Source organism: Scomber japonicus, chromosome 8, assembly GCF_027409825.1.
Source record: "Scomber japonicus isolate fScoJap1 chromosome 8, fScoJap1.pri, whole genome shotgun sequence".
Lineage (NCBI taxonomy): Eukaryota > Metazoa > Chordata > Actinopteri > Scombriformes > Scombridae > Scomber > Scomber japonicus.
This window is the reverse complement of record NC_070585.1, coordinates 25,470,584-25,754,602: the sequence shown is the minus strand read 5'-3', so window position 1 is coordinate 25,754,602 and position 284,019 is coordinate 25,470,584. Positions and strand designations below refer to the sequence as shown.

The 284,019-nt window shown below is 38.2% G+C and overlaps 7 protein-coding genes across 15 annotated transcripts; 5 read left to right on the top strand and 2 right to left on the bottom strand.

Moving 5' to 3' along the window:
• Window positions 1–31,847: 31,847 nt before the first annotated feature.
• neil3 (nei-like DNA glycosylase 3) lies at window positions 31,848–40,944 on the top strand. Its single transcript, XM_053324082.1, has 10 exons — window positions 31,848–31,943; window positions 32,150–32,259; window positions 34,389–34,523; window positions 34,927–35,140; window positions 36,020–36,094; window positions 36,408–36,574; window positions 38,260–38,423; window positions 39,646–40,060; window positions 40,363–40,543; window positions 40,713–40,944. Exons 1-10 carry the CDS (start codon window positions 31,848–31,850, stop codon window positions 40,893–40,895), a joined length of 1,740 nt encoding a protein of 579 aa, XP_053180057.1. The 3' UTR covers window positions 40,896–40,944.
• An 87-nt stretch (window positions 40,945–41,031) lies between these two features.
• Window positions 41,032–51,718, bottom strand: aga (aspartylglucosaminidase). The gene is made up of 9 exons (XM_053324085.1): window positions 51,404–51,718; window positions 48,940–49,093; window positions 47,282–47,394; window positions 46,317–46,429; window positions 44,612–44,720; window positions 44,147–44,222; window positions 43,817–43,924; window positions 41,626–41,759; window positions 41,032–41,267 (listed from the first exon to the last, which is right to left on the bottom strand). The coding sequence occupies exons 1-9, from the start codon at window positions 51,522–51,524 to the stop codon at window positions 41,167–41,169; spliced, it is 1,029 nt and encodes a 342-aa protein (XP_053180060.1). The 5' UTR covers window positions 51,525–51,718; the 3' UTR covers window positions 41,032–41,166.
• Window positions 51,719–103,876: 52,158 nt separating this feature from the next.
• Window positions 103,877–236,247, top strand: si:dkey-237h12.3 (teneurin-3). Of its 9 annotated transcripts, XM_053323278.1 has the most exons (31): window positions 103,877–104,178; window positions 106,471–106,746; window positions 145,515–145,533; window positions 152,203–152,412; window positions 161,333–161,571; window positions 168,964–169,089; window positions 170,886–171,100; window positions 175,193–175,403; window positions 176,491–176,592; window positions 177,268–177,462; window positions 178,537–178,737; window positions 183,354–183,549; window positions 184,274–184,287; window positions 186,434–186,454; window positions 191,624–191,770; window positions 192,295–192,511; window positions 198,220–198,339; window positions 200,306–200,567; window positions 202,647–202,914; window positions 203,941–204,084; window positions 212,981–213,230; window positions 215,112–215,132; window positions 219,215–219,447; window positions 221,258–221,412; window positions 225,648–226,531; window positions 227,770–227,945; window positions 228,378–228,613; window positions 229,421–229,717; window positions 231,459–233,070; window positions 233,420–233,550; window positions 234,146–236,247. In XM_053323278.1, exons 1-31 carry the CDS (start codon window positions 103,908–103,910, stop codon window positions 234,896–234,898), a joined length of 8,202 nt encoding a protein of 2,733 aa, XP_053179253.1. In that variant the 5' UTR covers window positions 103,877–103,907; the 3' UTR covers window positions 234,899–236,247. The 9 variants fall into 9 exon arrangements, with proteins under 9 accessions (XP_053179253.1, XP_053179250.1, XP_053179249.1 ...); XM_053323275.1 differs by lacking the exons at window positions 145,515–145,533; window positions 184,274–184,287 and adding an exon at window positions 185,912–185,932 and having other exon boundaries at window positions 152,187–152,412; window positions 183,354–183,539; XM_053323274.1 differs by lacking the exons at window positions 145,515–145,533; window positions 184,274–184,287 and adding an exon at window positions 185,912–185,932 and having other exon boundaries at window positions 152,187–152,412; window positions 183,354–183,539; window positions 186,431–186,454.
• A 5,105-nt stretch (window positions 236,248–241,352) lies between these two features.
• tdo2a (tryptophan 2,3-dioxygenase a) lies at window positions 241,353–246,841 on the top strand. Its single transcript, XM_053323218.1, has 12 exons — window positions 241,353–241,509; window positions 241,683–241,788; window positions 241,925–242,015; window positions 242,470–242,540; window positions 242,958–243,085; window positions 243,240–243,426; window positions 243,616–243,723; window positions 243,821–243,932; window positions 244,121–244,178; window positions 244,633–244,712; window positions 245,039–245,129; window positions 245,376–246,841. Exons 1-12 carry the CDS (start codon window positions 241,475–241,477, stop codon window positions 245,527–245,529), a joined length of 1,221 nt encoding a protein of 406 aa, XP_053179193.1. The 5' UTR covers window positions 241,353–241,474; the 3' UTR covers window positions 245,530–246,841.
• ctso (cathepsin O) lies at window positions 246,318–255,606 on the bottom strand. The gene is made up of 8 exons (XM_053323219.1): window positions 255,263–255,606; window positions 253,733–253,838; window positions 252,520–252,644; window positions 250,121–250,288; window positions 249,666–249,787; window positions 248,230–248,393; window positions 247,114–247,206; window positions 246,318–246,968 (listed from the first exon to the last, which is right to left on the bottom strand). Exons 1-8 carry the CDS (start codon window positions 255,443–255,445, stop codon window positions 246,934–246,936), a joined length of 996 nt encoding a protein of 331 aa, XP_053179194.1. The 5' UTR covers window positions 255,446–255,606; the 3' UTR covers window positions 246,318–246,933.
• A 531-nt stretch (window positions 255,607–256,137) lies between these two features.
• Window positions 256,138–262,376, top strand: asb5a (ankyrin repeat and SOCS box containing 5a). The gene is made up of 7 exons (XM_053323901.1): window positions 256,138–256,588; window positions 258,522–258,601; window positions 259,818–259,925; window positions 260,166–260,316; window positions 260,825–260,959; window positions 261,583–261,774; window positions 261,924–262,376. The coding sequence occupies exons 1-7, from the start codon at window positions 256,384–256,386 to the stop codon at window positions 262,049–262,051; spliced, it is 999 nt and encodes a 332-aa protein (XP_053179876.1). The 5' UTR covers window positions 256,138–256,383; the 3' UTR covers window positions 262,052–262,376.
• Window positions 262,377–264,261: 1,885 nt separating this feature from the next.
• Window positions 264,262–270,906, top strand: spata4 (spermatogenesis associated 4). Its single transcript, XM_053323684.1, has 6 exons — window positions 264,262–264,362; window positions 265,006–265,135; window positions 265,388–265,506; window positions 266,363–266,583; window positions 266,691–266,801; window positions 270,797–270,906. Exons 1-6 carry the CDS (start codon window positions 264,262–264,264, stop codon window positions 270,904–270,906), a joined length of 792 nt encoding a protein of 263 aa, XP_053179659.1.
• The last annotated feature ends 13,113 nt before the right edge of the window (window positions 270,907–284,019 follow it).

Below are 284,019 nucleotides of genomic sequence, written 5' to 3'. Positions count from 1 at the left end.
AACAGACAAAAAAAAAAACACCAGTATGAACAAAAACTTAAACTCTTCTAACAGACAATCTAAAATGCTGTCACTGTGCAGTAGATTTCACAAGGCACTGCATACTCTACAGTAATAGTTGCTTAGCACCACAGATGTCACCAGATAATAAAAAGCAGAGAAACTCACCCACTGAAGTCTGGTAATGTTTTAAGAGTATGACACTTGCTTTAACCAAAGGCTGACATTGACATTCTCTTTTTGCTATGAATGAATCATCTTTAGTTGCAACACATTCAGCTTCAGCGTTTCATTCCACAGGACTAACAGGACTAATCTCTGATACATTGCAGGTTTGACCTTCGCTCTGCATGTCTGAATAGGTGAAAAGATTAAGCTCCTTACATCTTCATGCACACAATTACAAGAAAATAATAAATTGAACCTAGAGAAATGTTCCTGACATTTTTTTTTACTGTGAGGGGGACATGTAGGAGTTGAATTGTTTTTCACTTTCAGTACCTGTAGCTACTGCTCATGCAAATTTCTGTAGTGTTTCGTTCTGTAGCTTATCATATAGATTGTGAAAAACTAAACATATTGTGATCCATTAAATGAAGCCTGTAGCTGATTAGCTTAGCTTATCATAAAGACTAGAAACAGTAGGAAATAAGTAGCCTTGTTGCGCAGATAACAAAATCTTCCAACAAGCTCACTAATTTACATCCAGTTAAATTCCTCAAGTCCCCACTGGTTGCCTGGTAACCTTACAACTATGATAAGACTCCAGGAAATGACTGCGCCCTCCCAAAAAATAGTTCCTCACATAACCTATCATGACAACCACACATTGTCACTTCTACATATCTGGTTTTTGACAAGTTAAACAAAGAAGATGAATGAATAAGTGAGCTTTAAAGGGGCTGCTAAGCACATTTTCTTACCTGTCAGGCTAGCTAAGATAATCATCTGATGGCTGCAGCTGTATTTAACATACAGACATGGGAGTGGTACTTATCTTCTCCTCTAATCCTCATCAAAAAGGCCAATGAACATATTTACCAAGAATGACAAGGTGTTCCTTTCAGTAAGTAGATCATATAAGAATCAGCGATCTCTGATCTAGAGATTATTCCACTGAATGGTACAGTATCTCTTCTGTAAGGATGTAATGACAGCATTCTGGATATTTACTTACTTGGTTTTTTTCTGCTTGTTTTGCCCAAAAACAAGCAGAAAGAGAATAAACTCCATCTGTCACACTTGTCAGTCCCCAAGACATGAATCCGACCCCTACCAACAGTACTGTCTCAAATTCTAACCACCAGCACTTTAGCTGGTAGCAGCAACAACCGCTGTCTTGCATTTCCAACTTATCTCTGCCATTTCCCATCACTGCTGTCTATTGCTTTAGGCTGCACAGTTACAACCCTACAATGCATGAATTTCAACTCATTTTAAACTCCTCAAAGGAAAACTGACATTCTGATTTCAACTCCTGTAACAATCAATGGATTTTTTTTTTCTCATGTCCATTCTCCAAGTGGTTGCCCCCAATAAAAGCATGGGTCATATTGTGTCAGTATGTAGAATGTCAATGAGCCACTTTTGGAACAATAACACATAAACAGACTTTTGTTTCCTACCACGTGACAGTAGTGGGGTTAAAAAAACAACAACATCTATTTCAAAATAAAAATGTCAAAGTACCCCTGTGACATAACTCAGATTAATTTATTCAGTCTTAAATTTCATCATATATCTTTTTTTTTAAAAGAGCTCCAGTCTATTCCTATTTTCTTTCAAGCCATATTGTATATACGAGAGGAAATCTTGGAAGATTCACTACAGCCTTTGCATAGCCCTCGCATTTGCAGCCATCCATCTCCTGTAACTGGCAACTGACTATAAATTTCGACATGGAGCCTGGGAATCGATCGCGGCTTGAGGTCGTTTATAACAGTGTTGGGTCTTTGAGCACTGACTGATGGGGAAAATATGGCAGCCCCATCCAGATGACATCTCCAGCATCTCTAATTGGTTCACGGTATGGATGGAAAGGCCAAATTGACGGGTGCATGTTATGTTTTGATAATTATAGGGTGCTGCAGCAGCGGTTTTCGGAGAACCGGCTGTTGTTGCTGGGAATGTTAGGTCCTCAACTTCAGTGCAGTATTAATCATGGGTCAGGATATCATTTAAAAAGCAGCACAGCAGAAGAAAGCTCCATCTTAAATATACTGTAGGTTAAATCGTTTGACAGATGTCTCCCATTCAGCCTGCATGTTCTCTGTGTCCCCTCTCATCTCCTCATTACGTCCAACGTTTAACCACTTTACGTATACCACACCAAGATGAAAGGTTTTTACATTTACTGTGAACTGTAGCCTATAATACATGATGCATTAAACTTTCTGTGTAACACCAAATACATACAGCATGTATAACACATTTACTGAACTGAGGATCCTACAAGCAGGGAGGTCAATATAGCAACTATATATGTCAACATAAAAGTATATATTGGTATAGGGGGGGTTTATACACTGTGTCAAGTAAGGACACATTACAAGAATCTAGTTTTTCTCCTTTAGCCAGACGCTAATTTTAAAAGCTAAAGTGTAAATTGTGTCTGAGTCAGGCAAGTAGTCACTCCTCTGCCCTGATGGTATCATTCCCCTTTTAAATCACCAAGCAAATGCCATCTGACCAACCTGATCAGTCTAAGCACCTCACTTTCTCCTGGAGCAGATCTGGGCCAGTGATAGTGAGCTACATGTCATAGCGTATCTTCTATAATACACACACACAACATGGTGGCAGTGTTGCAGATATACAGAGAATCCAATACTGATAAGCTCTGACAAGCCTCTCACAGCTGACACTATTACTCACAAACACCCCACACTGCCGACAGTCATAAGGGAAATGCATCCTTAATAGAAAGCAAGGTCAAAAGTCACTGATTTCTGTGTCCTCCAGTTAATTTGCAGTGTATTTAGACCCCCTCACCCTGAGGGTGCTCTTTGAGGGTTTTCTGATGATAAATCCAAACAAGAGGCAAGGCAGCTCCCTCTCTCTCTCTGATAATTAGTCTGAGATGTGCTATTTCAATATCGGAAAATATTATTCATTTATTTATTCATTTATCTATTTATTTATTATTATTTTTTAAACAAAGCCATAGACTTCTTGCCAGAACAGTCACACTGAATTCATTCACACAAATTTCACCAGTGCAGGACTGTGTTTCCTCACTAGGCAAGGATTGTGTGGCAATATGAATTAGACACACACTTTTCACATTTTAATCACTTGAAAAGGAGGGCTAATTTGTATTTTGCCAAAAAAAGACATTTATTTTGATGTGGTTGGGTATAACTAGCTAAAATGAGAAAAGTGTGGTAATTAAATTGAAATTGCAATTATCAGTCTGTAAAATGGGTTAACTCCCTATCTTTCTGACAGATGAGTTAGATACCAACACCTATAAATCCCACTAATAGACATGCTTGATTTCATGTTTTGGTTTAGTAATTTAAACATAACAATTTGTAGTTGATAACAAATGAGACATGTTAATTAGTGAGCTTTAGATGTTCTGGTACACTAAAACACTATTATGGCAGCTTTCCATTTACTTCCAGGGAATTATTATGCATATGCTGGCTCACAGACATGGCTTATTTTGTGAAGTTAAATGGAATGGAGCCATCATTAATGCTATTAGTTACACCTGTGATTTTCCTGATATGACAAGTTAAGCCTCTCCTATTTATTTATAAAGTTATGATATACAGATGTGCTACTTTTATTCAATCTTAAAATACACTTCTTTTTTTAAAATCAGTTTAAAGTTAAGGCTGCAAGAGAGAAGATCTTATCACATAATTATTCAGTATCTTTTATGATCAACACTGTTTTGGAGAAGTCAGGTATTTAACGCTGTTATCCCTGCAAGCTAAAAATAGAGCGATAGTTGCCAAACAATTTATGGATAATAAGTCAGAGAAGTCATGGCAGGTGACTGATATGTTGTGGGTTCGTTGCATGCTCCATATGGCCCTAAGTGATAGAGGTCACACACTCTCCCATGGGTCTATGGGTAATCATTAACTTGAAAATCCCTGTGGTGGTCAGGGTGATGTCCACACACCCCTGACACTGACAGATATCCAACCTCACCCTAAAGAAAGTCACTAGCTGAAACATGTTGGTTTAACAATGAGGACATTTGGGTTATGTTAACCACTGAGTTGTCCTTTATAAGACAAATGTTAACATTTTGACCTCTTCATAATAAAACATTAGTGTTAACCTTTTTTTCATTTGCAAATCAAATATATACACAGGGATGCATCAGTCAGGACATTTTCATTCACATTTAAATTCAGTGTCTCCTTGCTTTGTTACAGCTGTTTTTTCTGTTCCCTTAAACATGTGGTAGCTGAAATAAAACAATTGAATTCATATTTTTGTCATAATAAAGTCGTAATTATGTTACTGTTTGTAAATGTCACATTCTGTGTTGGCTTCTGAAATGAGAACACCTGACTGATAATGTGATTTTGATGCAAGGGGATGTAGGTTTAGAGGTTAATTTAAAAAGAAACTCGATTCACTCAAATTTACGTAGGGGAGCTCTACAAATGTTAGTGGTCGGTGGAGTAGGAATAATGAAAGGATGTTTTTGTCCTTTTCTTCTACAGTATATGTTATAAAATAAATGAATACTGATTTTACCATGGTAATAATGGACATTTTGACATGTCAGTTATAGGTGTACCTAATGATATTAATAATGGGTGCATTCCATTTAGGTGTGGTTGTGCCCGCCGGGCCTTGGTGTTACACACACTAGGTCGGTGTATTTCTTAATTTCACACCTTAATGGAATGGTGCTGTCATTAATCTTCCACCTGTGCTTTTCCTGCTATGACAAGTTAAAATGTTTGCTGAGAGAAAGGCCCGTGGCTGTGGTAAAACTTTTTTTTTTCGTTATGTTTTACACTTTAAGACGGCTCAGTGAATTCATACATCCTACAACTATGGTGATGAAAGGATAGTGACGTAAAATACATAACTTCCATCACCAATGGCAGCCTAGTTATGTATTTTCACGGTATTTGTTGGCGGTTTGCTGCAACACAGCTAATCTTCTCTGTTTCGGACTCTCCATCTTTTTTTCTTCAAAAGTCAGCACCATCAAGATTGCTATTTGTCAACGCTGTAATAAGCATGTCAAAGTTCACTATTTGCTGATCACAGTTTTGATATTTCACATTATAAATGCTATGTGACCTTCTCTTTGGTCTGCTAGTTTTGACTTAGTTAATATTTTCTTATTTTGTTAAAATTACTCCTGAATCCTGTCACTTTATGGTGGATTCAGCAGATTTAATTTCAGTCATTTCCAACCTACTCCTACTTTATGACAAAAAAAGAACTTAGCTCTAATATTAATGCATACAGTACATTTTGATGTCAACTTTTTGTGTGATTCCACTTCTGTACGCACCCGCATATAAAGATCTGACTTACTGTAGCGCTGACAAGACCCATATATTAAATATACATTTTAGCAACAGTCTGTGGTTGTTCATATTTTTTCATCAGTTTTCTGCCCAAGTAGAATCTTTAATCAAAGGAAATGTATTATATTTCCCTACACTTTACATGTCTCAGTTACAGAGTTAGTCCATAAAAAGTTTCATGTTGAAGTGGTTTCACATCTTGTGCCATGCCAGAGTGACTGCTTCCTTTATATGAGCCATTTCGGACATGATCCACAGAGAGAGAGAAAGCTCACTGCTCTCTGTGATAGCCTTTACATCTGAGCCTTACCTAACACAAAGGCTCTCTGTCAGACACTAGACAGAGGTTGGTGGCTTGTAATGAAATTCTGTGGGGGGGTTTTGTCAAGGTAAAAAAAATGGACATGGTAACTAATGTAAACTTGAGTTTTTAGATAGTGTTATTGAAGAGGTAGATGAGAATGTCAAAGTGTACCACTTATACATGCAGGCTTACACAATCTCTGGATTTTTACATTGTAAATGTGAAAAAAGAAGAAAAATACACACATTGCCAAAATATTTTGCATGGGTTTGTTATTAAGCAGATATTATAAGACATGGTAGAATTAATCTCTACTGTTATCTATAAAGTTCTCTGATGTGACAAAATGCCCTTAAGTTAAAACTGTGGAATATAAAAAATACTAGTCAAAGGATGACACAGTTTTAAATTAAGAGGAACTATTTCAAATTGTGGTATATCTCCTTGTAGAAGTGTGATGTTGGTACAAATGAACACTTTCTAGCTGAATCCTCTCTGAAGAGCCCTTTGTCTGTAAAAATGGTAGCGTCACAGAAAGATGAAAAATATATTCAGGGTTGTGTGAAAATGTGTGTTAAACATTTGCTTTGCATTTCAAGTGCTGAACATCAGACCATGGATCAAGCACAGCAGGCACAGGAGACTTATTTTCCTTTCTACAAGTCTGGACTTGCCCCGTTGCCTTTCTTTTAGTCACACGCACAAATGGGCCGAGTCAAATGGTTTACGCATCCTGTTTTCTTTTTTCGACACTATTTGAAATGAGGGTCACAGACCACATGTGAGGCACAACACAGGTCCCAGTCAGCAGTCCTCTAAATGTCCCATTCATGTTGGGGCACTGCTGAGCCAGTTCTTAAAAATCTATTCAACTGATGTGGTCGCTAGGAAGAAAAAAAAAAACATCACAACGGACAGGGTCAGTTTACACTCTAGTACCAAAGGTGTACAAATTTAGGAAACAAGCCTAGGCTGATGACATGGGGCGTCTTCTTTCCAGTCATTCAGTTTCTGGAAAATCTCAACACAACATCGCTCATAATTATGTGAGGTGGTGGTGAACACCCAAAATCAGTGCATTCAGTGCTGATAGCATCAGCGCAGCACTAATCAGAAGCAAATGTTTGTCTTTACTTAAAATCAGTCGAGCACACTGCGCTAACTAGGAATTACAGGCAGCCCTTAAATATCCTGTTTTATTTAATGAGTCACACACCAAAGGAGAGCTCCGAATAAGCCAGCCTTTCTCTGTTTCCTCTCCCCGTTAACCATGTAGACAAGTATTTCAAATTAAGTCCTGAGTGAAGCTAAAATAAACTCTCCCATCACATGGCTTTATAAACATAGACTGGTCCGTCTCCTTTTAAGGAAGAAAGAACAATGTTTGAGCATACCACCATTTCTGAACATATTGGTGGGCAACATGCACTTTGAAGAGAGACCAAAGACAACCTCAAATGCCAAGTGTTTGTCTTTTCTGCCAATCTCTTAAATTAACTCAACCTCTCTATAGTTTTTAGACATGTTTAACTTACTACTACTGCTTGTTTTTAAGCCAATTGTCAGGTTTTCTTTTCTGCCTTGCTTGCATTTTTCCCTATTCATATTATATTCCATAGTAGCATTTTTATCCACAAATGCCTGGTATGGACCAACAGGGAGCACTTGATTTTTATCACCAGCTGTGCTTCTTTAAGTTACTGTGGGAGGGATAAGCTCACATAAATTACAGGTATTGGTATATATCCTCAGCTATGATTATCTGTACTAACTTTACAACAATAGTCTTTATGGTATTGTCATATCATGTTTAATGTATAGTCCCTTTGAGATTGCCTCCATTCTAATTAAAAAAAAACATCATTGATTGTATTTTAAAGTACAATCAAATATGCACCGCCTTCCAAAAAGAGACAGTCTGATATAAAATAAACCACAAATGAAACGCTTGCCACTTGTAATGTCAGAAAATGTTTGTGACATATCCACTTTAATTACAATTCTTTATGAAATGCAATTATTATATCAGTTTCATTCATTTAGTCAGATGGGTTGTCTACTCAGGTTTTAGTCCCAAGCAGCCCCTGGCTTCATGTTATCTTGCATTAAAAAAAACAAATCCAGTCAGGTAAACAGATCTGGTGCATCTCTACAGCTGAGCTTATGTAACACCTGAAAAACTCCCTTGAAAATGAGATACATGCCAAGGGTTTATCCTGATATCATCAATCCCTACTTTAAAGATATAATCTAATACAAAGCCAAACAATTTAGAAGAATGGGACAAGTTACATGATACTTGAGTTTACATTACAAGTTGTGGTAGTTCAATACGTAATAGACTGGAAAACAGTGTAGGAGATTACTGGTAATACATCACCATTTAATTTTAATTTATGTTTACCTCCCCATGTCCAAACTGCCAGCAAGACCAAGCAATGGCTTTTATATTTGGGTTCCATAATATAAACATTACAGTGGATTTTATATTGACATAGATAAAGTGAAATATTGTTCATGGAGACAAAGGATGCAAAGGATACTAACCCCTGTATGCTGTAAATGGAGGCAATAGAGGGCTGCAGTGAAATAGGACAGGCATTGTTGGGCCTGACTTATTCGGTATAGCAAAGCAGACAGAAAATCCAGTCCCTGAACTGTGAGCATGGGAGTGAGCACTCATTCCATCAAATCCAACTGAGACTACTGATAGTGTTTTTTAATGCTGTACTGTCTCCTAACACTCATTGGTACTAGATGTTGAAAATCCACCATGTTCTGGAGCCAAATTGCTCCCCAGTTGTCCAGACGTACTGTGAAGATTGAAGCTGCACGATAAATCACAAATAAATAAACTGCTATAATGATTACTGAAAGATCAAAAGATGCTTCAGACTTGTTTTCACAGGGAATTACAGTGACAGTCTTACGGTATGTATGTCAAGCTGCCTGAAGTAGAACTATTGAATTAAATATTAACTATAAATGTCTTCTTGTCAAAGTTTTTTTTAAATAAAATACTGATATATAAATGAAATAGAAAATGATGTCCACGGCTTCATACTATAATTACTGAAACAATTGCATCATGTTTTTGTCAGTAATGTTTTGCAGCTCTAGCAGTTAATCAGTGGAAATGATCATTTCAGCATTGATCCCATCATTTGATATCTTTTGTGATCTTCCGTTTTATATTGAAGACATTTTAGCACAACCTGTTGAGAGATTTGCAATTAGGACTTCAATATATTTAGTAATATAACAACCTTTGATGTGGTGGTTTTCCAGTTCCAGTTTTTTTTTTCTTGAGACTGTCTGGTGCTTAATATACTGCATGGTTTTTTCTACTGTATCAACTGATGAAGGTTTTCTAATAAAAATGTCTTTGAAGTCTGACTCAGATGAGATCAAACGATCTGATATAAAACTGTTCCAGAATTATTAAATGCAAAATGTATTTTTTAAAAAGTTATCCTCTCGCTCTTTGTCTGAGAAGCTTCAAAGCCTTCTGACTCACCCACGTACGGGCTTGAATAGGATAAACTAGCCTGATTGGACTTGTGGATCTGTGATGTAAAACTGATGTCTAACAAAATAATTATTTACATTCCACAATTGATAAATCCTCACTTCCACACTTGTTTGGGGTTTTTACAGCACTTCATGATGCACGAGTTGCTACTAGCTCACACGGCTGAACCCTAGTAATAGATCTACTCAATATTACTGTGGCAAATGTGATCGGACTTGGCAAATGTGAGTCCACTCCGGCTCAGCTACCTCATTTAGAACTTAGTGCATCTGCAGTAGGAGCCTGTAATTTCACCATTTTATGAGGAAATAACTTCAGGGTAGTGTTAGTCAAATGCTGTCACTTTATGTGTAAAAGATGTGAAAGGTGCATTTACCATGCAGCACTTTGATCTCACAACACTTACCAATGCCCTATAAAAAAAAAAAAAGCCCTGTAGATATTTCTAAAGGAAGTTGCCCAGAGGCAAAACACATCAAACCTTTTTACCTTGTCGGTGTGTGACGTTTGGGTCGATCTGATGATTATTGGGGATGAAAGCTGATGAGGTCTCTGTATTCTCAGTTGAGGTCAAAGACAATACCTGGACTCACATACTTTCCATATTGGAAAAGTGAGGTTGTTTACTGACTAGTTTCAACATCAATACTGCCACTTTCTCCATTACTGATGTACTAGAGGGACTGTATGATAGGAAATCAGCAGGTTTGCACATACAAGTATTTTGGCTTGGTTTTGTAGTGCATAACATTCAAAAATGTACACACTATGAAAAATGATATAAACCGAGAAGAAATAAAGAAATGTACTGTACAATATTTATTTGTAATTTTCAAGGATAGGAAGGATCAAGGATAGGAAAGAAAGCAATAGGGGAATATTCTGCGTCATGGGAAAAAAAAAAAAGAAAGTTTCCCACTCTGCTGTAAAAACATGAAGCTGAAAAGGAAACACAATAAAAGGAAATGTCTGTCTATCCACATGGAGATAAAGTGGAGGCAGTCAAATATAGTTTGGGAACTTCAACAGAGGGCAAAGCCAGACAGACCACAGTCACCTGCCAGGGGATCTGTCTCTTCCAGCTAACTCTGGTCAGTAGGGCACAGTGAAGATCTGTGTCAATCAAAATACACACATACAGTACACTTACATTCATGCTGCTACTCTTGCTGTTTTTCATTTAGCAATACCACAGAGTTAGTGATAATCTGAAAATCTTATTTAAAGTCTAGTAATATTTATCTAGCTTGATTTGTAGAGACACATTTTTGTAGATTAACCTGATTATGGATATAAGCAATTCTTTTTTCTTTTCTTTTTTTTGCTTGTCTTTGGCCAACAAGATCAAGGGGAGGGTGCATTCTTCCATAGTAAATCTATTATTGTTCAACCATTTTGCACTCAAGAGTAAATACTGTACGTGGTAAACATACAGACTGATGGAGGAGCAGAGTTGATATAAAAATGAACTCTGCAGGAGGAAGCATGCAGGCATTGGTGGTCTGCCACTGTTGGCACTAACTCAGAGCGTTTCCACTGGAGATGCCAAATGGTCACAGGCTGTGCCAAGAGACAGATGGATCAAGGCGACAGGCCGTGGTATTCCCATGTCTCTGATCACAGAAGGTAGACTCTGCAGGGAAACCTGGGAAAATCCGGAGGTGGGAACGGTTTCTGATTTGTTCTCTGTGCAGAGCTTCAACTCGCCCACACTGCAAACCTCTGTGGTGCGTTTCCATTTAGATCAAAGCGCCCAACCCCAATTCAGGCATGCAAACACACTGAAACATCTGCAGCAGAATCTATGATATTTCCCCTGAGGATTTTTCAAATGGACATATTAAAACAAACTACTTCATGCTGTCTGCCACACCCCTGACCACTGGAGCTCTGACCACTTCATGTCCACATATGTGCTGGTTTGGAAAAAATAACCAAGAATTACCTTCTTAATCGTGAGAAAATGATCACAAATATGTTTTAGTGCTGTGGCTTCACTTTATCTGACATACAGTAGTTAATATACTGCAGCTCCTTGACATATTTACAGCAATGGAAGAATGAGAAAAGTCATTTCTCCTATTACCGATACTTGCTTCTCATGCATATCAAGTAGCATTTTTTGACATATTTGAGGGATGATATACCCTATGCTGGCATGTGCCAAAATGTGAACCAGACACTGAAACAGCCTAGAAAACTGTCTAATACCCCCATGACAGGTTTTATTTCATATACATTAGTGAAAAGTGTATTAATCACTAAATCATTCTAATAGACATTTTTGGAGTGTGTATCCCCTTAAACAGATTATTACCTCATCCACTTGACAAGATAGGAGTCTGTCTCCAAACACAAGAGCAGAGCCTCAGCTCTTATTAATTTTAAAAAATGTAAACAAATATGTGCACTGAATACTGAATACCCCATCCTCAGCCATTATAGATGCCACGGCCTTGTACAAGTGCATTTCATTTTTTTTTTTTTTTTTTTGGGGGGGGGGGGGGGGGGGGGTTTGGATCAGATCAGCGACTGGCAGAGATGGTGCAACAGCCTGCATGTCTGTTTAAAGCCACACTTTAGTTTCTTGGAGACCTAACCCTAACCCTAGATACTGCCTCTATAAATTAAGTTACTATGTGCAAACATCTCCATGAGGCAACACATAAATGAGATGGAAACCATGCTAGAGGGCATAATGGAGCAAAAAGCATTATATACCATAAAGAGGCTTTGCTGTCGTGTACTGGCTATAGGGAGCTTTCAACTGCATCTCAAAGTCTTCCTTAGCTAGTAGAGCTGACTCAGGTGTCATCACATGACGTAAGTGAACATAATAAGCCTTGTGTATGGGAGAAAGCTCATATTCCCAGTTCCTGTTCAAAGATGATCTATGATCTATAGCGTTGATGTTGATCTTTTTCTGCCTCATTTGCGCGTGTTTGGCTGCTAGACAGTTTGTGTTTATTTACCACAAACAGTCAAAATACCAACTGTATATTAGCTGTAGGCTAGCTAGCAACAGACCACAGACTCCCACAGACTGAATCTGTGGGAGTGCACTTCTGTGTTTGTCTTCATTTTAACAGGTTCTTTCTATTATTTCCCTCCAGCCTCTCTCATTTTTCGTCTGCACTCTGTACATTTATGACGCACATTCATAATCCTGAATTCCCTTTTACTCTTTTCACAGCCTTTGTATGTGATTGCACCATGCCTGAACTTTGCTTCACATTTTATCTGAACACACAATAACAGTAAGAGTCTGCAAGATATTTGAATGGCTCTTGAGTTAATTCAAAGCTTATAGTGCAACATGTATAGAACCAGTTAAAATGTGGACACACTTTCTGAATCAAGGGAATGTGATGGTGTGTCCAGACTTTTGACTGATACTATATATGTTCAAATATAACTTGCCCATATATTTAAATATAAATTGTGTGTGAAGTTTGGTAATTGTGATGGTTAATTCATGCCATAAATCACAATGTTGAAATGTTGTGTGAATGTTGAATGGTCATACATTCTCAGTGAATGTATGAATTAAGTATGAAGGGATTTAAATAATATGTTATGCAGCAGTCAGATTAATGGATGATTTTACATGTTTGTGTTTTACAGAATATTATGTTCATGGGTTTCATATATTGCTAAAATGCATGGAAGCAAGTCAAATGAAATAGTCCACAGCAACAGAGAAATGCCAGTTTTGACAGAGAGTAAACCTCTGCTCGGTAATTTAAAAAGACTGGGTTTATATTTTAGAGAGACTGCAGCTCCAGTCTGAGACTATACAACTGGTTGCCAGGCAACCGCACTGAGCTCCTGGAACTGAAGTCTCTTCAGCTGAACCTCCATGCACAGTGTGTTTCGCCAGGAAGCCGTCCAAACACGAGTCAGACATTTCATTTAAACAATGAACGAATATGGTGTCAGAATGGATTTTTGGATTGATCACGAACTGATACACACATTTAGCTGTCTTGCCATGCCTATATAATGCCTTGCCTTGCCTATATAATGCCTTGCCTTGCCTATATAATGTTTATACCCAGTGTAAGTGTTAAGAGTTTCAACATAGATCACTGATCATCCAGATTGCAAATTTCCAAGTAATGGAAAGGTTTCCCTAACAACATTCCTAATTAATTAGACAGTCAATGGTAAGAAGAGTGGATGTGAATGGTGGTGTGCAAGATGTGACCATACGTTCATTATGCTTCAACTTTAGTGGGAAATGTTATTTTGACACTCTACTTGAATGATTAGAGAAACAACACAGGGAAAAAAGGAATGACACCAAACCAAGCTTGATGCACTTTACTCTTTTTAAGTTAACTAACATGTCATGGTTTGTTTTTGATTGTTAATTGTCTTTTTAATGCCATGTGCACATTATTTTGAACAAAAGACAATACATTTGTGACAATGTTTAGCTAAGTCTTGTTGTATGGACCACTGGATCAAAATAACATATTGCTCCAGAGTAAAGTTAACACATTTTGCTATTGGGGCTATATTGACCCAAACTGGGTAAAATTTGAACCCAGTGATTTTTAATGTGAACCCACTTAGCTTCAACAGTCAAAAATATTGCATAAATAAGCAAACTACAACATTCCCCAAATAATAATTTGACTTTGTACAAGCAGCAGTTTGTTTTTGTCTGTATGTGTAATGTTTTCTCCCACAGATGTTTACTGCATGTCTTAGGAAGTGATGCTCTAATTGAAACCCACCACCACATCACAAATGCAATACTAAAGCATCTAATAAACACAGAGGTTGTGTAGTTTTGATTAGAGACAGTGCAATAAAGAATTAACAACTTTAAGAGCTCTGACAGACAGAGTAGCCATATCTGTTTACAGTTAGTGTTTGTTAGCTATTGACTCAGAATGAAAAGTTTGAAAATAGCTCAGGATAGCATTATGTGTTATATATGACAGTTTTACTCATCATTGTTGTATAAAAAGAATATTTTTTATATGCAAGACAGTGTCGTTTATGTATTTTTGGGGTCTTCTGAAAAGCAATACATCTGTAGTGCATATATTTCTGCTTCAAAGGAGCTTTTGTCAGCAACTGGTCACAGAAAGCAGTCTGTTTTAAGTTTTTTTTTACGATGACAGGCAACCCCAAATTAATTTGGTCTCAGTCTCTGACTTGTAACTTTCCTTTAATTTATCAAAGTCAATTTTCTTTTGATATGAGCCCATAACTCAGACTTAATGACATCAGACCCATAGCTACCATTGAGGACACCAAGGTCATATCCTCAGTTTTTTTTCCCCTGGGTCTGGGACATTTTTAAAGATAGAAATACATTTCTTAAAAAGTTAAATTAAAGTCATGAATTGTTAAAACTACCAACTTGTGTTCTCTTCACTCCTCTGGACTTTACATACATGCAACACTTACAGTTTGCACTTTCAGAGCACAAATCATTAAATCACTGACATTACCAATATATAATATGTTATTGGTAATATAAATGATGCAAGTTATTTTAGATAATTAAAGAATAGAATAGAATAGAATAGAATAATATAATAAGAAGGGGCGGTAATGTAGCCTACATCTCAAAACACGACTGGTCAATGCCATGAATAATAGGCCTGGCCTTCTATAGACTGTGTTGCAACTGATCAACACGCTCTTACATTTCAATTAAATTGTAATTTTCCAAGTCAAAAGATTTCCAGCACTTCTTTCTTCCCTTGAATTGAATTGTAATTATTTCCATCTCTGACTGGCTAATGCACACCCAAGAACAAAAAAAAAAAGTATACAAACTGGGCAGTAGGCTACAGTACATTAGGTAACAGTGTTCCTGGCTCACAGCTAACTGATTAATCAATCCTAATTCAAGGGTAATAATTCTTAACAGCTTGTTTAGGCTTGTTCATCTCAGGACTTAAAACCTTGTCCAAACACCACAGAGTATCATATTTATGTCATTTTCCCACAGTACCAAAATAACATTTCAGCCTGCCAAATTCTTAAAGACTAGGCAAACACCCTCAGAAGAACCCATACCTCGTGCATTACCGTGCATGAGGGAGTTATGTTTTGCAGGTAAATTGCCATCAGTGCTAATGGCAAGGCAAGGCAAGGTAGCTTTATTTATATAACGCATTTCACACACAATGGCAACTCAATGTGCTTTACATAAAACAAAAAACATAAAAACATGCAATTTGAGAAATAAAAATAATACCCAAACATTAAAACATACAATTAACCCCCCTCCACCCCCACCCCCCACCAATAACTTGACATACTATCTAAAATAACAAGTCAGAAACGTCTTTCATGTTTTTTTTGAACAAACTCTTTTTTTTAATTTTGCATTTTTGTGCTGTGGTTGGATTTAGGCATCCTGGACCTCACAGACATACATCCCTATGCTCTAGACTCCAGTGGTAACTTAGGTTTTGGGTTTTTGTTTGTTTTTTTAACATGTAGGCTATTGAAGTTTCTAAAATCTTAACCTGAGGTTCCTTTACGCCACATTATTTCAATTTATGTGCTTCCTTAGCATGCTGTTTAGTGTTATGATTCATCATGAAACAAATGGAAAAACAGCTAAAACACAAGACGTCTGTAGGTAATCAGAGTGTGCTCTAGGCTATGGTTTCTTACAAACACTGGCACTGAAACGTGAAACAATAAAAACAATGACTAAATCAAACTTTTCATCTTTAGACATTAAGTGTGCAAGTTTACTGTTTGCCAAGTAACCTGTGTAAGTGGGATTTTTAGACTTGCATGGTTCAGTGCAGTCAATACATAGTTAAGTTAAAAACTGGAAGAACAAGTTAGTTTTAGTGAATAAAAGGTCTTGATGATAACCTTTAGATATATATGTATTTTACCAATTTGAAAAGGAGGAGAAAATGAGGCCATGGAGGAAGAAGGCAATGGCAAAAAAAGTGATGGAAAGCATTGTTAAGTTACAGCCAAAAAAAAGAGAAAAAAAGGCAAACCAGTGTAGGAGGAAGACTAAGATGAAGTTCCTCCATCTGTGTTGGTGGCTGGAGTCACACTGGGAAAGCACCTGTGTGAGACAGAGCTCATTATAGACCCGTTACAAGGCCATTTCCAGAGAGGGAAGACTGTAAGTGGCCATTTAGATAATTAGAGCACCCTTTTTCCTCATGTTTCACCCTCTGCTTCTCCTTCCCTCTCTCGCTCAGAGCAGAAATTTTAAACTCGAGTATGTAAAACATGTAACTGTCTCTGCTGTAATCCCAGCTGGATGCACAGGGAAAGCATAAGGGTTAAGAGTAGGAGAGGGAGTATGTCATTTGTCTTTGTCAGAAGACCACAGGACTTGTTTACTCTTTTAACCCAAGTCATTACTACTGCAGACTGTACAGAATAATTATGGCTAGATGCAGCTGGATTGCAGCTTGCAGTCAAAGCTGGCCATTTCTGGAACTAAATTACACTTTTCTGTTAATTTCAAGCATAGCTTCTTTCTTATTTATTTTAGTTTTCATTGTTATCTATAAGTGCTAAGTCTTTTGTTTATGTTACAGTAGGTTTAGGATCAATGGAGGACAGAGAAGCGCGTGGTTTTCATGGCACAGCTGAGAGTAAGCGTGTGGTTGTTAGGGTGGTGTTTGGACAGCATTTGACGTAAACATTGGCATTTTACATTCCATCTTACAATAAACGTTGGCGTTGATTTGTTTTTAACATGAAAGTAGCTTCCATCATACTTCAACAAATTATCTATACCCAAAATGGGGTTGCAGAGAGCCGTGGATGCCCTGCCCTGAAAGCCAGTCTATTGTGATGAGACATAAAGATAGATGCCATAATGACTGTAGACCAGTAAATCTTCTTAAGCCTGTGTATTGAGTCTTATAATCTTATTATCTTAACTGTGTGTGTACAGTATGTGGGTGTGTGTGGATCTTCTATTTACTCCTGCTCTTTTTCTTCTGTCACTTTCACTTTTCCATGCTCTCAAAATCCCTACGATTTACAATTCGGACACCACCACACCTGACAGATGATTCCAGCCAATCAATCCTTGGATGCCGTTTTTTAAACATCATTGCCATTCTGTCCTCCCAGCTTAACCATAGCCCTAATTATATCTGATGGAAGGTGGGACAGTGGGACACTAGACACCCTGGAACAAGCTGAATGACAACAGAGGTGTCAAGTTTTTCCCACTTGTGGTCTATTGTGTTTGTTAGTGTACAAATCACATGACTTTTGACACCAGAGACTGAGGTTTGTGTTCAATTACAGCACAAATACATTTAGGCAACAAAAGCACTTTGTTTGAGGTTAGGATAAGATGGTACTTTCTATCATATTTTAGTCAAATATACATATCCTATCTTGTGATTAAAGTCACTGTGTCATAGTAGCCAGGAGACCCAGAAAGAAGACAGAAAAAGGGCACTTTATTGGCCAACTCAGGAGAAAACAACAAAATAACTCAAGAACACAAAGCAGGAACTAACTCACAGGCACTGACACAGGGACCACAGGGACTACAGGAACTAACTCAGAGACCAAACAGGGAAAATAGAGATTCAGACAAAGACTGAACTGAAAACCAAAACCTATATAGACATGGGGTAATAACTGAACAGGACACAGGTGAGTGAAACAACACATGAGACAATCAACTAAGGCATGGGAAACACAGGAAGTAAAAGTAACAAAATACACAAGGAGAGAATAACTTTCAAAATAAAACACAAACTACACCAGGATGTGACACACTGCTGACTTTGTCAACCCTAATTTCTAGACAGGAGACAGAGTATAATTACAAATATTTAAAAAAAAAAATGAAGTACTATGTTGCAACATTAATGACACTTTTGACCAAGAATGATTTCAGATAAAACACATCTTACATCAAAACTTAATAACTCATACTGTCAAAGCTACAGGCCAATTAAAACTCACGCTGACACTGAGTACACTATGCTCTGTGTGTGTTATGTGAGAGGTGTATCAAAAAATAATAGAGGATGAGCCTTGTTTTCCCTAGTCTTCTCTTCTCTCACTTCTGGGCCCTGTGACACTTAGTGATAAATAATATAACGCAAACGCAGCCTCAGGCAGCTGAGTACACAGCAGCTCCCCAAAAATCAAGGCCTCAGATCAAAGGATTAACTGTGGAAATCTATGCACAAGGCAAAATAATGGCTGCATGTGTGTGCTGTTTGTGTCTATGTGTGGGTGTGTCATTATCTCAGAACTGTACAGAGAGAGACAAAGGGAAAATCCAAATGGCAAATGGTAGGTGTGTCTGTCACACTTTGCTAAAGTCAAGACTGATTTAATTGTGACGTCGCTGTCACCCTGTAATTATACTTCAACTTAATGAGACACACGCTGATAATATTCATACCTGATTTTCATTCAAGGGCTAGGAGGGAGGAGTTTGTGTGGGGAGGTTAGCTAATGTCACTTCTTTAAATGTTAATATTCACTAATAAAGACAATGCTATCAAAACTGTGAATTTAAAATGACTAAATGTAGATAGTATAGAAGGAGAACTGGGATAGTATAGGAGGGATGGATTGAATGTCAAGAGGAAGGGATGAAGAGGAAAGGTTAAGGGAAAGTACTGTAGCAGGGTTGAGGATTGATGAATGGAGGTGTACATCGATGAACCAACGTCAGTGGTGAAAAGAGGACGGAGCCTAGGGTAGTCGAGACTCTGAGTGGGGGAGCCGTCTATTCAGGTTATCAGCTTAGATTGAGCCCCCAGCAGTTCTTATAATCAAACAATGCAGAGAGAAGGTTAAAAGGGGGATTTGAGCGATAGAGGGATGTGAAAACTGAGACGAAGGGGGAAGGAACTGATAAGGTGTCCTTAAATACTCTTTGTACGGAAATAGGATGTTTATGAGGCGTGGTCTTGAAACCTGAGCTTAGTTATAAAACCTCCTCAATGAATGTATTTGCAACATTGCTTCACAAAAATACTGTTCATGCATGAATATGAATTAACTGTGCAAAGTTAACATGATTCAAATATGAAATTTATTAAATGTGCTGTTGTATCTGTCTCTATTTGTTCTCTTTTGTGTAAAAATAAGCAAAATTGCCACAAATGATAAATTGGGTTTTATGTGTTTCATGCTATGTTGTAGCTAATGTAATTAATGCTAATGTAAGCATGGCATTTAAAATAATTATAACTAAATAGGAAAAAAGTCTGGGTCCATTTATACTATACTTTTAAGCTTCCTCTTCTTTTTGTAAACTACAAGAAACAGAAACAGCTTTCAACTCCCAACTCTCCTACCGACCATTTCCACTTTGTCAGAATAATTCAGTTTAGGGATTAAGGTTCCTACTTCAGTGGGAGGTGTGTTTTTTTTTTTTTTTTTTACATATTTCAAGCCTTCGGGTTGGGTTTGCTGAGATACAGGCTGCCCTGAGTCACTCTTGTGCTAAATAGGATGGTATGTAAAATGCATGAGGATATCAACTTGGGGGTTTTTCAGCAGGTGAGTCATGTGTTGACTGACAGCTGAATATCTGCTGTAAGTCTCTGCATGTGGATTGGATGAACTTGAACAAAAGCCAATGAAAGGTCTTTTCTAAGCATTAAAGCTTGGTGACCACCTGTAAACATGTCCTCTGAGTGTCTGGCTTGAACTCGGAAGCTTTAACAACAACATTTTTGTATGAGGAGGCCTCTGTGGTTTGTGGCTACAGAACAGTGCCATTATTAATTAGAAATGATCCAGAGCTGAGAGTGAAAACGTCTTTGTCATCAGGAGCATCTGTGCTGATGGCAGGTTTAGGCTGGATAATGAAGCAGATCAAAATGCTATTTCAGACTGTAATTCAGCCAAACTGAAAATGGAGTTGGCGGTGGGAGAAAGTGCCTGGAAATATGCACTAAATTCCTCTGTAACATTCTTTTTGTAATATGTGCTTCAAAAGAAATATTTCAAAGAGTAAGTGGATATCACAAACTCCACAAAATGATGAAAGTGCCACGAAGCGCTGTTAACAGTGGAAAACATTAGATATGCACAAATGATCAAATTGATATCAAGTGCCATGTCAGATTCTCTTTTACTAGAACTGGTTCAATTGAATGTAGTTCAAATCTTCAAATGTAATTTCTAGTTATTTCGACAAATTGCTCCAAACCACTGACCTAAGCTCCTGCAAGTGTTTCCTTTTTTCAAAACTTATTAAACATTTAAAAAATCTCAATGAGTAAATTGCTGCCAAACGTTCTGGCAGTGAGAGTACTGAGAGATACACATGGTGTCTGAATGAAAATATTAAAGATAATTTGTTTTTAAAAGTTTTTAAAAGTTTAATAGAGAATTTGGCTGATTGTGCGTGAACTACAGTACAAGACTGCTTTTATAAATTTCTTAAAAGCTAACAATGACATAAGTGTGTCTGTTGCATTAAATGCTATCTGTTGATTTGCCTCAGGACAATCTTTTCTGAGTCCAAATTTCAAATTGAGAAAGACGGTTTAAAACTATTATAAATGTATTATTAAAATCCCACAGAAAATTACCAAAGCCTCACAGGAAATGTAATGTTAATCATTCAGTGTCATTCATCAGGGGCTGATTTGTTTGAAACTAATAAATAAGCAGCTCTGCAAAATTATCTCTAACAAGATGTAATCATGAGTAGCATTTTCCCCCAAATCAAGGACGCATGTTCAGAATCTTTGCTCACATGAAAAATGTTATTTTGCATTTCCTCCTGCTCTCCAATTACATTGCATTACATAAACATTATTTACACTTTATATAGTCTAAATATTTGATTAACTTTAATTGCCAAATGTAATACATATACAACTGAACTTGACAACAATACTGCATGACACACAGGGTCAGTGGAAGACATAATAAATGAAAAGGGAACCACTTTTTCCTGGTGGAGTGCACACAAAATGAAGACGGACATGAGCATGGAAGTTAATTCATGACCTTTGAAAACAAAATATATTTAGCAATGTAGTTTTGTAATGGGAAGCACAGCAGACAGTGCTGGGAAATGACTCATTACACATTACTCACTGAAAATGTAGTTACATTATTTTACAAATTACTCAGAAGCAAAAGAAGTTAGTCACATTACCTGGTACTTTGTAACACAGACCAAGCCTGGCTTTAACAGCTCCACATCCACATGTGTAGAAAAAGAAAATCGGGCCAGTAGTGAAGCTATAGGGACCTAACAATGAAGCTGCAAGGTCACACACCCTCAAACTCCTACAAATGTAGGATTTTCAGTACAGCTATCAAAACAACACTAGGACACATTTTTTGTATGCTTTCATACTTGGTGAATAAAACTGATCCTCATTAGCAGGCCAGCTCAGCTTTTGATGAGGAGTTCCCATGGCTCTAGCCCCTGCAGCAAATGAACACGTTCCACACCAATCTGTCCACTGTGCACACAAAGGCCAAACTGATTTAACCTTTTAAACTGCCTATAAGACAGCAAATTATCCAAGTAATCAGTAATGGAACATTGTTGGGCCTAGTATCTGTGATATAGTTACTGAATTTCCCATTGTAAGCCCTTATACTACTCATTACTGAAAAGTAATTACATTTCTGTTACTCCCCATCGCCAGTGGCAAGGACCTTGGGCAAAAGACTGAATGAAACACTGAAAGCAGACATCACATGTCTGTAAACACCAGACCAAAACCAAAACCAGAGAAACATGAAGATGACAATTCACATCCAGAGCCAAATATCCTTGAGCTTAGACAGGTTCAAATTCCCTCACATGGGTCATATGATAACGTCTGAGCCATCTCCATTCACTAAATGAACACAGTGAGATTTGGTTTAAATGTCTGAAAGCTTGTAAGTGAACAGTGAAGTAAAAGAACTGCCTTAAGAAAAACACAGCCATATGTGAACTGTCTGTGCCATCCTGGTATCATGATGGAATAATCAGGTTTGTTTCACAAAAAATATTAAATTACCTTTATTGTATATACTTTAACATTTCAAATGTTTAAAGTAGACAGTAATTATGATGCTGTGACCTGCCTTATCTGGAGCTTGTTTTTGCTTCTTTGCAGGTCAGAGGTCAAGGTCACCTACAGAATAGGACCCTTGATCAGGTCTTAACGACGCTTAAGCAGTTGTTGAGGTTTAAACCCTGATCCTAGACTGGACTGACAACATTGCATTAAGACTAGCTCTCTTAGATAGCATGTCCATTAAGGCAAGTGCCATCATTTACATCTAATTAAATGTGCCATTATCAAATTAGTCTAACAGTAGGCTGTGCACTATATGGGGGTAATAGAAATTACAGTAATGATGTCAACTGACAATTAAGTTTCCCTGTGACAGCAGCGTTCAGATGAGCTGTTAGAGCTGGATGTCTCAATTTAAACTAATGCAGTTATTTTAATGTTACACCAGTCCTTCCAGTGACATGTGCAGCCTGGTGAGAGTGGTGGGACTGGTGAAGAAATGTATGGTTTTATCCAAATCCTCCAAGGAGAGAACATCCTGATAAGGAAGGGAACACTGTCACCTAGAGGAGAAATCTTATAACACTGAAGTGTTTTTTTTCTTCCTTGCAGCCATTTTGTTCAGAATGAATACATCACTAGGGAGAGACTAAATGCCCTTGTCAGGCACGGATACCCAGTAAGCCTTCCATGAAGACCCGCCCCTACTCTGCCTGTGATTGGCTCTGACCCTGATATTTTCTACACTGACCCTAACCATCTCACTGCCCATGCCTATACCAATCGGCCCCTTGAGTGTCTTTATTGGACCGCAAGGCATACTGGGTATGCATGCCAGACAAGGGCACTTAGTCTCTCCAACATGTCAAAGCCCCTCGCTTGGCTTTTGTGCCTCTCCATTGAAGAATCTTGAGGGTGTCTGTGTGTCTGCTGTTTTAGCTATTTTGACATGATTTTGCCCTTTTGGCTTGCATGTCTATGAGTGTTCCTGTGGTAGGTTGTTTTGTTGCAGGGAATGATTACACATGAAATGAAAGCGTGTTAGCCGTTTCCTGTTTTCCCAGTAATTCCATGGTTGACTCACAATGTGACTTCACAGGCTTCACCCGCCCTGCTTAGCCCGACCTCTCTCTCCCAGTATAGGCCTCCATGTCTGAAAGGTGCTGTGTGTTATTTGAGTGCTGGGATGTGGTTTGATGTGGGGAACTGGGCCGTGGCCACGTGAGGAAGCAGCTCACTCCAAAAATGTTCAATCACAAGCCATTTTTTCTAATGTTAGTCTTAAACTCTAAAGTTTCATGAAATGTTATACAAAGTTTGATGATTAGTCTTGTTTCTGCAGCAGTATCTTAAAATACATCAGTCTACGGTCTACATTACTGATATTAATATCACTTAATTTAAGGTTATACCAACAGCAAGTCAAATCAGAAATTGGTTCAGTTATTTCTCATATGTGTTCATTTTTAAAACTTTTTAGAGAAAAGAAAAAAATATTAGATTACAAGACAAATAAGGCATTTTACACAGTGAGTAGCGTCATTTTGCTCCATGAAACAGAGCTCTTCAGGATGTTTCCAGCCAAGAGGGCAAAACAAGAAGGACTTTCTTATGGGATGTCAAGGGACTGCAAGTGTGTGAGTGTGAATGTGAGTTCAGGATGGAGAGGTGGAGTAGTAGTAAGTTTTTTCCCCTGCCTGATGTGTGCTACTATTCACAGCGCCTAGCAAGTGAAAATCGTGATGGAACAATAAAAAAATAGTGATGGAATAATAAAATCCTCTGGGCATGATCACACAATGAGCACATTATATATGAAGTGCATTCAATACACCCTGTTGATTTGGGGAGAGTAGGAGGGTTTGGGGGTCATGGAAAAAATGTACTGTACTAGGGGGTAGTCGAGGATAGAACTTTTGTAAAGAAAACAGGATATTGTACAGTGTTAACAAACACAACAGATTTTATGCCTTACTATATCCATCAACTTTAAATTCATATTCAGGTGTTATCCCCTCTTACTGACAGGAACAACATTAGGGATTAACCTTAAATTCCCAGTTTTGCAATATTATTGGCATTGTAGAGAGTATTCCTGCAGTAATAATGTATGACAGAGAGGAGTTGGATATGAACCAGGTAGAAAAAGATAGAAATTATACTTCCTGCATGCAGTAACCATATAATCTCACCACATTATATCTGCTATAGAATATTCACATTCATAGGGTTGCAAATGAGATGCTTTAAAAATAGCATTATTAGCAGTCATCAGTTCCTGCCAAGCTGGTGGAGACAGACATTGAAATGTGACCCTGGCGCTGCAAGTACTTTTGAAATCCCAGTTGCATAGCAACACATCTCCATCTGCAGCAAAAAGCTTCTCTCCACCAAAGGAACAACTGTCATTTTTGTTTCACAGGCAGTTTTATGCAATAAAACTTTTCCACACAAAAACATAAACGCTATTCTGTTTGAAGAGTGGGGCCTATTTTTCTAAACTCGTAAAAAGATTGTGCCACTCTATTAGATCGTTACACTTTAGCTAGTGTGTTACTTTCCAATAAATTGGATATTCCAAGACATACTTTGCATCATTAACAACAGATACAAACTATATGACACAGAAACACATCATTAACTTTATATTCCTTATAGTGTCAAAGTAATTTATGATATTCTGCACGTCACCATGCAGGTCATTGCTATAAGTATTTCACTTCAGACTTCATGAAGTATTCATCAAACAGCCACATAGACAGACAGAACTGCATTTATTTACTACCTCTTAATATCCCGTACACATCTTACACACATCCTACACAGACAAACAGCCGATGAATTCAAACAAACACATGCAGACTTCATCTTCATATATGTGAGAAGAAAGTTCAAGTTCATACATGTCCACAGATGGATGGATACCCACAAATATACATACACATACAGTATATACACCACAAAAAGAGAGTAACAGCTGCAAATCCACTCTAATTCCCAAATTTTATTTAACAATTAGGGGACTCATTAGAGGAATTAGGGGAGACCATTAGGCAAATTACAAGATTTTTGCAAGTCTCAAAACAATTTGCTTCCTCCATTAAGAGTCTCATATTAGTTTAATGCAATGTGTGGGTTGAGGCTGCTGTGCAAGCTTGTCATACTAATTTCTTATAGCCCTACACCATATAATATCCAGGCTCCTCTATGACACTCAGGTAACATACAGTAGATACAGGCCCAAATGTTTTTAACACGTAATCAGTAAGCTTTTCTTAAGCCTTTTCTTAATTCTTCTTTCACAAAAGTCCAAAGTTAAGAGTTATGTATTATAAGAAAATCACCAGTTTATCTGGATATCCTGAAACAAATAATTGAGTTCCCATCTGGTGTGATTAGTCATGTGTTTGCTGGAAACAAATATATCTTTCTATTGGCAGAAAATACTTTAAGAGCTCCAAAGCAAGCAGTAGCAGAGTCATTGCTGTGAATTGATTTTGTGCAAATATTCAATCTATTAAATGGACACAAGTAAAAATATGAGCCTGATGAATGAAATATTGTGACTTACTTGGACAAATAACAAATCTATTTCCATGAAAAATACAGAAAGTGCCTACCTAACCTGGGCTGTGTGTTTTCTTAAAGTCAAAACATGACCAAAGTGTTAGCAGATGTGATCTAATTGTAAACTTTAACCCAAACCTACAAATATATTTGAATGATATTATCTGAAAATGTGTGCTGTTCACAGAACATCATGCAAATTGTCTTGAAAATAAATTGGTGATGGATATCAAGGGATATGTTCAATATCAGATATGATGTTGAATATGAAAGTGTTTATGAGGGCATTTCGGTCACAGCAGGACCCATAAAATAAATAAGAGTAGTAAAAATATAAACATGAATAGTGGAAATGTAGATTATATAAACTAGGTGACTCATAGTTGCTAAAATGCATGGATGCCAGCATTTATATAATATAGCAGCGGTGTCAACAGTGACAAAGCTCATAACAAAGCTATGAAAATGGTGATTACACCAGGTGTAGCATCCTCCACTCGGCAGTCAGCACACAAAAATGCACACACACCTCTAATCTGTACAGGCATATGGTGAGGTTGTCCAAACCCACATTCTAAGGATCCACTTTGGCTCCTTTTGTGTGGCACACCTGAAAGCATGATGCATTTATCTTGACACACCTTGACACTTTTCCACCCAGTGCTCATCAGTTTACTGGCCACACCTGGATGATCATGTGGAGCCTGGAATACTGTAGTCCTGTACCTGCACTTCTTGCTGTCAAACTGCAGGCACTGTGCACTGTGCTGCTCGCTCCATTGAGTCTGTGGTTGAGTTCAATCTCACTGAGCTAAAATCCCTTTAAGGATGTTTATGAGCATACACTATGCCCTTTCTTATGTTTAATTGAAGCAGACGCTATTGTCTTGATCTTCCATTTTAAAAAAAAGAAAAAGCAAACAAACAAACAAAACCAAGGGTTCCTCTTGGTGATCACTGTTGTGGGGTCACATCAACAGCTAAAAGTTTGATACTTAAAAGCTCAAACTGGAATATGAAGCTAAACAGGGGAAACAGAAGCACACTGTTTGTGCAAGGGGAGAGTGAAGGACGAACAATGGGCAGTAGGGTATAAATATCACAGGACAAATAAGCATTTGAGCACTGTTTACACTTTGAAAACATGGCAAACTGTTTGTGTACAGATTGAGTATGGTGAGTTCAGTGTACTGAGCCAGTTTGCCATGTAGTAGTAGTAACTCAATAAATTAAAATGCAATGGATCAAATGAAAAAGAAAACATGCAGTGTATGAACAGTCATTAGTGTCTCCTTAGCTGCAATACAACTTAACTTGAGTTGAATACAAAGAAATATAACCAGCAGTAGAGTTTATTCTATTATTAATGTTCTCTGGATCTGTGGATGCAAGGACTTCTAGGTCTATAAAAAGTGACTTGAATATTAAGATTGCTCGAAGTTTCAAAATGTACTATTTTAACCTCTTAACGCACGCTGTTCCGTCTACGGGACGGGACGGATGTTAGTAGGTAGCCACACATTCTTCTGAAAGTTTTAAACACCAACCCTTAAACATATATATTCATGCCGTACATTGTTGGAAAGCTTAGATTGTCCTGATTCATTCAAGACCACTCACGACTTATATGGTTGCTCACAGCCGTAATGGTATTAGCGATTAGCTCGGCTAGCCACTCAGCTAAGTGAGAAAAGCTATAATGCCTACATACCTTCAAAGTCTTCCCTTTATCCACAACGATCATCTTATGACTCAGGACTTTCTGTACAGCTCGCCAAATATCCATTCTTGTGAAATATGAAATCCGTTTCCATAAAACCGATATACTTTCCTCAATATGTCCATGTATTTAGTCCAACACGTAACGTAATAACACAAATAACAAACCATATACGGTCCGTTTACGTCATTTCCTGACCTGCGCGTTCATCTCAGAGTACACATGACTAGATGTTTACGACCGTGAGCCTCTTCTGCTTCTGACGACACCACACACAAACCAATCGGTGTTTAGGATTAGGCAGTACATGTCTCCAAAGCCAATGAGGACATGTGACCGACGACAATGACGACATGGCTTTGATTGACAGCTGTTCCAGCCTATGGAAATATTCGGTGAAATGAAGTTGATAACCTTTTAGTCAATAGTCTGAGGTTTCCAACGGTTTATGACACTAAGCTATTACGTTTGGCTGTCCAAAAACAAACTCCAAGCGTAACCGGCGTGCGCCCTGTGCGTAAAAGAGTTGAACCATATATCATTACACACTCGGCATTTTGGTACACGGTTGGTTCTTCTTCGACTTGACATATGACTTATAGCAAAATAAACAGATAGATAGATAGATAGATAGATAGATATGGCCAAACAAAAAATTTTGGATATAATAATATAATATTTAATAATAATAATGATGATAATAATAATAATAATAATAATAATAATAATAATATGGTGTCAGCTTTCATTAGAGACCAAAATTTTGATTGTAGGCAAAGGGGATGTTAAGTTATAGCTGTTTGATTGCGGTTATACAGCTTTGGTAACCAAGTGTCCATTTGGAGTCTCCAAAAAGGACCTAAGGAAATGGACATACCTGTTGAAAAATAAAAAAAAAAATAATAATAAAAAAAATTAAAAAATTCATCTTTTGGTCTTTTGACTCCAAATTTGGACTGCATGAAGCCAAGACATGTGGCTGTGGCCTCATTGTGTCTATATCCTGCTGAGAGGTCCCTGAATGTCTGTACACATGTCATTGTAAAGGCAAACCTATGGGCGAATAAACAACCCCATCATTGTAACCTCTGCCACTCTTTGTCAGTAAGTCACAGAATCACACAAACACTTTTACAAGAATCCTGAGAGTGTTTCCTTTCCAATGATACCAGACACATCTCTGAGTCTCAAACTATGTGGGATCTGTGCTGCTCACAACTTGAGCATGTTGTTTAGGCTAACAACATAAAAAATAGGGGCGTGTATTAAGAGGTTAAACAAAAAAATGGTTTAACTAAGTTAAGTAGCAATCCCACACTGTAATGATTTCTGAGTATGACTGTCCTAACAGTATATGAATCAAACACTGCTTTGTTAACAAAATCCTGCTAATGATGCGTTTTCTTTTTTTTTATTATTTTAATGTGCACTGAAAGAGAGCTGTTCAAACTGAATCTGAAGATCATCATCAGAAGACTTTGCATGGACTTGTTGCCCTTTAATCTTCAGTATGTCTTATTCCGTGAGAGAAAGTGGAAGCAGAACTCTGCAGATGTACTATATATGGGGAAATGTTTGCTTTCATCCTGTGATACTGTAGGACCTGAGGCAGGAGGACCCAATCCGGTTTTAAGCAAACTTGGATTGAATTACATTTTAATACCTTGGGTGAGACCCAGCTTCAACTGCTCCACCTCGCTTGGAGCCAATGTGAGAGAGCAGCTTCAGATTTTAATACACATTATTGCTGAGTGCGGCCTTTTTTTAAAGGAGGTCATGGCTGTGCACTTGGCTGGAGAACATGGAGTCTATCTATTTTTATCTGGGCCCACAGAAGGGTTTGGATGGTAAAACTGTGGAGCAAACAAGTTGTGGCAATTATGCAACTAAGCCATGCAGAAAATCTTTTGACAGTAATGCAAATTATAATTCCCTTGATTTTTTTTCAGCCAGATGGGATCCTATACTGAACATGGTAGAGGTATGGACAGTAGTATGACTCAGTGACAAGGTACATATCTGGCAGTTCGTTTCAACATGGGATGATGGTTAAGAGATAAAGTTGGGGAGACATGTCAAATACATTTTAAGGAACATGAGTGCATCGTTTTGCATTTCATAGTCGAATTGTGGTTCAATACTAACTTCATCTTTGGTCTTATCTCTTCATTTCCACTCATTCCAACTTTTCCACAAATATCTATCTATCTATCTATCTATCTATCTATCTATCTATCTATCTATCACATTATATTGCAGACTACCTCACAGACATGTCATCCTGTGGGTTTCAGCCCAATAATGATACTCTAGCGCCCTCAAGTGGGGGCCAAAATAAATAACTCCCATCCATAGATTTGCTGCAGATAATTGGCACAAAATAAGTTTTCATTGAAGAATTTTAACTAATTAATTAACTTTGAATTATTAAATTAGCAGCTATAACGCTTCAAATCATTATAAGGGCCTCCAGAATAAACAATCTGACATTTTGATTATGCTTTGATGAAGATGAAAAATAAGGCCAATGGCTTTTTAAAAAAATGACTATCTTTTTATTTTTTCTGGTCTAAGTTCTAGTTGATGGGAGTCACGCAATAATAAACAAACAAACTAGAGAGCTGGGGCTCTAGAGGATATAACAGTTTTAAGTGGATACTAAAAAGATTAAGAAGTCTTAAGAGCATCTGGTATCCAGGAAAAACAAGTTTTACATGGTATATTAGATTGTAGCATGTCTGTGTAATGAAGGAAATAAATATGTTATTAGATCATGAGGAGAAATGTCTCACCACATGTTGAAATGTATGTAACTAGCATCAATTTAAAGTCCCATTGAAGTGAATGAGACTGGGATGTTTGACTTTTATTGTAAGGCTACACTCATACATAAATATTTACATAATAATATATATATTCAAATCATGTGTTATAATGGGAGTTGTATACATTTACATAAAACCAGTTTGAGAAAAGAAAATGATAAATGTAATCCTATCTACTAAAATCTGCCAACCAGTTATATGACAGTGTGAGCTGAGTGATATTTTTTGGACCATTATTTTTAGAACTGTTCAATTAGTTGATTGACAGAAAATGTATTGGCAATTATTTTTTTATAATCAATTAATGATTTAAGTCATTTTTCAAGCACAAATTATTGATTTGATGAAGAATTGACTGCTTGTTCTCATCTTACATCTTACATCTTCATATGTTAAATATTTGGGTGGTTTTAGACTGCTGCTTGGAGAAAACAAGATGTGATGACTTCACCTTGGGCTCTTGACATGTTTTTTACTGGGTTTAACAGGCGTTTTTAATGTTTTCTGATACTTTATTCACTGTATGACTAGTTGATTAATTGAGGGAAATTATAAGAAGATTAATCAGTAAAGGACATACTTGTTAGTTGCAAGCACTGCTAATTATTATATTTGTTTGGTTTTAGTCAGTGTTGGAAAGTAACTAGTTACATGTAAAGACGTTAATTAAATTACTTATGAAAATGTTGATGATTAAAAAGGGGGTTATATCTGAAGCCAGACCTTTAAGATTTTGCTCAGGAGGAAGGTTTCCTCATTAAAAAAAAGGAATTCAACATGTTACTGAATATTGCTGTTTTTAAATCTTTGAAAACAATATGTTTTTAATATTGTGTATGACGTGTACTTATTTGGAGCAAACAGTACCAATTAAGCCCATGCCAAACTTTTTACTTTTTTCATAAAATATATTTATTTATTACTACTAATCAATACATATTCAAATAACAGATACATCTTGCATGATAAGAAATGATCTACCTTATACATCATGTCAGTATCCATGAAAAATACCTGAACTTAGATTTTGGTGGGCTTAATTAATGAAAATTAGAAAAGTAATATGTTACATTACTTTGATTAAGTAATTGAATTAGTTACAGTATTTATTACATTTTAAATAGGGTAATAGTTATCTGTAACCTATTCCTATTCCAAAGTACCCTTCCAATCCTGGTTGCAGTACAGACCATTTTCTAGGTAAGATAAATAGGTTAATGCACCTTTAACCTACTCCATGCCCCATGCTTGTGTAACGCCTATTTCCGGATACAAACCTTACCACGCATGCTCCAAATTGAACGTCGGTGGCGGGGAAACAGAACCAAAACAAACTTCATTGAGTTAGCTATTGTTCTGCTGCAGTGAAGATTTCTATTTAATAGTTTAAAATAAATCTTACCTCTAAGATGGTTGAAGGTCCTGGGTGTACATTAAACGGCGAGAAAATCCGCTCAAAAGTCCACAAAGGACAGAAAATGAGAGACATCAGAGGAAGCTTGACGGTATGTTGTTATGTCACGTTGATGTACGCAATAAAAAAAAATAGCTTGTTAATCACTAGCTAGAGTTAGCTGTCAGTGTCTACAAAAACAAGCCTAACTTATGAAAACTTGAACTATTTTTTTGTGACTGAGACTTCAAAGTAATTTTAACAAGCTGCGGGTTTGCTGCTGCACGCTCATATTAACCAGCTTGGGTGTATTTACAGAGAAACAACTCGGAGGGAAATGCCTTTCAGAGCTTGTGTGGCTGTCCGTACACTGGTGTTGAAACCTTGGGGAAGGAGCTCTTCATGTACTTTGGCTCAAGAGCTTTGAGGTAATACAGACTGTACAGCCAGACACTGATTTCAGTTCACACATCACGTCTGTCTTAAAAACAACAGCCAGGTTTCCCAAATGAACATTTAAACTGGTTTTTCTTACAATAATCATTCCTCCTGTTCATACTGACAATTAAAAGATCCCTTCATAATGCATGTACAATGGAAGTGATTGGGCATGAAATCCACACAGTCCTCCTTCTGTGCAAAAATGTATTTAAAGATTTATAAAGCTAATATGAACTTTTAGCGTCCAAATTAGTCATATCAAGTAGATATCTTTTAATGTTTTCAGTCTTTTTTAGTGCCAAAGTCCCTCTTTTAATTCACCACAGCTCAATGGAGAAACACAAAAAGAGAATTTGGTGCTAAAAAGAGTGTTAATGTGGCAGATATCCACTTGATAACTAACTCACACTGCTGAAGCCCCATTTAAGCGCCAGCTAATGGGGGACATAATCCTGTGTGTCCACACAGTCATACTGTGTAATAATGCACTTAAAATTGATCTGAAGCTTATATGAGGCTTCAGCAGTCTGAGTTAGTCAATATTAAGTGTATATCTGCCACATTTACAGTCTTACAGCACCCTCTTTGTGTTCCCTTGGACAGTCCCCCTGTTGAGCTGCCTTTGAAGTATAGTCACAAAAAGAGGGACTGTAGCACTGAAAAGACTGAAATGTTGAAAGATATCTACTTGATTTGACTCATTTGGACAGCTAAAGCTTTGTATAAGCTATAGATAAACTTTTAGCTAAATTGATTTTTGCACACAGTGTCTGTGTGGACACATTGTGGATTTTGGCATCATTTACATTGAAAACACATTTGATGGGGATCTTTTAATAGCCAGAATAAATATGCAGAACGATTACAGCGAGGGAAACCTACTCCAGTGCACATATGGACTGGTGACTGTGGTATTAACGCAGACTTGAAAAATTGTGAACCTAATCCTGAACATCTAGCTTAGTAAATATAAACTTAAGTATTGCTACAGATCTTTCTTTTTTTTTAAAACATGCTTTATCAGAAGTTACCTGGTTTTGATAGCTGATAGCAAACATTTATTAATGCTTATCCCTTTTATTTATGTTTTTTATTTTATGCTGTTGTGATAAGGACTGCTCTCAAAGAAAGTTTTGTTGTATAGAAATGTGCAATGACCATAAAGCATCTATCTAGCTATGTTGCCTCCATGGTGTTTAACAGGGTCACACATTTTAATAACATGAATCTCAGTCTTCCAAAATCTGTCAACAGTTGACAAGGTTTTAGTATTACTCACCTACAAATAGACCAAAATGGGTGCTACCACAGCTATAAACATTTGTGACTCTATCCTCAATTACATTTATGTAAAAACAAAATATATGTTCACAGTTTCTATCAAAATAATGAATGTGACCTATTAACATTTAAGCCTTTCATTTGCAGATATAATATTTAAATCTGCTCATTTAAGAAAAACCTTTAGCCTAGTAATGTAATGTTATATTTGTATTGGTGGTGTTTGTGTGTTTGCTGTTTGCTGTATGTTGAAGTGTCATAATAGAAACAAGCCATTAGCCATGTTTTTAGACATGTTTTTTATATAAATGGATGGCATACATAGAGACACAATTCTCTATCTTTTCACGAGTAATTTTTATTAGAATATCAATGATGCATGAAACTTGCTGGGAAACTATGCATGAATAGAATAACCAGACAGCAATATCTGCTTTGGGCTAATCCAGTGAATTAAAGACCTGACAAATCAACACACTTCCACTCCGCTACCGCTGCATAATCTGTAACGGTTGACAAGTTTATATCACAGCATATATTGTCATACCCCCAAACTTAAAGAAGTAGAGAGTTTTTTTGAATCATTAAATAAAATCAGTCAGCCCATAACATAAATGGATATATAGCTGAATTGTCATGAGCAAGCAGGTAATGCCTGGGAGTGCCTGCTAAGATAGAGTCTGTGACATTTCTTTTACACAATGGTGCCTCAAACTACCAGGTCACCCTTTAACTCTTTTTTTCTTTCTTTTTTTTGTCAAGTCCTATATGAATTGAGACATGCTATCTTTATGTGGAATTTGTCTTTTCTTTCTTTCCACCTCACATCCTTTAGAGTCCACTTTGGTATGAATGGATCAATGCGAATAAACCCTGCTGAGAGGAAGGATAGGAATGGCTCAATCCCAGTGCTGGAAATCCACCTGACTAACGACATTGTGAGCTTCTTTGACAGCACTGCGGAAATAAGGTAAGGGGAACACCAGCATAGCCGAGATAGATTGAGGTGACAGAAGTTCACCTTAGGGTGCAAGTCCCATTCAGTGAATATGTCCTACATTAGGCTGTGTCTGAAGACAGTGGCTATTGTTGCATGACAAACACAGCCTTTTTGGCTCAATATTTGTCAAGATCATTGACTGCAAGGTCCAGATGTGATGTTCAGTAGCCAGACAGATATTTATTTCTGTTGACGGGAAATGTCACCTATGCTGGTTCCATCTCATCACACAAACCGAAACAGAATATATGAATGGAACAATTTGAAATGTATAACCTCTCAAGTGTCCCAGATGACCTTGTGGCGCACTTGTAGTAACAGCAGGCATATGTTTCTAAATTCTCCTCAGTACTAAAAAACTGTGTGCTTGCAGGTTGACAGAGGACTGTGAGCAGAGGGTGAGAGCTATGCAGAGTCTGGATGTGTGCTCTTCCAAGTTCAGCTTCCCCCGTTCTGAGGAGGCAGTGAGGAGCCAAAGTAGCAGGATGCTTTGTGACGTTCTCCTAGATCAGGCCGTTATGCCGGGAGTTGGCAACATCATTAAAAACGAAGCCCTGTTTGACTCGGGCCTTCACCCAGCCGTGAAGGTATGGAAAAGATGATGGATTGTGTTCAGCAGAGGAAGAGAAAAGAGGGTAAAAATGCAAGACAACCTTCACAAATGGAAAAAAAGTTTAAACCCTTGTATTATTGAGTGATGCATTACAATGAGGAGGAGAAATAGGGAAAAGACAAACAAGCGCATTGCAGCACAAATCTTTCTTTCCTTTGTTTCAGTCGTTGAATTGAATTTCTATAAATCCATGCAGTCTTAATTGAGACTCAAATTAGGGGTTTTACAACTGCTCTGGAAATTATATAGCATGAAAAAAATGTGAGAGATGGGATGTATTTCATTGCTCTAGAGGAATCTTTTTATAAGGCAAACTATAGACTTATCCACTGCTAGTAAGAGACTTTTTGCAGTATGAGTACTTCAATTTTTCAACTACTACCAGGTCTGATAAGATGTCTGCCCCCTTTAGAGAGCATTAGATGGGGTACAAGAATATAGCACACTGAACCAAAACATTAATCTCGGACTTTTGGCCCCTTCTTCTTCTGGGACCACTGAATCTTTATGAGCTTCTCCTCCATTGTTGAGCCCTTAGGTGTCCTGAAAGAGCTACAAGTGGTGTGTGCTTTAGATCTTTCTTAAACTGCCTGAATCAGAGTCAGGTCATTTCTGCATGAGCTGCAAGTCTAGGGAATATATTATATAGAATTTGTCTCTGTTGCATCATTTTAAATCCAGTTTTTTCCATTGTTGTCTGGTATTTTTTTATTTATTGTGTATACGCTTGTATTATTGATTTGCTGAACTGTGAAGCACTTTTAATCTCTATTTTGAAGTGAAAGGCTATACAAATATGGTTTACTTTACTGTCTGGCTGTGAAGTGTAACTAAGTGCTGCTTCTTTTCTCAGGTTCAGCAGCTGACAGATCAACACATCCACCACTTGGTGAAGATGACGCGTGATTTCACTCTTCTGTTTTACAAGGTTAGACATTCGTATATGAAAAGCAACACACACATATTGATATTAAATATCTGTTTGTGTATATAAAGACAGATGCACATGTACGTTGTTGTTTAGCTAACACCTCGATCATGTAGACTTGCAGTAATGGATTAACTTAAAGTCCTATATTAAGTAAAAGTCAGAGTCTCACTGCCTAGAGAATAGATAAATCAAATGTTCCTCTCCCTACATGCATAATTGGCAAGTAAAGCAAGGTGAATGTTTTTTTTTCTTGTTCTCTTTATCCTCATCTTTATATTCACTCTTGTCTGCCCTCCTTGTCTCTTATCAGTGTCGCAAATCTGGCTCCCCTCTCTACAAACATTACAAAGTCTACAAGCGTCCCCAGTGCTGCCAGTGCTTTCATGTCATCACAGCCTGTCGTCTTGGAGACAACAGCAGGATGACTTACTTCTGTGAGCGCTGTCAGAAGGGAGATCCCAGCGGGGTTGACGTCAGGTAGAAACCCTCGTAGACCTTTGGCACTTTGACTGAATAGGTACTGTGTTGCATTCTTATAAGGAGTGGTCCCATGAAGGTTGGTATTGTTCAAAAAAATGTTTGAAACCAGTTATGTTTTCAGTACCTGTAGTTAGATTAAAGGATAAGACACTTCATACCATGCCTGGAAAGTGAATGCAGTAAGTGTATCACAGTTCAGTATTTAATTTAATCTTCAATTAATCAGATAATGCTTAATTGTTTGTTTATTTCTAATTAAAACATGTTTTATATATAGGATAAAACCTAAAATATTTCTTGCAATACCACTTTTTTGTCTGCTCATAATACATTTTAATATTTAATACCTGTAGAGATCAAAAAACAACACAGATCAGCCAGGTGTCATTTTTCAAAACCTAGTCATTGTGGAAAGTTAGGAAGCTTTTTAGATAATACGTTACACATTTCGAGAGGCCATCTTTGCAGGCAGATGGGCTTGGCAGGGAGTGGGAAGTGTTATGGGGGGAAATTAATGCGCATATAAGGTTGTGTTTGCCAGACAGGGCACAGGCTCAACACCTCCTGGTTCGTGTTTGAGCAAAGCTTTGTGAGGGGGTTAGAGCCTAAAGCCCTTACAACGCATTACACAGCTGATAAAGCAATCTGTGAGGAAAGTTTCCTGAGAGCCGCCCCTACTTTCCTCCTCCATGACTGTTGGCATTACAGATTTGCCTTCTTGTCAAACATAGTCTAGCTTTATGTCAAAGCACTAACATGCATGCTTGGAGCAATTAAATGAACCACATTGCCTTCACTTATCTTCAGCTATAGCTTGAACTGCAAATCTTTATCTAGTTTAAATTTTCTGTTTTCCATTTTCTCTAATCAGGTACAATAATAGTTGAATAATTTATATTACTTATTTTTAATGTGCAATTACTGTGACTAACTGCATGTAACAGAAGTCATTAAGAACAGTTTATATTTGCACACACTGTAAATGATTCTGGATATATTGGCTAAATAACTTAACTGTAATACAATGACATACTAATTTATCACATCGGCTGATGTGGAAGAGTAATTTTACATAAATAGAATCACACTAGGTTTATATACTTCAAGTAAAAAATAATAGTGCAGTGGAGTCTAATAAAATATTCCTGCAATAAACCCTACCTTCCTCAAGTTTATATGAAGTGTTTGTTTTTACAGAACAGAAAGTTACAAAAAGGGTTCTGATTCAACTTAATTGTCATTTTGGAGGCTTTAGTTTGTGCTGCTGTTTAATTTTTTTGTGTTACACTCAAAGATTAATAATATTTAGTCTAGCCTTATTAATAAAAATGGGGTAGACAAAACATTAAAAAATGTAAGTCTACCCTCATTGATAGGAAAAAGGCTACAAGTCTGCCAAGTGTTTAAAAAAAAGTGCTAACTGTGTGTGTGTGTGTGTGTGTGTGTGTGTGTGTGTGTGTGTGTGTGTGTGTGTGTGTGTGTGTGTGTGTGTGTGTGTGTGTGTGTGTGTGTGTGTGTGTGTGTGTGTGTGTGTGTAAAAACTAGAGATCAATGAAATTAGTTTTTACATGGTAAAATTATTTCTGCTGCAGTGCACATGCTTTAATAAGTAGTAATCCAATTTTAGCAACAAAGGTTTATGAAGTTCACGCTTGTCACTGTTGTTTTTTCCACAAATCCAGTACACTCCCCAAAAGGAACAGTCTGATTGGCTGGGCATACAATGAGGGAACCAATGACAATGTGGCTAAGAGGGAGGAAGAGGACTGGGCCTGTCAACTCTGCACACTAATCAACCTGCCAGCAGCAAAAGCCTGTGATGCCTGTTTCACTCCCAGACCTGAGGGTGAGTGAAATGTTCCGTCCTCATAGTCACTGTATTGAATGCAGCAGCAGAACGCCCTTGTTAGTAAGAGATAAAATAATAGTTTTGTTGTTACGCTGAATGACCCCATGTACTGTTTGCCATACACACTTTAGTATGTCTGAACAAGGCACCAAAACCCCCATTGCTGTTTAAGTGACACTGCAGACAAGCTGACTGCCCTTCAGTTGTGTGTTTGTTATGTTGCTATGTAAGTAATGAGCATATATGTCAGTCGGCCATTTCTCTCCATCTATCTTGAGACACATTATGGCAGCAGTGAACTAGTGTTGAGAAATGTATCTTTTGCAACTGTCAAACAGTTGAATGTTTTTTTTTTTTCAATGTTTCTGATTGTCTTAGGATCACGTTGCCAAATTTCAAATAAATCACATTTTAATGATAGCTGTGTGAGTATCAACCTAGACCCTAATTTACCCAAGATTCATTTAGGTGATGTAAGTTTTTCAAGCATGGATAAATTCATATTTCTGACATACTGTATGTCATATGTCAACCTTAAAGTGTTTATTCAGATTATATTCTAACTCCAGTCTTTTACTTCTGAGGAGTACTTCTACATTTATTTGACATCATCTGCAGTTTGAAGCTATTGTCCAGAGAAGCTCAAATGGGAGTAATTATGTGTCCACTGGACATACGTATCTACAAACCAGATTTTATTTTTTTAATTGTTTTTTATCAGACATGAGTATAGGTTATGACAAAGGTTGCATTTTTGGTTGAACTAGTACTTTAAAATCTGTGTCAGTGGATAAAGGACATTTAATTCTCCAAACTTCCAAAACCTTTTTTCCAGTAATACCCTGATTTGTATTTTTATAATTATCTTTCTATCTTCAACTGTTGTCCACTCAACAGCTCCAGTAAAACAGTTGGGGGTTAAGTGCATTGTCAGGGGCACATTAATGGTAGCTGTCAAAGGCAGGGAGTGCAATATTTATTCATAGCCCTCATCTAACGACTGAAATCAGGCAGAAGGGTGTTATTTCACAGAAGCGTTTCATCAGCACATGATTGTTAAAATGTTATTTGACGACACAGCACAACTGCTTACTAGTAAATTTTATGGCAAGATAAACCCTTAAAGCTAAAAACAAACGTGTACAGCCAGTGCATCAGATTAAACTAAAGCTGCTGAACATGAGTTTCTCAGTTCCTCACTCTGGCTCTATCTCCACAGTCCACAAAGACAACATTAGCACTGAAGCATCTCCCTTCACTGCTGATTTGATGAAATACCCCTGCACTGCCTTTAAGAAACCACAAGAGGAGCTGAAAGTCAACTGGAGGTCTGCGTTTGGGACTTCAACCCTTGTTTTCTCTGACTTGAGCAAGAAGCCAAAGCGTGTAAAGTCCCCACTCTCTCTAGCTGGCAGTCATTTGAATTCCTTGGCGGCAGAGCGAAGTTTATATAAATACAACGTCTGCCAAGGGACAACAAGCCCCAATTATGCCTCTGGTGGCTGGCAGAAGCAAAGTGCTGAGCTCTCCAATGGGGAATCACTGGCCTCCTACAGTCACCCATCCAAGAAAATGAGAATTGATCACAGCCCCTTTCCCAGTAACAATGCTCAAAATGGAACCCCCAATTCAGGGTGAGTGACTCTCTCGTTTTGGCTCTTCATGAATAAGTTTATAATAAGAGAAGTTTTTTGCAACCTCAGGGAGCTAAGTGGAATAAAACAAAACATCTGACTGTGGATTGTTTAATGCAGCATTGTTAAAAAGGTTCAGATTGATGAATGGTAGGCTACTATGCAAATCTGATTATTACCATCACAACATGTGGTTGAAGAGAGGCTGTTTGCTCACTAATAAAGGTTGATGTGACAGGTATTCTTTTGTTTTATTTTCAATTCATTTCAAAGTAATAAGACTATCTCTTCATTTCTATCAGTATGCACAAAACAGAAACGACAAGCAGCAGCTCCTCCATTTCTTCCAGTCCCAGTGCCCCTTGTTGTGAATCCCATCGTCGTCCAGCTGTCCTCAGAGTGGTCCACAAGGAGGGAGAGAATAAGGGACGACAGTTCTATTCCTGCTCACTTCCCAGAGAGACGAAGTGTAACTTCTTTGAGGTGAAAATGGAAAACAACTAATCTCCATGACATTGTGTGGCATCGAAAATAACAGTTTTTTTTTTTTGAAGTATCTTTGGTTTTATCTACAAACGTTGTACAAATGTTTGTGCATCCAATTTAAATGGCTAAAGTAAAAGTTTACAGCTAACCTTTTATTCTGTTGCAGTGGGCTGACTTAAGCTTCCCTTCTTGTCACCATGGGAAACGATGTTTAATGAGGACGGTCCTGAAACTAGGACCCAACAACGGCCGGAATTTCTACACCTGCGGCTTTAAAAAGGGTAAACAGTGTGACTTTTTCCAGTGGGCAGAGAACGGACCGGGTATATCAAACCTGCCTGGCTGTTAAAATGTCCATGTGTTTAGCAATACATTATTTCTAAAAGAAACCCTGATCCCTAAATGTTCATATAAAGAAAAAGAGATTTGATTTGATCAAGTGTCTGCTTTTGATTTGTAATATCTTATTTGTCTCCATCTTTTAAAATGATCATGAGGAAGCCTTGTGATAAATGTAATAAAAAATCTAAACAAGTCAAAAAATGCAATTAAACAATTTATTTATGGGTTAAAACAACAATCATTGGTATAAAAAAATATAGCATACTATCATTATCAATTTAAAAGCAGTCCACAGATTTCAGGAGTGGAGTGTCTGACTCTGGGTTTGACACCATGAAGTGGAACTGGGAGAAGCCATCGACTTTGTTACAAGCCGCACCTTTGTAGATTAAAGAGAAGAAAAAAAGATGTTACAGGTGAAACAAAACTTCTACTTCCATTTCATTAAGGTCCAATTTAGTACTGTTATTAATGTGATCCACGTATAAAGATTGCTGACATTTTGATGCCACTGTGTTTGATTACTCATTAGACATTGTGAGCTATTTTTCATTGCACGCCATGTAAAGTAAACAGTATATTTTGATGTGGAAACAAGAATTGTGTTTGTAGAGGGAAATGTATGTGAGTATACATTGTCTTTCTACATTTCTGGAGTAAATGTTTAGTGTTTGTTTGCGTCTTAGTACTTTTTGGCATTAACTGCAGCGTCTGTATATGTGAATCCAAACACTCACCATAATGGCCTGTTGTGTTAGCGCAGATGATCGCCCCAAAGAACTCGGAGTAATGCCTCTTGATTCTGGAAATGGCCGTCTTACAGGCTGCTGAGGGATCTGCCCCAGTCCTCATCAGCTCCACAGCCAAGTAACTGTTGGCAGGATTACATGCAGTACACATGAGGCAAACTAACCAGTGCTGTTAAGACCACCAACCAGGATAATGACAAGGATGTGATGAGATTATATTAGATTAACAAATGTTCAAAACACTGATTAAATATGATCTTAAAAAAAAAAAAAGAAGTAATATTTCCATCCTGACTTTGGTATGCATGAGTGGAAAGTATAAGAGGCCGTTACGACACATCTTCTCAGGTGTTAACAAGTGCATAAATCCAGCAAATGGTGAGAGATCATAGTAATTTACTATCAGCGCTATGCACATTATTTGCTTTACAGAAACAAAGACACAGGGTGCTATTAACTCCATCAGCTTCAGGTCAAATGTGTGGAACAATGAGTGACACATCTGTAATTTCCTAAAATTGACTCTCAAAGGATGGGATTTTAAACAGGAAAATATGTAGGAACACTCACTCACTCAGACAGATGATGTACTATATTAATGTGTATTTTTCTCACACAAGATATCAAGCAGTCTCTGTAAAGGAAAGATTCTGGGCATGTGGTTACAGTATTTAAGAACATACCAAAATAACATGACAGATGCTTTTTTAAAAACAGTCCATTGCTGTTTATGATGTGTTACTTCCACATTTTGACAGTGACAGTCACAGGACTGATGGAAAAAAAAACATAAGAGTCTGAAAAATTAACACATACTGTACAACTATTAACAAGGTCTTCCTGAAATCTTCAACTCCTACAAAATGAATCAGGAAACTGCAGTTGGAATAGCCAAGTCTCTGGTGTGGCTTTGTGTGACTATGAATGTAAAAACCAAGTACAATTTAAAGGGAAAAAAAGTGTCTACTCAGCAAATGATCCTGAATAAATAAATCTTTAAAAAAAAACCTTCTGAGTCTTTCATATCCTCACAAACAGACTTTACTGACATAGAGCCTCTTTTCTGGAATGTACAAATGACAGTTTTGGGGCAATGTAGTCACGCCTCCACACTTCTTAACTATTGTTGCACTTGGAGCGAGAGGCTCACATCAGAAATTGGCTGTTTAAAATCCACAGGTGTCACCTGTATTTTCTGAATCTATAAGCACAATGCTTCTGTCAAGGAAAAGACACAGCATCCCTATTACTCAAAAAAGGTGGGTGGGAAATAAACCCTTTTTTGGGGTGCACAAAAGAGTTAGGATCCAGTCAACATGTCTCAGGGAAAGCTATTTTAAAGAACAGTTTTTATACACATTTTCCACTGTAGAAGAAACCATGAAGTGGATGTAATCTGGAGGTACTTCAGTGTTTACAAAGTTGCAGTGATTAAGGTGTTCTTACTTGGAGTGACATTTTACTGTCACTTTTATGTTGCACTTCTTGTATGACCTTTGAAAAATCTGGTAAAAAAAAATCTCATTAAAAAATAGACCCTCTTTCATATTATGTGAATGCTTTGGTGGATCCTTTTTACTGAGACGAATGAAGGGCAGGTTACGCTAGAAAATTACTTGTGCGCATGACATCTCACCAAGTTGGAAGGAGGAAATGTTAGCTGTATATAGCTGTTTTGAACTGCCACACAAAAGGCACATCCCCCCACCGCCTGCTGTCAGCTGTGGTGGGGGGGTGTGTGTGTGTGTGGGTGTCACGATATTGTTTAAATATGGGGCAGCAACGGCACATATTTTCAGACAGTCTCTCTTAGAAGGCGTTCATAGTGAAGGCATTAAGTTTGTACACACAACTGAAGAAATGAATGGGCAATCACTGCATGAAGTTGGTGTCAATGTTGGATAGTCAATCACAGAAATTCCCCAATTTAGAAATTTGAGAGGGGGAGGGTTCCAAAACTGTTCCCAAATTCAACAAGCAGTTCTGATGGAGCATACATCCACTGGTGCCTGTAAAGCTCAATATGTAGGTACAATGGCTTCTGATCTTCCTTTTGCATGTTTTATGTACATTGTGCCATTGACGCTGTTATCTTCCTCCATTCAGTAGTGCAGTGTCACACTATTACACCACAGGAAAGACAGGATTTTCAATTTAATAGGACCAATGGCTGAGGTACCTTGGTAGGAAGCGCATCATGATGTCACCATCTCCAGTAGCGGCAGCACCACCAGCTGAGCTGTCTGCATAGGCCCCTGCTCCGACAATAGGAGAGTCCCCAACACGACTGCAAGCATAATCAGGATTTAGACACAGGCGCTGCTTACTGGCTTTCAGTAAGCAAAAGCAAAAAAAACAAACAATAGTACGCCATCTGTAAAATAGTCCATGCTTAAATCTCTTGGAGATGCAAACAATGGCTACATAATTACTACCAGACTTCTCTTGCTGAAAAAGTCGTTAAAACTGTCATATAAAATAAGAAAACTGCTACAACATGACTACATACCCTGGAACTTTGTGAGTCAGCCCGTTGGTTGATGTGCCAGCAGCTACATGACCAGTTTTATCAAGAGCAATCATGCCTGGTGCAAAACAAAGTAAATACAGTAAGTTAAACAGCGATCACGTATATCACGTTTTTCAGCCAGACGTGGTTCAAGAGCAAAACATTAAATCCATACCTACTTCAGGGGCACTGATGAGCACATTCTGTAAGTCTAGCTCAGACTTAATTAAAGGGGACATTTGAAAAGAGACTTCATGAAAAAGGATTAATTAACCCTCTTCTTATTTAGATAAGTCCCTGGTAACTGCAGCTTTTGTGAGCCTGTACATGCTCCTTTTTGGCACATTCTGCTGTTAGAACTTCTCTCATCCCTGTCCAGTTTCAATGAAGTGCTAAAATACTAAACTATAAAATGCCCGAGGCCAGCTGGCTTCACACTGTTATGTGTTAACGGATAAAGCCTACCTATGGTGTCATGAGAGCGCATATTAACATGCCGTGCCCTTTTGTTCTGTTCCAGCGTTGCCCTAGGCTTGTAGGGTCCACATGATTTGGAAGGATCTGGAAACACATTCTTTTGACAGGAGAGAAAACATCATTATTTTTTTGGATGGTGCCATTACCCTGTGAGTTAATAGCACATAACCAACTCATGTTGATCTGCAGGTATTTGCTTTGATTTGCTGCGGTGTAATGACATAAAGCCACTGTCACTAAGTGGTTTGATACCTAATAAACAGTAGTTGGTCTTGTTCAGTCGTTTCCAATCACTGGACTTTTAACAGTCAAACACCAGATAGTGAGACACAGACAGCTCACTGTACCTGCTCATTCATTGTAACTTGTTCTAGATAAAGTCCACAGGAAGTGAATATCTGTCAGAGTGCAGTGTAGTTTGACAAAAGGTTTTCCTGTATCCCTCAAGGCCTCTTCTCTGTTCTTATTAGTGCCTGAGTGTGCCAGATTGACCTGCAGGGAGGTGTGAAAAGTTCATCCAGTCTTCTCCTTTGATGTTACAGGTGAATGAAACCCTGCTAAAAATGTTGAATTTTGAGTCTCAGTGAACAGTCTCAAAACCTGAGTTCTGTCACCCTTTCATAAAATTTAGACTTATCTGTCTGTTTTCAGATGACGTTATTGCACTAACCCTAAGTGTCCTAAAAGGTCAACTTAAATGTTAAAACATCAGTATTTTCATGTAGCATGTGTATCTGTACCAGCATTACTTTTCCACAGGCAAAGTTGGGATCAACTAGTCTGCTTTATGAAAGTGCATGTACATTATTCATGACGAAAAGTCTGTTCTATTCCATTTCATAAAGGTGAAGGTAAAACCCTTGAAAACATTCTCTTTAGTTATAAATAATACAGATGCAGTTGTTCTCCATTGACCTCAGCAACTATCTGAACATTTAAAAAAAAAAAAAAAAAAGCCTGTCAAACGAATAATTTCTTTACAATGTAAGAGGGGGGTAATGACACCTTACTACAGATTCTACCCCAGCTGGACACAGAGACATGGTTTTGTTTAGGACTGTTATTACTGATTTCTGTAGTATTTTGAAACAATTTATGGCTATTAGAGTTATGCATGTATAGAGACTGATTACTTTGTATTCTCACCTGTTTACAGTTTGTCTTGTACTATTTGCCAGTTATAACTACTCAATGTTTTTTCTGCCTCCCCGTCTTTGTAAATAAATGATTTTGGTAAATGTGTTCTACTTGTTAAATAAAATTATTTATTGGAAGGAAGAGCTGTAGAAGTTAGTAACTCTGAACCACCTGGGGGAAAACCTTGGATGGTAGAAGTGGTCTCATGTGTCTTTTCCTAAGCTATTCTCTACATGACTTTGAAAAAGGAATTCAACAAAAAGTTTGGCAGCAAAGCTGCTTGGTGGCCATCGGCAAAGGACTACCTTGCAGCCCCAAGTGTAAAATGGTTTAAATTTGAAAAAAAAAGAAATGTTTTTGTCAAGATTTTCAGGTATTATTGGCTAGAGCAACAGGATGGTTTAAAGAACAGGAAAAAAAATCTGTCCTGTAGGCCATCACCTCTAAGACAAAAACTGACTTTGTATGAAGTACTTCAGTATGTCTGTCAATTTCAGTAGCAGCAAACCTTTAGCCAACACAATCAAGAACAACAAGCACTCGTATACACACATACCTTTCGATAATTAGGTTGGCAGTTAGCCTTCAGCCACTGTGAGAAAATATTCAGAGATTTGTTGGTAGTCAGGTCTTCTGCCATGAAGCCCATGTTTTCAGCAAACAAAGACGCTATAAAAAGAGAAGTTCTTCTTTCAGGTCAAGTTAGACATTCTGCTCCACAGTGACCTCGAGTTATAAGAAAACAAAAAGGTAATCTCATCTCACTTAGGCGTGTGGGTCCGGCCTGTGAAAGAGGAAAAGTCTTACATCACTGCTGCATTAAACAGCAGTGACCTTACCATTCCTATAGGAATGATCTTTCAGTTTGGATGAATAGAGAAAAATTAATGAAGTTTCACTGGGATAAAATAAGTTGTCAGCTTGTCATCACACTACAAGAGAAAAGAATAAAAAGTTTCAATGCTGGTATTCAGTTTCCTTTAATTGACCTGCAGGGATGTGTGCTATACTCACCTATTTGCTTTCATTAAAAACCTAAAGCCCTTATACCTTGAACTGGTCTCTGAGTCTGTCGAGCTGAACTGTACAGTATGTGCTTCTTTTCAAAGCACTTGTCTGTTATGTGAACATTTTATGCATGTTCATAGCATTTTAGCTCTGCTGTATCCGTTCATTAATAACTGCTTGCATAGTGATCTAGGGATTAAAGCTTGTTGAAGTGGTTAAAAAAATGCACATTACACAAGTGCCTAAAATGCTTTGGCGTTAATGCCTTGCGTTAAGATTAAGTAGTCCTCTTAAAAATGAATGCATTCATTTCAGACTAGACTAATGTGGCTCTGCATTACTGATTACAGAAGTGTTTCTGCTGATTGCTAAACTGAATTAATGTAAAGACTATACATTTTGCACTCGTGTGCATACTGTATGTTGTTTGAAATAAACAATGTCATTTTTAAAACATCACATTATCTCTTTCCATTCTCATTTATAGTCCTGTAGACATTATTCCACTCATACCTGACTCTCCCACCAGCAGTGTTTGATCGGTGCGCTCCATCACAGCTCTCGCTACTCCAATGGCATTCTTGATTCTTCTCAGGTCTGCAACAGCACCCACCTCCATTGTATTACTGCTCACAAAGAATACACTGAATGAGCACTCCTGATGGATACACTCAGTGTCTGTATAAAGAAGCAGCTATTAGTATATGACCTTTATAATTCAGTATAAAACTGTAATGGAGTATAGGGGGGACACACTCTCCACCCCTCTAACCCCTTCTGTCAAACATGAGGTATAGTGATCAGTAATAACAGATGATTACACAAATTAGACTAGTGATGTGACGCAAACAGTGTTTCTTGTAGGGATTTTAGTAGAAAAGTGATCTAAGAATAAGCACAATTCTTCAAATAAAAATGAGATTAGATTAGCTAATTAGGCAAATGAGTCAAGCCCACATAATTATATGCAGGTGAACATTATAGTGTCAGAAGGTTGTGATATTTATGCATTAGTTTATACACTGGCTATTAACACAAATATATCTTGTGCGTGGTTAATACAGTCTAATGCAACAGCCTGCAATGAATACAATACAATACAATTGAACTTTCACTGTTAAGTTCATGTTATTGTTGACACTGTCAGACGGGAGTCTAATTGGTAATATAGTGTTTTAAGATGTATTTTGTGGTGGTGGTGGTGTTGTAATGGATTGCATTATTTAGAAAGCTGCTTCTAATATTTATCCACCAAAGGAAAACCCAGTGCTGCAAGAATTGCCACAGAATTGAGTCAACTCCTCTCTGACACAGTATCAAAAATTCAACATACTGTAAGGTTTTCACAGACAGTATTTATTGCAGCGCAGTTCTGTTGGATTGCATTAAACTGTACAGGTGTTTCAATTCTTGAGCTCAGTGGGCACATGTCTGATAGTGATAACGATTTCTTATGCATTATATTGGATTGTGTTGGAGACTATCATTTCCCCCATAATGTATTCATGGGCTATCTTACCTTAAAAAATAATTTCTTTGCAAAATGTAAAAAAAAAAGAATATCCCACAGAGTAATAACAAGCAGCTTGCCACTTGCCATTTGTCTGTCGTTGTAAGCTGACATTTGCCTCCCATGATAACTTCTAAGTGTGTAAATGTTTGCATTTAAGGAATGAATAATTGGGAACCTTTCAGATCCTAATTAGACTCTTAATTAGTGTGTTATTGAAGACAGACTCTCTGGAAAGGTCGACCAGATAAGCCTGTAAATGTTAAAGATGCACAGACAAGCATATAAACACAACTTTAAAAGAATTAAACAGTATGTTGACAGCCGCAGGTGTCTAATTAGTAATTTTCAATTAGATATAGGTCATTTTCTGATTACCAGTATGTGTCAAAAAAAACATCCTTAAATACATTTTCAGCCATTTCTTTCTTATAATTTCCAATTTTATGGAAGTCACAATAAAAGCACTTTGAGATTTAAGCATGTCCCAAAAGATTTGCAGAAACATAACTGAGCATGTAATGGTTTACACAGCTGGATGGAAACATAACAACTTACAACAAATATTTCTATTTCCATGTCATCCAGCTCTCCCGCTTATTTACTGCAAATATTTTCACCATGTCATTTAGTATTTGTGCGATTTATATCCGTGGTTTACCCATTCATGATCATGGCATCCAGTGTGGTCTCTCCAGACTCATCTGGGCTCCCGCCATAGCCTACACTGCCATCACACTGCTCTATTTCACAGCGGGCACATCCCTTCTCCACTGCATCCAACACTGAGCCACCAGCCTGCAGGACACTCCATGCTATAATAGAAAATAGAGCACAGTGAAACATACAATATGTAATACACCACAAAACAGATGCTGTACCAACAATTATGAGCAATAAACACCCTCCAACAGTCAATTAACTTCTGCTGTTGTGTTCTTTGAAACATTTTAGCAGTTTATTTTAGAGGAGAGGGAAGGGTCACTCTGTACTGCAAATCTAGATATGATGTTGAAAGGATGAGTTTGAGAAACACATTTTGCAACCCATATTACTTGGTTAAGTGTAACATGTAATATGCAACAAATATTAATTAAATGTGGGCTCAAAAAAAAGTAATCCTTTCTTATTTAAAAAAAAACAAACAAACAAAACAATAATGATTTACCAACCCACTCATTTGTTCTTGGAGTGTTCTGTTATTTAAGGTTTAATAATGGCAAAGAATTATATCCATTTGCCAAATTTACATATACAGGAAAATTAATTAAAAGTTCAGATGATGCATAAGATGACCAGTACAATGGATTCCTAATAATCAGGGAGCTGACAACCATTTGGTCACTGATCCCTAAAGTGCCCATGGGGGATCAAAAGACCAACTGGTAGCACTGCCACCAGCTTGCCACTAAATTCTCAGACCATTACACGGTGTTCAGCAGGCTACTAGCCACACATCTCTGCTCTTAGCATTTATGATTCTTCCCTTCTAGAAATTCGGGCTCATCTACAATCTTTGGTAAGTGCACTTGTCTCCAGATTTTTTAAATATTTTTATATATCAAACTCAGTATTACAATCTTTATTCTACTTAGAAAGTGCAGCAGAAGCATGAGATTAGCCTGCTATTGTCAGCTGGTTCTGTAAACCCCCAAAGGAGAAGAGATCTGCATGGACGGATCAATAGTAATGGCTCACAATCTACACTTTTAAATATCTACCCACAGAACAGATAGCAGGCTACTCTCTTCATTTTCAAACCTAATTCAAGGAAATTAAGTGATGTACAATGGTGAGATTTTTAAGTTCACTTTAATCAGGTAAATATCTGATCTGTTACTTGAAATGCTCCGAGCATTATTTCAATCATGTTTTTTTTTCATGTTGAGCTGTGCACCTGGTGGAAATCCACTTGACAGATAAGTCACAAGCAATGCTGAAAAAAAAAATTCAGTTTCAATTTGAACATGTCCAATGTATCATCCTGCTAGAAATGAAATAGAGTGAGGGCAGACCTGGCAATGGCAGTTATGAAGCCAAGTGGGTTCTGCCCATTTCCTAAACCCATCTAAGTCTCTGACGGTCTTACACACTTCTACAGTTAAGCTGCACTGAAGTCACAAGTATGCTGCAAAAAAAAAAAAAAAAAAGCATTTTATAATAGTGTGAGGAAGAAATCCTAAAAGTAGTGGTTATAGACCCTGCCAGGGATTCACTAAATATACACATACACACTCTCTAGTTCTGTCTTTTTGCTAACATGATTGGTGATAAGATTTGAACTTGCAGTCATAAATACACATTTCTAGTGCTAAAACTAAACATTTAATTTTTAGTTGATCTGCTTATCAATTCTAGTTGTTAATTTTTTGGAAATAGTAATAAATGCCCTTCACAGTATACTAAAGGTCAAGGTGATGTCTTCATATGTCTTTTGACTCATATCTCAGAAACTGGAGAGACTATTACTGATTTGATTATCAAATACATGCTAATTAATTTTTAGCCAATCTTCTAATTAAATAATTAACTCATCCTTTCAGCTTCATTGCAATTATGTCCTTCATTGCGCACGTGGATAATACATCTACCATTATGCCCCAACATTAATATTTGTTTTTCCCACTATGCACAGTCTTAAATAACATGTCAAGGCATCAAGCAGCTGCATGATGAGTCATCTAATGGTGGACAAAACAACTTGTGCCCACTTCAAGATGATGACTGCATTCATAAAATTGCCAGTCTGTTCTGCAGATGAAGACAGGATGTTATGAATTTAACACATTATCAAAGAATAGCAGCATGTCTCTGCTTCTCTACCGAGTGGCTTGGCTCTTCTTATTACTGTAGGCGTCGTTAGTGGGTTTGCTTCCTTATATTATGTTGCACACTTTTGTATATGACAGTGTGAAGGTGTTCAACGGCCACCAGTTAAGTTTAATCAACAGCCAGATTCACAAACGATATATTGGTGTTCAAAGCAATCAACAATCGTCAGTAAACTTCTTTATGAGGGTGTGTGGGCAGGCACTTCTGGACTAGGTCATCACATCACATGATTGGACTGAGTGAAACTTTCAACAGTATTTTAAAAACACATTGTTAAATACAGTTTGGCATACCTGCAGCTGTTGCATTCTTGAATGGCCACGTATTGATAACGAGAGGTAACGACGCATGTCCAAGAGGCAACAGAAGAGTGTAAATCAAGAGCGATGTATACATTTTGCCCTGATAACACATTGCTGGACTATCACAGCGTCACAAATGACTGTAATTTGTTATTCATTACTGTTTTTTTCACGCCGACATTATAATCTTTCTTGTAGCCTGCCAAACAAAATACATTGTTACGTCTAATACTTTATAAAATAACTTTCATGGTGCAGAAAGGCTGCGCTTTGGTTTAAAAAAGGTTACATTCACTTCCTCGTCGTGTCATGTGCTGAGTGGGCGGGTTATTTGTTAAAGGGACAGTGCAAATAAATCTGCGCAACAGGAAATCTGTCATGCACTTTAGGTAAGTGGCTTTTTTATAGGTACAATGTTGTATGCTTCAAGTCATAGACATATATGTAGACTGTACGTAGACGCCGCATTGACCGTGGAGAGGCGTGCCTAAAGCGCCGCCATCTTGGTACAGGGCTAGCAGACGCAGTAGTGCATGTATCTATGGAGGTCAGGTAAGAGGTACTCCACAGTTTCAAAGTAGAATTATTCACTGAAATCTCGACCAATTTCCAAACGGTTTGATTTGTTAAAAAACGTGTCTATCTATCTATCTGTCTGTCTGTCTATCTGTCTGGAATTTGTAACAAACAACCCGTGTGAGTATGTTGACAATTGAGCAATTTTATTTATTTATTTATTTTTATTACAATTGAGCGATGAATGATCACTTTTTAATAGTGCAAACACGTCATTCCTCTATAGACATAATGCGCTGCAGGAGCGAGTGGCCCTGTACCAAGATGGCCGCCGTGTCACGTCGCTCCAATCGGCAGCAGCAGTCAATGCAGCGTCTACGTATATATGTTTATGCTTCAAGTAACCTGCTTTTTAGACGCTATTAAATGTGATCTCAGCACCCCTAAAAGATTATTTTATACAACTTTAATTATTTTGCGACCCTGTCTGTTAGAGATGGGACAAACACTTATGCTACAGGTTGAAATGTTTTTATTTTAATATGTTTAATGTACTTTGAATAGTTCTGTCATTAATATATAATCTTTTCCTCAGGGTTCATTATCTTAGGGTGCTCTCTGTAGATATATATTATTGTTTATTCTGAAGCATTATTATCATACATTATAGTAGACCCCTCTACGATGTATTAATATTTCTTGTTGTAATTTACGTTATCTAGTGAAATGTGGAATTTAGCAGGGGGTTTAAACACTTCCAGGGCATTGAATGTCAAATTCTCATTAGGAGCTGAGCCCCCCTAAAGGTCTGATCCTAGAATGGCCCCTGGTGGATGTAATGAATGTATCTCATCAATGCAGCCTAATTAATGTGTGCCAGGCATTTGGCAGGTACAATTTCAATGTACGTCATTGTGGATGTTTGGCAATTAAATAATTGTAGGAATACCGTAGTGTTACTGTGGAGGGAATTCAAGTTAATTTGACTAATATGGTAGAGCAAAGCTTCCAGTGAAGGTAAATTGGTAGTCGTTGTTGACCAAAGTGTTTTTACAGTTAGTTAATTAAAACAAGAAACATGGATTTATCAGGGATTAGGTTTTAGTAGTAGCTTACAAGTAATGTTCTCGTACTTTCTTAGTGCAAAGCTAGCTAATTAAACAAAACATATTTTAGTTTTAGACATAAATTCAGGGTGCAAACTTTGTTACCTGCACAAACACCATATTACAGGTTTCACTGATCAAAACACCACTGGACCCCTTTGTAACCACACCTGTTATTTTCATTATTATCACTATTAAGGCTGTAGTCAGTTTGTTAGATAACATGCTACAATGTTCACAGTAAACACATATGCCCACCTGTTAAAGTGTTTACATGTCTGCTTAGCTAACTTTTAGCTATGTGGGCAGGCTAATACTAACTAAAAAGCTAAAATGTTACATGCATTTTGGTATGGTAACATCTAGTAGCTGTTTACATGCTAACTGCAACAATACTAATATAGAGACTGTTGCATGTAGTCTCCAGTCACAGGTAGCAGTACCCAGTGTAAAGAATATGTGCTGTTGGGGGCTTTACAGCTGATAATTTGAACCTGATAATTTGTTGTGGCATTGTTGCATAAATGACTTCAAGACAGGAGTAACAGTATTTCTTGTGCTTGCTGACTCATTAGTATTACTTACAGGTACAAGATGGGCCTAAGCTATCTTTAACAAAATTAGTTTCACCTATGCTTATCCTGCTCTGACAATTCAAAATGTATGTCTAATGATTTTAATGGAAATGCATAACTTAACAACCACCTGACTGGTGTAAACTTATTTCTCCTGTCAGGTCATTAAGAAGTCCCCCTGTTCCCTGGTGAGTTTGTATTTTCATCATTCTTCCATTAAGGAACGTAATTAGCATTGTATGGCTGAAATGGGTGGGTCACTTAGAAAGCAATGTATTACAGTCATAAAGTCACTTATGATGAAGGAAAAATAAAATGGGGAGTGCTGCACAGGGTTGGGAAACTAGTACTGAAGTAAAAAAAAAAAAAAAAAAAAAAAAAAAAAAATCATGTGCCCTTCAGGAATCAGGCAAACAGAAGCATAAGAATAAAAAGAGCCCAGTGGGGCAGTCTTATCATCCAAGGCAATTTTTACATGGATAAATCATACCCATGTCTTTTTTTTAATTCTCATGTATTACAGTCATTCATACAGGTGTGCAAGGCAACCTTTAAAATGCTGCAGTTTTCACTGGTCACGCCCACACCAGAGTGCTCATACTCGACCACTTCAGGCTGGAAGCAGGAACCTGTCTCTGCTATTAGCTTCAATTTGGACGGTGGTGACTTTTTTCCTAGGGTTCATTCACTGCGCAAAAAAACAGGAAACAAAGCTTAAGTATGTGCTTTTTGTGCTTTTAGTAGATGTCTTGGCTTTAAATTGTCTATTTGTGCTTGGCAAATGTCAGCAAGCGGACCAGGCTGCCCTAGTTGCTGGCTGTTTCTCAGTCCACTTTCTGCTTTTCTACTGTTTGTTGCTGGCATGGGTTTGACACAGATTCAGATAATTAAATACATTAAATTTGCAGGGTGCTTTCTCGAAAACCTGTCATAGCTTGTGCTGCTGGATTTTCGACAATGCTGCTACATCAATGTGTCGTTTTTTTCAATATTTTCAGTATTGATCGTAAAAATATTCAGTTTTTGTGCCTTCATGCTACTGGTGGCAACAGTGGAATATTAATAGGATACTCATATTGGTTTAACTAAATCCAGGGCATACAGTATTGATCCCTTGTATTGACATTATTTGGGATTTCCAATTAGTGCACAGTCAACTGCTTGTATTGGTTAAGGGGTAAACATCGGTCCCACATTATTTCACTGTATTGGTTTGAGGGGAAGTCACATTCAACTATTTTTTTAACTGCATGTTTTGTATTCAGCTAAGCATTGAGTATGCTTTTACCCACAACATTGGTTTTATGTGTAGCCTTGCTTAACCCCCCTTAATTGGGTTTATACTGTACAATGACATTTATATAGCGATTTTATTCAAAGCATTTAATAATGTTTCTTTTACTCATTCACCCATTTACACCCATTCACGCACACTTTAACACACTGATGGCAGCAATCTACCATGCAAGGTATTGGCACAACCATTGGGAGCAATTTGGGGTTCAGTTTCCTGCCCAAGGACACTTTGACATGTAGACAGAAGGAGACAGCATGCTCCTGCTACCATCTGAGCTACAGCTGCCCACACCTTAACAGTTTTTTGCAAACTTGGCTAATTCTAGGGAGGTTAGAGTGCCGTGTTTGCATCTATCAGCAACATATAATACATGCATCTACTTTTGGTTGTAATTTCCTTGCATCCACATACTAAAGTCTTTCAAGAGAGTCATCAGCACTCCTACTGAACTGTATATCTCAGATTAGAACTTTGCTTCTTTGGATTGAGTCCAGTCCCATAAGAAGTGAAGACTAACTGGGCAATTCCTGATATTAACAAAGTACAGCAAAGATGATGAGTGATGAAAACTGACCCCCTAGCAATGTCTACCTACTGTATTCAGAGGCCTGATTTTCCAAAGGATACGCTCCATAAAGGTTGGTCCATTAGAGGTTTACACTAAGCCTACACCAAAACAAATGTATTGTACTGTAATTGTATTGTAATCTAATCTGTATTCAGACTTTTCTTCATCAAGTTGTCAAATGAAAAAAGTTACAGGTTACAGGCAGGTGGCCTTAAATAAACCAAAAAGGTGTGAAAGTGATAATGTAAAAAGATGAAGGGTGCTATTTAAAAAAACAATTAGAAATGTAACTTTACTGTATGACTCAACCAAAGTTTTAGATGTTGCCATGGACAGATGTAAATAATTGTCTGCCTTACTGTAACATAACACAAAAATGTCTATTCTGGAAGAGAAATAGCTAAAGGTTTTTGATCTAATATAGAAGATGACCCCTTTGTAATGGAAGATAGTGTAGCCCAGATATATTATGATTGATTACTATATTTGTTTGTATGCTATAAATAAGGAGCGAGCAATCAATATGGGAGCCCATAAAAGTCTACCGTTCTTACTGGGGGGTTTTTTTTGGTGGGGTTATTCTGTGCATTGTCTCATACACTGTAGTGGCAGTTGAGTTAAATTCCTGTGCAACACTGTGCCCTGTTCTTTGTTGTCCCTGCTGAATTCTATTTATAAAAATAGATTGCATGACCATCTAACACAGTTCACTCCTACCTGCTCAATGGAGAGATTATTGGCCTATCAAAGAATGAACAGATGATGAATGTAAACCTTTAGATTTAATGGTTCGGATTTTGATTACAAGTCACACATCAAACTAAAATTCCCTTGGAGAACACTTTTGGCATGAAGTCATCAGTTAAGTGTCATCTTTCATCATTTAAGCTTATAAATCTGTCCCAATCTACCATCAGTTCTTTCCTCATCTACTTCAATTTACCGCCTGGTAGGAAGCAGTTGATTGTGACTGAGTGTTGGAAAAAGGCTATGGTGAAACTTTTGGCATACAATTTTTCAATTCAATTCAATAGGCTTTATAGGCATGACATTTTAGATGCGTGTGTGTGTGTGTGTGTGTTTGTGTTTGTGTATAAATATACATATGCATGGTTAGTATTAGTGCAGGTTCAATGTGACTTTAATAGAGCAAGACAAACAAAAACAATGCAAGCATACTGTCCAAGTCTTACCATATGGCACTGCCTTGACACTACATACATCATGTTGGATCTGGATCTCTCTTTCAAGTTGGTGGAATAACATATCCCAGCAGAGGAGGCAAAGTGTCCCTCAGAACAGAGAACTTGATAGAATTGGATCCTCTCATTTCATACCAAACAAGAACAAAGCACTGGCCAGGCGGGGAAACTAACAATATAGTCTAACCTTGAGACGTGGATGCCAACAGCGTGCCCTCTTTTACATTATTCATATGAAAAATACAATTTTCACTTATATTTTATTCATTGCTTTTTCCTTAAACAATGGGACGTCCTAGTGTGATTTTGACAGGGGTATCTGACGGAGAGAAAATGGATGAGAGAGAAAGAGAGTATTATTACTTTCACCTGTGTTATTGATCGAAATTAAAGAACAGCAGCTAAAAGAAATAGCTTTTTAATAATAACTTCATCAATCACCAATGTCCTTTTTAACTTTTTTCCTAATGTCCTTCATAGCAGTCTCAGAGGGCATAAACAATGTCAGTATGGGTGAAAGCAATGACATGTTAAAAATATATCAAGACCATTGCACTGCTCTATATTATGCCTGACTGAATATCTGCTTACTAAATTGACAGCTGTTGACATAATGTTGTAGCAACATACAGTAGCTGGCCCAAATTATGCTGCAAGTGATGCTGTATTTTTAAAGTTAATGCCATTATCAATATTTGAAAAATATTGTTAATATTTTTAATATTTTTTTTTAACCTGAAGACATAATATTAACAAATATTTGGATAAGAATCCCTTCATTTATCTTTTCCTGTATTATTATGTATTTCAGCATTGTGGCAGCCATACAGTATGTTCTGAGTGGGACGTTTTGCACATGGAAAATGAACTTTCCTGTGCTCTTGGGTGGACAAACCACATAAATAAGCCTCTTTCAGCTTACCCCCAGAATGTTATGGCTTTAACTTCACTGTGGGTCTTATCTGTGTCGGGCACAACCCAAAGCTGCCCTGGAAAAATATCCCCCTTAGTGGCACTGTGAGAGTTAAAAAAAACAACAAAAAAGTATTTAGTCAAAATATTTTAAGCTTTTGCTAAAACAAAATCCAATGTTAATGTTTAGTTCTAATACATGCTGATATTAATGTGCTGAAAGTTGTTTTGTGTCATGGGTGAGTCATGCTTGATAGACAGAGACAGATTTGTGTTTGTTCATCACAGATTAACTTGCCTTCCTCTTGACCTTAAAGCTGCACTGATCAATATTTTTATATTAACAATGGATCAAATGACTTGCTTGGTTGCTTGTAGTGACATTGTGTATAAAGAGCGTAGTCTGGTCCTGCTCTATGTGTAAAGTGTCCCGAGATAACTTCTGTTATGATTTAGCAGATTGAGTGATTGTTTTGGTTTACACTCACCACTCTCAGAAGTATCATTTCTGGATGCAGAAGGCAGCTTTCAATGACAAATCTCTATTTAAGCCACCCTATACAATATCAACCTAGCACCAAACTGACAGACAGAGTTACTGTTTGGCTGCTGAAGAGGGTGTGTGGTTTGCTCTTTAGGAATCGGTGATGACCAAAGCAGAGCTAAGAGGACAGAGCTTGTTGTACTGCCCCCAAGTGGTCAACAATAGATTCATTCAGGTTTAAATATATCTACATGACTAACTGTAACTATAGTATAACTAATCCTACACTAGCTCTCTAGCTGCCATGAATGTATATATAGGAATGTAATTAGCTAATTAATCTAATTAGTTCAGTGTTCAGAATTATCCATTAGTAACGTTACGTCTCTTTTGGAATGTTTTATTGACTTTAGAAATCAATTCATTAAGACTGTAGTAGAAACTGAATAAATGGCTATATTATAATAGTCCTTTATGAAATTGACATTGTGCTTATTGAAACTCTGTTGGAAAGAGATCAAGCCCAGTGAGTTGCAGCAGATTCTTTAGTTTCTCCTAACAGTATTAAAGGAGTTTGGCTGGGGAACAGTTCTTTAGTGAAATAGAGGAATCCTGTCCTTTTTAAATAGGCTTTTATTTATTAATTTATTAATTTATTTATTTTACCAATGCTTGTGGTTTCATTGTGAACAAACTAGACACACAATGCCAGTATAAGAATCACTGTTTCAGTTCAAACGCATAGTAAAACTTGATGATGTAGAAAGAGAGAACATTTAATGACTGTCTTTACTACACTGAATGTCAGTCTCAATAAACCAGTTTTCGCCAGATTTTTTTTACAAAACTTAGCCAGTCAGCATTTTTCAATTGATCTTCTGAACACAGAAAATGAATACAGAACAAAAACTATCCACTAAAATCCCAAGAGGTTTTCTAATTATTTTGAATGCCAGCTAAGTCAATTAGCTCTTTTTTTCCCGCTCTTCCATGGTGTCCAAAACAGATGGTACGGAGGTTAGTCCAGAGACCTGCCTTTGCAACACAGTTGAAAAGTTCAAATGGGAGCATCGACAGGTATGTTGAAAGACAGTCGACTTTCAAGGGCAATAAATGGGGTAAAATACCAGCTGTCAGACAAGAACAAGAAAAGAAATCCCAGTTGATGGCTGGCACCGGACAAAGTATTCCCGCGGAACTGATCTCTCTTCAGAGAAAACATAACCTAAATCCATCAGACGACATCAGTTAACAAAGAACTCCCTCAAGAAAAGTTTTTTTTATGAGGTTACAAAAAATTCTGGAGGAATTATCAATTTTTATTCGCTATAAAGCATAGCCAAGAAATCCCAATTACCTAGCCAACTGCTAATTTATTTTACTCACCTTTTCTGTCTTACGTTTAGTGACCAACTGCACCATTCAGTACTAATGCATTGGACATTGTTGTGTTGACAGTTATTTATAAGCTTTGAAAATGTTGTTCAATGTTGTGCAATCAGTATTTTAAATGATTTATTTGAATACTTAAAACAGATTGTTTTAAGCACACCTCTATAAAGTGTTAATGACGTTTTCATTTTCCCCTTGGGGTACTATGATCACATCAATTACATAAAACCAGAGCATTTATTTATAGTTTATTTATCTGATTTAATTTTTTCTTGAAGAGGAGATCCCGATCTCGATGAGACTACGTGTTTAAATAGTACTTTTTTGCATATAACATAATGTTGCATGACAATTTTTAAAAAGTTAAATAGTCATTATGTAAATCTTAGATATTGGCAAGCTCTAACTAAAAAGGAAGTGCTCATTTTTAAAGTCATTTTGAATTGCAAATAACTAAAGTCAGAAACTGCTTAGAAATGTTGAGGAAGAGGAGGCGCCCCCTGGGCCTCACTGCAGCGGGGGCTGGTTTTTCATCATGCTTATGTTTTCAGGCAGCTTTAAAACATTGCATTATACTGTATATAAAATGACTCTTATCAAAACACTACCCTATAAAGTTTTATATACTATGCACATATAGTATGTTTAAAAATGCCAGTGTGGTTCAATAACAAGACCTCATTTGAACCAATCCATTGCATAAACCGTTCTCTTTTTTTTGGAAACATTCAGTCATGTCAGCTCTTGAGATCATGTTAGCAAATCTGCATAGTCAGTCAGCCATCTACAGAGGCTTCAGGAGCTTAGATACAGCTGTATTATTTGTGATTGAATGTTTGAGTTTCCTGCAATCTAGGATTTGAGGCCATTCAATGTTTGCTATTTCATTTAGTTGAGGCTTGCTGAACAGACTGTCAGACATGCCGGATTAAAGATAAATCCATGCATGCACTTAAAACAGTCAGATTTCTAACTAGCAGGAAGACAGTGCCCAGTTAAATGTCATATACGCTGAGCTGCAGTTTCAGGGGAAAATAGTCAAGTTTTATACTGTTGTTGAAAAGTGTGGACCATATAATGATTGGACCGTCCTGATCCAGCCCTGTGGATGGATAAATGCCAGGAAGAAACTTTTAACTAAATATGTCCATTTTGTGTACTTGTACAAGAATATCTCAGGTACACTCAAGGATTAAATAGCTTGTTTTGTGTGTACAAAGGGGCACAATGCTGTCAAGTTTAATTCAAGCTCATTGTTGCATGAAATATATGAAAGCTTCCCTGACCTTGTTGACATACTATTCCAGTATAGTACCATAGCCACAAACCTTGGATCCCTTCCTTTTACATTACACAGTACACCTTTTACCAAATATGTTTTTGTATCATCCTGTGCTTGATAACTGTTAGTATTAAAGATGTAACACAGTCCAGATAATATATTGTTCTGACACGCATTTGTGTATAAAAAATATCAGCTGACATAAAGGAAAAGGTATAAGCTCAACTTACTTAGTGTACATGTACATTTTACGCTACCCACACAAGTATGTTATTATGCATAATGTATTATCTTTCATAGGCAGCAATTTTATGATCAACGATATGGTGCAGTGTTTGCCGAACATATGAAAAATGGCAACAGGAAATGAAGCATTAGTCTTTTTTATTTCTCATTTCACTTAAAGGAGAGTAATCGCTGTGAAATCTATTTGAATAAAGTTTAACACAGAGAGGGTCCCCAGGCACATCAGTGGAAAGAACTGGACTTGGAAATTAACTTAAAAAAAAAAAAAAAGAAAAAACATTAAAAGTCTCTTGCAAAGTTGCCTCAGGGGCAAAGCTCCTTAATTCCATTACATACATTCCTCTGCTGACCTTTCCATTTATCGAAATCAGCCTTCACTGCTCTTTTTGTTGTCACAACTGATCAATTCCAGCATCTTGGTAAAGGATTCAGATGCACTTCACATACTGCAGGTCTATTAAAGTCACTCTGCTGGGTCTGGAAAAAGCTGTTTAGACAAAGGGAAGTGGTAGAACAGTGCTCATCAGTAGCTTTAGTGATCCAGCTAAGTCAATCACAATGTAATTGTGCCTCTGATCCAGAGGATGGGGCTGAAGCATTAACCACACTGTGCTGTTCTGCTATTCTGTTTATGACACAGTGTGTCTAATGATAAGGCTGAAGTCTGTACTTGCATGACGAGGCTGATTGTAAATTGAATTGCAGCTCACATCAAGACCACTCAATAATCAGATTTCCTGTGGCTGAGGTCCGGTTGACAGCCTACGCATTTGTCTGAATTGTTTCAGTTATTGTCCATGTTCTATAAAAGCATATGCTATAAGAAATGTGATGGACATTGGACTGTTTTCCTAGAAACTCCGGGATTCTTCCGCCACATTGGATCCAACTGCTGCAAAAACCTGATCCCTAAACATCTTCAGAAGTTGTTTTAAGGTGGCTTTGAGATATCTTTAGAGAAAAAAAAACTTCTTGGTAAATGTATCACAAAACCACAGGTATTACTCTAGAGATTTAAAGCCCTCTTCACGCATAAGAGAGCAAGTAGAGGCACTTTTTCCAGCATTGGCTGGGATAGTGTGTCTTTTCTTTTTCTTCCTCTACTCCCTGCTGCCTGAGAAGTCTTGATAAGACATACAAGTATCTTGGGAGTAACCACAGCATGCTGAGGTGGGATTCAAATTGTTTGATGGAGTTACTGATTACCTGTTTTTATTTGTTCATTTATTTATCTATTTTTTACTCTCTCGTGCTGCTATGGCACTCTAGCATTTGAAGTGGTGATAATGGTGCCATTTTTTTTACTAAGCCGCTGTGTATGATGGTAGAGTAATAAATGATTTCTGACATTGTATTACTGGCAGACACCTGCTTTAAACTTAAGCTTAAGGTCATTCTTGTGGCCATGGTGGTTTATTACTGTTGCGGTCTACTCTTTTTTTTTTTTTCTTTTCAAAACTATGTGAAAATTGCAGAAAGTAAAATAATTCAGAAGTTCAAACGGCATGAAGCAGTGATTATGCCTTTTGACTAAAAAAACTTCATACCTTTGGTCTTTAAGACTTTTAAAGATCCTTCGAAGTCCAACAGCTCATTATAAAACAGCGCACAGGAACACCCTAACCTTTTGCCAATGGCTAAAAAACTAACTGTCATAACCAAGAGCAGAGAAATGTAACATTCTTTAATTAGACAAAACGTATGATTTTTTGGCAAGGTGCTTAAAGAAATTGTTTTTTACCTTAGATAACGTAACCACAAACCTATGTTTACAAGTCAATGACATTATGTTTGTATACTACTAATTTGCAACAGCAACAATGATTTGAAAGAAACATGATGCTACCCAGATTTTTTAATTTTTTAATAAACATTATGAAAAAAATATTAATCAACACATCTGCCAAGTCTTTAACTACTTATGAATGTAAAGCTGCAAAATGTTCACTGACACAGTATTGAATATGTTTTCCGTACTATAGCTGCATCAATAAATAGCAACTAAGTCTAAACACCCACCTATGGCAATACATGCAACAATTATGTTTCCTATTAACCCTTAAACAGACAACGTGCACCAGGAGATACAGACTCTTTAACCTTCCTGTTGTCCTCCCGGGTCCTTCCTCTGTCCTTCCTTCCTTCCTTCCTTCCTTCCTTCCTCTGTCCTTCCTTCCTTCCTTCCTTCCTCTGTCCTTCCTTCCTTCCTTCCTCTGTCCTTCCTTCCTTCCTCTGTCCTTCCTTCATCTGTCTGTCCTTCCTTCCTTCCTTCCTTCCTCAGATCTAAGTTCAGCTGTTAGGGTAAATGTTCCCTCCTTCTGTCCTTTCTTCCTTCCTTCATCTGTCCTTCCTTTCTTTCTTCCTTCCTTCCTCCCTCATTTCCTTCCTTCTTCCTCCCTTCCTTCCCTTCCTCCCTCCCTCCTTTCCTTCCTCCCTCCCTCCTTTCCTTCCTTCTTCCCTCCTTTCCTTCCCACCTTCCTTCCTTCCTCCCTCCTTCCCTTCTTTCCTCCTTTCCTTCCTTCTTCCCTCCTTTCCTTCCTTCCTTCTTTCCTTCTTTCCTTCCTTCCTTACTTTAGGTGCAAATGACATAACTAGTAAGGGCTGTTTAAGGGTTAAAACACACTGATGCATCAGCTATGAAATAATGTATCATCTTTAACTTTTCTCTAACTGTTGAAACTGTTTGACCATAGCATGAGATAGGAAAGCCATTTTTAAATGTTTTTATGAATATTAAAGAAGATAATGCAATACTTTTTTATTTTGCCAAAAGCTGAGAGGAGAGGAAAGCAGAAGAATGCTTTATAATGTCTTCCTGACTAAAATGTTGCATTAACTGTGTGCTATTATATTTTCAAATAAAATACTTCAGTACTTTTAATTCCAGTCATCATCACAAGCCGCCTCATGTTATCTTCAGCCTTAGTGGTGGGGTGTAAATGTGGTAAATGTATCTATACTGTCATAAATCCTGTTGGGAATGAAAGAAGAAAATTATTAGCAGCTATTATTTAATATTTAGCATCGTAAACGCCCACAACCTTCTTTTTTTTCTTCTATTTCAAATCCAGAATGGACATGGAAACCCCAGAAGAGCAAATTAATTCTACTGACCTATATAAATAGACACAGCGTGACTCTTTATTACAGTTTCATAACAAGTTGAAGCTTTAGGCCAATCTGCTAAACCGTTTAATGAGTAAATAACTGCTTCTTAAGTCTTATGTCATCATGTCTTTTAATATAAGAATCTAAATCTAAATTACTCTCAAACTATCAGAGTGCCAAAATGAATTTGGAGCCGAGGACAATTTGGCCCAACGATTCCTTTTTTGGTTATAAATCTTGGAGGAATGGTTCCAAAATAAGATTAATCCTGATTTGATTCCATAAGGATTTTTTTTTTTTTTTTTTTTTTTTTAATGGTCAAAAGGACTTTTTTGACAAGGGATTGTTATCAAATAATTGCAAAAGTACATCCAATTTAAAAAGGTTTTACTCTGTCTCACTTCACTGTTATTCCTTTTACCTCACCTTGTTTTCACTTTGACGAATGCACACCCACAGGACCAATAATTGATTCATTTGACTGAGAACTAATTTATTTCAATATTTTTACCTGAATAACAACAAAAGTGAGTCAATGCAAAGTGATCAATAGACACTTTATCAGTTCCAAACAGCAAAATGTCATCAGTAACTCATCATTACACTTAATTTTGACCAATTCTCTAAGGTCCTTAGCCAGGCCAGTGGTAGCTTTTCCTTCTTTCATAGCAAATCAATAACTTGCCTTTCTTGGTGAATAAGTGACTTGTGATTGAATTAGAAATCAATGAGAGTTTTTATTTTTTTATGAAGTTGATATCTTTCTGCAGTGATGAAATGTCATGGATTTAGTGTGCCTGTGTTGAGCTGCCTTCCTCTGCATTTAATCATGTTGACATGGATGTGCAATATTTGTGTTTATTTTGTAGCTGAACATGTGACTGAGTTCCTCGGTCAGAGGATTTGCAGTTGTCTGGGTGTTGCACATTTTGGGAAAAAGCTTAAATAAATTGATCACATTTGCCTCATTACTTCTTTATTATTATAAAATACAACTTAAAATGAATAATTACACTACTATATTATTCATCCAGCATTAGAAATACAGAAATGGCCTATAGTATCGTTAATCAAGATTTTAATGACAAATACAGTGTGATGCATATTGTCAACAGCTATTCTCATTGAGTGACAAAACAATAGTAAATGAACAACTACAATAAATATATCCCTAGTTCACTGATTGGACAAAGTTTCTACTCTACAGCTCAGATTGTATGACTTATAAAAATATTAATTTTGCTTAAAAAGGCCAAAAGTTAATGTTAGTGAATCTGTATTCTACATCTTCTCGCCTTTATAAAATCTGCACTTAATTTACCCAGTGAAATAATGGCCTTCAATCAGTTTGTAAATACTCCACTTAGAGGAAATTACCCTGAAAAAATGAACTAATTAACATAAACAATGCTTGCACTGGCAGCATTAAACTATCTAGTCCTTGTCCTCTGTGGCTTAATGCTTTTGTCTGATACTTCATGGTTCTTTCCCAAATACTGCAATGGTAAGGGAATCATTTCTTTAGGGGTTGTGCTTGACTGCTGATGCTGAAAATATATCAATCTTTAAAATATTCATGCTACACATCTCTTTGGATAAATGTGTCCAATATTAAATAAAAAGAGCAAAAAAAAAACCACATGATTGCAGTTCATGTCACGCATCACCAGAGAGTGTTACAGCAGGTAGCGTCTGCTCACCTTTTTTCATTCTGTACGTAATTCAAATGTTTTAATTATGAGAGAAGGGAAAACATGCTCTGTACCATTCGAGAAATCTTTTTTAATATGTATGAAACATTAGTTGGAAGTTTTGTGGTTATAGAACTGGATGAAATATATGATGTAATTCAGGAAGTATAACAGAAATGTTAAATCTGTAACAAGCCTGACTGTGGACTTCTTGAGTTTTGCATTATGAGTCCACATATGGCAATGTAGTGATAGTAACTTAACAGGATGGGTGTTGGCAAGTTATACTGTATCTGTGGACAGTTCTGAACAGTAGAAAAAATGCTAGTTTTCTGCTTTTCATGCTGATGCCTAACAGCTATGACAACAGCTGCTTTTTGACCGGCTGGTTATGAAGCAATTTCTCAGAACTCTTGACAACTTCGACCAGAAATTCTGCAATAGAGGAATGTAAGTGTCAAGCCGGGCTTTGTAAAATCGACAAGTACCAATGAGTCAAGATGTGGTACTAAAGACTGAATGAATTTCCCCCCTGAAGGACCGGTCCTGTGGATGTGAAATTGTTTTGGTCTCCGCTACACAACATGAAAGGTGGGCATGTTGTGAGATTTCTCTTTTTAGGGGAGAAATCACTTGTATGGCAGATACAGTTAAAGTAAGTGTATCCATTAGTACAAGTGCTCATGGGTGTCTGGTTAAGTATTAAAATGAGGGAGCAAACTGGGGTGGGGTCTGGGTCTTTGTACTAAATTGTAAATGTATTAGTTAGAGTTAAGAGGCTGTGATATGTAGCACAATGAGTTGGCACATCACTGAAATCTGAACCACATTCCTGTACAGTGATTGCTGTTATTACTCAATGGAGCTGTTTCTAAACACACTAAAAGGCACAAAACTCTTCGAGGGCAAGGGACATGTCACCCACTGTAACACTGTGCCTTATTTTCCTTCATAGTTTTTTGGACAACACATGTCTACAGCAATAAGACATATCAGGCTTTGGATGCAAAATACTTGTAAGTAGATCAAGTCATGTTGGACAAGAGGTTTTTTGAAAATAAGAAAAACATAGCAAAGTGTCTGTCTTATTCTTTAAATCAATGATTTATGCACAAAAATTGAGAACATTACCCAAGGCTCTGGTAGCTTGTTCTGATTTTTGACACATTTTGTCATATTATATAGACTAATAAATAATTGAATTGAACCAGTACTGAAAATAAGTGTTAGTCACAGCCGTGAATGTGTGTTGTCTGCGTATGTTGATGCACATGGTGCCTCTAGGCCAACTGTTCCATGTCATGGTCCTCTTTTTTTTTTCCAGAGATGGTTGCTTTGAGTAATGTTTAATTTAATCTTTCATAGTCTGCTACTGTTTCTGAATTCAGAGATGTCACCATCAATTAAGCCAGAGGTGTTTGAATGTTTCCTTTTTATATGTAGTTGTTTGTCGGTGTCAATCAAATGCCACTTGACCATGACACCCTTCAGAGATGAAAGAGAGGAAAGATTTCGCTTGCCGTGATGAACAAAAAAACTCTCGAATGTTGCGTTTATGGGATATTTTTGTTCCATCTCATCTGCAGAGATAATACAATGGCTCAAACATTGTGGTTTAAAGTTAAAGTTTTTTTTTCTCTCACTTCAGGAGGTGTTTGAATACACGTGGGAAAGGAAATTGAATAGAATTTAGGACAAACTAATCAAATCAACCTTAGTATATTTTGAGCACTGACCACTGTTGCTGTTTCCTAGAACACAACCAGTTCAATTGAAGTTAATTAGAATGAATGTAGGAAGAATTATTTGGACAATTGAGACAAATAACCAATCTGTGCACCACAATTGAATTGTTTTGTTGGCAATAGAGCTTCCAATCAGGGTTGGACACTTCTCCTCTCCCTGCTGACTTCAGATACCAAAAGACAATGTACGCTCATTTGCTTAGTAAAGATTTTTTTTTTAACCATGCTGATTTTCAAATTGAATTTAAGGCCACTTACTTGCCAAGCGAAAGAAAGGGTCCTCTGGAGTGCTGAGAGTATTGTAGTCCCTGTTTTGATCATTGTTTTCTTTCAGGTTGGAGAGAGAATTATTGATTTGGATTCAAATGAAGCTGTTGTGATGGCTAGAGGTCCATTTGTCGAAGCTCGCTGGCGTGCGTCACTCCAGATAATGAGGAAGCATAATGAAGCGTGTTAACTCTGCGTTCCGTCATCATCAAAGTCGTCAGCGACAGCACTTTGATTGGTACCTGTCGCTGAATCAATGGAATTGACTAACATTTACGCCTCGCCATCTATTTTATTGTCTTGCAGTATGGTTATTTGAATTGAAGTGAGAAGAAGCTGAAAATTCCTCTGTCCTTTTTTGACAGTCTTAAGAGCCTAAGTGAGCATATTTTACTGTGTGGAGATACATCATTTCCACATCTTCACACAGATGAAATAATGCATAGTATCATGTTGTGGAGAGTGCAGAAAGTCACAGGGTTGTTTGATGCTCCTTGTCTGCTTTATTCTCACATACTGTGTGCTCACCTATCAACTTGCCAAATATAGAAACTCTCCATGCTTGAATCACAATGACGTCAGTTACACAGATGAGCTTCGGTGAATAACCATGGTACACATAAATATGTAGTTTTGCCATTATTGTATCAACCAGGATAGTGTGGCACACAGATGAAACAGTTGAGTTAGTCTTCCCATGAGGGGCTATCCCTTAGATCTTTAATTAGGGCAAGAGAAGACAGGAAAATGTAATCAATCCTCTCACCTCTGGGGTTTCAGTAGTGGGAATATGCAATAATATATATTCCCAAGAGACAGTGTTTTTATCAATACTCTATCTAACAAAGCCTTTTTTGTATATTTAGATATGAGTGACAAAGTTTTAACAATTGCACAGATCACCAAACCTGAAATGCTGTCAAGAATTTGTAAAAGTCTCTAATTTACCTGGATGAAACCTTTCTGTCAACGAAGAGCAAAATAAATATGTGAATGAACAACAATGGATAGTCACACACTGTGTATCAGTTTAACAGCTGACTCAGAGGCAGAAGATTTGCTTTTTTTCACACAGCATAATTAAGTAAAACCAACATATTTTGTGGGAAAAGACACTGAAGTTGTGACAAAAACACTTGCTGTTTATAGGGGATACAGCTAGGTTGTGTTATAGTCCTAATTAATGCGTGCAGAGGATTGGAGCTTCCATTTATGCCACAAGACATTTGGGATAACTTTAATTTATGGAGTACAGAGAGAACTGGTGCTCTGACACAAGCAGCAGGGGGTCTTTGAAAGCGGGCGGCATTTTGCCGTGGAATAGCTTTGAACATCTCTCCCTAAAGCAGGACAGGAATCAAAAGCAAAGGCTAATGCGCCCTATGCACCACACTGTTCCATATCCAAAATTTTCTGTTCATTATTCATAACAAATCCTTGTTAGGTTAGGAGCATGTCTGGCATGGCAACAGGCAGCTACTTATCGTTAGTGAGGTACATACTCACTTTTAGAATATTACAAACATATGTCACAGTACAACTTCAGTCCTCCACATTTGCATGAATGTATCTGTAGAGCTAAATTTAGCTGTTAAACTGGGGTGTGTTGATGTTGTGCTGTTTCCAGCTCGGTGCTGTTTGACCCTCTGCTACCCCCCACAGAGCAACAAAGATGTTGTTGTTCTTGTCATCAGATGCTTGCAGCAGCTAATTAGACAGGGTATAAGATTGGTAGAGAACCAATACCATTGCCATAGGTAGTTTAATGATACACACACAAAAAAAACTTCAATGTTGTAGATCAAGCATGTGATGCTGGGCTACTTCCACTGATGCTGGCACTAATGAGAGCATCTCAGAGGATGAAAGTTTGGTTTACACATGTAAACACTTCCCTAACTGAACGATCAGGGACGAGATCTCCAGTAATTGTATGAGAACAAGATGTCATGTAGTAGCATACATCTGCCCCCGCTATTTGAGTGCAACATTTTTAATTTTGACACAGCAGGGAGTTCAACGACTATTAGTAATAGTGGCAAGTGATGGCAGGGCTAGGAACCATTCATTCAGATGGTAGTTATATGAACTTGAGATGAAACTTGTGTTGTGCTACCTCATGATATAAAGATACATCCTGACGATGGGCAGAATGACTTCTGATTGCGTCAGCTACAATTATCTCCATAGTTTGTAATGGAGAGAAACAAATTGAATGACTGTGTAATAAAACTCCGAGTGAACCTTATGATCTGTGAAATTCTAAATGTAGCCTCGTGGGGTGCAGCTGGTAACTGTTTTTATCTCGATGAGCCTGAGGAGTTAAATAAACTTCATTAAGCCTTTTTTACTTCAACTTGAGCTGAATACGACTGAAAGTTACTCCCCTACACACTTTCCCCAACCATAAAATCAGTGCCTTAGTTAAAGTAAAATACCCCAGATACTGTATTAAGATGTGTTTTCCCCATGGCCCATTTCAGTTACGTTTAAATGGCTTGAGAATATGTTCGGATAAAATGAGAATAAAGTAGCACATCTCCTTCTTGGGGTTGGCGCTCCGCCTGGTAGCCACAGTCTTCAGTGCTTATGTCTTTTGTCTGAATTTGTAAACAAAACACATGTATAGTCTGTCATCTGATGAACGTGGAGCCATTTATTTATATTTAATTTCCAAATTTCGTTCTATTTCTTGAACAGGTAATGGTGCACATATAATGTAATTCACTGAGAGTTGAAGATTTATATAGTGTTTTTACAATTGTCAGGAATAACGTGTAAGTGTGAAGCACCATTAAACTAAAACATGATTCAAAAGTGTAGCTAATACAAAACCAAAAATACAAAGCAGAGATTCTCTCGTCAGCCCTGAGCAGCTCGTAGGCTCTCTCTGACAGAAATGGGACACAACTTAGGGCGCCTTTCATATTAGTCAACCTTTCAATAAAATAATCAGCTAAGGACTAGATTAAGTGTCAGGCTGATGATTACATCTTGACATCAGTGACTAGAGTCCTGATCTGCTTCTCAAATACAGAGAGGGTAATTTTAAGACATCATGTTCATCAGTGGAAAAGAATCAAACTTATCCAACAGCATCGACATTGATAGAAAATGGAAATCCAAGCCAAGTCTAACACTTTTTTTTTTCATCTAATGTAAAAATTGTTACTCTAAATCATTTTAGTCTGTTTTCTGTGTTCCATTCATTTTTAGTACATATTTTATGGCTGTAAAAAAACAACTGTGCAGTATGTATTCATATGTATGGAAATTATTAACACAAACAGTTCTTATTCTGACATTCTGAGTAGAAAAACATGTGATTTTGCCCACTCAGTATATCTCATTGCTTGTTTCTCCTCCACCTACAGAACAGTCACATGAGGCACCATATTTAGGAAGCTAGGAACCTAGTGAGTTATCTTGCAGGAAGGAAGATGACGAAGAGATGGGGTCTACCTTTGAGTTAAACTTTTTCATGTTGACATAAATAACTTCAGCTCTTCCTGTAGCAGTAATGTGTTATTCTTAAATCGATTCAAGCACCATTTTTCCCTTTAAGAAAATGATAGCCAAGTTTCATGTTGAAAAGTATTGTACATACAACACAACACCTTTGGATTCCAGGAGAGGTTTGAGTATTTTTATCTAAGTGCAATTCTCGAGGGGAGTGAGACTGCCGAACACCCACACAGCCTCGCTGACAGCCTTCAAACTAAGCAACAGTACTGAAGCACTGAAGATGCACTACCTTAGCTTGTGTCATTGCAATGTATCTACTCCAGACAGTCTCACAGCAAATGGATGTCCCCTTTCACACGCGTACAAACACACACAGAGTCCATGACATCAAGTGCTGATGGTGCGCCTGCAACCAAAAAACTGCTGAAAAGTGACCCTGGCATCGCCCTTGTCACCGGCTCGGGGTAACAAGTGAATGGAAATTGGTTTTACCTGAGTCAGGTAATCATTACTAAATGAATTTGCTGTTGAGCCAAGGGTATAAGTGGGATAAATATATATCTCTGAGATGAATACAAATTTCACTTATGTAATGAAAGGCAGGTTGGTTATTGATTTTGGAGGTTACACTCTGCGTGCCTTTCATCGCTGCCCTGTGCTACATTAGAATGATGAGTTTTCAATTTGGCAGGTGTTTACATGAAACTGTCAACAATTATAGCAGTGCTGATTTTTATGTTTTGTTATTTCTCTCTGGTCCTGCATGTCCTAGAGTCCAGTGCAGATATGCAAATCATTTTTGTTTCATACATGCATAATGAGCAACAAATGAAAATGTTGTCATCACAATGATTTTTCCAACCTGTCTTTTTGTGCACCGTCATCATCATAGCAGGCACACATCACCTTCATTATTATCATCTCCACTGCCATCAATCTGCATCCTAATCATCATTATAATCAGAAATATCATAATTATTACCATTGCGACTGTATGGATGGCACAATCATTGCTTTTGTCGCACACTAATAAAGTGGCAGTGATTCATTTCTCCATGGCTCTGACTGTGTTCATTACGCCTCAATAACAGATGGACCCTGTTAACTGCACACGTCTGACGACTGCTGAAGTGTCGGCTCCAGCACACGGAGCAGCTGGGAGGACATAGCCCGTGTTTCAGAGCTAGTCCATGCTCTTCAATAATTCAACCCTTCCAGCTGTCTCATATCAGGCCCGAAGCTCTACGGCCTTCAAGCTCACATCAGAGTTATACCCAGACACTGCAGTGGACAGACTATAAATGGACCCTTTGCACCACTGTTATTACTTAAAAATCAAAGTCTTAAATTCAAAAGGCTGCTATACGAAGCCCCATTGCTGCACAGCATAACCTTGACTTTTATTTAAAAGAACGTGTCCCATAGTCCCTATTCAGTTTAACTAATTTACTTTAAGAATTGAACATATTAGTCTTTTACTTTTTTTCACAGGAGGCAGACTTTTCTTGTAACGTAAGATATCTGTAATTATTGACTGGTGCCCTGAAGGAGAGTGGTTAAAGACCCTTGAATTTATTTTTTTCTCTCCTATAGGCTTCCTTGAAGAAGAGAATAGATCTATGGATGTGGCATCCTGGTGAGATGAAAGTCTAATTATCTCTCAAGAAAACGAGTGGAAAGGCTTTTTAATTAGGACCCGACCGAATCTGCGCACTGAGAATTTGTACATTGTGATGGATGGTGTGTGCATCTCCTTAGTGACTGCAGACAGAATAATAATCTGACGAAGGGGAGTGGACTGTGTAAAGCAGGGTGGCCGGTGAATAAGAAACTGGGGGGAGGAAAGTATTCGGCGGAGGAGGAGAAAACCCATTGTGGGGTTGAAGGGGGGACCTGGAAGGGTGTACTCAGAGGACAGAGGTTGGGATGGAAATTTAAGGGAGAAAAAAATAAAAGGTGTGCGAGACCCTCTCACATGATTAGCTAGGCAGACCGCAGTGAAAGATAGGAATAAGAATCAGAGAGAAAGTGTGATTAAGAAGAGAGAAGTAAATAAGACAAGGATGTAAGAAAAAGGGGAGAATTACAGAGAAAGCGAGCAACAGAGCCCCGAGCGGTAGCCATGATTGGTCCCGTTCCCTGCACACAGCCGATTGGTTAGCCTTCTCCACACTCCCCTCTCCTTGGCTCTTACCTCCCCTCTCATCTCAGCAGGGGGCCCCCCACTCGCCAAGCCCCTTAATGCTCCCCTCCACTTTTCTACTGCGTGGCTGGCATGCTGAATGCATAATCACTATATAATCATAATCAATGTCTGCGCATATGTAGGAGTATAATAGTGGCTGGATTGAAACAGTTTCCATGATGTTTTTTTTTTTTTTTTCTTTTTCTTTTTTTAACTCAGTTCAATAAGAAATAAAAGTGGCACACTGCATATGTAACGCACCTATGCAACAACAGCCTTTCATGTAAATTTACCAGGAGAAAGAGAACACACGATAACGTGATTATGTCTGTGCAAACTCGATTATAGGCTTGAAAGAGTGGATGTGAGCTGTGGGTATATTAGGTGTGCCTTAGAATTTGAATGCTTTTGGAATGCAGTTTCCTTTTTTATTTGCTCAGAGCAGCTCAGGAAAAGGTTATATTTGCTTATTCAAAAATAAACATGCTGTTTGGTTGCACATTCACCGATCGACCAATAGCTTATAATAGACTCTGATGCTGTCCATAATTATCTTCTTCTTTTTCCTCATTAACTCCCTCATTAAAACTATTTCATAACCTCGACACAATCCCTCACCTGTACAGCAGCAGGGAATCATCATGCTTGATTGATAATTGCCAGAACAGATCGAATAGATGAACCGTCCTAATACTTCAGGGATTCAGCTGCTGAGCAAATGTACTTACTGTGTGTTAGAATGAACAAGCAGGCTTGTTGTAGCATTGTTTTCTTTATATTTTACTTTATTGTCATTGTTGAAGAACAAATATGCAGACACCAAGAGAGCTAACACAATGAAAAGACCAAAATATTTCTAAATAAATGGAAGGATTTGGATTAACAATCACCTAAAAATATGCTGTTTGGATGAGAATCTGTGCGTGGGAGACTCATTTTTTCTACAAGTCGTACAGGTGGTTCATCTGTTATAAAACCTCACCATGAAGAGACTGGGCAATATTTTAAGCACTAGCTGTTAAGTTTAGGGTTGGGACCCCTCAAGAGGATTGAGGGGTGATTGGGTCCTCGGGGGTCTGAGGATGATTAATGGAACATGAAATCTCATGTAATCTAATCTTGATATATTTTATCATGTCTGATTGTTAAACGAATTCCTCCTTTTTTATTTTCAACTAATGAACATTGTTCAGCCTCTAGGCTTCCTTTGATAAGTAAGTAATTAAATGAAACTGCTTGAAAATGAAACAAAAAAGGGTCTTATGTTTCAGTACAAGGATGTCGGCGGATCATATATAGGAATCTTATATTTATCCAATCTAAGTCTGGGTTTCAGAGACACGAGCTGATAAACATGAGTCGTAAGATAAGGAAGGATAGGCTATCTATAGAAACAGACCGGGAGGCTTTTACTTCCACGGTTTCTTTATATCCTAATCACACCACACTGCTCTCTAATTCTCTGGTGAGGACGCAGTGACCTGCATATGGCTGTACAACTCCTCTGAACTCTTGTGAAGATGGATTAGTAGGATTCAGTCTGTCAGGCTTCTTTTGATGAGGAGTAAAAAGACGGTCTCAGTCTTATGATTTGCAGTTCTAAGTTCCGTTGCATATAAAACAGACGGCCTATCGTTGTTTCTATTATTCCACCATTCTTTCAACATTAACATTTTTAAGACTCTATTAATTCACATTTTAGGCTTGCTGGACATCAGTGTGTCCCTGAACCAGGCATTTGATCCCTCAGTTTCTTTGAGTGAATATGCAGTAATAAGGAATGCTGAAGTACACACTGATGTTAGGCAATATGGTAAATTGGACAAGTCACAATGTCATCCGTTGACAAATAGACAAAATAACAGGAATTACATTTCATAGACTTTATTCTCTCCCTGTAAATTGCCTGGTTAAAAGCAAATTCACTCAAGTACTGGCAGTTAACTTGAGTATTTTTTTATTAATCTGACAATATGCTTTAACTTCACTTCAGAAGAAAATATTCTACCTTCTCCTTCAGGACATTTATCAGTTGCAAAGTTGCAGAGTATGCAAAACATACTGCATAAACTCATATGATTGTGACTTTTTAAAATTGATTGTGATTGTGACCAGTTGCCAAGTGAAATGCACAATTACAGGCCATTGGCTGATCAATCACATGGTTCACTGCAATTCAACAATCAAACTCTGTCGACGATGTGGTCAGGTGGTTTTCTATTCATCTCTCCTTAAAGGCTTGGAGACCAGTGTCTGTTATCTGTCCAGCACATTCCTCAGGGAGGAATATTCCATATTCGGACATCAATTGGGATTAAGCCTCATGTCCGAGTGTGCTCTTGAGTGGAAGAGATACAGTTTTCTGGTACAGTGAGTGGTGCAACACCTGACATATGGTGAAGGGTGAAGGGGGCATGGGGCAGTGCTGGGTGGGCAGCTTGAACAAGACGGTAGCAACCTGACGTCTGTCGGTACGGCTGGTGATGGCTAATTGAGAACAGACAGGAGTCCTGGTCCAATCCAATAATTTTCAATGGTTGAGCACTCATCCATGTCAGTGAAGCGTACTCCACGACACTGCAGACCTGTGCTTTATGGATTGTGACTTGGCTCTTGATGTTCAATTTAGTGATGTTCTTCGAAGCTCCGGTTCTCTGACCTGCCCTGATGGAGTTGAAATAAGTCAACAGTATATGGAAGCAACACAGCAGCTTCAACAATGAATACCACAACTAGATTAAGGCTATGATTGAAATTTTTTCTCATGCTCCAATGTAAGGCGCATTAGGGCCATTGGTATCAGGCATAGCTCAGTGGGTATAAGGAGCATTATATAGTTTGTGCTAAACACTGGTTGCCAAGCAACTGAACAGCAGGAAAATGTTAAAGATAAAAAAATAGCCAAGAAGAAGCATAGTTTTTAGCATGTACTGTCAGGAGAAGATGAAGAACTGATTACACACCATTAATATTACTCACCAGGTAGTATTATTCACCAGGAGTTTTATCCCTCCAGCTCATTTTATTACCACCCATGTGAAGTACATTGACAAAAATATCAGCTAATTAAAACTTAAATTAACAAGCTTAATTAATGACATCATTGACATAACAGGTCGTGTACAACCCCATTAGCATAACCGCTCATGGTTAATGTATCATGGTGATTATTGCAGAACTTAATGAAGCTCAAGTGCCTCGCTTTTCATGTGGCATGTCTGACAGAAAGTTCAATGACCAGTACTGGGGAAAAGAAAGCTACAAATTATTTTTCTAGAGAGTCTGTAGAGGAACATCATTCGAAAAGTTAAAACAGTCCCTTGTTATGATATGATGAGGGATGAGCACATTTCACTCAGTGATTAGGTCATTCAGACATGAATTGAACAGGGGAGAAATTGAACACAGAGCATGTCACCAAACATATGGCTGCATCTGCTAAAAAGTCTGTTAAATGTTCCAATCATCCAGCCATGTCATTTACTGTTGTTCAGAGGTTCAAGACTCAAAAATACTAAAAAAAGTGTAATGATGGAAGTATTTTTTTATTTACTTAAGTAGCGAACCCACAATGCAAACATACTCTATTCACACCCTGGATTAGAAATTCACTTTGAACTGAACATTTTGAATTATAAAATGTGCTTAATTATCAAAAGCAGAAGTTCTCATTTGGCATAATGTCTTCTTTCAGAGTGTTAGATTATTATGTATTTTATATAATTGGATTACTGATGCCTTCACATGTAAACTGCATTTTAATTAATGTGGTTGATGTAGAGCCAAAGTTAACTTTTCATTAAAAATATATATTATATTTTATAAGATGAACTGTTTTGTGTCAAAATCTGACAAGTAAGTAAGAAGCTGTCAAAATGAAGTAAATGTGAGGTAAATTCTGCATTGATTTGCTTCTGAAATATAAAGTTGAATAATAAATAAAGTTCTGATAGGAGAACTTCACCAACTTTCATTTCGATCAATGCTAGCCTACTCATTCAAGTACAAGTAGCTTCCTCAAAAATGCACTTAAATACAATACGCTTAGCTCTCACCGTCAGTGGTGATTTACCTCAAACACTGTGGCCTCTGAGCAAGAGCATTTCTTTCCCTGCTGACACACACACACATACTCACACAACCAAAATGAGCGGCCATTGATTATTGGGGGTCAACTATGAGTTTCTTCTGAAAATAGATTTAGATGAACTCAAGCTCCCACTGTTTTGGACATGGCCAAGTGAGCATGGCGTATCTCTGGTATCATGCATGCTGGTCCAAAAGAGTCAGCCATTTCACGGCCTATTTCTCTCTCACCGACAAAGAAATGGTGACATCCTGCTTTGTCATTGTGCCACCACTCATAGCTCAGTAGGCCTCCTGACAAATTAACCCACGCCCCGAGAGTCACTCAGCCTTGTCACTGCCATGAATTTATCATGAGACGTGTCAGTCGAGCGACACACTCAGAAGCATAGCTGGCACTTTTTTTTTTTTTTTTTCACTGTTGTACCTTCTACTTTGAGCACAATAAATAGCTGCATCAAGCATCACAGAGTATAAACACAAACCATACATGGTGCTAACTGGTCATGCACTGAAATGACAAATTGTCTACTAGTTCTTATTTGCATACAGTAGACAGCAGGGTGATGTGTGTCTCCCTTGTTTAAAAGAAGGGGTTAAAAAAATGTACAGATTATTTTAAAAAAAAACCTAACACAGAAATCAATTATCAAGGTTATTAATGGGCATACCACATTTTCCCAGTGTGCAGCCATAATTATTCATGCATTAAATGAGTCCATCAATTACACATTGCACTCCTTTAAACTTGTCAGACTCATGATGGACAAAAAAATCACAGATCAAAAATATCAGTGCAGCAGGACCAGAGATATCATCTTTTTTTATTCCATGAATTCTTCTTCTTGCTTCCTTCTCCCTGCCCTTGAGCTCCTAGCCTCAAGCAGAGATAAGGACTACTGTGGTAACCTCACTTCTTTCTAACTCCAAACTTTTCATTTTCAAACGTGTAGTCTTCATCCCAACCCGAGCTGACTCGAGTGACATCCCTTGAGGAAATTTATCAGATTTCGGACAGCCCCATGTGGAGCCACAGAAGACTTTGTAAAACTTTTTTTTCCACACATACAGCAGTACTGCCCAAGAGCTATAAACAGACACTGATGTACAAACTTGATATGGTTTCCCTTTAATACAGGGACCAGTTGACTATGTGCATGCCACCTTTGATCAAAACCATCAGGTTGTTGAAAAAAGAAAAGGATTAAAAATTAATGGGACATGTTAATAGTAAAAGGGTTCATCAAAGGTATTTAACAATAATTATGCCAAGACAGTTAAACCAGTGTTCTAAATCAGTGCGCAAGGTGTATTAAATTGCAGGTAGCCATAGCAACAACCAATCTCTTCATTGCTGTGTTACCAGATAATGCACTGACTCTCTCTCTCTGAAGCTAATCATGAGTTAAATGACCACTACAGATTTGGTATTTCATCACTAAAATTTATAATGATTTGAACACAACTACCTTCCGCTCCTTTTTATAACTTTCAATGGCAAAGGTTACTATAAGACACACACACAAAATTAATTATAGCTATATCAGGACACCTCACTTGTATGTTTATTATCACTTATATAAACACATAATCACAGAGTGGCTCCCAGAATGTATCATCCTATCATAAAGGGCTTATGATAACGACGTGACACTTTCCATAGGGGATTATTCATCCTTTAAACCCTGATTATAAAATGTGTATATGACACATACTACATTTAACGTTACTACAGTGAGTGAATATAGCTTTAATTGGTTGACCTGGGATTTAGTCACATTTTAATTGCATTGGATACAGTTCTGTCAAAATCCTTTCAATCTTGATGAATATTGAGTCAAACCACATGCCAGGACATTGGATATTAGAGCGATGTTGAGGAGCTTATCTCCGGCTTTAACAGTCACATTTGTTGGGCAGACCTACGCCATTACTTTAATACAAAATAAAGGTAAGGACCTTTATTTAGCAGGCTCGTCATCTCTCCCTTTTAAATGTTTCTGTATCTTTAAAGACACCAGTTGGACCCCTGCTAGCTCCACTTTCTGCTCTCCCACATGCAAATATTGATCCAAAAGAGATGCATGAGAAATTGATTATTCTATTCAAACACTGGTTCAGGTCAGAAAATATAAACAAGTTAAATTATCTGCCTCACATAAGAACATTAGGTTTGCTTCTATCTAACACAGAACAGTTTACAAAACCGAAGCACAGTCCTCCAAATTATAGAGTATCGGGAGTGTTGATGTATTTACATCATTCCTGTACATTTCTAAAATATCCCGCAGTTGTATCATTCACTAAATGTCCTCTCTAAATGCATATGAACTGAATATTAGACTAAAAGTCACAGACTTCAGTTAGTAAATCTGTGAAGAATTGTTGTGGATGTGTCTATATCAGATAATATTCAAAGCATTAAGGTCTGTTCTGTGTCTAGCTGATAAAAATATCTTGTTATCCCTTAAGGCATGAATTGTGTCTTCTATCAAAGATTTGATGGTAGGCAACCTAATAGATGGGCCTCTTTTCAACCTGTTTTCAAGAAAAGAAATGAGAGAGCTGATCATCCAATCACTGCAAAGCATTAGATTGAACAAAGTATCATTGCCATGGGAGACCAATTTCAGCTCAATTATATCCACTCCCCGCTGCTTGTGCCCTCTGTAGTGCTCAGCCAAGCTGCTGTGAAAGTTCTTCTCATCTTTGAAAGATGTTGAGATAATTATTTTTCTTAATAGTAAACTTAAGTTCCCATTGCACTGCTAATTTTAATGGGAGTGTTGATTCATCAGCTGCTTTAAAATGGGTTCTCTGTTCTCCACCATTTTCCAAAACTTGTCCATCAACACCGAAGCTGATCCAAGCTTTCCAATCCTGAGACGTTTGTATTGACAGTTTGTCTTGGGATTTGGAGAGATAAGTCAATAGTGTGTCAGTCAAGTGTTGTTGTGGAGGTTTGAGCCTTAAGGGAAGATCTTATATATAGTCACCCACTCACACTTGCATGCTCAGTTTCTGCAAATGAAGTTGAAAGTCAAAAGGCTCTTATATGGGTTAGAAATAGTTTCATACCTCTGTGACACATTATGGTTCTTCAGGTGATGAGAATTTACACTTTTGCAGTATAAATCTTGTGAGACAGGAGTTGGTGATAATAAACATCTGTGAATTATATTTAAGCCAGCCAAGTAGAAAAAATGTATAAGGCTTGCACCTAACAATAAGAAAAATAGCTGTGCAGACTTAATTATACAAGCAGTGGTAGAGATGGAGCTCTGATGGTAGTCTCTTTGCAAAATGATCCTTGTTCTCATTGCAGGTGCTGAAGTAGAAATCCCACCTGAAATCTACCAGGGGAAAAGTGATTTTTGCACATCTGTATACAGACAGGGTTGAAAGAAAGAATACTTGATGAGAAGATACATACACATGGTCTTTAATACATATACATAATACTTCATAACCCCTGCATAGACAATACATAACATATAAAACAGGCCTAACTCAAACATGGGTGGAACTCAATTTAAGGTTTAATTGTAAATGCTCCAGTTTCATATTGGGTAATTAGTCTGGAATGAATTTCACAAAACATAATAAATATTTTCCAATATCAATTTAACCTCATCCTAGACATATATGTTGACCAGTTATTAAAAAAGAAATGGCCAAATCAGAAATGCCCAAATTATGTTTGGGTTAATGGCATATAATATGACAAGTGTATGCAAAAATTGATTTCTAGTGCAATAAACTATGTTCCAATGAATAGAAAAGAAATAATGTTTAGTTTTAAATCACAGTTTGCTTGGAATCATTATTTTAAATGTTATAACTTTGTAAAAATGATTACACAGTATGAACATATTGTCATGGAATGATTATGCCAGAAGTAAATTATAATATTGAATAATCAGCCTGTTGCTATAAAAACACCATTCTTTCCCACCTGCAGTGTCCTGCCCGCAGACAGAAACATCAACCAGAAAATAAATATGAAAAATATGTAACTACAAACTACCATCTTTGTTTATCCTGTTTATTCTTTTATCAAAAGGTAGCCATACAATGCAGATCATGAAAAACATCTACATGCCACAGGAGCTCAATTAATCTCAGATGAAGTCATGCATTTCAATTAGATTTCTCATAATGTTACTATGGATGTAACCAGATTATCCTGCCACGTTAAAATGAAATAATTTGATTGTGTGAGCCTTGGTGATCTCATGATGGCTGTATTCTGGGCTTAATTCAAACTAAACAGCAGTGGTGTTGAGTTTATTATTGATGCTCAGCCTCTTGCTGTCTTGTAAATCCATTTGAGTGAAAGCACTACCTCACTGTTACTGGCAGACTGACATACTGTAGCTCAGCCGCACACCATTGTCCATCCAAAGATGTCGAACAAAGATGTGAGATGTGATATTGCATACGAGAGTGTATACATGAGACTCAAAGCAGAAAGGAGTAAAAGAGTTGGTGAGTGAGGTGAAGTTCTGAATAGAATAGGAAATATACTTAAGAAATGCTCAGACCTTGGATACTGCCTCTGTGAATGGAGTTGTTATTTTGGTCAAAGTGTGCTTACGCATGTCTGCTGCGATATGCGAGACACGGGGGTGAAGAAATTAATCTTGAACGACTGCGTCTGTAATTGAATCACAGCGCTCATTCACACCGCTATCGTTTGCCAATAATGACAAATAATTGTCAAAGAGAACCTATGTCATTAATGAGCGGAGGTGAAAAAAGGGAGACGAGAGATGTGGTAATGATGAATCTCAATGTGTTCCAGAGAGCCAGTGAGTAGAGGTCTCGCTTTTCTCTCTCTGGTCTGGAAACAGTGCCAGCGCTGAACTGTAATGGCCTCCTGTTTGCCTGTCACGGGGGGAGAGAGAGGAAGTTGAATGAGTAGAATTAGATTGCATTTCCCATCCCCTTCATTGTTATTTTTGGTCAAATAACACATTGCTCTTCCACTCACAAGCAGGAGCAAAAAGCAGTTGGTGTGTAATCAATCCTTTTGGATGGGGAGTGAGGAGGGGCTCGTTCTGCGCCTGCCGCTGTGCACAAAATGGAATAAATGTGACATTAGGGACGCGGGTATCATTACCTTGATGAATTACGGAAGGTATAACGATTATGGAAATTGTCATCGACTGATCATTCGTCTCAATTTATTGCAGCTCAGTGCCACTGTGGCCCAGCAGCCCGAAATGTTATCATGTCAATAGTTCTCGGGCTGTTATCAATGCTTGCTTTGCTTTCACAATGGCCAAGCACTGTAGGTCTGTTGTACGCCATCCATTGCAATCTATGGCTCGACAGCGGACCCCCTTGATAGTCCGTGAGGTGAAAGGGGAAGCTAATTGAAAAATTGACTGGTCACAGTCCTAGAGTGGTCATAGACCGGGAGGAAGATGTAAGGCTATCAATGAAGAGGTTGATTTTAATGTGTAAAAGTCTTAAAACAACTCTCTCAATCTCAGTGCTGTCAATCCTGAATTTGAACTGAGAGCTAACAGAGGAAACGTTATTGTATCTAAAAATAAGTTAATACACGATAAAACTACTCACATCATATAAATGGCTCTGAGTTTTTTATAACCACAAACTTGGGATTCCTGATTACATTTCCCAGATGAGCACTTAATAATAAACACTGTTGTATCTACAGCATAGGAAAAAAATAAAAAAATCAATCACTGAATTGTAATATCAATACTGAACTACAAATTTTGCATATAACATTAATGATGTTGTTATGGTAATTGTTTCTTTGAAGATGGAGCAATTGTAATAAAGCAGCATGCCACAACACACTAAAGTATGTCCCAAAGAGATCCAGAAGGATATTGCTCTGTGCTCGCCGTCAACAATATTAGGTCACCTCAGGGAGCCTGTTAGAGCACTGTATGTTTGCAAGTATTATCATAACACACCTACAATAAAAAGAGACATTTAGGCCCTTTTACTCACGTGACACATCATATTCCCCTTGTTGAGAATATATATGAATATGATTAAGCCTTTGGCATTCATAATTTGCAGTGCAGTGGTAAAATTGGTAAGCCTCTGAGACAATAAATCATAGTTATGTCAACTGCGCTCATTAGACTTCAATTTATGAAAATTGTGCAGGATATGAAGATTTGCAAAGGTCCAGACTCAATGAAAACCTGTGATAGAGCCCCTCTGGAGAGTTTTCTAATCGCTGCAGCAGGAATATGGCCCCGTAATGGAGGACATATCTCTTCATTAGCCCTGTGTTGGAGTACAGAATGCGTTCACTCAGGCTCTGATAAACACAGTGATGTTTTCTAACCACGGCACTTTTAGCACACAAAAGTTGCCTACTTTTAACCAAGTCCTCGCGGATGGAATATTATTGCTTGCTCTGAGTGCAATAACCAGCTAGGGAGCACATAATGGTGTACTTAGCTAACATTAGATCAGAATCGTTGTTGCTCGTACAGCGCAAGGAATATGGCAGTGCAGCTGCAGGATTTTTAACAAGGTGCCTTCTAAAACTTGAATTTGTATTGTCTAAATCCTACTTTAATTCCTCTTCTGCAATACAGACTATTTCAGGATTTGCACTAATTAGTTTTGGATTTGTTGGAGAGTAAAATTACAGCACAGAGCAGACATCGCTGTCATAACATAGCATTTTCGACATCTCATCACCTCATGTACAGTTGCAATATCCCCATCTCAAGCTTCAGGGATCTGGCAAAATTCCAGCAGTGACGCTGTGGTTTCAACATACCACCAGTGTGTCAAGTAGATAGATAGATAGATAGATAGATAGATAGATAGATAGATAATAAAATAATAGGGTGAGATAAAATACATGCTACACATACACATACATACTCAGTCATACAAAAGTGCCAACATATTTCATATTCACAGTAATATTGATTTATTGCACTTTGGTGTTTGTGAGGTTTATGTGTTGTTAGGTATGAGTTCAGGTTTGTAAGCTTGTGTTCAATGTGGTGATGGCTTTGGAATAAAAGCTGTTTTAAGAGTCTGGCGGTTCAGGTTTTAACTGCCTGGTAAAGCCTGCCTGAGGGCAGGAGTTCAAACAGATGATGGGCTGGGTGGGATGGGTCCTGCAGAACATACATACAATACCTGTGTTTTAACTTCTAACTAATAAAATTGCACAGTGGTGTAGCATGTGAATGATGCTCAGCAATGACTTATTTAATTAGCAACAATAGATGTGTTTAGATAGTTCACTATGACATACCTCTAACTTGTGATCATTATATCATGAGAGGGCAGGGTAGAAATAACTCCAACCTCCAGCTATATCATTTAAAACAGTAAATTACCCAAGTTTTACTGTTGTAAGCACACTGTAAACACACTAGTGAATCCTAAGATTTCATCCAATTTATCATCAACATAACAAACCTAACAAAGGGAAGTTGTTTCTGTCCAGATAGAAAACAAACCAGAGGTGTCTTTTCTGAGGGAGTGATTTCTCCAACTCTGAACCAATTAAAAAGCGGTGTCTGGTTCCACAAGGCCTTGTTATCCAACAATGTCTAGGAGAAATGTCTCCAAGTCTCTATGAGTTTAGACAGAGGTGTGGCTATGAGCAATTATTTTGAGAGCTTGCTACCTTAATTCAATATATTTTCTGTTAAAATCAGAGGTGCATCTACAAGATTTGGAGTTGGGTTTGGAAGGGCACAGACTCAAAGGAGAAGCAAAACCTCTTTAAAGAAATGAATGGCAGCATTAAACAAGTAATAAACTTCAAACTGCTTGTTATTGAGAGTTATAACTCGCTTCTACTTCATTTTAGCTTCTTCCTTCATTAATAATGACCAGACAGTTAACTCTGCTGTAATCAGTATCTAGGGAATGGAGCACCAGTGCCACTCCTGGCTCCTGGTTGTCATTTCCATCAAAGTTTTGTAGGTGCCCAAATATGTGCTGAAAAAAACAACACCAAACAAACAAACAAGAAAAAACATTGTCATGCTATTTCCAACCTTATGTTGTGATGAGGAACCACTTTGACGCTTTTTTGCCAAATAAATAAATTAAGCAATTTGTTAACTGTCTGAAAATCACTTTTGAATTTGTGATTCACATCAGTGAAAGAAATATGAATAATCTTGTGGTGTCTCTTGCTAATAAAATTAATAAATATAAAAACATACAAAATATCACTGAATAAATAAAATAATACACACTTGTTAAAAAAATACTGATTTTTATGTTAATGAGAGTATGATTTTAAAATACAAAAATATATAACTTTGTTTGCCTTTCAAAAAAAAAAAGCCAAATAGCAGTGTGAAATTAAAAAAGGCCAAAATGTAATTTTTCATTTTAGTATGACTCCAAGCAATATGTTGCAATCGAACAGACGACTTATTGCCTATTTCAGGATGTAATAGGACTCAGGTATTGGTCTTAAGTCTCGAAACTAACTTGGAGTCAGCTAGGATTGGTTTGACACAGCCTTAGGTACAATTCAACAATGAGAAAGTGAACATATACTCAGCACACACACACTGTTCACAGGGACATGAAAGATCTCACCTGCAGTGTGGGAAGCATCAGCAGCACTGTGTCCACTAAGAAAGGACTGCCCTGACATCCTTTTATTTAAAGCCTGGTCATCAGTGCTACTCCAGTTGAGTAGTAAAGTAGTTCATGATTATTGCTACAGTATAATAGATTTTTTTTTTTTTTACACTTGAATTTAGAAGGTTCGAATACAGTGGCTGACTATTCTACATTCCTCACATTTGTTACACTGCTTCCATGTGCATTGATGGACTGCTATATTATCATGTATCATGTGTGAAGTCCAGTATTGAACTTGTTGGATGTCAGAGCACCAATGACTTGTTAGCAATAGTATATTTCATTTTCATATAATAATACATTTCCATTTAAAAGTGTTTAAGAATCACAGTGGTTCAACATATATGTTGTTCTCAAAAGTTTTAGTATGCCACAAAAAAATCCCATTTTTCACTGATTTGTTTTCCCTGTTTTAAACTTTCTGCTCAGGTAAAGCAGCTTGTTTGTTTGGGAACATTTAGAAATTTGAATTTGATAACAAAGCAGACGAAAAAAGAAGGCAACCTACAGAAAGTCAAACCTGATCAGCAGGATGGTAGTGATGATAGTTGGATGAGTGGAATAGCAATAACTTCTTATACAAACAACAGCAGCTGTTAGGTGTCTTAGTGACTACTTATAAATGTGTTGTTCACGAGCTGACAGGAGAGGAAGTTTGTTTGTGGCTTCAACTCTTAAAACACAAACAAGTGCAGTGAAATGACTTGTGAGAAAAGTCAGTGGTTTCATGATTGCCTTTTCTTTTGTTTTGTTTTTCAAATATATATGTACAATATATACATACAATGAATCATACCACTTACTCTAGTTGAAGGTTTTTCTTCTCATGCTTTTCTCTACTACAGTTTGCTTCAACATGAGGATTTCAACATGCTTTTAAGTGCTGGTGGTAAAGACAAAAAAAATCTAGGGAATTAATTACTTAGCATGTAGTAAACCCTTGGCGTGAAACACAGGTTATCTCTTTTTGAGTCTACATTTAAGCATAAAAACAGATCAAACTCTTTCCTTTTTTCTGCTGTATAAAGAAATATGTTGCATTTATCAGGCTAACCATTTGACACAGGAAATCTATATACAAAGAAATATTTCCATATTAATGATAACCTTTTTTTTTCAATTGTATTAATCTGAACACCACCTGCAATGACACTTAAAAAAAATCTGTTAGAAAAGAAAATCACATATATATATATATTTTTGTTGAATTATATGCTGTGCAGCTATCAGTGGGTTCTGACCACTATAAACCCACACATATATAAAGTAATACATTACTGTTTAAATACTGACCAGCTATGTACTGATAAAGTTCTTTTTCTGTTCTGCTACCATCTGTCATACCCCTCATACTCAGACAGAGTGTGTTTTATCTCTAGATACTGGCCTCTTTGCTTACCAGTTAAAGCTTTTCAAATGAACTGAATGTTGTTCACAAGGTCCCCGACTAGTAGCTTTGATTTTCTGCAGGTCTCTTCTTTTTAAGGTTGGCCATCCACCTGAAAAATTCAGAATGACACTGAGCCTGTTTGATATTTCAAAGGGTGTTTTCATTTTACTGTAAATCCTTTTTTTTGTAGCCACATAGTGAAAAATCTAAACTTATTTCTCTCAGCTTGAAGTTTAATTAGTAGTGCTTTACTTAACATCTACTTCAAAATAAATAGTGTGAGTGTAATGTTCATTCATATTTATTTTTTCCCTCCATGAAAAATTCAAAAGCAAGTGTTTTCTGTCCAGTCCAAGGTTATATGCAAAAATCGAACGAGCTCATTATTTGAGATAACATGTACAGGAAATGTACATAGTTCAAGGTTATCCAAAATTATTCAGACAATGCAAGGACAAAAATTGTGTTCTCTTGGAAACACTTTTTTTTTGCTTTAATTTGTTTCAAGATTGTTATCCATCTATCTGGTTTCTCAGGCTTTCTAGTTCCCTCTTTCGACTTGGTGGTGCTATAGCGACCCACTAGAATCAATAGAAATGTTCAGAGAAGCGCCTCAGAAGAAAACCAAGGCCCTCCCACCTCGTTTCAAAGTGTCCTCTGAGATTTAGAAGCTTGGCAGAAAGGCATCCATCTCCATACTCCTTTACTGTAGGCGACTGTGAAAGATTTTGGTCTTCTGAATAAATCTGAGATTCATTTGGAAAAGTCAACACTTCTTTTGAAATATCATACTTTTTTTTTTAAGAATTGTTGATATTGCCTAATACAAACTTTCCTTTGTTCCTTTCCCTCAGATATAAAGGAAAAAAAGGTGCTTCCCTAAAATCCTCACTGTATAACCAAGGGTGAAAGCGGTTTTGTCCTTTTGGAAGGGATTCATTTCCACATGAAAAGAGAAGTTCTGTCCAATCCCTTTATACATGTCCGTTTAGTTGGCGGTACACAATACTAGCCTAACAAAAGGAAATAGCCTTTACAGTGTGAATATAATGCACTGCACATATACACAGCTCACACCCATTGTTACTTGTGTTTTTTAACAGACATCGGACAAGCCACAGTTTTGAACACATCTGACTCGCTGTCTGACCCCTTGGGGACAAATTCCTGCATACGTCGAAGGACTACGGGAGTGTATGCATAATTTGTCAACGTTGCTTTCTTATAATGTCCACAGGTCTCTCTGTCCCCGGGGTGTGGCCCATCTGTTTTCTCTGCTGCTACTGTACATGTGTAAAACATATTGAGCTGTAGAGAGATATGGGCTTTTATTCTTTAATGTATGCTATGCTCTTGGGCTTCAATGGTGAAGTTTCTGGTTCATGTTTTGTGTATTCATGCAGGCTCTGTGCAAGCCATAGGTAGCCCAGGAAGCAAATACAGCAAATAATAGGGTAGTATGTTCCTGCATTTAATTTTAGTGACTATTCCTGACTGTAATCTGCAAGTCTAAAAAAAGGAGCGCACCACAGGATGCATGAATCAATCCCTGCACGCTCATACTGATAAAACTGTATCCTGTGTAGAAGCTCTATCATCAATCTATAATTTGTCTGTGGGCCATTTGTTTGGTGCAAAGCAGATTTGTTGTCAAATTCTTACATCTCCATCTCATTCAGGATGTAGTTTCCAGTTCCTTCAATTCTCTTTTCATCATGCAAAACACAGTTGCAGCCGAGTGCTATATGCAGACTCATCTCACGGTGGTTAGCCTTTGAATTTGGATGTTCAAAGTGACTGGCCTCCAATAGAGGGCACAGTTGACTGCATGGACACACAGCGACTGTGACAGAAGGAAACTAAAGCCTTACTGAACATCTGAAAAAATAGGGAATCAGTATCAATGATGGAAACTAAAGACCAGATGTAGTAAGAGAATATTTTTATGAAGTACAATGAGATATTTTCATTTGGTTCAAGAAAGTGAAGGACTGTTAATCTATCATTAACCCTCTGGTGTAGCTACCAAACTTAAAAGAACCTTCATGTGTATGAAATGTGTGAATATGTTGCTTGGTAACTAACTTCCACGTGCAGTCCCTCTGAAAAGCCCCCAAGAATATTACAGAGAGGGAAAAAAGTAGTCGGGAGAGGGAGGGTGGAAGCAGGAGGGGTACTGCTTCAGCAGCCCTTACAATAATTCCTCTCCTATTTAATGTCCTTTCTTTCTTTCCTCTCTTTGGGCAGTTGCCTTTCATGCAGATAATGCCATTTGATGGAGGCAAGTTTTTGATGTGCTCCGGGTATAATAGAAGAATCAAGCATCGAAGGCCAGGGCTGATTTTGCTTGGAGAAAAGCTGTCCTCAGTGATAACTTCATCACTGCATGTGGTCGGACGTGGGGTAAATTCAGGAAGGGGATTAAAAAAAAAATTGCCCAGTCAGAGCTGCAGTAGTTGGCCCCCTATTGAGGCATGGGGCCTGCAGACCATAGCTTGAAGGTCTGTGATCTACCACTGGTATTGTTAGTCTTTCTCTCTTCTCTCTCCCTCAGAACCAAAACGACTCGGCCTCAAAATGCCTTTCTAGTGGGATTAGTGGGCTGTTGCTTTTGTAATTAATGAAACTCTGCTTTCCCCGGTCTGTCCTCTAAATGCTATCATTTGAAGCCTATCAGATAGGGTCTCGTATGTTTTCTTCAATCTCAAAGCTGATTCAAAGTAAATGTGGTTTTGGTTTAAGTCCGGGACAGAAAATGGCCGTGAGGCAAGTGTACTTATCTCTGTAACCGGAGCTCATCAAGATGAAGTTTTCACACTTAGGAAATGCTGAAGAACTTCAATTCTGCCTGTGAAATCAGAAACTAAAGGGCAAGTCAAGATGAGGTAATCAACCCTCAAAGCATGCTCACATCCATTGTATTAATATGAAAGGCAAGAGGACAAAACTTAAAATGCAATGTATTAGAGTGATAGCATTTTTTAATGGTTGGGGCTGATAGCACTCAAACTGTGAATATTTATTGCCGATCCATGCTGCCATTGATCAGTTCCACCACAGATGGTGGAGCAAAACAATATGAATCAGGCTTAGTCGACAGCCAGTCTATAGAAGCAGGAGTTTCATTTGAAAAGCAAGTCATTTAGGCCTTCTTGTTTATCTAACAGTTTAATTAACAGCTTCAATAAGTCTTAGCTCCTCTTCTGTGAAAAATAACACGTGTATTTACATCAGGCTGCTTTCCCTCTTTTTATTTCCCTTTTGTCAACAGTGAAGGTGAGAAATGGGATATTTGAGTGTTGGCCAATTATATGGCAGCGCGCTTGGCCATAGGTAAGCTTAATGAGCAGCTTCCCAACAGAAAAGAGAAGAGCACAGAGGAGGCAGAGAGGGAAAGCAGGAGGGAGGATGCTGTGGCTCACTGTAAATCCACCTCTACTCTGTTTCAGATTGAATTTATAAAGCATATTTTTCTAGCTTTTAAAACAGGAGTGTATGTGTTAGATAAACGGATAAAGTCTAAGCCGGTTAAATAAATTAAGTTTTTTTCCCCCTGATAAATGTCTAATTTTATTAACACGTGCAGTTGTTTTCATATTGTCCACCTACTAGAGGTCATAGTTGACTGTCCTTTTTGTGTATTAACGGCCTACGGCAGTGTAACAGTAGTGATAGGCAGAGCAGAGGCGACGCTGCTGAGGAAAGCGACGGGATGCGCAGTTTATCAGCTGACAAGTGAATATAGGACAAAAGAGAAGCTGAGCGGCTGGTTAGCCTCCGCATCCTCTCCGAGTGACTTTTCTGTCTTTTTTTTTTTTTTAAACACCCCGTACTGTTTGGCGAAAGGAAACATAACTGTGTTACCTCTCTGAAAGGGGACACCTGCATTCTTGGAAGTATTTGGCTGGCCGAGCCAAGGGGAGGACTGACTCGGGGAAGAAGAACACGTCTCATACGAAGCTGGCAGCTGAAGCTCTCTCTCTCTCTCTCTCTCTCTCCTCCTGACACAACAACGCAGCACAATATCCTCACAGCACACAAGTCCACTCCTCCTCCCGAGCTGTGTGTGCACGGTCGGTTTCAACGTTGTAACCAAGCCGAGGGGTTTTCTGTGGAAGGATTGCAAAGGTGTCTGTGAAGAATTTCTGCTGTGCCAAATTGCACACGCGTCTATTGTGAGAAAGGCACTGTGCCCACTGCTGCCTGCAAGTTTGGACTAAAGCGCACCGCTGGAAGTTTATGTGCCGTTGCCTCGGACAAGCTCACACAGGCTGCATGCAGGTCAGTGTCTTGTTAGTGTTTTATGATTCGCATCGGCTCTTAAGTGGATGTCCCACGCGCAATTTAAATAAATGGCAAAAAAATCGGTTCTTGTTCAATAATGGTGTCTAATTTGGTCTGTACGCTCTGTTGCAATATTCCGCAATATTCCCATGACAAGATGTAGAGCCTAAACCCGCCGGGGCTCTCATCCTCTTCTCTTCTCATCGGTACCTTGATAAAAATAAATTAGATCACACTTTGATTCATACCCTGTGGATTTTTAACAGAATTAGCCTACTGGTTTAATGAGTACAAGTGTTGAGCAAGATGTATGCATCACTGAACAGTTCCACATGAATGAGGGAAATGAATGACAACCTAAAGTTCAATAGTAAGAAAAAAAAGGGGGAAAAAAGATGTAGTTCATAAAAGTCACCTGCTGTGTTTTTTAGAAAGCATATATTTCAGTTTTTTGTAGTTTTTGAATCATTGTACATGTTTCAAGAAGAAGAACAGATTGTGTTGCTGCTTGCTGGAAGTTCTATTAAATTGTAGGGATGACATTGAGAAGCTAATCTTCCTCCCAGTCTCTATCACCTCTCACCTCAGTGTCCTCCTCAAGACCTCTGACCAAGAGCTGACATGGTGGGATGGCTTTGCTCCAATGACTGAATTTATCTACACATTAAATGCTTTATGAAAGCATGAAAGCTTCACTGGAGTGTAAATCACCTGCAGAGATAACCCGCTCAATCCACTAATAATTCAAGTTTATGATCACATTTGCTAAACTATACCAAATGTGGGGTTTCAGCCTGAGATGCAGGACAGGGAGAAACTTCATCAGAGCCTCTGAATGAATTTACGAGAGGCCTCTATAAGACTATGTTTGGCACAGGGATTTAACGCCTCCCGGGTCACACATCGGCTGCAGGAGCCGCAACTTTTAGGGCTGTATGTTCTGCATTAGTAGTAAGGGGCGTTGGCCTAACAACCAAACAATTGATATGTAATGTATAATTTCATTGATGCTTTTGTGGTTTGATTGTGTTTCATAGCATAATTTGAGGAGCTTTTAAAAGGTGGTTGAACATCAGGTTTTGGATTAACTTCATTCCCTACTTTTATTGTGTCTCAGCTATAAAATGGTGACTTGTTTCAGTGCTTGCCACGAATCAGACAGCAAGGTTTATCTGATTTCACTGTGGCATGGATCAGGCTATAAGCAATCTGCACACACACGTCTGAGTCCACATGATAGCCCAGAAGGACAAGTATATCTGTCTAGCTAAATTGATTTATGGCTATTGTCCGGAGTTCTGTTGAGGAACTGCAGCAGTTGAGGCCATTTTCTGTTTCATATTCCACCACTGACAAGGAGTGGAGTAGTAAAGTAATGCATATCTTTGCCACTTCAGGCCACAGCTGTGAATTATGGAAGCTGAAGGGCAAATCATACGTTCTAATACTTACTCCTGTTATCATGGATAAATGGCGTTTTGTTAGGTGTAAAGTGGCAGGTATATTGTGAAAAATTTGTTTCAAAGTGATCGATTTTCTCATAATCTTAAGCCTGTGGCTGTGTCATGGGTCACATTAGAACTAAAAACGGCTCCAAACTACCAGAGACACAGTCTGTCTTCCTTGTGCCAGCCTGTAAAGGCATTACAGTGACACTTATTGGGTGATATTGAACATGTGGATTTTGTAGTAGCACACCAAAACATGGGTATAGCTTGTATTATGTTTTCAAGGATTCGATAATAATCTAAATTGACTTTCCTGAATGAGACATCACAGTCTGTGGTACTAATCTTCGGGCTACAATATGGTTGTGACTGACTGCTACAGAATTCGGGTAAATTGGATTTCATTGTGTTTACACTCTTCAGAATTACACCTGGACAAAACAGCCTTCTGGTGTGAAGGTTGTGCTGTCTACACGTTTTGCACAGTTTTAAAGTGAAAAGCAATAACTTCAGTTGTCTACTGTTGTCTGGTATACACAGTGCCATAATGTAGCAGGCGATTACACATGTAGGACTGAGACATTTACGCTTGCTGCTGTGACCCCTTATTGAGGCTTTAGCCTAATGCCTCAGCTTCAAACTTTATTGCCCTTTAATCCCAGTAATCACAGCGAGTGACTACAATTTTTGATCTAGCTGAAGGGGGAAATTCTCGGGGTGACTTTTTCTACGATTAGAGCTTAGAATCATCTAATTAATTCAGAAATATTAGAAGAACTGTGTACACAACACTGCCACTCCATGTTCCTATCCTTAAGTAATTTCCCCTTTCATTATTCCTGTGGAGAATTTAATATTCTGTGTGATGAGAACTGCCTCCTTTAGGGATAATGCCAGCTTGAATATGGCCCTAAACAGTTTTATAGATTGTTGAGGGGTAATAAGGATGACTCCTCAGCCTCAGTTAAAATTACTCCACTAAGATCTGAGAGATATAGACGCAAGTCGATGCACAGCCCTGCACCTACTGTATAATATCTCCCCTTATTACTTGTGGATGCCGACAGTGGCTCAGAAGATGACCTTATGAATTATAACATTTGATATGGCAAACAGCATTGCCGAGTCGCCTGTTTCAACACATCTGAGCAAACATGTGAAGGTTAATTCAGCCTGACAAACTACCCACAGTTCCCTGGGCTCGACGGATCAGTTCCATGTCATATTTACTTTGCATAATTGCTGCCCTCTAATCTGTTACTATTAACACGCAGCCTGCCCAAGCTATTGTCTGCTGCACTCTCTTTCACCTGTTTTCTCTCCTAGTTCATTTTGCCTTTCCTCCCATGAGAACAGGCAGACATCATGATAAATAGTTGGTGTGAAAGGAAAGCATGCCATGATACATTTAGGATCCTTAAGCACGTCAAAGAAGCCTTGTTTTGGGACTCACACATATACATTTGCTTTTAATGATGTCAATTGAAATGTTTAAGAGGCCTGAGGATTGTTTGGGATCAGCACACTACTGTGAGACTTGTGCTGAAGTTTGCTCTGGTAAAAGAAAAAAAAGAAAAAAGGTTTCCCTGCAAGTTCCCAAATTATTGCTGAAAGTCACCCTAGGATTTGGGGGGAGGGAATTGCACGCTCTTGAAATGTGCTTAGAGTAGGGATATTTAGTGACAGCACTTGATGCATTACCACTGTGGTCCTTAACTACAATGTATGCTGCACAGGACCAAAAAAAAAAACATCATGGTATGGATGCAAGCTGTTGTATGACCGTATACTCTTCTTTCTGGGTCTAAAGTCATGACGGTGTGTTGTGAAGGATTTGTATATTCTGGGTCCTAGTTGATAAACATCATTTATTAAATTAAAATAAAAATGCCTCAAAGAGCTTTAGTAACTGCTAAGAATATAAATTGAGTTTTATATTAACACCAAAATGGATTTATATGGTATTTTCCATAATGAAAGGCTCAGTATAATGCGATACCTGCCACTGCATTTTGATTGCAGAGGACTATTCTCAAGGGAGCAGCTACTGTACCCGCCTCATGGCTATTCTAGACTCACTGCATGACCTGATGTGTTGTGCATAACATAAATTGATTCCTGAATTTCAATGTGCACATACGTGCAAGTGCATTAGTGGTGATGTACATGCGTGGGTGCGTGCGTGGGTGCTCATGGACAAAACGGCCGGTAATTGTTTGTGATGAGTTAGAAGCCGTTATTTAGCCATGCATTGGCTACTGGAAATCAAGAAAGTGGAAATTCTAGCACGGCAGCTCTTGGTTCTTGTTTTGAACATTTACTTCAACCCTGTCCAAAGGAGGTTGAGATGAAAGCCACCTGTGATCATCCACAGGATGCTGTCCTGCTGGTCCAGCTCTGGGAGCAGCACCGCTTTACTGTTGTAACCTACAGATTAACATTTATGGCTCAGCATGCTCTAGTGGACTTTCTGGGTCAAGACCAAGTAGCAAGATTGAGGAGTGGCCCTGACTTTGTAACAGTACAACTCTCCCTGCATGCTCCGGGGCTGAGCCTGGCAGGGAGACAAACAGAAATATGCTTAGTTCTGTCATAGGGAGAATAAAATAGAAATGCATTGTGCTCTCTGCTTGTGAAAATTGCTCTGAGTGGATACCTGCGTACTTTCTAGGATCAGCATACATGAAATACAGACATTATATTCAAAGTCAGGAAGCGTTACATATTAAAAAGACATTACATGGCCACACTTTCAGTCAGTAGCTGTACGCTGTTAAAATGCTCATTACGTGATGTACAGCCCACATTAAAATATTGATGAAGCAGTTTTATTTTTTGTATAAAATGATTTTGAGCTTTGGCACTTTGGTCTATAATTGCTCAAAGCAATATTAGCTCTGGAGGAAGTTTCTCAGAGTAGCTTCAACCTGCCAAGAGCCTCAGGTCTGGTCTATTGTGGCCCTTGGACAGCCCAGTGGGAAGTTGGGCGTCAGCTATGCTTGTCGATGGAGCTGCTGGACGGCTTCAATAATTCAGTTGACGCGACCTCTGTGATGCTGAAAGATGCAGGTCTGGCGGGTGACGAAGAGCAATGATGGGGAAAAGGCGGAGGCACTGGTTCACAGAGGAAGCCAGTCGGCAACACTCCTTCTGTCTCTTTATTGTCAGCAGGGTGAAGAAGAGGAAATATTGAATACCTGACCATTGAAGAGTGTAAAACTAGCTCCTCCAATTCAGTGTAATAGTATACAGGTCAGCAATCTCTGACTTCCAGTGGAGACTGGTGCGCATTCTCAAGTTGGTCTCAGCCAATCGCTATGGGCCAGACTCTCTAAGTTTCACCCCTGGAAGTAGAGACATCAGCGCAATGTTGGTGAATTTTCAGATTGATGTTTCTTTAATAAGGCCTGCAGTCTCTCAGTATTCTGATAGTGTTCCTTCATGACCTACATACTCCTTAAAACGCTGACAACTAGAGAATAAAACCCTCTAGTTTCTTTATATATTGTAATAGTTTATGTGGCACAATATGCCTAAAGAGAAAATACACCCAATATATTATTCTCTGTAAAGTGCAAAAATTATATTCATTGTGTGCATGAAATTTGTATTTCCTCTAATTTCATATTATTCAAGTGTGCATTGTGTAGATTGATAACATAGACTGAAACCACATCATCGGGTCACTGTCTATTTGGTCAGATTTGATATTTTCCATTAGTCGCAGCAGCACTCTGTTGCATTCCCGTTGCAGTATGCACCGTTGACGCTGTCCCTCATACTCGTCTTCAGTTGTCTGCCACTATTGTATGATTGCTGTGTATATCCCCCTCCCCCTGCACATGCTAAAAAATAGGGAGGGTTAGTTTGTTGTACAATCATGTGAGATGCATTTAAATGACACACAATGTCAGCACTTTAGAATATCTTGCTGCGTTTGCGTTGGAATATTTATCTGGTAAGCAGGTTTGTATGCTCCCAGCATTTGAAATGTAGTTTGAGTAATGATTTTCAGCCACTCTCTGAATGCTCTCGTTGATGGGCTACAGTAGTGCTTCAATAAGATCTCCAGATGTCCAGATTAGACCATCAAGCAGGACTGAATTTGTCAAAAGTGCGTCGCTGATGATCTAAATAAATTACATACCTGCAATAAGCCTTTTTTTCTCCAAACCCACTTTGTTTACTAGATATGTTGTGGACAGATATGATGTAAATTGTATTCTTTCAATCACCCTCCGTGGCGTTGTGATTGCTCTGTGGCTTCATTACAATGCAGCTGCTGTATCGCTGCAATTTAATTTATTTCCGTAACAATGGGTCGATCATGGATTTGTCTATAAATTGCCTCAGGTCTGTGGAGCTGATTTTATTTTTTGCACACCATGGAGTCAATTCATTATGAGTAAGCATTAGACGACAGTTGTTGACACCATCTTGCAAGATTCTCAATTAAGCAAATGTACATGAACATCATTACTTCCTTAGATCCCCTGTGTGAAATAACACTGCAGTGATACCAATTTGATAGAATAGCAAACTGTGGCCCATTGAATTAAGACTGCCTGGTGTAATTGGGTGTGTGATATGGAGGGGGGCGTCTATTTTGATAAGAGCTGGGTTCAATTCTAGTATCCTTGGATACAGATAAACGTTGGAGCCTGTATCTATGAATGCACTGAATAACCTGTTATTACCATTTGAGATAGAGGGAGATAGTGCAGGAGAAACATTATAAAATCATGCTTTTTATTTTCCAATTGTCCACACATAGCAATTACATTTTAAAAAATGAATTTGGCTGTGTTTGCGGTTTTTTTTTTTCACTAAAGATTCAATGAATATATAACTCGTACTGTCACTGGTGAAGGGTTATTTTGGGGATTTGTAAACATTCCTGCTCAGCTTATTATGTTGTATGCCGGCGCTGGCAGATGCCCCTTTTTTATTATTTAATTCTCACAGACCAAAAAGCAACAACAAAATTGTTAGGATTAGACATTGACCACTATGATTTTCCAGTGACAGACAAGAAAGTAAAAACAAATGAAAAAAAAAGCCCACTGTGGGTACAGCTCAGCTTTTTGGTGATTTGTTTTTTGTACTCACAGTAGCTTTGTTTGTCTGTTTAATGTGCTTAAAATATGAGCGATGAGGCTTCAAGCTCCATAATCTGAAGTGGCTGTATCAGAGATTTGCATCACTTTACTCTACTTGTGAATATTCTGCATCATACACTGAGACAAGAGACTTGGCATGGAGCTGGATTTCATCATCTTTCCTGAGAGTCTCACTGAGTGCAGTATAAGCTCATCCCGTCACCAAGTATGCTAAGGATATAGCTGCAGCTGAAATTTAATTGCAGATAAATGCTGTCATGAGTTTGTGTCCTCCCTCCCTCCCTCACTTTCTAACGTCATCCCTCTATCTGTCACTCTTTTATACAGACAGTGACTACACATATTTTAAGATTAAGAAACTGCAAATTATAGTAATCTGCAAAAAGCAAAACTCTATATGTTACAAGGTCTTACAGTTCAACTAAACAGCTGAGCATCAGATCCTCACATATAAACTCACATAGCAAAGTTTAGATTATCAATATTCTTGATCAACTGATTTTCCTGTACATTTATTTTTAGCTAATAGCTGTATACTCTTCCTGTTGCAGCGAGGGGATTTAGGCATTGAGCCTGGATAAAGAACGAACACAATCTGGTTCAGATGGCATCCAGAATTCACAAAGTCTGGGCAACGTGCTGCAGACAAACACTTCTGTGTCTCCAAAATCATTGGTGTCAGGGGGAAACAGGCAGCATCTGATGGAACACTGCCCTGGTTCTCCCTCTCCCCTTCTCCAAGCGCCGGGAGGCACAAAAAAAAAGAAGAAGAACTGAAGAGAAACTGAAAGAGGAGAGGGAGAGAGGAGCGTCAAGGAGGAAAGGGAGAGAGACTCGACAAGATGAATTATGCAAAGCTGTCAGAAGCGGCTATTGTTGGAGGTGCTGGCTGTGTTAAAGGGAGCCAGCCCTGATCTCCACCAGCTCCATCAACCACTCTTACCACTCCCCGTGGCTGAGAGCCGTCTGATCTGTGCTCCGGCAAATGGCCAACAACAAGATGGGGAGGGGGGGAGGTTAGGGGGACAGGGGGTGATGGTCCAGGCCACTGGGTGACAGGTGGATTGTCTTGGAGGGACACACCAGCAACGACAAGTGCGCTCTTTATTACCATTATTTACAGAGGTCACTGACAGGGAGATCTGAGCTGATATGTACAGCAGCACCTTGGAAATATAATTACCAAACAAAGGCTTAGTGAAGAGTTGCCATTTCAGCATTCTGGTCAGTGGTGGCTAGTCCTGTTTTACAAAATGCTTTGTGTGCTGCAGTCAGGAGCGGGTGGCAGCTCAGTTTAAGCTGGTGTATTTATTTATATTGTCAAGTTAGTGTAGAATGATCATATATAAGACATCTTAAGGGCAGGGCTGCAATAACGATTATATTCATTGTTGAGTGTTGTTTTTACGATTAATCGATTCGTCTATGAAATGTCAGAAAATGTCAGAAAACAGTACATTGCTCATCCATAGATCAATTAAGAGTGTTATATCATGGATTCTTTGTCTACAACATGTAAGAAATAATAGACAAAAAATCCAATCACAAGTTCTCAGCGCCCAAGGTGACATGTCAAATTTCTTGTTTTTTTTTCCGACCCAAAGATAATCACTTCATAATATACAACAAAGAAAATCTGCAAGACCTCACATTTGGAATTTTCGTTTAAAATGTTCTTTGATAAAAGACTTAAATGTTTACTCACACATTGATAGTTAATTTTCTGCCTACTGAACCAATCAATAAATTGTTTCAGCACTTATCGATTGACTAATTGATTCCGCGACGCTTAGAAAGTCTCTTTATTGGTTGTCCTTGCTCGAAGCATCAAATGTCTTTACCTTTCATGCCGTTGATGAATAACATACTGTATGTCTTTTGCTTATTTGATTGATTTTGTATAAAGTAACTTATTATCTCCAAGACATCTTAAAAGCTTGTTGTACCTTCCAAATCCCCAAGTTAGAAACATAAAACATTACCCACTCTCATCTTTAAAGAACATACTGTATGTCAGACATGAAACAAGTAAATCTCATCCTTGAATCCTCTCCAACTGCCCCGAAGAGCCAATTGACTTGGACACATTTCTTCTCACCATATTATACAGATGGTTTATGGTTTATGCTTCAAAGAAGTGCAGAGGTGTAGGACAGTACCGGGGCGTCAAGGGGACTGTACTCAAGTGGCATGGGAGTCGTTTGGACGTGTTCAGCTCAGTTCATGAGCTACGCTGCGTAGATCATGAACTGTCTCTCTCCCTGCCTCAGTGGCTCACCAGAGGACCTCTGTGTGACGCTAATTTTGCAGTGTCGACTGTTCCACCGAGCGGTCATGGGCGACTGACTGGCCCTGATTCAACTGCATGATCAAAGGTAAAAGGAAATATAGAAGAGAGTGATACTGGGAAACTAAAAAAAAAAGAAGGATGAATGACTTGCTTTACTAAAAAATCTTGATCAGACACATCAGTCTTTTCTCTGCTTCTCTTTCTTTTTTTAAAGATTGGTGTGCATTAGTGTGTACTCTCAGTTGGGTAACTAGAGGCAGATTTTGCATAATCAAGGCGAGACAGACTGGCTTTTATTCTTCTCTGCTCAAAGTAGTCTAGTTCATACTGTAGTTAAAACCTTTGAAAATTAAAGCTTGCAGAAACACAATAGAATCCCCTCAAGAGCTTGTATGACCTTTTGTACATAATTTAAACTATCATGAATGCCTCTCTTGTGTCCTGATAGTGTCCCCATGTGCTGTGTTTGTGCACAAGCAGGACATGTTGATGAGCTGTGACAAAGATGGCATCTTCGGGGTCCTCGGAGTAAAGCTGAAATGTTTATACAGGGACATGCCTGGTCACTCAAGGGCTTATAGCTGATTAGGACACAAATCTAATTCCTCCTATAGTAGGGGGCTGGCAGCTCAGTGGGTAGGACTTGTAGCATTAGCTTTTTTTTTCAGATGGTGAATCACTTTACAAGCCTGTAAAGAGAGAGGGGGATCATAATCAGGGAGGCTTCTGGGCGTGTCTGCTTGCACTCATCCCGTACATTAATCTGCCAATCTGGACAGGTGTGTACAATTTCCTGAAAGTGATGAGATGTGAGTGAGATGTCCTGTAGCATTGTAAAAAAAAAAAAAAAAAAAAGACAAGTATGTGTGGGGTAGTGTTGTAGAGTTGAGTGTCAGGGTTACAAGAAAGTGTGTCACTGATTGCATCTCAGCCCATCGGGGGAAACAGAATGATATCCAGCAACTCTGAGCGAAGAGTGGGGGGGGGGGAAATAAGTTGAAGAGGCCTAGAACAGCTCACAATTGTCATTATCCCTGCATCCTGTACTCCAACAGCTACTGCTTCAGTTTTTTGGGAAGCCACTCTGGGGCCAGCGCTATCTTGCAGCGCGGCAGTTTGCTATCCTGGCTCCACTGGAAGGTTTTGATGCTTGATGTGAAACGAAGTAGATCTCATTTGGGGAAAGGACTCTGATACTCTAGTCTTACAGCTCAGCCAAGAGAGAAATGAAAGTGGTGTGTGTGTGTGTGTGTGTGTGTGTGTGGCATGTGTGTGTGTCAGGAGGCAGTGGAAAATGGCTGGTAATAAACACTTCTGACACACCGGGGCTCCCATCCACATTCCACTCAAGGGTTTTTTGCGGATTAGTCACATTCTCGTTCCCACTTGTCCACATTTTAGAGCAGTGTCTCCACCTGTGAGAGTGTCTTCTTTTGAATTTCCAGCAAGTTCAAGATTTTAACACTGATATAACTAATGTTTGTCAGTGCATACATAGAGACTGAGATACACAGCTGAGTCACATGTATGACGTCTAACTCTTCGACTATTAAAAGAGAAAATCATATAGGTAGGGATTTTCCATGTTATCTTACTGTTATTTTTGCTTTTTTATGTATAATTAAACTCTTGGTTAACTTGTGCTCTCACATATATTGATAAATTGTATAATTTTACATAACATACAGTCAAAAGGCTCAGTTCACTGTATTAAAAAAACCCAAAAAAAAACAGCAGCATATTTTCTCCCTGACATCTGGTTTATGCTGATAGTATTGTTCCTGATTACCTTTTGATATAACTGACTGATTTCATGCAGTCTATGTTGTTGTTGTTAGAGTGGAGCTTCAGTGAAAACAGATTGCAGTGAGGCCTCTGAACACTGTTCCTGGAAAGATATGATGGTTCTGATTTATTTATTTTTTTCAATGCTTTGAGCACCACAAAAATAAAATTCCACTCACCTCATTTGATTTGGTGAGTAAGCAGAAATCAAGATATATCTGCAGTGTGTATCCCAAAACCTGGACAAATAAAGTCAAAATTAGCTACGTGATAACAATAGAAGGGGAGTAAATGAGACATTTTTTTAAAGGGTCAGTTCACCCAAATTACAAACAAACCTAGTATTGAGCAATGTAATTAGTTTTTTTTCTTTTTCTTTTTTAACTCTCAATAATCCATAGAGCTCACCCTGGATAGTTTTCTCATTTTCTTTAAACTTAGAGTCTTAGAGAAGGATACATCTATTTACATGGGTAGATAAGGGAAGACATGAAATATGTTTTTTCATAATGTAGGCAATTCAACCCATTAATTTATTTCATATAACTGTCACCAGCTGCCTGGGAAACAGCATATTTAAAATATATAGATTCATTATGCACTTTTCATAGAAACACATCTTTTTGCTATTTCTATTCTGCCACTAGGTTAATGTGCATGCAGAAGGTCCAAATTATAATTCTGTACGAGTTACAGTTTAAATTAAAAATTAAAGCATGATGTGATCATGTCAAAAAGTCACTGGCCAGCGTGATGCGTGACATATTGATTTATCTGAGATTGAACCAGCATGTGATGCATGTGATACTTGGTGGACGTTAATTTTGGACAATCATCATTAGAAAATTGAAAAAGCTCCCTCAAAGTGCCTCAGAATGTTTCACTCAAAAAAAGAAACTTGTGTGAGATTTTTCCTTATATTTATAAAATAGCTTTTGCTTGATAGGAAAAGTTTGATGTGCAACTTTTAAAATCAACACACTGTAGCTGGGCTCAAACAGGCGGCATAAGTCTATCTTTTTTTAGAGGGGAAGTCATGTATGTCAAGAGTTCACGGGTGAGGTTTCAGATTTGGGGAGGTAGTGGTGGGGGTGGGGCAATGAGAAGAGGATAAGTATTTGCTCTTGAAGATGAAGCAGATGGATTAGTGTTATCTGAACTCTCTTTGCTTCCTTTCTCCCCCCTTTCTTTTTTTCTCCAGGTAGAATGGCTGGAAGAATGAATGGACTGAAGAAGTGACCAACAGACCGACAAAAGCTTTAGAAGCAGGGAGGGCCGATAGGAAGAAAATTGGTACAGGAGCAGAATCACAACCAGAGGAGGAAGAGGAGGAGTGAAATAGAGAGAACTAATCCAGTGGCGAGTGTATCAGGAGAGCGTCGGTGGTGAAAGGGGGGGGTAGTCGGATACCCAGCATGCAGGCAGTATGGAACGGGTGAGGGAGCAGCGGCCTTTCTGCTCGCTGTCCAAGAGCCAGAGAGACCGAGAGAGAGAGTGCGAGAGAGACAAGGATCGGGAGCGTCGTTATACCGCCTCCTCGGCTGACCGGGAGGAGGGAGCCTGCCGCGTACCCACTCAGAAATCCTACAGCTCCAGCGAGACACTCCAGGCCTTTGACCATGACCCTTCACGAATGCTGTTTGGAGGCAGAGTCAAGGAGATGGTCCACAAGGAAAGTGCAGAGTACAGCAGGCCAGGTTAGTTGTTGACTCAATTCATCCCTCTGTTGGATTTTTCAGTGTTTGTCAGATGAATATCCAGTCATATGAGCTAAGTGGGGTGGTTATTGAGGCTGGCAAAGATAAATAGAAGACACTTAAAGGCCTATATTATCAGAATGCATCTGTCTGTTGACCTTTGCTACAAAAAAAAAAAAAAAGATGTGTACTTCTCTGTATTTTTTTCTCTCTTTTTCTCTAAATTCGAAAAGTACACATAAATGATAAATCTGGGATTCCAGTGAACTGCAGCAAACAAGAGAACATTTTATAACCAAGTTCATTTGCTGATTTCTAACAGCGTGGAACATCATTAGTAAATGAACATGGATGGAGGGATTTAGTTCGTGTTTAGTGTCGTGTTTACTAAATTCTACCAATTTACTGTTTCATCTTCCACTTTATCTGTGCAAGTATGACAAGAAAACCCAGTATGATGCCAGCGTGTTGAACAGTGTAAACACAATTAAATAACGTCAAACAAAGGCACAATTTAGTTTTTATCTTTCCAAACTTTTAGAGAAAAAAGTCCCATAGGGGTCTGACACAGTGGGTGACTCTGACCTTTTGAAATAACTGTTAGACTATGTTAAAATAATAGGGAAAAAATTCTCAGTAAATAACCCTTTCCTTTAATTGACTGTTAGAAACTGCCCCAATTTCTGTAATTAAAAAGTTTGGGCAGTTTATTCTATTTTATAGCACTCCTTTGGCTCATAAGATTGCAATTAGAAAATCTATCCATTACTCCCTTCCATTTTCTTGGTGCTAATTGGTGCCCATTTTAGAATTAATGGGATTATGATGAAGTTGTGGGAAGAATGCTAGTTTCCTTTATTTCTTTTTCAAATCTGGGCATTTAATGTTAACGACTGTTTCTCACATCATCACAGTAAATGTCAAACTTAATGTTATTCATCTGGTTATGGAAAAATAGCATATTTTGTGCAGATATAGAGGATTTGCTCATTGTGCTGAGTGTGATGGTGTATGAATATTTCTCTGTATTATTAAATATATTCATATGTATTATTTTTTAATGTTATTTTTTCATATGTACGTTCAATGTACTTTATTTAAATTTTTAGATGTGGTACACTTTTTTTTTTGGTCTGTATTTTTGAATTATATAGGTACTTTTGATTTGGGTTTGACCATATTATAAAACTAGGTCATCTTAAAATCTCACTTCATTGCTAAAAGTACAAATTAACTTTGCTGCTCTATGATTTGAGTTAAAGGAGATGTTTTTGTACAATTTAATAAAACTTTTTCATTTTGAGATGAGGTACACTGAAAGGGTTTTTTGCTTTATTTCCAGCTAAAAATACATGACAAAATCCTCCCTTTGTGAACATCAATATTACCAGAATAAAATTATTTTTAATATCCACAAGATCATCATGTGTAGCTTAAACATTGTGTGTTGACAAATCTGACTATGAAATCTTAATAAAACACTATCCATCAATAGCATTGCAGCACCAGTGATTTAAGTGAATTAAATGAATGCATGGTAAGTGTTTCACCAGATGACATTCATATCTAAAATACATTTAAAATAAAACAGGAAGTCTTTTATAGAGTTATAGCTAAAAATATTTTTTTGTTTTAGGTTAATCAGATGAATAATTACGTTTGACATGACATGTCAACTGAAAATATTACATGGATGAGTAGATGAACGTATGATGTTTCTCAAAATATTAGGAATGATTTTCTTTTTAGCTCAGGGGCTTTCTAATGAGGTCCATACAAGGTATTTCTCTTATTGGCACTATATCCGTTTTTTTTTTTTTTTTGTTTTTTGTTTTTTTTAATTAATTAATTAATTAATTAAACTTAGTGTCTTTGTAGGCATGTCAGACTATTTTTTTTTAATTTTCCATGAACACCAGAGCCTCAAATAATTCCAATTGAAGACAACACAGATATATGATAATGATTAATTACGAAACAGACTATGCCTGAAACACTTTCTGAAAACTATAAATTATAAATTGGTAGTGGAATCTTTTAGATGATTACAAGAACCGTGATTTTCACGTGATTTGTTTGGGGTTTAAATAAGAGTAAAAGAAAATGCTTTTTAGCATCTTGATGATCGTTATGTAGCTTGGGAGGATGTTGTTAAAGCTTTCATTTAACAATTATCACCCCTCCCTTTCCACCCTGCTCTTAGGTTAAGTGTTTTTTTTAAGTAGGCCTGCTCTTGGCCATTAACCGTGTTGTTGCTTGGTTTGTTAACTTTACAACTTCTGTCATTCACAGGGCAGACATTTTCGCTGAGGCAACTCGGGTTCTGTGAGCCTTCGGCTCGCAGGGGCTTGGCACTCTGCCCTGATACGGGCCTCTCCCACCCACTCAGCAGCTACTCCAGAGGACCAGTTGCTACAGAAAACCATGAACCTGTATCACCGGAACGTACCATGACTCTTTGGGGAACAGGGGCAAAGTCAGGGCAGAATTCATGCCTCTCCAGTCGCTCTAACTCAGCACTCACACTCACTGACACGGAAATGGACAATAAATCGGACAATGAGATGGGTGAGTAGGGCACACTTTTTCTCCTTTTATCTTAAAACGCTGATTTGTTTGCAGCACATGCTTTCATTGCTTTTCAAAGGGGAGAAATCACTGTGTAGAAAAAGCAGCAGTAGGTTGGATTATGGTTGGTGCTGAAGACTGATTGGTGGAAGGAAGTAGAAGTGCGATTGGTGGGGCTGGTATCTGGAGAGGCATTTGCAGCTGCCTTTCTTTGGATCAAAGGCGTGTTTCCTCGTTGCATGTAGGAAAAAAAAATATGGTCTTCCAATTGAGTAGTTTCTAGTCACCTGGTCCTTCTCCACAGGAAGTAGAGGAGTTTGATAAAGTTTCCCCATGGGCTAGCGTATAATCAAAGATAGCTTTGTGTGCCTCAGTCTGAGATTTTGCTTGGAAATTCTGCAGTGGTTGGCCGAGCATGCACAATGGCTGATTAAATGGGTACAATGGTTTGAAGTGCAAATTTGATCATGCTGGAAACCTGAGATGGAGGATTGAGGCTCTCTGTTTGAAGAGGGCAAATCTTTGTTGCGTCAATTGGAGGCAATGTATAAAGGATAGCTGCATAATCTGTATTGCTTTTAGATTTACACAGTGTGGTTAACATATTTTATGTTCTCCTATTTGTTTTGTTAACATAACCTCCCAAAAGGTTAGCTTGTAGTTTAGAAAATCATTTATATTTATTTTAATCTACTTAAAAATGGGATTTATGGGCGGTTTTCAACAGTATTTCTTAATCCATCTTTTAATGAAATGCATTTTTCGTCTTTCCGTCCTCATTGAATTTATCATCACAGCTTCATATGCTTTAGTGTAAAGCTTTATAATTTCTTCTCTGAAGTTGATTCCCTGAAAAACGCTCCTCCTGACATTGTTCATCATTCATCATCTTCATAGCTTGAGCCATCACCATTATAGCACATTCAATGTAAAGCTCTAATTATTTTAAGAAACCAATGATCTCAAAGAGTGGCAGGCAGTTAAAATAATTACGGTTGATTACACTTTCCTGGCAAGAACATTAAAGAGAGGGTAAAAAGGAAAATGTCTTGTGTTCATGTGCTATCAATTTTTATTCTAAAAACATTGGCTACTCTCTGACATTTGAGACAAGTCATTTTCTTAATGGCAGTATTCATCATAGTGAGCTTGTCTCTGTGAGGGGGGGAGGTGGGGGGTGGGGGGGGTGGTAGGCAGGGAAGAGCAGAATAAGTCTTTTACCTTTTCAAAATGCCATCAGAATTCAAATCCATGTATTTGTTCCAGTGTCTGGCCTTTGCTTTGGCCAAATATGCTCTGTATATGTTTATGAGGCACTAAAAGCTCAGCCTTACCACAGAGGTGATAGTAAACATAACCCTCACTTCCTTAGCACTCGCTTGCAGTCATATTTCTTGCTGTACATACCAAGCAAAAAAACATATTAGTAGTCATTGTTCCATTCTGCAAGACAACATAGTCTGCCTTCAATAGAGCAGTTCAGGAAGTCCTTTGTACCTGTAGCCATCAGACATAAGATACAGTAGTGGCACAGATATTATTCTGAATAGTCATTCATCCTCTTAATATAATTTTTATTTATTATTTTTAACTTTTAGGCAATTTGTATATATTATGTCTATCTATCTATCTATCTATCTATCTATCTATCTATCTATCTATCTATCTATCTATCTATCTATCTATCTATCTATCTATCTATCTGTCTATCTATCTATCTGTCTATCTATCTATCTATCTATATTAGAGTCCACCTGCCCTCCACCTCTACATGTGCACAACTCACCAATCTACACCCCTTTTTTTGTTTTTTTTGTTAGAAATGTCTGAAGGAGCTGCTGCTGGTTGGTACAATGCCCCGCTGAGACTCTATCTAACTCACCATTGTCTCACTTAGTGTAATTGTAGGGAAAATCAACAATAACTGCAAGATATGTATCCCAGGTGCTATGCGTTAATGCTCCAAAAAGCAAAATCACCTAATAAATAATTATTTTATCCACATATCATGTTAATATGCAGAAACCGTTCCTGTAGAGAGAACAATGAAACACTTGATTAATTATTAATTAATTAGTAGGCTAAATGAAAATTCTAACCTATTTTTTTGTTAAACTAGTTTTGGACTTAAAATATTTTTTTAATTATCTAGATTTTGAGCTGTAACAAAGAAAAACCTTACCACTGTTCCACCTCTATAGATCTTGGTCTTTTTATTTTTTTTTTGTCAGGAGGCATTGCACTTTTGACTTTCACTATTTAATGAAGCAGCTAAGAGAAATGACCCATCCAAAGGTTTCCATCAACTGAATATGCATGCAGAAGCTCCAACAAGGGGCCGTTCAGCCCCACTTATTCATAAATGAACTCAATATTTCATTCTAAATCGCTCTGTTCTAGAGAGTGTTCGACACAGACAAGTACCAAAGCCACGGCACATTCACAGAGCACGGCGTCCGCAAATGTTAACCTCTGTGATCCAACAGAAGACAGGTCCACCTTTTGAAGATGAAACCAGATCAGTCAACTCAGCTGCTTAAAATGATCATCTGAGTGCAGCTACAGATCCACAGAAAGAAAGAGGTATATAAGCAAGTTTCTCTGAAATGGAGATGACCCAGCCAGCGAAAGTGCTGATCATGTTCTGTGTTCATATGTTACCTTTTTAAAATCATATCAACATTTTATTTCTCTTGGACAATAAGATTGGGTTTTTAATTTAGGCCCCAAATTTCCACAGGTTGCCCCTTAATATAGCCTATTAGCCCACCCACTACAGATTATTTATGACACAACATGAAGTTGGTGGAATTTTTTAACAGAAAAAAAGACATGTAGTGAGTAGTTTATATTGATTTTACACTTAAGATAATCCCCAGCCACTGATAGAACCCCCTGAAAACAAAATCAATTGATTAAAGCATCTGTTTTATTGGTTTTCTAGTACAGAATATCTTAGTAGATCATACTGTCCTGTTTACATGACTGCTACTGTGCATCTACTACAGATTCAGACAGACTCCTCAACGCCTTTTTTAATACATTAATTATTTATTGTTTATTTTCTTTACATAAAATCATGATTTCTCAATTTCATGTCCTATTATTGTAATTGTCTAAAAATGTTATTCTTATCATTCACACATCATTTTACTTTTGATTTTCTGTTTTCCCCCAGTGACATATTTGTACACAAGTGTAATAAAAAAAATAAAAAAATAAAAAAACATACTATTTCTCTGCATCCAAAAATAATTTAATATATTTCTTCCCTACACCTGACAGTGACAGCTTGGCATACATAAACACACACCCACACATACATGCACACACACACACACATATACTACATGTACTCACTTAATGTCTTGTGTTACATTAGCAGTGTGGATATCCACTAGTTGTTTAGTGCTGGAACATCATATCTGTGTGGAGGTGTAACTCTGCCATCAGTGGCACAGTGATAAAAAATAAAATAAAATAAAAATAATAATAATGTTTTCGCTCCTTAGTTGCAGTAAGACTTCACAGAGCATTTCACAGTTTACTGTTAAGTAAATATCTTTAAGTTTAAATTATGAAAAGCAAAAACCAAACACTAATGGAGATTAGGAGAAAGAAATGACTGTTATCCAGCTAAAGCTCCACTCCCACAACAACAGTATTATGGAGAAACCTTATGTAGTTAATTAATTACATCTGCATAATGATGAAATACATTTAAATGGACTAATGCAATTTGTTGAAATCACTGGTGCACCAGTTAGAGCTTGCTCAATATTTTACAGTTTGTCACCTTATCATTTAGTCAATGAAATGGGGAAAATAATATTTAAACATTTCTGTGTAGAATTTAGCAATTACACATTTTTCATGACAGGAGAAGGATAGAAATGCGCAAAGAGAGCAAATAATGCATTTCAAAGCCAAACTGCAGGTGGATGTAACCTCAGCCTTGACTAGAATATATATATTTTTTTGTTAGATCATTTAAATTCAGAGCACACAAACTGTGGATTTGCATGGGTTAGAATATGGGTCACTTGGTGTTCCTGTGTATGAATGTGTGGAATCACTTTAAATGTCTTGGAAAATTGAAAATAAATAGTAGGACTGACCATGCATACTCACACTTCTTGTCAAATTGCAATTGTATATACAGTATAAAAGATGGAATGCAATTTTGTTATCCCATTATAATTTCAAATGCCTTAAATTTAAAATTGAAATTCCAGAAAGACATGTGACCTCAGCTTTAGCTCTGTTGTACTGGCAGTTCTGGTAACGCTCATTCAGCCAATCAATTTTAAATGAGGAGAGAAAATGTTCCCATTTCAAAAATCGAAAAATTCCCTTTGTTAAGTTGTTAACTGGAGTCTTTCAACACAGGTCACATTCTACATAACTCTTCATAATTAAGTTTTTTTTTAATGCTTTAATATTAAATTGTAGCTTTAGGTCCAAGATTTGTTATGATATAAATATTAATCTATAGCTGCAGTGTAAAAGTGAACACAACCATGGATACGGGTTTTTTTTTCTTCCTGTCGTAATGTTGACTGTGCCTGCTTCAGAATCAATATTATACCCCTCATAAAACATGAATGACTGCACGAAACAGAAACATAGCATGGCCCAGTTGAGTTGTATTCCTAATAGAGTGTGAAAAAGCTCGCACTGACTTGTTAGGCACTGCAGCTACAGCATTGCAGTACCTTGTGACAGCTCTCCTCGGCTGTATTAACCGTCACACATGGGATTTATCATTCAGTGGGATGGTGTTGACGCCTGCTGACCCCTGCTTAGGAGAAAAGGACTTCCACTGCAATGCCTGTCATCCTTTGTTAAAGTAGCATCACTTGCTCTGGCCTGCACCTTCTTTCCAAACTCATTTGAAGAAAAAGTGTGACGCCTTTCATGTTTTCACGGTGGATGTAGCAGTCCTGTGTGCATCTTTAGTGCCACGTTCATGTTCAGGACTGTTTACAAGGCGGTGCATTTGAAAAAGATTTCAATTTGTCCAAGTCACAGGCCTTCTATTGCAGCTGTACACATTTTACAGTGGAGTATAGCTCACAGATTCATTGTGTGAACGGTGCCAGTAAAAGGTTAATTAAATCAGTAGAGGAGTCACAGCAAAGTGTGCTGTGGCACAGCAAGCACCAAAGGCTTTTTGGGTGGGAGTATGAAAGCGTATCAGACACCCTCTAACATGCTTCTCTGTGTGCATGTTCTCATGTTCTCTAACTCTGCGCCTCTCCCTCTCTTCTGTCTCACATACGCACGCGAATGTGCACCAACCCCCCCCCTCCCCCCCAACCCCCACCCCCTCCCATATCTCACTTTTGTTTCTCACACTTTATCTCTCCAAGATTAGAAATTCAAGCAAAAGACATTTACACACATGCGCAAACACACGCTGGCGCGCAGGACGTCACGCTGACGAAGGTGACACACCATCTGTCAAACTCCTGTCTCAGATCTGTGCCTTGCATTGTGACAGTGGAATCAGCCTATTGATCGTAGCAGGCAGAAATCCTCCCTCACCACTTTTATAATTCAATATGGCACAAGCAGACCACAAAAAGAATAAATAACATCAGAGAGTTTTTTTTTTTTTCTGGTCAAAAGAGCTGGCCATCTGTGATGTTTTTTGAAGATCACTCCAAATCTGGCAGAGAAAACAGTTTCATCATTTGTTAATAGGAGCTGGGAAGGTGTCTGAGCTTTATCTCGTGGCTCGTCAAAAGAGGAGGTGCGCTTTGATTGCCATCATTTATTGTCATCACTTCCCTGCTTGCTGGCACTGTCACCGGTTAAGTGCTCACATTGTTAGTGCCCCGGGTGACAGGGGATGTGGGATACGGCGGTGACGTGCCGAGATGTCATAGCAGGTGTTGTGCTCATCAGTCTTGTGAAAAGATTCTGGTTTCTATTTTGGAGGAGTTTGGAAAGCCTGGAGGAGGTCATTGCCCTGTTTTTGTGTCGAGCAAAGGTCAGTGACATTTGAAGCCACATGTAATCGAAAGGCAAACTGACCGCTAGTATGGGAATTTCGATTTACCCTGGTTACGTCTCAACATCCTGATAAATTGTATGTGTGAGATGCCATTTTGTCATGTGTGAGACTATTGTTGTGAACACATAGACACAACAGCAACACACTGTGGAAAACTTTCCACTCACACCACAGATACCCCCTACAGAGTGGATGATCTGATTAGACTTTGGAGTGTCTTGCAGTATAAATTAGCATATTAATAAGGAAAAACATATTTTCTCGAAAGCACCCCATTTCTTTAATGCCTTAAAGATCATTCTAATATTAACCCTGTTGAACCGCAGATGTTGATTTGGAAATATTTTCTAATTATTGCATTAATTCCTGTATTTAACTGGAAAAACAGGTTTTAATTCATGATGTAGGTATGGCTTGACATAAGGTAATTCTGTATAAAGCATTTTTTAAGTAAATATAAAATACATATGTTGGATTTTCAGTTTATCTCTTGGTTTGGAGGATTTAAATTAGACTAAAAATGATCTCTATTACATATCAGTGAATGTGTTTATTTTTTTCAATTAATGGATTAAATATCAGGACATTTTAAAAAATGCCTGTCACAACTTCTTCTGAGCTTTAGTTATTCTTTTTTTTTTTTTTTTAAGTATATTTTTTTAGGGCTTTTTGCCTTTAATGGACAGACTAGTAGAGAGAGACAGGAAACTGGAGGCAGAGAGGGTGGAATGACATGCAGGATAGGACCACTCGGTGGGGGATTCGAACCGGGGTCGCCTGCAGTGAGGACCGTAGCCTCAACACATGGGGCGGGTGCTCTACCCACTAAGCTAAACACCACCATTGTTTTTTTTTTTTTAATAACAGTCCAAAACCGAACAATATTCAATTGATAATATCATAAAATAGAGAGAAATAGCAAATTCTCACATTTAAGAAGTTGCAACCAGCTATTTTTGTCCCTTGTTCTGTCACCTAACGGCTGAGTATCAACATTTGCCTCTTCAACCAGTTAGCCTGAACATTGCAGACAACACTGTCTTAGCCTACACAGCCTAGACTACACAACCTAGACTACACTTGCTATAATCACTTGCTGGTGCCAAAATGCAGGACATGTTATTACGATTAGGAATTACTCTGCAGTTGTCAATTACGAGAGCCACTATTTACCGTCCTCAAGAGAAAATGGCTCATTTCATTTCATCACACAGCCTAATTGAGTGTTTGTATTACCATGCAATACGGAAATAGTCGGGAAGCCATTTTATACTCTATGAATATCAATGGAAGAAAGGGAAATTAGCATGTTGATCCAGTTGTGTTGCTCATAATTATACGACTAGTATCTCAGCAATCAGGGACCATCAGTGTTTTTTTCTAAACCCAGAGATCACTGCTTCACTCTCCTGGGATATAGGGAAAAAACACATATAGAAAGAACCTATATGACACACTTCTTGTCAAGGCATTTATCCCTCCCACCCCTTCTCACTGATTGCTTGTAAAGTGGATAATCAAGAAACTGAAGCTTATTCTTTGCATTCATAGCAAGCAAGTTAAAACATTTAAAGTGTAACATGTAAGTGTAGGGTTAGGGTTAAGTTAAGACCTATACTTTGGAAAAGATAGATGAAAGTTGAGGATCATCAAGATATAGTATATAGGTCTTTTTTTGTTTCATATTGGCTAAAATAGATTTTCTTCCCTCTCCTGGAGCACCGCTGGGTGTTCAGACGTTGTCCCCAGACTAGTGCCGACCCATCAATCCATTTGGATTCACGTCTTCTTTCTTTTACGATCTCCTTTCTCTCCGCTATCTTGGGACAAAGGAATATTTCTTATATCTATTGTCATGGTGCTGTGGCTTTGACCTTTGCGCTTCTGAGTATTGGATGTCGGCAATCAAAAAGTTAGAAGTCAAGGTGATTCTTCTGTTGTGGTCTCATCTGGATGTACGAAACGTCCCTGCTTTGCTTTTTGTCACACTCGTAAGATCATCTTGTGTCACGCTTGCTTGTAAATTGTAAGTTTAAAAAAAGGTCTTTTGTCCCCTGTTTCTAAGTGTCCTTGAACTAGACACTGAGTCTAAAGCTTCTTGATTACAGAAAGTTGCTACACCTAAACAAGAAAACCATTCAACACACATGGAGCATGTTTTTTTTAAGCTATAGGCTGCAGAGTAAAACCACATTCATCTAAACTCTACACTTTTAAATAGTCCAATTATATGACCAAGTATAATGATGAAAATATGTTAAAAAAAAAAAAAAAAGTATTGTCTTAATTGTGTTGGGCTGCGCTAATTTCCATTTTGACATATGCAATTAAAAGCATACTTAAACTGCAAATTATATCACTGGATCTTTTTACTCACAGTGGAAATGTGTTGGAACCTTTTAATACACATGAATAAATGTTTCATTAAAAGGTCTTGGCTCCAGTCAGGATTTCAGGGAGTTTTCGTCATGTGAACGTTTCATCTAACTCTAACAATAACATGTTTCAAAGGATTTCAATTTCTTTTCACTGTGTCAAATGATGTTTGTCATATTTGTTAGAATGAATAAAGTGAAGGATGTTGGTGGAGAGTTGTACACAGAATACAGTTGGCAGATCGCTATTTCCTGAAAGCAGAAGAGTTTTAATTATAGAATATCAAGGGTGTTATTTACACTGGGTATAAAATGTCCCATTCACTGCAAAATACTCACTGTCCTCTTCACCTTCACTTTTCAGGTTGATTTTCTCACTAAAAGCTCTTAAATTATATACTTAAATTATCACCATATGTTCAGTAAGCAGCAGCAAGTGTTTTGCAGACATTTGTGCCTTTTGGCCTTGCCTATATGGATATAAACAAGTTGTGTGTGTGTGTGTGTGTGCCTGTGTGTGCCTGTGTGTGTGTGTGTGCCTGTGAGTGCCTGTGTGTGTATATATTTTTTTTCTATTTTTTTTAAATTGTATTATATTTTAAACTTTTGACACCAAAAGTATACTCTTAAAATATAATATTAAAAAAATAATTTGTCATTCCCTAATAGTTATAAAAGTAAGGACCATAGCACTGCAGTGTACAATATAAAAATATATATTTAATAATGTAATTTATTTCATTTTTCATTGACTTATTTCTGCATTCTTTGTTTATTCTAATTTAAACCCTTTTTGTTAAAAGTATTGATGAAAGCATAATTTTTGTAATAAAAAAAAAAACAAAATTGACTATTTACAATCTAAAATGTACAATCTACTTTTTATCTCCTTTAGTTACTGTTCAAATGTTTTCCCAGTGAGGTGATTTTAAATAGTTTTAAATCCAGTCCAATCCACAGTGTATACCTCTGGTGTGCAGATAAACAATATAGATGGCCATTAAATCCAGTCTAGACTCCTTATTGCCAGCACGGGACATTTGTGGCTGAAGCATATTAAGATGAGTTTGATTGTAATACTGTTTTGGGATTTACCCTTACTGTTTTATTTAAGTAGTGTAGCTGATTCGCTGCACACAAAGAGACAAGAGACAGACACAGGACCACAGAAAATACAGTAAGCACGCTCCTGATGAGACGCCCTGGTGGCTCATCAGGGAGAGACAGAGGCGGGGAGGTGAGGTCAGCTTTAAACTTGTAGGATCACTTCATGCTCTCAGCTTTCTCCACACGTCATTCATGTTTCTGTCTCTATTTAGTATGGGCACTGAACTATGAAAGGAACAACCTAAAATACTCTCACATGTTGGTATTTGCATGAAATCTTGGCAGTTCTCCTCTCTGAAGTAATGGCATCAAATCATCTTGTAAGCTGTTCAGGTGATGGGATTTTAAATGTATAAACCAGATGTCACTCCCCTAAAATTGCTAAGTGTGTTATACATGCTTAAAATAGTTCATATGACAGAATAAAAAAAGATCCGTTTCCTCTCTGTAGGGCATTTTTTTAGGCCAATTTTGATTTTCAGGGGAGAAAAAAGTCTCCCCTGCTAAAGGACACTCTTATGGCTGTGTAGAGGGATTTGAAGGGCTGATTGGAAATAAGGTGATGGCACAATGATATTCTGAGGAACACACACACACACACACACACACACACACACACTCCAAAACCTACACACCCTTCCTTTCCTTAAGGGAGAAAGGTCAGTATCCAGAGGAGGAAATTGGGAGCCATTGTTATGATTGATCACATGGCAAGGTCCAGAGAGGATGCAGTGTCACTTTCATTGTCAAACTCATTATACCGCAGAAGAAGATTCCCCTTCCTTGCACTCATGTCCTTTCTCCCCAGCAGTCATGTGAAGAAACCCCTCCACTCTACTGTATGCGGAGACGAGCTGCGAATAGGGCATGTCGAAGTGGGAAGCCAAATGAAATATGCTGAACCCACACAATGATCCCACTATATGCTATAGTAGGAAAATACATAATTCTGCAACAAGAGAAAATCAACTGAAAATACAGAAAAAAGCATTTTAAATGAGCGCTGCGGCAGGTCTCTCACTTGGAATATTAGCAACATTATGAGTCAACTTATACGTTCGGCAATGAGGAAGACTGCCAAAACAATTATAATATAACAGAATTGAAGTCTTGTAGCCAAAGGCAGCTTGCAAGAGGTTTGGAAGGATATTCTGGTCCTGATTAAAAATGAATGGTATCAGAATACATAAAGCTTTCTGGCCAAGTGCCCAGAGCAAAGCATCCTGAAACTGTGGTCACTTCAGAGGCAGGGGAAAGGCATTAGGTATCGGCGTTATGAAGGGATGCTCAAGTAACAGACGTTCTCAGTTCAATTCATCTAATCACCAATGCAAACCTAAGCACTTTGCAGATATAGATTTGAGGCCAACGATTGATACTGTATACCGTGTAAACTGATTCATGCTCAAAGAAAAAAACAACCAAAAAAACACAACAAAACATACTCTGTTGTAAATGGATGTCGTCTTTATATTTTCCCTCGACCTTTTGCGAGCTGTGCCTTTTATCTCGGTTGAACAACACCACTAAACAAAACATGAAACAGAATCCTTAATTTAGTCGACAAAATCTTATTTTCCCTCAAAATGCTGTTCTCAATATTACGATCCTTGCCCCGAATTGCCATGAATGTGGTTTGCATTATAAAATGACAGATGAATCAGAATGGAACTGACATATTTTTTTTTACTCCGCTCACTACTTTACATCAGTCATTTGCGATTTGAGATGATACATGATTGAATTAGGGATGACTTAACAGCTCAGCCCTAATGTAAACATTTTTTAGTTAAAGCAAAACCCACTTTATTTCAATCATTTCCCACTTGAAAAGACTATTGTAGCCTTGGTACATCCGAGTAAATATTAAGTAATCTTAACAGAAGAACAAACACAAGATAATCTTGGCTATTGAGTATATAATCCAGGGTCATAAAAAGCAATGAGCTGTTGAATCTCAGCTTCAAGACACTCCCTTGTTTTGGATTGTTTTGCCTCTGTGATATTGATCCTGCCTAAAGGCTTCCAAGAGAGGTGAGGGCTGTCTCTGCCAAGAGTAGAGGTCACTCAGATAAATTGGCCAGGTTGGCTTTTACCAGCTTCAGGGTCAAAGCCCATTCATCTTATTAGGCCGATGTATCCTTTTAGAGGCCTCAGCAGTAGGATTAGACAATAGAGCAGCACCAGAACATTAGATGACAGACCATTTGGCAAATAGGTTAGAGCAGTTTCCACCTATTGTCTTTTTCAGCATTACCCGAAGGAGCTGTCTGCGGAGTGTTACATGGCAGCTCTAAAGGTTGGAGGGCCAGGAGAGATTCACTTTGGCTGGGTTATTGTCTGAAAGATTTCCTTTAGTGAATATTGCAAAACAATAGTGAAACATATGTCAATGTTTGTCATCTGAAACTATGCTAGCTAATATACAGTAAATGTACACTATTAAGAAACAATGTCATTGTTTGGTGTTTTTTGGTACCAAAAGATACTAATCAATCAGACATTATGGCAATATCTAGCCTCTAGCCACTCTAAATGTCTGTTTATCACTATTTATCTATTAACTGTTTGGTGTGTAAATTGACAAATGAAACAGTGAAAAATAACCATTCAATTTCCCGAAGCGCAAGGTTGCATTGTGTTTTGTACAACCAGCAATTCAAAACCCAAATGAGTTCAGTTTACTGGTATAGATGATAAATAACAGCTATTTACATTTGAGAAGCTACAACCAGGGAGTATTTGGCATTTTCAAGATTCAATTAAACACTTAATAGCTTATCTAAATGGCTGCAGATACATTTCATTTCAGCTCTCCAAACTTTATTATCACTACTGCTCAAAAGCTTGACTCACTAAAGTTTGATGTAATTCCTCACTCATCTCTTTGCTATCATTTGGTATGAAGTGATCAAACAGGCCAGCTGGACGAACATGGGCTTGCTTTACATGTCATGTTACATGATTTCATGGATGCTGAATCTCAACTTTGTTGCCCTTTGAGGCTGCCAGTATGAAAAGTTGCCCAGTGCAGATCTAAGACAAGTTAAATAGCCATGTAAGACAGTGTCACTCATTTCCAATCTAAACTTTCTCCAAGAAGAAGATAAAAGGTCACAAAGGAAAAAAAGCGAAGCAACTGAAAATGTAGGTGATTATACTCAAATGTTAATTTGACTTAAAAAGATTAGTTCAAATGGAGTCACACTACATTTGCGTCTTTTTTTATTATGCTTGATATAAAATACAGTCCAAGTAATGACTAAATGCATAATGACACTATTTGCCAAAATAGACACATTGACATTGTATTGAGTTGTTTACTCACTGATTCCCTCCAATAATAGCTAGCAGAAACTCTCCGTCTTTCAATCATTACTGCCGTGCAGCCTTCACCTCTGGTATATTTAATGCATCGTTGAAGAAACCCAAACGTGGTGTCAAAATGACACACACAGTACTCCAGTAATTGGATGCCCACCCTTCTCCTTCCTCCCCCACTGCTACTCACTATTGTTCAGAGAAAAATGTGTTGGCTCTAATTTAAACCCCGCCTCTGACGCTCCTCAGTGCACCAAAAACACTGAATTACATTGACATTTTTCACTATAATGGTGTTACTGTGACTTTTCCTATTAGCCTTTTAGTAAAGATGTAGCAGTAAGGGGTAACTGCCAATGAATCATAAGATGGTGATAATTGAAGTAATATTTGGCAAAACTATGCTTTTACTTAACCAGTTTTCCAGGATGAGAAAAACCTGGCTGACCCCAATCAGAGCCCACCACCACCTCAATTCATCAGATGTCTCTAATCATACTGATATAATTTAATGGTCCAAACCACCTGTTTAATACTCACCCCTGATCCTCGTGTGTGTGTGTGTGTGTGTGTGTGTGTGTGTGTGTGTGTATGTATGTATGTATGTATGTATATAAATATATATTTTTTTCTTTTCTTTTTTTTTATGCTTTTCACAAAAGCTGCTTGTTTTCAAATCACTTCAAGAGGCACTGAGGGACAGTCAGCTTCAAGAGGACTTTCTTGGAGTTTGCTCTTGAAAGAAGTATAAGGATGGCATTTGGGACTTCATTAAAATGGCTTGTGAGAAAATTTTTCTTCCACCCTCTGCTGCATGACACAATACATTTACCATGGCAAAAGAATATTACTCACAAATAATCCACCGCCGCAGTGTGCCTCACGCAGAAGCCATTTTGCATCTTAGATGAAGTGGTGGCTATGTCACTGATGACTTTCTCTATAACATATTAAATCATCCTGTCATTCCGTCGGGGTCTATCACATTTCCATAGAACACGACATTCTTTGTTATTTATGTTCTAAATTATGTCGCATGGATAGATTACATGAAAAATGCTTCGATGATTGCTTTGAGGAATATGATAAGGGCATTTGTGGTCAGTACTAAATATAAAAATGTTATGTATACCAATGCAAACAAGTGATTAGTTTCTTTCTCTAATCTTTTACCCATTTAATGTTGGTGCCGAGTTAATTCCCTCGCTAATGATAAGATAAGATAAGATACATTATGGTCACTGTATTCATCATACAATGAAATTGCAAGTGCCCATCACAGTGGTATTCAGACATACTACTACCACATACATACATACATATGTACCACTACATATGTTCAGCATCACACACAATCAATTATGTCCCATCATAAAACTACACAATATTTAAAAATAATAATGATGATGATGATGATGATAATAATAATAATAATAATAATAATGATAATAATAATAATAATAATAATAATAATAATAATGATAGTAATGCATTATCCACTGGAGGTGTAACCATTTTTACCATTGTAAAATGAAAATGAAAATTGGGTACACCATTGTAAAGTGAGATGGAAAATGGTCTGTGCACTTCCTGATGGCAGGATTGCCCTGTGCTTAGAACCTCCTATCCTTATAGTCTCAAAGGCAGCTAAAAGCCAAATGAAAGTACAATATTAGCTAGAGAATTGAACATTATGCTAATACGTCCTGGGCGACAACTTCAGTTGTGCAGGCGGAGTGCTCTTAGCTTATCTAGTAGCAGTACTTCTACTCTCCATTATACTTCATCAACAACATTCATTTCACCACTGGCTGCCTACCAGGGTGGGCCATATTCTCTCCATCATTTAGTTTGTAGATGTTAGTGTTACATGCACCAGGTGCTGGCTGACAACTAAATGAATAATGTGTCTGGTAGAGGGAAAACTCAGTCAGGGGAAGCCCATTCCCTGGACTCTCCATTAATATCAGAGTCTACTCTTTCAGGGGATACTGCTGACATTTTGCTCTCTGTGTAATAGAGACCTAACCTTTAAGCACTGTAATGAAGAAGTCATTTTTCATAATCCGCTGTCCATTTTGGAGAATTCCTCAACTATGGTATGTCTATGTATCTGTATGCATCAGTTATTTTCAGGCTAAAACTACATAAAATAAAATTCCCCCAATCGAAACTCTATCACACTTTATCAAAAAACAATAGCTATTGCTGGGGTTTTTTTGTAATTCATGACACATATTTACAATGGATGCCAGGCCATAGTTGATGACTTGGATGGATGATCATAGTGCACATTTTGTTGTGTCCAAGTCTGCCTTAATTCCTCAAATCCAGACTCAACTGTTAAGCCACCATAAGAAAAACCAGCAGCTCCCCTGTGTCCTTCTTGAAGCCGAGCGGGCTGAAGGAAAGTCATTGTTTCAGCAGCCGGTAATGATGATTAGTCACAATCTGGGGGATCGACTGCACATCGGTCAAATGCATCAACATCCTCAAAGGGAGAGATGGCCCACTGTCCCAGCCACGCATACTGAGTAGATTGATTGTGTTTCCTGGAGAGATTTAGGGGCAATCTTTGATGTGTGCATGGTAATAATGTGGACATTGCTACAAAATGCTAAGCAACTACAGCTTGTTGAGATTTTTTAATCAGAATGCATTAAGATAAAGGATCATTTGGCTTTTTGATGAATTGAATGCAAGACTACACACATACTGGAAGTATATAATTTCATATCTGATGATCAGCCTTGTTTTATCTCTATCATATTACTCCATCAAACATTCTTGGCCCATTTCACATTACAAGATGAGATGCATATTTTCCTTAGGGCTCTGATGTTACCAAAATTAAAATAATGATTGCTCCCTGTCTTTGTAGCGAAGGTTTAGTCTGTGTTGCTGGACGTCGAACATAAAATTAAAATAAATGCCTGTATATGCTGTAATTAGTCACTGACTTAAAATAATACACATTTATTGGGAATTTAATGGCTTTAAACATTAGCATACAGTTAGCATTACATACTTGAGAGCTGCTGATGAGTACATCTTAGTCAGTGCATTTTTTTTTTTCCGGTGGCTACATATGATCATAATGTGGTAATTGGATAGCTCATTTATTTCACTTAGGTCTAACTGGAGGTCTCCATGCTGGAATTAATTTTGCATGGAAACCTACCTTTGACATGATGGATGATTCGTGCAAAGGTTTCAGGTTTTGCTGTGTATATTAGAGTGAGCACACTTATGCTGTTACAGTGCAAAAAATCTTTAATTTCAGTAACATAAGACAAGTGTTCCTGATTTTGTGTAATTAAAACCATTTCCAAAAGATTCCAATGAAAGAAGCACCCACTGGCACCATGCTTGGAAATATTCCACTCATTTGTTCTGACTTTACTGGAAATAGCCTTTATTATAGAAACAATGATTGAATCCAGTAAATCAGGGAAAAGTATAGGGTGTAGTGTTGCCATCAATAATAGATTGGAAACAAGTCGGCACTGATGGAACCTGAGGCCTTTCCTTTGTGGAGGTCTTAGTGCCGTAGCGGTCCATGTGAATAATGCATGGTCCCAGATAGACTCCTAGCCCTTCCACTCACTGGCTGCCTGGCTTGCTGGCTGGGCCGCCACTTTTCCCCAGCAGTGATTGGCTGTGCCTTGAGGGCAGTGGAGGAGATGGGAAATCACCTGCCCCATTTAACCATGCTGTGCTAGCTGCCTCGGCGCCCCACTGTTCAGACCTTTGTGTCTGCTGCTGGCACTCGACATTAGGACCTCTGGTTAACTTTAGTCGATGATACAGTGGCACAGAGCTGTCATCTGGATACTTATTATCGCCCTAGACTTTTTTGAAAGGTAAATCTGCTGCTGCTTCTTTTACTGTTTTTTTTTTTTACCCCTTTCTTTTTCCCTGACAGAGCAGGCGTTGTGATTGGCAGTGATGCAGTGTCGCAGTACTGCCACAATGACTGTTGTTGCCTCAGCTTCTCCCTCGATCCCCCCGCAGACCCACCCACCATCCCCCTTTTCACTGTCTTTTTCAAATTTTTTGCTAGTTCTCTTTCACACACTGACGTATGGTGCTGGTGTGGGAAGCATCCGCCGCGTTCTCAATGATCCAGCCTTGAGAACTGAGGGGGCTCTCAGCGTCCTCTCACCCAGGGGTCTCGGTGGGGAGTCCGCTGAAGCTGGGCACCCAGTCCAGCCCCCCATGGAGTGAGAGCCTGGCCGCGGCACCACATAATCCATATTCTAAAGGCCAGCTGGACTGAGACCATGGAGCACAAGGAGAGTAAAGAGACCTACCACCCCCGCCCACATCCCACTCCCCAGTAACTGAGTACCTCAGACAGCTTTGGCATGTCAAAATTGAAACTGGGCTGAATAGCCGTCATTTAGCAGCAGCTCTTTAGTGGAAATAAGAGTCCATTTTCCCCCTTTAGCTGCAGAATTAAGCATATTATGTGAAGACGATCCTGGCCTGTTTCCCATATTGTTTACCCGGGTGAAATTTTCTGCGGCATCTTTGCCAGTGCGGATACCATTTTTTTCCCTCCTGCTCCCGTTCTCTTTGTTTGCACATGGTGCTGTAGTGAAAATGAGCTGGCTTGGATGGTTCAGTATCCAGTGGGGGCTTCTGGGGTAATCCTGCTTTGACAGTGGATGGATAAATGTGGACGGGTGACTGTCAGAAGGCAGGTATTTCAACAGATTGATATTTATTCCCAGAACAGAACAAACCAAACCCAAGCCTGCTACCTCCTCTGTTGCTGCCGCTCACTCTTCCAACCCTTATTACTGTGTTGCTAACTAAGCCGCCTGTACACATTCAAACTGTATGCCTTATTCCCAATGTGTCCTGTTGCTCATTACAAACAACATGAATCGAACACACTACTCGTCTTTCACATTACATGAAAAAATCTGATAGGATATGGTGAACAAAGCGTTAACTCCCAACCCACATGTCTAGTTTTAATTCTCCCACCTCACTAATACACACCATGTGAGAATTGTAATGAGGGCGTTCATTATTCCCAAAAGAATAGAAATCGACATCATCTCTAAGGTGCTCTAAAGTGACAAATGTAGATATGCTCCCTTCTTAAAATAGCCTGCCCTACACTAGGTCTCGAATGCCGTTTCTACAGGATGGATGATGAATATAATAATTTGGGCCACTCAATATGAATTTCACTCAAGCTGTAGGGAACTGGGACACTCCTGGATTACAAGGACTGTGGTCCAAACTCAACATATTTTCCCATTTGAGCCTACAGGCGTGACCAAGCTCTTTGAGTCAATGTGTGGTTGCACTGGGAAAATGTCAAAGAAGCACTCACTTGTTCTCAACCCCAGAGGCATCACTTTTGATGTCCACCTTCAAAGAAGTCTTATCAGTCCTTTGCTGTTTTAGTTGTTGGTCATTAATTAAAGCAGACTAATACAGACTCCTGCGCCATCATGATAATTTATAAAAATGAAATGCTCAATTGATTTTGCAATAAGATATGATGCACTGCGGCACTGGATGAATTACACCACCTTACTATATGATCAGCATCATATAACTACATGCTTATATTACATGATTTGACACAAATGGACACATTTGGACGTCATTTTAATATTATTGATAACAGGTCCAGTTTGACCTTTGTTGGCAGAGTTGGGTGATGTTATTATTTGAGATGTTTATATGGAAACGTGTAAAATGTATTTGAAATCTAGTGCAATCTCTTGAATAGCCCACAGTATTTTTTGTAGATGACATAGTAGGCTGTGATGCTGATATCATGTCCAATGCTATATGCCACAACTCTGAGACATTTTCTTTTACATTCAATAACAATGTGAACTGGATATAATGTAGTTAGTTGCCACGGGTATTAGAGTACACCAGTGATTCTGTGAATCAACTGAGTTGCCCGTTTTTCCTCTAGCATTAAAACAAACAGAGCACCAGCACGTACAGATCAATAGTCTTATTGTAGGGAAAAACAAACAAGTTTTAGCTAGAAACCATCAGTGTAATCAAAACAGCAGAAAAGGCAATTTATGAACAAAATAGGTAAAGTTCAAACACCAATCAGCAATACATAATTGCATTTTATAGTACTATTGTGCAATTATGTATTTTCTTTGTTGATTTATGTATTGTCTTTGTTGATTGGTGTCTGAATCCCACCTGTTTTGTATATAAATTGCCATTTCTGCTGTTCTGATTACATTGATGGTGGCATCTAGCTGAAGCACATTCATTTTTTCCCGCAATGAATAAGAAGACCATTGATATGTGAGAGCCGCTGTTCTGTTTGTTTTGATCCTTACCACAACCATACACCCGATACAGCATTAAACTATGGCATTGGAGCTATGCATGCTGCTACTTTTAACTATATCCGCTAACACTATCAGCCTACGTGTTCAACAACCTATTGATTTCAGTTATATGTAGTTACACCATTTAATGAGTAGGCTGAGTCAAGTCAGCCAAGTGTTGTGTTTTTTATTGTTTATTATTTTCTAATTATAAGACAGAAACAAGATATACTTTGCACAGATTTACAATGAAAGTATATGTACCCAAGGTAACAAAATGACAAGACAAAATATAACAACCCCCTCCCCCCCTCCCCCCAAAAAAAAGGGAAAAAATGGGGGGGGGGGGGGGGTACTGTGTGTCATTATGCTCATTCATATCTACACAGATGGCTTGATGGACTCCCACAGGCTATAATTTAAATTATAGCTTAAAGTTCACATGCTCAATATCTAAAACACAAAATTGCTCACAGCTCAACTTGAGACTGTCAATGCAGGGCAGAATTTGACAACATGTACAGAGCAGGGGGCAGATTAACCTTTTGCCAAGAAGGAAAATGATAATCTTTTTCACATGGAAAATTCAGGTTATGGACACATCCAATATTAGATAAACAATGTATGAATTCATGAAGCTTATTCAAGATTATGTGGTTCAATTAAAAGCACATAATCTACACACATGACTTAAATGTTTTTACTGATAGCTGATTTTCTATGATATTTCAGGGAAGTGCCTCGTGGGGCAGCAAATAATAAGGTGTGGTACCATTTTTACCAAAATGACATACTGATCCTGTTCACCAATATTAATATGTTCCTTTATTTGGACTACTTTCAAAATAAAAAATCTACTTCGTCTTCCTTTTAAAGAATCTAATGAGGACACGACCATTTCCAGGTGTTCTTTTGATTAAGGATCTGCAGTTTGTGAAAGGGCGTCTCATTAACAGTTTGCCTTCTTTGTAAAATTCTGTCAAAAGAAAACAAACAATGCTGACAACCTAGCCAATGGGAAAAGATCAAAACAAGCTTTGGATAGCTTCAATTCTCATCATCACACTGACTTACACGGTGTAAAAGTCTGCCGTTAATGAATTATTTTTGGTGTTCTCATTGTTCTGATGTTCAAACTCATCTGTGATCAAAATGTCGGAGGATGTGGTAGGGGGAGGCTTTTGATGGTGAATGTAGCTATTGTTTGTATATTGCTTTTGTCTGCAGCAGTATATGTCATATAGAAGCTGCTGTATGTTCCCATGAGGTTATAATATAATTAAATATTTAAGTAAAAAAAGACAGACGAGGGATATTCATTAACAAGCAAACAAAAGAGATATCACAGATTTGTCTGTATGATGAATAAAATGATGTCCAACTGAAGGAGAGTCGTTTAAAAGTGGCACTTTAAGATAAGGCATACTGTACCTCGGTGACACCCTCCCTCATGAATTCAAATCCAGGTTTTAAGTCACAGCCTGTCACCTTGCGTGATAATCTTTTTGGACACCATTTCAGATTTTTGTGTTTTAAGGGTAGCAATTCACCTCTCCCTCCCTTCCTTCTCTCTTCTGTTCTCCTGCTACTTCTTTAGAGGGGTAAACACACACGCAAAGCTCCTCAGCCTATCATCTGTGACTGCAGCCAGACAGCGTAACACGATCCATGATAGAGTGGTGCAAATCGCCCAGCGCTCTGGTCTACCATCTCACACAGGGAGGGGGAGAAGCCCAAGAGATAGGTTGAGTTAAAAAAAAAAAAAAAAAAGGAAAAGAAGAAAGAGGAGGAGGTGGTGGAGAGCTGGGGGAGAGTGCGGCAGCGGTGGCTGGCAAGTAGAACGATGCTGGTGTGACTTTCCGGTCCACTAGGTTTTAACCCTTTGGACATCGCTTGAGTGCCATCCATGTGTCAGTGCGATAGTGTTCGCGTGCAGTGTGTGGCTGTGTAGCAGCAGCGGGAAGAGGAGAAGATCCGGAGCATTTGCAAATCCAGTACAAAGCAGCATCGCAGTCTGAGTGTGGACCTTCATACAGTAAAGCATCAGTGGGGAATTACTACTGGCATTTTTTGAAGGTAACATATCAACTTCTTTTAAATCCTTTTCATAATGAGTGTAAAGAATTAACCCAATTTTCTACTCTGGTGTCTGGTTTCTGATTTTACAGTATTTTACTAATGCCGTTTTGTGGTGGACGTCTGTGCTGACAGATCTGGAGTTGAACATGAATTGCATCTGTCAACAACTTGGATGTGGCGAAATAATGTTTAATGCATTGCAAGAGCTGTGTACCGGCAGCCTGGGCCTTATTGTTACTGCAGAAAGCTAGAGTCTATTGTATTCCTTTTCAATCCCCTCGTGGATCTTCCTCTTCTATATGAGGGGGTGGGTGTGTTTTGTGTTTAAAATGGTACTGCAGCTTAACACGTGTAAAATGATAATATCATGTGTCTGGTATCTGCCCAAAACTATGTTCACAGGCTTGGAAATATTTACATTCAGGAACATTTTTGGACCTTAGTGGGGTCAAGTTGCTTCCTGGTCACTTAAAAAAAGTGTAAGTGACAGATGTGTGGAGAACTCACTACTTTACATAAGCACTGAAGGTACAATAATGATAGTTTCTCACATCATCAGAAGCACTGCTTGATTATGTGGAACAAATGGAAAAAAAGAGGATTTTAATATTGTATGAAATATAATATTAGGAGTATTTTGCCTTAAGCTTTCTAAACTGCATTAGAGCGATAAGACATTATACTTGTATTTCTTGGCTCATGCTCCATAAGAAACTGCTGCTTATTTTAAAAATTTTTAATTTAACATGACATCCATGAAGTATTATGGGTAATGTATGCAAACAGGGTACCCCAGGTGTTGCTTTTAGGTGCTGACTTGCCTTTGATTAATCATTTTGGGTTGACGTCATGACCTCAAAGACAGAGATGGATTGAAGTGCTTAGCAGACCAATAGCTACAAAGACAAAGAGTAATTGGTGTGTAGCAAGTTGTGGCCAATGTAAGCAGAGCAGATGCATCAACAGAGGAATAAATCTGAGCACTGCAAAGGGTCATATGGTTGCAGTCCCACATACATTTACAGGTGACAGGTGAATACAAGCAGGTAAATGCAATGAGCTTTTCCTCTGCGGGCAATGCATCTTATGAGGCATCACAATAAATTATTCTTCGGGCCATAAGGTGAGTTGTGGAGCAAGGCAAGTATATTTTTAGCTGCCTGAACGAGAGGGAAATGATTAATTATATTCTGCATTTATTTCTTCATTTTAACATCCATCAGTAGAGTGATTTTAAAGCTGCAGTCTGCTGTATAGCTGGGTTTCGGCCATGTTTGTCTGTGCAGCAGTGTGTAGGGGTAATTGAGGGGGTGGTCATGCCGCTGAGGAGGTGGGTATATTGTGATCCAGCCATCTTTATATGTGTCAGTGGTAATTACATTGAAAAAAAATGAGATTATGTCCCTGGAGAAAGAAGCAGATGCAATACATACTGAGTGGTATATGCTGGAGGAGAGGTAAAGTTCTGAACAAGCTATGGTGACATTTACCATATGTGCAATCAGAATGGAAATGATTCTGAAGCTTCAATATCATAAATCATAATGGGTTGATGGACTATCAATAATTTGCACGGGTTTGCTTTTGATTCATTGTTCTCTCAGTGGACTAAAGCTGCTCGGCATTCGCATTAACAGTAATTTTTGTTTTAATTTTCTTATCTCATGTTTCACCGGGCAGCTCTGTCGGTTTCATCCTCGTCATGCTCTTACTGGCAAACACACGTCAGGACTTCAGGGCCAGCGAGAGCCTTTGTCAACAAAAGCTTTTGTGCATTACGATGTGGTTTCTGGATGAACTGTTCCATAATTTATGTAATGAAAGGATGAACTGTTGTTTAATTTATGAAATGTCTGAATGAAGACTTTGTCTGTTTATTGTGCAGCTCTGGATCACTCCATATGGATCTCTGAGTGTACAGCATGGTCTGCTCAACTCATATTTGGCTATGAAGCACAGCAGCAGCTTAAACTGCAGAAAAAAACAACTTTAAACACATTTTGATTCATTTTTTCACTAATTATTTCAATTCATACTTAAATATTCTGACAAAGATTGAGGGAAGCATGATGACACAAGACATACATATCAAATGTTATTTATTTTGTGCAAGAACTGTGATCCAAAAAGTTTCGTTAATTGCTGTATCAGCATTTCCCATAAAGACCTTGGCCCTAAACCAGAAGGAAGGTAATTAGGTAGGTAGATAGAGAGATAGCGAGATAGATAGAGAGATAGAGAGACCTCTACTGTATACACATACACTCATGTCTGCTTTCTCGAAGACATAACTGACATCATTTTTATAAAACCTTATCTTCATATCAACATCTGAAATGATCTTAATACGGTTTTTGGAAAGCTTGTGAGTGATAAATTTTCCAGATAGAGTGATGTCAGCTGGGAGACACTGAACTCTTGTTTTTAATTAATGCTCAGTCAAATACGGTGGATGAGAAAATCTGCACTCTTGAAAGCTTCAACCCAAGATCTAATGGGAAAAGTTAATTAAAATGTGAGCTATAATTACAGTAGACAACTTAAATGTAGAAAATAGGTTATTTAGAATTATGAAAACTATTTGAAAATGTATATTGAACTTTTTTATAACAGGGACAGTGATTGAATGAAGTTGTCACCGTACTGAAGTGCTAACTAGAGCCTGACTAATACTGGATTTTTGGGACTGATGCTGATATTAGGGAGTAAAAAAATTCCAATGTTTATATATTGGCCGATAACCTCCTCAAATATGGTTATAAAACATTTGTGACAAAGATATGTCATGGAGGTAGGATATTTAACACTTTAACAATAAACTTTATTGTATTACTATAAAAATAACCCAACAAAGAACAAATATATGTACATAATATAACTTCAATTAAGACAAAAAGATCTAATACACATACAATGCTGCCCATATAACTTGAAAAAACAAATATTGGTGGATATCAGGCAACATATACGCTGGTGCTGATGTATATGTGATTGGCCAATATATCAGTCAAATGTGCTTTAATCAAAAATTGGACTTTGCTTTTGGCTTTTGTTCATCTTGTCAAACACAGAACATAATTCAGGCTGAAGGCTAGTCTCCCTTTATGTGCAAAACACCAAGGTTGGAATGCACAGAGGGCAGCTGATCAAAGCTTAAAATGAGTTTGGTGGCAGAAAAATGAAGTTAAAAAATACTCGCTGATGGAATTATGTCCAAGGATTATGTTGATTTAAAAAAAGTGTTGCAGTAATTTACATGGCCCTGATAAACTTTACATACCAACTGAAGACCAGGGTTGGACATCTTATGACTTGCTTTTACAGAATATAGTCAAATCACAAACTCAGTGCATAAAATGGACACTGTGAGTGTTATACATGTGTATATATAATGCAATAGTATGATTATTACTGATTATTCATGTGTAATACTGATCATTATTGCATTCATGTTGTAGTTGGTCAAGTTGATTGAACTATTCTATGTTCTCGTGGTTAATTTCATGTACAACAATGCATCATACTGTATGAACAGATTCTATGTTTTATGTGTAAAAGTGGAACTATAGGTAGAGTAGAACTATAAAGTAACATAAGTAAATTACTGTACAGATGTCTTATATTTGTTTATACTACAAATTAAGAACTTAAGTAAAGGTGCTTGGTTACATTTCACCACTTCCCATTGTTAATCATCTCAAAATACAGTATCAGATTCAGATTTATCCAGGTTCAATTTATACTAATTATAAGTTTGTCATCATATTGGCTTCAAATGGTCTCAGGTGGAAGGCAAGACTCACATAAAATAACGTTAGTGTTGCCTGTCATTGGTAACCTATCTTTTCAGACCAGGGCAAACTTCTCATCATGGCCAAATGTTTATATCTAACTTGAAATAGTTGAACTGACAAGAAAGAAAGCATAAAAGTGCTTTGAAATGTTGTTTGGTTTTTATATTCAACATATCTTCACACTGGACCTTTTTAAATGCAAAGTTTTCTCCAGTAATGTATACTTAGCAGGGTGTCAACATTATTAAAACCACACAAACTTTCCTCAAAACCTAGAATAAGAAAAGCGTTTTATGATGTGGTTATTTTATTTTACAGAATCTTACCCCGCCACCGTCTGTGGTTTTGCTTCATTTGTGACTGATGTGTGTGTGTGTGTGTGTTACTGTTTTGCTCTATAGTGACTAGAATTCACAAAGTAATGATCACCCCTACCTCACGTAATGCTGCTGGGGAACGGTCGGCGCCCCTGTTCCTCAACTGTTTACTGTGGACATTTACGGGTATCATTATCCAAACAGTGATGCCAGTGGGTGGCTACCAGAGCTGGAGGTGAAATAAGCCATTTAGCTGCTTTATGATAGCAATCCCCAGCCCTCGCTGTTTTCACTTCCAGGGTCAAAGCTTAGCAACCATCTAATCTCCCCCAGTCTCACAGCTTTCATTAGCACAGCACTTGATCAATCAACACTGTTGCAAGTGCCAGAGTTTGATGCATTTTTTAGATGAAAGGACATAACCATAATATCTACTTAGATCATTATCATTGTTTTGCAGGTTCCCTTTACGTCTTATTTAATTGACATTTAATTGCATTGAATAGAAATGAATAAACGTGATGCAGCCTTTATTACATTATAATAATAGTTTGGGTGCACACAGCTTTTAATGCAAAGTTGAAGAAAACCATAAGAGATGTCAACACAGGAAAGTCATATCATTGATTTTTATGTTACCTGACATATTAAGTACTAAAATAGGCTTTGAAACCTTAACATGGCACTGGTGTGTTGAGTATTGATTTGTAAGTAACTTTCAGGCTATACACTGACACTCTGATGATGTTATACAGACAAACTATGACTATTTCTTATCAAATATTAAAAAGTATATGTGGAGTCTCGACTAGTTTTTTCCTGTTGTAATTGGCTCAGATCTCAGAAAGCAGTTCATAGGTTTCATCTACCAAATGCCAGGCCTGTCATCACATCTGCATACAATAGGATATGTTAGAAATCCATGGCCCCTCCTTTCATCCACCTTCACTTCTTTCATAATCAGGGGCAGTGGATGGGAACAGAGGCAAAGAGGAGCTTTTTATCCCTCAATAAGAGGCCACTTAGGCAGATAGTTCTCCCTAGACTCATCAGCTTTGGTCTTTTTTTCCTGGCACCACATGAAGGAATTTGTGGAAGAGGGCAAACATGCCATCTAATTAAGGATACCTTTCATATAAGCTCACCTCTCTCCCTATAATTTCTCTTTTCGCTCATCTCTCCTACTGCTCACTCTCTCTCTCTCTCTCCCCCACATATCCTCTTCTGTCTTTTCTCTTTCTTATCATCCATCATAAGAAGCCCTAAGGTGCCCTTCGCAGTTACTGTAGCTTTTTGGTTAGGTCCTGATGCCTTTTGAAATCTTTGGCTACCCACGCTTGCTTTCAAATTGATACTAAGCAAAACTTTGAAGTCCCAACTCAGATGTGACCAAGAATGTCGAATCACTGTAATAATTCACAAAATATGTTGTTTGCAAACATGAGCACAACACATCATTAATGTGCAGTATGATTGGAGTGGCATCAATTTGAATGGCATTTTCAGGAATCAGCACTATTTGTTTTGAAAAGTGAAGGAGAGCGAAAGAGGGCTCTGTCTGACTTTGTTCTATTTCTGGGGATGGCTGCTGGAGGATTACTGCAAGTGGCAGAGTATTCATTATTTAGATGGCACTAGCGGAGTATGGGGAGCTGGTGGTTTCATAAACCACTTGACTATGACATGTGTGCTGCTATACTAGACGGAAAGATTAGGGGGAACAGAAAAAGTTAAAAGTTTAACTTCCTAATTTTTTCTCCGAGTGACGACACTTGTAGCAGGTCTCTATCAGAGACTGCTGAGACCGTCAACACTAACTGAGACTGATGGAGCAAAGTTAGATTGATGGAGTTAATGGATGAAATCGTTGTGAGTTGTCACATATTGCTCTCTATATAGGCTTTGCAAGTCATAAAGCATTCATTCAGATGTCTTATGATGCATGTCAGATGTGGTATTATAGTTTTTAATACAGCCTCCTCTACTTGTTATTCCATACAAAATGTCTGAGCTTAATATCTGCAGCAGCAACTCTTTGTGGAGCCTAGATGATTATGAGGTAATGACAGTTTTGTTGCTTGCCTGGCTTCAGATTTTCTTTAAAAAAAGAAGATATCAGTTGCAACATTTTCAAAATGGCCTTAGAGAAAAAATGTGAATTTTAAATGAGAAAGCGGTGACAGTTATGTGCTGCAAAGAGAGAGCAGGCACTCTTTGCTAATGTGATGGGACACCAGCTAGGAATTTTCTCCTGGCACAACAGTAGCATCTCTATCGGCTGAAGTGTTTATCCTGACAGTTTTCAGCCTGGACACAGAGAGGTTTCCGCCAATGTGATTAATGCACTGCCATGCCGCCATGGTGGAGGATGTCTCTCGGCGGTCTCCTTCCCCTTTCCAGTACTCGTCCCTGATATTTCTCTAATGTGACTCGACAATGAAGAGATTGATAGTGATCATTATGCTGCTCTCAAAGAGTAATGTCACTTCCCAGCGTGATCCAGCCAGCTTCTAATTCAACGACTGCTGCGGGTTGCATATGAGCAGTGGTGTTGCATATTGTTACTGTACATACAATTGGCTACAACTGTGTTATGTTAAACCAGAGCCAATGACATTTACGTATCACCTCCTCCTGCTGTTATCTCAAACTCCTGAAGCTCTGTTTGCATTTTCAGTGTTGAATACAGTGCCTCAGGATGGCTCTTTTTAGCCAAGGAACTCGACACTGGAAGTATTATCGTACCAAACAAGGGAATCAGCCTCTCACCTTAACACTTTGCAAGCTATATCACCATTTCCCAGCACTCTCTGTACAAATAAAGTTGTGAGGGTCATTCATTTGTTTTCCCTCGTTCCAAGTCCTTACAGCTAGGTTGATTTGTTTATCTGTATGTGTTTAGCCCCTGGCCCCAATCTTCTGAGAGAAAAAGAGGTTTAGCATTTAAATTGGTTGATCCACCGTACGTTTGCTAAACCTGTTTTTAAAGCATTACATTGATGAAAAGCCAACGCTAATCCCTGCGGGGGTGCGACCTTATCTGACTAAACACCTGACAATGAGATTCTATTGTCACTCTGGGAACACAAAGACTCACAGTAAACGTATCTTGCCATAATTATTGACCTCTGTAACAGAGTGCTACTGTAGCCCCAGGTTAGCTGGCTACAGGTGTAATTTACAGTGTGAATTTTAGAGCTCAGTGTGTTGTTCTTTTGTACCGACGACATGGGATAGCTTCAAAGCCCTTTCTGACTCCTTACAGCTGAGGAAGTTGTACGCTGCTGTTAGCTTGTCTGCCAAATGTCTACAGCAGTAAGTCCTCAGTGTCAATCAGTGTCCAGACCTGACTGAAGAGACTACGTTAGCATACTCACTTTCATGCCTAATCCCAGAATCTCCTGTATGCATTTCTTTTCATACTACAACTGATCCTCATGTTTCACACTTCCTATTGTATACTTAGCCAGACAAGACATTTAGTCAATATAGTTGCCTATGAATATGGAGGAGACAAAGTGGCCTTCACCTGAATGTGGCAGATGTGATTTCTAACTAAATCATGGGGATTACATTATTGACAGTGCCTTGAATAAACATCAGGATGAGGTCAAAATTCATTGTCTTTCGTATTTGCACCGTGTCCGGAGCATGTTGAGGTTTTTAAAGCAACCAGAGCATGCATCACTGGTGTGGAATAATTATTTCATGTGGTGAAATTATCATAATTCAATGTTAAACATCAGATCTTGATATGATTTTACTGCTGACGGAGAAAAAGGATACTGCTGTGTGATTAACTGTGGTATCAGATTGTGCCCAGCATTGCAGATTGGCTGTGAAGTGTATCCTTTGACAGTCTGTGCTGCATGTTAGTCCAGATTTATCATCATCTCTGTTTTGGAGAATTTCTAAACTGCACATTCCTTCAGCTCCATCAAATGATAGGAACACTTTCTGAGCCAGGTTGAGTTTGACTCTTAAATGTGGTATCATGCATGATCTGGCTTCATAGACTGGTGTGGAGATTTCAGAGGGCAAGAAAATAGATGTGGTCAAGGAGAACAAGGAAGGACTACAAATAGGAGGCAGTCCATTGTGTATTATGGCTGAAACGTGATACTGCAAACAAGTGTGACTGCAGACTGTGGTGCCAACTGTGGGTTTGCTGCTGTATCAATACACCTTCTGCTGTTTAATCTGGTCAAGAGTGAAGGATATACAGCACAGTCATACAATATTAATCCTCAGCAGGAAACTTAACCAGCTGCTGCTTTTTATAAACTGACAACTTATGGTCTCACTAGGCCATATGTTGCCTGCCGCCGTCTTTTCTCTCAGATTTCACTTCTCAGTTTCCATTGTCAGTCTAGTCTTGGCTTTTTATGATCTTAATTCTAATGGATTTCATCCAGTGTGAAATGACTCAGCTGGGTGTGAATGTGGACCATCCTTTGCCTCCTACTGATGCCATTTGGTGAGCAGGAGGAAAAGCACAGGGACTGTCAAAGGAGTCATGAGAAAGCTTGCGTGTTGACGATGCACCTCGCTTATCTAATTGGGGCAAAGCAAACATGATTAGGCCCCAATCTGAAGGACGATCACTGTCTTTCACCGCAGAGACACAGTGATGAGCGTTCTGCTGCGTGCGCTGCTGAGAGTCAGACCAATATAGTTTGACGACAGTATCAAGCTGCTGTTTCAACATAAGACATGACAGTTAACTGTATGTTTTTTCAAACATTATTCAAGAAATGTTTTAATTGACAAACTAGGTTATTTATCAGTACATTCAAAATTATGTCTTTTTAAACTGCTGCCCCTAAATATATGATACAGCTACATTAACCAACTAAAACTACTTGGTAAAAGTTCTGAAAAGATCTTTGCAATGGTTAAACTAAAGGAAAGATGGTCAAATCATGGTTATCAAAAGAAAGCCAACATCAATCGTTCCAAGGAGATGGAACATGAATCCTACTCTGTGATGTGAAAGTTAGTCATTTTTCTACAACCTACATCCTGCTTTGACACTGAATATCCACATTTGAAACAGTTCTTCATTCTTTTCTTTTTTTCAAATGAAGCTAATGAGACATACAGTGAGATGTACAGTGATTTAAAATCTGTTTTTATAGATTTTGCTGTTTAATTTGTAAGTAATGGACAAAAGTTTGTTATTTATAAAGGTATGTTTCCCCTTATATAATACAAAAACTGTGGTATTTGCAATGTCTTTTTCCTCACCATCTCAACAAATGTGATTTCTGTTCATCTTTTCCATCTTAAGTGCTAAATCTAATTATCAATCTTCCCATTTTTCACATATCTGTCCAGCTTTTGCTTTGCTAAATCAGAAAGTGTGAAAACTCTTACATTTTCACCTATGACCAATTGTATGTGGTGGATATTATCCTGCAGATGTTTGAGAATGATTAATTCATTCCAAAACTATGCAAAACACGTTTTAAAACAAGAGATTATTCATATGCAGGTGTTGCATAATTAAAAATCCAGTTGTTTCCCAAACTAAATATATATGTTTTTTTTCCAGTACTGTACAATTTGATGATAATCCAGCAACAGTGAATACTATTTCAATCTATATTTATGAAGCACACTATTTAAAAATACATTCTTGATTTAACATCCCAAGATGAGCAATGAGCAAGCTCGCCAGTGTTCAACATTTCATTCCGTTTCAGTCGAGTCACAACAAATTCACATAAAGTTTTGAGCAGCACAGAACCAAATTTGTTGCAGTTCAGATGTAGAGTCATGAGTGAGGTGCTAATTGATGCCTGCTGTGGCATGAAACACAAATTGCATAATTTACAAGGACAGAAACCAAACAGCAGATAGGCACAGCCCTGTGGAGTCATATGAAGAGGCTAAATGGAAAAAGTGCACAGAGAGGCATAATGGATGCTGTCGACAGCTACACAACTATTACCTGTCTCCTGCTATTCTGTTTCTCTCACCATGATAGCACCATTTGTCTACTCACTCGTTATAATGTAGAGCACAAGCACACATTCACCCAAGCTAATTTATCTGTGAAAATGTATCAAGTATATCTAATGAGTTATTGTTTATATAAATAAAACATAAGTCGATGCTTGAATTGTATTTTAAACAAGAGATTTATGCAGATTCAGTCCATTATGGAGACAAAAGTTTATAAGTGTACTTTACATATGTATACTCATCAAAGCCATTAAATAGCAATGATTGCATTGCAACCATTAACTTAAATTATATTTTTGCTACTCGTGCTATTAGCTGCAATAAAACATGCTCTTTGCATATTGCACATTTAGTTGATGTTCTTCCAGTGTGTTACAGTGGGTAGGCATGCAACAGTGTCTTAGACAATAAAAAAGATTTACTATAGCAGGAACTGAACTTTTGACCTTCTTAGAGAGAAGTTCTAATGTATAAGCCAGTCAACTGTAGGAGTCGGTTATCAGCCTGCTGTGCATCTGCATGATGAAGATTTTCTCTCCGGTCTCTTTCATTTTCATAAATATTCAGAATATTTATCATCCGCTTTTAAAAACACTGCAGGTTTATGATGCTTGCTCTTGGCAATAAATGAGTAAGATGAGCATTACACAGACACATTTTGTCTGTCTGCTTTCTCTTTCTTTCTCTATAGAGACAATTTGGCAAGAGAGATGCTGACACGGTGTCATCATTAGGGCTTATTTTTCCAACAAAATATCAAAATTGAGCTGAGATTGAACCTTGAGAGAAACGAAAGCAGACTCGCTCAGAACACTCACTGCACCATTAAGAGAAAGGAGGATTAGCAATTTGCAAGAGCTCTGTTTCTGCACTTTTGTTCCCTTAACAGTCCTCATACAACAGACTATACAGCTTTGTTTGTTTGCTCTTGTGTTTGTAGACCTCCATCTATGGTGGCTAAGATGCAACTGTTAAAAAAAAACCTAAAACTTAAAACTAGTTCATTTGAGCTTGGTGGGATTGTCAGTTTAGGATATGCTGCAGTAGTATTTTTTAATGTGTTTTTATAGGACTTGTTTCTACATCAAGTTACACATATTATAACTTGTTGTAAACCTCAATAAAAGTGCAAAGTATATCTACTACTTTATAATTAGTGTTGCTGTTTATATTAATGTCAAACAGTGGAAGGATATTACCTTCAAAGCTGCCTCATAGATCATTTCTCTTTTGGTGCCAAATAGTTCTTAAACAAGATATACTGTTGCTCTTTTAAGGCAGCTATTTGTTATAACATTTTGACACTTAATGAATATAAAGTGTTTCTCAACTAGGTTGTAAATGTGTGTGTGCATACAGGATGAGCTGGAGGTTGTGCTACAGCAAGACAGTTGTTGATAAATTGTTGTTATCTGACTTTCTCTGGTGGAAAACACCCTAAATATATGGATGGAGGATTGGATAAATCGTCGGCTGAAATTTCTTGAATCTTTTCAGGCCATGTGTTTTGATGTCTGGTGTATGAACAGCACCCAAATGTGCATGGATAGCACCCAAAAACATGCAACGCCCTCACATGTACATCTGGTATGTTTTGATGCATCCTCATCTATCAGCTCATACGCCTGTGTATTTACAATATATATTTGAATCTGCTGCCAACTGTATGACTGTACATGAACAAGAAACCTTTAAATATACAAGAATAGATACTGAGTAATGCTGCTTTGATAATCCCTGGTTTATAACCCCCACGTTTCATCCCCAACAATGTCCTTATTTAACACAATATTTTAGGCTACATGAAATATAGTCATTTCTTTGAGCTTTTCTTTGTGTGTGTGTGTTCTTACAATTCCCTCTAAAGCAGGCTCTGGAGAGGCAGCAGAGGAGATATGTATAAGTTGGATGCCTCTTTGACAACACCAGGTAAAAATCAATGTCTGCCAAACAAAGTAAAAATGTTAGGCTGCAGTCGACACATGACAGATTAGGGTGGTATTTTCTAAGGTGAATGAAGACTGGAACACAGGCAGTCCTGTCTGCCGTTGTCAAGTAAAGTGGCATTAGAGAGATTTTGAAGGACAGTACGTCTGACTTTCCTGACTACTTTTATTATTGATTATTATGCTGTAGAAATGTGTGAGAGCCACTCTGAAATGGAAGAGGGCACCGTTCAAAATTAAGAACGACTGCATGGCAGATTAAACTTTAAAGGCCAGTTTCAGTAATGAGTTGTGATGTCAGGCCACTCAAGAGACATCACCATTCAACTGGAGTTGTATATAAGTAAAATCATCTTGATTAGAGTGGAGTGGTCTTCAGATTAGAATAGTGTCTGTATTTCCTAGAATGACCATAACACTCTAAGTGACAATATTTGACAGCTGAACTAGCCGTGATTTTTTTTTTATGCTTTACATTTCAATGTACAGAAGACAGTTTAAGGTGGAGCCGAGTTTCCTCAGGGTAGAGCTCAGGCTATGCAGCCGGATACTAGATGTTGAAGCAGCATGGTTAGCTTGGCACATTAGTGGGGAAACAGTGTGTTGCTAACTCATGCATGATCAAGACTCCAGCAGTGACCTCAGCACAGAGCCGTGGGCCGTATCATGTTGATGATTGAGCATGCACCGAGCCTCAGAGGGTACGCAGGTTGCATTTTAGTTCTTCTTGCCGAGAGAAGCAGAGTGTGTTCTGACGGAAACTTCCAAGACATCAGTAGCGCTAGAAGGCTTTTTTCAGTAAGCTTTAAAGTTGTGTGTGTGTGTGTGTTCACGTGTATGGACTGTTTATCCGAACATGTGCTTGTGCACACACAGCTTATCGTTTTTGCCCATTGAGAATATTGACATCTCCAGCAGGCCCTCCCCACCACTGTAATGCTCTAGTTGGTGAGCAGTATTAGAATAAAGCAATGATTCCTTCTATTATTATTCCCGTCTCGTGCTCTGCTCTGTGGGCAAGAGTAATGCAACAGTGGGGTATCAATTCATAGCCCTGGCCTCAGGAAAGCTCTTTGGAAAGCAGAGGGATTTTCAGCCTGTGTGCTGTAGCTCTGGCTCTGGAGACTTAGTTTGCAAGAAATGTAGGCATGTTGAACAGTATGTGGGTATATTTGGAATCAGAAGGAAATATAACTGTATGTGCCAGCATGTATTGTTTGGTTGCTGTAGTTCATTTGATAAAAGAGACTTGTATGACAATGCATTAAAAAAATCATGAATCTGGAACTAAGGCATATAGCATAGGGTTGAACTATGGACTTTAGCCACAGACACTTCCTGTCTTATACCATGTTATCAATGATGAACAATGGATTGTCTCACACATGCTAACACTGTTAATTGCAGACACGTTACTTTCTTACACTTATTATACATTTTGTCCTTTGGCAGATATCTTTATCCAAAGTGACTTATAAGCAAGGCAAGTCAATCAAGTATTAGAGGACAATGACTCAACGTACAAATTCAAACACGTCCTCTAAATCAGGGATGTCAATCATATGACCCGTGGGCCAGAACCGGCTTGCCACGCGGGGCTTTTCCGGCCCACTTTCCTTCCTGTGTTCTTTTCCTTTCTTCCTTCCTTCCTCCTCCCTTCCCTCCTTTCTTCCATCTTTCCATTCTTCTGTCCTTCTGTCCTCCTACCTGTCCTTCCTCCCTTTCTTTCTTCCTTCATTCTGTCCGTCTGCCCTTCCTTTCTTCCCTCCTTCCTTTCTTCCTTTCATCCATCTTTCCTTCCTTCCTTCGTCCTTTTCTTCCACCTTTCCTTCCCCCCTTTCTTCCATCTTCCCTTATCGTCTTCTTTTCGTTCCTTCCTTTTTTTCTTCCCTCGTTCCTTCCATCTTTTTAATGGTTTGGCCGACATGAGATCAAATTGGGCTGTATGTGGCCCTTGAAAATGAGTTTGACACCCCTGCTCTAAATGAAACGGCCACATACATTAACCGGCCACTTCATGTACACATGTCCACTACGCAAAGTCCACTCTGTTAACATATATTAGGGGGGAAAAATATTGGGAACACCATTCAATATAATGCACACTAATACATGTTCACATCCTGACTCGTGGTTAGAAATATGACCACTCACAATTGAAAAGAGGAAGCTGATAACAACAGAAATAGCCATCAACACACTTTTGCCACCTCCAAATTTTAAAAAATGTCATCTTATATTGACGTCATCTGACCTGCATCACCTACTCAGGTCCTAATTAATATGGCCGCTGGATGGTGTAAACTTCACTCAAGGACATTTTTGCCGACTGACTCTATGAACTATCTTCTGTTTTCTCTTAAGGACGGCTGACAAATTTTCCAGCCGCTGACTCAGCACAAGCGCCTTGAAAAATAGCAGTTCTTATCTTTCTATACAATTGTTTTTGAAGATAATGCTGACATTTGCAAACAAGGTTACTTTCAAATGCAATAGGAATAAATTACAACCTATAGCCAAGATCAGTATAGTAACTATTTTAAGTGATTAGTTTTCTTTATTCATATTGTAACTGCTCCATCTTTTTTATTTCATTGAATTGGACTATCCATTTGATACATTACATTAGTGATTAGTGGCAATAGTCTGAGTCTCCCTTTAAAGTACTACTTTTGCAACATGTGGGTTATAATGGTATAATGGTTAAGTTTAGTTAATAGGGAGTTCAGCTGAATCTTCATTTCCTTGTGTGTGTGTGTGTGTGTGTGTGTGTGTGTGTGTGTGTGTGTGTGTGTGTATATATCTAGTGTATATATGTATATGTACAGTATGTATATTGTATAGATTTCATAGTGCTACATGTCTATTCAATATGGTGTGAGAGATATACAGCACAATATACAAATCTGGTTCTCCTCTAATTTTCTTACAATTGAGGTGAAAATTAGTCATCTGTGCAAGTGGAGTGCATCCAGTTGAGAACAATATGCCAACAATTAATCAGGAAAAGATAGGCTTTCCCATTTTTAGCTGGATACTGCTTCCTTTGTCTGGTTTCCACACAAACGGAGTGATTTGCACAGGAAATGCAATTATATTACCATTGCAAAAGACTCTGCCACTACAACCATGAGTGGTTTGTTGTTTTTTTTGTTTTTTTTCCCTGCAACCATTTTCTCAAGTGATTGGGGAAGCAAGCTGTAAATGAATGGGGAGGCGCATAAATAGATCTAAGTCTACATGTCACATTTCTATGACCCTTAAGATGATGTAGGCAACATTTTGTTGTGCAATTACTAATTCAAATCGATATTGCTTCAGCCAGAGAAATGACTCTCACTTGAGCAAAACTGGATAACAATGTTTTGTTGTTGTTGTTCCTGATACTCAGAGGCTTGTTGCATATGAAATGAAAATGCTTAAAATCCTCCCAGCAAGCATCTGAACGTTCAAAATCTTCCCTGAGGAGGCCAGGACCTCCCAAACCAAGAATTCATATTGGCTTCATCAACCAGTCATAATCGCAAGGCTCCAATCACAAGACTCCACAGTGAATGACTATTCCCAAGGTCAGTTCAGCTCAAAACACACACATGAGATTGAAACTGGCAACTTCCCTTCTTTTTTTCAAAAGGGTGCCAGAACAACCTTTCAAAGCAGATTCACAACAAAGTGCTGAGCAGAGACATATTTGGATGGGAACATGTCTCTCCAGTGTCTCCATTTCCTACCTCTATGTTGATTTGTTTATATTCTACACTTTTAGACACTGTAGCTCTCTTATTATCCCAGGATCAAAAAGCATATGCTGTGACAGGAAGTGACAGGTTGCTGTTGTTATTGTGATTATAACAGCAACAACTCAAAGATTTGTAGCCAACATGACTGTTGCAATGGGCACTGCAGGGTAGGATTGCAAATTTATGCCATAAGCTCGAGATGAGGGTTCTCCATTGCTCATTAGTTTTGAAATATTCTAAGACATGTAGTCAGTTAAAAGTACTATAGCTGTTGTTTATGTCCTATGGTGTATCATCCTCCATCTTAAAATCTACAGTAGCAGCATTTTAAGAACGTTTTCATGTCATTGTTTATTTTTATTTCCTCTATAACAGCCCACAATTTTCACACCCTTCACCTTGGTTGATGACTCACTCGATTTATCACTTACTTCGAATGGTGCTTAAATTTGCTATAATTAGTATTTTTATGTTAACAGTGGATCAAATGACTTTGTATATGTGGAAGGAGTCACTTATCATGACAAACCCAGCAAGAATTATTGCACCTAACTACAGTTTCCCTCAGCACTACAGAGCAGTTCACAATTTTTAAGTTGATTGTTTTAGTTTTACAGCCCAAAGCTTAATTAATTTGATTGACTCTCAGTTCTTACCAGTAGTATGCAACAGTTTTCACAAAAAACAATCAACAACGTTGCATCGACCCAATGTACACTATCTGCCGACTAAGCAGCATAAAGACCAAGCTAGCAAGGAGCTGGAGAACATGGTGGACAGTCAGTGACGAATACTGGACCTGTTGTACATTTGCCAGGTGACCGGAAACTGGACTTTAAATGAATGCTACTGTAATACTGTATGGCTCTTTGTCTTATAAACAACTTTATAATGTGATGAAATGCAGATTTTGTGTTTACTGTTTGTTGCACTGAGAAATAAATGTAGCATCATCATCCTCCAACTTCAAACGTGACATCTTTAAATATTCACCAGCAGTTTACCAAGAGTTGTTTTTGTCATTGTTCTTCTTTACTGAAAATGGCTTTTTGAATGACTTTCATCACCTTGCCTGATTGTAGATTCATCAGTTGTGTTAAAAAGTGGTTAGGTTTGTGTGTGGCCATAAATTATTCAAAACAAGTAAAATTATTGTAATATGCAGCTAAAATGTCACATCATGAACAAGACTATGAAAACTTCAAATATGAGGCCTTTTTAGTATTATTTATTTTCTTGGAAGAGTTTGAAACTTTTCTGGATGATTAAAGTCAGTACACTAATTGCATGTTTAAAAGCAATTGCTTGCTGAGCCTTTATAAGTAATTAACTTATGGTTACTGGTTGATAAAGTTGAATGTCTGTGTGAGCACTAATCAAGTATAAATGTGTTGCATAAAAGTGAAAACTGGCTCACTTCTCTGCAGATGTAGCCAGGTTTAAGCTCTGCAGGTTTAAGATAATACAGTGATAGAAGCATTGTCAGCTGTAAATTGTAGAAACTGTGTTTCCAGTGATGAAGTTAGGAAGTGTGCCATTTCACCAAGGTGTGAATACAATCTCTCTGGACAAACAAGGAAGGGAAAGCTGTCCACACATGAATAAATACAACAAAGTGTTTTGTCAGCAGGCTAATTGTCAAAGCAGCCTTTGAAAAGGAGTGTAATTGCTATGTAATCGAAGAGCTGTCAGAAAGAACTGCTAAGCAGTCATCATCTGTATGATGATCTGCCATCTGTAGCAATGTCTGGAGGAGAGAGAGAGACAGCAAAAGAAAGAGAGATGAACAAACAGTGATGTGTTGCTGCTTATATTCACAGTGCATCTTCAGCAAGTTCAGCTTTGCAAGTCTATTTACAAATCATACATTGTAGATGAATTGTGATGTTGATGAATGACCGCTGTTTGGCTGTCTAGGAACATATGGAATTGTGTATTTTTCCATATTGCAATTATTATGTAATACTTGAAATATTGGTTACATCCTGGTTCCCCTGCAGAGAATTGACTTAAAAGAAGTTTTGCTGTTTGATCAGATAGAGGTGGAGAGCTGTAGAAGTACTCTGGCAGGAAATATGATGGAATTCACACACCTTTTTTTTCTCTCTTCTCAAAAATCCCATGCCCCTGAAAATTGCCAACTCTCTTTGCAGAGTAAATCCCCAGAACTCACCTAGGGCAAGGTTGTTCTAATGGTCCTGAATTCCACCAGGTACAGTCCCCCCCTTAACAATACCACTCCTCACCCCACCTTTAGGTCTTCACAGTGAAGCTGCTGTCTCCTTTTTTATTAAAGAATACAGCCAAAAAGACTTAAACTAGACACCAGAGCAGTGCGGAGGTGAGTAGAAAGCTAAACGTTGATGAGAATCAATTTATTGATTTGACATATATAAACATCCAACCTGGTCCAAATGGCATGTTTTATCGTGGAATTCATTCATTATTTATCTCGTGTAAAATCCAACTGGGATTTTGTGAGAGGTTTTTCTGAAATTCTAACTTTTTGAAACATTTGCATTTTAGTAGTTATGAATACTATTCTGTAAAAATAGTGGCAGCTGTAATCAAAAAGCTTTGGCTATAGCATGTGTGATATATTTTGCTGGAATTCTTGTGATGCACCCATACTGCAATTTTCCTATTGGTGAAGGGCAAGCCAGTCAAAGCAAATGGCCTTTCAATTCCATTAGCAGTTGCATCAGTCTCTTAATGGAGAGTAAAATGGCACAAGACCTTTTGCAGTACTTACACAATGAATATGAAAAGGCTTTCACTGAGCTTGCCAAGCTTAGTGAGTGCAAAACGGCTTTTAATTGTGTCCCGACTCAGTGTTGGAACATTACACGCAGCATTCAAGGCTTGTCAATGCTTTAATCAAAAAAAGATTTTTTTTTTTAAGAGTGAACATCATAGAAGCCTAATGGACCTAAAAATCTGAGTATCAAGAAGTGGCATCAGACTGTTCAAGAAAAATGTGTTGAAATGTGGACTCAGCTTGCAGACAATGATAGCCTCTGACACAGTTCTTTAAAATGGTCTAAATTCAATGAATGGACAAGGCCAAACCATTTTAGATATCAGAAGAGCTTTTCTCTGAGGAACCTTTTATAGAGGGACCTTTTTTCTACTCAGGGATATTTTTGGTTCACTAGTACAGCTCAATGTACCATTCGTTCTCTTATAAAAACTCTATTTAGTGTGTCAATGTTCAGACTGCAAACCTGTAAAAGCAGAGTTTTGATCAACTAAAACAAAGATCCGCTCCAGGAGGTGTTTCCATTAAAATGCCAAGGCTTCATAAAGCTTCATTTGATAGATATTGCAAGCGTCATTAATGAGGGAATGAGTCTGTCATTTCAGCATTGGCTTGCAGTATTAATCACAAAGGCTCTTTAATGCATGTTGCTGATGGAGATGATGACAAGCTGACGTTGAGGAATTATGCAAAGAAGGCATCCGTCTTGATCTGATTTCAAAGCAAAGCCCATAAACCACACAGCTGTTTCATCTGCCTTCCCAGTCACTGAACCTGCACTTTAAAGGCCAGCTTAATTCCCTGTGTGTCTTGATGGAAGACAAAGCCAAGCTTTCTTGAAGGCTCATTGTTCAGTATGTTTTTGTTTTTTTTAAACACAAAATCCAACATTTGCTAGGCATTGGATGATATAATTTAAAGTGTTCCAGTGCCAAAAGTCCATATGTTAGCATGGTTTGCCTCAGTGGTTTTCAAATGTCCAGCTCCGGCAGTGAAGTGCACAGGGACTACACACTGCACTGCTGCTCATTGAGTTACATGGAATCACTTTGAAGTTATATCGCTTAAAGGTTTTCATCATAGGGAGACTCTGTCCTGAGTGTAAAACTGTTTGTCAGAAATTGGGTTCAAACCCGCACCTCAAATTGGAGACCAGAAACCACAGTGCCTTACACTGCTCAGGCATACTGTCACCTACTGTGTGCAGAGAAATTGAGTATTTGAAAAAAATACAGTGTTATATTATAAGAGTCTGTACTAGAAATGACCAGCATACAGTCTAGGTTTTCAAGTCTGAGTTCATACATTGAATTGTATATGAAATGTTAAATATTATTAGCATGTTGATCCCAGTATTAAACTTCACATGTGTGCAGTCAACTCTTATGTTGCATGATTGGCTGAAGAGAGAAAATGTGTAAGTATGTTTTTCCCAAAAGAAAGGCTGCTGCAGTATTACACCATTTGATCTTGACCTCAAAAAAGATAAAGATTAAGGGGCTGAGAATATCCTTCAATGAAGAAAAAAAAATGTTGGCATGATTAATCATTAAGTCCACACGGAGTTAAGTTTCACATCCACATACTTAAAAGGGGCGTATCATGGTGTTCAGTAATATCTCAAAGCCTTAAGTGACCAGTGCAGTTACTCCACAGACTTATACAGTATATGTGCTGGTATATTAAGAGGTGTGTGGGCATATTTGTTGAAGTGAAAGGTGGATTACGATGAGAGAGAAGCCATTTCAGAGTAGGTCTCACAGCTGCTAACTCTTCCTCAGTAACTACACACACGATAGGGCAAATCTAGGCCAGTTGCTGCAATGTAGAATATTTATATGGCACATATATTGTAGTTTGTTTGTTTTTTTAATTATTATCATTTATTTGAAAATGTTAAAATGATTGGTTTTAGAGGCCGTTGCGGGTCACAAGGTTAGAGACATGAGTGGATTGTGGAATAACCTTGCTACAGTCTGATGAAAACATTCAGTATGTAAAGCTTTAAACTTCTGATGATAGAAAAATAATTAGTTTACATTCATGTTTTGCAATTTTATTTACCTAATATTCTGTGTTAAAACAATTTATTGCCTCTCATATTTTAGATGTATTTCAGTAGCAAAAGTGTTTCACTCTTCTCTGTCTTTTCATAACTCAAACACAGCATTTTACGTGGAAAACCTTATTTATACCCAAAAGCTTTGAGTGCTTATGCACAGTACACATACAGTAGGTTTAATTCAGTTCATGGGGTTTAACATTTCCTCAGTCCATTGTGGGATTATGCAGTCAGATTTTCTGCATGTCAAATCCCACGCCTTTGAAGGTTTTGGGAAGCAGTGTTATCAGAATGTCAGCATGTGCTTTCACCTAAAAACATGATTCATTTTATATAAGAATTTAAGCATGCCTTGATTCATCAGAAAGTGATTCGAGCTTGGGTGTTTGAAACATATTTTGTGTCTGATGTGTAGACATTATTCCTATTATGTATGTGCACTACATTTTTTATTGGTTTGAATTTAGTCAAAGCTGCATTTTTAAAATCTCAGTACAAGCACTGCAACAAGGCTGCCTACAAAGTAAACAAGGACAATCCAGATGTTGACTTGCACTACGGTTGATATCTGTCATGTATATTTATTTGTAATGTGTAATAGGAGGGGGCATTGTTTCTACTGGGAATGTGTTGTGATAAAAAGAATATGATGTTTGTCCAGGAGAAAAAGTACAGATGTGTTAATGTATTTTTAAGAGGATGCTGTCATTATTAAAAGTGAATTCCCATTTTATTTGATTACTTGACATTATTGATTGACATTAATACTAAGCTTGTTTTTTTGTTTGTTTATCTTTTCACCATTGACTTGAACTTTTAATTCTAAATATGATTCTTTCTGGCAATCAACACTCCACTTAACTCCATGTTATATAATTTTTTTGTTTGTCCCCTCTGCTTCATTTCTCTTTCTCCATCATTGACATTGTACAGTACTTTTATGTGAGTGTGTGCTGATTATATGAGTGTGTGCTAGAGAGTGAAGTGGAGCTCATGGCTGCTGCAGTCTCATACAGTTGAATAAAGACCAGGGGGGAAGAAAAAACAGCCAGTGCTGGTAGATAATCCACATTTCTATTAGCCTACTTAGCACTTTTCTAATGGGGCTCACAGTCTAACCTAGAAGATGAGTGGGATGTCTCGTATTCATTATCACTAAGTCATGGCAGCCTCATATTTTGCAAATGCCAATACTGCCGCTGATCTCAGGTAATTCATGTGTTAGGATTCAGAATTGACTTGAAACAAGGTGGTGTGAGTTGATGAGGGGATCATACTTGATTGGTTTAGATCAAAGTCTAATCACAGTCCACTGAAAGGAAAAACAACAGCCTTCATGTGCTTCTGATGATTTTTCTTTCATGATATTTATAGTCACATGCTGTTGCTGTGTAATTGCAGTAAGAAATTAATTAATCTTAGATTGACCTTATGCACCAGCTCTGTGCACTGGTGATTGTGCTTCATCTTTATATGTCAGAAGTACCGTTATAGTATATATCTATCTGTCTGAGGATGAAGCAGATGTTCTAAAAGAAAATATAAAGTTATAAAAACAATGAAGTTACACAAGTTATTAGTCACAAAAATGACTAGTACGACCTGCCCCTGGTAAAACTTTATTACAGCTGCAGATGTCCTTGCAATTAACTCACAGAGAGCTGTTTTATTCTCAGTAGTTATTCTTATTACAATATTCCATATATTATATTTTTTGATGTATTCCCACTCTGAATATGAGTGAAATGATCTCCGGGTGGACTAATAGCCTACATGTAAAGTAGCCTAAAGTTTTTTATTAGGTTTTCAATTGATTTAGAAAGTAACTAATTAATTGCACAATTTCGCAATGAATCCCTTTTTCCTTTTTTTCTTCACATTGAAGCTTTGTAAAAATGTATATTAAAATTTAATATTGTGGAATTAATGTGGAGTCTACACCAGGGAAGTATATTTCAATTCAGTCCCTATTGTTTAATAGCATATTTTGCAAACTTTGAACACAGACTCTCTCCTGTGAATTACAGATTCCCAGTAAAACCATCAAGGCCGTTAACTGTTAGCTTGATAGGCATATTTCTTAGATGCACTAACAGAAATAATGACAACACCAGGCCTTTAAAGTGCCAGTTTAATTTCAAAACCATCAAGGCAATTAAAACATATCAGCAGAAACTGAACAAATATACATGATAATTAACAACAATACATGTGTTCCATGTTCAAGTGCCAGTTGAATTTTAACAAGGTCCACAATAGTCCATGCAAATATGAAAAGAGAACAAGGAAATACTCTGATTCACATATGGAGGACACAGCGAGAGAGAGAGAGAGAGGGAGAGAGGGAGCGTGTTCAAAAGGACTCCTTTTCCCTCATCAAAATTTAGGCTACATTCAGAATTAAGCTATCAGGACGTGGTTGGTGCCTTAGGACATGCGGTTTTATATCTTCACTCTAGCTTTAAAACTGCCTGATACAGCTACAGAAAGACAGTAATGCATTAATCCCATTAATTTGAAATTAATTTAAAAAATGTTTATATTGACAGCACTAATTTTGACCTCAAAGTGGAGGAAATTATTTCCTTTCTCTGAATGGCATTCATGCTGCCTTTTAGCACTGAAAATGTATTCAAGGCCAAAAGGACACAATGAAAAGCAAGAGGCCAAAGAGAAGGACACAAATTGCTTGGCCATTAAAGGCTCTTTCAACAAAAAACACTATTAATGTCCTTTAAATTAAGTCCTATCTAGCCAATAGCACAGGGCAGTTTTTAATCTGTCCACAAGGTGTTAATGCATGGCTGACAAAGCAAAGGTTAAATCATGCACCAGAACCACCTCCAGCATTCATCTGCTCCAAATTGAACTCCTTTAGGCTTTATAAAAATTCATGCTGTCAATACACAATCAACAACAGCTCTCACGAAGATACAGCTCCCAGCTTCCTCAATCTTCTCCAAGCTTCTGTAAGGCTGGAAAGACGATACCCATTTGGGGCTCATTGGAGCAAATCAGAATTGTCAGCACTGTGGGTTTTTACCTTTTAAACGGGGAAGATGGATAGATAATTACCACATGCCATTCTGGGGGCCAATTACACAGCTTTGTGTGAAATTGGAAAACCTGTTCTCTCAGAGCTCTAATGGATGTTCTGGTCATTAGTTATTTGAGAGTCTTCTCTGGCTGTAATCAAACGTGAAACATTGCGTTAAGCGCCCATAAAAGAACAGCTGCCTCTCTAAGTGACCTTCTGTTTAAGAGAACCCAACTGTCAGCCGTGTGGCGTTTTGTGACAATTATTATGTGAGTCGCCATAAAAGAGACTCTTATTTCCCTTCTTTTTGCAGTGGTTGCATCTCATTTTAATGTCTTGCTCTTGGTTATATTTATTTTTCTGGGTCTGTTAGTTGGCTGTATGCTGTCATATCTTACATGGCAGATTAATTCTCTTACCCATCTTCTGTCTCTTAGCAATCCATTTTTGTAACTCGCGGTGTCATTTGAATCAGCAAAACACATTTTGCTCGTTAAAAATGACGTCACTATTAAGATTACACAAACTGGTATACTGAAATCTCTCTCTCTCTGTCTCTCTCTCTGTGTCTCTCTCTCTCTCTCCTCAGGTGACCATTTATCGAGTCAGCAAGGTCCACCTCCTCTCCCACCAGCCCCACCCCCACACAAGCAGCATCCGTCCATCACGTCTCTGAGTCGCAGCTCACTGGCCAATCAAAGGGGCCCAAGCCCACCGCCCACAGCCGGCCTGGCGGCCGACTTGCAGAGTACGGCGGAATGCGTCCAGCTGCAGGACAGCTGGGTCCTGGGCAGCAATGTGGCCCTGGAGAGCAGGTGAGTGACCCACAGTGACCTACATATTCAGGTCCAGGTGCTATCATGAACCTATTTTCACTCACTGAGAACACAAAATGAGGTGAAATAAATGAGCATGGGCTTCTGTAAAGTTAAAAGGTTAAGTTGCTATTAAAAATCAATTTTTTTACATTTTAAGACATTACATTTTAAAATCATGGAGGGAAATGGCAGTTTTAATTATTTTTCTCTCATTTCATTTGAAAGCTACTTTGCCACATCTATTGGCCTAACCTGTTTAATGTGTCATTGGGACAACAACACTCTCCGTCAGAGTTAGAACAGTCAGTGTCAGTTATTACTGAGCCTACAGTGGGTGTTCTTGTTGGCAAATATGAATTTCTGACTCTATATTAAGGTTTGTGCCCTCATGGCTTTACTGCACCTTTACAATAATTGACTTGACCTGCTACGGCATGAGAGAAGCATACACTATGTAATACACATCCCGACAGGTTGAAGTTCTTTATCAGACAATGTGAACCTTGGCACTTGTTAAACTGTAGCAGTGACATGACTTGCTGGAACAACAGATGGGCTGACAACAACTGAGATTGTGGAAAACAACGGGGATGCCATAGACAAGATAAGGAAATAAAGTGAAAACTCACTCTTAAAATGTAAATATGTTGCTCATATGTGGGTCAATTTTAAGGACTACACATCATCAGGTTAAATGAACATGCCACAGTATTGTGCATGGCCACAATGTTGTTGAGAATACTGTTGTAAAGCAAGTAAAATAATGGGTCTATTTTGCTTTTTTGCACTTACAATTGATTACTTAATTGGACAGATATCATTAGGGTGTTTTCACATCTATAATCAATTTGCCCTGTCTGGATCAGTGGATGACTTGCTACTTTGCTGCATTTTCCTTTTGGTTTGGTTTAGTTTCACACATAATTTCAAGTTAACCAAAAGTTATCAACAAAAGCCATGTGTGGGAGCTGTCACTCCATTCATTGGTGGGAAATCTTGTGGAGTTGATGGGCGGAGAAAGGAGAGTTTTGTCCCTCTGCTGGGGGATAGCTATCTAGAATGAACTATCTGTGGCAGTGTAACATAATGTAATCAATGTAGTTGTTGTCAACTTGAGTATCGTTATCTTCATTTCAGTTGGTCTCTCCTCTGTGAAACACAGTGAGCAGAGGATAGGAGGGAAACTATAGCAGAACCTTAAATGTGTAGTGACTCTCACATACATTTGCTAAATAACATAAACAGATTTTGTTTCTTTAAAGGGTGCAATGGTCCTGTACTGTAGGTAGGTAGGGAAACAGTGGGTGTGATTGGCATTTCTTTCTCATTTCTCATTTCTTACAGGAGCTGGTTTAATCCAAATAACTGTCCAATCCTTCCTGTAGTACGTTTATACGGATATAAATTGGATCATATTCATACCTCAAACAAACCATACCAGAATTTGTTTGTAACTGGACCCAGACCACCTCTTTAATAAGGTCTTGGTCTGGTTGTTTTGGTCAGCACCTTAGTCTGATCGCTGTGTTCACACCTGTCCAAACGAATCGCACCAACAGGGTAAATGCTTCAGGGTTTGATTCAACCAAACTAAATAAGGCAAGTGTGAAAACACCCTTAAAAAGCTTGCCTGTTCAAATCAGAAAAGCTATATCTTAGCAACTAACTTGATAAACGGATTTTGTTTTATACCAAAATTTGCTAGGCAAGATACTACTTCATGTCATGAGGGCCTTTGCAAAGTTTTCCTCCTGAAACACGAGTTACATCTTTCTTAATCAGTGAGCTCAAAATATCCTGTCTAATGAAGTGTGGTACATTGCGCTCTGACTCAGAAATGGCCTTGAGTAGATTGCATTCGAGCCTGATATTTCCCTGGCACAGCATACCCTTTTCCGAGGCTTAGATGAATGTAAACTTTCAATTTCATCTGTGGCAGCATGGAGCAACAACCTCTTATGATCCGACTGAATCAATTGAGATATGTGGCGGCAGTTTTACTTTATAATAATAATAATAATAATACATCTAATTCATCTATAGTGAAACTCAAAGTGTTACAATATTGATGAAATAGAACATACGACATAAAGAAAATAGTTATAGAAAAGAGTTAGGATGAAAAAGCCTTCCTTAATAGAAAAGTACTATCGGGGGAAGATGCAGTGATTGAATACTAACCGCGCAATGACCTTGAGCTGTCTTAGCCGTATCGACAAAACAATATGTGCACACCTATCATCAGCTAAGCTAAGGCATAAATCACTATCACCACAGTGGACTCTAAATCAAGTGCTTGTCAGTGGGTGGGAAAAGAAGGCTGCTGCGCACCAACGGGGCCAAAAGGGAAGACCCGGTTCACCACATAATTGCAGATGTCAAGAAAACCACCAGGTTGGGAAATGTAAACAGAAGCTCCAGAAAGTATTTATTAGGTTGCCTTCAGGGGGTTTGGGGCCAGCAATGTCCTGGCCCAGCACATACGTGGGTGGCCTCGGGTACGGCTGGGGTGTGAATCTCTCCTGAATTCTTTATATCGACATGGATTTTATTTCATATATGTGCTCACAGATGTGCAGACAGCAAATGATTCTGTACAAGGCAGTTGATTAAAAAGTGTCAAATATAAATCACAATGTTATAATCATGTTTAATTTCCTTTGACGTGACCTCCTTGAAAATAAAGCACTCATTTGACAGCATTAGCTACTTCTATAGCAATTAGTGGTTATGAATTATGTGTGCGTAACCTCCCATAAAAGTGTTAGTCTTAAAAGCACAAGTGTGCTAATTTGACTTAATACCAACTAGCTTTCCCTGTGAATAGCTTTCGGTGTTCCTTTAAATGACTGAAGGGCTGCACTCAGTAACTACAGTTCATTAATATATGGTGAGTGAATAAAGTCACTTTTCTTGCTGTGATCACACTGGCAAAGCTGTGTCAAAACACTGAGTCTAATTTTGGCTCATTTGCTGCATTAGTTTAAAAAGATCAGACCTGGAGACAAATGAAGCTGTCTTTAACAGCTCACAGGAGAGAGAGAGAGAGAGAGAGAGAGAGAGAGAGAGAGAGAGAGAGAGAGAGAGAGAGAGAGAGAGAGAGAGAGAGAGAGAGAGAGAGAGAGAGAGAGAGAGAGAGAGAGAGAGAGAGAGAGAGAGAGAGAGAGAGAGAGAGAGAGAGAGAGAGAGAGAGAGAGAGAGAGAGAGAGACAACAACAACTAATGAAGCAAGCATCAATTAGTATAGTATAGTAGTATTACAGCTTGGAACCAGTTATATATTGTTTAGTTAAAAAAAGAAATGTCAACACAAAAAGTCAAAGCCTGCAAGATGTTGACAGACATATCAGATCAGGAAATACCCCAATGACAAACAATGCATCAGGACTGTCTTCTGTTGAGGTAAGGAATGCAGTTTTTTTACACTTCAGATACATTGTATGAAATAAGTCCATGCCAGCTTTTGTTCTGTTTTATGCTAACTAAGACCACTCCATTTAAAGGGCTCAATTAGTCGACAGCAGAGCTGTGTTACTGCTTGCGGTCCGGTGCTGTTGTCAAGTGCTGAGAAGGCATTCAGATCTTTTAAAGTGTGCGGGGTACTTTTAATAAACCCCTCAGGTTTCCCTTACCAACCACTTAGCTACACTGAAATAGATTTTTTGTGGTATTTTCAATTAGAAATATTCCCTTGACTTTCATTATAAATTGAATTGTCATGTCCCTTAAGAGCCCGATGCACATATACGGTAATTATTCTTGAGCAGTACCTAATCCTTTGTCTGAAATAGAGTATAGCTCGACTGTAGGTGTGAAATTTGTGTTTTTGACACCTCTGTGGCTTATGGGCTCTATAAATGCTCCACTGGATAAGATACAGGTGGGCGTCTACTCTTACATATCTATGCCCTTTGGAGCATGCTTCAGCATTTTTTCACTTAGATTCTGAGATTCGGCTCGAGCAGTCGTTATGACATTTCAGAATGAGTCTTTTGAAGGCCTGCCCAGCCACACGTTGCAGTTATAAATGTACTGTCAATCCTCATTGGATTCATGTGTCAAGAGAGTCCTTTGGTGAAATGAAATTATGTCCCGTCTCAAAAATCATCATGTGGTACAGTGTCCCACGGACAGTGCATTTTCCATCAGTTCTCAGGAGTGAAAAAGAATAGCAGAGGTAATCCAAGCAGCGTTCGTGCCTATAGTGTATGTGTGTCTTTGTATGCCTGTGTGTGTGTGTGTGTGTGTGTGTGTGCTGTTTGTGTGGGATGTGCATGTAAATCATGACTCAGACAGTCATGCTTCACATCAGAGGATGAAAATTGAACTTTTTTTTCTTTTCTGTACACAGTGTCAGGATCGCACCATGACTAATTAGTCATGAGTACAATACCAGCCAACTAGCCTTTTGGAATAGAATGAAGCTTACAGTGATGATTGGTTACCTGCCAAAGTGGTTGGTGCTGTAGACAAAGTGATAATCCTCAAGACGTATTTTTTTTCTTTTCCGTGTGTGTTTTCCTTTTAATTTATTTTGCCAACATCTTTAGTGCCAGACACACATTTATGTTGTGAATCCAGAGAGTTCTGTAATATTTTCCTCTTATTTTAGGCCACTGTATAAACTAAGCCTACTGTTGATGCTGCTTGAAGCATGAATTTTATCTCTGGTCGATTGGATTTCGCCAGAGAATATAAAAACTTAAATGAACAGTGGAAAGACAGTGAGCAGTATAGTAAAAAGTCGTTACACATCACAAATTTAACCTGCAGCAAAGAAAACACTCCAGCATTTGGATTTGAAGTTGCATACTGTCTCTCAAACCTAAGCTACAGAGTAATCGTCACAGCCATAGTTAGACTCCAAAGACCATCTTGAACATATGTACAAAAAAGCTGAGCGATTTTTACGCCAATCAAACTTGCTAAATATAATAAATTCTTTGTGCCAACAATCTGAGCACTCAAAGAGAGCGACTTAAGATGGCACCACGCTGATCTCCGTGGGCAGGACAGCACAAAAAGCACAGCAGCACTGAAATACCATCACACGGGCGCCGAGCTAGCTGTACCAGAATAGCACCCGCTAGCAGGCCCCCCCGTTGACAGGGCAGGTGGTGATCTGGAGGGGAGCGGCGGCGACGGCAGCGAGTGTGAAAATGAAGTCACTGTGATGCCGCACCACATCTGTAGTCTTTTTTTTTTTTTTTTTTTTCGGCCGCAGATTAAAGCGCCCTGATTATTCCTGCTCTCACCTTGAAATGCAAATGCTAACAGAGAACAACGGCTAATAGGAAGATTACATATTCCAAGGGCTTCGATTCACATTGTTTCTAGTGTGCTCTCTTGCCCCTCCAGCTGGAGCTTAGCAGTAGACAAATCCACCCACTCACTGTTTAGTCTTTTGTCCTCTGTGAGGATGTTTTCAAATGTCATCCTGATGACAAGCAATGTTGTGAGAGCGGGCTGGCTGCTGCTTTTGTGTTACAGGCTTCTCAATGGGACAGACAGGCGTGCATGCAAGCAGACGGCGATCGCACTGACACACGGCCATTCATTTGCCTTCTTTGCCTCTCAGTCTCACACTTTCCTGATTGTCTTTTCTCCTTGTCTCTCTCTCTCTCTCTCTCCCTCACTCACAGTACACCACATTGCTATCACTTGGGCTGGCTGGATTAGCATAGTAATGTGCCTTGTTGCATCACACTGGCTGTAATCAATTACAGCCGGTCATCCAGTGTGTATAGCTGCAGACATTTACACTGGTCTGCTGTTTGTTAATCATGTCCAACAGCATTTCATCTTTAGACCCCTTCAGTCTGCTCTTTAGATAGAAGAAGAAAAAAAAGCCGCATGAAAAACATCAGCTCCAGCATTACTTAAAATGCTGAGTGCAATAAATGTCCAGTACAGGAATTTGTCTTGAGTACGCTGGTATAGATTTTGACAACTTCCAGTTTCACTCTACATTCTCATGTACAAAGCATAGAGGATGACTGAAACATAGCTGATTTTATAGATTTTAACCACCCATGGCGTACCATATGTTTTTGGTAATTACATGTGCATTTAGATTGTTCAGTCTTTCATTATGTACCTATAAATAATGCAAACATCATTTTATCATTTGTTTACATATGTCTATTTTAAATATTTACAAGGACAGTTTTTTACTTACTTTACTTAATATTTAGAAACATGTTATCTTTTACAGTTTTCAGTATAACCACAATCTCTCCAGTACTGTACACTACAGATGTGCCTTTGATGTTTTTTGACTTGGAGGCCATGATAATATTATGTACTCATACCTTTGCATAAATAAGAATTCAGATAAATTTGAGGCATTTATTTACAGGCAAAACTGTCTTCAGATCATATCTGCAACTTGCAATAGGTATTCACCTTTCCCAAATAGAGAACATACCCCTCCCCACATACACATCCACGCATATGCACACCCTTTTCTGTCTACCTCATCAGATTGCATCCACTTAAACTTAACTCCCCAGACAGCCGTGTCTATTTGCCGGTGTGTCTGACTACACGTCTGCCGCCGCCAACGTTGTGCAAGTTTTGACCTCAATTCATACCCAGCTGCATATTACAGAGTCTGCCGCAGCTACAGCACAGCTTGTTCCAGATTGAGGAATCTGAACTTCTCCAGGTTGCAGACACCCAGAGCATTGTCATTCCAGCTGTGACACACCGTAACCTTTAAATGGAATCCCTGTCTGTCCATGACAGCACATGGTAATCGGGGCATTGAGGAGCCAGACGATCCAAATCTGACATTTGTTCTCTTAGTCAAAAATTGATCAGAGGGAAGTTTTAGCCCTGAGATATCCTCACCGGAGATAGGAAGTAGCTGAAATATGAGCGATGGGGCTGAAATATGAGGAAAGCATTATGGTGTAGGTTTATGATGTGTTCGTCTTTGTAAAATAAATCTAATCTACGATTAACTTCACTTTAGGTATTTGAACCGCTGATTCTCCCAAAGTGGAAAGCCCTCAAAAACAACATTAACTCTGACTAAAAGAATATTATAGCTAATGATCTCTTTAAGACGTATTTAGAGCTTAAGTAAACCATGTTGACCCACAATACCAATCAAATACTCAAGAAAACCCTGATTAATCAGTCACAACATGGATTTTCAGTCCTTAACTGATCAGCCTCAGATTATGCCCCTAATCAGCTGTTCTCAAACTCTTTCAACACTGATTCACAATTAGGATTAAAGAGGCCTTTACGAAACTTAGATGGCGACTTCACAGCTGCCACACAAATAAATGATGAGCAAACAGTGCTTTATTAGTTTATTTGTGTATTTTAATCAGCAGTTACCATGACAACCACACCTCCAGTGATCTATAGAACACATAAAACACCAACAGACTGATTTGTGTTTAAAATGTTGTGGCATTTAGCAGAAAATAGAAGATGCTAGAGCAGGAAAGGAAGACTGTAATTTCTCTGGTCATTTTTGAGTTATTTTAAACCCCTTAACTTAACCTTTTATACAGTTTGTAAAACACTTTTGACTTGGATTGGTATAACTGCAGAATATGTGAGAGTAAACCTGGACATTTCAGGAGTTACCCCACTGTATTGACCCTATATTGAGGTGTTACATGACTGTGATTGCTCTGAACATGTACTCTAAAGGCTGGTGTATACTCCATCTAAACTGCTTGTCGGACACTTAAATGGGTTTGTAAACCCCATCCCCCCACAGTTTCTGACACTGAATTAGTGGAGGCTGTGTCCAACAATTTCTGTAACTTTTTGAAATGGACAATTGGACACTGAAATCCACTTCATGCTATGATTGACCCGGCGTGAGGAGGTGAAAAGAGTTTGGATTTATCTCTGTAGTTCTCCTTTATCATTCTTTCCACAATATTTTTTCATGTGAACAACCAGACACAACACTGTGAATTCCTTCCAGGAAAGACTGCCTGGGAATGTGTCCCAGTATGTATGAATAAATTGTCTTCCCCCTCTATTTGACATTGATTTCCAGTGATTGAACACCTTTTTCAAGCATATCCCGACCCGTGTGTGTCACTGTGTGTAACTGTGAGTGTAAAGGATAGGTTTTTTTTTTAATTATAAATCATCAGTGTTGTTTCACATTACATTTTCATATTTTTTTTTCTAAAATATATTTCATTTTTTTGTTGTTTTTGTTGTTTGTTTTTGTCTTTTTTAAAATTTTCATTTGCTTCTTATTTGTTTTATTTTCTCCATGAACTGACTGAAATTACAATTAAATTTGTACAGTTCTGGATTAGAGGAAAATTTGCAATGCATGGTCAATCTGTTCAATTTCCTTGGCTGTCCTCAGAAGCCTAGAGGCATTTGGGTATTAATCTCTAAGTAGTGGCAAGAGTGGCAACAAGGCTTAATTCATTTACTTAAGAGCTTTTCACATGGGGTTTAAAAGTTAATAGGACGATCACTCCGTAGTGCATTTGATTAAACCCTCTTAATTACCCCAGGTATAATGGGCTATTAGCAAAGGCCCAGTTGTAAAAGGGCAAGTGGGAGATGATTGTTTTTATGAGGTACTTTTTGTTCACCTCTTCCAATGTCAGGATTATACTGGATATTATATTATAACCCAGTTCTTCTTACATAGTGATACACATGGGAGTTTCGGTATTGCAGGATATATTGTATTTTGATGGTTCCTTTTTATTTGGAATTTGTTCCTTTGAATTTAATTTGGATTTGCTTTGAGCTATCAACAAATTGAGGTCTATTATCCCGTTGAACAATATTTTGACAAGGAGAACCACATTAGCTTCTGATTTTTAGAAAACTGTTTTGAACTATAACTCATTTACAGCTCTATACACTAAGCTGTTCTTCTCTAATTCTTTTTTTTTTTCTCTTCTCCATCCTACAGGCACTTTCTTTTTAAAACGGGCACAGGAACAACACCTTTCTTTGGCGCTGCAGCCCCTGGTTACACCATGGCAACAGGAACGGTTTACTCCACACCGGCGCGCCCTTTGCCCAGAAATAGCCTGTCAAGAGGGGCTTTCAAGTTTAAGAAGTCACCAAAACATTGCTCCTGGAAGTGCACTGCCTTGATCGCTGTAGGCATAGCCGTTGTGCTGTCCATCATTCTCTGCTACTGCATAGGTAAGGCAATGTTCAGACTTGTTGTTTTGTTGTGTGTGTAAAATATGATTTTTATCACATTCATAAAGAGGAATTTCACACAAAAAAAATATTGTTAAATTATAAGTGCAGCCAAATGACACAATGCTTCACAAATTAGATAGATAGACAGATATCATTAAGATAATTTTTAAGGGATTTACACACACACACACACACACACACACACACACACACACACACACACACACACTTACTTATGCCCTGAATGATAGACCTAAGACATATATTCAGGTTATGTGCATGGATCTCAGGTACATAAATAAATACTATTGTGTAGAGTTGCAACTAAGGATTATTCTCAATATCAATTATTTTCTTGCTTCAAATAATCAATGGTCTGGTCTCTAAAATGTAAAAAAAATAAAAAAATAGTTAAGTTAATACATCATGGTTAAGTTGAAAAAAATAATAGTTGCTGATAAATCTTTTTTCAGTGAATAATTGATACATTGATTTATTTTTAACACAGCTTTGGAAATAAAAGGTTCAGATTACATTATTTTTATTGTCAGCATTCAGACCTGCAAGCCTTTGATCTCGACTTGCAGTTTTCTTATGAAGATTTGTGATTTTACTTTCCCGATCTGTCTCCTTCATAGACACACACCAGGGCTCCCTTCTATTCTCAAAGCACACACATATGCTCTCACTTCTCTCCAAACCCCCTCCTCAAGTCTTTATCTGAACAGCCAAAGACACGCTCACATCACCTGATATTTTGGGCTGAACATTATTACCCATCAAGGAAGGAAAAATGTTCTATCGGTTATCTGAAGTGCCAACAGGGCCAATCAGCCTGAATATAATCATTTATTTTTTGTTAAGAATGACACTTGTTTTGTGGAAATGGAACTTGTCAATATTTGCTGTCAAATATATAAAATGTTAACATCTTAATACTGTGACATTTGAAAGAAATCAACCCTCTAGCCAGACACAATTAACTACACACAAAGTCTTTGGACTAAATATTGCCACTAAATACTTGTTGTTTGTGTGTGATGTAGAGGCAGCAGCAGCCGTCACCCTGATACATGGAAACCAGTAGTTTTTGTGCCAGAAGTAGTATATTTCTTTCAGTCTTAGGGCGAAAAAACATGACTCCATTATCTGGTTGGTATTAGACGATCTTTAACATGTCATTCGGTCAAACGGAACAAATGATAGACAAGCTGCCTAGAGTGAATGGAGCTGGCATGCCTCTCAATCTGTGTGAAGTTTGATCTCTGCTAGGAGTATTTCTATTTCATTGCCTTTTCCTTTTTACAGAAATTGCAGATGTTCTGATATGATTCAGTTGCATTTGTCTCACTAAGCCTTCAGTCTGATATACAGACATGGCCTCAGTACAGTTTCCAACAAGGCATTCCTGTCTATTTCCTTTTGACATGGGGCTGTGCATCATCCTAGCACTTCTGATCCCCTGTTCACAGAGCGACAGCCCGTTCATATCTTCGGGGGTTCCTGTTAAAACACTGGCATGGAGGTTCAAATGGCCAGCATAGATGGTAACATCAAAATGAAACACAAGTTGAGGAACTCTTATAACTCTTATAACAAAGGAAATAGTACCAAACACTTTAACTTTAAAGAATACCTTGGTCCATAAAGCCTTTGTTGTACTAGAACCAAACAGGAGATCCTTTTATCTCAGTCAGGAAGATAAAACAATATGTATCCTCTCCTTTTCCTGGGAGAAGGCTTTCAAACATTTTTTTACAGTGTGTGTCAAAGCTGACTTCTTGCTAACCTTTAGAATCTTGACCACAGCAATAAACCCGTTACAGATTCATCTCTGCTTATGCCCTCCCTTGTCATCCAAGCCCTTAATCTTGTACTCTGCCTTTCCCCCTGAGCGGATATATAAGTATTCATCCAGCATGGAGGCAGAGGAAATGTGACACAGTTGTATAAGGAGAAATATGGCGTTGTTGGGAAGATCCTATAACCAGTGTTTTATTGGTGAATAGAGAGAGGACTGTTCTCTCGGAGGAGAGGTCATAAATGCACTATATTAATATCTATATTTACAATGTCTTTTTTTATGTTACTGTTTTGTTAGTTGTTGTCGTTCATGATCCGATATCATTAAATTAGTATGTATGTATGTATAGATATATATAGCTGCTTCTCTGTGTGAAGGAATCTGTTGCTATTTTTGTAAATCTGCTCATGACAGATCTGCTCAGTTTACGCAGGGAGAGAAGGGGCTGTCATTTGTTCAGCTGTTGTAACTGACAATTTTCGCAGATTGGTTTCATTTAAAAAACTTTTATCCCAACAATCACCAACTTGTTTAACTGTAGAGATGTTTGGGAATTGTTTTTGTGGCCCAATTCCAGGGTTTGTGTCTGGTGCTTGAGCTGATTTGGTGTATTTGTTTGTGCGTTAAAGGTGTATTATGCAGGATTTCCCTAAAAAAAATCAAAACCAAAACAATGTATAAACTAATTCAAATGTAATCTCTTACAATCATTACAAGTGTGTGGTGGTATATTCATTCATCATTCATGCAGAGACCCTCTCTTCTGCCTGTATTTTCTTATTTCCTCATTATTTTTGCTGTATTCAAGACGCTTCTGGCCATCAACCTTTGGGCAGTTGGTGTGTTGCCCCCAGCTAATAACAGCATGCATGGTGTGAGGTCAGGACTCGATAGTGTTGCAACCAGGTTACATTGTTGCCTCTCTCCCTCCCCTCTGCTCTGCTCTGCTCTGCTCTCTGTCTCTGTATCATGGATGTATGAAGAGCTGCAGGTCTGTGTGTCTGATTGATTGAGGGAGGGGTTTGAACTACACACACAGAGAGAGCAGAGAGGCCACAACGGAGAGGATGAAACAGGATGCATTCACATAAAATCCGGCAGTGCGGCACCTTCTCGCAGGGTTGTGTGTTTTTGTTTGTGCTTAAGAACATAACTGCCATGAAACAATCAGAAAATAACATTTTATTTATATGATTCATGACTTTGTTCTTTTGTTCACTCGACTGGAGCTACTCTTTCTCCCTCTCTCTCTCTCTGTCTCCAGGAAAGTGGGGCCAAGGTTGAATGGTGTGTGTTTACAAACACCAACTGACAAATCCTGCATAGTATATCTTTAAACAGATGTAGCCCTCTGCCACTTGCCTCAGGTGTCTGAGAGTGTTTCCACTACTTCCTCTCTCTTTCATCGGCCGCCAATTCACCTGCCAGGTGCAGTGACTCAAATGCTACAATTTGCACTCATACTTTAATACCGGTCTACTGTCAGCTCACACAGTCCCATTAGCACAAAGTCAAATACAGGCACACCTGCGTCTGTTATGTTAAAATGCAACTGTGTCTGAGGCTTATTGTATGAGTTTAATATTAATATAACTCTATGTTTTATAAGCAAATGTAGTTCAGAATTTATTAAATCAATATCAAGAATTTCATCGCTACAAAAAGAACAAATCTGGACCCTGGCTGACTGATAACAGCAGCTCCTGTTATTCAGATGAGGCAAACCTGCTGAGGTGAAGCTTTCCAGTTCCAGTTCTGCAAACTGGCCTGATTGGAAGGATTTCAGGGATTGTTCAGATAACAGTGAAGCCAATCAGGATCAAGTCCAGCTTTTATGCCCTGATTAGATCCAGAAACAGCATGTGGATTTTTTGGAAATGCACTTTAAATTAAACTGAGCAAACAAAACCAAATGCTAACAATGTTCCCACTGTTTGATAAAAATGTTAAAAAAAGAAGAAGAAAAAGAGAGGAAAACATCCCTGTCTGACATTTGCCTTTGAAGCGCTTACTAATATAGAGAATACTTTAACTAAATACTGTCTTTGTATTATGCTGCTTTGTAAAAGTGCATCTGACAGATTTATAGTTTGCAGTATCATTACAATTAAACTTCAGTATTGGAGAAACACCTTTTCAGGGTTATTCATGTGTTTTTCATTAAGGGCTGTTACATATAAATGATGAGCGTTAACAGAGTTGAAACTCCTGGTTTTAATAATGCTTTTGCCAGAGGAAAGTGGATGGTACAGGTGGCTCCACTCATGAGGGATGATACTTATCTAATATGAATACTAATAAAATCTAAAAATCCCTCAGAGACTAAGGCACACTAAGCTTTTTCAATTGTTGCAGGAAAGAAAAACAAATCCTGTCCTGGTCGATCTTATGATAGAGATGCTATCATCCTATTTGAGTTTTCTTTTTTTTTGCGGGGGGGGGGGTGACAGTATCCCTGAGAACAGCATCTTAGTCATGGTCTGAGCTGTACGGCTTACTTCGAGGAGCCCCTCTGGGATGTTTCTGGGGAGATGTGCAGGCAGGCTCCAGCATAAAACAATGTTTATCTCAATAATTTTGAGGCTGTTGAGCTCCAAGTTGTTGTTGGCACACTGTGACTCCAGATGGGCCACCTCACTCTCTAGTAAATGCACTAATTATTCTTGGTGATGATGGCCATCAGAATGGTGTCATCTGCATATTTTAACAGGAAGCAATTTTGAAGTTTTATACTCATTTATGTGTCCTATAGCCTAGGTTACTTATCTGAAAAGTATTACTAATTTGACCCACAAAGAAGAGAAATAATTATCATCTGGACCACAATCAGTTTTCCAGGTAACAACACCACCGAAAATCAAGTAAAACATATTTGAGAATGTGCTGTTAGAGCAGCCAGGATAATTTTCTGGTGCTCGTGTCACATTTTCTGGTGCAGTAATGTTTGTACTTCTCTACACTAAATACCATGTGGGTGTCAGAGCTCAACCAAACATGTTGTGAACTTATAAATTCAACCTCCTATTCATCGTCAGTGGAGATATTCCACAAGGCACATTTTGACATCTGAGATTAAAGGCTAGGTTTTCCAGTTTCTTGCTCTGGAAGAGAAGTGCTCATGGCCCATAAATATTAATTGAACTGGCCTAGGTTACGGGAATAACTTATGCAAATTCATAAATTGAGGGCTATTCACCTCAAAGCAATTTGTTGATGAGGTAAGTGGGGATTGAGGTCCCTGGTGTACCAAGAGCAGTGAAGAGGGGACAGCCCTTGGTGGTTCTGTGATGCGTGTGATACACAAGAGCCCACCGCCACACACAATTTCCTTTCTGTTGTAAAGTCAGTGATACTGGGAAACAGGAATGCGCAAAGTGTTGCTGTGGAGTGTCTCTAGACTGATCATGTTGAGTCAAGGAGAGTCTAAAATCAGGAACCAAGCCTGGCTGTCGAGGTGTATTTTCAGACAGTGAGACTTGTATCAAGCCAAGGCTCATTTATTTTCAAGGCTGAAAAACAAAATTTAAAAAAGCACATTACAAGTTCTTAAGCTATGAGGCAACAACTCCTTATGTGTGAGTGTACCGTTTGACATGTCTCCTTTTACGGGCGTCTGCTTGTCACCCTCAAGAGCAATTTTTTTTTCTCTCAACATGAAAAGGTTTCATTTTCCAAAATACTTCATGCAGATTTTGTAAATACAGGTTTTATTCAGTAGAAGATTACCGTACTTTTTTATTATTTAAGTAATACCATAGCCTGCTTTAATTTCATGCTGTCAATCATTTTGCAAGAGTAGGTGTTTTTTTATGAGGAGGGTGTTTTACTTTGGGTTAATGCTGCATGTCCTCTGTTAATCCTTGCAATACGGGACACAGCTCATCAGGCAGTGTTTTTGTAGAATTCCCTAGTTAGAAGACACCAACAGGTTAGGTATGAAAATATTTACACATTAGTTATTTGAATGTAGACATTTTTGCAGCTTAACTAGGGCAAGGAAGAAGTACTATGTGTTGGGATTCAGGGATTGTTTAACACATTGAAAAAGAAAATGACAAATCTGTCAAACTTGTCTGTGTTGCCAGTGCTTGTGCACATCTGCACTGAGGATGATCTGTATCTGGCTGAAGATGGAGAAAGATTCAGAAAAGTTCAATATGTCAGTCAGGACATAGCGACCACAGATCTCGACATAGCATATAATTCACAAGAAAAAAAGGAATGAAAGTCGACACATCACTCAGGTTTTCACATTGGGGGTACTGTCAGACTAGTCCATTCGAAATGTTTAGAAAAGTCAAACTTGTCAAAGATATTGATGGACCAGTCAGCACCTTTCGTTGCTGGCAATGTTGCTGTTTTACTTCACAGGCAACAGAAATGAATTTTGACACTGAGGGTGCTGCTGGCTGAATGTACCGGGTATCCAAACATAGTCACTCAATATTAAGACTGCATTATTTGATTAGATTTCAAGGCTATGTAGTATGTGTTCATTTGATCCCTCAAGGACAGTGCTATGTGTATTCACACTAAGCTGATGCCAAGTATATTCATTACCAGGCTTTAAACTAAAGACGCTCTATTTCATAACAAAGTACCAATTGATACAGCGTACGTACTATTATTCCATCACTCTATTGGTCTCCTTCATATTTGATATTCTATCTGGCCCAACATCAACCCCTCAAGTTCTTTGCTGCAGTCGATATCCATCTTCCCAAAGAGCGGCGGGTGTTGGCGAAAAGTTCCTCCTGCAGATCAAATGGTCGGAAATCAAGATGCTACCTCAGCATGTTCCCTGGCTGGTGACTTTGAAGGAGATTGGCCCTCTCGCTGTGTTCACAGAAGCACCTCAGTTTCCCAAAACAACAAGAACACAGTTTGATTGCATCCAATACTGTGACAATAAAGCAGGTTGGTTGAATGAAAGCCAGACACAGTTTAGTTATGTAAGAGAAGTGGAGGAGTGTTGCAGCTTCTTACCCTCTCACTTCCCCCCTCCTGCTGTGACTGTCTGTCTCAATACACTGCCTTACACTTTCTTAAAAGTCTCTCACTCTGTCATTTCCTCCATTTTGCTTGTTCACACACATGTCGCTTGTGTCTTTGTATTCTCCTTGCTTTGTATTAGACTTGGAGAGTTTAAGACTTTTCCAGTGTTTCTCGTCTGCTTGTCTACAGTGAAAGCTTTGTGTCAAAATAGAAATTCTGCCTGCTGCTCTCTTTGATACAGTTGCTGTTTGTGTGCAGACACTCTGGCACATTAATGAACAGCACTCCCTAAGGAAACATTCTAGAGCAACAGGGTTCCTACGTATTGATTGAAATGACTTTGTCTGGCCTCTTTCAGTGCTGTGTTTACACAAAAGCCACATATGGCAGAGTAGCCATAAAAAACAAAATGTGAAGAGAAATGTTCGAAGTTAAACTGTTGGGTTTTTTTTATGCTTGCATTGGATCCAGCCATTATCCTCTCCCACAGGTCTTTGTGCTTAAGTGGCTTGATTGTTTTTGTGCGCCTATTTGGTTATTTGTTTATCCATTTCTGCAAGCCCACGCAGCTTTTTTTGTGTATTTCACAGCAATGCACCTTTTCGGCCTCAATTGGCAGCTCCAAGAGTTGGACAACCAGCCGGCTTTTGAAAATGGAGGAGTTGGGAAGACAGGGCCCACTCAGTCAAGCATAGTGACAGCTCTGGCTGCTGACGGTGAGAAAAAAAATAAGACTGACATCTGAATAAAGCGTTAGTGTCCTTCTAATTAACATTCAAACAAGCCTTTACAGTATTAATACACATACAACAATAAACATGTTGTATACCTTTGTTGGTTTACCTTCTACTTAAATTCATGGTCTTACATCTGTAGTAACCTCAGGGTTGTCTTTCATTCCAGACGTGAAAATAATTAACTTAACCAATAGAGGATTGCTTGGCAAAGCGTGTTGACTAGCTGAAACACTTAAACAAAGACTTGTTTGTCAGGAACGAATACAATAAGACTACCAGTATTACTGCTTTTTTTAAATTAAATTCTAACTTTAACAAAAAGGTTTGAAAGGTCATTAAAAATACAGTCATTAAATCAAATGAAGGTTTAAACGACAATTAAGAAAGACAAATTGCTACTGCAAAACATTTGGCCTCATGAATGACAGAGTAAAATGTTCAGTGCTTGATGCCAAGTCAGCCTTTTGAGAACTTTCACCTTCTGAATATTAACTGACTGATTCCCGACCGCTTTGTACTACCTAATCATAATCTTGAACCATTCTGTATTCAACAACAGGCAAGCAGGCCATCTCGGCTCACCTTTACAGCAAAAGCTACCAAATTAATCTCTAAGCACACTGCAGTATTTAGAATGCATGGCCACGAAAGCATTAATTGAGTTGAGTAGGCCAGGCAAAAGCTCAATTATTTAAACTTGGCTAGATTTAAATCCTCATAAGTACTGCTAATTAAGATAGCATGAGGCAGGTTTTGGACTGTTTAAAGGCAATCAATAGCCGGCTATTATTCTCCCCAGAGGTAAACTTGGCTTCCAGTTTTCACTTTGACTGAAGCTGAAGTGACAGGAAATGGCCTCATTACACACACACAACACCAAGGTATGCAAATAATAGAGGTCTGGAGCACACAGATACATACAGGTACAGTATCTCCACATCCACACACTGATTCACTTCTTAAAATCAAGTGTTGAGTTGTTATTATGTTATAGGACAGAGCTGTGCCATCCACGTATCAAGTTAAAAGTCATTGAGACAAGAAATTAAAAAGCACAACTGTGTTCCTTTTACAGCAGAGCTTTAGGCATCAGTGACTTGTAAACACTCAAAGGTTTTTCTTCTTCACAATTAAATCTGTTCTTGTAATAGCACATTGCAGACTTAGATTCTTTATGCGAGCATGAGTCATATTAAAACTGGCCATCTTTCCATCCTTGGCACAGTTTAAGGGCATCATTCGCCAAATTGTTTTGATTTGCTGTTATTGCTCTGGCAAGGTAGCACTCAGTATATCTGACAGATTCCATTTAGACCTTATCTGATATGAGGCTTTAGTCTATGAGTCACCAGAAACAGAGAAAAGACAGGAGATGCGGCCAGTTAGAATCTTATAAAAAGCCAATTATACCTAGTCCTTTTTTGGGTGGGTGAACAGTGCATCATGGATTAAAGGGAAACATTACTTCTAATCCTATGTTGGTAGGCCACTGATCATTTAGAAAAAAAAGATATGACTACCTTACAGTCATGTCTGAGCTTTAATAAAGGAATAAGATTATACAGGAGAGCAAATGTTAAAAATCAGCATTCACCTGATATTCAGAGATCAAAGACTGACACAAAAACCCCATATTACATTTAGATGTGAGTGTGAAGGTTTTATCAAATGGCATGAATCTGATGACTGATTTATACCATGTAACATTAACTATGCTATTTTTATTCTGTAACACCTGACTTGATATTGTTTGTGGATGTGTTTCTATCTTCTAGGAAGGACTAGCGTGCTCCATCAGGAGAACAACTCCATTGATACAGGACAGGTTGACATAGGGAAGAGAGCGGCTCAGAGTGTCCCACCAGGGGTGTTCTGGCGTTCCCAACTAAGCATGGAGCAACCACGCTTCCTCAAGTTTAACATCTCAGTACAGAAGAATGCTCTGATTGGAGTCTATGGACGGAAGGGTCTCGCACCATCTCACACTCAGGTAAAGGCTTTTTAATTTTCCTTTGTGCCTATTTAAAGTTGCAACTTAATAACTTTTGAAAGAAGAAATAACATTATTTTTCTTACAAATGGAAAATTGAATTCATGAGCAATACAATGCTCTGCCTGCAGCTACAGCCTTACTTGAGCGGGTATGACCAATAGCTCGGGGTGGTTAATTTTAGCTAAAGTTGGCAAACTTAAAATAGCTATTGCTGTGTAACTGACATTACTGAGTCAGTTCAAGCCTCTTCTCTACTTGTGCTACTGTTGTACTGCATTTTATTTTTTATGCATGTCACAGATACATATTTCAATGGTTTTATAACAAAAATCTGTAGGAATGATGGATGAACTCTTTTCTCTGATGTAGTCCCACTTTAATGATGACCTCATTCTGCTCTTGTGAGTGTGAACATAATCTCATCTTTATGGCCCTCACTACGTAATCAAATAATTTTCAAACAGTCTTGACCAGTTGACATGACATGTAATATTATCATTTGACCAATACTTAATATAAAAGAAAATTACTGCAGCTTAAATGCAGTTATAAACATCAAACAACTTTGAGACATGTATGCATCTTAAAATTAGAAGTGGTCTCCAGTTTAACTTCATCTTTCTTCTCTAAGCTTTAATTTGCCTGTGTGTGGGCAAGTCTTTCACTTTCACTAAATGTCTTCCATTTGCAAACTGAAGTGTTTCCAAAATGTCTGGTGTCACTTGAATGACATTTGTGGGCATCCAAATGTCCGACTTCTGGTGATGGTGATGGAAGCACTCAGACAATGGCTATTTTCCACCACACTTGACTGCAAAAGCTCTTAGCTTCACCTTCTTGACATTCTCTCTTAGTAAAGATGGGCTTCACTCAAGTGTAGACAGTTACGGCCACTCTTTGATGGAACAAAGTCTGAGGTGAGTGACAACAGGTGAGCTGGAATGCACTTTCAAGGTGAAAAAAGGAAGCCAAACAAAATCAAAGACCAAAGGGTACTAATTAACAAGAGACTACTTTTATGTCTCAGGCAATTGTTGTACAGACACTCAAGCTTGTCAATGCTGGACACTGTGTCCATTGTGGCCACCTCTAAATTACATTCTGTCCAGGAACCAGAGGCACAAATCAATGTATTTACTTAACTGAGCATGAAAGACTCCAATGAGAGATATTGACTGTTTGTCGTATTCACAGCTTGGAAGACAGGGCAACATTTAAGTGCAACAGTCTTTCTCAAAGATAGACTTCCTCCATCTGCTATTGAGTGTCTGTCTGTACTGATACAAACCAAACAAGTTAGAAAAAACAAACTTTTTATAGTGTTTTTCTCAGGTATTTGTGGTGTAAGTGCTAAACAAAGTTCACTCAATCTGAAGGCTGGATCATTTACAGGCTGTGAGTGTTCCTCCTCTGTCCATGGGGACATCTAGAGGTTTCTCTATGCTTTGTCTCTTGGCTGTTATTCACTGGCATTGTTGGATTGAGATGAGCTGGGGGGTTGGAGGGGGGTGCTTTCACACCAGCTAATCGAGATGTATGCTCTTGGCCAGAAGGTTTAGAGCTTGTGGGATGAACGGTTTTATTACTTCTCTGTCGAGTCAACAACACAAAGAAGTCAACTTCCGCCAGGTTAATATCCCTCCCCTGCTCCCCTGCTCCACTCAAAGGGGTTTAAATCACAGTGTTGACTCCACCTGCCCCTTGCTTAATGCCCTCTTTGCTGTCGTTTGCAAGTCAGCTGAAAGGTCGCTTGAGTCCATGTTTGTCACATTCCTGAGACCTAAATCCAGTTTTAATGCATTTTCTTTCACTTTTACTTTTACTTTTACATTTGAAGGACAGTGTGTATCTATATAACTGAATGGTATGCTCATACTGATTTAAAACTGCATTCCTTTTTGGTCACTGGAGGATGACACATATAGAGTACTTAAAAAAGGTGTTTTGGCTAAATATTAGCAGATAGTAGCTGTAAAACAACACCAACAGTGATTTGGAGTTGTGTTTCTGACTATCTGCTAATATAGGTACAGTATTTATGCTCCTTTTAGCTCTGGTTAGGTGTCCAACAACTCGTGGGAAAATGTCTGACTTGACAGCTAGAGGTTACCAGCTAGTAGCATTGTCTGTCTGCTGTTTGATTAAGGGTAGCATTCATTAGGTTTATCATGATTTTTTTAGGAAACAACTATTTGGAAATGGGATTGATGAGAGCTATGACCAAAATAATGAAAGAGGCTTAAAAGCCCAAAAAGCTACTGGTTTGAGTTTAAAATGTTTTTGTTTAAAATACTCATATTAACTGATGTTACTTGATTTAAAACATCTGAAAAAAATGCAGCTATAAGATTTCAAAATTGTATTTAAGTATAAGAGGTATTTAATGCATTATATGGCTCATTATTTCCTCTTTTTTTCAAAAAATATTTGTAAACTAGCCAAAATTGTGTAATATTTGATTTTTTCATTATTTTGTGAAACTCTTGCTGATTTACACCATAATCAGGTCTTTTGTTCCTATTTTCTCTTACTTTTTCTTCTTCACACTTTAATACCAGAGCTGACCTCACCACCGTAAACTACCTAGTTATCTGGCTGTACAAAAACTGAACAGCTTTTTTGATGTGGGAGACAAAAAAAAAATTGAATCTATTTGAAATTAATCTATTTCTTTTTCAAATGAATTAAATTCTAATAAAGGATGTGATACCTATTAACCATGAATTATGTATTATGTGTATCAAATTTAAATATCTCAACTATGTCAGTCAAAATAAAAGTCCTCTGCAAACAACCTAATTAAATTTAAATCAAACCTCTTCTACACCAAACAAAAAACAGCTACAATCTGTATGCATCACAGCCTCTCCAGTCAGCCTCTCCAGTTACTATATGTTCAGCACATCTGTGTAGAAAGCAACCGCTTTAGCCATGGGATCTGCTGTCTGCATCTGCTGTGCTCCTCTGCATCCTATAGCCTGTTGGGGGATTGTTGGTATGTGTTACACTGTTTTCTGCTGCAGTGCTCTGTACCCTACAGCTTCAGTCAAAATGAGGTTCAGGTGTTTAGCCGGTGCTGTGAGAGCAGATGCACCACTTTACTCTTTTCACTTGGCAGGAATGACTCGTTGCTCGTTGTTTACCCCATAAAGCAATGTTTGTTTGCAAAAATAAAATATAGAGAGACTGTAGAGTTATGCTGCATTCCCAGTATATGGGAAAGAAAAAACATAAGCCTGAGGTACTGTGTATATAGACTGTATTATATTTATTTTTATGATGTGTTCAGTATATACACAGCATACAGTTTCAACTGAAAAATTATGACATTGTGAGCAAGAAAACATTTGCTTTGAATTCATTTTAGATGTGACATATTTTATTCTATTTACTATATTTTACAGGAACAATCCACTCAAACTCCAGACTGTAAAACAGGGAGTCCTGATTAAATATAATTAAAAACAAACAATGAAACACATAAGTGCACACCGTCATTCTGTCGATGAAGTGTACGATTTTTTGACTTTAATTTAAATAAAATAAATAAAATAGTTTTACAATAAAATAAAATAGTTATGTAGTTCATCCATTTATTTGTATTTTGTGTGGTTACACCAGCACTGAATATCTCTGCATCGACACAGCACATCATCAATGTTAATTTAACAGATTATAATGAATACACTGTCAGACTCTGCACAGCCATCAGTTAAAGATATATTTTTAGGAATATTTTCGAGCGTTTGCCCTGAAGCAATATTAGCCTTATCAGTACACAGTACAACTCTCTGAACAACATCTATTAACTCCAAATAAATGCCACTGAAAAAAAAAAAAAATCTACATTTATTATACTTCAATATTTGCTCGGTACACAAACCTGCTCTGATTGTGGTTGTATTACAACTTTGAAAAGTTCCTCTCATACTGTTAGAGGAGCTGCATGCAATTATCCAACATAAAAAAGGGAAAAAAAAACAACTTTTTGAACTCTCTTGCCTCTTTACTGCATGGTTTAATTATAGCAACATTAAAATAACAATCAACTGCATCTGCTTAAAATCTGTTCTGGGTGTTGTTTTTCAGTATGACTTTGTGGAGCTCTTGGACGGCAGCCGACTTATCGCTAAAGAACATCGGATTCAGAGTGAACCGGAGACGAGGGCCCGGCTGGAGCACCCGGTCACTGTCCACCAAGCCGGATTCATCCAGTACTTGGACTCAGGGGTGTGGCACCTGGCGTTTTATAATGACGGCCGGAACGTGGAGGCAGTGTCCTATAACACCATCATCCAGGGTACGAGGACACATCTGCTGTAATAGCTGATAAGTGTGATTGGAATGATGTGTAATGACATGTTTGGAAGACTTTAATTTCTTTAAACAGCTGCGTCTGCATGAACAAACAGTGGGGTTTTTGAAGAATCTGGCTGCCACACAAGCAAGCTAAGCTTTTCAAACTTTGAACCACGTAGGAGGCAGATCTAGGTTTTCATTGGAGGGTAATGGATTATTTTGCTCAAGAGTATAATACGAGCCCATGCACAGCATTGATCCTTTCCTCCTAACAACCTCTTCAGTGTTTTGAAGTCTGTGAAATTTCCTTGTGGGTACTGAGGTAGGAAAAACACTAAGGTTGAGTTAATGTTTTTCTTTTTCTATTTCCTTTGGGGTGTTCCATTGATCTGGTCCCACAGATATGAAGGTATCGATGTTTCAGGTCAAAATTGCCTGGGTCCGATAACGGCTCAAGGGACATCCAATACAAGCTAGAGTAATAACAAAAAAAGTTTGTCCCCTTAACGCTGATCAAAATGAGGGCCCCGGTCTTTTGGGGGTGCCCTTTATGAGCGATGGTCTGTTGAATGAACACAAGATCTGTCTGTAGGATATGTCAGATTAACCTCAACACAGAGAGGATTTAAGCTGTAAACACTCAGGAGATTGCATGGCTTGTGTGGGCATGATCAGTCATTCAAGGGGTTTGGGTGGGGGCGGGTGAGGCAAGAGAGCGACAGGAGGAAAGGAATGTCAAGGAAATTGAATTATTTGGTCTAATTTAAAATGCCTGTGTGACTTTTACTTAACATGGCTTAGATGTGAACAGACTGATGGCAGCATACATGTTATGGAGGCTTAGACCTTAGTGGGACATGGACAAATAGCTGTAAATGTATGCCATGCCTGATACAAGTACTGCAGATCAGAGATGCTTAGAAACACTAGATTTATGAAGGGGAAAAAGGAAAAGTTGTGGCTGCCTCACAGTATTTCATGAACTGCACAGTTGTAAATGTTATATTAAGGAGGTCTTTCAAATTTGCTCTCATATGACGATCTGATGAGTTATTAATAGTTGGACTTGCACACTGCTGTACCCACAGAATCTGTCACAGAGTGCGCACACAACTGTTATGGGAACGGAGAGTGTGTAGCTGGATCGTGTCACTGCTTCCCAGGATTCATAGGGCCGTACTGTTCCAGAGGTAATTATTCAGCTTTTATACTCTTTGCTGTCCACTTAGCTCACGGTTTAAATTGTCTGTTCACCCAAATGATGAAAAAAATCTCCCTTAACTTCTAGTGGTAGATATAGCGTTGGTTCTATTTGCTCTGGTCTTGAACTTTCTAAGATTTCTGCTGCCACTCTAACACAATGAGGGTGAAAGGAATTGTTCATGGTGCTCACAGCATTGAAAAGGGTCCTTTTGTAGAGGACAACAAACATTGCTGTCAAGTTGTCCAAACACCGTCTTGGTAATTGTGACTAATCCACAGACCTTGTTACATAATTGCAACAACTTTAAACCAAAGAAAGAGTCTCCATGAAAACTGCTAAAGCTTGTTGTGTAGATTATCCAGAGTGACAGGGGTTTTGCTGACATTGCTGTTAAAATATTGCAAAAAATATTCCACTTTGGTCCAAAATAAAACATTTTATCAACTATTGGATAGATTAACCTTCCAGAGAATCCCCCCTGACTTTTATCTAGCTCCATCATCTTTAATTTGTCCACCAATTGGTCGATGACCAAATTTCTGCAAACTAATATTTCCAACAGCCTCAGTTGCACTTAGTATTTTTGATAGTTAGAAAATGTAAATGTTTTTTTTGTTTGTTTTGTTGTTGTTGTTTTTTTTAAATCTTTGTCCATCTTCAGCTGCTTGTCCAGTCCTGTGCAGCGGTAACGGCCAGTACACCAGGGGGCGCTGTCAGTGCTACAGCGGCTGGAAGGGCACAGAGTGTGATGTACCTGCCTCGCAATGTATCGATCCTCAATGTGGGGGACATGGACTCTGTGTGGCGGGTAACTGTGTGTGCAACACTGGCCACAAAGGAACCAACTGTGAACAAGGTAAATGAAAAGAAAAAACAAAGAAAACCCCCAAAAAACACAGCTTCTCCCTGCTGGATTTACAGCAGCTAGATGGAACATATTTCTGTGTGAAGCTCATGGGGGATCGACACAGTCCATTGGTGAAACAATCAGTGTTTTCAACTCCACCAAGCAGATAATGCTTTGGATGTTGTTATTGATACCATGTGTATAAATTAACTCCCTCTTAGTGTTCGGAGCACATGAGTGTAGGCTACACACTGGAACAGATTGTCCGATGCCTGTTGATACAGTCACCTATTGGAACGCTCCACAGTTGAAGACACCTGTTAAAATCAATCAGTCAATGACATCTGTTCCTTCCTTTATTGGGAAGGAGGTGCTCTGTCTTTAATGTCAGCGTTTTCCACTCCCCCCTACACTCCAGTGCATTTAACTGTATTGATCCACATGTAGACAAAAGGCTGTTATCAGCTCAGATTTACATGTGCAGGTTGTTGACCTTTCATGTAAAAAGATATTGAATTCATTAAATGAATATATTGTGGGTTGTTTTTTGAAGTGTAGCAATATGTTAAGACAGGAGATACATAATCAATATAAGTGTCCAAGCAAATATGGAAATGCACAGAGCAATCACAATAGAGGAAGCACAATTACGTTGTTGCAAATTATCCCTTGTTAGTAATGGGTTGATTATGTTGGTCATAATTGCCAATTATTAACTTAGATCAGCGAGTTGATCTGCAAATTGTTAATAGTAATTGATTATATCTGTCTAGACACTAATTATGCCCCTATTCCTTGTGCCTATAATGGAGCATAATTACGCTGTCAGTATATTGGAAGTACCCTATAATATACAGTAGAGGAGTTAGTTGAACATAGGGTGGAAAATTACTACCAGCCACCACTAAACACTGCAAAAAAAAAGAAAAAAATATCAGCTGTGGCTCACCAGCCATCATCTGGCACACACTTCCACTTTAAAAACGATTTTTGGCCAGTAGCAGAGTCAAAGTGGCTGGAGTAAATAAGTAGGTCTTATATCCTGTCTAACTGACATCTCTGTCGTCCCAACTGTGTCCTCAGTGGACTGTGTGGACTCAACGTGCTCTGGTCATGGAGCCTGTCATCATGGTGAGTGCCACTGTAACCCGGGCTGGGGAGGGATCAGCTGTGAGATCTTGAAGAGCACTTGTCCAGAGCAGTGCTCCAGTCACGGCACCTTCAACACCGACTCGGGAACCTGCATCTGTGAGGCAAACTGGACAGGGGCCGACTGCTCCATAGGTAAGAACATGTTTCACTAAAACTGAATGATTATTTTAATGATCAATTAATCTGCTAATTATTTTAACAGTCCAAAATCATAAGATACTGAATAACAATCACATACAATGACAACATCTGAGAAGCTGGAATTAAATTTAGCTTTATCAAGTGATTATCAAAATAGTCGAGTCTAGACTAGTCTGTCAATTGACTTCAATTAATCAGTTCAGTTCTAATATCATTACAGGCTTTATTAAAACATATTTTCAAAATGTGACAATCCTGGTACCTTCATTTTTTATATAACCACTGGGGGTGACAGAGTTAGACAATTTCAAATGTTTACATTGGCTTCAGCAGAGTCAATGACACATTAAACTACTTAGAATTGTAATTTAAAAGATCTTATATTTGGTTTATTCATTCATTTCTTGATGCCATTAGCCATTAGCTTGTTGTGCACAAATCTTTGCAAACAGTACAATCTGTTCTTTTATGTGCAGATGATGTTTGAGTTTCAATAACAAGTGACTGGCAACAAATTATTTCTGTATTTCTGTATTTAAGCCTTTATTAACAAGCTTTAGGTTGAAATTAAGGATATGTCTCTCAGAGAACACTGTGTCTGTCTGTGTTTTATTCAGAAACGTAAGAAATAATTATTCAACTAAACTTGTTCAAATAAAACTGTTAAAATCACGGAAAGCAATGTGATATATGCTTAAAGCTTTAATTTTTAAACAAAATCACAATTAATCACTTCTTTTTTTTTAATATATATATAACTTAGTGAATATCAGACAATTTGTTTCCCTAAATTAATATGTCACAATTTGAAATTAAACTCTTTGAATAGTATAGACAGTTAAATCAGTATTCTACAGCTTTCTCCCCACAGTACACATGAAGGAACCGAAATTATTCATTTGTGATGTCCGATTGATTCATAGTCTGCATTTGCTTCAAGATGATGAATGGGCGCATGACTCACTCAAGTTTTTCATCTTGAGCGCTATGATGTGCACTTCATGTTATATTACAGACAGCGCTGTGTTTTATGAGCTTTATGATACATCTTTCCTACGTCACCTCTAGAAAGTTTTAATTGCTGAAATTGGGATGCAAGTTATATATTCCACTATAATATAAGAAAGGATAAGAAAGTTTTCTCTGGAAAATGAGGATGTCTTCACTTGTGTTCAGAGCTGTTCATTTGACTCATCTTTCGTGAGAACAACCACATTATTTGTTTGCTGGAACAACACAAACAAACCAAGATGTCGAAAAAGGTCTCAGTTCCTGTCCAAGTTGGAGTTAGAAAGTAATCTGAACTGACTACGGGAAACAACCCCCATCCCTCCTGAAAAAAAAGCTTTCTCGGTAATAGGGAGGCAGATGTTGACATCTGATAGCCAGCAGTCACTAGTGCTTGGAAAGTGTTTTATAACTTGAGAAAGGGTGAAAAGAAGGGCACACGCCTAAATCTGAGTGTATGTTCAGTTTATGTTCTTTACTACATAATATATTCACCAGAGAAGTTTGACTGAAAAAAAAGTGGTTAAAACCAAATTGACTAATATTGATAATTAAGTAATGTGTGGATCTCTGGCATACATACATTTATGAGCCTTGATTTGCTTTCAATTTCACAGTTGGAACATAAATGTGCAAAATACAGAAATGCTTAATTTTGTTTTGGATTTAGTAAATAATAATGTAAGTGTGATCACACAATTAAAATTTGGTAATCAACACTTCTAGCACGTGTTGGTTTGAAACACAACATATGTTAACAACAAAGCTTTGACACCACACACTAATCTAGTGCAACTTGACATGTTCTTTTTGAAAAGTATCACCAATATGTCTAATTTTAAATTAGGCCTAATAGATGTGTTGAGAACCTTTTTCAAAAAAGGCCAGTTTATTTTACACCTGCCCCAGGTTTTTTTTAGAGGAGGAGACAATCGCATTTTCCCATCTGCTTGCAGCAGAGCCTATTAATTTGTTACCAGCTTTGTATTCAGAGAGTTTGCCTTTCGACACAGGTAGGTGACATGTTAGTTCAAAGGCTGGTCCCTCCCATCTGTTATCTGTGCCTGTGATTCAGGTGATTTATGTGCTGTTTCCCCCCTCCGAATAGACTCATTCTCTGTGTGTGAACCCAGAGCGAAACACAATGGCCATACTGAGTCAAACAATTAAAAAGCAGTTGTTGGAGTTCGTTTCTGTCAGTATAAAAGGCTGTTAAATGTATTTTTCTTGGCTGAAATTCAATTGGAAATTAAAGAATAAATAGGCTGGATGGTACGTTTGAGATGATAGATGCGTGTTTGGATCTTTTGAAGCAGCATGCAGCCAGTTGGGTCGGTGCCCAAGAAGAAAGAATGATTGTTTTGGTGAACAGGGATTTTTTTTTCCTTTTGTGTCTCTCTCTTTATTTTCTTTTTTTTAAAAGAGAAGTAATTTGTTATTCTGTTAAAGCATTCGAAATTCCACACTTAATCCTCTCACTCAGCAAGATATCTGGGGCCTGTCGATAGCAGAACTGAGGATGTTGGCCTCGACGCAGTCCAAAAGTTAGGGAGTTTACCCACCTGGGTGGGTGGAGGAGTCCTTCCTAATTAATGCTGCCGTTCTTCTTCAATTAAATAAACTTTAATTAACAAGCGCGTAGCATGGATCGACCGCCCACAACCCCTATCCAGCTCGAGTCAGGGGCATGTTAAAGGCAGATAAACACTTTTGCACTAATGAAAAATTGATTGCATAGATTCTATGGGAAGGAGGTATCCCTTTGGAATCGAATGACTCCCCTCCAGAGACATGTTTAATATTCTACAGTGTCGGCTTGACTTAATCAGAACCATCCAAGGTCTCTCAATCGAAGAAAATCTCTATTCAGAGAGCTGGAAACAGACAGTTAAAAGAGCCTCAGTAAATGGGGATGAGTGTGGGCATAGCAGTGGGGGTGGATTAACTTAAAAAATAATAAAAATACATGAACAAAATTAGGATATATTTTATCCATGACTTGCTGTATTTTGAGTGGCAGAATGATGTCTCTTGGCTAATATGCTTTCCCTGCAGGCTACACCAAGTTTTTAAAAGTCACAAACTTTTCAGTGATGTGGCTGTATAAATTTCCTGGAGCATCTAGTCACATCAAGTCTGAGGACATACTTGAGCTACTTTCTCCTAGTACGCTATTGTCACAGTGGAAAGCTTTATGGCTCCTCTGTTCAGCAGCTTTGATAGATGCTCTTGGTTCCAGTAAATGAACATTTCTTATTCTCACGCAAGAGCAGCCACAGCTTGTTGAGTGTTAGCTTTAGCCTGGTACACACTGATTTACTTACCACCCATGGATTCAATCATTTGAATTTGCTTTTCTGAAGATAACATGGATTCATAACAGCTGCTCTGCTGTTTCCGATGCTTTGACTACTTGAAAACATGTTGATCTAACATCTCTCAAAATTTAGACATGAGAACCTGCTTATATTCATAACCCTCAGCTCAGTCTAACAAGAAGCCATGCAAATGAGCTTTGAGAGTAAGTAAAACCTGAAAAGAAAAAAAAAAGAAAATGGTTGTCTTGAAAGCTTTTAGATGCACAAAGTCATTTATGTGCTTTACTGTTCTTGTGCTCTGAATTTCCACTTTCTGAGTGATGACAGGTTTTGTTCCATTCTTAAAGCTTCTGTACTCGGGAGAGAATAGAATGATCAATGAAATTACTTAGATAAAGATGACTCAAAGTGGCTGCAGAAATAAAAATGACAATAATAGCCTGCGTTGATTGTGAATGTGCATGGAAGAGTCTCTTTTCTATTATTCCAGGGTATTTATTCAGAGAAAATACTTACATTTTGTGTGATAAGCTTTGATCTCATTTTAGATGGGAAATAAGTGGTTGTTACACTGATTGGACCCGTTTGTTGATAAGCTTATTTAAATATAGTCCTCTACAATTTGCTGCTGTGTACATTTTTACACAAAATAGATCCAAACTAATTTAGATGTCATCTATCTGCCATCATAATGCCTAGACACAATGCACAATGTGTTTCTCTGTGATGTTCAGTTTAAGGATGTATTTCTTCACTGAGGATCGTAACATACAGTCATTATGCTTGAATCGATGCTCTAAGAGAACTGTGTTGTTGCCGTGCTTTATTGGACAAATTACATGTCGAGCACTGAGACGCTGAGTGACTTTATTATTGTCTGCCATAAAAGTAAAGCCACTAAATACTGAAGTTAACATGATACTTTTTAGAGGAAAGTCTAAAAGCTTTGCACTGCTGATGGATGGCTGTAATTTTAGGTGTCTTCTGATGGGATATTATCAGATAATGCTCATCCTTTTTTTTTTCTTATAAAAAAAATAAAATAAAATAATACCACATTTTTTTTAGCAATTAAGTTTAAAACAGGTATTTTTTACAGTTAAACTTTTTGGCCAACTTTAACCAAGGGAGCTAACACTTCTAGCAGACATCAGAGCATTATTCAGTAGTGGCAGATGGGTCTATACAGAATGCAAAAATAGACCAGTACAGAAGAAAAAAAAAAGTGTCTTTCCTCAATACAGAAGCTATACGTCTCTATGCTTCTTTCTTTTGCAACAGAGGTGTGTGTGGTGGACTGTGGTCCCCATGGCTCGTGCATCAGTGGAGTGTGTCACTGCGAGGAAGGCTGGACAGGGCCGGAATGTGAGCAGAGGGACTGTCACCCACGCTGCATCGACCACGGAGTCTGCAGGGAGGGCAAGTGTGACTGCCACCAGGGCTGGACCGGTGAACACTGCACCATCGGTGAGCCACGATGACACATACTATACACCTACACACACTTGACAGTAGGGCACTGACTGCAGAGGAAATGTATTTATGGGCAGTCTTAAAAGGGCAACTTTGGAGTGGGAATATAAGTATTTTCAGTGCAGCTTTTAAGCCGATGACAGATATTGTGACTCAACTTTGTTGCTGCCTACTGGCTACAAAGAAGTAACTTTTCATGCCAAAATAATGATTCGTTTTAGGTGGTATTTCCTGCTTCGAGGTCAACTGTGGTGCTGTGCTGTTTTTGTACAGAATTTCCCAGATATTGCGAAAACCTTGTAGCCAGTGCTGTGGTACTTTTGTCTTTAAGATTTTTCCTTTCTTTTATTTTTTTGTCAGCATTGATCATCAATGGTGACTACCTCTAAATGCAGTAATGCTGTAGTTTTCACATTTCCTTTTTTTGTAAGGAAAACACTGTTGTTGCTTCAGGCAACATGAAGTGCAACCTCTTTTGTGCAGCAGTGAGCTTTTCTCAGACAGAACTATACAAAACAAGAAAATGTGGAAGAATTTCTTGAATTGGGTATGACTTAAAACTGATATTATATTGTGGCCATCGATAGAAGCAAGACTTTATAATAATTTATAGAATTTAATTAAACAGTTAAGCATCGCTCCCATCATCAGAAATGTTCTACTTTCCTGTTTTTTCTCTTTTCTCTTCTCCTCTCTGTAAAATCTCTCTTCTTTTTGCAACATCTCACCACAACTTTGCAATGTTTCTATCACCCACTTAGAAATTCCACCTTTTAAACTGCTGAAGTGATGCTCCTGTATTAGTGAGTCAAGGGCAGGTATTTAGGGAGCTGAAAAGCCACGGGTAGGCCTCTTTGGAATATCATTTTTCTGAAATGGCCGCGCTTCACCTGGCATTAATGAGGATAATGAGTTCTGAGATGTCACTTCCTATTGACCTTTAGCTCAGACTTCCTCGACACCTTACCCCCTGTCAAAGGTCCTGTAGTTAAACCCTGACACGCCGCATCAAACAGCATTCCCCCAAGTGTCATCTCAAAGCTCTCAATGACGACATTCCCTGTGAAACAAAGATCTGGCACTCCAAACTATTCAACCCTAATTATGTATTTACAAGTTCTCTCATCAGCAAAGCCCCATCCACAGCACTGATCCATCTCTGAGGGGAAAGAAGTTTGCAGTGAGGGAGTTGTTGGAAGGGTTGCATTCCTGATCTTATTAATGTTTCCCTCCGCAGGGCCAACTTTTCACCATCCATTTTCTCTTTCTTTCCTCCTGTTTAAGGCTCCCATCAGGAAAAGTAACTCCTTGCTTTGGATGCAGCGGGGATGAATAGGCAGCGCGTTACCTTTTCTTGGAGAACTGGGAGCTTATTTTGTCTTTCAAACCCTGAATAACTGCCATTTGCACAAAGCGCCTTTTAATCACATTACATGGCCAGAGCTTGAATAGAGGACTTCCTCGGCCATTCTTTTGTCACAAGCACCTAGATCCTGTTTTATATGCAAGGCTTAACCCATTGTCTGTGCTTTCTCAGCGCTGCAGTTTACTACTAAGGTGTTTTTGATTAATCTTAGTGTTCTGTTGGTGCGTTGTTGTGCAGTTGTTGAAATCACTGAAGTGGAGATGACAGCAAAATTGGAAAAAAAGAAAAAACTCTTAAATATTCAGCTTTATGATTCATTCATATTAAAGTGAGGGTGAACCAACACACCTCTTGACAAGTAGACAGTCAAATGTATTGAAGCATACCTAGATGAAACTGGCTCATGTAGTCTGAAGACAAAGAGTGTTATAACATTCATATATTAAGAGAAAAAAAGTGCATGTCTCTTTGTGTTAGCCTGTTAGCGTCTCGCTTTGGCAAAGTAAAGCAGATGGTGAATGTTAACAATGAATATTTTACTAAGCTTAAGATGCTGAATCAATTTGTGTTGCTTCCTACATACAGTAATATCATCATAATCATCAAATGACACTTTTTGCAGAAAATTGTGGTGATTCTGATCACAGAAGCATCTAATTCTGATTAATAATTTCCTGTTTTAATTAACATCTTCACTCTAGGTTTGTCAAAAACCGGATGTGTTTTTTCCTCTCTCCTAAACTAAACTATGAATCCACTCCTCTAAATCTGCAGCCTCTGTCTCTTTTGTTTGTCTCTTTCTAAAAACCAATTGTCTACTCTTTTTTTTTTAATTGGCATTTTTTTTATCCCTCTCTTTCTAAAACCAAATTACTACTATTTATTCTATTTGCATTTTCTAACTTCTATTTATATCCATTCTCTTTTCTATTTTATGTCTGTATGCCTGTCTGCGTACCTCTCTGTCTCTCTTCAACTCCCTCTTGGCTTACATGTATAGCCCTGGATTCCAGAGTATCAGGTAAAAAAAACATTTTTCATTTTGCTTGAGAATTATATTTTATTATATTTTTTTTATCCAGCTGAATGCCTTTATTTTGCCTGTGACTTAATTGAACTCTGTTAAAAAAAGCTCGAACATTCTTCTCTTTCAGTAATATCAGCAGTGATATCCTGTCACTCATGCCTAGTATTAGCTATTCAGCTCAGGTACCACAACAACTGTAATTTCTATATACACAGTACAGAAATTGAAATTAGAGAAAAAAGCTAAAACGTGCTTTACCTTCACTGCTGACGAAGACAACAATAATCTTCGGGAGAACTATCTGCAAAGCTTTATTTTTCAAATATTACAACCTAGTTGGCAGGTACATCAACTTTATGCCAGCAACCGTTTTAACTTTTTGTGCTCCCTGTAAGTTATAAGTAAATGTGTTTGTCAGTCTTAGCTCTCTGCCACCACAGAGATAAGTAATTTTCTTTTCCAAATGTTTTCCTTTCCTCGGTTGTGTAATAGGAGCAGTCAAGATAGGATATAAAGGTAAATTGAACCACTACCCCCCCAAGGGAGATTGTCACAAACAATCCCTCCCTGCTCTCTGTCTTTCCTAGCACGGCGTTTATACACCTGTTCTATGTCCGAGTCGATCATAATGTTTCTGCTGTGATCCTGCTCCCTCGATATGTCCCCTCATCTCCTGTCCGTCTGAACCAGTCTCACACAGACTCCACGGTCCCTTCTCCCACTGTCTTAATTCCCTGTGTCTGCCAGATTAAACGCCCAAACTGGTGTGGTTTAGTCATGTTTCGGCTCCCTGTCTTCACCCTCCACTAGAAGGAATGCGATCTGGCAGCAAGTGCTCTGTTTTCTGTAAATGTAGAGACTCTGGATCCTCCCCCTTCCTCCTCACACTTCTTCCTCTATTTACATTTATACCTCCTCTTCCCTTTGATGTTGCCGTTACTTCACATGAGTATGTCTAACATTTGTAATGGGCTATTTCAACTGTGATTATTTTCAGACGTGAACCTCCAAAGACAGCCATTGATTTTCTTAAATGGGATTAGTGCAACTTTAAACACTCAAAGAAGCTTTAAAATCTTGATTCAAATACAAAAGAAATCCCAGATTTTAGTCAAAGACAGCGGCTGATATGACAATCACACTATGAGAATTCACACAAACAGAATAGGAATAATTCAAACAAAAAAAAAGAAATTACTACTTTCATTTAAACAGCTTCAAATCTGTTATGTGGAATTGACTCAAAAGCACTGACATGCAGTGGTGGAAGAAGTATTCACATATATTACTTAAGTAGAAATAAAAAAAAAATATACAGCAATAAAAGTCCTGCATGAAAAATCCTATTTAAGTAAAAATACATAAGCCTTAGCAGCAAAATGTATCCAATGTATTAAAGTCAAATGTTACGTGCCAGATGCCAAGTGCTGTAATGTCCTTTTGCCTTTGATCCATTGTAGCCCCAAGAATAATGAACTGTAGGCCAGGGCCTAAAATCTACTTCATGTCGGAGTTATTACTTTTGCTTCTTTTTTTTAAAATTCGTTTTTATTCTCATTTCAGTTAAATAAAAATATATTCCTGCTTATTTTTAACTTTTAGTGTAATTTTAGTAAACTGTAATACATCAGTTATATTCTATGTGTGATTTTATTGAATTGCTACACTGTACCTACTGTATAGTATACTCTTGAGTGATTTTGTTGAACTTTATTAACTCTGCTTTATACTCCGAATAATTTTCCTCAAAAGTAAAGTGGATGTGTTTAAAACAGATACAGCCTGCTTTGATTCAAGGTCATATCTTGCTGTGTTTCCAGAAAGATGACTTGTCTCCTTTTTCATATCATGTTACCAACTAGGGCGTAGCACAACTCCTGTTGCATGATATAAGAGAGAGAAAGAGAGTGCTGCTTGGGAAGGATGCATTAGGTTTTGACAATTTTGCATCATAGTATTGAAGGCTTTTATTGTGGTTTTGGAATTTTATGGCACTTATTCTAATACCCAAAGAAAATAGGATATTTATTTTTTCATCCATAATCATACTTTTCTTCATTGATTGTGACTATATCCTATAAGGTGAGTGTTTTTTCTTTTCTCATTTTTCACTAAATACTCCTCGGGTCTAGAAGTAACTTTTTTCACTTTTAGGGAATAGTTCACCTACTCCCGCACTCGCATATTGAGTCGGGACCTAGGTACCAAATGCAGGCTTAAGTATCCCACAGGTACATCTCCCACTGATACTGATTTGTACTCTGCTCCACTTAAGATGTACTGAGATCCAGGGTGGGTGACCCCGGGCGTGTAGATTGTGTACATTCAGAAGGGAATACAAAATAGTTATGGGAAGATAAGAAGAGCAAAGGTATATGTCTCTGCCCCACCCCCAAACCCTCCAGTCACAAGTCTAGTCAATTTCATTTATATCGGGCCAAATCACAGAAGAAGTTATCACAGGGCACTTTTAGAGCAGGTCTAGACTGTACTCCTTAATTTACAGAGAACTAACATTGTAGATGAGAAAGAACAAAAGGAAGTCCCCAAGTAGTCCAGGCCTATAGTAAGGATGACTTGTGTTGTGATGGGTGGTCCAAGGCAGTCATTGAAATTGTTTTTATGTAGCAGTTAAAAGACTTATCTGATCTAAGACCAGGTCCCCAGATGGTTGTGCTGGAGACCTGGGTAGTGCCTTCCAGAGAGGCTTAATCATTAAAGTTGTTTAAGGCCAAGCACAATAACTTCTGTTTTGTCTGAGTTTACTGTAGTTGCAGAAAATTGTTGGTCACTCATGACTTTATTTCCTTAAGGCAGGCTTGGACTTTAGCTAACTGATTGATTTCATGTGGTTTCCGATAAATATAAATTGGTATCATCTGCATAAAAATGGAAATTGATGGAGTGTTTCCTAATAATATGACCTAAAGGAAGCATCTATATCACATAAAGCAAATCGTATTGATCCAAGCACAGAACCTTGTGGAAATCTGTGTCTAACTTTCGTGTGTATTGGAGAATTACAGACTAACTGCTGTTGGACTGTTGATATATTGCTTAAGTTTGAATGTTTTTCAGGTGGAAAAGTAACCATGTAGATTCCCAGTATGTGGTCAGTTTATCCAAATGATCCCTATTTGTAAAGTTTCACAAATGTTGTTAGAGCCGAGGAGCCATCATCTGTTCATGTCAGCTGATCTGACAAACTGCACTGAGTTGCACCAGCTATATGCAAACTGGCATGAGCCATTTAGCATTGTGGCACATCGCAGTAAGCTGGATTGATATTGAAATATCATATCAATAAATTAGGTCTCTAATGGATTACTGTGTTGTAAAATGGCATGCAGTTAATGAAAAAAATATGTTGAGTGGCAACATAGTGAGTTCTGTGACATTTTATGATTTAGACCTACCCAAGGGCCATGTGTATACATATTTAGTTGTCACTTATTAATTAAGTTGTAACTTCTCTGTGGTGCAACCACTTTCTGATCTGTGTAGCTGTTTGGAAATGTACTTCTAGCTCTAATATCTCTGCAGCATTTTGATATCAAGACAACACCATAGCACATATTCATTATAAATACTAAGCTGCAGTGTGTGTGTGTGTGTGTGTGTGTGTGTGTGTGTGTGTGTGTGTGTGTGTGTGTGTGTGTGTGACGCACCTCCTAATTTTTTGGATCAGGCTGTCAATTCTTACACATTGAACCTTTAAACCAGCTTAATGCAGTTCCTTTAATGCCAATTAAATGCTCCAGTCTCCTTAATAGGATGTGATGGTCAATGGTGTCAAATGCAGCACTGAAATCGAACAAGACAAGTACAGAGAGAAGTCCTTTGTCCAATGCAAGTAGGAGGTCATTTGGAACTTGCACCAGTGCTGTCTTTGTGCTATGATGCACTCTAAGTAAGTCTATTATGAAGAAATCACACAACTGATTGTGTGATGGTTTGTCAATGATACTGGAGAGAAATAGGAGGTTAAATACAAGTCTATAGTTGTCTAAAACACCTGAATCAAGAGAAGGCTTTTTAAGAAGAGGTTTAATTACAATTACTTTAAAGGACTTTGGTGCATAGCCTGTTAATAAAAACAGATTGATCATATCTAGTAAAATACTAACTAAGACTAAAACTTCCTTAAGGAGCCTATATTGGTATGTGGTCTAAGAGACAGGTTGATAGTTCAGATGAAGAAATCATTTAAGTCAGCTCAGGGAAAGGCAATTAAATATCAGGTTTTACAGCAGTTTCTAAGGTTCCTGTGTTTGGGGATAAATCGGTGCCTGTTGAAGGCAGAAGGTGGTGAATCTTGTCTCTAACAGTTAGGATGTTATGATTAAAGAAGCTTATAAAGTCGATACTACTGAGAGCTATAGGAATACATGGATCGATAGAGTTATAACTCTTTGGCAGCCTGGCCAAAGTGCTGAAAAGGAACGCAGAACTGTTCTCATTTTCCTCTATTAATGATGACTAATAAGCAACTCTGGCATTACAGAGGGCCTTCTTGTATGTTCAGATGTGAGATTCTTCCAGTTTGGTCGGAACACCATATCCTTTGTAGTTTTCTGAATGTTTGCTTTAAGTTGTGGGTTTGGGAGTTGTATCACAGATATAACCTCTTCTGTTTAATTTTATTCTTATTTAAAGGAGTGATGAAGCCAAGAGTCATTCGCAATGAGCCTGTGGCACTATCAAACAAGATGATCAATTTAGGAAGGACATAAGAGTCCTCTTTTGTATTGAGATATGGCATTGAATTCAAAGCTGATTTAAATTTAGCTACAGAACTACATTTGTGTCTAATGGAATGTAGTCCGGTAATAGGAATTCAAAATCTATTAAATAATGATCCAATAAAAGAGGAAAAGGGTCACAATATAAATCTGAGCTGTCATGAGATGATTAATGAGAGAGGAAAGAGAAAAAGAACAGAACAGTAAACAAATCTGTTTTCAATTTTTCACTTTTTCTCTAATCATTTATGTTTATTGTGTTTTATTGAAATGAAACCGTGCAAGAAGTTTAGAGGGAAAAACTACTATTTGGTGAAGATGTTAACAGCTCGTAGACATCTGAAATGTGACCGGACTACACACTGCTTTTTGTAATATTTAAAAAAAATCTTATCCATCCTATTTTATCCAATGTGCCAAATCTTCATCTGAAGTTACTAAAGCTGTCAAATGTAGCAGAGTAGAAAGTATAATATTTCCCTATGAAATGTAGTGGAGTGGAAATATAAAATACCATAAAATTGAAATACCAAAGTACCTCAAAATTGTACTTAATAACAGTACTTGAGTAAATTAGTTACTTAGCAACACCACTGCCGTCATGCATTCAGAGTATCTCTCCTATTAATAGCAGGTTTCCCTCCTTTTATCCCATACTCTTTACTTTTCTGTCTGGCTGTACATGCTCCTGAAACTCATGTGAAACGACAGCAACTCCTCACACCCCCACCCCCCCACCCCACATCCCCAGTCCTGTCAGAGGTGTATCGTACCATATGTTCACTCAATATATGTTCACTTTTATCATTTTTGTCCCTCCTCTGCCCCTGTCCACTCTATACTACACTCCCTTTGCTCTTGTCTTCCCCACCCTCCCTTTCCCATCCTGATTTCCTTGTTCTGACTTGCCCGGCTGCTTGACACGTACATGTTGTGTTGACAGACGGCTGCCCCGGGCTGTGCAACAACAACGGGAGGTGCGTCTTGGATCAGAACGTCTGGCACTGCATCTGCCAGTCAGGATGGAGAGGGCTGGGATGCGATGTAGCGACCGAAACGCTCTGCTCAGATGGCAAGGATAACGAGGGAGGTAGGAAGAAGTAAAAGCCTCATACAAATAGTCTTTTAGCTCCAGAAAAACTGGGTGTTGTAGCTCTTATTGCGCGAGACACCAAATTGGCTTTGATGTGGCTCCTCAGTGACAGCGCAAACAAACAAAACAAATCAATCATACATAAAACATCACTGGAAAGAATATGCAAATGTTGGAGCAGAGCAGACTGTTAAACAGCATGCTTGAAAATATACACAGATCAATTAAAGAATGGTTTAATCTATCTATTAATACTTCACTAGATGGATTTCTAATAAACTACTCATCAGTCTGATTAACAAGCCCAGAACTTTTAGAGGTTCACATTAGGTGACACACTTCTGAATAGTTTACAGCTTTGATGTCAGCTCAGGATCTCTGCTGTCGCCTTAATGAACCAAAGTTCACGTTAGAAATCATCTGTGTGCACTAGAGCTCCCGCATTTCCTTTGTCAAACCCTAGCGCATCCAGGTCAACAAAGCTTTCCCTCCCTGTCTTAACTGTCCCTCCTGTTTTCCAGATGGGCTTGTTGACTGCATGGACCCAGACTGCTGCATTCAAATCGCCTGCCAGGGTCAGACATACTGTCGTGGCTCGCCTGACCCCGCTGCCATCGCAGGTCAGGGCCAGGGTTCAGCCCCTCAGCCCACGTCTAAGGGCTTTTATGATCGCGTCAGTTTTTTGATCGGTCCCAGCGGCAGCCATGTGATACCCTGGGATAACCCGTTCAATAGCAGGTAAGCGGTGTAATGAATTACTGACAGCTCTTTAATTATTTGGATCACGTTAGTTGTTTGCTGTCTCATTAATGTTTGAGAGAGACACCTGTGTTTGTGCAGCCACTCCAAAATGTCAAAGAATCTTACATCTCTTTATCTCTGCAGCTATTGTGACAAGTGTGTTTACAGTGGTGCCGCTGTCACAAGCATTTTTTTTTTTTTAACCACTGATGATTAAGTAGCTCAATAGTGAGCTTGTTCCTTGCTAACAAAATAGCCCTTATAACTGTAAAAACATGAGGATTCAATTTCTTAGACAGAGATAACAGAGCCATGTGGTTTTACAAATTAGAATAAAGCACAGCAAACATTTAACTTAGGAGAGACCATTGAATGACTATATCATCAGCCAATTTATTATGTACACCTTGAAAGTACAGCTTGAACTCCATTTTGCCTTCAGAACTGTGTGTATTCTGTGTAGTGAAGATTCAAAAAGGAACAACATTTCCTCAGAGATTTTGGTCCATATTAATGTGACAGCATCACACAGTTACTGCAGATTTGTCTGCAATATAGTGAGGCAAAAATTAGGCAGTGCCCTTTTAAGAGGGAGATGATGTAACGTTATGTTCCCTAGCTGTGTCAGTAGCTGCAGTAGGGGCTGGGACCCCTGAAAAAGCATGTTTATGTGTTGATTTGATGCCAGAAGATAGCCATTAAAACTTCTAGTTAAACATATAGCAGAGATTTGGTGACTGTGGAGGTCATTTGAGTACAGCAAACTAATTGTCATGTTCAAGCAACCAATTTGAGATGACTAGTGACATGATGCATTATCCTGCTGGAAGATGGGTATGCTGTGGTTATAAAGAGATGGACATACTCAGCAACAATACTCAGGTAGGCTGTGGCATTTAATGATGTTTAATTGGCATCAAGGGGCCCAAACTGTGCCAAGAAAATATCCCCCACACCACTACACCACTACCCCACCACCAGCAGCAGCCTGAACCATTGATACAAGGCAGGATGGATCCATGCTTTCAAGTTGTTTACATCAAATTCTGATCCCACCATCTGAATGTTGCAGCAGAAAAAAACTAATCAGACCAGGCAACGTTTGATATTTTCTCTTTCAGACCATTCTCTGGTTGTGTGTGAAAATCCCGTAGTTCAGCAGCCTCTAAAATACTCAAACCTGCCCATTTGGCACCAACAACTATGCCACGTTCAAAGTCAACTTTCCTCTTTATCCGATGCTTGGTTTGAACTTCAGCAGATGCTCTTGACCGTGCGCTGAGTTGATAACTCATGATTGACTGATTAGATATTTGCGTTAACGAGCAGTTGAACAGGTGTACCTAACAAAATGGCTGTTGAGTGTATATCCTCTATAAGAAACCTAATTCTTTTGATCATCAGTGGGCCACCCATCACACAGTATATTTGAATATCTGAGACCAGCACACTTAAATAGACTTCTCTTTGATAATAACTAGAAAGAGTTTCTTTCTATAAACTCCCTCGCCAACAGAAAACCACATTAAATCAGGCCCATCACAGAGAGTCTGCAAAGAGCCAGCATGTTTTGTATGATAAAATCAAACATAAATACATGTAAAATTAATATATTTCTTGTTTTATTCATTATTTACTTTTGCTTAAATGCATAGTTACGACACCTATAGCTGCTGTAATAAGATATTTTTCTAATATTCATATGGTCCCTTTTTTCTCCGTTTTGTAGGACAACAGGCTGTTTTTAGCCATGCTAGCAGCATTTCAACAGTCTGTCAATCTGTCTTTTATATCCACAGCTCCTGAACTGATTTTGTACATTTTGACATTCATGGTCCCCAGTGGAAGAATCTTGGGATTTTATGGATTCTCTGAATCACTTGTGGTTTTTAGTGAAATATCCTGAATGGATATTTGGCACGAAATTTGTTACAGACAATTACTGTAGGTTCCCTCAGGATGAATTGTAATAACATTGATGATCCCGTAATATTTCATCTTGCACCACCATGTCGTCAATATTTCCTTTTTTCCGAAGCCATGATATTCCCATTGGCTTTCCAGCTGTACTTTGTTTTTAGTACTAATAAGCAAATGTTAGCATGTAAACACAATACAATTAGGTAAAGTGGTAAGCATTGTACAAGATAAACATCAACTTGCTGATGTTAAAATGTGTGCCTACTGTAGGTAGAGCCTTGCAGGGCTGATACTGTGGCCTTGGATTTTTAGTCTTGTTTATATCATCTCATATCATCAAGTATGGTTATAGGATTTATTTTATGCTACCTGTCCCAATAGATACAAATTGCTACCTACTGTGCAGAACATAGATGTTTTTATTGTGGTTCAAAGACAATATGACATTGATGACATTGAGGACCATGAAGGAAACTATTCATCATGACATCTGACAAAGTTACTAAACATTTTTCTTCAATGTGTTGCAAGAAATAAAGTTTCACAGTGTTTATTCAAGGTAAAGACATTTACTTAGAATGTTATATAAATAAAAAGGAAAGGCAGACCTTACCCAGTGAATATACTATTAGGCTACATCAACATACAAACTGAGAGGACAGAGTCATATTTTTCACCAAAACCTCAGTGCACTCCCACATCTGTTCAGAATCACGAGCAGAGTTTGTTTTGTGGCTGATGGAGAGGAAAATGATTGCCAACTGTGTGTGGAAGGCTTTGGGAATATTTCCTCCAATAGTTTAAAGTAATCCTTATGTAAATACTACGCTTTACTGAAAATATAGAATGAGGCGATTCCCCCCCAGTCGGGTTCTCAGTAATCCTCATCCTCATTGTCTTCAGCTTACTGTCGATTTCATGTCTGGCAGAGGCATTAGCTCTTTTGCTCAAAATATTCATTTGCCTTTTTATCTCCTTGTCAAAGTTAGTTTTGTAGTCAAAACCATAATGGCACATTTTTGAAGTTCAACAAACATGCATATTAAATTTAGACCAAAACACCCTTTTCTCTTCTTACCGGGACAAACACTGGGTGCATGAAATTAAAAAAGGCCATCACAACACAACATTGACATCGACACAATGTCGTGACATAATGTTGAGAATTCAGGAGAGGTAGAATTTGTTTGGAGACCCATATTTTTAAATATTCATTTGAGGTTTTTCTGTAGGGGGAATATTTTTTACTGCCATGGCAGCGAATTTATTCTGAAAAAGACTCTGAAGAACTGGAACAATGCCAGAGGAGCATCAAGACTTCCAACAGCAGCGGTGATTGTTACGTCTAGTAGTAGAGTATCTGATGTCTAAAGGTAGAGAGACGGGAAACAGTTAGAGGTCATTGCTCTCCTTCTGTTTTTTAAGAAGCCATTGGGTGAGCCAAGAGAAAGGGAGCAGACTTCAGTGTGTGGTCAGGTTTCAGAACTCTGCTGTAAACTTGTCCCTTGTATTGCACAGAGAGAGAATAAAACATGTGTTGTGGTCTAGGTTTTTTTTTTTCCTTTTTTTTTTTTTTTTTCACCCCCTCTAGTTCCCTAGCCGTATCACTTGTCTCCACACAAGTCTCCCATTGGGTTTTCAGATGGTGTTTTTCTACAGCCTGCATGAGACAATGACAGATAAGAATGCATGAATTATATGATTCATTTCTGGGGTTTCAGCAGGTGGTGTTGTTTGGGGTTCGGCTCATGTATCATCGGTCTGCCTCTCAAAAGATTAATAGAGACACAGGAAAGAAAGAGCGAACCTTTGCTGGAGCTCTTAAGTGGCCTTGTTCTTCGAACCAGTAAATAAAGGATCGGAGATGGTAGTGCCAGGCCTGTAGCAGGAGCGGAATAAGAGAGGCTAAAACTGTTGATCATTCTCGTCTTGTATACATAATGACCTGAAGATAAAGTGGAAAGAAGAGACATCTTTTGCCCATCAGTGACTAATGCAGAGGGAGCACTTTTAAAATTCTGCTCTACGGTTGAGAAGTTGGAAATGATTAAATGTTGATGGAGAAATATTCCCTCTTACCTTAGAAACAAAGGACTCGCTTTTCAAATTACTTCACACTTAAGAATATACAGTAGCTGTGAGAAGCGGGGACTAGTATGAGGCGAGTTTTACCTGAAGGCCCTGCAGTCATGTTGAATAATCGCAGAGGATATCTGAGGCTTTAATCATGTATGAGCCTCCCATGTCTGTGATTTATGAAGCAAAAATGCCAGGGAAAATAGAGGGTTTTTAGGTGAATGCGGGGGAGGGGATGCTGGGGGTGGAAGAGCCTTTTGACCAGAAGCAAATCCATTTGCTGGCAGGGTAAATCTGGGTGGGGAAAGTAAAAGAGTAATGCTCTCCCATGCTAGAGTAACTACCAGAGAGATGCCCTTAAGTGAGGCATTTAACCCTCCTACCTGCACCAGTGGTACTGCTCTTTTGCCAGCAGCAGGAGACAGGTTATATTAGGCTGCCACCAGGCAAATACTTGAGGAAAGGAGGGTGTTCAGAAAACTTTGACTATAAAAATGTTATATATATATATATATATATATATATATATATATATATATATATATATGTATATTCATTTATTTTTTTATTTTTTTTTTGGGGGGGGGCTGGGCGTCTAACATCAACTAAATACTTGACTTCACAAGTGATTTTTTTTTTTTTTTTTTTTCAAATTTCTTTTCACATCTGCACTATTTATGACTTCACCTTTCAAAACTTCTCTGGCAATGTGTTTTGTTTTTTTTCTATTGTGGCACTGCATTTCTCTCTTCAAATCCTTTTCATTTTTTTCTTTTTTACTTCCCAACAATGCCTCAAGCATTGCATTTTGTTGTTCTGAATTCCTATAAAATGCCTCTTGACATGTCAACCACCGAGTTTTGCAACCGCTCACATCAAGAGAATATCTGTAACTGAGTTGAAGAGCTTGTTTTAACACAATTCTTGTTGATATATATTATCTTACATCACAAGCATTACCACAGACATTTATCACGCAGACGAGCACAAAACCCGGGTATGACACTGAGAAAAGGGTCTTTTTTTGGAAGCAAAAGTACTTGCAAGAAAAATCACGTTCGGATCACAGCCTCTTGGAAATACAAGTGAGGGGAGAGACTTGAATCTGTGAGGTCAGAGTGATAACAATACTGTGAATATTTCACTCATGAATCTCATTTGATTGGCCCACTGCGGAGTGTATTGCACACTTCATTTACAGAGTTGACTTTATTTAGCAGAATGATAATTTCATTGTGAATCTCGTTAGCCAGATAATATGCTGTGTGTTCTCCTTTTTGGTACCGGGTTTATAAACTGAATTGCCCTAAAGGGCTACAAATGGCTTTGTACATCATATATTGTCACAACTTATTATGTTTAATACAAATAGGGGTTGAGCGTGAAGAAGATGCATTCATGTATGTGTCCTTATGGAACATAAATGTTGCAATACATGAGCAAGATGCTGCAAAAGCAAACAGTCCTCTGTGTCTTGAAAACCTCATCACACTGAATTATGGACTTTTGAAAGCAGTGAAAAGAGAGAGGTGCTCTGTAAGGTGACATTTTCATGAATAATAACTACTGACGTGTGTGTGTTCCTAACGGCCAATAAATCATACCTCAGTGCTCGGCCGCTGGCAAAGGGATGGCGGTTGTTAGCAGTGTTGATGCTGCGGTGTTGTTTGTTTACTCTGTTTTTTTTGTGTGTTTGTTTGCCGACACAGCCTGGCATCAGTCATCCGGGGTCAAGTCCTTACTGGAGACGGGACGCCGCTGATTGGAGTTAACGTGTCTTTCCAGCACTACCCGGAGTACGGCTACACCATCACGCGACAAGATGGCATGTAAGGGTGTTTCTGTGTACACACATGCATAAGTAGGTGCAGCATGCAGAGGCACACAGTGGCCCGTCTGCATTTATCAACCACGATTTACATGTCCAAAAAACATGAGCAGTCTCTTGTAGGCAGCACAGGCTTTAGGTTCAACCTTTGCCCTTGCAATGATTTTATGTGTGGCCTGGACTGCTGTCCCTAGACTGGTAAGAAAGAAATGCAAAAAGGGCTGTCCAACAGTGGGAGAGTCGTTCTGGCCATTATCCAAACAGCACTCAAAACAAATCGAAACCGCAACATATTGTGCCCTCCAACAATTCCTCATGCAAATGTCACAATGGTGGAGGCCATTTTGAACCAGGCTGTTTAAAATGCATTGAATCAGCAAGGGTAGAATCAATCTGCCCGCGGTGTAGTAAAACGTGGGATTACTGTCTGACCTTCTTGTGATATTACCACAGATGGGTCCTTAATAATGGAAGTGCAAACACATATAAGACAAACGCATGTCACATATTTTACAAGAAGGGTTCACCTCAGGTAGGAGCTTTATTTTGCAGATGGGTTCTGGAGATAGTGAACCAAACCTTCATTCAAATTCAGCAGATAGAGGTTGTATTTATGTGTTGCCAGTGTGGAATAAAAGGCTTATGAGTGACAGAGAATTGTACAGCTGTTGTTATGTAGCACAATCCTTGAGTCCCCAGATAGCTGAGGATTAGCTGATTTCTTCAGATATTCCGCCCTGTAACTCTTCTGACAAGGAGCGTGATAAATGGTTGGGGATAATCACACTTGGTTAGCCAACAGATCCGCTCAGTGTGTTAAGAAGGGGAGGGGGGGGCATCAAAGCCTGGCCTCTTGCAGCTGTGAGCTCCCCACTGCCCAAAGTGGAGAGAGCTCGAGAAGGGAGCCGTTTTAGGTCAGCTGCACAGCTTGGATGTTGGCATGGGCGTGAGTGTACGTGTGTGTGTGTGTGTGCGTGTCATTCTGGGTGTGGGTGCGTGCATGATAGATGTGCATAAGCACTCAAATCTGTGAGGGTGTGTGTCTTTGTGCATGTGAATGCATGCAATGTCACCACACAGATACTTTACCCCCTGGGTAGTGGAGCTCGCCGAATATATAGAGCAGCACTTCAAAGACTCGCCCTTCATTTCCAAACCAGTAACTTTTCCCTGAGTAATGTCGTACTAATTAAAACCAGAACTCCCAAGACTCAAGACTCAAACCAAATTCAACCATAAAGTGTCTTCTTACAGCATGCCTGGTTAAACAAAAGTCATAAATTAGATTCAGTGACTGATAATAATATATGGAGGCTGTTCAGAGGGAATATAGAAAAGTTCTCCCTTCCATTGAAAAAGCATCATCAGACTCAGACTTGAAATAAATATTTACTTAGCTACTTTGCACTTAAAGGGAAAGTCTACAATTATAAGAATTTGGTCCATCATTCTTGTTGGTGATAATTATAACTTACACACAAAGTTATTTGCTGAGATCTTGGTGTCTTAAAATCCTAAAAAAAAGATGGAAAAAGAAAACATCTTGGTTTACAGACTGACCTCTTTATTTACTTTTAACCATAAATCTGTGCACAAACAGATTTCCTTTGAAATTCATGATCATTACTGATATTTTGGACATGCTTACTTTTGGATTTATAAACAAATACAGTGCTTTAAATAATGTGGTGGTCTGCTTCTTTGACCACTTTATTTATTTATTGCCATGTTCCAAGATCTCAGCAAATACTCCTGCAAGTGGACTGTCACCGTAACCCATGGAAATTATAGCAGGTGGACTGTCACTGTAACCCATGGAAATTATAGCAGAAACTACAAAATTAGGCCCAGATTGTTTGGAACTTTCTGAGTATACTGTTAAATGTTGTACAATTATAGAAAATGTATTTTTTTTATCAAATCAGCATCATTAATCAGCTATTTCCATTTCATTATAATTTGTAAAGGTTTGATCTCTTGGCCAATGGTGGGGCTTCTTTGACGCTGAGTTACGAGCGTGCTCCGTTCCCCACACTGCATCGCACAGTGTGGATACCCTGGAACGTTTTCCATGTGATGGACACAGTGGTGATGAAGCGAGAAGAAAATGACATCCCCAGCTGTTACCTGACAGGTCTGCTGAGACCAAACCCTCTCATCCTGGCCACACCCCTCTCCACTCTATACAAGACCTCCCCAGAGGACAGTCCCATCATCCCCGAGACCCAGGTGAGACTGCTGTGACAAGAGTTGATATGGGAACATGTTAGGTTGTGTCACATCACAACACTTGTATTGTCTAAGTCCAAATTTCTGCTCATATTTGATTATTTTCAGTGACTTTAATAATTTGACTCATACTTGATCCCAATATTATGGTACCAGTGTTGAAAAAATGCAAGCACAGAATAATGATAAATGCTGTTATCTGTCTTTTACCACAGCTTCTCTCCCTTATTTTGAACAGTCAGATTTGCCTTTCAGTTCGCCTTTGAGCTTTGATTGAATTCAGCCGTCTCCCCAAATACTAAGCCATAAATTGTCTCAGAGCAACACAGATAAATTCTGAGGCCACATCACACATGGAGGTTGCATGCCTCAGGAATTTGGCTTGTACCCATTTGGCACAAATCAGAGTTGAAAATCCCTAAATATAAAATGTGACTCTGCAGCTTTTGCTGTTTAGAAATAGGTCTGTGTTGCATTTGACGGAGGAAAATCGGAATTGCTTAGAAATGCTTCACCATGAGAGTATTGGCAGGCTGAGGGGAAACCTGGTCAATGACTTGAGCTCTGAAGGGAAAAAAGAGAATAGAAGTCAATTATTTGAGCTGTCTTCCCCAAGTAAAAGTACTTCATTTGCTCAAATAATGGAAGCTGCACTATATTGCCAAAAGTATTGACTCACCTGCATTGACTCGCATATGAACTTAAGTGATATAATGTCGGTCCACCCTTTGCAGCTATAACAGCGTCAACTCTTCTGGGAAGGCTTTCCTTACAAGGTTTAGGAGTGTGTTTATGGGAATTTTTGACCATTCTTCCAGAAGTGCATTTGTGATGCGAACACTGATGTTGGACGAGGAGGCCTGGCTCTCAGTCTCCACTCTAATTTATCCCAAAGGTGTTTTATCGGGTTGAGGTCAGGACTATGTGCAGGCCAATCAAGTTCATCCACACCAAACTCTCTCATCCATGTCTTTATGGACTTTGCTTTGTGCACTGGTGAACAGTCATGTTGGAACAGGAAGAGGGCATCCCCAAACTGTTCTCACAAAGTTGGGAGCATGGAATTGTCCAAAATCTGTTGGTATGCTGAAGCATTCAGAGTTCCTTTAACTGGAAATAAGAGTCCAAGCCCAGCTCCTAAAAAACAACCCCACACCATAATCCCCCCTCCACCAAACTTTACACTTGGCACAATGCAGTCAGACAAGTACCGTTCTCCTGGCAACTAGCAAACACAGATGGTGAAGCGCGATTCGTCACTCCAGAGAACACGTCTCCACTGCTCTAGAGTCCAGTGGCGGCGTGCTTTACACCTCTGTATCCAACGCTTTGAATTGCACTTTGTGATGTATTGCTTGGAGCAGGTGCTCGACCATAGAAACCCATTCCATGAAGCTCTCTACGCACTGCTCTTGAGCTAATCTGAAGGGCACATGAAGTTTGGAGGTCTGTAGTGATTGACTCTGCAGAAAGTTGGCGACCTCTGCGCACTATGCGCCCCAGCATCCGCTGCCCCTGCTCTGTCATTTTACATGGCCTATCACTTCATGGCTGAGTTGCTGTCGTTCCCAATCGCTTTATTATAATACCACTGACAGTTGACTGTGGAATATTTGGGAACGAGGAAATTTCACGACTGGACAGGTGGCATCCTATCACAGTACCACGCTGGAATTCACTGAGCTCCTGAGTGCAACCCAGTCTTTCACAAATGTTTGTAGAAACAGTCTGCATGCTTGATTATATACACCTGTGGCCATGGAAGTGATTGGAACACTCAATTTCAATTATTTGGATGGGTGAGTGAATACTTTTGGCAATATAGTGTGCATTTATTGCATGTGGAGTTTGGTCAGTGAGAATATTTATATAGTGTGTGGTTTGGAATAAGAATTCATTTTAATGTTTTAGGTGCTCAACACTAAATCATAATGTTTAACTGTAATGCATATAATAGAATTATATAGTTTGAGTCATCCTCAACATTAAATGAGAGCAAACTCCTGTTGCTCCTGTTTCTTAAGTCTACACTTCACACTGTGTATTTGGCACCCGTCTGACAACTAATTAAAATCATAGGTCCTTCATGAGCAAGTGGCCATACCAGGCAGCGACCTCAACCTGGTCTACCTGAGCTCCAGGGCAGCTGGCTACAAGCCCATCCTCAAGGTGCTCCTGACCCAGGACCGTCTACCCTTTGGCCTGATGAAGGTGCACCTGATGGTGGCCGTCATGGGCCGACAGTTCCAGAAGTCTTTTCCTGCCTTCCCCGACCTCTCCTACACCTTCATCTGGGATAAAACAGACGCCTACAATCAGAAGGTCTTTGGCCTGGCGGAGGCTGTGGGTGAGTTACCCGCTGTGAAGCTTCCGTCTGAAGATGTTGTGTAAGCATAGGTTCACTGCCAGATATTTGCACTACCTTCAGGCGATGAACTTTGGTTGAACTTTTGAAGATTGATTTTATGTTTTTTAAATTGAGGATTATTTACCCAGGGACTGCTTTTGTTATCATGCAATAAAGATTTAGCAGGTGGTGTGAAATCCTGAAATCCCCCAGTGCTGCATTTTTGAAGGCCACTGCTCTTTTGCTGACTTCTTTGTTTTGCATGTATGATATTTCAGCAGCAGCTCCCTGACTAAAATATTGCTTATGAGGCAGTGGTTCTGAAGACGAGCAAGGAGCAGTAGTTGACAAATGACAAACATCAACAAAATGATTTGATTGACTCATACATAACATTTTAATTATGTTCTTCTTTGTATAATCACAATGTAATCATTAGCAGTACATTAGTGTGCACTTGTGTTCGCAATAACTTGTTTTTTTAGAGCCACTATTTTGTAATACTGCATCTCAGTGCTGTGTAGAAAAAACTTTTTAAAGTCTGAAATAGGCTGAGGGACTTTTTGTTAAGAAGGATGAATATATTTCAGAGGAAAAAACCCTTGCAGCTCAGACAATCAACTGAATTTACTCATGGCTTATAGCTGCAACCATATCAGTGCGTTTATGATATTTACAATAATGTTCTCCATCTGAGTCTTTATCTTTTAAATAATTCATGCCATTTTACATGCATTTCATGTTGTGGTTTATTTGCATTTACACAAGATAAAACAGACGAATGAGAGGCAAGCACATAAAACAAACTGTGCAGGTGAGACACTAGAAATCCCACGGGCCTTCTAAAATCATCCCAGCTGGAGAAAATTACATAGTCAAAGAGGAAGCAGAACCAGCAAATACAGAAAAAAATCCCATAACGTGTGCTGAATGTCTTATATACTGCAAGCCTCATTGCTACCATAAGTGTCAGGTAAGGAGATAGCAACCTTGCTCACCGTAGGCACCTGCCATCATTACTTTCAGTGTCAGTGGGATATGAATACGAGTCCTGCCTTGATGTGGTGCTCTGGGAGAAGAGGACGGCAGTACTACAAGGCTATGAACTGGATGCTGCCAACATGGGAGGATGGATGTTGGACAAACACCACGTACTGGACATTCAGAACGGTAAGAAATGAGCTCTGGGTTTAATGGAAATGGTCATATGCAGTATAAGTGTTAATGTGTTTACATGTGGGGCAGAGAGGTGACCTCTTAAGCTGAAAACACATTGCTGCCTCAGCGTATTATGTGAAGCGCCTCAAGTACCGCCCCTAGCACCAATAAGAAGGATCACGCTGCAGTGTGTCAGTATAGTAGTTACCTAGATGTAACTCCAGTTGTATGAGTACAACACAGGACAACAAAATACGAAGGTTGAGTTGCCTATACTGTAGCTGTTGTCTATTTTTGATTGATAACTTGAAAAAATAATAATCAGAGCTGTGACATTAGTTATAAAAGCAGATAAACCAACCATAACTTTAATTGGGCCAACATTGTAGTGCAAGTACAAAACAGCTTTTCTTCAGATTTATTTTTTTTCCAAGGACAGCAATACTGGAAAAACTTAGGATAGTGGCATGAAGTGTTGCGGAACAGTGTATCAACACACACCTGGCCACTGTCAGTGTACGGGTTGTACATATGAAATAATAAGAGCAGCTGTTTGTATGTGTGCTGCTTGGCATCAGTGTGTTTTGGCCTTTAGGGCTACAGGCAGGTGGTCTTTACCCTGAATCACAGCAATAAATACTTGAACCAAAATGAAATATGGTTCATCATCCCATCTGCACATAATAGGAGAGTTTTGAAGGGCCGATCATTCACAGTAATGACAGAATAAATCAGTGAGTAAGTCACCAGGGTGCAAGGCTCGCTACAATTCCATGCTACTCAGCTATTTTGGGGAAGAGGACAGCCTTTTGCTGCTCATGAAGTCTTACACTTTTGATGAACAGGTGTCATGTTTAATTTGCACATTAATTGAATAAACTAAATTAATTTCTTGTTCTGTCATCAATCAGAGTTACGTTAATTGTCAAGTATAATACATGGACTTGTCTTTGTCGTGCTGGTGCACACACATAAGAAAGTGAAACATACATAATGAAACTATCAAATACACATAGAGCATTGAGTTATTGCTGGGTTACAGAATCAGGAGGTCACACACACTATAATCTGGAGAATTCAGTGCTATAATACAAGGCAGTAAAATGACTGCAATTATAAGAAGCAGGCCTCAGGGTAGTGTGCATTGTCAGTTTGCCAGACTACTGTTTTGACATTAAACCCTCTCCAGCTCACAATCGTCGTTCCAGTTGTCAATGACAATTTGTGTCCCTTTCATTTTGAAAATAGCCGAGGTTACACTATCGGCCTTCAGCAGAGTCCTTAGTTTAACACTGTCAGATTAGAGTTTTTTACTGGATATTTATATATTTTTTGTTGCTTTGTTTTTTTATGTTTATTCATTTTTTGTTTTGTTTTGGGCATATAAATGTTGCCGTTGCTTAGTTTTTTTTCAATTCAAATTCACTCACCCATTTGTTAATCTCACACAGTCGCTTGCATTTGCAAAGAGATGCATCTAAGAAACTGGTAATTATACCTGGAGTATTGGTTTGCTTGGTTTATAACTGTATCTTCGAGCAACAGAGTCTGGGGACTTTCTTTGATGTTTCTTTCAGCAATAGCGTCAGGCTTAGCATGGTTATGATTGATTTTTTCTTCTCATTCAACTTTGTTATTTCCATTATTGAGGTTGAGATAACATGATGCGCTGCAGATGTAACAGCTGATACAATTTGTAGATGCAGAGCAGCTGTTTTTAATCCATCTTTTCTCAGTCTCATGTTTCTAGCAAGTCACATTTTATCTTCAGGTAAATATGTTACAAATATTGTTCATTTTGACATTGGGAAGTGTAGTGAAATACTGTCTTGTTAACTTGTTTCCAATTTTAAACAATCATCAGGTCAAGATTAGTTTTTAGATATTGTGCTGAAAAGGAAAAAAAAAACACCACTCTGATGAAGATACATCTTTAAATATATTGAGTTTAAATGAAGAGATACAGTGCAAATGTATCAACATCCCGTGTTGTGGTGCAGAGTCTGATTTTAAGCCCTTATATAATCATCAGGAGGACGACACATGACGTGGTATGCAATAATATTACTAATATCTATCTAAAACTAATATCCTGACGAAACATCATCTAGCATTACCCAGAATTCATTTGAACTAGCTATCATTCTTCAAAGTTGTACTGCACACCCACACCCACTCAGTCAAAGGTCGTATTATTCATTGAACAGGTAGGAGTTTAACTCTCTTTTCTGATTCACTACCCACTGCAATGTTTTTGTTTTTTTTAATTCGATGAAGTTAGTTCCTAAATAAGCAGGTTCAGGTGAGCTTTTATTAGGCAACAACTTGGTTCACAGCAGCTATTGCAACTTTAGTGTACATCTCTATGAAGTGGCCTCAGCTGCCAGGAGCTACTGATGAATGTGAGTCTTTTAAAGATTGATAAATTACTTTGAAGAATTTTATAGATTAATATCCATTTGCATTACTGGATGCCCAAAACTACTCTACAAGGCTTGGTTGCTACGTGAAGATTTTCAGCCTTTTTTTATATCATGTATTCATCATCACCTCAGTTTCTGAATATATAGTAGTAATTTACAAGATACTACCAAAGGGACTGGTGAGGTTCAAGAGGTTAATGAGGTTCACTGGCTGAACCACACAAAGTGTTCATGTGGCTGGGCATGCTTTAAAAACCTCATTGCTTTTAATACGTATGCACACTGAATGTTTTCTAGGTTTCTTAAGGGTGTAGGTGCTGTGGTTGCATTGGGTTTGATCAGGAGGGGGGAGATTCGTAAACAAAGTGATATTGTTTGATTAAAAACCTAATCCTAACCCTAAACCTAAGTGTCAAAATGATCCCGTGCATGGTGCTGATATTGAATTTGAACTGTGCTCTCTCAATCCCTGGTAGCCTCAAAAACTCGTAGAGAAAAACCCAAGAAGCTCAAACTGACTGGTATCTCCATAGCCCTAGTGTGTATGAACATTTCTGAGGAGGTTTTATGAGCTCTACTGTAGCTACAGACACAAAGGTATAAATCTGTGTCCATTTGTCCCAGATCCTCAAACTTTAAAGCTGTCTATTTAAGACAGCAGCTATGACTGTCTGTAAAACTCACATCCTTCCTGCTTCTTGAATCTAGTCTTTTAAAGGCATCTTGAATGTGCACCAACAGTTGGCAGGGGCAACTTTATTCATCCTCAGTAGGGTTTGAACAGTGATCATCCATGTATTCTGCATGTATAACAGCCTTTTCACATCTCAAAGATTGTACAAACTGTCTATGTTGGATGTGTTTGTGGAAAAACATGTCAGAGAACCAGTTTTTGAGTCTTTCTTTACTTTGTTCAAACCTTGATGCTACTTAGTCCTGCCTCTTTGTTGAACATTAAAAGAACAGACATAGGGGCCCATTGCAGAACCCAATCTGTCAAACCATCCGGAACGTGAAGTTTGTGAGATGTGGAAAGGAACACTGAAATACGCCTCTAGCTTGACTGCTGTTGGTGCATTGCGTTTCATCCCACCTGTCTCAAAGTATAGCACACCCATCTCCAAAGCCTTCTCTGTGGCAGTATGACAGTTGGAGTTGTTATGAGATGCGTTTGTGATCAACAGATACAGTAGGTGCAGCATGTGTGATATGCTAATGTTTGCTGCATCCCTTATTAGATTGAGCTATGCTGTGTGTCTGGATTTATCAGAAAATTGGATGTTACTGTGCATGAGAAATCATTACGTGCAGGGTTGTACTTCTACATCGAAATAGTGATGACAGAAATAAAACAACAAGCAGATGGTGCCTAGTTTTTTCTTATGCAGTAAATGCTGGAGCCTCCCCAAGGCTCTTTCACACTTTGTCCTATTACATGACCACCCCCCAAAATACATGACAAAGTCTAACTATATTTAAAACATTCAAAAATAGTTCAGCAAACTTACATTGCTCTGTCTGGTTTACCCCTCTCTGACAGGGGTTTTATCAATTTGCCAAAAGGGTTTCATGCTTCAGTCCTATTAGCTCAACCCTCAAGACTGTGGCATGTTTTTGTTCGAGACTTTGGAGTGCTAGTTTATACAGGGTTCACATCAAAATATCATAACCCTATCTGTAATTCTATCTGTCTTTGCCATCAGACAAATTCATTTTTATTACAGATGTTGTGAGTAGGCCCCCAGATTTATCCTCTACATTTTCTCAATCCAAACTGAATTATTCAGTCGTGCATTCATCCACTTTTTGACATTTGAGATTTATGGCCCACGTGGGTTTTTGGGCAAGCAATGCAGTTCGATATCCTCGGCCGGCATGAAGATGAATCCAAATATCAGTGTTTGCCTTCATTGCTGCTGCAGTATTGATTCTTTAATTCTGTAAACCTTGACTAATGTCCTCACCCAACATGTTAGCAAGCCGTGGTCCTCTGCGGCTGCACAGTGGTTTAGCTCCAGACATTTGCTATCACTCTTTGTTGTGACTTGTGCTTCATTTTCGCACCACTTCGAACATCTGAGGACTTTTTTTCTCATCGTTTGTGGCAAAAGACCTGAGCAAAAGCCGCCTGCCTCTCTCTGCCTCCACCCCAGAGCCTGTCAAACTAGATAAGGCAAATTGCTTGTGTCTGTGCTTTAGTCATGTCCTCCTGCCCCTCCTTTCTTCATTACAAGTGGATATGCCTTCCCCTCCATCTGCAGCTTGTCTCTATCTAGGGTAACATAGCCGATTCTTATTGGACACAGTCAGAGTTCAGGAGCTCAGTATCTTGGAGCGTAGGCCTGCTTACTGTACACCTCACACACATGCTCCATTTGAAGCACTGAGTGGTTTTCAACCCACTGTTAGCCTCTATCATGGTGGATCAGTGGGAGTTTGGGTGGTATGACGCAGCGCAAAGGAGAACAAAGAAGGACGTGGTGCAATTAAGACACACTTCCTCTCCTCCCCGACCAATCTCTGTACCCTCTATGTGTCACCAAGGTGACATTGCTCAGGGCGCTCTAGTTATTTTATAAGGTATGGAGGCTTGGCCTTGCATTTGTATCTCGGAAACTGTGATGAAGGCATTAAAGCTTTTTCTTCACTAGTCAACTCAAATTAGCCTTTTATCAAACAGATTAGTACCTTCTGTAATTATTTTAATGAAATAAATGGGTTAATTAAACAAATGGTCATCAATGAGTGAATATATACAGAGTAAGTAGGTAAAATGGTAGTTCTGTATATAAGAGGAAGATGAAGTATGTGTATATGATGATTTCCACTCCCTGCTCAAATATTTCTGTAATGATTCGCCTTCTAGTTTTCTATTTCCTCTCTCTCTTTGTATGTGATAGAAAATAGCTTTCATATTTGGTCCATGTTTCTCTACATTCACATTCACCACCATTTATTTTCTAATAAACATTTATACTTTGTTGATTGTTCTCAACATATTTATTTTATTATTTGTCAAATTTCATTTTACTGTCCGTGTCTGAGTGTTTAATAATGTGGTAAATGCTATGCAACATGCAGTTTCATTACATTACGTGCTGTGTGTTTGCTGGATCGAGCAGTATCAAAGTGATCTTGGAGCAAAAGAGACAACAGATTCTCAGACTTTCTCAAAAGCCTTCCTCACTATGCCAAGCAAAACAGTGATTTTTCTCTTTCTTCAGCGTCTGTCCAAAACTCAAACACGCCTCCACACTTTCATTTATTAATCAACGAGACACATCACTAAAATCTGTCAGGGAAGCACTTGTTTGTTTCAATCTGTGCAGAAAAATAGATCTCTGCCAAATTGTATAAATTCTGCTTTCCACACATAATAGTAGTTGTGGTATCTTCATTTTTTAGAAAGTTTAGTTCAGAGTTTTATAGATTTCATCCAAACTCTGGAGTGAAATAAATGTATACAATATATACTGTATGTTTAAGAGCTCCAAAGCCATCTTAGTCAGGACACTGTGGGGTTCCCTCTCTTCAGCCTGGAGCACTGGATATTGAGAAGCCAAATTCCCATCAGTGCAGCACTCCAGCTGAGACGTCACAAGCTTGATTCTTGTAAAAGTCATCAACAGTAATGTGTCATGACCAAGTGTCCTTGAGGGAAGAAAACTGAACCTTAATCTGCTTAAGTTGAAGCAGATAAGAATGACAGAAGTTGTGCCTATAAGTGAAAGAGTACAGTATCCACACTAAGTATGGAGAGATCATGGGAGGTACTTGATGATTGATGAGTTTATTTAATCCATTCCATTACACTGTCTAATAGCCTATGGTTTGACTTGTGTACTGTAAACCATGATGGAAGTGTAAATAAAAAGGATGATGGCAGCTTGCCAAAATGACCTAAGCATTAAATGTTTTTTTTTATTTTTGCTGAACGTCAGCCAAACTGCTAGACAGCTGTACTGCTGCAACTGATCCATGTCCTACACACTGCATTAGGCTTCTGAATATTGGAAACGTCTTTGTCTTTCCTGAGAATGTTAAGAAGCTATTACACAAACAGACATTAACATTCTAGACAGATTACATAGCTTATTTGTTATTTGTAGCTATGTTTCCGAGTGCAGCGTCAGCCAATCAGTGTGATGAAACTCTCACTGAGTGTTTCATTTAGTGGGCAGACACATGGATCACAGTTCAATTAAAGTCCCAAGGTCATGCGTTTGATGGCGTCACACATAAAGCCATCCCCCGGACCTATTTGTCTTTGTTAGAGGCTCATGTATAATGCTCTCGGATACAAAAGACGGATTGGTCAGATTGTCCTGTCAAGAGTCTCCCCAGACCGTGCCTTCATTTGAATTTGCCCTTCAATCAATTAAATCAATGAAAGGAACTAATCAGAGAAGGGACAAGCAGCATGGCTGCACGCTCGATTTCACATACTTCGAGGGTTACGATGGCTTACGGGATAACGCTTTGGGAGAACGACATTATATGGTCATTCATTGGTGTCATAGATCCACTAATTAGGACAGAGGCAGTGTGAATTCAAACAAGTTGCTGCCTGTGAATAATTAAGTGCTTCCAGCATGCACTTCTTCCCTTTGATGTATTTTCCCCTTTGAAGAGAGTCCCACTATATCAGTACACCCCCCCCCCCCCTAAAAAGTCAGTTATATCTGCTTCTTGTTAAAATATTAATCTGTAGTGACTCACCAAATTTGGTGAGTCCTCAGTGAAATGTACTGTTCTGAGGGGGAGGTACAGTGCGCCATACTTACGTTGACCACCTCTCTGTGACTTGGGGAAAACAGGCTCCCGGTCAAGTTAAAGAACACTATTTTACATAAAATATACTTCAGTTTTGTGAAGGGGGTTTTAATAAACTCACCGAAGCGATTTTATAATTATGCATAGGACTGAAGTATTAGGTTGGATTTATGGTCAACTGGTTGCCTGTGTGCTGTCTCCACTCTCTGCACTATTTAAGTTTGACGATTTTCTGCTCTTTGATCACCATAACATAAACAAAACTCATTTAAACCATAATTTCTCAAACTTTAGGAAACTCATATCAGTGGTGTAATGAGGGTAACCTTAAAAAGGCCATTGCCGCCTCTGAAGTAGAACTGACTGATACTATACTGCAACAGGACACAATTTAAAGATAGGGTAAACAATATTATGAGAGCATAATTGAAAACCCTTAAATTGTTTAATTTATCGTTTTAGTTAATATTGTGTCTAGTAAGGTTGAAAAGATATGCAGTAACCTATGTCTATCTATGTCCAAGCTGTAAACTGGCATTCAGATGGCATACACTTGAGTTAGTCTCAGTAGACTTTGGGTATTAATAACTAGTGAGTGGAATACTGAAATGTTGATACATCCTTGTATACTGAATTAAATAAACAAAAGAATTTGATTATTTTATTGCAATTAGTTTATCTGTATATGTTAGGATTCATAAGTTTCTTTTGTTTTTGGTTTTTTTTTGTGGGGGGGGGGGGGTTTGCACTGTAATTCTTTGAAAAATTATATTCTTATTAATATATCTTTCCTGTGCCATTTTAAAGGAATAATTTAAGAAATATGCTCACTTGCTTTCTTGCTGAGAGTGAAATAAAGAGCCCAATACCCATTTTCATGAGTGTTAAGAATGGAGGAAGAGGTAGGAGGGAATTAGTCTACTTTAGCACAAAGACTGGAAGGAGAGGGAAATATATTTACAGCATGCAATTCTCTTTCAAACCTCAATGTGACATCTTTATAAATCAATATATTCTTTATAAGCCTCTTTGTGTACACATCATACAACATGTTACAAGGGTAGCTTAGTTGTGCACTAAGAAAAACATTTTTAAAAGAATGATAACAATCAAAGTAACAAACTTTATCCTTTATTTAAGTAATATCCTGACTCTTAGTCTATAGTATGGCTATGGCAACAAAAACAATTGATCCTACTTTTCCCATAATGCAAGGTCAACTTTGAAAAGCTCTTCTGTTTGCAACACAGTTAGTATGGCACCAGTTCCATACTTAGAAAAAAAACTAAATCAAAAATTAATGTGACATAATATGACAAAAAACAAGAAAGTGTAAAGAAATAAAACAAACACTACAGCACAAACTACATATCTTCCCCTTTATCACACCCACAGCCACCCTCCCCTCCAACTGCTCTGGGCAAAACAACACAAAGGTACTGCTAGCTCCATAATTGACCCACAGATGTGAATGAGAGTGGTATTGATCTTCTCATCTAACTCTCAGCAAGAGAGCAAATAAGAGCATTTCCTGAAATGGTGTGCCATTCCATGTTATGTAGACTGTTGTAAATCAGATGCATGTATTTCCTTGTTAGCTGAAAGCTGAGTATCTCAACAGATTTTTGGGTTGAATAAAACAATAAAATAAAATAAAACAAATAATGAGCCAAGTATCTTTAACCAGTGACGTCTGCTGTTTTGTTTCCCAGGCATTCTTTACAAAGGCAGCGGGGAGAACCAGTTCATCTCTCTCCAGCCTCCTGTGATCTCCACTGTCATGGGGAACGGGCGGCGTAGAAGTATCTCATGCCCCAGCTGTAATGGGCAGGCCCAAGGCAACAAGCTGTTAGCGCCGGTGGCTCTGGCATGGGGCATCGATGGTAGTCTGTACGTTGGAGATTTCAATTACATCCGTCGTATCTACCCATCTGGCAATGTCACAAGTATCATGGAGCTGAGGTAAGATCAAGAGTATGTTACTGTTAGTTTGTCAATTTAAAAAAAAAAAACAGAACATTTATGGTACAAACTGTTTATATCGGTACAAAATCCAAGGTGTAAGTGACTGGAGATTGTATGAATGAAAAGTTGAAAGATTATACTTAATGGTAATGTTCTGTGTTTTAGTATGGACATTGTAAAGATTGTATATGTATTGCATTTATTTTTACATTTTTTGACTTGAGAGTTACTACTTACTGTTGCTGACCCCTAAAAAATGTTACAACATGAAAAATATGTACTCCAACAGAGTACATGTTGGGTCCCACTTTGCAATTCTACATTAACTTTAGTGTGGAGAGTGAAACCAAAATGGCATGGCGGACACACTTTCAGTCACACACATCTCTCCTTTACCCATAGAAATCTGAAATATTTTCCCTATCCATCTCCATAATTAGGAAAGACATCCTGTCTTCAGCGTGTAATTGGGATGATTTACACCCTCATGCCAAGTTGGCCTCTTTCAGCATTGACTCTGATTTGGCCAGTTGGCTTTTTTCAAAGTGGCAGATGTTGATTAAATGTATATTGGGCCATCATCCTTACTCAGGCACGTGCATGACAAACATATGAAAACTGTTTTAACAGGACAAGTATCACCACACTGTTCCCCAAAGTGTGTGGTTTGAAGGTTGCTGTAAGGATCCTGTAGAAGTTCATATATCCTCACACATAAAAATGGAAATTTGAAGAGGTGAAAAATATTCCTCCTCTATCTCAGCAGCCTGCCGACGTACCTACGCAGTGATGAGCAGCCCTCTAAGGCAGCTCTCAGGTGGAAATGTGTGTAACCATATAAATGAGAAACAGGGTGCAGCTGTAAAGGAGCATGCATGCTCAGCAGCTGTTTCCTAGATAAATAATGGTTTGTGAAATGGTTTGTGTGTCTCCGAGCAACTATTTTACTCTTTTTACAAGGACAGAAACTCAAAAGGAGTTGTGTTAGCTATATTAAATTTAGTGGAACGTATAAGACACACCGAGGGAACTTTGGTTCAGGTTAGATGGTAGATGCAGTCCAGATTTAAACCACTACTGATCACAAAAAATACTTTGTATTATGCACCATATCATAATTGCTTGCAGAATATGTGCTTATGCTCTATTTAATATTAGAAAAACCAAAGTTGTTTCTATATTTTGGTAGAGTCCAAATACTCAGTATGGGCTTTACAGAACCTCTGTCAACTTCTGTTAGTCTGTATTTAGATTCTGGCTGCAGTGGGCAATGTAACAAGTAGCAGAATCAATATTTCAATATGAGTAGCCAAATTGAGAAAAGCAGAGGTAATGCGGGATGGGGGTTTATGGAGAGAGGAGTACATCTTTTCCTCTCTGTGGGTAACTCTGTAACTCTCAGCCACAGCCTTTCCTCTCCACTTTCTGCCAAATGGATTGTCATTGCCTGTGACTTTCTCTAGTGCCTGTGTTTATCCTTTAAGGGGATACTTTTGACTTTCCAAGTTTCAGCTGTTTGTTTTCTCATTTTGTGTTCCTCACTTGACACTGAGAAAGAGATTGAGAGAGAGAGAGAGAGAGAGAGAGAGAGAGAGAGAGAGAGATAGAGAGAGAGAGAAACAGAGAGAGACACAGAGAGAGAGAGATTCACATTGTTTGACTTTTATGTTATTGTTTGCACTAACTACTATTTTTCTGTTTCAATGAGGAGTAATAAGACTTTTCACAATAGAAAAAATGTGTCAAGCCTGAGTCATTCCAATACGAAAAAAACAATCTAATTGGAGTTAAAACTGAAAATGAAAGGAAAAAGTATCCCTTTTAAGATTTACTAATTATCTTTCTCTGTTTTCCTGCTCTTCGTGTGCTTTATCATAGAAATAAAGACTTTAGACACAGGTAGGTGTATTCTCCTAGTGCATGTTGTCTCATCACATTTATCATCATGTCTATAAATATATGGATCTCATTGTGTGTGATTATAGAAAACCAATTATAGCTTAATTACAGCTGTACAATGGGCAGTCTCTGCACAGTCTATCAGGAGTTGTGCAGTGTAACTTTGTTTAAATTATTGTATTATGAGTTAAAAAAAACAAGTCTTAACATATATATGATTAATTCCTGTATACAAAGTGCAATTCAGTCCAGTATAATAGCGCTGCAATAGACAGCACCACTGTGAGGCTTATAATTACATTTACAATTATGGTGTTTGGCAGATGCTCTGATCCTGAGGGCTTACACAACTGCTTTGTATTCATGATTAAGACAACACCATCTGATTCAAGTAAAGATGTTGGAAATGAGGTTACTCTGGTGATCAAATGACCATAAGTGCAAGAGGTGCTGCAGGGAGTGAATTTGTCTACCCACAGCAGAATTATGTGAATTTAGTATGAATTTAAACCCAATTGTCTGATAATAAAAGCAGTAATTTCCCACTTGTAGTTTTATTACCACATGCATAGTCATCCCCTTTCCTTTTTATTTTAGTTGGCTGTTATTATAACATTTCTGGTCCAGTACAATTTTGATTAATACCCATATCCAGATGTTTCTGCATGAGCCTTGCAAAAGCTCTACGTGGTCACTAGAGAAGACAAATACAGCTTTACAGTGAAGTGAAGTACAAGGATTGTTATGAGTCTGTTAGTTTTGCTTTTTCTCAAAGCCCTGTGCAATGATAGAGTCCTTCAAGTGTCCAGATCATTATCAGTCCATGTGACTCATGTCTACTTTTGGTTTGTTTGTGTTAATCCTTAATTAATCATTTTGTCCCCTTAAATTTGGTGATCAAAGGAGCCAAGTTACAGGAATTTAGGAAAGCAAAAGTTGTCTTGATGCTGCTGATGGGGCGGCTGTGGTTCAGGAGGTATAATACTCGTCCACCAATCAGAAGATTCCCAGCTCGTCCAGTCCACATGTCAATGTGTCCTTGGGCAAGATACTTAACCCCAAATTGCTCTAGTTGCTGTGCCGATGGTATGTGAATGTGTATGAATGCTTAGTTTCCTCCTGATGAGCAGGTTGGCTCATCTGCATGGTAGCCCCTACCATCAGTATATGAATGGGTGAATGAGACATGTAGTATAAAAGCGCTTTGAGTGGTCATAACTAGAGTTGTTTCCGATTCAGATACCAGTATCGGAAATGCCTCCGATACTGCCGAAAATGCTGGCATCGGTATCGGCGAGTACTGGAGTCCAGGCACCGATCCGATATCACGTCATTTATTAGAAATAGGAATGTATTTACTGGTTAGCTCCGTTAGCTCTGACACACTTCTTCTTCGCTGCTCTTAAAACAGTTGCGCTGTGCTGCCATCGGCAGCTGCTGTTTTAGAGGGGCGAAGAAGAACTGATCACCTGACGCCTGTAACAAGGAGCTAACGTTAGCGCATCATGTCAGCCGTTTGGCAGTACTTCACAGTCTATTTAGTTAAGTTGCTGTTGCACTACTGTTTTATACTGTTCTATTTAAAAATTAATTTAAAAATAAATGGCTTCCATTTGCTGTATTCATTCATGTTTTACAAAGGGTTTAACCTGAGCTAGGCCTTACCACAATGATAATCATATCACAATCATGCAGGCGTAGTCTGATTTTTTATTTATTTTTTAACACACTGGTATCGGTATCGGTATCGGTACTCGGTATCGGCTGATACCCACAGCACAAGTATCGGAATCGGAATTGGGAGGGAAAAAAAATGGTATCGGTACATCTCTAGTCATAAAGACTGGAAAAGCGCTATGTAAGTACAGTCCATTTACCATTTACCATGTATATTTAAACCACAATTGTAAAAGAGAAGCTAATTACAGACATTGTGCTACAGGTCAGGGTTTAGCCATCATCTGAAGGTATGGTGTTTCATTCTTGGCCTTACAGACCTACATCAAGGTTTTGAACCTTATGTAAGTTACTAAAGGAAGCCAGTGAAGGGAGCATAAACACAGGGTGACAAGTAAGTGCTTGATGTGAATGCTTAAGCAGGATCATAGTATGCTCCTGAATTCTGGATTGGTTGAAGGGGTATGATTGCCTGCATAGCAATGCCATCAACTGTAGCATTTTAAAAGTCTCATCTTGAGATGACTAGCATCTGCACTAGCACCTGGGCCGAAACTTTGGGCAGATATGTTCAAACTCTCCTTCTGTAGTGACAGATGAACCCACATGAAGTCGCGTCAGTCACTACCTGATCTGAGAACAGTCAGGCGGTGATTGGTAGTTTTTGCTGAGTCTGCCAAAGAGGTGTCTAGGGGTGATTTGTGCGTCCGCAGTTTGTAATGGTAAACAACATATTGGATGTAAGACCACACAATAAAGCCTCACAAGTTAGCACACACCTGTCCTAACAGATGGACGGTGAGCTTCACAAAGATTGTATTCAGTACAGCGCTGTTATATTGGACTGCTTAATGTTGCACAGGTGGATCATTTATTGTGTCCACCCCCTGCAGGTTGACTGTAAAAGAAAAGGTTTCTAATGTATGTCTTGCTGAATTCTTTATAGGAACTTGATAGCAGCCACCCATTTTTAGGCATTTACTTTGACTCATAATAGCTGTCAAGGTTTATGATTCCATCTTCATCATTTTATAAAGATGTTTCATTGCCACATTTATTTTGCCATCATATTATCCACTTCCAAAGCCAACCAGTATTGACTGAGGTACCATTAAGCTGGAGTACAAGCAGAGAAGCCATGTTTATGACTGCACTGTAAAGCAAGCTATCTTTCATGTTAACTGCCTCTATTTCGAGCTCTTTAATGGCACTTAAGCACGTGTTGTATCAACACTGTGCCTTAATAGAAAAGGTTAATTCAATCGTTTTTCAACATTTTAAGCTAGTTTAAATGGGATGTCACATGAAATTATGCTTTAATTGGCCTTTTTCATATCTAAATTTTAGTCAGTCACATGTTCTCTTTTGAATCCTAATGTGTGATACTTTTGTTCTCTGATTCAGAAGGGGTTAGATCTATTATGAGACGGTTAAAAGAATGCTAATAAGCAGCACCAGACACAATGCCATTAGTTGTTGTACTTTATTAACATAAGCCAGTCATTTCTGTAATTTCTAAAGTCCCACAGGGGAGTGGTGATAAATGAAATGAAATGATCTGGCACAAAAGTTGTCATTTATGCTTTTTATACTGGAAATCCCGCTGCAGTGGTATCCTGTTAAATTCTGTTTGACTTCCATCTTTTTTAAATGTCTCTGTCCTCTGCTTTTCATTCTCAAAGACTATCCTCTTTTTTTTCTGCTATGCAAATTCTTCACACAGTTTTTCACAACAATATTTCCCTCTTCAGATCATTATCTGCATTCATGACAGTGTTGCTGCTAATTTTAAGTTGATAATAAGGTTTATATTTTAAGCTGCACGTGGGATGGGAAAAAAGTTACACTTAATTAGCTGATTATGGTGTGTGTGCTTTTGAAAATAAGATTCTTAATGGCAGCTTAAATGGTAAGAACAACCTGATTGGTATTATCTTGCTGTCATCTCTTTTAATTTATTTTTTGTAATACATGAGTTCCTTAATTTCATTACACATACACTAATAGTATGCAGGACTTGCTATTAGTCTTTAAACAGTACACCTTTCTATATTCCCTGGGATGTACTAATAGCATTTTCTGAAAAATGTTTCCAATTTAGACAATTTGAAAAAATCGAATGCACACTGAAAACAATGTTGCTATCTCCCGAGAGGTAGAATTGAATCAAATGTTAATAATATTATTCACTTAAAATGTTTTATTCAGTGGGAAAGTCAGGCTAAATTTCTTCTGGGGACTGTTGGGAGTTTAGAGGTTGTTTGAGGTATTTTAGAGATGATTGCATTGGATCAAATTGTAGAGTTTAAAGTGTGCTATTACATGACTATTCAACTGCAGTTTAAGAAAAGTGTGATTTTTGACTACATTTACCATATATAACTAAGTTTATGTCTTGAATGCAGTAACAACCCAGCACACCGGTATTACCTGGCAACTGATCCAGTATCTGGCCAGCTGTACGTGTCAGACACAAACTCCCGGAGGATCTACCGACCAAAAATCTTAACTGGCACCAAGGATCTGCAGTCGAATGCAGAGGTGGTGGCAGGAACTGGGGAACACTGTCTGCCCTTCGATGAGAACCATTGTGGTGATGGGGGCAAAGCTCCAGAGGCCTCTCTCACTGGACCCAAAGGTATCATTTAAAACTAATGAAGATGTTGTACTCAAATGAAGGGGTGGGATGCGATAGGTTTCTTGGTCAAGACAGGCAGCTGCTAAATTTAAATTTATGTGCACATTAGGCTCTGTGCCAAGTCTAGCCCTACTGATTTTCATGAATGAATTTAGGCTGTGGGTCATGTATAGAGGTTAATTAAGCAAGATCTTCAACTTGGAAAATAAAGGACCATTGTAAATTTAAGATGTGTATTTCTGCCGCATGTCATAAGAGTGTTGTTTTATTTTCCAGAAATATGATCTCAATTTAGTTTTGTATTCCAGTAAATATCTTTAAAATGTATACTTGACTTTGCTTGTGGCTTTGTTTCAAACAGCGCTTGTGAAGTAAAGTATCTGGGCCTTTAAAGGTTATACTGTACTAACAAGTACCCACAAGTCAATACCTGCTATGCACAACTTGTCTGCATTAAAAAACCTGTTTGTGCCATTTGTGCCTGGATTGCTCACTTTTCCTAAAATTCTTCAGGATTAAAAGGCTACTGTAAGATGAATTGTTTTGCGCTAGTTGTTGCCCGCTCTGAATGCCAACTGCAATAGCTCAGCTTCAGCTGGGTGATAAAGGCTTGAGTGGAGCGGCTCTAATGATGGAGTGGGTGGAAGCTGAGACCAGAGAAGAAAGAGCAGATGGCTCCATTTTTTTCGTCCTCTCAGACATTTGGTGAACTCTACTCAAATGTGACACTTTTCATCTGTCTGAGATTCTCAGACTGTCAAATAGCCAGCTCCCAAGGATACACTGTGAGCTCCCTCGGCTCGTCAATGTTTTAGCAGAAAGCAATCTTGAGCAGACCTAGCCACAGGTCAAACCAAACCACTAACCTTCCGTAGAAGCTTTTAAAGACTTCATTGGAAAATAAATCATACTCTGAAGGTAAAACTGAAGTTTAAGCTGATTCAGAATCTTCCACTATTGTGGCGACTCTGCTGTTTTCTGGTCAGTCATGTTCTAATAATTCACCACGCTGCTTGTTTTGGTCCACAGGTGGGTCATCAGCGCTTATTAGGATTATCACCCCTGTGCTTAGAATTACATCCAAAACCACAAGGTGTTAAAAATAGTGTGGAGAATGAAAAACAGTCCCCCTTCATGTGAGGTATGACTGAATTACCATAGACACCTGTCTCTAATAAGCAGCATGGTAACACGAAGAGTGATGTGAAGGCTGCCGTGGCCCGTTAATGTATTTTCCCAGTTTGGGACAAATGATTATTGCAACTCCACACTGGCTCGGCTGCAACTTACAACTCTGAGCTGACACTCAATCATTGAGACAATTTAGTCCACAGTTGTCACCATGGCAACTGCCTGTCTTTCACCCCTTTCATCTAAAATTGGCCAAAGCTGTCATTTCCACTCCCTCGCTCATTCATTTCTCAAATGGTGGACAGATCGTTGATGATTGCTGATGCCAAAAAATCTCCCAAACGCACCATTCATTGACACCCCCACCTCCTGCGGCCCTATTTTAGAGAGGAGGGTTACAAGACGTGGCAAGTGCATATATACCGTATGAATACAGCCTTTCCCACTTCTGCCTGAGAAATTATTTAATACCAGAAAAGCAGCCTGTGAATTATTGATGGCTGTGCTTTTTGCAGTGACCTGAATAATGGGAAGGCAAGCTTGACACATGTATCCACCGTGTTCTGTCCACTGAGTCATGCAAGCAGAGATGCCGCACATCTAACATGTTTTCCTGTTATCACGTTTTTTTTTTCTCCTTCTTTTTTCCTTTTTCTCCCTTCTTACCTGATGTCAACAGGCATCGCCGTGGACAAGAATGGTTTGATTTATTTCGTTGATGGCACAACGATCCGAAAGGTGGACCAGAACGGCATCATCTCCACTTTCCTTGGTTCCAACGACTTAACATCGGCTCGCCCTCTGACCTGTGACAACAGCATGGACATCAATCAGGTGACTTATACACTGAAGTGCCAGACAGCTATTAGCTCTGCCTCTGTAGACACACAGAGCATGTCACAGCGCCACCTTGTGCCCCTGCCCCCTCTGACCCTCCTTTTTCCTCACCCATGACTCATGACTGATATGCAGTTATATTATATAACATGTATATTTTATATACAGTAATACTCAATATATTACTCTTGTTGTGCAACTGTGAAAATATGACATGGATGAGGCATTTTTTTAAACATTTACCACAACATCTTCATTATTTTTATTAGTTCCAAAACTAACTCAATAAAACAGCTTTTTTGTGGCTCCCTCCGCCTGGAACCTTCTGCAATTAAATTTAAAATTACAAAAACAGGTCTTCTCCTGTGAATTTAAATAGTTAGTGCAGAGACTGTGTGCTCTTCTCTATTTCTTCTGTTCTGTCTGCCATTATTTTGGGGGATATTAGACATTGGCTATGCTATTCTACTGTATATGTGTTATCAGATCACATGAAGATTTTTAAAAAATATTGTTATTGACAGTTTTATTCATAGTTAGTGTTTAGTTTCTAACATGTTATTGCTGCCTAGCTCTGCCAAGAGGATTTTAGGGTTAAATATTGTAGGTGTCTACAAATAGAAATTTAACTGATGTGCAGTATATTATCCAGAGAAATTTGCAGTCATGCAAATAAGCAGATATTCCTAGAGCAACAACATTATAAAGTGCTTGGTGAGGAAACTGCACAGATGAAGAAATGTTTTTCTTCTTTCTTTTTTTTCTTCACAAGAGCATTTTTCTCTGAAAGTACAGGAGGTAAAAATATGTGCTGGGAGGAGGATGTGATTTAGGCAGCAAGTGGAGACATGAAGTGTTTATTGAAGAGATGGGTTTTCAGGTCACGGCAGATGATATGGAAGGAAGAATAATTACTCAGTGTGGGGGGCTTGTTTTGATGTGGCTGGAGTTGAATTAGTGTTTAGTGTTCCACTAGAAATTCTCAAGATTGAGGACACTTCACCATACATGATAATGAAGCAGCCTTCGGTAGAGAGTTGGTTGCACATAAAACCTTTTCGTTGGCAGTATCTGACGACGACTTGCTTTGTCCAACACAATTTACAATCTACCTGTAAGTGAGCTGACATAAAAGCCCTATCCTTACACAATAGGTTATAACATCACAATACCACCACACTTCCTCCAAAGTGGAAGTGTAGCTCCCTGTGTTGAAACATTAATATTCCCTCCTCATTCCCCTACTTTACAGTTTTGAAATCTAACTTTAGATGGATAATGAAGAAAATAAAAACAGAGGCTTTTATCATATGAAATGTGATGCATGCTTAGTATCTTCTGTGCTGTTTTGCACAGAAAGTGAATTTTAAGTGGATTGTGAATTAAATTGCTGTGAGAACAGGTTCTCCCACCTCTTTCTTGCATTCCCCAGACATAACACAGGGTTTTTTCAATTTTATTTGTTATGTTAGATAGTTCTTTAGTTTAGTTTTTTTTTTCTTTTTTTTTACCAACCAATCAGGAGATATCAACCAATCAGAAAGATACAGAACCCCCAAATTGCTCCCAATGGCTGCGCTGTTGCTGTGTGAGCATGTTTGTGAATTGTTGAGTGAGTATTAGAAACACTGCAAAGCGCTTTGGAGAAAAGGCGCTGTATTGCTTCTGATGAGCAGGTTGGCACTTTGCATGGCTGCCTCTGCAATCAGTGTATAAATGTTTGTGTGTGAATGGGTGGCATGTGTTATGCAGTCAGTGCTTTGAGTGGTTGCTAGAGTAAAAGAAGCACAATATAAATGAAGTCCATTTACCAATTTAGATTTTAATTTGATTTCTGATGTTCTAATGGAGATGAGCTTACAAAAGGAAAGAGACTGCAGAGTACAAGACTACAAACAAAACACTTCAAAAAGTAGATAGGAAAGACTGCAGCAGTCAAAACCAAATGACCCTGACAGATGATCTCACAAATGTTCCTGTGTCCTATCATAAAGTAAGATAATAATTAAGAAATGAGAGCTAGGGAGAAAATAATTGTGTTTATTTGCACCATAAAGACCTTGTAATGTAAACAGAGAGCAATCAGTGTTTGTGTGTACGTGTATTTGTATGTGTGTGGGTGATGAACATGGAAGGGGAATAACATAAGAGAACATGAAGACAAAGGATTAAGCTTGTCACTTTTTGCTAATTAACTAAGTCATTCGGTATGAGCCAATAGAGATGGTTTTGGCGAGACTATACGATCCTCAGGCATCCCAGCTAGAGAATTGGCTCAATGCAGTTTAACTAGTGGCAGCCTCAAAGGCAGCGTGCTTTATTATTAATCACCCTGTGGAAAAACACAATTCAGGAGCATTTTGACAGATTTAATGACACAATTATACATTTAAAGGCCAGGCGAATGCACTGTTACAAATATGCTTTTTATTTCGCTGACACATTTCTGACGAGCAGACTGTAATAGTTGGCATGGGTTATAGCTTTGGATTGTAATATGCACTAGCTATTTATCCATGACGTATTTAATACTGCTATCAGTTTCCTATGTACGGAACACTTTGTACGTATTTTTAATTTAATTTGATATACTTAATTGATCACTCAGTGGGGAGTCTCTCTCTCTCTCTCAGGTTGCAGCACCAGTCAGTACAGCACAAATGAAGCAGGAGGGTGTGAAGTGCAGGCTCAAGGTTATTTTGGCAGCTTTTCAAGAGCCTCAGAGCGGATAAGGCCCTGCTCCTTCACTGAGTTAGAATTTTTTTATTCAAACGTCACATTTTATCTTTGTCAAATAGTAGCGTGCAAAACTTATATGTTTAGAAAGGGAGAGAGGGCATATTGAAAAGTGATCTTAAAGGGAAACTTCATTATTTTTCAACCTAGGCCCTATTTCTCATTTTTTTGTTTCTAAGTGACAAATGGGGGACAACAGTTTTTGAAATTGGTTCAGTATTCAGTGCTGCAGCCGGTCTCAGCTAAATGGGCTGAAATGTAATCCGACAGGGGAAAAGTGCCCCATCAATGTATGTCCACTAAAAGTGTTTGTTTTCTGCGACTGACAGACTCAGACTGTTTAAGTGTCTGACAACATTATATAAAGTATTCCTGCAAATAAATAAAACATTTTTTTTTGCACTTTTCTTGATCTGGCCTGTTTGTTGTTGTGTCTAACCAAGTATTGCTTTAAGTCTTACCCTGAAATCTCGTGAGAGTTAAGTTTGTATCGAAATCCGCTGAATCAGCAGAGTTGGAGCGAGAGTGCCTGGAGGAGTTTGTTGTGTTGGAGTACAGACGATGCAGCTTAGTGTTATCTAAAAGATTTTCAAAGTCATGTCTGAATATTTAACTGATTTCAACAACTCAACTCTTGCAAGATTTGTGGAATTGATTAAACTCAATAACAAACAGACTGGATCAAGCTCAAGGTCCCCATTAGTCACCTAGACACAGAAAGATGGAGAAATAGAGTCCAGGTTGGAAAATACTTAAGTTTCCTTTTAACAGTCACTGTAGTCAAAATTATCATTTAAATTCATGTGTCAGCAGTAGAAGTTGAAGTCTGTAAGTAGTGCAGGGATCAAAACAACGTGAAGATAAGAGCTAATCTTAGAACCCAAAGATTCTATCGTCTCCTCCAGGCCCACTGAAATCATACATTTCAAATTTGACAAAGTAGTATAATAGGAAGAGAGACTACACTGCAACTAAAAGGTCACATTTGATCCTCACAAGACATCAACTAGATATTTTTCACCTTTTGAGGCAGACAGAAATCTCCTATGTGAAAACGCATTGTGTTGTGAGACAACTGGAACACAGTTCACCTTAAGTTGCTACATGACTACAGTGCAAATGTATCTGTACCTTCTTGAATTTCTTTTTTTAAATTTCAATTTTATTTATATAGTGCCAAATCACAAAAAAAGGTATTTCATGGCTGTTCTCTTTAATTTAATTTATTCATTTATGAATAAAGTATTTTCTGTGACATCACTGAATAGTTTTTTTTAGCCTGTTGATCCTTTACAATCCCAACCATACAACCATGGGGCATCTTTTAAGGTGGCCCAGGAACCCAGTCAGTCAGAAAAGAGGACTGGTAGAAATGGGCGTTTATTTAAATCAACTGGGTCATGGATTCTTCTGATTAAACTACTGAAAATATGTTTATATCACATTTATAATAATGTTGTTGTGAAAAAGTAATGTAACAATGTTTTGTATTTCAGGTGATTCTGGAGTGGCCCACAGACCTGGCAGTTAGCCCCATGGACAACTCACTCTATGTCCTGGACAACAATATAGTGCTGCGCATCACAGAGAACGGTCAAGTGAGTATTGCAGCTGGCCGTCCAATCCATTGCCCCTTAGCAGGACTGGAGCGTGGTGTGGCTGGTGGTCAAAGGGCGCAGTTAACTCCTTTAGAATCTGCTGTTTCCATTACAATATCTTTCCATGGGGCCATCTACATAGCTGAGACAGATGAGAGAAAGATGAGCAGGATCCGGAAGGTTTCTGTGGATGGCGAGATAACGCATTTGGCTGGGTCTCCCTCTGACTGTGATTGCAAGAATGATGCCAACTGTGACTGTTACCAGACAGGGGACGGCTATGCCAAAGATGCGAGGCTCAATGCTCCATCTTCCTTAGTGGCAGCTCCAGATGGAACACTCTACGTGGCAGACCTGGGCAACATCCGCATCCGGGCCATCTCTAGAAATGGGCCAACTTTGACTTCCAGCGTCAGTACATATGAGGTGGCTTCCCCTGATGCCCAGGAGCTGTATATGTTTGACAGCAATGGCACCCACCAACACACTGCAAGCCTGCTCACTGGCGACTTGAAATACACTTTCAGCTACAGCACGGAGAATGACATCACAGCTGTTACTGACAGTAGTGGAAACACCCTGAGAATACGCAGGGACCCAAACCGCATGCCGGTGCGTATTGTCGCCCCTGACAACCAGGTGATCTGGCTCACCATGGGCACCAATGGTGGTCTGAAAACTCTTACAGCACAGGGCCAAGAGCTGGTGCTTCTTACTTATCATGGTAACAACGGCCTTCTGGCGACGAAGACATCAGAGATTGGCTGGACAACTTTCTTTGAGTAAGTATAATGGAGATTGGCAAGATTATTCTGTGGACATCTTTTTATCACTTGCTAAAGTCAGACTAATTTAGGTAGCAATTAATTTAGGACTTATGCATCTGGAACCTGCCCATGATACAAATTAAACCCACCTCCTACTTTCTGCATGCTAATACAAGTTATGTAAACAAATTCCCTTCGCATTCTGGGAGATAAAATATTGCCTGCTTCTCACAGATGAGGATGATATATTAACAGGCGTACAGTTCTATGATTTATTAAAGGAAACTTTGTTTGAGTTTGTCACCCGCTGCTACAGTTTGACACTAATATTAATATTAATTTTTTATCTTAAACTATACAATCTCAAGTTATGAGGTGCAAAGACAAACAAGTTTTCTAAGTGTGTACTTGTATGTGCATAACCCTGTGTTAATCCATGTCTCATAGCTCAGTACAAGTTTATTCTATAATTGGTAACCGCACTTACCTGCAAATTGCTTTAGGGTGCACATTTAATTGAAGCCTAATTATAAAATTTGCCTCAGATCTGTAAAATAGCCTAGTTACACTTTAATACCTTAATATCCATTAAGGGTACCACTTTTGACTTTTTAAACTTGACTAAACCATGTGTAGTAGTTAGATGTTGTAGATAGCAGACGGCGCAACAGAAATGTTGGTTAACAAAAGCATGTTATGTTAGTATGTAAGGATAAAGTAAAGTTGAGCAAAAGTACCAACTAATGATTATATTTCATCATAATAAGCTGCCTGGACTCTATCAGAATGACACTTTTTATTTTTGAAGCACAGCCTCAGTGATTGAATTTCTCTCCCCTGTGTAATTCGCTGTCATGTCACATTATGCCATGAATGATATCCTCACTATAACTAAAAAAGCAAAGCATTCACTTGAGATTATAATGACACATCAATCATCCAAATAATTGAATTCATTACAAGTCTGTGTATTTTTTGTATTTTTTATATATATAAAACCCATGGCTGAAAAGACGTCATTTACCCACATCAAATATTTGGATTGTGCCTCTGCTTGATAGAGATGTCCCATCACTTATGCCATGATAATTGAAAATGGAAGGAAAAAAAACAGAAATATGACATTTTAATTACAATAAAGTCGATGGTCTTACTCAACGAGAATAAAGGATCTGATAATTGAATGCACTGTGCCACTGAGAGCCCTCATACATATCACGGCTTTGTCATTTGATGTTCTTTTTGTCCAACAGCTATGACAGTGAAGGACGGCTAATGAATGTGACGTTCCCCACTGGAATGGTGAATAACTTGTACACAGACATATACAGCGCTTTGACAGTGGACATTGAAAGCTCCCTGACAGAGGAGGAAATCAGCATCACCACGAATACCTCAACCATTCGTGCCTTCTACACTCTGGCTCAGGGTAAGGCCACGCCGCTTATCTTCCCAACTCAGGCAGCTATTTTGTGAGTGGTTATTTGTCATTGTTTCAGGGGTCACCGGGGCAATGTTGAGTAAGCTTAAGTCATGTATCATTACAGCTCAGAGCGTCTGACAGATGACAGTGTAAATGATTACTCTCTCAGTGTGTGGGTATGGAGTGTCAGGGAGACACATCAGCCTTGTGTCTATATGCTTTCTACTCTCCGTATAGCCAGATAGTCAAGTTATTTCAGTGCATCATTTATATTCTTTTTTTTTTTAATGTGGAAATTGTCTATTTTAAAATACTAAGTACTTTAAGCATAATCAAGTTCAACCAATAATTACTTCAGGTGACTGTCAATAACATTATTTGTGGCATGTATTACCTATTCCTCTCCTCTAAGTTTCACTGTTTGTTCACTATCAACAGACCAATGTAGAAGTAGCTATCAAGTGGGTTTTGACAACTCGCTGCGGATTACTTATGCCAATGGGATGGACACCCACTACCAGACAGAGCCCCACATCCTGGCAGGTGCTGCCAACCCAACTGTAGCCAGACGCAACATGAGCTTGCCAGGGGAGAGTGGGCAAAACTTGGTTGAGTGGCGCTTCCGCAAAGAACAAGCCAGAGGGAAAGTTATTGTATTTGGACGCAAGCTTAGGGTATGTTGGATTTTTTCCCCTTCTTCCTCTTCTTCTTCTTGTTTCTTGTGTATATGAATAATCTGTGTCCCATACATATAAAAAATATCTGTGACCTTACCCAGCTCAGTGATAAAAAAGAACACAGCAGTGATAGTATTAAGGTTAGGGATTTGATAACCCACCCAAGACACCTGTGCTAAAAATCAGTCTGCCTCAAAAAATGACAGATGTTATTTGATATCTGTGGCTGTGTCACTGTCCTTAATATAACCTTGCAAAAATGTTTCTGCAGTTCTTTTTCCATTGTAATTTATGGGACACATCAACCTTTAGTTCCAGACATGAAGGCTTATCAGTATTCTATTACTGCACATAAGTCCACCTCTTCTTATTTCTCCTTCTCAGAATCTTAGACTCTCAGATGTATGATTTACAGTACTTCATGAACTTAACTTGGGTGGTTACTTTGCCTCACGGTAGTTTTCGTCTCCACTAAATTTAGGAGGTTGCGATTTAAGTGTACCTTAACAATCACCAGAGTGTCTCTCAGTTTAATGAGCCTTGGGAAGGGGGTGTTAATCTCTGTGACAACTGTAGTGAAAATCTTCCTGAATACAGTTTAAAGAGCTAGCCAGACAAAGAATATGTGAACTGATATCAAAATCAATAATTCCTTCTGGATATTGTACTATTGTGTAATATATGTTCATGGATTCTATTCATTATTTTTTAGTGTTATCCAATTATTATTATCACTAGTAGTAGATGTATTAGTAGTTGTCGTTTTTTTGTCTTACACCTTCTTAAATCATATTCTTCCCACAGGTAAATGGAAGGAACATTCTTTCAGTCGATTATGATCGCACCCTGAGGACAGAGAAGATTTATGATGACCACAGGAAGTTCCTCTTAAAGATTATATACGACACAGCAGGCCACCCAGTGCTCTGGATGCCCAGCAGTAAGCTGCTGCCGGTAAATGTGAGCCGTACTAGCAGCGGACAAATCAGTGCCCTACAGAGAGGTCCCACCACTGAGAAACTCGAGTATGATAGCCAAGGCCGACTGGTATCCAGGGTGTTTGCTGATGGGAAGATATGGAGTTACACCTACCTGGAGCAGGTGAGAAAATAACGTAACCAGAGGGAGCAATATGTAAGATATATTGTACTGCAGGGTAGTCATTATGGCTACAGGATGAATCAAGACCCTGACATGAAGCAGAGGTCACCCTGGAGATGCTTATTTCCCAATAATGACCAGCTCCATGTGCATAATTCTGCTTATTACAAAGGCACTAAGTAAACATAGTAATCATTTTACAATAACTGCACATTCATAATCTGTCAGGGTTAACCAAATAATCAGGCGCAAAATTGTTTGAACAGGGGGGATATTGACCATCTCTGCCACAGTGACATATTTCTTGCTTTGTCCTCAAAAATGTGTCTTTGATGACGGTAATCTCAGCTCTGTTTGCTTAACTGACTAAAAAATGTATCACAGAAATATATAAAGTACATGTGTAATAGAACTATAGACTCTTGAAATCATATGTAAATATTTGGACAGATTTAAGACTAACACTGTTAAGTACAGCTGCATGAAATCTTGGATTACGTATTTTGTTTGTAAGTCGCTGTATGATTTAACATGGACCATATGGAAATTGGCTTTGGTAACATTTGTATTTAATATTGTATATGGTACCTTACAAATTTATAAAGAAAAAAACAAATAGCTAAAACCTTCAAGGACTGGACATTAACGACTGTTTCCACCAACATTTGTAAATCTTTTTAGTCTCAGCAGCCAGAGAGAAGGACAAATTGAATGACTGAGTAAAAACAGAGACAACACACTGGGCAACTGACAGGCTATTCAATTAAATTCTATTTATAAAGCACCAAATCAGAACACAAGATATCTCAAGGCACTTTCACATAGAGCAGCTATACTGTGCTCTTTATTTTACAGATACCCAACATTTCCCCATGAGAAAGCATTTTGCAATAGCAGCAAGTAACTGACTTTGATATTATTTGAAAATTATATAAATTTACCTCATTGCTAGCTAACTAAGACAACACTGGCAAATATATGGATCGACTAAATACCATTTTTGGTCTGAAATGAATGCTCTTCCAGCGTGTTAGACAACAAAAGGACATTGTGCTGCTGTAATACTTTCTCCATCTCTTCTACATAAATATTCTCTAGTTGTTTTGCAGAGTGTAGTTAAGACTGTACAGCGAAACAAACAAACAAAAACAAAAAAACCTGCAGTGATTTCTTCCTTCATGCCTTCATCCTTTCATTGCGTGACCTGCAGACACCATGTCAACACTCTGACATAAGGAACACAGAGAGCTCAGGGAGCACAGGGAACCTCAATATAGCTACGGATGAGTGAGCATGACATTTTATAACAGAAAGGGTGGTGAACCTTTGCAAGACTGCCTACACTCCGAACTGCATACATTGTAAATTAATTAAACTAGTCTTTGTGGGTATGAGGAATTAAAAGTAAATATTTCTTATGTCTGACTCATGTGTATGCAGACCGTACTTGATAATTGTTAACAGCTTAACGTTTTTGAAAGAACATCAGCATGACTGATGTATTGTATAGTGTTGGACATCAATATATCATTTTCAAAGCACTTCTTATTGTGCTGCCTTACAATAGTGATAGGAGGCACAAGCAAGTGCATTTTTCATATTCCCTGTTTCTCCCTTTACCAAGACAGGAAATGTCTACTCAGTCAGCCTGCACTCACCCTGCTTGGAATTACAAAAATATTATGCATTAAAAATCATGCAACTCAAGAAAACACTTGCTGTTTTGCTCTTTTCCCCACAGTCCATGGTTCTCCTGCTCCATAGTCAGCGTCAGTACATATTTGATTTCGACTCCCTGGATCGGCTTTCTGCTGTCACCATGCCAAGCGTAGCCCGCTACACCATGCAGACTATTCGTTCGGTGGGTTACTACAGGAACCTTTACCACCCCCCGGAGAGCAACGCCTCGGTAGCTGTGGACTACAGCGAAGACGGCCTCCTGCTGAGAGTATCTCACCTCGGCACAGGCCGCAGGGTCCTGTACAGGTATCGCCGGCAGAACAAACTGTCAGAGATCCTGTATGACAGCACGAGGGTCAGCTTCACCTATGACGAGACAGCAGGGGTGCTGAAGACCGTCAACCTGCAGAATGAAGGCTTCATCTGCACCATCCGTTATCGCCAAGTGGGTCCCCTTGTGGACCGCCAGATTTTCCGCTTCAGTGAGGATGGCATGGTCAATGCACGCTTTGATTACACTTATGACAGTAGCTTGCGTGTCACCAGCGTGCAAGGTGTCATCAATGAAACACCACTACCAATTGACCTATACCAGTTTGATGACATCTCAGGAAAAATTGAGCAATTTGGAAAGTTCGGGGTGATCTATTATGATATAAATCAGATCATATCCACTGCAGTCATGACTTACACGAAACACTTTGATGCACATGGACGCATTAAGGAGATTCAGTATGAGATATTTCGCTCACTCATGTACTGGATCACTTTCCAGTATGACGATGTTGGCAGAGTCACCAAGCGAGAGATCAAGATTGGCCCCTTTGCCAACACCACCAAGTACAGCTATGAGTATGACGTGGATGGCCAGCTCCAGACTGTATACTTGAACGACAAAGTGATGTGGCGCTATACATATGATCTTAATGGAAATCTGCACCTGCTGAATGCAGGAAACAGTGCCAGACTTCTTCCTTTGCGCTATGACTTAAGAGACCGTATAACTCGTCTTGGAGACATCCAATACAGAATGGACGAAGATGGTTTCCTCCGTCAGAGGGGAGCAGAAATCTTTGAGTACAACTCCAAAGGACTCTTGGTGCGGGTATACAGCAAGAGCAGTGGCTGGACAATTCAGTATCGTTATGATGGACTCGGTCGCAGAGTGTCCACCAAGACGAGCTTAGGCCAACACCTGCAGTACTTTTATGCAGACCTGAGCTACCCGGCCAGGATTACACATGTATACAACCACTCCAGTTCAGAGATCACCTCCTTCTATTATGACCTCCAAGGCCACCTGTTTGCTATGGAGATAAGCAGCGGGGAGGAGTTCTACATCGCCTGTGATAACACTGGGACACCCCTGGCTATCTTCACCAGCAACGGCCTCCTGGTCAAACAGCTTCAATACACGGCATATGGTGAAATCTATTTTGACTCAAACCCAGACTTTCAGCTTGTGCTCGGGTTTCATGGAGGACTATACGACCCCCTTACTAAACTGCTGCACTTTGGGGAGAAGGATTACGATATCATGTCTGGGAGGTGGACTGTTCCAGATGTCTCTACTTGGAAAAATGTTGGCAAAGAACCAGCACCGTTTAACTTATATATGTTCAGAAATAACAACCCCATCAGCAAAGTACATGAAGTCAGGGAATATGTTGCAGGTAAGACACTTTGCAGTGAAAGCTGCTGCTACTATTGATAATGAATATTAGCGATTATAGATAACAATTACTTTGATAATGCATTATTATGCCACATATTTTCTTCATAAATATTTTGTTCATAAATTGCCAGGAAATAGTGTAAAATGCCATACAATTTTGAAGAGCCATGGGTGGTATTTCCACGTCTTGTTTTATCTTCTTACTTTGAATTAAAAAACATTTAAATTATTGTGTTCAGTATTCAGGGAATTATCACAAAATCTACAATTTGAAATGTATTTGACTCAATATACATCATACACACATTTTAACTTTAATTTGTCTTTGATTTATTTTTCTTTTACAGATGTGAACAGCTGGCTTGTAACCTTTGGCTTTCATCTTCACAACACCATTCCTGGTTTTCCAGTTCCAAAGTTTGACTTAAGCATGCCATCTTTTGAACTGAGGAAGAGTCAGCTCTGGGATGATCTGCCGGTTGGTTAAATTAATATCTGTCGTGCATATCGAATACAAGATGACTAAATAGCAAAAAAGCAACTATTATACTCCAGCTAACAGACAATAATCTTTTGATAGTGCAAGGAATCAGACAACAAAAAATCACTTTTTTTGTTTTTTCCATTGTTTTCCTTTTGAAGTAGAATTTTAAAGCCTCCATCTCTTAATTGGATTGTTTTGCATTTCATAGAGTATCAGTTTTAATTGGGCCATATTTGCATAATAATACACATAATAAGTAACTTTCTTTTGTATTATTGCTTCAGTTGAACACATTTTAACACTGTCTAACTTCATACGTAATATTGTGGTATCGCTACTGTTAAAACAATGTTTTGAAGCCATTTATGCTAGGCCTCCTTGGTCTAAGGCCATTACAAAAAACGTGTTGCTGTAAAATTGTCGTGGGGGATTTATCTACTTTTGGGTTGAGAACACAGCTCGAAAACACCATTATCTTAGGCGGGGATGAAAAACTCTGTGAAGCAGAGCAGTAGCTGGTTGTAAATGGCCTGGAGAGCCAGGTTCTGCCATGTTCAGGCGTTAACGTTTCACTGCACTTTTCCTACAGTCCATCTCTGGGGTCCAGCAAGAAGTAACCAGACAAGCACATTCTCTCTTGTCATTCGAGCGGCTGCCAGAGGTCCATCTCAGTCGAGGTCGCAGAGGTGAAAAGTCTTGGCTGTGGTTCTCGGCGGCCATGTCTCCCATTGGACGGGCTGTTATGTTCGCCATCTACAAGGGTAGCGTCCACACTCACACACTCAATGTGGCCAGTGAGGACTGTATCAAAGTTGCAACAATCCTCAACAATGCCTTTTACTTGGAAGACCTCCACTTCACCATAGAAGGGCGGGACACACACTACTTTGTCAAACCGGGCCTTCCAGATGCCGACCTTGCTGCGTTGCACCTCACTAGTGGACACAAAACCTTGGAGAACGGTGTGAATGTGACTGTTTCCCAGTCCACCACAGTCATGGATAGTCGGACACGCCGTTTTGCAGATGTGGAGATTCGTGCTGGTGCTCTGGCTCTTCATATTCGCTATGGATCCACAGTGGATGAGGAGAAAGCGCGGGTTGTTGAACTTGCTCGTCAGCGTGCCCTGGCGGGTGCGTGGGCAAGGGAACAGCAGCGTGTGCGTGATGGTGAGGAGGGGGTCCGTCCATGGACAGAAGGGGAGAAGAGGCAGCTTCTGAGTAGTGGAAAGGTTTTGGGGTATGATGGATACTACGTGCTTTCTATTGAGCAGTACCCGGAATTAGCAGACAGTGCTAATAACATACACTTTCTGCGGCAAAGTGAAATCGGGAAGAGGTAACAATACGAGGTGCATTTTCTGCCAAAGAGACTTAGTTTTGGTAGAGACGTACTAGTGGACAAAATGACAAGCAACTGTAATCAAAAGGTTGCTGATATGTACCCCGAGTGTTGATGTGTTTTTGTAAGAAAAAACAATGAAAAGAAGAAAAAAATACAAAAGGGTCAAAAGCAATGCTGTGCATTGTGACCTAGGGACTACAGAGTAAATGTATAATTACACCAAGCCTTAACATGGCAATTACAGGTCAGTTCCTCTGTAGCACAAGCCTTTTGGACTCTGGACTCTGAAGCAGAGGAATAGTAGTGTTTTTGAGGAAACAGTGAACTCATTTAGGTGTTTCATGTTTGTTTTCATCAAGAAAAGTCTGGCTTAACAGAACGTATTAAAAGAGCAAAGGAATTGTTTACATTATGCATATCTGCACTTCTCTAGAAGTATGGGCCTCATGAGTTCACACTCCTAGAGCATGCAGTGTACTTGAGCAAATGTTTGTTTTTAAAATCAGACTTCTGAAGTTAGACATATCCTCACAAAACAACCACTATGTATACAAGATTTAGCACTGTAAACATCAAAACATCAAAATGTCTTATTCTCTTTGAGATGCTTTGAAACAGAAAAAAAGAAACGGTTTCCATGTTTAAATACCCAATATTCATTGTGAAAAAAAAGACAGTAAAAGTATGAAGAACTCTGTCGGGGGGGGAAAGGCACAGGCGTGTCTTGGATAGCACAGGGACACCATGTTTTGTAAATTATGCAAGAGTTTTATGGCGTTTTTTAAATGAAACTGAATAAATGTCTGTACTAGTCATATTAAGAATAATTTATGTTGTGTTTATACATAAATAAAGTCCAGCTGATTTTGATTTTTTAATTTTCTTTAATTTTTCAGACATGCATTTTTTTTTAATGTTATGTTCCTCCTAATATGGCTAATATGGGGCTTCTTCACAATGCTCTGTTTAAGTGAGAAGTAAATAACAAACATGTGCATGTAGTGACAAGTATTTACAAGTGGTGATGTATCTATAACATGCAGTCAACTATTATTTCCACTAAATTTAATGTTTATCGGGCATAATGCCTTTTGACCTGGCTTCTGTCCAATGAATATTTCATCAACACAAATATTTTATGAACCCATCTCACATAAACAAGGTTACAGTGGATCCAAATATAGATCACGTCCATGTTCTCGGTAGGTATAATTTTTTTTGAATGTTAAATGCACTCATGGATTAAAATGATATTGGGGTTCTTTTTGGTGTGTTGTTTTTTTAAGAATTAGATAAAGTTTTTTTTGTTTTCATCTGATAAATCAACTGTTCAGTTTTTGAGCAGCAGGCTACTCACCCATAGATATCATCAACGCTTCAATATAGTTATCTACGCATAGCCTAAGTGTAAAGAAATATCAAAATCACAAATTACATTAATGATTAAAAAAAAGCTACAAAGCCAGAGAATACAAATGCAGCATTACTTTTGAAGTTAGAATGAATTAAATTGTAGCAGAATAAATTTTAAAATGCATCTAACCTGAAATGTCAAACTGAAACCATATTCTACTTAATCAGCACCATAATCATAAAGTATTTAGATGCACATTTACAATATACGTCAACATTTGATAGCCTCATTTTTAAAACTTGAATTTGGGTTGTGATCAGCTTTCCCACACTCATGTTAACAGTTATGCATCAAAGTGCAGAGGAGTTCTGATGACTGAATGCATAATTTTGAAAACAAGCCTTTCATATGAAAGTGATTTCTTTTTCATAAACTTCAAACAGCATTTCAAATCCAATGGGAGCTGAATATTCTTGCTCAAAGGTTGTTTTATGCTGTTGTGTTTGACCTCCTCTCTGCCTCTCCAGCATCTCACAGATTCTTTATATGATTTCTGAAATTTTAAAATGTTTTATGACATATAGAGTTCAACCGAGCTGCATCTCAAATACATGCCTTCAAAGTTCTCATCAGACTCCCTTAGGGTATGCCACCGCCCTCAAAATCAACCTATAAGGAAATGTCTTAATAAGATCCCCTGTGAGCCATTGTCTTATGCTCCTTCTCACTAAAATTACAGTGAACTTCTACAAACCCCTATTTGTTTTGAAACACCCATACAAAGAGTTTCAAACCCCACTAATCCCCTACTGAAAAAATATTCAAAAACAAACCGAGCTCTGACTATTATGAAACATTCAAATTCCGCCTCCTCTTAAAAGTTCTCTGATGCTCCCTAGTGGTGCAAAGTGCATAGTTCAGAAAGTCATCCAGCCAACTGTCTAACTACAGATCATATTGTAGTGCACTTATTATAACAGCAGCCCATGTTGTATTGTTACAGTGCTCAGAAAATATATTTTCCTTTCAGTTCTAAAATCAAATTGTGTGGAGGTTGGTGAGCCAGATATTAAGAACAAAAGACCAAAACTCGCTTCTGGACACTCCAGGTTAATTTAGACAAGAAACATCAAATGGAATAGCGATATTAAAATGATCCACAGTGCTACTGCAGTATCACACTGTGACCACAGTAGGCACTGCTAAAGCAACAGTGCGGCATACCACGATGCACTGTAACTAGATCTACTTCAAAGGCTTATATAAAAGAGATGGCACGACTTTGCAAGAACATCAAAGACCCAAACGCATCGTGCAATAACCACATCAGAGCAATGGAAAAAATGAGGCATATTTTATAATTCAATCGATCCTCATTTTATGCATAACACAAAAGGTGGCCATATGTAATTCATACTACTGGACATGGAATAATCTATATACGCCAGCATTAAGCCCCCATAACAACTGAAACCATCAAAAGGAAGCAATGCATTGTATATGGTGCTTGAATTTGACATGATTTAAGTGGTTGATTTTGACCTTTGGTGCACCACAGTGACTGCATGACAAAATGGTTCTTATCGAAGTGAAACCTTACCTGAATTTTCATCCATACAAATTCATATCTGGTGGATTTTGGGATTTAGAAAACAAGATTTGACTCAAATGATTTTTAAAGCAGGCCTACTCAAATTCAAGACGGTGTAACATAGAGCTGAGAATAACAGAAAGCTATAATAATGTAAAGTGAAGTTGAATTTATGGTAGTAATACTACAATCATTCATGTTATATTGAATGTGCAACCAAGTGCATCAAAGGAGCTGATTAGATCATTATGAACACATGAAATAGTCAACAGATTGAGCTCTCTAATGAGCTTCTAGTAAATAGAATAGCAGCGTGTACTGTAGCTGACTGCTTCACCAAGGGCATCGCACATTTTAAATCTAAAATGTACATTTCACTCCTCTGATGGTATACATTACAAGTAATATCTTATATATTTGTAAAACTCACCTGAGTTAATTTCCCTCCATGAATTATATAATTATATATCATCTTTTTCTGCCAGCCAGCGTCAATAGATTTTCACAAGCACACAAGGTGATAGTGCTCATTACAGCTTTGACGTACCTTCAGCTGAGAACCTGTGGACTAACGCTCTCTTTGGTACAAATATCTGCAGGATCTGTAGAGATAGATTTAATTTTAGAGGTGTAACACAAAGCCAAAATTAATCTCAATTCATTAGAACAATTTTCTTGCAAGATTTACAAACTACATACATAATACATTTAACGGGGGCAGAGTTATAGAAGAGAAAAAAAAAGGGGGAAAAAATCTCAAATTATATCAGATCATTACATAGATAAAATATATTTCAAATGTCAAACAATGCATACAATTTCCAAAAGTTCAGTTATGTTTTAATGCTGTTCAGTTTTGGAACTAAAAACATTTGCAAATTGTGACAATAAGAGAAAAAGGACGGGGATCATTGAACTACAAATGATAAATGATTAATATTTTTGTTATATTTCAACAACAAAGTATGAACCATGGAAATCCAGAGGGGCTAACAGGTTTTATTTTCTTCCAATCACAGAATTAATATTTCATGATTTTAATATAAAAAGCTTTGTTGGTGGTCAAATGTTGTGATCACACAGTTACAAAATTGTTTGTCCTGACATAATAACCTAATCTGCCTGTAATCTGATTGTTTCACTCTCATTGACATTATGTTATTTTAGCTTTGTGTCATTGCAAATAAAAAAAGATCCATGTAATATTGTAATTCTCCTAAATGATAATATATAAGCAGTTAGTTTCACCCTAGGTAGAGTCATTATGATGTTTCCACAATATTTCTGTAATATAGGTATTTATAGTTAGCCTGCAATATAGCAACTTCACAATAAACATTAAAAGTAATTAATGTCATTATATGTATTATATCTCATTACATCATAAGCTCAAAAAAAACTGTTATATAATATCTATTGATTTAATGCTCCCACTAAGACAGGGTTAGTTTAAGTTGCCATGGTAATCTTTCAAAAACAAGAAACTTTATGTACTACTATTATCATCATTATTATTATTATTATTATTATTATCATCATCATTATTATTATTATTATCATTATTATTATTATTATCAGCATTGTTATAATTGTTAATGTGTGTTTTGTATGTTTTGTCTTGCCAGGTATTGCATCACTTTTATGATAAATACATTTTATGTATTTTGAGGACTATTTCTAAAGCTCTTAATGTGATGGTTTGTATGTATAGGAAATCCCAAACTACACTGAGAAAGGCTGACAAACACACATTGCAGGAAACTATATTTGCTCTTTGGTTTAAGGTCAAAGGCTTAGAAAGAAAACAGTTTCATTGGCATTTTACGTAGCAGTAAGTCATGTTGAACAAAAGGCCATATCCCTGCTTTCCTTTAATCAGTTACTCACTCAGACCTTGAAGTTAATGTGTCATGACACGTGCGTCCTATCACTGAGAAGGACAGGTCTGTTAAAGATTCTCTGCATTACGCTGACGGGTTCGTCTCATCTCAAGCATCTCATCCACCGTGTCCCCCTCTCTCTCGCTAGCATCCCATTCATCCCGGCTAAATGGGAACAAGAACAAAGCATTTTGGGGGCTGCCTCTGCTGTTGCTCAATCTGCAGGCTCATATTGCTCGGCTTGTAGCATGTCCCAATTCAGAAATATATGCTTGTTATCATCCCTCTGATCTTCTGAGGACAGTTGCACAGGCTGATGGAACTTTACTTGAGAAGTCTACAAAGGGCGCGGGTAAAAAAAAAAAAGGGGAGCTAATGATGTTGGAGAGATTTAGAGAGAGTGGATTTTGGAGTCTGAGTTGAACTGGGTTAACTGTCGTTTAAAAAGAGCTTCACTTGTGATTGACAGTTGATTGTTGTGGTGTGGTTTGAGTAGTAGGGAGGGACAAGACTAGCATCACCCACTGCCAACCACTATGGCATACTGGGAATGAAAACAAAACCAATATTTCCCATGAGCTGTGTATAAGAACTGAATACACCTAACAAGAGTGCCAAACGAGCTTTGGATGGTCATCCTCTCCAGCTGTACAGGTACTGTATGCATTTCTGGCATTTACAGTTCACAGAAAGAAACACAAACATAACCATGTGTACTTTCTTTAGGAACACAGTCTGAAAACACATGTATAATCCACACTCCCACAAAAACCTTGAAACCACACTTCTCAAATGTTGCTCACTGAGGTGAATAAAACATTAACTTAATTGCAAATATTTACAAATGAGTCCAATGACCCGAAGAGCACCATGAAAGGATTGGAAAAGGTTAATGCAGATGGACTCCTCCAGCTTGCGTTTATGACTCTTTGTTTATGCTCTTGTGATAGGTAATACTGTCATGTGAAGATTTCTTACTTGAAATCATGCATCGTTAATGTAATATACATGGAGTCTATTTAACTGACAGTTTTTCTTTGAGCACTTTAGATGATGAGTTTTAGTATAATTAGAAATAAAAAAAAACAAACCCTACATATATTTTCTGCTTAGAGAAATGTATTCTTAATGTAGATTTTTTAAAAAGTGAGTTATTGTTTAGGGAACTTTCAGGGTAAAATATATATTTAAAAAAATGATGTAGCAGCATGACTATGTGATGCTAAAATACTGTACACACCATTCCTCTCAGTCAGACACTTATATAACAATGTTCACTATTTGTAGCCCTGAGAGTAAACACTGGAGATGTCCTGTGACCAGAACAGCAATGTCCACAGAGAACTTTCCTGAAAACCTTAATCAATACAGTTTATATCTTATTTGTTCAGATCGGTATTAGTGAGCGACAATTATGTATTTAAAATCTTCTCACACTGAGGATATTAAATATTCCTGTTTTAAAATGATTTGATAAAGAAGTGGTGTGTACGTGTGACTTGTTGTTACAATTTGGATCGGATCCTGTGACCGTTCTTTTAGCAGGTCAAGCAAAGTCCAGCAGGTGGGCCCAGTTCAAGGTAAATAGCTCCACGGGGCAAATAAGAGGCGGGCCGGATGGTGACCGTATCCTCATGAGTGATTGGACGAGGTGAATCTTTAAAAATCTGGATTGTGTTGAAGGCAAATTTAGTAAACAATAGTCGAGGAAGAAGAACACATCTTTGCTGCAACTGATTTTGACAAGTCATGAGTGGATGTCCGTACTTTGAGAAGAGGCATTTGTACGTTTTCATTCTTATTGCACTCAAGGAATTTAGCTGTTTTATTTTTTTAATTTGCTTTTAATCTTTTGTAACAACCTTCTAACATTTGTATTATTTTAAAGGCTCAACATGATTTGATTGTGTTAATGGGGGAAACGACAGGTAACTAAAGGCCTTTCTTTACACTGCAGGTTATTCAAAAACAAGCCTCCCAAAACAGAAGATGATGAAGATACCTCTCAGGCAGGGGTTAACAAGGCCAGTAAAGGAGGTATTATCTATGGAGACTACCTGCAGGTAGGCAAATACCACCAATTATACATGTCTGTCTTTGTATGTGACTTTTTAATGAAAGTACCGGGATTTGTTGTTTGGGGTTTTTTTTTTTAAATTTGATTTCAATTTAAGTGTTTCATTTCTTTCAAATCCTCAGCTCGATAAAATAGTCGAAGCTCAAGTACTACAGAGTGAACTGAAGGGTAATAAGATCCATGACGAGCACCTTTTCATCGTCACCCATCAAGGTAATACTAGGTTTGAAGTGTTAAATAGGTATTTCTTGTCTTGTCTCACAGAAACAAAACTGTTGCTTTAGTCTTGTATTAAATATTTAACAGCATTTCGATTTTTAGATCCTTTAATTAAAAATATATTTTTTTAAATGTTTAATCATAGAAGTTATTTTTTTTCTTTCTTTTTGTTTGTTTGTTTTTTTGCATTCCAGGGGAGACATTTTTCTTATTAAAAGAGAACAATAATAATAATAATAATAATAATAATAATAATAATAATAATAATAGTAGTTAATTTCTATCAAAAAGTTATATTTTTTACTTTAAAATTTATAATGCCAAACCTATTGAAGTGAGCATTTTTGCAGTGTAATAAACACTGACTGCTTGCTTAGCTATTTGTATACTTTGTACTATAACACTATATAATTGTGTATGATGCTAAAATGTTTGTGTTTTATTTCAGCCTATGAACTGTGGTTCAAACAGATCTTGTTTGAACTTGATTCAGTGCGAGAGATCTTCATCAGTGGACACGTGAGTCAATTTCCATGGATCCTTTTTTGTTTTGTTCTTCATGAAGGGAGAAGTTGGATTAGCATGAATCAAATACAGGAAAATAGATGATCCAATTTTTAAACACCCTGAATTAGAGTAGAACATTTTGTTCCACTGAGTTCAGGTCTTTTTGATATGAGCTGGCCGTATTGCAGATTAAAGGTAGCTCAGAATATAAATCACATAGTGGAACCATTTAAATTAATTGAAGGGTACATAATCATGATAGAACACTATGATAGTCAGATCTCACTGTCTCTGTTAAAAGAGAGGTTATATTAAATTAAATTGCAGACTGAACTTGTCTCATTCAGTTATTCTATAAAAAAACATTTTTTTTCACAATTTTTGGTTTCTTGTTTGAATATATATTTTACTGTTTTCCTATTTCTCCAGGTCCGTGATGAGCGCAACATGCTCAAAGTCAACACTCGCATTCACAGGATTGTAATGATCTTCAGACTGTTGGTGGACCAGTTTGCAGTTTTGGAAACAATGACAGCTTTGGACTTTTTTGACTTTAGGTAAGCTTATAAATAACTTCTAAGCCAGCTCTACTTCAGCTTTAAAAATATTACATAATGCACTCCTCCATGATAGCACACTCTTTCACTGTCAGCTTTGTGTGCATGCATGCGTTACTCATGTGTGTGTGTGTGTGTGATTTTGTTTGTGTAGGGAATACCTGTCTGCAGCCTCTGGCTTCCAAAGCCTTCAGTTTCGGCTCTTGGAGAACAAAATCGGGGTCCCAGACAACCTGAGGGTTCCCTACAACAGACGTCATTACAGGGACAACTTCAAGGGTCATGATAGTGAGATGTTACTCATCACTGAACAGGAGCGCACACTATTAAAACTAGTAGAGGTATGTCCAAAAACCGTCAACCACCTGCACATTGTCAAATTTTAGATTTAGTCAGGAGTTAACAAGAATTAGGAATTTTTGTAATTTATATTTGTGCAAAATAAATTAAACAAGTTAATAAATATAGGAATCTCCATCTCCTGCTGAATGGGGTATAAATGTGATAACACCTTGAACCATTCTTCTTAGGAGTGGCTGGAGAGAACTCCTGGCTTGGAGGCAGATGGATTCAATTTCTGGGAAAAGCTGGAAATCAATATATTTGATGGGTTGAATCAGGAGAAGGAGAAACTTGAGGTAAAATATAACTTCCAGCTTTCAGAACAAACTCTCTCTGCTTTTCCCGGAGTGCAAAGATGATTGACACAGACTGTATTCTTATTTATTTTTTAAGAAAATGCCAGATTCTGAGGAGAAGGAGGAAATGATGGAAGAGCTGGTCAAACAGAGAGAGCTCTTCACATCCCTGTTTGACGAGAAGCGTCATGACCATCTCGTCAGCAAAGGTGATTGCTTCTTACTGATTAATCAGATATCACAATCCTGTGTTTTCCAGGACTTCACATTTGTGTTTAAGATTTTACTCAATTTGTGTCCATGTATGCATTAATTTATGCATTTTATCCATGTGATTTTGTGAGCTACTGATGAGATAATATATTAAAAAATGTATATTTTTACTTTTACTAACAAGGTGAGAGGCGGCTCTCTTACAAGGCTTTGCAAGGTGCTCTGATGATCTACTTCTACAGGTATGGGACACTTTTTACTTTGCCTTTCTTCACCTTTACTTCACTGCATGCTGTGCATCTGCGCTATGTTTACCTAAGATTCATATAGGTATAGGCACTTAGTGAAAGTGCACACATGGTCTTCCACTGCTTCATTGGGTGATATATGAGCATTTGGACTCGCTGTGTGATATTGAGGTCTGTGTCAGTATTACTCAAAGGTAACCAGGCTTTTGAAACCTGTGCTGTAAAGACATGTCACGTGAGACTCATTAAGGGTTTGCATGTGTCAAAAGTTCAGTGCTAATCACTAGAAGGTGATAATTAGTGTGAAACTGTTGGGTTTAAGATTTTAACTGCGAGTGAGTAGCAAACAGTAGTTGCTCTTGTTTTACAACTGATATCAGTACCACTAAAATACATTTTCATTTGCAAGTGGTTTCCTCAAATCCTAAAGTGATCCCTTACCTTTTAGAGAGGAGCCGAGGTTCCAGGTTCCATTCCAACTGCTCACCTCCCTCATGGATATCGACACCCTTATGACAAAATGGAGATGTAAGTACTGTGTATGTTCACCAATAAACATGAAAATGGTGGAGGAAGAAAAATTATACTCAAAATCAATGCTTTACTTTTTTGCCTGAGGGCAGAGCTGGACTAACAGGGGAGTTTTCAGGGCTAAACTTAGTTGAACTTAAGAGGCAGAGAAATAACATCCACCATGCCTGCTGATCAATCCAACAGCCTATTCCCATGAAATAAATGTTTTACTGACCTGTTTCACTTATGTCTGAACAAATTACAGCTAAAATGAAACATGCAGAGCCAAACATAACAAATATCACAATAAATATTACTGTTCTTTTTCTTTTTGCCTTTAGACAATCATGTGTGCATGGTGCATCGTATGATTGGCAGCAAAGCTGGCACAGGAGGATCATCTGGCTACCACTACCTGAGATCTACTGTCAGGTATTGTTTAAACTTTAACCTACTGATTAAACACTTTACACTGCAAGCACAACAAAAGAGCTACTTTCTTCTTATCTAAATTGACCTGTCATTTAAAAGTACACTACACGTTATTTGTTCAGTTTATGTAAAATCGTCGCAGTAGTTTGATGTAGCTTTTGTCCTTTGAAAAGTACAATTTGTAACAAGATGCACAATTACGATATATGAGTGAAATATTTTAATATGTGACTTTCTTTCCTCCAGTGACCGCTACAAAGTGTTTGTGGATCTATTCAACCTGGCAACATTCCTGGTGCCACGTCACTGGGTGCCCAAGATGAATCCCAACGTTCACACATTCCTCTACATGGCGGAGTGCTGCGACAGTTCCTACTGCAGCAGTGAGGACTCCGACTAGGGGGGCATCGATCTGAGCAGTCGTCTGTTCTGACTCCCTTTGTGTCGCTGTAACTGACCTGGAAGAAGTAGATCCTTTGCACAGCTGAGAAGAGTTGGTGACAGGTGCATATGTGACCTTCAAATTTCGACTGACAAAGCACATGATGTTTCAGTCTTGGATCTCAGATTGACATTAGGTTGATACACCTTACAAAGCTCTCATATATTGACATATCTTGTGTTAATAATGGCAGTCTTATGAGGATTTTAGCATGAACTATAACCTATATTGGATTGTAAACTCAAAAAAGGTCACTTTTAAATCATCTTTCATCCTAACTTAAGGTTATTCAGTATCCAGAAAAGGGATATTGTAGTTGAATGTAGAAAGGAAAAAAGGATGGTTGACAGTGTAAATCACAAACCACATTCTGACACATACATACGAATGAAATACATGACTCAATTTGTACATTTAAATGTTTTGCAAGCTAGGTGAACATTTTGTTTGACACTATAATCAGGCCAAATGTCCTACAAATATTGCTGAACAGTCTGCAGCACAAAGGTTCAAACATCAAAATCAAACCTGTAATGGGGTCTCACCCAGCATACATCAAATGGCCACATTAGACTATTTTATTCTAATCTATGATCTTGACCAGTCACACAGCAGATGGCTCCTTGATAAGACTTGCTTAGATGTTTTCTCAATAAAATTATGTAAATTCACTGACTGACCTGAAAGCAAATGGATCAGTGAGAGCAGCGATCAAACTGCTGGTGATGATGGGGTTTCGTAAATACATCATCTTTCATGTCAGCATGCAGCGGAGGCTCTTCAGACTATAGTGATGTGGCTCAAGTGTGAGAGGAAGTGGATAAGATTATGATAAACCTCAGTATAAACAATGTCAACATCTAAAACAGAACAATTTGCACAGCATGTAAAATCAGACCATATTAACCATGAAATGTGTACATAATGTTAATAATGTAGATGTTAGATATATTTGGTATATTATTCTATATAATGTTAAATTCTTTTTTTTTTGTATGTATTTATGCAGTGATTGATGTGATCTCTGTATAGATAAATTCATGAGCCAAATCACCAATAATATGTATCTATGTATCTACTTTATGTATTTAATAGGATACATTTTTGTAAAGTGCATCTATTCTTATTATTACAGTATTTGCAGTGTTGTGTGTGTGTTGATTGCTCAGTTACGAATTCAACATTTATCAGCATAGAAAATGATTTATTTTGTCTTGTCTTTGTGATGTAACATGGTGACATTTCAATAAAAAAACGTTATTTAACATGACCCTTGAAGGCAAACTGGTGACTTATTTAAATATTGGCTGGTTTTTAATACATGGAAAGTCACTCACACAAACAAAAATAAACTTAACACTGTCAAAGATAAACAGCTGCCACAGTATCTGCAACACCTAGGAAGAGATCAGAAAAAAAAGAGATGCTGTATTAATCCCTGAGGGGATAGCGATGTAGCAACATAGTGCATAGCAACATAAACACTCCAAACTAACAGGAGATTTGAAACATAAAATGAGAAGATGTAAAGATCACACTTACCACAAACATTGCTGCCAATTTTTATATAAACATAGCCCTCATTCCCCCATGTAGTTCCCCAGGAGTTCTGCACAATCCAGTATGGAATATCCCCTAAAACAGACAACATGCATTTCAACATTGAATTATTTACAGGGTAAAGCAGCACTAAGTGTGTGTTTGTGTGCGGGTACTGCAGCTGCAACCACTTTAAATTGTTACATAATCACTTGTTTCCTTGTGTAATACCCATAAAAACACAAGTGTGTCAAATAATTAATGTTAGGAAGTATAAAATCCTGCTGTGTGTGAAACATAATCATTGAAGCAGCCGAGATATCATGCTGATAATAAAACAGCTGTTATAATAATATACTTGTATCTTCAAAGTCAACTTTTCACAAACTTTACTCTGCATATTGATTTTTTTTTTTGTCACAAAGCTATAAGAGGTAACTTTCAGAATCTCTATACTTAGAAATGACCTAACATGACGTCAAGAACTGCACACAAAACAGTCTTGTTTACCGAGCCGGGTCTCTCTGATCACAGTGTACTAAAGAGGACGACAACAGGATGACAAACCAACAGGACCAAGAACACAAACAAAACTATGTTCTCACTCACTGCTGGGACTGATTCTGTTTCACTCATACATTAAACTTCATCGCCTCAAAAAGAGGGGAGGTGTAACCCCCTTTTTAAAAATGAAATACGTAACATTCCTGGCTTCGTCAAGCTGTTAAATCTGTTTATGTCATCAGTGAATTTTACATTAATGTCTCTTACAGTTTTATTCAGGCATGACAGGACATTTATGGAAAGACAGTATGCTTGTGCAATATTTAACACCTGGTGCGTGAGAGGGAGCAGAGAGTGAGAGAGAAAGAGTTTAAAATGTTATGATAGCAATGAAACAAACTTTTTTTTAGTTTGTTCACAGGCTGCATCGCTGTTGGGTTTTAAAACTTGTTTTGCTGTTTTCCCCCCCCCCCGGCTTCTTCCAATGAATCCACTGCCACATTTGCCCATCAAATTTCCTCAATTAACGCTATTAGAGATAAAATTCTGTTGCCTGTTTAATAAATTCTAACATGTAAGATTGATTTTTGTACAGTGTAGCAGTGGCATATGTACCAGTAGTGTCATATCCAACAACCAGGACAGCATGGTTAGACCACTGGCTGGAGCAGTGATGCTGGATGATTCCTCCCAGGTAATCCTGCCAGCTGACAGCATCCACGATAGCAGCCAAGGGACCATGCTCCACAAGCTGACCCATCATTGCCTCCTCTTGACCACTGAGGAAAATAACAGAACAAATGACTCTTGGGGTAGCTATTCTTGTGACTGAATTGCTATTTGAGGTATTATCATGTGAGTTTCTACTTTCAGTCAGGGGGTTTGGCGATCTATGGGGAAGGAGAGTACAAACTGCCAAATTCAGTTTTAACATTTGGCCTATTTTTGTGCCGCCTGCTCTGATCCAGCATCTCTCAACCCTCCCCTCATCTCATTCACCCAAATAGTGTATCATTCTCTTACTAACTATTCTAACTACCTCTTAAAGTCATAAAATTGTCTTTTTCCAAATTATCTCTGTTGTACATACAGAACATATGCAGGCACCGTCTGCCACTCCATACTGTGTGTTCACCCATTAAGGACAGCTGTGATATCCTCCTCTCTAAGCTCATGACTTCTGGGATATGCAGTCTAAGTTAAATCTGACAAATCTATATAGAATGAAGCTATTTTGCATCTTGTCTTTTTGAAACTGTGTTTATCCTTTGCTATGCAGTAGTTAAGATCTTGCTCATAAGCCCCAAGACAAATTACCCCTTGATCCTCACCCTTAATGACTAAGCACTCTGATTTTTCTAAAGTCAAATGTTCAGATTGAATCAAAGGAGTATTGAGAGAACAATGTATTTTAGTAGAAGCTGAACACTAATATTAACTTCTTTTGAAAATGATTGCATCTTTGCTTTACTTTCAAGTTTAATCACTCAAAACTTGTATTTTATTGAAACATTTTTTCAAATAAATCACTCCCTCAAATACATGCTGTGGCAAAATCAATGAACTATACAAAAAGCAGGGATAAGAAAAGGTCATATTAGGTTAAAATATTAGAAGCTTTATTAACTATACTGCATTTAAATTAAAACTAAATTAACTCAGAATTCAAAGACTAGTTATTGTGAGCACAAAATACTCAATACTGTGTTAATTAAAACAAGAAAAAAGGTATTACATAAGCATGAGTGAGAGTTAAGGTCCTATTCTATATTAGATAAAGAAGATCTGATTCATTTTATCTCACAGTAACCTTTGGGCAAAAATGACTGGCCCAGAGTCAAGAACCTCTGAGCTACCAGGTAATCCATGTCTGTGTTGACACAGTAAACACTGTAGTCTGTCATTGCACTGGACCAATCCCCCTCCACTCTCCTCCGTCCTTGGTACTTTATGAAAAACCACATTAAAATTCCATGCAATTTTACCCAAATACCATGTTGTTAATTTTTAGCCTTTATTGCTTATAAATACACTGAAGATGTGTCTTTTACCTGAAGTCATGTGCAGCATAGTCCTTCAAAGCAACACCGCCATGTGACTGGGAGAAAAAATGGCAGATTCCTGTCTTGGCCTTGTAGGAATACTCTGACTGAGGCACCACTTTCATTCTGGTCTGGATTAAAAATAGTTCATCTCAGAGAGTATATTGTTATCGTAATACAAAATTCACACTCTTATTATTCATAAAAGATTTGGGTACAGGCACTTTCCTAATTTATGTTTGAGAATAGCAATTCACATCTCTCTAATTAAAATACATGCCAGTATAAAAAGCTAAAATTGAACAGTATGGACATATATTCACAGCTGTCTCATCCTTCATCTTAAAGCACTTAAAGGACACAGAAATGATCATCTCTTGTGCATGCAAATTATTAGAGTTAAGGTTTAGAGGGGAAATGAAAATATGTTAAAATCCCAAAATGTTGTGAAAATATCAACATACTTGCTTTAACCAATTCAGAGCCCGCACTGGGGACCCTCCATTGCAGCCTTCATTTTGGAAGGAGCAGTCAAGAACTTGTTGCACACTGAGCTGCTCTAGTTGTGAGCCTCCTATGGCATGGACGGACTGCACGGCACCGACCACACTGAACGCCCAACAACTTCCACACTGCAAAAATGAAATTATAGGGATTAAAGAAAACATGACAGAATCTGTATCCAAACTCTGACAGTACTGTGTCATGTCTTACTATCAACAGAAGGAGAGATTGTCATTTTTCTTATCCCTGTCCACAGAGGTTAATGTCTTGTGAAAGGACACTTCAGCAGGACAGAGACTTCATTTCTAATTAATGATGGTCTCTGTTATCATGACTCCCTGTTGGCAAAATCACTGCTGTAATTTATCTTAAAAAAACAACAAAAAACCCCACTCCAGTACAAAAACACAATTTAGATACAACAGGGTGTCAGTCTGAAAAGCACCGACTACTATGGCTTAGGTCAGATGGCATTTCATTGTGGATCAAAATCTTGTTTTTTGATAAGGCATCTACAGTGAGAGTGGATGTTGCTGTATGTGGTGATGAGGTGAGATGATCTGACCAGTCAGAGTGAACTGTGACTAATTGTTTTCTGCTGCCATCTACTGACAAAAACACCTCAGGTGTACCGAATCATTTCTGCTTTAGTTCATGTTTAATCTTTAAGGGTGACTATCAAATTATATTTTTGATGCCAAAAGTTCTTCCTATTAATTCACATCTGATAGTAGATCATATTGCTTTATCCTTATTTTTTCTTCTCTTTTTTGTATTTCTTTTGGGAGAGAGAGAGAGAGAGAGAGAGAGAGAGAGAGAGAGAGAGAGAGAGGAAACATTATGTAACTGAGTGCATCACTTGCTCTGTAACATTTGCACAGGTAATCTCATTCTCCAAACAGCATTGGACTATGCTCAGTTTGCTTGATCGGTGTAAATTCCCATGACTATGATGAAAACCTGAGCTCTCAGTGTGTAAAAATCCAATATTTCGTTGCTCAATATGGTTCCATGGCTGAAAATCAATGCTGAAAATAAAAATCAGTTATCACTGCTGATCATACAAAATATTAGGACCATCTCCTCTCTCCTTTAAAACGACTAAATACACTTGAATCATGAATATTGAAAGAGAAATGGAAAAACCTGATCAAAAAGAATTTAGGAGTTGTGAGTGGCTTGACATGTTGTATATTTGTGCCTGAAACTGCATTACATTTTTTGACTGTTTCTCCTCTGCTGTTTATCTGTTGTCAGGTCCATAGACAGAGCCAGAGAGAAGGACAGCTGGACAGACAAACTGCAGTACAGCAGTGGTACAGCAGGTGAGTGTGGTCATGTACAGACTCTCCCTGGAGCACTAAGCCTTGCCTGAGTTCAAGAGTAAAATATATGTTATTGTGCAGACTTGTCCGTGTATATTATCTGACCCTCCCTTTGGACAACAGCTTTACAATAAAAAATCTAAAAATATCCACATATATCAGCCCCAACGGCAAATTAACTGACTGAAAAGTTACAGTAGAAAAGGAGCAGAAACTGAACCTTCATAGAGGACAAGCAGATTGATTGTTGGTCTATGTACGTGGGAAAACTGTAAATGAATTGCCCATTTGGGATAAATAAAGTTGTCTGAATCTGAATCCATCTCACTAACCCAATATGTGTCCGTGTCCCCAGGAGCTCTTACAGCCAAAGTCACTCTTGGCAACTCACTTTGTCATTTTCACCCACTTTTCCTTGAACATTAGTAATAAATGTATATTCAACTCTAGATCTGAGACATGGTAATATTTACTGATGGCCATCATGACCTTAATATCTTGTCAGAACAGAAAGGCAACGAAAAGACGTCAAGACAATTAATGCGCTCTAATAAGGGATGTAGATCCGAAAGATCAGTATCAGGACTGATCTTGGCATATTTTACTGAATCTCTATCAGCTACAATAATCCCCATCAAATACCAATCCTATGCTGTGTCCACCTCAGCCCTGCTGCAAAGCTGCTGTTGACAGACGGGCTCTACAGTGCGTGCATTTTATAGCACATGCAAGAGAAGATTACAGTGTACGGATGTGAAAAACTTGAAAAAACTGGAGTGACTGACTGAGTTCTAACATCTAAATGTTTTGTAGTGAGAAGTCTTCTCTGTAGCTGATCGGGTCACATACATTTCAGGAGTAAACTTTAAAGGTCAACATTATTTTGTCATCATCTGATGACTCATGCTCATGTGGGGCTCCTTATTTGTGATGTGTTGATTTGTGAGGAAAAATTCAACATATTTAGGTGTTTGAATGTAACCCAACTGTGTCCATATCTCTCTTCTATATGCATCTATCTGTGTAATCCTTACTGCTTCTTGGTTCTGGACTGGTGCCACCACTCCTTTATCCCTCCAGTCAAATTTGGCTGGTAGCCCCTCTGTCTTCGGTCCAGAGAAGAGAGGAGCTTTGTCAGAGATTGTTCGCAGGTAGAGCTCTGCGGTTTACAGATAAAGTTCAAAGTCATACCTGGATACATAGATGCATGCATGCATAAACAATGTACAGATTCAGACCAGTCAAGATTATCAGCTGACTTTAAAACAATCCAGTAAACAGACATAAAATAGCTGAATACAATTCACCTTATGAAGCAACATCAGTTGTCCAGAAGCTGCTTCAATAGCAGATTCAATAAACAAATATAGCTCCAAGCAGCAATTGTCAGGTTCAAACCCTTTTGTACTAGACAGAAAGAAACAGCTCAATTGGTCAAACTAAAGCCGTGAGCAAAAACGTTCAGGTTTCAGTCTTCACACAGCCGAGCAAAGTCACTGCAGCTGCTAAAATATGGAAGTAGTGAGACCAATCACGCAGTTGTTTCATCATCAAAAAACTTGCACACTACAATAATTCACAATATTATGACACCAGTGAGATGAACCAGGATTGCTAAAAGACATATTGAGTTATGAGGAAATGTGTGATAGGCCACAACCTCCAGCACCAATAAATATGGCACTTCAGATATTGGTTAATACTCGCCCCTAGACCTAGAACATGCAAACCAATTTTGGCATCATTCTTTCCACCAGGTTTCGAAATACACATCATTGCCATTTGCAGAGCATTCTATGTGCCTAGTTTAAAATGCTTTGGTAGACATATTTCCAATCATGGACTGAAACTATGAACCCAGCTTTATAAATGATTAATTAGTTATTGCCATTATTTGCTAAGGCCAACGTGTAAAATGTGGATCTCCTGCACTCCTGTCCTGCCATAAACCTAATTTGGTGTTGATAAAGTCTAAAATAAAAAGTTCTACTCATATTACTGTTTTTCAGTTTACGCTGTTTAGCAAAAAAACCCTCATAGCAGACTCTTATGGTCCAAGAAGCATTTTTGTAGAGCACTCATATTTCTTGGGAAGCACATGCCTATTATTTCCAGTTACAATGCCAAGTTTCATGGTTGAAAACGTGGCATTGTAACTGGTTGTGAACTGGAAAAATATATTTCATTTTAATTTTGATATTAATTAGATTCTGCTAAAGTTACAATGAGACAATGTTTCAAGCCCACCTCTGAATTCCTTCTGTGAGAGGTTAGAGAACTGGTTGGTGCCGTACTTGGCAGATTGTGGCGTTGTGGAAAATGAGTTCAGGTAAGCGTGTCGCTCTGTAGAATTCTTTAAAAAAAACACAAATAGCATATTAAGTTAGTTATTATTATGAAAGTAAAATAGTCAAAAATCTTGAACACAGAGCTGATTCTACATTTTACTCCACTGCGATTACATGACGTGTAGTTAATTTGCAGATCTAAATTTTACATACAGAACATACAATCAGTTAATACAATATGACACATTGAAGATGAATCGTTTAATCTAGTTAAATCTAGCTGCATCTCAACCAGCTACATTATTAGCTTACATGTTAATGCCTTAATACCTTATTAATAATCCAATAATAGAATGGATGTGCTAATAAAGTACTCTGAGTTAACGGTTGGCACAAGTTACAATTATAAGATAATGATTGAGTCATAAACAAACAATTAGTCATAAACAATAAATACAAACATGACAAATTTAAATAACCCTTATTGATGTTGCCTAACTTAGCTTAGATAGCTGTCATGAGATACTGGTCCATCCAAGTATGCTGCAACAGCAAAACCTCTGAAGTTTCTGATTTATTTCTTATTAATTACATTTTTCACTTATAAGAAAAAAAAACTTGTTCTTTTTGTTAGTGGCTCCTCCACACATCCAAACACACTGCCACTACATTATAATAGCGCTACTTTTTGATGGTCTCAGTTTCTCATCCACCTGTCACTTACTGTTCTGAATTGCAGAATAATCCACCATCAGTTAGTTACATGTAAGGACATTACACAATTTAATTACAAAATAAATGTAACTGTAATCTGTTACAGTTACTGAGAAAATGTGTAATTAAATTACATTTATATGTTGATTACAAAGGTTACATCTGAAGTCAGACCTTAAGATTTTGCTCAAGGAGGGTTCTTTCCTCATTTTTAAATATTTAACATGTTACTGAATAAATGTATTGCTGTTTTTAATGTTTTATATATATATACTATATATATATATATATTTTTTTTTTAACTTTTTTCATAAAATATCTTTATCTTCCAAAATCTACATGAACTAATGAATACATTTTCAAATGAGGGGTATATCTGGCTTTATAACAAATGATGAATACGCCTATAAGTTGAAAACATTAGTTGGAAAATATAAAAAAAAAATCAAAAAGTAATCAAATGCAAAAAATAGTTACTTTGATTAAGTAATTGAAATAGTTACATTACTTATTACATTATAAAACAGGTAACAAGTCATTTATAACCTATTACATTTCCAAAATAACCTTCCCAACCCTGAAAATAATCAACCATGAATATATAAAGTGCTTCATTTTTTTTCTACCAAAACAAAACATTTCCTTTTTCTACAGGAGTGGGCGTGGTCTACAGTGACGCACAGTATGGTTTGTTTTGGTACGTGTGTAAAAAGTGTTGAGTGTCAACAGACTTTTTTTGTGTAAGTGTCTCGGTTTACTTCCAACTCTCTCCTACCTGAAAATAGAGATGACGACGGATGAGTTCCTCTCTGTTGACTTCATGCATGCGGTGAATTTGCTCTCTGAACGAGCTGAAATGAGTCCTGGTGTCATCGGAGCTGCTGTCCTGACAGCGCAGAGGAAACACGAGTGTGGAAACAGTGGCTACAAACACCGCACACAGCTGGTCGCCCCTCATTTGACGGAGAGAGGTCGATTGAAAACATGCAGAGCAGCGGTGAATAAGGAAGGGAAGTACTCAACTTCAGATGTTCGCGGAAAACGTGAGGGTTTTTTTGCGCATGCGCAAAATTCAAGAGGCGCTGTACTGGAAACAGAAAGTAAAATTGAAGCATGGAGTTAAAATGTTAGAAAAGAGAGTTACATTTTGTTATTAGATTAAAATGAAAGAAATGGAGAGTTGGCAGTGCACTCAAATATAAAACATATGCTAAAAATAGGCTTACATGAGTATTTGTTTGTAGTTTGATACCAAAAGTAATACATACATATATTTTTAAAAAGGCCTACATAAGCATTTATAATTTTTGCATTTATTCAGAATTTTACAAAAAATTGTGCAAAAATAAAATTGAATACATAATTTAAATCTATTTTTCCAGAATTCTATTCAATCACAACTAAGAAAATATGCAAAATCCATTTAGCCAGAATTATACTAAAATATGCAAAAATGCATTAAAAAAGATATTTTATTTCAATTTAATTATTGTTTATTTACTTATATTCATTTAGAAATAGATTCTATCATGAGTAAAAATGTATTCAAAAATGCACTTTAAAATGTGTTTTTCTCGCATTTATTCAGAATTGAATGAGTATAAACCTATAAAAAATGTATTTCATGTCTTATTTGAAACCAGAAGCAGTTCTGAGGTCTGTTACAATTGTATTTGTATTCCATGTGAACACCCACCCACTCACACACAGTACAATAACATTGCAGTAGGTCAGCCACAGTAGCAGCTGCAGTGCATTTTTTTTTATCAGTCATTGTCAGGACCAGCCAACCAGTCAGTACACTGAGCGAAAAGTAGGCTACTCTTGTGCTTTTTGGAGTGGCATCTGATCCTGCCTTCATCATAACCAAAGCCCCTCTCTAACGTGCCAGAGGAAATGTCAGACCCAACAGAGGAACTCACCAACAAGCCCTTCACGGCCCAGTTGTCTAATGTTTACCTTAGCATCTTGGCACTGTTCTGCTTCAAGCTCTTCGTTAAGATTTCTCTCAACTTGCTGACATACTTCTACATTATCCGTGGGAACCGTAAAGAGGCTGCCAGGATATCAGCAGAGTTTTATGATTATGGCCAACAACACGGTGAGTACTCTGATATAAACATAAAAAGCCTTAGAGATGGGTTTTTTTTCCCCCTTAAGATGGCTTCTTTGTTCTAACAGACTGCATCGTTTGATCTATACATAACTACTCGCTAAAGGCAGATTCAGTGTATAGTATTATCATAATAATGCAACTGTGTTTGTACAGTAAACTGAGCAATATGTTTGACCTCAGGCACATAAGGTCATATGTATAGAATATAAATGTTTCCATTGAAATCACACTAAGGTAAAGCACTCCCTCCACACACATCTATGCACTCACAATTTCCATGTGTACAAATGAACTATAAATACTGCATCACTAATCCAATGAATACAAAAAACCATTAATTCTATTCACACTGATGCATACTGAAGATATGAATGCTACCCATCTTATCTTTTATCAGCCTAATAGCTACTTATAAAACCTTAACTGTACATTTAATATTAAACGTGGACACTGTAGGCTGGAAGTTTTTTTTCTCCAATGTATTAATAGAACACAGTCATGATACCCCCCTCCTCCCTCACCCACCCCCATCATGCCCTAGTTTCCATTCCCAGCTATGCAGTGCACACTCAGACAGCAACCAAAACAACACTTTACATTCTCAGGGACAGGCGGTTCGAAGGCATATTCTGGGGAAAGAGAGACCTGACGACAACATAATCAGCTATTATTCAAGGGGATGTTTAATTTAAAGTGGACCCACTCCATGGAATACTAATTAGCCAAGCTCAGGATATTAGTCACAGCCCCGTATTTATGGTCTTCCTTTGATGTCTGATGTCTGTAGCCGGGTCTTTTTATTTCAAATTAATGTCAGTCATGGAAAGCAGACTGCATGAATAAAATTGCATGAATGTATTAGAAAACACTAGGCTGATTATTATCTATAAGTTATGATTGAAATGGAAGAAGATGATGATGCTAATGTATGGAATGCGTTTGCTGTTATTATGGACATTGACCAAGGTGTGCTTACTGGCAGATTTAAATCACATGTACATCAAATGGCAGCATCTGATTCTGATATAGCTGTTTTAGATTGTGAATGAGACTAGTTTATAGCGTCAAGTCAAGTCAGGCACCGGCAGTCTCATAACAACATGTTTCCCCATGTGCTTAACTTAAGCTACTTGAAATCCTAGTGCAACTCAGACATTAGTTAGTCTGTGATAAAACATGCAAGAGCTGTAGGGGTAAAATATGAATTTGATGAAGAAATCATGAAGAAGAAGAAGTTGATACATTCAGATTTGATGCTGGGATTTCATTAGGCAGCTGTAATTGTAGCATTATAAACCATAATTAATACATTTGGAATTGATGAGAAAAATATTAGAGTGAGTAAAGATATTTAATTGAACGATACAATTAATACGTTTCAGTGATATATAACTGTCAGATCTGTTTAATTACATTCAGCTCAGCATAATTGATATTCAAAACTTAATATTATCCATTAGACACTTTCGCAAAACCTAATTTTAAAAGTTCTTAGTTTAACATTTTAAGGACCAGTGCGTAAGATCTAGTGTTAACTAGCAGCGAGGAGCAGCACACTAAATAACCCTCCCCTTTCAAGTGTGCAGGAGAATTATAGTGGTTGCGAAACTCACAAAAAAAGGCAAAAGGTCCTCTATAGAGCCAGTGTAATCAAACTATACTAATGAATATTATATTTTATCTCTACCAATAGATCAACCAAAGTCTTGCACACTGGTCCTATTAATAACTGTATAATAGGATCATATCTGTCAATCTGCAATTTACTGTAGACGTCACTATTATCTTCTTGTACTGTCGCTACGCTTTTTACAGCTTGTTCCTCTGAAGTTATTGTTAATGGCTCTTAATAGGAGAATTAGTTAAATCATAATCAGTGTAAGCAGAAGTATGCACTAATTTCTTATTTCCATTGCAGGATCCTGGGCAGACCGCTCACCCCTCCATGATGCTGCCTGTCAGGGCCGCCTCCTGGCCCTGAGGACCCTCATTTTACAGGTAAAGAGAACACAGTCCCCTGGGAGAGTCATGTGCAACCCCTCATCTGTAACGATCCTGTGTGCAACTGAATTCATATTAGTGGCTTTGTAAAGTCTCAGATAAAAAGGTCGGGATGAAAGTCACATCATCATCATCATCATCATCATCATCATCATCATCACACATCACAGGTGTTTCATTAAATTTTGGTTTTTACTACAGCTCCCTCTCTTTAAATGATAGTTTATAGAATAATTAACTGATCCAAGGCTAAGAAATGTTTACTAGACATATAACTATATCAGACTAATTATCATACACTTGTATTGAATATGAATGTGAAGCTTAAGCTACATTTTGGTCATAATCAGCTGCTTACAATGCCAATGATCCAATTATTACAGGTTGTAAGACTGTCAGCTAATTTCTTTCTTATTTCATGAACTGTAAATAGTTCAAATCTGACTATGAATAACAAATGTTGTGATTAAGGTCAATATTGGATAAAAAGCTGTTTGTGCAAGCTTGCGGAACCATGATATACCATTTTAGCTACTGTAATACAACACTAGTTTTTTTTAAATAAATAACCGTTTCTAACCACAATAACTACTATATAACTGTGGCATCAAATGAGCATTATACTGTATGCACAATCTGAGGAGAAAAGATAGAGCTGTTATTCACTGTAAAAGAGATTACTTTGCAATATGCTCAGATTTCTGAATTTAAAAAAACCCTATTTCCCAACAGATTCAATCAGTCAAACAGACTGAAATTTCACAGCATTCACGAGGAGAAACTGGAAGACTCTCCTTTCCCACTTGCATTTTCAGCTGCTCTAAGATGAAGGACTGTGACTACAAGAGAGCAATCCATTTCAGCTACAAAGCCCACTGCTGCCTTGTTCTTAATAAGTTAGACAAGCCCAGGACAAAGCAGGGATATAATTATGGTATTTACACGGTGATTTATTAGCTGTTTACCAGACCTCTTTTGGATCTGCACTTTAATTAGCAAGCTTATTAATGTCTTTTGTTAATATGTGACTGTACAGTATAGCTAGTCAATTACTGACAACCACAACTGAGAATGATGGGCCTGTTTAATAGATAAGCTTTATTAATGCCCTTGCAATTCCTAGTGTTCACCAATAGAGGTTGACAAAGGTCATGTGTTGTTTCATGCCCTTTGCAAAATCAAAATGTTTGTGTCTGTTTGACTCTGTTTCCAGGGTCACAATGTGAATGTTCTGACTATAGACCATGTGACACCGCTTCATGAGGCCTGTCTTGGAGACCACGGTGCCTGTGCCAGAGCGCTCATTGATGCAGGAGCAAATGTAAGATTTCATTGCGACCTTATGACTCTTTAATGTTGCTGTACTGCACAGGTCAAATGCAATTTCCATGGCTGGAAAAATTTGGTTGGAGGCGACAAATGAGATCTCCTTTTAGAGCCACGGCAGAGCTATTAAGTTGTTGTTCCCCTTCAACTGTTCCCCCCAGGCTGCTGCTATTAGTCAACTTGCATGGTTAAACAAACAAGGCCTAAAAATAACAATTAAAACATGTGTTTACAGGTCAATGCCTCTACAATTGATGGAGTCACCCCACTGTTCAACGCCTGTACAGTGGGCAGTGTGGCATGCACTGAAATTCTTTTGGAAAATGGAGCAAAACCCCAGAGCCTCATGTTCCATCCTTCACCAATCCATGAGGCGACCAGTAAAGGTAATAGTTACATAAAACACATATTAATATGATTTGTTTGTGTATATAGTTCAATGTTTATGTTCATTTTAACAATATACCTTAAATCTATACTACGATGTGTGACGGCAAGTTGTGTTATTTAGTGAACTAGAGCATGCTTTTACAAATTAAATGTAAATTAAAATGATACATTAAATGTATAATTATGTTCCTATGGAATGACATTGGTCTTAAGTTTCAGGCCAATGTTCGAGGTTCAGAAAGGTTCATATTTCAACATTACCTCTCAATATTGGTCATTTCATATTACATACACTCACATATCATTCTAACTATTTACAAGGTACACTTGATCTTGTCTTTCAACCTACATTTGTGTCCTTTACTGCTCCATAAAACACTTTCTAATAAACGTGCACTGTGAAAAACACCTTTAAAAATAAATCCCAACATCACTCGAGTAGACAGCTTGGAGAATTATCTCACATTGTCACTGATTACTGCCTTCACGCTCCATTACTTCCAGGTCATTATGGTTGTGTGGAGGCTCTGGTGACCTGGGGGGCAGATGTGGACATGGACATTCCTCACCTGGGCACAGCGCTCTATACAGCCTGCATCTGCCAAGAGCTGGAATGTGCCAGGAAACTCCTGAGGGAAGGTCAGCCTCTCTGCATCCCTATACACACATGCACACGCCCTGTATGAACATACAGACACAAGAACATACAGTATATTATAAATACAAGGAAATTAATATGCAAACACATACATGGATGCAAACACAGGGTTATAAAAGCCTCTAAATAAGCACGTAGACCCACAGACAGACACAGTTGGCCACAATGAGTAAAACAATTAAAACACTACAATTGAATTATCAATCATACAACTTTTTTTTTCTTTGTTTGGTAATTAATGCAAATCAAGGTGAGGGGAAACGCCAGCAGACTAATGAAATAATTGAAATTTGAGAGAGGGATGGTGCAGCAATCACATATAGCTCACATTTTTCTTGCCACTTTTGACTGAAAGCACCAAGAACACACCCATTATCTCTCAGGGCTACTGAAATCCTACAGAAATCCTTGCACAGAGGAAGAGAAGGTGAAATGATGGAAAGAAAAATGTCAAGCACAAAATAACTCCTGGATGGCAATGAATGTATTTGAGTATTTGAGTGTGTCCTCCTCCTAACATTTTTCATGGCAGAAGAATCTAGCATGCATAGCGATTCCTTGACGAGTGAACAGAATGTATAATCTCAAAATATCCTTCATACAGGTGCTGATGTACAAAAAGGCAGATCTCTGGATTCGCCCTTACATGCAGCTGCAGAAAAAGACTGCACAGCAATAGTGAAGCTGTTGCTGGACTTTGGTGCAGACATTAACGCCAGGAACACAGAGTTTCAGAGGCCGGTAGATGTGGCTCCACCTAGCAGTCTAACAGAGGGCTTCCTACTGCTGTATGAAGGTAAAAGTTGGCCAGGAATACACCTTTGTTTACTTGTCTAACTTACAGTGATTGTAATTTCTAAAACTACTGAGCAGTTGTCATCCAGTTGTTCATTAATTATGTCTATGACCATCTTGCACAATATATTAATTGCATCCTTTCCATAGCTACACCGCGACTGCTGAGCCCGCTGTGTCGTCAGTGCATCAGAAACTGCGTTGGCCGTGACAGACTCCATCTCCTTTCCCACCTTCCCCTGCCCAACAGGCTCAGGAGCTACCTGCAATACCAGTGATAGGCAGAACAACTAGATTTGTCTGCCTACTATAAATGGGACATAAGCTTTTTTGACTCAAACAGAACATTGTCTTCATTAAATCATCTTGGCTTTATCTGTCAGTCAGAGTAGCACAAGCAATTAATTGAAATTAGTCACAGAACAGCCACTGAGTAGTTGTTTACTATGTGTGAATGTGGACCTGAATGAATGTACTGTAAAGCAGTGGGTTGGTAAAAATGGCTAAAGAGTTAGCCTTTTCCGAATAAATTATGGTTAAAACAATAAAGAAATCATTATTTGTGATTCAGATTTGAAGTATTCAGAGGATGCCTTAGTAGTTGCACTATACGTGAATGAGTATTCATAGTTTTGCTTTTGATACCAAATGCATTAAACACTATTAGATAATAAAACATTTGCCTTTTAAAATACTTAATGTCATTGTGGGCTGTGCTTTAATTTTCAGAAGTCTGACTTGGTGGTGTAGAGGAAATACAATCAAATTCAAAACTTTGTAAACAAAAGTGGTTGAAAAGTTTAAGCTTGGATTATTGAGTGGTGACAACTGGTGGAGGCTGACCTTGTTGAAAAGTCCCAGATGGAAAAGGAAATCTGTGGAGCAGCAAGTGCTTGTTCTTATTGTTGAGACAATAGTTAATCCAGAAATGTTGTAATCCTCCTAAGACATTCTGAAATAATCATCTGAATAAATAAGGGCAAAATATGACTATTAGAACTGAGAAATAAAGCAAAACATTTTAACATTCAACTAAATATAAAGAAATCCTGCTTTTATAACAATAACATAGATTATTGCCAATTATTTAGTTATTTTTAATTTTTATTCCAGCAGTTATGATATAAAAATACAATTCATCTGTAATTGGCTGACTGCTCATTCAGATCAAAGCAGCACTGACTCTGCCCTACTTGTCATGATTTAAGACTTGGTGATGGGTGCAGTTTCTCTATATAAAGAAAAGGAATAAATGGTGGAATTAAATAAATATTACATTCAATGAACTTAATGTGAGAGAAGCAGGATGAAATAGCATTCTTTAATAATGTTTAAAGATTTTATTTTCTTTTAATATTGAATTGGATTATTTCACAATTTCATGATTACGTTATTATTTGGTCTGTACATATATCTTTATGTGTGGTTTGTTTATTTATTAAGATTCAGATTACTTTATTTATCCCAGAGGGCAATTCAGTTTTTACAGTCTACCCAGACATTATACAAAACAAAAACATACACACACAGACTAAAAGGTGTACAGGCTGTGCCAGAGACAACAGATAAGGACCCTTGCACGCTGACACCTTGTATTGCCGTGCATACTGACTCACACAAGGGTCAGGCAAGTGAAGACATTCAAAGCATAAATATGTAATAAGTAAGGAATACATAAAGAAGTGATATTAAGGACATTCATTGAATAAAAGTAACCTATTTAAAATTACTACAGCCAGCATTTAACAGCCCGATGGCAGACTGTTAAATGCTGACTGTAGTCATTACTACTCAGGGTTGGAAAAGTTACTTTACAGGTTACAGATCACTAGTTACCCTATTTAAAATGTAATAAGTAATGTAACTATCTCAATTACTTAATCAAAGTAATGTAAGTTATTAAATTTGATTACTTTTTATAACTTTCTAACTAATGTTTTCAACTGTTATGGTAAGTGTACCCATTAAGCCCACCAAAAGTTCTGGTATTTTTCATGCATACTAACACAATGTACGAGGGAGATAAAGATTTATTTCTCATTTGAAAATGTATTCATTAGTCATATATATGCTATTGATTTCAAATAATAAAAAAAAACAGTGATATCTGTACTCAGTAGCATGTTAAATATTAAAAAGTGAGGGGAAAAACCCTCCTCCTGACATTTTTTCTCAGTAACTGTAACGGATTACAGTTACATTTACTTTGGTACTTTGTAACTAGTTACTCCCCAACACTGTTAATATTGGATATTCAAATTCTGAGTTCACGTAGCAGCCTCTGGAGGGCAGCACACCACCAAAGCTGTCTGTGTGCTGCCACACGACCAAGAACAAGAAGTAGACCGTTGCCATGGAAGCGTAAACAACAACAAAACCCAGTCCAGCGTGACAGCATGACATGAATGGACTTAGCAGGGTTACATGACCCGACCTGTTACGTTAGAAACTCAGTTAATACGTGGATTAAACCAAGGCCCAGAACAATATGTCTTACGAACAGTCTCCTCAAAAGACAGGACTGGCGAGAGAAATTGTGAAGTGGCTGCAGAGCCTCGACTTGTCATTTTATCCTATGAATGTGCGCAGGTAATGCTACCGTCGCTAATCTTATGAATTATTCCTTTATTAATTACTTACAGCAGGCAAAGTAAAATAACCTTAAAACACCTTAAAAATGGCGTAATGTAGCTAACTGAAAGAGTTTTTTTTTAGATGTCTTGATCACATATCACGTTATTTTGTTAGTTGGAAGGAATTGTTTATTTAATTTTACATTTTTTCAACAAAATTCACTTAGTTTTAACATGTCATGTAACATTTAGTCTTTTGGGGGTTTAAATCACTAATAAATTACTCAGGCACTGAAGAGTTAATCTAGACAAATCCATTACTTAACTGAGTGTAACTCTGCCATATACTGTAATAGGCTATTAACTATTTAACCTGGAGAGGACATTACTGAGATTAAACATCTGTTACAGGAATGTCTTCCAACACCACATAATGTAAAACAAAGGTTACAAAACACATAACACAGGCGTATAATGAAATTGATCAAATGTGAAAACAATGTAAATAATAATAATAAAATAAAATAAAAAAAGGATAAAGATAATACTTTAAGATACATTCATAACACGGAAAATATAAACACCAGTGCTGCTAGTGCCAAGGGATTTTCACTGGTAGAGTAAATATACCGTCTGTCCCCTCTTCTTTTAATTTCCAGAGATTTTTCCAATGGTTACCTTGTGGCAGAGATATTTTCTCATTATTACCCCAGTGACTTCCTGTTGCATTCATACAACAAAGGAACATCACTTTCTGCCAAGCAGGCGAACTGGAGCAGGATAGAGCGGGTAAGAGGATGAAAACATCCAAAAATATACTGAGGAGGAAATACTTTTCTGTTTGTTTATTTATTCAGCTCAACTGGCAGGTGGTTTAAATTCATTTTTGAGGTACCATATGTCATTTTATGCTACCAGGGAGACAGAGACACTTTGACTATGTAAATATTAAAAAAACAAATGATGAAAATGTGACTGTACTTAACACTTTACTTCTACTCATCATTTTGAGACAGATCATTTCTGAAGCTATTTTCACAGTCTTTACAGAAGCTGAATCTGCACTTAATGAAGAACGTTGTTGATGGGACCATCCACTGTAAACCAGGAGCAGCTGAGCTGTTGGTGCAGGAGATTTATACCGTTTTAACAAACCGCAGGTGAGAGTGAATGAGAACAGGACATAAAATGAACACAGATTGCAGCAGGTTCAAACATCCAGCTGGTTTATTTAATCAATGTGTATAGCACTGCCTCAACATGTAGATTTGGTTTTCTTTTGTTTTGTAACTAACTTTTTAGTTTGACATGAGTACATTAGAAATGTGTCAATAAGCAACACAAACTTACAAATGTTGACTGTTTTTTCTGTTTTGAGACATAACTTAAAATCGATAACGCTGATTACATGTTTACTGAGGTGTGCCAAAGTTTTGTTGTTTTATTGCAGGTAAAAACAGTGTTGTGAAAGCATCCAAAGGAGATGCAAACACATAAAAATATTTCAAAGGTGTAAAAACAGCATCTAAAAGGCACATGAAGGTGATCAACACCTCTCATCCCCACCTCTACAGATGATATGCTTATTGCTGCTGCCACCAACACCACGTGACTCAAATTACTATATGTGACCAGAGTGTGTTCACAATAACACAAACTTTACCTGCCTCCTAATCTACAACATGTGTACGATATGACTGTTACCCTGTTATGTTCTCAGATTTCATTAATACTAATGTTGAAATTTCAGGGACATTTAAATCTTACACTGTTTAATATTCCGACTGGAAATTAGAGGATGCGGATACCGTACCATGACTAGCTGGGTCAAGATATCTTGATAACGACATGTGAAAACATTTATATGAAAAATCCTCTTAACAGGCTTTTAGTGCAACTTCTGGTAAACTCAGCTGAACTCTGCTAACTCAACTGAGATATAAGTCAGACAGCCAACAGATAACAATGTAATACAGATCCAAATATAGCAATATAATCCTGAGTCTTTCCTCTCAGTATTAGAGAAGTTCAGAGACCAGAGTCAGGCTTCACTGACCAAAAGTACCAGGAGTTGCTGCCCACACTGGCCCGCTCCACGGCCTGCCAGGCCATTAAGACTAACCTGAAGACAACAGAGATGATGGCAGATCCTGATATCTGCACAAACCAGAGGAAGGCGGAGATCATCCTCCACAGACACCTGGAGCACAAGGCTGCAGAGAGGGTCTTCAACTCCAGTGAGTCGCCTAAGGGTGAAGGGTACAGCATTTTTGTGTGTTTATTTCACAAGCCATATGTCTCTGGATGTGATAGAATTTAGCCAATTGCTATGGTTTGGTGACAGGACGTTTTAAAGTGAGGCCAAAACTGGGTCAGCTGGCAGCTGATAATCTAGTGACATCAAGTCGGGGTGACAAGTGCTTTGACAGCCCCTCATCTGCAGGCACCACATCAAGTAAGTGTCATATCTTATATTCTTTTTCAACTAAGTAATCAGCAGAGGTTACTGGTTCTATATAGAGGATCAAAGACATCATTAGTGGGCAGCAGATACCAATGTTTTTGCTAAATGGTGAAAAGCAAACATGATGCAACTGCACAGACGACATTCACTTAAGTCTTATTCTCTCTGAAGGACAGCTTTAAAAGGTTGGGTGCTCAACAAGACAGAGTTGCATTGAGAAAACTTCAAAGGGAACAAAGGAATAACACTGTAATAAGTCTATTGTGTCTGAGGGGGGAAGACAAATTAAAAGTAATATTTTACAGACACAGTGTGCCATTTGAAGGCTGGATTAAAAGTGAAAATGAGTCTGTTTACTTCAAATAAACGGTCATTTGTGAATATTAATTCATACTGAATGAAAATGATACTGAAAATGATATATTGAATGTGTTGTTTTTTCTGTTTCTTTCTACATTTATACCAAGTACACAGAACATATTTGACTTGTTTGATGTAAGTGTAATCACAGCTGCACTTATCCTCTCTATTGTTCACATTTCTGTTATTCTAGCGCCACATTCCTCGTCAGCATGGAGTGGAGCTGCTGTTCCCTTCAAGGAAATAAAGGTGAACCAGCCTGCAAGACGCTCTCTGGTTAATTATTAAAAGAGATGGATGGAGATTTATTTTGTGTCAGTTTATGAATTGATGTTTTTCCTAATTATTACTATTAAAATAATTGTTATTTTAAGTATTTTGACACCCAAATGATGTACATTTGTCAAGTATAATTTGTTTGGAAACAGAAATGACATCACTATCTGTTATGTTATTTGTTATACAATTGTTTAACCATCATGTTTCGGCTATGTTGATTTACATCACTAGGTGGCAGCATTGAGTTGTGAACAAGACTCATATGAGTAGGTTTTAAGAGTAAAATCCAGTGCTGTGGGTGTACCATTGACAAAAAGAGGAAATTGATCACTTTACCCAGCAGAATGTCCAATGGGTTCATCTCTTTGTTCACTCTGCTCACTACAGATGCTTTTCAGAATGCCTGTATCTTTCCTCCTTTGCCGTCACTGAGGCAACAAATAGATCTTTTTCTCAGTATGCATCAAAATAAATCATCATCAGCCACCTGCAAAATGCTAATTCATTTATGGTATAGCTCATGACATTCTCCAAGGTACAAGATTGTATGGTAGATAATCAGTCATTATTTGATAGATGATTGCTACATTGTGTTTCCGGGGAATAATCACTCACTGTGACATGAAGGCATGAAAGCTATTCCTTGTCTTGTTTGTCATTTACAGACTAAACCGTTATATTCCTTTTTATTATTTTGTTGAATAAACTTAACCTTGACTTTTAAAAGGTACTGATGACCAGAGACTTAAGATGCATGCAACAACATCTCTAAGTGTCACCTACAACAACAAATTAAGCTCAACAAATGATGGTGGTTATGAAGGCACTGGAAAAACTTGTCAAACACTGTTGAAGTGGGAGGTTATTTATGTAATCACTTGCAGTTCACACAATGTAAAAAAAAGAGGTGTTGTTCAAGTTGTCTGTTCATCCCTACATCATATCTTAGTATCTTGAAGCCCAGGGATCATGCTTTTCTGATGTGTTAAGTTGTTTGTGTTAAAGTGTGTTTAAGTTTTAAGTTAAGTTATCATCTACTTTTAACATGACCCAGCCCCATAGTTCAGCTAAGAAACTACTATCTAATTTAAACATCCATCCTGGCATAGCTATATGGATACTGGATTACTTGACAGATATATCTCAGTTTGCCCAGTGTGCTCTTTTACTGCATCACCTTAGAGCTGTGTCCCACCACCTTATATGCTTATACATACAATACTGTTGGCCAAAAGACTGCAGACTATTCTGACACACACATTTTTATGCTAATGATTTAGTCATTGTGAACCAGTTACAGCAGAGTGATTTCTGCAGCGATGCGACAACAGCTACTCACAGAATAAAGTCACTACATTATAACTTAAATTGAACTTGAAATGATATAGTTCAATGGATTTTTGTTAACTAATTTCCTACAACAAATGGGTATAACGACACACACACACACACACACACACACACACACATACACACACACACACAGTTACCCTCTATTATTTGTTGTTTATCAACTGCACTTTCTCAACACATCCATAAATGCTGACTGATAGCAGCAGTCAGCATTTATGCTTTACTGCTGATGGTACAGTATATGGAATATTTGCTACTATACATTCAACTATTAACCAAATACACAACACAGATTTCTCACCTGATTGGTAAACTGTATTCTGTAATCTGCATCAATAACACACATAAATGCTACAGACTTTATAGGCTTGTCCTATTAAGTTTAAAAGTTTCTAACTAATGTAATTCACACTTTATTTCTGGACATAAAAACCCCCACATACAAATATGATAGTCTATGAACTATCAACATAAGGATCTATGGACCTACGCAAAACAAATGTTTTCTTTTTGTGTTTATTTTAGCATAATTGAAATGGAGTGGATTTATTTTTTTCAGGTGCCAAAGCCACTCAGATCCACTTAGATTGAGAACTCTCAGTTGGCCCCAAATCTCCAAGCACTCATGGATGATCAGTGTACAGTACAATTGAGCTGTGAAGCTAGTGAAAAACAGATGACAGCATGATAAGTGTTTCTGGCTGACTGCCTGGTTTCTAATGTGGTCTAAGAGCCTGGGCTTTCAATTGACAGATAGAACAATGCAGTAATGATATGATCTCCACAGCCTCAACAGACTATTTATCCATAGTTGACCATAATTAATATATGTGCCATAGTGATAGTCCAGAATGTGCTACTTAAACTAATGAAATAAATGTAATATCTATAACAATTATATTTTTCACATAACATCTATCTACTATTTTGTGGAATAACAATTATTTTATATTAGAACAACCCCACCAGAATATGTATTATATCTATAATCTCTAAATTTATTATCTCAAGTATTATGGTCTGTTTGAAAGCAGCTCGTTCTGTTTCCATGGTAGTCAATGGTTGGTAAAGCCCCTTTCTCCGCCTCCCTCTGTGGAGCTGTAAAACCTGACCTCCTTAATCTTTCAGTGTCTTTTGATTTCCCTCAGCTTGACTGGGCGTGAACACACATCAGCACTTAAGAGCCAGCACACTGTCGCCTGTTGATTTCTGCAGGCGCTGGGGTGATGAGCATTGGAATTTGGATTATCAATGTTGATTATTACATTCAGCTGGATTGCTTTGTTCTGAAAGAATAGAATAGAATAGAATAGATACTTTATTGTCATTGTCACCAGTACCACAAAATTTAAAGTGCTCACCAGTCAGTGCATCATTCATAAATAAAATAAATTAAAAAATAAAATAAAATGAAAGCAGCAGATAGCAAGGTACATGTCGAGTCCAACAGCAAGTGATATAATATACATGCATGATAATAAAAGTAGACAAAAATGCAAGGGCACTAAAATATTCATTATTCCCACCACATTATACTGTAAACACTAATAATGTAAAGTAAAATGAACTGCTTTGCATAAAAAGAACTGGCCAGGGTTAGAGGGTGATGTTTATATTTATTCTCCATCTACACGCCTCTCCTACTGAACAGTATCCTGGGCCTGGTTGCTATGGCAACTAGCAAGCCCATACTGAAAAGCGACCAGAAGACATTAATAAGCTTACTGCGAGCTTCTTTGGCTCCTTATATCGCTCATGAGCATAAGCAGTCACTGTAGGATTTTGAGCGGCATATGCATGCCCACAAGTTATATTCAAGTATTCAGGCACATTCATGTGCTGATAAGTAGGCTCTGAAAGAATATTCAAGTTAAAAAAAAAAACAGATAGCATTTGTGATGGAAATTGGAAATGCCAGGCAACTGATGTTACAAACTGACAAAGCTAAAATGCCCTAAGAAAGTGTTTCACCATCTGCCAATTTTTCCTATCAGCATCTTGGTACCCACAGTGTGAATGGAGCTCAAGTGGCGGAGCGGAGGGGATGCAGCAGGGGGAGGAGGCTTTAGCGCCTTGTTCGAAGCACAGACAGGAACACGACTAGCCGGGGGGGTATTGTGAGGCTTTGTAAGCTTAGGATTCCCTTATAAAAAAAGCCCTCCCCCATTCACCCAGAGCAAATCTCCCACCCCTATTAAAGCTAGTGTGTGGCCATGTTCTCCAGGCCAAGGGTGGGGCACGTTGTGTCTGTATGTAGGCATGCACATGTATGAAAAGTCAAGTGCATGTCAGATTCTAATATTTGTAGACATTTAATCAGTATCTGCTAATTAACTTGTTATTTATTTAAATTTTCAATTTAGTTAGAATGCATTAGTCACTAACACGCTAACCCCTATTGTTTATTTTCAAAATCCCAGGAGACAAAAGCTAATTAAGTGCAAATTAGCATTTTTTGATGCGCCACATGCAAACAATATCACTTAAATACAGAGTAAAACTGTTTATTTATTTATGTATTAAGCTTGAACACAACTCAGCCCTCATTGTATTACTCATGTATGTTTAGTTGTTGTTTTTTTTTAAATCATATGCACTATTAATACCTATTTAAGAGCAATTATCAAAGTGAAGGACTTGAATGGTCTGTGTAAAGTAAGAATTAGTATCAGTAACGTTAAAATTGAATTCAAACATATTAGCAAACTTTATTAGATTACTAAGCAGAAGAATAGTGGAGTTCATTTCGGTAAAGTGACAAATGACCACAATAACTCCTGCATGTAAGACTGCGCCGGTTTCCATCAAGAGGAGCGAGCAGAGCTACTATTAGATGCACAATAGTGCATAAAGTGCAAAGGCAACAGGAAGTGACATAAAAGTAAAAATACAACATAAAACAAAGGAAAAATGTCCTTTGGGTCAAGGCAAGAATGGGAAAAGACCTTGCATCTTGTACAACAAAATATATCAAGTTTACAGTTAAGAGGTTGATTTCTTTGAGCAGGAAACAGTTCATTTTGTACACAGAGACCAACGCTGACTGAAAGAACAGGAAAATACATCCTTAAAATGTTTGAACAGTATGAAAGGTCAGTAAATCTTTGCTAAATTTACAGCAACTGGAAACCTTTCCTTTGAAGGACGGTTACCTGAATTCAGTCCAATTATTAATAAAAAAAAACAAAAAAACCCCCACACAATTCAAACAACAAACTGGATCTATTTCTTGAAATTATGAAAAAGGATGGAGTCTAAAAGGTACACAGGTCCATGGATGCGGTCAACCTATTTGTAACATTTAGTTGACCAGAGGAACAGGCTTTATCCCGCAGCAGCATTGCACAAACTAGAAACAAACTTAAAAAAGTAGCAGAAAGTTTCCTAATGAGCTGGTAGGGGAGTCTGGGCTAGCTGATCTGAAACCTGATCTTAACAACACTCACAGTTACTGATGAAGACACAAGCTTAACTGCTAAATTCAATTAGAAGTACTCAGTGGATACAGGTGGTCAGACCATATGGTACAGAATGCTAATAGAATTATTAATCAATGTTACATTTAACATTCAAATATTAATAAAGCATTGTAATTTAACATTAATAAGTCATTAAATTGAAAACATTATGGTCTTTATGGTAATTATGCTAATCAAGATGAATGAAGAAGATGGTGCTGATCTTCTAAAAGGCCTGCAAAGTGAGCAGTCAAACTCTGTAATCAATGTCTATCTATCAAACCACAAACCGGTGGTATCCATCCATTCCTGCAATATTAAAACTGTGTTTACTTTCATCATTCTCAAAACTCTTTACTTGCCTTTTCCATTACTGCTTTCCAATCCTCAGCTGCAGCAGGAACTCAATTTCCCCACAGGGATCATTAAAGTTTCATCTAATCCACCTGTCTGATCATCCATCTATCCAACCATCTGTCCATACCACAAGCCAAGTCAGGTTTTATTTATTAAGCACATTTCATCCCACAGTAGTTAACCCGAATTATCTTTTATTCCTCCACGCCTCCCATCATACAATCTGTCACTCAAACTAGCTATACGTTTGTTGTTTTTCGGTATGGTATCCGCTGCATGTAAATAAATGTATTTTTGTTTTTTCTCCCATTTATGACTTTCTGTCACTATACCTTTTTCATTGTGTACTTTACTATGTAACTGACAGCACTTGGAAATCAGCACTATAGCACTTTAACCCCTAAATGTCCATATATCTACCACTGTCATTCATTATAATCAATCAAAACCACAATAAGACCTATGTACCAGATTCTGCATTGCTGCAATCTCACAATCCATCTACACACCCCCAAGCAGTCTCTTTTCCCACGCCTGATCACTACTCAGCTGCACTTAGAAACAGGCTATAAAGCTTAAACAAGCACAATGTACTGAAGCAACATGAAATAAGGATAAGGATAAATGTATTGATCACACAGTGGGGAAAATTCATTGCTACAGAAGCTCAAAAATAGTGATATAGAAAAAAAACAAAAAAACAAATGTATACAACAATAAAATAAAAAAAAAAAACTAAATAAAACCCTAAAATGCAATTATAACACACATATATATATATACACACACACAATTTCCATACACATACATACATATATATCTATACACATATATACATGCACATACACATACATACAACAGTAAAAACGATAAACTAAAAAATTACCCTAAAGTGCAACTGTAGTGCAGCATTGTACAGTCTGACTGCAGTTGGAATAAATGACCTGCGGAATACTATTTTAACGTGTCGCTGGACGATTTATACCGTGATGCTATGACTGTTGTGAATATTTATTGTAATTGCCTCGTATATATTATGTGTAATGTAGTTAATTTTTTTTAGGAATTGTGTCAGTAACATCTGGCAGGGGGGACTACCAATGGAAACCAGCCCTTGGCTGCAATTGGGTGCATTTATGTTTTTAGTTCTCTGAAAATGTATAATGACGTACACTGTCCCTTTGGAGAAAAATATAAATTATTATTAAGACTAAAGTGATGACACACTTTGTGTTCCCTCACATTTTTGCTTTTATAGATCTATAACAATATATACAAAGGAAAATTAAACATGGAACACAGAATATGTGTTCACAGAATATTACAACATTAAAGTAGTTAATCATTACAGAATGCATATCTCCCAAAATGTCAGTTTTCATACATTGTTCATTGTTTTTCATAAGACTGAGCTGTAAAACTTCCTCCCACAGTACACCCCAAAATCCTTTAATTAAAGTCCCCCCTCCAGTTAGAAATGTGGTTTTCATCTCGCTCCTTTAGTTTGATATTTAAGCTTCAATGTGCAGAAATACTGTATGTATGTGCTGAATGTGACAGTAGGAGATCGTTTTTACATTCATCTACTGGAGGTTGAAAGTTTGTCGGTGCTCAGATAAAGGGGTGTAACTACCAGAGTGAACTATTTTGGAGCCCGACATATATGTTTAACATCTGAAATTAAAAACATTTGCATATCAATAGATTGTTTTTTGTTGTTTTGGAGGTTTTTTGATGAGAGAGAAGGAGAACATGGGATTTCTTTATTTCTTATGTCAGAAATGTGTTTGGAGGGGACCTTTAAATCTTTAAAATGAATGCACTAATAGTGGACAACAACTTTACTAATGCCGTATACAGCATACATCTACATATACAGTGTGCATATATATGATAAGAATCCAATGACACCTCCTCAGTGATCATATAATTGAATCTGTATGACTAATAAGATTAGGAGAATCCCATTTCAGGGGAAATCAGATGTTCCCCTCCCTTATTTAAAGAGAGTTTGAGTTAATGCAGTACAGTCACTGCCGCTGGGGGGGTGGGTTCGATGGGCTTAACCATTCTGTCTTATAGCCAGGGGTGTTTAGGGTGGGCCAGGCAAGTAAGGGTGACCTACACTCACGGACAACCCTGTTTAAAAATGGTCTGGACTTACTGCTCAGTCTCTATCCTAGACTGCTTTCAATGCTTTAATTCCACATCTTTCATACACCTGCCTTTTCATCTAAATACCCCCACGTCACACATGCGCTCTTCTGCCTACCATAGAGACCACCCTCTGCTCCATCCAGCCCCCCTTCTTCCCTCCTCCTCCTTCTCCACTGGGGACCAAGGAGGCTTTCAGCACTTGCCACGGCAGTTTGCAATGGACAGCACCACAAAGACTCAGTGATCCCTCGCATCACCCCGGACGCTTGACAGAAACCAGAGCTGACAGCCAATCTCAGTGTTCAGTAAAGAACATCTAGAAAGTGGAAAAGTGAGACAGAGAGAAATACTTTTTGTTTTCTGGACTACCCATTTAAAACAAATACGGTTTTGTACCTGAAACCCAAACAGGCATTTTTCACAAATCTTTTGTTGCTCTAAAAAAAACAGAATCAACACAATGGAAGAAGACATGGATGAGGGGCAGACCCAGAAAGGTAAGGAGGTATTTCTTTGCATGTTTGTGTAGATTTCCTTAAGTAAATCTGACATGGGTGTTTTGTCAGTGTGTCAGCAGTGCCTCCGCAGAGATAAATGCACAAATGTTAGCCTTTCCCTTTCTGAATAGAAGAGCAGCTGTTTGTGGTAATTCCTTTGTCCATTGAGTGTCAGCACTCCACGAAAGAGTGCACGTCTGTATGTGCTGTTTGAGTAGTCGGAGGGGTGTGAACTGCTTCACACGGCTGGACTGTCTTTGTTTGCTTGATATGGCTTTCATGCTTGTGGCGATGGCTGATAGGGAGACATGGAGAGAGAAGAAACAAACAGAGCCTCTACACTCATTAATCCATCAACTCTCAGGTTCTGTCCTTTGTGCCCAAAATACCCAGACGTTGTGTGCTGCAGCAATGCTTTGCGACATTTTAAGCAGAAGCAAAGATTTTTTTTTGGCTCATTTAAGAGGGGCAGTGTTTGCTATGTGCAAAGTGGAATTTCTGTTTATATTTCACACGCCCCAACTGCCACCTTTTCTTTGCATGAATGATTCAGTGAATGGTTGGGAGTCACAATGCAGTCATATTTTTTTCGTTTACTAGCGGAAAGCAATATTTTGAATTGAGAGTTTCCCTTAACATCAATCGTGAAATGACACACCTTTGTCTCTGCCTGCCTTGACTCTCCCTTCCTCTTTGATTTATTCCATGTGACAGGCATGGCTTCATATGTTTGTGTTTCTCTCCCCTCCTCTCTCCCTCCTCCCAGGAACCAAGTGCTCCTCACAAGCGCACACACACATGAGCTGAAACAGTTGCCATGGCACTGGCCAAGTGTAGTCATTATCTATTATCTCTTCACCCACTCCTGCTGATGACATTTCCGTAACACTAGAATAGTTCAATGTGCCTGAGGAGTGTGGGAGGGAAAGAAAGGAAAAAGAACAGGTACAGGGCCAGAGTCAGAATTACAGAAAGTAAGTAGAAGAGGAGACGGCAAAGAGATGGAGAGATTGAGAGTGTGCACAAGATAAGCAAATGCATGATAAGCAAAATAAAATAAAATATCTATATATATATATACAAATAGAGAGTGAGAGTATGAGAGTGTGTGTGAGAGAGAGAGAGAGAGAGAGAGAGAGAGAGAGAGAGAGAGACAGAGAGAGAGAGAGAAATCCTAACTCACATGCATCAGTTATAAAAAGGTTGTATTGTGCTTCCTGCTTGTTGAAGGGATCGAGAAATAAATATTTATGAGGATGCAGTTCCCATGACAATGTACAATGCTTGACATATGCAATGTACAATGCTTGACTACCACTTGGTCACCATTACTAGGTGTGTACTCAGGCATCACTGTTCAGAAAGCAAAATCTGTCAGCCTTGGCTACTAACACAAATGCTCATCCAACTGAAAGAAGCAGCCATGCAAGCATTTCTGTAAGTAACATCGATTCATTTGGGCAAAGCACAGTTTCATAAAGACTGTAATTAGTGTGCACTCATATACTGCAAGCTCTGCTGGCCCATATTTGGCTTACTGGTACATTTTCTTCAGTATATTTGAAAGTTTGGAAATCATGAAAATGGAGGGCTATAGCTTCATTTAGATCTTAACTGCAAATTGAGTTGGTCTGCAAAAGCCATTTTCTGAGATGAACGACGATGTCTTGTTTTCTTTCTTTCTTTCGTTTTTTGTTTTTTTTGCAGATGACGTAATTGTTTTTGTCACTGGATAAACTTTGATGGTTTGCAAGAATGGCTCGGATGTTCAAACTTCAGCATTATTTATATATTTGTTGTCTATATCATCCTTACAAAGAAGTGCTCACTATCCAAAAAGGGGTTGGTAAAAAGTAAATGACCACCACCATCCTGTTATCCATGAGGATGACATTTAAGCTGGTCCAACCCCCCTGAAAAAATGTATGCAGGCACTCACAGTCCTATGGCCAGTAGGATGACACACCCTCAACAATCACTGCCCACGTGTCACAGCAAACATGAGCAAAAATTACAGTTGTTTCATTGAGTGACTTATTTAAATGATCTGCTTTCAACTTTGAAGTTGATGTGACCAGAACATATTAATGTGAAAGTTAAATCATTTTAAACAATGCCTTTCTAAATGATATGATGACATGCTGTAATGCATAGTTATTGTTATTTAATTCCACTTATACAATAAAACAAACACAAATAAATAATAAGTAAGAAGTCATTTCTTAAAATAAATTTATCAATTTCCAAACTTCTCTCATAATTTTAACCCCCCACCCCCACCCCTCCTTAATTTAGAACTGAAATCTTAAATTTCATTCACTTTCCCTGTGAGAACCAACAGCCAATTTAAAGACAGGTTCCTATTTATTACCTGGCTCCGATAAGATTATGACATATTTCAGGACATTCACTGGTTAATCAAGCGTGACACAATTTAAGATAGAGAGGTTAGAGCAAAGTGACAAGGATCACTGGTCACTTAACTCAGAGTGTCTTTTATAAAAATGATTTATTGTCTTAACACATACACCTCTCACCTGGTTATTAAGAAAATGATGAAGTACGATGAGCATTAAATCCACCCTGTCAGATTTTGCTCCACGTCACCTTTATTCTAGTCCGAGTCCCGTGAAATTATGTAATTGGAAGAATCATTGCTTATTTTCAGGAAACGTGATAAGCTGCAAAACCCTTTGTTAAAACCGTGTAGAATAATAAACATGAGAAAGAAATTATAAAAAACAATGGGGGAACAACATTATCCATTGAAGTGGCCTTTCAAGCAAGCACTACCCACAGCAAAAAAAAACAAAAACACAGGCACTATAACAATATTTCAGTCCAACCATAACAACTTTAAAAGCTCATGAAAGTCACGCAACATTGTTTACCTGCGAGGGGGAAACTGTGTGGTGAGATTCATGGGGGATTTTATTATCAACTGGGTACTATCTTTACTACCTGTTAGCAATTAATTTCAGTGTTAAAGAACAATTCAATGTAATTTTATTGGTGAGAAGATGCTACAGACACCACCCAAAGAAAGTACACATTACAAATAAATGAGGTACAAGCACCACAGAAGAAGTGAGCGCACACAATGAGTGCACTCACAGCACGTTAATGCCCTTCTGTCTTCCTCTTCTAAAGCAGCAAATCTCAGATTATGAGTCAGATGCACCAGGTGGGCACTGCTCACTTCAGCTGCTAGCCAAATGTAGCAGCGCACACCATGTACCAAAAGGGCCATCAGCAACAGGAAGCAAACCAACGTCCTACGGTAGAACAAGCAGGTTTGAGCTAAACTGATGGCAGGGCTAAAATGAATCAAGTTTTGCAGATAAGTTATGCAAATTAGCATAAGATGGATAATACTGTTCAAGAATAAACCAAACAATATTTTGGGGACAGCTTAGGTTTTTGTTAACTGCTGCTCAATGGAAAATGTGAGAAAGGCACACCTGTTAGCATTTCCTGGGCCAAGAATCAACTCTGCAAGGCACCGCTTGTCCTTCTGTTTGATCAGTCTGATCTGGGTACTTATTTGTCAAGCTGTTACATGATGAGCATTTCATTGACATATTTAGTGAATTTAGGTAAAGTAATGACTCAATAGACAAACCACAGCAGCATTTTTTGTCGTATGACGCAGCTAGAACACAACAGACACGGTAACACAGTGATGAGAATGTGTTGCTTTAGTTTTAATAGTTCACAGAGTTGCATGCACTTTGAATCTACGGCTCCTATAATAAATGTCAAATTTGCATTGAGGTTAAGGCATGATGAATTCACAAGACGCTGCTTTGAATATATATTAGTTGTGGTCAGACTGACTCATTGACAGACCATATCTTATGATTAATTACATATGGTATATTTTATTTAATTTTGATCATTTTGAGCATCTGTGTACATATATTCATTTACTTCGAAGTAGTATCGCCTTCAACAGTTTCCTTATCATCCATTGAGGCTGGTTATCTTATTTACTTATCTGTGTCCAATGAGTGCCTGAATGCCATTTCAGGGGCTTTTCTACTCTGACATAATATAGCTTCAACTCAGAATATTAGTGAGCAGTGTTGTGATCCTACTACTGTGTATAACCCATCCCTCTCTCCCTCCCTCTTCTTTTTCTCATTGTTCTGATTCCTGACTTGGCCCAGCCCAGTAGAAGTCAAGGGAGTTCCACCAATTGTTCTTATGAAGTTTCTTGGAGTAGATGGTAGAACACTTCTGAGGGTTTTCTTATTGTTCTGGCAGGAACAACTCTCCAGTTTAGATTTAAAATAACGGGATAACAGGTGTTCAGAATATAATGATGCACTTTGAGACCGTTCCCTGAAGATCTTAACTGATTCTTTGTAACGATGATATCTGCCATGGTAGTTTTGCATTGTTTAATTTTAACACAAGGACTAATTTATATGCTTATTCATACGGTAATGTGTTTCATGATGTTAGTGTTTCTTCATTGTTTAAGCTTATTTAAAAAGATACACAGCCATCAGTAAGACAATAAGAATATCTTACTAATGTATGTCTTACTGTAACTGCAGAAAGATAGACATTTCTTTCTTTTTTTTTTGAGTATATTTTAATTTTGTTGTTTTTAAAATTTAAACTCTACTTAATTCATCTAAATTGAATACAATCATAGAGATTGATGCCACTTTCCTTCATATATTAGGTAGAGGCTATTAGTACAATGCACTGATTATTCCAACACTCCTTGTTGTTATATTGTTGGCAATCAAGATATTTAAGCTCATTTCACCCTGGAAAAGAGCATCAGCTGCTTGTTTAAAATGTGCAAAATGAAAGTAAAAGAACAGCCCTCATCTCTTTTCTTGACTTTTTGACATTCAGCCCTTAGTTCCTGCAGTGAACTTGGCACGGACAAAAGACACATCCCTGCTCAGCAGTCACACAGTCCTGTTCAGATTCTTCCATTTCTCAGGGAAGAAAGAAAGAAAAGGAATCAGTGCCTGAGCTTTTGGACCTGGCCTGTAACGTCCTTTTTGCCCAGAGGGGTTATCTGTGTAATGTGTCTCATTCACTATTGTCCCACTGAATTTGTTGACATACAGTAAGTGGGTCACGGCTCTGAAGTACCCAGTCTATTCTCAGATTTTGCGCTGCGGTTGACATGGCAACCATACTGGTTGATTAAACATGTGCAGAGGAGATGGGGGCGTGCGGGAGCTGAAAAAACCTGCTCGCTTCAGGGGAAGGGGGGCTACGCATTAAATATAGGAAAGCAATGAGACACGTATACGCCCATTACTCTCAGTCTGACACAGACACACCATCCCCCCACTGAGATATCTCTCTCTCTCTAGGACCAGGCTCATTGCCACCCCACCCCCATACAAAACTCCTCTGGTAACAAGGAACTAATAACTGCTAGTTGTATGTGCAAAAAATGAGTCTGATTGGATGTCTTGCTTCTTGCTATGCAAGTGAAGTCAACATGCACTAGAGATCTGCCTTAAGACATCAAATTTGATTATAATATTTTCTCCGTCTCCTTCTTATTTTAATTCTGTTCATTACCTCCTCTAACACTGCATTTTATTATCTTTATTTCAAAAAGCAAACAGATCATTTCTATATGATGATCCATTTTCATTAAGGGTGCGTCTACTTTGAAATTAAATTATTGTGGGCTAATATAATCTTTAGAAAAGCATTCTTAGCATCATTCCTTTTTTCTCTCCTTTCTATAAATGTTATTACATTAAGAGAAGCATCTGAAAAAACATCACCAGCTTCAGCATTTCTGCCTCAACTTCTGTTGGATCAGTATCTGCAGATATGTGTCAGAAGATATTATTTTATATTATATCTATTTTTGACCCATGACACACAAAAGGAATAAAAGCTGATCACTTGAGCTTTGAACAATATTGCACACTACCAACAGGATCACAACATTTAGCATCATTGTAAGTTTCTAGTTTGGTTCTATACTGTGTTTACTTACACTGACCATTAATCCTCTTGCACATTAGTACACAAAAAAGTTCCCTGCCACTGAACTTTATATAATGGTTGAAGTTACCAATAGAGTGCAGAAAAATGAGAAATAATACTTTTAGACCAACATAAACATCAGTGACTGATTTTGAGAACTTTAAAATATATTTGACAAGATCTTGAAAACAGAAAAGAATCCAATACACTTGACCAGACCTACTGTAACCCAAAAAAGGAAATAAACATTAAACTGAAATCAAATGAGAAACTAGGTAAGGAAATAATGATTGAAAAATGATTGTAATACTGCAATTGTCAATATGGCCGAACAACATCTAACCCATTAGTGTCATTAAAAGGGCAGCAAATGCTTAATTAATTAACCCCAACTGTCTCCCAGATGTTAGAGACATGTTTTCTTTGAGGAATGTGATTTGGCTCTAAGCATTATTTAAAGATAACCTCATTCCTCATATGAACATTGACTGGATCAGTGAGAGTCTGAGTGTGTATTTGTGTGTGTGTGTGTGTGTCCCTTTTGCCTGTCGGATATGACACTGACAGATGGAGGAGAAGTAGGAGGTGGGAGGGGCCTTGGGAGGGGGTCATCCTTTCTCTTTGTATTAGGGAGACGCCTTCTGTTGATTGGACCATGGTGTTTGGGGTCATGTAGGCTTCGCTCTTTTTTTCCCCTAACACAGGCTTTTTTTGTGTGGAGGATAAAATATTTAAAACCCCACTGTCTCCTGAAATCCTGTCTCTTTGTTTAAAATTCATTAATACTAATCCCTGTGTTGCCAGATTTTCAATTTTGGCATGTGAAATTTATTTGATTAACACTCAGTGGAAAGAATATCCTTGTGTCCTCTCTGTTGGAGACAGTCAGGGAACATTAAGCATTAAAATACTTCAAAAATCTCTTTTTTTTCCCTTTGAACATTTTAAAGCTCAAGAACCTGCCGTGCACTGGGGATAGCCTCCATAGATTGTAAAAAAATAAAAAATAATGCCATCAATACCAAAATTACTCAAATAGAATACCATCTCCTGCTTAACCAGTAGCAAAAAGCACACAGATGTACTTCATCCCATCTTTTACTGGTCCATTTAAATCAGCTTAGCCAAAGTCAGTTACACCAGATTCCCAGCTTGACTGGCTGTCAGTCTGTACCTCAAAAGACAAGTACTACTGAACCCGTGATGAAGATCAATCACAATACTTGTGACTCCTCATCAAGCAGGGGATCTTTTATTTTCATCGCAGGTAATGTTGGGCTAAGCAGAAAGCATGAATAATAAATGTGAGAGGCTTGTGCTCTGCTGCACTGTGCCACATTTAAATTATGGATCAAGCATCCAGTAGCTCTCTGAGTCAGTTCGCACCACCACTTGCCATTTTTCACCAGCTCGATCTTTCAGTCAGTTAAGATCAATGTAGAGTTACAGAGGGGAAATGAGAGGAAGTGCTACTGTGGGAGAGCATTTGCTTTAATGCAGAGGTGGCGACATGTAACACTTTTTATCAGAGCTAGATAAATAAATCACAGCTAATGAAATACTCCAATTGTATCACAAGAAAACACATGAAGCTAGCACAATCCAGATGTAGTTTTAATTCTGCTCTAAAAATGTGAAGAAACACAATAGAACTTTAAAGTGACAAGAGCCAATTGAAGACAAAATTCGGGAGAAGATGACACTGTAGCCATGGCTGAATGTAACACTGCAGCAACTGTTTCAGTGCTGCAAGAATTACTATTCAGTAGTAACTTTAACCTGCATTTGGCATGGTCATTTCATTTGGCCATTTTCTAATACACCTTTTCTAAATGGTTCCTGGAGTTTCCCCTTAACAGAAAGGCTGACAATCAATAAAACACCACTCTGGTTACATGCACTCACTAATGCACCCATCTCCTTTCTGTAGCTTCATCTTCAACTGTTTCCATGGAAACAACACTGACTTTCAGTCAAGTCACGTAGACAACATTATTTTGTTGTATCTCAATAATTATGATGCAAACTAGTAGCTAGGTGTCTTATTTGGCTCTGTAATACGCAGTAATGACACTAAACTACTTTAGTGCCAACTACTTGATTGGCACTGTATATCGGGCAAAAGTAAAATAAAAATGAAGGACAACAAGATGCCTGCTCCAGCTGGTTTAAATCCTTGTGCAAAAATGTAAATAATGCAGAGGTAATAAACCCTAATTGAGGGCTTGACATAAATCATTCATATTACTTCTCATCTCCCTTCACGTAAAACACAGGCTCTGCATGTCTACAGCACCAAATTTAACCAGCATGCTTCAAAAGAAAGATTGCATGCGCTTGTGCTACAAATCCAAGAGGTATTCTACATATGGAAGTTATTTTTCAGCAAACAAAAGCCCTGGTTTTAGACTAACTATACAATCAATAGAGCAAATAATAATGAATAGCGTTCTTCATAGTGCAGGTGACCTATCAGGGTATTCTTAAAAAGCTATTGTAAACAATCTTTGCTTGCATATGATGTTAAAGCTAAGATAAATGTCAATCCATCAAAATATCTCAGCGCTGACTTGTCTGTTTGGTGAGTACTTCAGATGACTGCACAGTTGGATCTTTTACTCGTGTTTAAACTGGCACACTGACCCAGACCATGAAGGCTAATGTGACTGCTCTCTCCCATCTTGTCAGTAAACACCATCTCATCAATAAATCCTGTCACTGCTTGCTATTAGAAACGATAAGGCATGTCTGAGGGAGGAGGTGGTGACA

Coding starts and splice junctions, on each gene's coding strand:
- neil3 (XM_053324082.1), top strand. CDS start 31,848: ATGGTTGAAGGTCCTGGGTGTACATTAAACGGCGAGAAAATCCGCTCA. Junction 36,575..38,259: donor CCCAGCGGGGTTGACGTCAG/GTAGAAACCCTC, acceptor CCACAAATCCAG/TACACTCCCCAAAAGGAACA. Junction 40,544..40,712: donor CGAAGTGTAACTTCTTTGAG/GTGAAAATGGAA, acceptor ATTCTGTTGCAG/TGGGCTGACTTAAGCTTCCC.
- aga (XM_053324085.1), bottom strand. CDS start 51,524: ATGTGTTATCAGGGCAAAATGTATACATCGCTCTTGATTTACACTCTT. Junction 49,094..51,403: donor CAAGAATGCAACAGCTGCAG/GTATGCCAAACT, acceptor TTTCTATTATAG/CATGGAGTGTCCTGCAGGCT. Junction 41,268..41,625: donor TAACACAACAGGCCATTATG/GTGAGTGTTTGG, acceptor TAATCTACAAAG/GTGCGGCTTGTAACAAAGTC.
- si:dkey-237h12.3 (XM_053323278.1), top strand. CDS start 103,908: ATGGAACGGGTGAGGGAGCAGCGGCCTTTCTGCTCGCTGTCCAAGAGC. Junction 176,593..177,267: donor AGGGCCGTACTGTTCCAGAG/GTAATTATTCAG, acceptor GTCCATCTTCAG/CTGCTTGTCCAGTCCTGTGC. Junction 198,340..200,305: donor ATCACGCGACAAGATGGCAT/GTAAGGGTGTTT, acceptor TAATTTGTAAAG/GTTTGATCTCTTGGCCAATG.
- tdo2a (XM_053323218.1), top strand. CDS start 241,475: ATGAGTGGATGTCCGTACTTTGAGAAGAGGCATTT. Junction 241,510..241,682: donor TACTTTGAGAAGAGGCATTT/GTACGTTTTCAT, acceptor TTTACACTGCAG/GTTATTCAAAAACAAGCCTC. Junction 243,724..243,820: donor AGGAGAAGGAGAAACTTGAG/GTAAAATATAAC, acceptor TTATTTTTTAAG/AAAATGCCAGATTCTGAGGA.
- ctso (XM_053323219.1), bottom strand. CDS start 255,445: ATGAGGGGCGACCAGCTGTGTGCGGTGTTTGTAGCCACTGTTTCCACA. Junction 247,207..248,229: donor TGTTGGATATGACACTACTG/GTACATATGCCA, acceptor TGTCTGTTTTAG/GGGATATTCCATACTGGATT. Junction 246,969..247,113: donor AATTGGCAGCAATGTTTGTG/GTAAGTGTGATC, acceptor ATCTCTTCCTAG/GTGTTGCAGATACTGTGGCA.
- asb5a (XM_053323901.1), top strand. CDS start 256,384: ATGTCAGACCCAACAGAGGAACTCACCAACAAGCCCTTCACGGCCCAG. Junction 258,602..259,817: donor TGAGGACCCTCATTTTACAG/GTAAAGAGAACA, acceptor CTCTGTTTCCAG/GGTCACAATGTGAATGTTCT. Junction 260,317..260,824: donor CCATGAGGCGACCAGTAAAG/GTAATAGTTACA, acceptor CATTACTTCCAG/GTCATTATGGTTGTGTGGAG.
- spata4 (XM_053323684.1), top strand. CDS start 264,262: ATGTCTTACGAACAGTCTCCTCAAAAGACAGGACTGGCGAGAGAAATT. Junction 265,136..265,387: donor ACTGGAGCAGGATAGAGCGG/GTAAGAGGATGA, acceptor CTATTTTCACAG/TCTTTACAGAAGCTGAATCT. Junction 265,507..266,362: donor ACCGTTTTAACAAACCGCAG/GTGAGAGTGAAT, acceptor CTTTCCTCTCAG/TATTAGAGAAGTTCAGAGAC.